The 243793-nt window shown below is 39.8% G+C and overlaps 2 protein-coding genes and 1 pseudogene across 3 annotated transcripts; all 3 read left to right on the top strand.

Annotated features, from left to right (window-relative positions):
• Positions 1 to 22031: 22031 nt before the first annotated feature.
• On the top strand, positions 22032 to 122418 carry OSBPL11 (oxysterol binding protein like 11). Of its 2 annotated transcripts, XM_046003451.1 has the most exons (14): positions 22032 to 22407; positions 22524 to 22997; positions 57611 to 57679; positions 69639 to 69814; positions 70980 to 71059; positions 72615 to 72791; positions 75879 to 76080; positions 80878 to 81023; positions 88202 to 88342; positions 95454 to 95952; positions 99068 to 99254; positions 109269 to 109451; positions 117146 to 117299; positions 120752 to 122418. In XM_046003451.1, the coding sequence occupies exons 2-14, from the start codon at positions 22801 to 22803 to the stop codon at positions 120815 to 120817; spliced, it is 2277 nt and encodes a 758-aa protein (XP_045859407.1). In that variant the 5' UTR covers positions 22032 to 22407; positions 22524 to 22800; the 3' UTR covers positions 120818 to 122418. The 2 variants fall into 2 exon arrangements, with proteins under 2 accessions (XP_045859407.1, XP_045859408.1); XM_046003452.1 differs by lacking the exon at positions 57611 to 57679.
• Positions 122419 to 144398: 21980 nt separating this feature from the next.
• SNX4 (sorting nexin 4) lies at positions 144399 to 211585 on the top strand. The gene is made up of 14 exons (XM_046003600.1): positions 144399 to 144552; positions 159721 to 159842; positions 165262 to 165397; positions 165475 to 165624; positions 166452 to 166499; positions 172044 to 172099; positions 176662 to 176734; positions 187020 to 187081; positions 193931 to 193996; positions 198263 to 198352; positions 199979 to 200078; positions 203297 to 203442; positions 205151 to 205265; positions 210401 to 211585. Exons 1-14 carry the CDS (start codon positions 144412 to 144414, stop codon positions 210446 to 210448), a joined length of 1353 nt encoding a protein of 450 aa, XP_045859556.1. The 5' UTR covers positions 144399 to 144411; the 3' UTR covers positions 210449 to 211585.
• Positions 211586 to 237490: 25905 nt separating this feature from the next.
• Positions 237491 to 237923, top strand: LOC123940453 (annotated as a pseudogene).
• The last annotated feature ends 5870 nt before the right edge of the window (positions 237924 to 243793 follow it).

Raw genomic sequence — 243793 nt, 5'->3', positions numbered from 1 at the left:
GAGTGGCAGGGAGAGGGAGAAGCAGGCTTCCCACGGAGCAGGGAGTCCGGTGTGGGACTCCATCCCAGGACCCTGAGATCATGACCGGAGCCAAGGGGAGACGTTTAACTGACTGAGTCACTCATGTTTGTATTGAAGTAATCTCTACACCCCACATGGGGCTGGAACTCACCACCCTGAGATCACGAACTTCACACTCTTCTGACTGAGCCAGGCAGGTGCCCTGTTATCCGCATTCTAAAAATGAGAAAAACTGAGGCACAGACAGGGCAAGCAACTTGCCCAAGATCACAAAATAGAAAGGAGAGCCAGAATTCAAAGCCGGAGGTCTATTTTTCAGAGCCCATTCTAGTAACTGCTAAGCTACTCTCCTTGCAGGGTGGTCAAATGCTGTTGAGGCGCTAACAAGCACAGACTGCCAGGCTCTGACGACATATTTAATGGAGAGTGGATTAAGAAACACATTCCATTGGCTGACACTTTAGCTCTGGCTAGAAACTGTTCATTTTGTCTTAAAATAAGAAAAGCTGTGGTGGAAAGACCTGCCAGATCTGAGCGTACAAAAATCTCACGTCATATTCAGAATATTTGGACAAGAATCTGGCTCTTGAGAGTGACTCCTCTGATAACTGAAATATGAGAGCCAGAGATCACCTGACTAAGTAGCGCAAACTCCTCTGAATAAAAAAATGGACCGTAAGGGAATGTTGCTAAAGTCACCACTCATTGCCAAGATGCTTGCATAGTGACTGAGACACGGGTTAAAAGAAGGTAAATCGTAACTTAAGACTGAGCCATTTTTAGTGGGCTAATATTTGTAGAACTCTTAGCACAGTGCCTAGCACCTAGTAGACACAGCTTAAATGTTTCGCAAATAAATAAAATACAGCCAAGTTGGTGTGGGAGGAGACCTGGTTAGAAGCAGCAACCATCCTGGGGTGCCGGTTGAACTTCTTCTCACATCCTCTTCCCGTTCCACCACCCACCCCAGCGCTGGCCTTAGAAAAACCATTTCATTTCTGAACCCCAGTTTTCCTGTCTGTTAAATAACAATTACAACAATAACTAATTCAACAGGTTTGTTCTAAGAACCACAGAGATAGTGAGATATTAGGGATGAAAATAGGTCATTCATAAGCTATAAAACACTATACAAACGTCATTACTATTTCTAATATCCCTTATTCATAATTCCTGTGAGTGAAAGGACTGGGGAGATGTCCTGAGGCGGAGAATCAGACTTCTGGTGCCCAGGATTGTCTGCCCTTCTCCCAGCCCCCTCCCTGGCACAGCCCCAACCCCTAGCTGCGGACCCAGCCAAAGAGGGAGTAGAGGAGGGTTGTATGTCCCCGAAACCCAGCACTGGAACACAAAGTGCTCTCTCTCCCTCGCTTGCAGAATCAAGGCTGTACAGGGTTCTTGAGTTAGGTGAACAGCACATCTAGTGTGCCAGATCAGCCGCGTTTGGATTAGATAGACTTTTGGAGAATGCCCTGAGAACGGGGTGACCCAGCGTAACCTCATTTCTCTGGGCCCTGGCATTGTGAGTTTTACACAACTGGCTTTATAAATACACTTTGGAATACAGATCCTACTCTAAAAGTAGGGACTGCTTGTACAGAACCAAACTGAACTGCTTAACCTACGGTATGTACTTCTAAAAAGAATATAAAAACATGACATTACTCTAAACCCAGCAATACTACCCCCAAGAGGATTCCCTTTTCTTTTTCTTTCTCTTTCTTTCTCTCTCTCTTTCCTTCTCTCCTTCCTTCCTTCCTTTCTGTCTTTTTCATTTTCTTTTACTGCTTGGGGAGAGCCATACTTACCTACTGATTTGTCTTTAGGATTCAATCCAGGGCGAAATCCAAAGTGACTCACTAAGAATACATCAAAGATAAGACTCTAGGGGTGCCATGTATAGGAATCAGCTGCCACAAGGGGTAAAAAGCAATATAAAACCACCAAGGGGGGGCCCCTGCGTGGCTCAGTGGGTTAAGCCTCTGACTTCAGCTCAGGTCATGATCCTATGGTCCTGGAATTGAGCCCCGCATCAGGCTCTCTGCTCAGCAGGGAGCCTGCTTCCCCCTCTCTCTCTCTGCCTGCCTCTCTGCCTACTTGTGATCTCTCTGTCAAATAAATTAAAAAAAAAAAAAAAACCACCAAGGAAAGGTGCAATGAAAAGGTAACGAGGAGCTGCTGGCTGGCTCAATCAGTAGAGAATGCGATTTCATCTCTGGTTGTGAGTTGGAGTCCCATGTTCGGTGTAGAGATTACTTAAAGATAAAAATGTTTTTAAAAAATAAAAGGTAGTAAGAAAAAAGGTTACATAAGGCACATGAGTTCAGGAGGGGAGCAGAAGCCTATGGGCTCATGGGAACCCTTTATAAATATAGCATTTAATCAACTTTCCAGTATGCCATCAATAGCAGAGATCAGATGATTTCTGTCTAGGTTTCTTTTAACCTGAAATAATGTGAGAATCTTTTCTTTCTTTTTCTTCTTCTTCTTATTTTTCTTTTTCTTTCTTTTTTTTTTTTTTTTTTTTGGTAAGTAGCCTCTACCACACCCAGCATGGAGCCCAACTAGGGGCTCCAAACCACGACCCTGAGATCAAGAGCTGAGATGGAGTCAGACGTTTAACTGACTGAGCCCCCCCAGGTGCCCCTGACATGAGAAATTAATTAACATCAGATGTTATTTCCTTTTTCTTCCCTGTAACTCTAGCAGGTAAGTATTCATAACCCATAACAGATTAGAGAACTGATCTGTGGAGCTGGTATGCAGTTTGCTCAGGGTGGGACAACTGTAGAACAGTGAAGCAAGGATTCAGACTCAGAACGGTCTGACTTCAGTCCATGGTCTTGCAACAGCACCATGTTGTCTCCACCACATAGCTCCACGCAAGAGACATGCTCCTAAACTCACAAAAGGCAGAAAGGAAGAGAATAGGTCTAGAAAGTAGAATAGAATTTGGTTCTTATAGATTTAATAGGGGAGACCTTAGAATGATACTTGTCTGACAACCGATGGACATTTTTTCTGGGAGATGCTGGTCTTCCTGGTCCTCTTATTCATAGTAGAATCATTCATATATTCAACACATATTTATTGTGCCATACATTTCTCTAGGCAGGAGGGATAGAAAGACAAGAAATAGTGCTATGCTCCATAACTTCCACATATGAGACATAGATCTATATAATTTTCTATATATCAAGGAAACCCAGCTGCCCCATGGGGCTTACTTTCCAGTGGAGCTTAGGGAACCAATTATAAGCACTACAGGTGCTGTTCTAGAAGCACGGGGGACATCAAGAGAGCAGTGCTTTGGTCAACATCAGCTTTTATTCCTTTTTTTTTTTCTTTTAAAGATAGTAGAATACCATTTCCTTTTTTAAAAGATTTTATTTATTTATTTGTCTGAGAGAGAAAGAGAGAGAGCACACAAGCAGGGAGAGGGAGAAGCAGGCTCCCTGCTGAGCAAGGAGCCCAACACAGGTCTCCACCTCAGGACCCTGAGATCATGACATGAGCTGAAGGCAGACGCTTAGCCAACTGAGCCACCCTGCCGTCTCAGTCAGCTATTTATTTCTAAGGCTAATTTACACACATATGCAGATAAGGCTAATTCCCATCATGCTTGGAACACTTTCATATTTCAAAATTATCTTGGAAACAGATACCTGTGCCAGCCTGGGGTGAAAGCTAAGTAAGAATGGGGTGACTGAGACTGGGCCCAAATCCCGAGATGATTCTGATCTCCCAGAGACATAGGACATCCCAGCTGAAATACCCAGATGTGTCCCCAATGTCGCAGAAGATCTGGGGAACTGAGGACTACAGATGGGCTTTATTATTTTGAGCAAGGTCATTCTTTGGAGGGTTTGAGCCAAAGAATGGGCATGGGCTCTCTCTTCATTTTTTTAAAAAAAGATCTTATTTATTTATTTGACAGACAGAGATCACAAGTAGGCAGAGAGGCAGGCAGAGAGGCGGGGGCAGGGGAGGGGGGAGGCACGGAAGCAGGCTCCCTGCCAAGTAGAGAGCCCGATCTGGGACTCGATCCCAGGACTCTGAGATCATGACCTGAGCCGAAGGCAGAGGCTTTAACCCACTGAGCCACCCAGGCGCCCCCCAACATTTTCATATATGCGAGTATGGTTTAAAAGATCAAGTCCAGCCTAAAATAAACAGAAACTAATAGATACAGGCATTGGAAGAATTGTACACTTGTTCATACAGTACTTTATTCATTCATCTTTCAGTATTTAGCCTCCGACAGGGCCTATGTGTCAGTGGGCAATGTGAGGTGAATACAGCTCTCCCCTCTCAAGAATACACATTCTATTTGGGCAGACCGGTATGGACATGGCTTTGGGCAGAGCGTCCTAAGAGCCCATAGACGCTGTTGGAAAAAATAAGCCTACATTTTCTGAAGGTAAAGAGGTATGGCGATGCCCCAATTTGATTTTGAGAAAAAGAGGTACTGAAAGCAGAGAGCAGAGGAAGTGCAGAGCCACATGGCCATGAAAGAACTTGCCAGGTTCAAAGGATTGACAGAAATTGCTTGTGGCTGGATGGCAGCATTCAGGCCCAGATGCCGGGGCTGTGGAGAACAGGGACAGATCACAAGGGCTACTGCATATGCCAAGGAGCTTGGCACTTAATGAAAGGATAATGAGCAACAAGCCACAAGAAAGCTGTAATTCCCGAAGTGCCATGATCATATTTCATTTCTGATAATCACAGAGAAAGCAGTGAGAGCCATTATAAAAGGCAGGAGCAAAGGAAAGGGCCTACTTGGAAGTCCCCAGTGATAACTTGACACATTTTATATGAAAGCATTTTCAACATCCAATACTTAAATAATACAGAAACTATTTCGGGAACAACACACTATCCTACTAATGGATATTTAGGTTGCTTCTAATTTTTTTTATTATTAACTATGAATATGCTTGTACAGGTGTTCAATAAATTGGTTATGACAAAGATTACTTCTCAAAATAGTCTTTTAAAAAACTAGATGCCCATCTTCTTGGCGTGACTAAATAGATTTTTCGAGCCTTAAAGGATGGATGAGATGGTAAGGTAACTCTAGCATTACCTTAGGCCTAATTGATATCAGCCAAAATGTGACTGAGCCCAGGACTACAGAGAATAACACTAGCCTATCAGAATCCAGTTGGAGTTAAGGAAGGACCCTTCACAGCTCTTGCTCTGGACCCAATGTTTATGTCCCCCCAAATTCAGATGTTGAAGGCCTAACTCTCAATGCGATGGTATCAAGATGTAGGGCCTTCAGGAAGTGATTAGGTCATGAGGGCATAGCCCTCATGCATGGATTAGTGTTCTTATAAAAAAGACCCCAGAGAGCTCTCTTGCCCCTTCTGCTAAGTGAGAACACAGTGAGAAGATAGTTGTTTATGAACCAGGAAGCAGACTCTCACTGGACACTGAATCTGCCAGTGCCTTGACCTTGGACTTCTAGGCTCCAGAACTGTGAGAAATGAGTGTTGTTTAGGCCACCTGGTTTATATTATTTTATCAGAGCAGCCCAAATGGATTAAGACAGCTCTCATGGATACACTTGGGAAGAGAAGGCACAAGTGGTGGAAATGTGATATATTTTTCCTAGGAAGGCTTGCACCTAAGGAGGAATCTGGTGAGAAAGGGGAGAAATCGGGCTACGTGGAAAAGACTTTCAGAGCAATGCAGCACATGAATCCAGTGGTGCAGGCAGCATTCAGGAGGGGGTGTTCCGCCAATTGACCATCATTGCTACTGTTGGTTGGCTGTTAAGCATTGTTCCTAGAAGGTCATTGACTTATAACAAGGTCCTCCACTTTCCCCCCGCTCTGTGGCAGCTCTCCTACTAGTGGTCCCTTAAGCATCAAAAAACCTGAAACCCCAGGGGTGCCTGGGTGGCTCAGTTAAGTGTCTGACTCTTGGTATTTCAGCTCAGGTCATGATGTCAGGGTTCTGGGACTGGAGCCCCATCTTGAGCCCTGCATTGGTCTCCAGCTCAGCAGGGAGTCTGCTCAAGGATTCTCTTTTCTTTTCTTCTATCCCTCCCCTGGCTCGCATGTGTGAGTTCTCTTTCTCTAAAATAAATAAATCTTAAAAGAAAAGAACTGAAACCCTTACAAGGTTGAGGTCAGATTTGTTTGGGGGTCACACCTTCCTTAGGTTTTGTACCGACCCCGTCTCTCACAGATTGGTGTTAATTCTCTGCCTAAGCTCTACAGGGATGAAGAATTCCCAGTATCATCCTGATAGACTCGTTTTAGTGTTCCCCATACTTTCATAGGCAAAGTATATACCCCAGTATCCCCCACCTAAAGCTGAGCTCGGTTTTCTTGGTTCAACTCTAATAGACAAGAATAAGGACAGGAGGTCAGTTGTGATATTAGAGTTACAACATCACAGACTATGGAAATCAAGACTGGTGTAGAAGCTTTTGTGCATTGGACTAGAATAGAACTGTCTGCAAAGCTCCATATCTAGCAGGTTAGTATATATAGATATAATAATGCCTAGTTCTCCTGATTAGTCACATAATTTAAAAATTCTCTTACCTGAGAAAACAGAAGAATCTTAAGAAGTATCTTAAAACCATAGTGGGGGGATCCATGTTTGACTGTTTCAAATGACTACCAGCCCATACATAAAGAAGATATCTTTTTCTTTTAAGATTTATTTTTAAGTCATCTCTATACCCAACATGGGACTCAAACCCACAATCCTGAGATCAAGTGTTGCATGCTGCACCAACTGAGCCAGACAGATGCCCCAAGAAGATACCTTTTTCTCTAATTTGAGGAAGAGAAAAATTGTGGGAAAGGACAAAGGCATGCTCAAAGTAGATTTAGCCAAAGAGATTTTAATCCACTTGCGACTATGTTCTCATGGACAGGTCACTCTAAAACCCTCCCTTCTCATTTCCTTTTTTTCTCTCGAATGATGGAGAAGAGAAGAGTCCAGACCTCTTTCCTGTGTTCCAGTTGTCTGTCTCTCGTATCTCCACATATTTGGAATATTCAGGATGGCAGAGTCTGTACTGTTTCAGCTCAGCCACGGATTTGTTGGATGAGTATTTAAAATTAAGGCTGCTAGGCCATAGGGTAGGGAAGGGCTTATAGTCTATAGCCACAGGATTTCAGCCAATCTCTAAAAACGTCCTTCTGCAATAGGTGGAGGAATACAAACCGGGTGAGAATGGAGATCATCTGCCACAACAGAGTCCTGATTGATTGGATCCATGTGAATCCAGAAAGCAGACTCGACTCGGGCTCAGTCCTGGTCAAAATTTTGCCCATGACTTGAATGAGTACAACCGTGACAACCTGATGAATCTGCAGCTGACATGACGCCAGAGGAGATGTGAATAGAGAGGATATCGGAATCCGAATCCGAAGAAAGCTCAGCAGTCTGGAGCGATGGGGAGAATCTGGTGAGATGAAAGTGGACAAGGGAAAAAAAGCCAGTACACAGGTACTAGGTGAGAGGATGGGCTTCTCGTGGCGTGTATGTGAAGGACTTCAGACCAGGTTGACATTCAAGAACAGAGAGATGTGCTAAGATGAATAAGGCTATAATTATAGAAGCATCATATCAACAGTAAGGGAGGTGATTGACCTGATCTACTTTATACTAGCGTGGCCACATCTACAAATCTACTCCTCAGATTCTAGGCACACCCTGTAAGAAAACAAATATTAAGGTATATACAGGACAGCAAAAGCACTTGAAATCATGTCTTCAAAGGAATGGTCAAAGGAATTCAATATTTTACCTAGAGCCAAGGATTTTTATCTAAAAGAAAAAATATTGATGGTGACATGATTTCTGTCTTGAGATATGGGGAACTCTCACATACAGATGCGGAATGAAGTTGGGCCATTTGGCAGGGACATTTTGGGAGGAAGGCATCCCTCAGAGAATGACGGAATAGATGATGCCCAAGGCCCCTTCCGGTTCAGAGAGGCCATGGCCTTGTCTTTCTGGCACATCACAGGACGCCTATGTGTTTTATTTCCTCACATATAAAATGATCTCTGAGGGGCACCTGGGTGGCTCAGTGGGTTAAGCCGCTGCCTTCGGCTCAGGTCATGATCTCAGGGTCCTGGGATCGAGTCCCGCATGGGGCTCTCTGCTCGGCAGGGAGCCTGCTTCCCTCTCTCTCTCTCTCTCTGCCTGCCTCTCTGCCTACTTGTGATCTTTCTGTCAAGTAAATAAATAAAATCTTTAAAAAAAAATAAATAAAAAAAAATAAAATGATCTCTGAGCAGAACTCTGATCTCCAAGCTCTTTTTCTGCTTGAAAAGACTGTATTTCTGTATCTCTTTTTCTTTGAATTTTCCCACAAGGCTGGGTACAGATGGGAGTTAATGCATACATGTTTTGGATGCTCGGGTGCCTTCAGTCAGTTAAGTGTCTGTCTTCCACTCAGGTCATGATCCCAGGGTCCTGGGATGGAGCCCCACTTGGGCTCCCTGCTCCGTGGGAAGCTTGCTTCTCCTCCCACTGTCTCTGCTTGTGTTTTCTCTCTTGCTGTCTGTCTCTCTGTGAAATAAATAAATAAAATCTTTTTAAAAATTAAAAAAAATACTTGTTTCCAGTTTACCTCATTCCATTAAATGAGAGCAATGGGAAAAATGCATGCCACTCCAGGAAAGGCTATGTGAGGAGAGATAACCTGCTGTTACAGTTGAATAGTGTCCCTCCAAAATTCCTACATTGAAGTCTTAACCCCCTGTACCTGAATATGTCTCAGAATGTGACTGTATTTGAAGATAGGGTCTTAAAAGACCCTAATTAAGTTTGAATAGGTCATATGGGTGGGCTTAATCTAATACGAGTGGTGTCCTTATTAAAAGAGAAAATTAGGGGGCACCTGGCTCAGGGGGTTAAGCCTCTGTCTTCGGCTCAGGTCCTGATCTCAGGGTTCTGGGATCAAGCCCTGCATAGGGCTCTATGTTCAGCAGGGAGTGGGCTTCCCCCTCTCTCTCTGCCTGCCTCTCTGCCTACTTGTGATATCTCTCTCTCTGTGTCAAATAAATAAATAAAATCTTTAAAAAATAAAAAAAGAAATTTAGGATGTAGACAGGTCCATGAAGACATAGAGAGGGGATGGGCATCCACAACTCAAGGAGGGAGGCCTCAGAAGAAACCAACCCTGCCAACACTTTGATCTCAAACTGCTAGCCTCCAGAATTGTAACAAAATGAATTTCTGTTGTTCAAGCCACCTAGTCCACAGTACTTTGTTACAGTAGCCCTAGCAGACTTGTAGCCTTGCTATTTTCATATCTCTGCATACATGGCAGGGAGAGGAGGAATGGAAGGGTTTTTTGTTTTTGTTTTGTTTTGTTTTTTAAAGATTTTATTTATTTATTTGACAGACAGAGATCACAAGTAGGTAGAGAGGCAGGCAGGGGCGGGTTGGTGGGGCTGGGGGGAAGGAGGCTCCCTGCGGAGCAAAGATCCCAATGCCGGGCTTGATCCCAGGACCCTGGGATCATGACCTGAGCTGAAGGCAGAGGCCTTAACCCACTGAGCTACCCAGGCACCCCAGGAATGGAAGGTTTTGTTTATGAAAACCTCTTCCAAAAGTGTCTAACTATAGGGGCCTCTGGGTGGCTCAGTCAGTTGAGCATCTGACTCTTGATTTTGGCTCAGGTCATGATCTCAGGTTGAGAGATTAAGTGCTACATCGGGCTCCATGCTGGGTGTGAAGCCTCCTTAAGATTCTCTCTCCTTCTTCCTCTGTCCACCCTCCCACCCCCACTTGCTTGCTCTCTCTCTCTAAAAAGAAAAAAGGACACTACCAGAATTTACCCTTAGATTTCATTCATCCTTTTCAGAAATATGAAGCTTTGTCTTTAGTTGCAGATTTTTGTAATTAGAACAGACTCTAAACCACAGATCCCAAACTGGTGACCCAAACAAGTTGAATGTGGTCACAAACATGCTCTGTTTTGGTCCTCACATATTAAATTTTTTTTTTTTTGCCATAATGGCAAATAATTAAAACGAGAGGCTTTCACACTAAAGCCCATATTTCTTTTTTTTTTTTTTTTTTGTCAGAGAGAAGGAGAGAGAGAGAGAGCACACAGGCAGGCAGAGGTGGAGAGAGAAGCAGGCTCCCTGCCGAGCAAGGAGACCATGCGGGACTCGATCCCAGGACCCTGGGATCATGACCCGAGCCGAAGGCAGCGGCCCAACCCACTGAGCCACCCAGGCGTCCCTAAAGCCCATATTTCTGGCTTCTCTCAGAAAACTGGAAGATTTAGCTTCACCAGGCCTTCCCTGTGATAATCTGTTGGAATGAAGCAGTGGTCCTCTCTTTAGATGGGAAATGCATTCTCCCCTTACTACAGTTCCCACCTGGACAACTGCATTCATCTACCTGACCCTGTTCAGGATTTGTATCTGTGACTCTTGCCAACTAAAGAGGCCAAAAATCTGTTACTCTTTACCCTGCAGAAGGTCATCACAGAATTTCTGCTCCATAGCAAGAGATATATAATTGTAAGTGTCATACTTTCTTTGACTTCTGTTCAACCAGCAAAGTTGATACCACATTTGTCTCTTTGGATCCTGACTAAAGGTTGAGTGTGAAATTGGGAACATGCTACCACGAGAACAGGTCAGAGAAGCAGGGAAGGCTCAGGCTTAGGGAAGACTGAAGACAGGAGATTGGAAGACTAGCTGACTTTGGCCTCAGCAGCCTGGTCAGATGCTCCAAGTAATTACCATCTTGGCTTGCCAACAGTACTGCATTCACAAAGGATAATTTAAATTGCCAAGAACAACAAGGAAATCGATCTTGCTTCACACTCTCCAGGATCGAAAGTGCACAGAATCACACGTGCATGGCTGAGCACACTCTCTTGTGCTTCTTTGAGATGTACTGATGCTGTTGAGCTACAATCTGCATGAAATGTCTTCATCTGTTCTCTTCCTACACCATTGGAGAAGTTGGTTTAGGACTCGATGAAATTCTAAAGCATTTGGAATGGCTCTGAAGAGCTAAAACAGGTTTTGTTGCAAGGGAAAGAGCTATGAACAACTATAGCAGTCGTGAAAAGAACAGCTTATGACAAAGACAACATTTCCTCAAAAGATGGAAGGAAGGAGCAGAATGTCCCTTTATGCCGTGTCCGTTGTATTGAGCAACTTTTCACAAGGCTGTATGGTTGTGCCATAGCACTTTAAAGATGGTAGCCACGTAGGAGGAAGAGAAGAAGAACTCAGAGAGAGTTCACCAATCTTTCTGATTGAGCAGGGATCAGGAAATGGAGAAATACAAATAGATCCCACAAAAATATATCACTTACTTTCCCATACAGTGCTGGAGGGAAGATTTCCTTGCTGGAAGCGTCTTTTTGTATCTTATGGCTTGTAAGACCTGGAAGTTGGACCACATGTGAACTTTCTACTTGAAATCCAGCAATGGGAAAGGGAAAATAGGGCTTCCTAAGAACCTAATACAGAGCAAAGCTGTACTTAGGTCCAAGTAGAAGCTCAGCCTGGAAATAATGGCATTCTATATTACACAACCCAAATCTCATCATGTAACTAATTCCCTTGCTTAAGATTATTCAGTGGTTCCCCTTGTGTCCAAATTTCTTGGTCCATCCTCTATCTTTGACTACCTCCCTAGACTCATCTTCTCCTATACACCTTTGAGCTCTGATCACCCTGACTTTCTCTAAGTTCCTCTTATATCTCTCTTCTGTTTCCTCTTAGGACACATTCTCCCCTCTACCCAGAAAACTGCCTCACTGCCTTCAACTCTTCCTTTCCGTTTTCAGCATGAATGTCACTCTCTCCCAAGCAGGTCTTCTCTTATTGCTACTTTAATACAAAGGCTGCCCACCCTCCCATTTCTTCATGGGCTCCATACGACATGCGACTTGACACTTCTCACACTTATAGTCAATTTCATGTTGACTATCAGGCTTCCTGGTTCTCTGTGTAGGCTTTGAGAGCAGAGACTGTCTTGGTTATGGTTGTATATTTTGCAATTAGCAGCAGCTGGCATAGAATCTATGTGTAATAAGGATTTGTTTAGTGACTACAGTCATTAAACACTCCCCTAGAAAAGGAGAAACCATAACTCTCTTGATAGTTCATCTTTGGGTTCTACATAAATCTGACTTAATTCCATTCCATGGTGTAATCACACATCTTTCTTGTTTACCACGCATGTTACCAAACCTCTAGTTCTTTGTCAATAAACTTATCATAAAGAGTTACTTTTTACACTGTTTATCACGTGACCTTGCTCTTTGTTCCCTGCCCTAACAGACTCAGCCATCCTCCAGCTCCCACCTGGACTACAAGCAGCTTGTTTTCATGTGGACACTCTACTAGTTTGGTATTTAGAAAAATAAATTACCCTCCATGGAGCACCGGTGGCCAATGTGAGGGAAGATGAGGGGATTTGATCCTTTGATCCTTTGTGAGTGACAATATCCCAAATGCCATCATCACAGTTGGCACCGGGGCTGCTGGCACTGAGGACAAAAGAGAGGCATGAGCCACCTCCCTGGAGAGCCAGCCCAGAAAATAACATCCAGGTGGGCACCTGTTGAATGCAGAGTCCTGGCCTGAATGCTGTGGGGAGATGCCAAGCCAGGAAGGGGAATGTATTTTGCCTTCTGAAAGGACCCTATCATTCCTTTAGGCCACAGGCATTGACAGAGGCCTATTCTGTGCCAGGTTAGGTGTTAGGGGCTTGGCATTTAGTTATCTTCCCTCCAGGTGCTCACAGTCTGGGGTGGGGATGGGGTTGGAGGACTTCTTATCTAAAAGAATTATTTCCTGGGGCGCCTGGGTGGCTCAGTGGGTTAAGCCTCTGCCTTCCACTCAGGTCATGATCTCAGGGTCCTGGGATTGAGCCCCGAATCAGGCTCTCTGCTCAGCGGGGAGCCTGCTTCCCCCCCCCCCCCCCGCCTGCCTCTCTGCCTACTTGTGATCTCTGTCTATCAAATAAATAAAAATAAAATCTTAAAAAAATAAAAGAAGAGAAATATTTCCTGTTCTTGTGTTATTAAAGATTCACATTAAAGATGTCACATAAATGCAAACATAGCCCCACAGAGACATTAAGCACAGAACCCACAGGAGCATATAGTTAGCATCTTGGAAAAAAGACTAGAAGGAGGGCCTAAGACAAAACCATCCAAGAGTTAATCCACCATCCAAGTAGACCACTCCCAGTCCCCCACTACTGTGGGCCTGTCCTCAGTGGCTTGTCGTCCTGGCTCCCCTGGCTTCCTGTTGCAAGTTTTCTCCTACTTCACGGTCCTGAGTCTTCTCTCGCAGGTGGGAGAGAGACTGAACCCAGTCCATTTGTACCAGGGTAGAGCAGCAAGGGAACCTTAGGACCCCCTTCCCCCAGGCAGCAAGGGATTTCCTCCTGGTGCCAGTGCTAGACTGCCTGAGGAGCAAACTGGGTGACCGTTTAGCCCTCCAGGAAAGCATTGCCCCTCCCAAAGATTTCAAGTTTGATACACATCTCCAAACAGTCTTGCATGGAGAAAAATCAAAGTTTGTGAGCCTCCTTTACATTTGTTTCCCAGACCGGTATTTTTTGGAAGAATAAAGCCACAGATGAGGACTGATTGATTTTTTTTTTTAAGATTTTATTTATTTATTTGACAGCGAGAGATCACAAGTAGACAGAGAGGCAGGCAGAGAGAGAGAGAGGGAAGCAGGCTCGCCGCTGAGCAGAGAGCCCGATGCGGGACTCGATCCCAGGACCCCGAGATCACGACCCGAGCCGAAGGCAGTGGCTTAACCCACTGAGCCACCCAGGCGCCCTTTTTTTTTTTTTAAAGTAAGCCCTAATCTCAGTGTGGGGCTTGAATTCATGACCCTGAAATGGAGAGTCATGTGCTCTACAGACTGAGCCAGCCAGGTCCCTTTCAGTTGGTGTTTTTTAATTTGGAATTAGATATGAGAAACATCAACATCTTTTTTTTAAAGATTTTTTTTTTATTTATTTAACAGAGAGAGACAGTGAGAGAGAGAGAGGGAACACAAGCAGGAGAAGAGGCAAAGGGAGAAGCAGGCTTCCTGCTGAGCAGGGAGCCTGACATGGGACTGGATCCCAGGACCCTGACCTGAAGGCAGATGCTTAACGACTGAGCCACCCAGGTGCCCCCATCAACATCTTTTTAATGCTTAGAGCCTTGAAGGTGCGACTCCTTCCCAGCCAGGGGCTTTATGGGCACATCTGACCTAAATTACCATCTGGGGGAATTATTCTCACAGGAGGAATTCCAAGCCATGCAGAAGCAGGGTGACTGGGGAGGCATAGGACGCTAAAACATGCACAGCAAGGTAAACTTAATATGGATGGATTCCTTCATAAGATGCCACTTGCTTTCTAATGATATCCTGGTCTATGAATTTTGTGGGCACTGCTTCTGGGAGACGTTTTATGTAAAAGGTTTCTGTGGTCAAATAATGTTGGGAAATATTGCACCTTTTATCTCCGTCATGAAGATTCGGGACTTAGATTAGCAAATTAAATCTTCCAAGCAGTTGTGCAATAAAGGAACGAGTCTAATTTCAAAAAGCAAACAAACAAACAAACAAAATCAGTGTTTTTCAAATGTGTTTAATCACAGCAAGAAAAATTTTAAATCCTGTAACCCTGAGTAATACCCTGTGATATTGTGTGGCACACAAATGGAAATGTGCTACTCTCGTATTTGCTTTCTTTTGGTGATGGGATGGGTTTTTTTTTTCCCAAAGAAACATTTGTTGTATGTCCTGTCCAGTAAATTGCTGTTTTCCTGTCAATGATTCATTTGATGGGAACAATAAATTTGCATGTGGACCCACGTGAGTGCTCCCCAGAATTCATACCCAGGTGATTTCACGCTAGAGCATTAGCTGGCTTTTCTTTCTCTCCTTTCTTATGGCTTTCACCACTGGGTGATGGAAAGGCATGTGACTCCATCAGCAGAAGACAGACTACCTAAGGAGTCTAAAATTGGACAAGAGGAACTCGTCACTTCGAAGGAACATGTGTTCTCATTTTATTTAATACAGTTTTAAGGGCTAATTTTGCTGTCTGCTGGGTATTTAAGTGAAACACTTGTAGGCTCAACAGGGATTCAGGGGAGAGATGCAAAGAAGGGGAGAAAAAATTTCATTTTATCAAAATGTGAGCACAGCAACGAGTCCATTCTCTCCTCCCCACCCTTCCCTCCTGCTCTTAAACAAAAGTTCTGAGTGTGTCTATTTCTTTTACTCCCCCTATCAGCTTTGAGCTGGGAAGGGGAGGGTGTCCAGTGAAATGCTTGCTCTCTGGGAGCCCCTCGCAGAGTCACCCCCACTGGAGTGGGAAATTGCTAAAGGATTTCTGCCTGAGCCTGAAGCAGCTTACCTGAAACTTTGTTTCGCCACCGCAGCAGTAACATCTATTTTGAGTGTGAATATTTTGTCCTCCCAGAATTCTTCCTTTTCCTTCCTCCTCTCCAACCCCTGCCTTTGTTTGTTTGTTTGTTTTAATGGTGGGTCTAAAGCCTTATTCTCATAGTGCTGATCATGGGATCCTGGGATCCTAGGATCGGTACTGCTCCCCACTCTTCTGCTCCCTGCTGCTCTGCACCCAGTTTCTCTGTGGCCTGTTCACAGGGGCAGGCTCACAGAGAAAGCCCGTCTCCGGTGCTTCAGGGGACTAAATCACCCTCCCCTCCCCTCAGGTCAGGGTCAGAATAAGAAAATGAAAATAGCCAGCTCAGCACTGACTAGATACCGGCACTGTGCTAACCACTTCCATGTTATTTTCCTATTTCATCCCATTTCCATTTTACACATGAGAAAACAGAGGCTCACCAGGGTAACCTGCCCACAGGCAAACACACTACATGGCACGGAGTCAAGATTTGAAGGCTGATGCCAAAGTTCATATTATTGGCCGCTGTAGTATTCACTCTTTCAACAAATGTATCAGGCAGTGTTCCAGTGCTGGGGATACAGGAATGGGGACAAAGAATGAAGGCTTTCCTCATGTGGATTCCACTCCAGTGAGGAGACAGAAAATGCACAACAAATTTCAGGTGTCATGAGGGAAGCTAAGCAGGGTAACAGGATCAAGAGTGAGGGGGAGCTCTTCTGCCCAGACTGAGTGGTCAGGGAAGGCCTCTGTGGGATCCCACTAGAACGGGGTTACCATATGCTCCTGCATTTTCTCACAGACACCCGCATGCTGGTGATCCAGCTAATACTTCTGGGGCTCTGTATTTACAGACCCTGACAGATCTCTCTGGATCAGGGTACCTCCAGAGAACTCTATTTTGTTGGGAGGACAAAGCTGGCACTCTTCCACAGAAATATGTTGGACTGTGTCTTCAGAAATATGCTGGTTGGTGTGTCTTCGGAGTTGTCCAGGAGAAAGGTGCTCTCACCTTTCAACAAAAGCATTCAGGGGCGCCTGGGTGGCTCAGTGGGTTAAGCCACTGCCTTCAGCTCAGGTCATGATCTCAGGGTCCTCGGATCGAGTCCCTCATTGGGCTCTCTGCTCAGCGGGGAGCCTGCTTCCTCCTTTCTCTCTGCCTGCCTCTCTGCCTACTTGTGATCTCTCTGTCAAATAAATAAATAAAATCTTTAAAAAAAAACAACAAAAAAACAAAAGCATTCATTTTACTGGCTGGTGAACACCATTCTCTAATAACAGTGGGTAAGAGTTGCCAAGCACTTGCCATGTCATGTGTCAGACGTGGGGCTAAGTGCTTTACATGTGTCATTTCATTTAATGCTGACAACCCCTCGAAAGGGAGATTGTCTGAGGTTTGGCTGCCATAACAAAATACCACAGACTGGGTGGGTTAAACAACAGATTAATTTCCCCACAGTCCTAGAGGCTAGAAGTCCAAGATCAAGGTGCTGGTTCTTCCTGCCTTGTGGACAGCCTCCTTTTCCCTGTGTCCTTATGTGGTCGAGAGAAAGAGAGGGAGAAGGAGGGTGTGAGCTCTATGATGCCGATTATAAGAGCACTAATTTCATCATGGAGCCTATCTTATCTACCAACAGCCCCATCTCCAAATGCCATCATGCTGGGGATTAGGAATTAAATATACAAACTTCAGGGGAACACAGTTCAATCCATAGCAGAAATGTCATTATTACTGCCATTCTGTAAGTAAGGAAATAGGTACAAAGAGCTCAGGGAATTTGCCCATGTTCACATGCAGTGGAATTAGTATCCAATTATTGTCAGTCTGACACATATCAAAAACCATCTTTGTGAGGAAGAAGAAAATGGCACAGTATTACTAGCCCTGAACCAAAATCATGAATTCCGAAAGTGCTTAACAACAGCAACAACAATAACAACAAAATATCAAAGCCCTACAACTTTTAAACCAAGGAACAAACCTTAAAGGGAAACTTCTTTAAAAGTCCTGTATCCTGTATACCACGGGTGTAAAGCTCTTTTTTTTTTTGAGAAAGAATGTGCATGAGAGGGTGGGCAAAGATGGAAGGAGAGGGAGAATCTTTTTTTTTTTTCCATTTTATTTATTTTTTCAGCGTAACAGTATTCATTCTTTTTGCACAACACCCAGTGCTCCATGCAAAACGTGCCCTCCCCATTACCCACCACCTGTTCCCCCAACCTCCCACCCCTGACCCTTCAAAACCCTCAGGTTGTTTTTCAGAGTCCATAGTGAGAGGGAGAATCTTAAGCAGGCTCCACGCCCAGCATGGAGCCCAACATGGGGCTTGATCTCATAAACCTGAGATCATGACCTAAGCCAAAATCAAGAGTCAGATACTTAACCAAACTGACACTCAAGTACCCCTATGTGTAAAGCGTTTTAAACTGAATGTTGATAAAATGTTCTTGACCACTGTGCTATGCAACTTCTTTCCATGTGGAAGGATGCACCATCATCCAGGTAGAACACTGAGGAATGCACAATAAACTCCTCACAGGGATGAACTTATCCTTCTTTGAAGGCTTTCCAAAAAAGTGCATTTGTTTATTTTCTTAGTTTAAATCATATGCTCTCCTCTCTCTTTAGATATTGACTGAAACAGACTCATACCCTACTATACAACAAAAAAGTTTTTGCTTTTAAAAAAACCAAAATATCCATCAATCAACTCTCCTGGCTCTGATTCCATGAACATTGGGTAAACTTCTGGTAAAAATTTAACCTATTGAGTGTCTTGCACAAAAAGTGTAGATACTCAAACCTGAACACTCTGGAATGCATATTTCATTATCAACACTTGTCTTTCCAGTTGCTACACATCATTTGTTGTGCATTTGATTAGCATGGGCTAGTCCCCAAGTCTTATCACCACTGGGAACAATGAAAAAATAGTTCCTGGGTCTCTAAAATTGAAGATTTTTCCAGACCCCATGTTGTCTCTTGTCCTTGGCTTAGTAAATTCCTCCTTCACACCTGTCATTAATCCAATGAAGGCATACCTTCACAATACTACTTTTCCTTGACTGGAGTCTGGACAATCACAGTTTTGGGTGGCTTACTTTTACAGCTAGCTGACCTTGTTGATTATATAGAGATCTTTATATTGATCAGTACTGTACTCTAAAAGGATAACTCTAGATCCTGTAGCTATTACAATACCATTTTTTTCAGAGGAGTTTGGAATTTATTCCAAACTTTTCCAAATTTTGGAATTTATTCCAAAAGTAATCAAAGATCTATGGAGGGTCCTGAGTTTCAAAGGGGCATGATCGGAATTGTGAGGAGCAGACTGGCATTGGAAAGGTCTGTAAAAATATTACTACACCGTTTCAAATTCAATCAACTTTCAGTGCAATAGCCTTCCCACATCCATACAGTCTGGATCCACTTTCTTCCGTATCGGCACTGTTATCATCCTAATCCAAGCCATTATCACTTCTCACTTCAGTTTCTTTCTTTCTTTTTTTTTTCTTTTAAGGATTTTATTTATTTGATGGAGATCACAAGTAGGCAGAAAGGCAGGCAGAGAGAGAGGGGGAAGCAGGCTCCCTGCTGAGCAGAGAGCCCAATGTGGGGCTCGATCCCAGGACCAGATCGTGACCCGAGCTGAAGGCAGCGGCTTTAACCCCCTGGGCCACGCAGGCGCCCCTCTCACTTCATTTTCTATGAAGTCTCCTAACAAGTCTCCCTGCTTCCTCTTTTTCTCCCATGAAGAGCAATCCTTTACATGGTAACTAGAGAATTTCTTTTTTTTTTAATGCATTTTTATATAATTCATATACCCTAAATACACCCATTTAAAGTTTACAATTAAGTGGATTTTAGTATATTCACAAGATTGTACAACCACTGCAAGTGTCTTCTTTTATTTTTAAGGGTTCATTTAATTTTATTTACTTTTAAATATTTTATTTATTTTATTTGAGAGAGAGAGAGAGAACAAGCAGGGAGAGGGAGAAGCAGGCTCCCTGCCGAACCAGGCTCAATCTCAGGACCCTGGGATCATGACCTGAGTCTAAGGCAGACACTTAATCAACTGAGCCACCCAGGTGCCCCTTAAAGATTTTTTTTTTTAAGTAATCTCTACACCCAACGCGGAGCTTGAATTACAACCCAGAGATCAAGAGTTGCATCTTCTACAGACTAAGCCAGCCAGGAACCTGAAAGTGCCTATTTTAAAACATTTTAATTATGCCTCAAAAAACCCCATACCTGTTAGCAATAATTTCCCATTCCTCTTTCCTCCAGGCCTCTGGCAACCACTAATCTACTTTCTGCCTCTGTGTATTTGCTGATTCTGGACACTTCATATAAATGAAATCACAGAATATGTGGCTTTTTTTGTCTTGCTTTTGACACATAATGTAATGCTTTCGAAGTCTATCTTTGTTGAAGCATGCATCAACACTTCATTTCTTTTTATGATCAAATAATATTTAATTGTATGGACATAACACATTTTACATTTCTACCAGGAGTGTGTGAAGTGCCCAGTTTCTTCACATCCCTCATCAACATTGGTTATTGTCTATCTTTTTTTATAATAGCCATCCTAATGGTTGCGAAGAACCATCTCATTGTGGTTTTGATCTGTGTTTCCTTGATGAACAATAATGTTGAGAATCTCTCAATGTACTTACTGACTTTTGGTATATCATTTTTTTTCTTTAAAGATTTTATTTGTTTGACACAGAGAGAGAGAAAGCACAAGCAGGGGGAGTGAGAGAGAGAGAAGCAGACTCTCACTGAGCAGAGAGTCCTATGTGGGGCTTGATCATGACCTGGGCTGAAGGCAGAGACTTAACCAACTGAGTCACCCAGGCACCTGAAGTTTGGTAAATCATCTTTGTAGAAATGTCTATTCAGCTCCTTTGCCCATTTTTAAAAAATATTTAAAAAATTTTTTTAATTTTTTAAATTTTTAAAAAAATATTTAAAAAATTTAAAAAAAATTTTTTAAAAATTTTTAAAAAATAGGGTCATCTTTTTATTAATGAGTTACAAGAGTGCTTTACATATTGTAAGTATAAATTCCTTCTCAGATAAGGTTTGCAAGTGTTCTCCCATTCTGTGACTTGTTTTTGATGGTATTGTTTGTAGCTAGCACCAATGTTTTAAATTTTTATGAAGCCTAATCTAGCTATTTTTTCCTTCTGTTTTTTTATGCTTTGATGTCATCTCAAAGAAGGTTTACCTAACTCCAGTTCATGGAGATGTACTCCTCTGTTTTCTTCCAAGAGTTTTATAGTTTCAGCTCCTATATTTATGGCTTTGATCTATTTTGAATTAATTTTTGTGTATGATTGTGGTGGGGGTCCAGTTTCATTCTTTATATAGAATAATACAGCAATATTTGTTGAAACAACTACACAGTTCTTTAAAAAGTATAGATCGGATCATAATCCTTCCCTGATTAAAAGTTTTAATAACTTTCCATTGCACTTACAATAAAATCCAGACTTCTCCGCTTACTTCTTCACTCTCATTTTATGCCACTCTCATTCTTGCTCACCAGACTGCAGGGTCTCTCATTTCCCAGAATAAATAAAACTTAGTTTTTCCTTAGTTTCCTCATCTTTCTTCATTTTTCGCCTTTTTTTAAAAAGATTTTATTTATTTATTTGACAGAGAGATCACAAGCCAGGAGACAGAGGGAGAGGGAAAAGCAGGCTCCCCACTGAGCAGGGAGCCTAAGGCAGGGCTCCATTCTGAGACTCAGGGATCATGAGGTGAGCTGAAGGCAACCACTTAACCAACTGAGCACTCAGGCGGCCCTCATTTCTCACCTTAAATGTCATCTCCTCATAGATGACTTTTCTCACCTTTTCTCCTAAAGTAGATTCTCTATCCCATCCCACTTCTCTTATATCATCTAATTTTCTTCATAGCTTTATCTATATATATCTACATTTTTTTTTACTACTTTAGCTTTTTACTTTTGAGTAATACTTCTTTGCATTTTCCATAGTGTTTTGCATATTGTATACATTTACTTCACAGGTCATGTTGTTAGAAACTAGAGAAACTAGAATTTACAATTAAATGGGATGTAAAAAATCACCTGTCAATTACTCCTATTTTACAGACCCCAAAACCAAAGTCTAAGGAGTGTATAAGGGTTGTCTGGCATAAAAAGAGTTGATTTTGAGAACTCTAATTTCCACACTGATTTGCCCTATTCCAACGTGATGCCTTTTTTGCAAAATCACTAAAATGAAGAGTTGTTTTTGTAATTTCTTACAGAAAAAAACATTATTTTTCTAAGCCTTCTTTCTAAAAATGGCTGGAATGGGCCCTCAAATGAATGGACAGGACCCGGTTAGGAAGGCGGGAAGTCACACTTCACCAGCGCACGACTTCGTACCACTTCTTTGTTTCACGCTCCTTGGCTGTCCCGCCTCCTCCTCCCTTCGTCCTTTCCCATCTTCCGGGTCAACAGCCCAAGCACCCCTACCCCCGAGGCCCCGCCCCCTTCAGGGCCGCGTGCCCTGCGCCAAAATGGCGCCAGGCGCTTCTGCTCTGGGGGAAGTGAGCTCACACTACTCCGGAAGGGAAGGCGGGGAAAGAGCAGGGGGGTGGGTGACCCGCCGTGGGGCTGTGAGTGGGGCGGCGGCCGCAGCTGTGGCATTCACGTTTGGGGCTGGAGAGAGGGAGAGGAACTCGCCGCTCCTGGGAGCCCAGTCAAGGTCCCAGGGCCTGGGGGTTGGAGGAAGTCGCCCCGAGAGGCTCGCCACGGGCCAGAGGAGAGACGGCCCTGGGAGCCGGCGTCCCGCCCCCGGCGGCCTCCTACCCCGTCCCTCCTCCCGGGCTGCGCGCGGGTGGCCGCGGCTCTGTCTCGGGGGCTGCGGCGGGAACCGTCGAGCAGGCTGCACGGAACCCTCCTTCAGAGGACCCGCTGGAGGAGAAGAAGGAGCGCGGTGGCTCAGGCCGTCAGCTCAGAGGTCAGGCCTCGGGTCGCGGTCCGTGGTCCTCCGTCCCTCGCCCAGCCCTCTTGGCTAGAGTCCGCGACCTCCCCACGCTGCTTCAGCCTTTTTTTTTCTTTTCTTTTCTTTTTCAGTATGCCACCAAACCGTCTGGCAGGGTGAGCTTTTTTCCTCCCTGCTTTTGCCGGGAAGGAGATACATATGTAAAGGATCTCTGTCCTCGTTGCTGCCCCTGCCCTCTTAAAAGTTTTCCTTTGGTAGGAATGCTTGTAGCCCTCCCGTGGACGATTTGATGATTCCCACTCCAGCCGCGAGCCTGATTTAGTAACTGGAATCACCTTCAGATCAAGTCTTAAAAATTACCTACAAAACTAAGCTGCAGAGTTGTTCTCTCCCGTCCAAGAAGGGCAAATGGACTTCGGAGTTAAGATGCAGGGGGGTGAACCAGTGTCAACAATGAAAGTCTCAGAGAGTGAAGGGAAGCTGGAGGGCCTGGCCACAGCGGTGACCCCGAACAAGAACAGCAGCAACAGCAGCTGTGGGGGTGGAATCAGCAGCAGCAGCAGCAGCAGCAGCCGTGGTGGCAGTGCAAAAGGCTGGCAGTACAGGTATGACACTTTCTTCAAGGTGATTTCCTCAGGTGGGGGTAACTGGAGTCTACATTTCTGCAGCTGTTGAAAGGTAAAGTTACCCACTGACTTCCTGAAGCAACATCTCAGTTGGACCTAGGATCTCATCTTTCATTAGCAAGGTTTTCATTCATTCATTCGTCCATTCAACAGGTTATTTATTGAAGGCCTTTTGGAGAATACAAAAATGTATCTGTCAACTTCCTCTAACGTCCCTAGAGTTAATCCCTCTCCTGATTTAATTTTTCTGTACTCAACTTCTGTTTTTGCCCGTGTTGCAATTTGTTGCCAGGCCTGCCTCTCCTGCTAGATTGTGAGAGCTGGAACTGCTTAACTCAGCTCTCTCCAAAGGCTCGCACATGCTAGGTGCTCAAAACATTCATGGAATGATGGAATGGAATCATTTAATAAGAATATTCTCACCTCAGTTTGTGACTTAGAAGGGGAGCTATGCATAAATAATTTGAATACAGGGGCAGAGGTACGGATGCTCCTGACTTTGATACTCCAGACCAGGGAGCCTGAAGATGTTTCAGTTTGAGTTGGTCAGGCCATTTACAAGCTCTGTCTTGTTGAGAAATTCTACATTTGTTAATTTTTATTGATACGAAGAAAAAATTTAAGGAACAGGAAAAAAGTGCTGGAGAAGCAATGGTAGTTTTGTTTTTGTTTTTGATATGTGAAGTAGAGAGGGATATAACCATCCAGAATCTTTTTAATTGAGATATATTTGACATGTAACTTAATTATATTCACACATACGGATAAGGATTCCTTATTTGCATGTGTTTTTGAAATGATCCAGTACATCTAGAGAACATCACTAGATATAAATACAACATTTTTTTTAAGGATTTAGTTACTTATTTTAGAAAGAGAGCAAGCGTGAGAGAGCACACGTGCCCGTGCAAGAGTGCACCAGGACTGGGCGTGCAAAGGGAGGAGCAGAGGGAGAGGGAGAGAATCTCAGATAGACTCCCTGCTGAGTGTGGAGTTCAACTCCAGGCTCAGTATCACTACCCTGAGATCACAACCAGAGCCGAAATCAAGAGTTAGTCCACCTAACTGAATGAGCTGAGCCACCCAGGCACCCCAGTAGTTACAATATTTTTTTATTGTGTTGAGAACTTCTAAGATTTCTCTCTAAGCAACTTATAAATAATGTAGTGTCTTTTTTTTTTAAGATTTTATTTATTTATTTCACAGAGACACAGCCGGAGAGGGAACAGAAACAGGGGGAGTGGGAGAGGGAGAAGCAGGCTCCCCACTGAGCAGGGAGCCCCATGTGGGGTTCTATCCCAGGACCCTGGGATCGTGATCTAAGCCGAAGGCAGACGCTTAATGGCTGAGTCACCCAGGCACCCCAAAATATAGTATCATTAATTATAGTCACCATGCATTACCCCCCCAGGACTTATTTTGTAACTGGAAGCTTGTACTTTTTGATTACCTTCACCCAGTTCACAGCCCAACCCTCCACTCTACGCCCCCTCTCTGGCAACCACTGATCTGTCTCTGTTACATATGAGTTCATTTTTTTTTATTTATGAGTTCATTTTTATTTTGTTTTGTTTTTTAAGATTCCACATATAAGAGACCATACAGTATTTGGTTGTCTTTGTCTAACTTATTCATTTAACATAATGCCCTCAAGGTCCACCCATGTTGTTGCAAATGGCAGGATTTCCCCTTTTTTGTGGCTGAGTAATATTCCATTTTATATACCACACTTTCTTTTATTTGTTCATCTGTTGTGGACACTTAGGTTGCTTCCATGGCTTAACTATAGTAAATAATACTGCATTGAACAAGGGGGTGCAGACAATCTTTTCAAGTTAATGTTTTCTTTTCTTTTCTTTTTTTTTTTTTCAGATAAATACCCAGAAATAGAATTGGCTAGATCAACAGAATCTTTAGAGTGAATGAAATCAGACTATTTTATGGTATTGAAACTAAAAGAATGAATTTGGTTAATTGACTGCCTGTGTACCTAATTCTAGTCCTTTTTAGCCTTGTGCTGTTTGTAGTTGTGAAATTTGTGTGAAATTTGAAAGGGATTAAAACCAAGATTTTGTAAAGGGTATACATTTATCATGAATAATATCCATATATGTGAAATATGCATGACTATTTAGCATACAGAAATGAAGTGTAGAAAATTATAACTTTTTATTGATAAGTGACTATAGGGCAAGAAAGTATATTAAGTTATTGTGAGATGCTCAGGCGCACTTTTTGTAATCAGCATGACCTTTTTTTTTTTTTTTTGGTGGCTTAAGACTAACCGTATAAAATTATCAGTTACTTGGTAGGGATTTTTGAATATGACTTAAGGAAGCAAAATAAAGTAATATTCCAAATCAGGAGTCAGTCTTCTGTTATCCTTAGCTTTTTGAAATCCAGTCTTGATTGAATTGAGAAGTGAAACAGGTTTCTTAGTCCTGGAGAAAGTTGTCATAAAACCATACACAAAGTACTGGTGTACTTTGATTCAGAATCGTAATATCCCTTATTTAGAATATTATTTAATGGTTACATAATTTTCAAACTAGAATCTGTTGGAAGCACAAGTGAAAAAGATTATCACGGGAAATGTACCAGCAAAAATGGCAACTGACTATGTAGGACAGTCCAAGAAGATTTGAAAAATTAACATGCAGACTCAGCTATATTACTTCCTAGCACAATAATCAGTCACAATGACCTAAGTCATCCAGGAAAACACTCTGTGTTTAAGAAGGAACTCCTCCCCACGGGTGCAGATAAAAATGCTTTTCTGCATTTACATACATTTTTTTTTTAATGAGGCTTGTCCAAGGCTAATCCTTCAACCTACCCCCCAATCTAATTTGTCCCTTTGTCCTCTAGGACATTGATCAAGCAGTTTCTCTATTGTCTTGTGTTACTCTCTTTCCTGGCTTCTTCCCCTGAGACTGGGTCTCTAGACTTTATAAACAACAACAATAATAAAATCCAGCCTAATCCTTTCCTCTTGAAAGTCATTTACACTCTGCCTCCTTTTCCTTAATCCTCATTTATCCCTTGACTCAACAGTTGGCTCTATCTTCACCAAGGGTATGACTGAAAATGATGAGTTTTTTAGATTCATATTCCCATTTATTTCTTTGTAAGTGTATTTGTTACAGCTCTTTTCTTGGTGGTGGTTTTTTGTTTTTTGTTTTTTTAAGATTTTATTTTTAAGCAATCTCTATACCCAACATTGAGCTAGAACTCAACACCCCTGAAATCAAGAGTTGCATGCTCCATTGATTAAGCCAGTCCAGTGCCTCTCTTTTCTTGACTTGATACTTTCTTTTGGTTTCTCCTTTTCTCAGTTATCTTTGTTTAGCTCTTTTCCTTAAAAGGCTGGTGTGATATTCCATCATCTTCTTAAGCTGTGTCTTTTCTGTTTGTTACTTTGTTCTCTTCTATGGCCTCAGCTATTTCTGGAACTTGGGAGCCAATATATTCAACTGTCTACCTGTAATTTGCTACTATCCCATTTTAAAAATGGAGATTTTTGGTTATGTCTTACTGAGTAGTTGAAATTCAGTAAAGACCCTATGATTCAGACCCTGGGCTTTGGCTTTGCTACAGTTAATTAGTGTAATGTTGTCAGGGTTTATAAATGCTGTAACGTGTATCATTACTTCATTCTTTTTCATGGTTGGATAATATTACATTATATGAATATACCACATTTTGCTTATCATTTATCAGTTGATGGACATTTGAGTTGTTTCCATTTTGTGGCTATTATGAATAATGCTACTTTGAACATTTGTGTTCAGGTTTTGTGTGGACAGGTGTTTTCATTTCTCTTTGGTGTATATCTAGGATGGAATTGCTGGTTTGTATGGTAACTTAATGTTTAACTTTTTGAGGAACTGCCAGACTATTTTCTAAAGTGGCTGCACCATTTTACATTCTTGTCAGCAGTGTATTAGGGTTTTAATTTCTTCACATCCATTGTGAAATGGTCTCTCATTGTGGCTTTGAATTACATTTTCCTGATGTTTAAAAACATTGAGTATCTCTCATGTACTTATAGGTCATTTGTATATCTTCTTTGGAGAAATGCCTATTCAGATCCTTTGCCCATTTTTAAGTTGGATTATTTATCTTTTTATTATTGAGTTGTTAAGAGTTTTTTATGTATTCTGGATACATTTCCTTGTCAGATATATGATTTGCAAGTATTTTCTCCTATTCTGTGGAATACTTTTTCACTTTTTTGATGATATTGTTTACAGCACAAAAAATCTTCTACTATTCATGAAGCCCAATCATTTTTTAAAATTTTTTTGCTTATACTTTGTGTCACATCTAAGAACCGTTGCTAAGTCCGGGACTGCAAGGGTTAATGCATATGTTTTTGTCTAAGAGTTTATATTAACACTTACATTTAGGTCTCTGATCCATTTTGAGTTACTTTTTTAACGATTAACTATACACACACACACACACACACACACATACACACATATATTTTAAAGATTTTACTTATTTATTTGACAGAGAGATAGGGAAAGAGTACAAGTAGGCAGAGTGGCAGGCATAGGGAGAGGGAGAAGCAAGCTCTCTGGTGAGCAGAGCAGGGAGCTCGACGTGGGCTCAATCCCAGGACCCTAGAATCAAGACCCGAGCCGAAGGCGGACACTTAACCGACTAAGCCACCCAGGTGCCCATGATCAATTATGTTTTTTTCTTTTGTGAAGTGTCTGCTTATATGTTTTATTCATTTTTCTGTTTTTTTCTCAGTATTTTTCTTGTTAATATACTTGAAGTATATTTTAAAATATTACATGTCAATATTTTTAATTTTTAATACCAATAGTACTTTAAAGATATTTTGTTGCCTTTTTCTTTTTTTTAAACAGATAAAAGAAGTACATACAGTGAAATGCTTACCTTGCATACTTGTCCTCTCTGCCCAGTTTCCCTCCCTGGAGTCAATATCTTTTACTGATTTCTTCACTGTAGTTCCAGAGAAATTTATGTTAGTTCTTTATATAATAAACATATACAACATATTCAATCTTGTATAAATTACTTGCTAAACTTGGTACAAAGATTTTCCTAGCTGTGTTTTAATTTTTACATGTTTTCAGGCATATAGAAAACTTTTATCACTTCTACCTTTTTTCCTTTCACTTCGACTTATAGAAAGTTTTTTATTTTTTAATTTTTTAAGTACTTTCCATGCCCAGTGTAGGGCTTGTACTCACAACCCTGAGATCAAGGGTTGCATGTTCTACCAACTGAGCCCATAGAAAGTTTTTGTTGTTTTTTTTTTTTTTTTAAAGATTTTATTTGTTTATTTGAGAGAATGAGCACGCATGCATGTGTGCTCATAAGCTAGTGTGGAGAAGGGTAGAGAGGGAGAAGCAGACTCCCAGACGAGCAGGGGAACCCAATGCAGGGCTTGATTTCAGGACCCTGGGATCCTGGCCCGAGCCAAAGGCAGATGTTTAACTAAGGACTGAGCCACCAAGGCGCCTGAAAGGTGGTGTTGGTGTTGGTGGTTGTTGTTTTAAGATTATTTATTTATTTGACAGACAGAGATCACAAGTAGGCAAAGAGGCAGGCAGAGGGGGAAGCAGGCTCCCCGCCAGGCAGAGAGCCCGATGTGGGGCTCGATCCAAGGACCCTGGGATCATGACCTGAGCCAAAGGCAGAGGCTTTAACCCACTGAGCCACCCAAGTGCTCAGTTATATTTTGAAAGTTATATTTTATAAATACTTATTTTTTGTGTGGTTTTAAAATGATTTGGTAACTATATATTTATTTTGAAATATGTGAGGTAGTGTATTACCTACTTTTGTGTTAGAGATTACCCCAAAATTTAGTGTGTTGAAACAGCAACATTTTTATTTTATTTTTTTTTATTTTTTTATTTTTTTTTTAAAGATTTTATTTATTTAGTTGACAGAGAAAGATCACAAGTAGGCAGAGAGGCAGGCAGAGAGAGAGAGGGAAGCAGGCCCCCTGCTGAGCAGAGAGCCCGATGCGGGACTCGATCCCAGGACCCTGAGATCATGACCTGAGCCGAAGGCAGCAGCTTAACCCACTGAGCCACCCAGGCGCCCAAAACAGCAACATTTTTAAATCCCACAATGTTGTGAAGCTTAGGTGGGTCCACTTGTTCTGGGTCTTTCAGAAGGCTACAGTCATCTTGAGGCTCAACTGGGAGGAATTCGCTTCCTGGCTTATCTCGTGGCTCTTGGCACAGTGCAGTTCCTTTGACCTGTTGGCCAAAGACCTCAGTTCCTCATAAACTGACCGCCAGCCACCTCTGTTCCTGGCTGCATGGGCCTCTCCACAGAGCATCTTACTACTTGGCAGCATGTTTCACCAGAGAGAGGAAGTGAGAAAGCAAGAGAAGGTTGTCAAGTGGAAGTCAGTCTTTTGTAACTTAACCATGGAACTAAAGTCCTGTCACTTCTCCATGTTCATTAGGTGGCTCAGTTGGTTGAGTGACTGCCTTCAGCTCAGGTCATGACCCTTGAGTCCTGGGATCAAATCCCGCCTGCATCGGGCTCCCTGCTCAGCTGGGGGTTGGTGGTCTGATTCTCCCTCTGATCTTCCCCTCTGTCATGCTCACTCGTCCTCATTCTCTCTCTCAAGGAAATAAAATCTTTAAAAAAAAAAAAAAAAAGTAAGTGGTAAAGGTCAGCCCACACATGGGTGTGAAAACCGGCGGGGTGGGGATTGCTAGGATCCGGCTAAGAAGGTGCCTATTACAGATGTTAGTATAAATAGACTCTAGATGGTCATCTTCTGTTGAGATAGATTTAACAAGTAGGTAGTTGGACATTTGTTTCTAAAGCTGAGGGTTTGGGACTGGAACTGATTGTCTAGGAATAAGAGGAGCTACTATGAGATCTGTTGCAATGATCTAGACATGAGATAATACAGGAAAGGTGTCAGTAGGCTGGAAAAGAAGGAAACTGTTAAAGAAGGAAACTGTTTGGGGCACCTGGGTGGCTCAGTGGGTTAAAGCCTCTGCCTTCAGCTCAGGTCATGATCTCAGGGTCCTGGGATCGAGCCCCGCATCGGGCTCTCTGCTCAGCGGGGAGTCTGCTTCTCCCCTCCTCTCTCTGCCTGCCTCTCTGCCTACTTGTGATCTCTGTCAAATAAATAAATAAAATCTTTTTTTTTTTAAAGATTTTATTTATTTATTTGACAGAGAGAGATCACAAGTAGGCAGAGAGGCAGGCAGAGAGAGAATGAGAGGGAAGCAGGCTCCCCGTGGAGCAGAGAGCCCGATGCGGGACTCGATCCCAGGACCCTGAGATCACGACCCGAGCCGAAGGCAGCGGCTCAAACCACTGAGCCACCCAGGCGCCCAATAAATAAAATCTTTAAAAAATAAAAATTTGTGTACTTTAGGGATACCTAAAGGCAGGAGCTGTGGGGGACAAAGGAGGTGGGAAAAGCAGACTTCCTGCTAACAGAGAGTCCGATTGTAGGCTCAGACCCAGGACCCTGGATCATGACCTGAGCTAAAGGCAGACATTTAACCCAGGTGTTCCATTAATAATTATTATCTTTAAAAGATTTTTATTGAGAGAGAAAGAGCTTGAGAGCATGTGTGCGCAAGTGGGGGAGGAGCAGAGAGAATCTCAAACAACTCTGTGCTGAGCCGATGACCCTGAGACCCATGACCTGAGCTGAAATCAAGAGTCAGGTGCTTAACTGACTGAGCCACGCTGGTGTCCCCAGGGAATGAAGAATTACTGATAAATTGTTTAGAAATGGTGGTTTCATCATTTACTAGTGTTCTAACTCAGGTAGCAAATATTTTTGAGCCTCTACCATGTGTGAAGCCCTATTAATTCCAAATTAATGTATACATTCATAACAGTGAAAAGTAAGGACTCCCAAGGCTTATTTGGAGAGGAATCTGAACAGGAATCATAAAGAGAAGAGAGGTGCCTGGCTAGCTCTCTTGGTAGAGCATGCCACTCTTGATCTTGGGGTTGTGAATTCAAGCCCTATACTGATACAGACATTACTTAAAAATAAAATCTTCCAAAGAAAACAAAAAAAAGGAAAAAAAAAAAAAAAAGAAGAGCCTCAGCTGCATTTGCAAAATATATCATGATGACCCTTTTAAAAACCAAAGCTGAGAAGTAAATTTATAAGATTAGCCTTAAATGTTCTTTCCAAAATAATTTATATTTGTATGTTGTGGTCCTTGCTCACCATTTAAAAGGAAAATAGATTTCTTAATTTTGGATTTTTCCTTCTTTTTTTCATAATAAATGTTTAATGTGTATAAAATGTGCTTATTTCCATTGTTTTCATATTCTTCATGTCAGCTTTTAGAAAAATTTACAAATCTGCAAATATGCCACTTCTTTATTGAAATGGACAGAAGAGAACTACCCAGAGGAGGAACTGAAAAGCACATTGGGGTATATAATAGGCCTACCTTTCTTATTTTGGGTTCCATGCTGGCTAAGCACCATTAACAAACAGGCAGATCTACTTTCCTCATTACCAAATAATTACGGGTTTCAGTAAGTGGATAGAAATCTACAAATGTATAGTTTAGAAATACTTTTTGGTCAGACCTGGTGTCTACCACTATGAATATCTGTTACAAGGAAGAATACCTGTTTGCAAATGGGGAAAGGTGATCTGCCTAGATGTAACCTAACATTTACTGTCTTCAAGGCTTGACCACTTCTTTTGAGTTTGATTTGAAGAAGTTGTGAATATTTGCCTTTTTTCTCTATAGGGGTTAAAGGAAAGTTGAATGTATATTTCTGTACCCTAGTTTTTGTTTTCTTCTTCTTTTTTTTTTAAATTAATTAATTTATTTATTTGACAGACAGAGATCACAAGTAGGCAGAGAGGCAGGCAGAGAAAGAGGAGGAAGCAGGCTCCCTGCCAAACAGAGAACCTGATGCGGGGCTCGATCCCAGGACCCTCAGATCATGACCTGAGCTGAAGGCAGGGGCTTAACCCACTGAGCCACCCAAGCGCCCCTGAAATTGGCTATCAATGCTAGTAAAAATAAGGGAAAGGCAACTTAGAGGCATGTATAAAATATTGTTCCAAAAATCTAGTGAGAACTCTACCAAACCTTGAGGAAAAAGGTTTGGCTCATAGTGGGATACTCTAATTTCTTAGTGTTGTATATTTTTGCTCTGTAGATCTAAATACAGTCCATTTGTTACACAGAAGTTATAGTGTATCAAAACTATACAAACAGGTTAATGTTAGAACATGCAAATTTGTCTTTTTAATCCTTTTCAAATAAATTGCATAATTTAGGTTCCAGAAGAAATGTCCATCAAATAGATTTGTGGGAAATTATGTCTTTTTAAACTCTTCTGTTTTTGCTTTTGAGAATAGTAGAGAATATTCTTCTTTTATTTTATTTTATTTATTTGACAGTGCTCGCTTTGGCAGCACATATACTAAAATATATTTTATTTATTTGACAGAGAAGTTACAACTAGGCAGAGAGGCAGGCAGAGAGAGAGGAGGAAGCAGGCTCCCTGCGGAGCAGAGAGCCGATGCAGGGCTCGATCCCAGGACCCTGAGATCATGACCTGAGCCGAAGGCAGAGACTTTAACCCACTGAGCCACCCAGGTGTCCCAGTGGAGAATATTCTTGGTGTAAATTATACTACCTTGCAGAGAGGGAAGATCTTGGTTTCCTTTGTTTGAGGGAACATCTTCCCTAGCGGAGAATCTTCCCTTGTACTGATTTTGCTTAATAAAATGGTTGTGTCCAGGTTTAAGTTAAACCCAGGTTTAAGTTAAAACCAAATTGTCTGATTTAATAATTACTCTTTAGGCATTACCATCTGGGTTTTAGAACAACTTAGTTTGGTGGTAAAAGACATGATTCTCTTTTGGGTTTATTAGGTCTTGTAACTAAGTATGATTTCCCACTCAAGAGTCTCCCTGTATTTGAGTTTTGGCTGCCTTTGCCATTTACTTCTGTTGCTGATCTTGAGGTTGGTTGGAAGGGCCCTGGAGGGGAGAAACTGAAGTCTGTGGTTGCTGCTGGCTGCAGCTGGAAAACTTAGTCAAGGATGGTAGGGGGAGAGAATGAAAATAAAGAGGGGAAAAAGGGAAAGAGAAAAGGACAGACAGAGCAAAGAGACAGAGACAGGGGGAGAGGGAGAAGGTGGGAGGAAGCAAATGAGAATGGTATAAATGGTGAGATGAAACCAGTAGTTGCTTCTAAAACAGCTTTCTTATCCTCGATAGAGGCCTTTTTAAAGTGGTGCCTGAGCCTGTACTGTCATCTCTAAACATTTTTTTTAAGATTTTTTTTTTTTAAAGATTTTATTTATTTATTTGACACAGAGAGATCACAAGTAGAAAGAGAGGCAGGCAGAGAGAGAGAAAAGGAAGCAGGCTCCCCACCGAGCAGAAAGCCTGACGCGGGACTCGATCCCAGGACCCCGAGACCATGACCCGAGCCGAAGGCTGCGGCCCAACCCACTGAGCCACCCAGGCGCCCTAAGATTTTTTTTTATTTATTTATTCGACAGGCAGAGATCACAAGCAAGCAGAGAGGCAGGCAGAGAGAGAGGGAGAAGCAGGCTCCCTGCTAAGCAGAGAGCCTGATGTGGGGCTCGATTCCAGGACCCTGGGATCATGACCTGAGCCGAAGGCAGAGGCTTTAACCCACTGAGCCACCCAGGCACCCCTGTACTGTCATTTCTACAAAGAAAACTTCTTTATCATTTCGATGATGTTTCACATGTTTATACCATAAATGAAAAGCATATTTTAATATTGCGTTGGAATAGGTAGTGTGTTCAGTTTATTAAAAAAATATTTAGAAGGTGAAAAATCTTTTCCCATCCTCTACTCGTTCAGGTCTCCTCCTACCTAAAAATGGCTTCTTGCGTATGCTTCCGGAGTGGTTTTTTTTTTAAAGATTTATTTATTTATTTGAGGCAAGGAGGGAGAGGGAGAGAATTGGGGGGAGGGTCAGAAGGAGAGAGAGTCTTAAGCAGACTCCAGGCTGGGCTCAGTCTTCATGACCCCAAGATAATGACCTAAGCTGAAACCAAGAGTTGGATGTTTAACTGACTGCACCATCCAGGTACCCCTCCAGAGATTTTTTTTTTTTTAAAGAATTAAGCAAATATATGTTTGCCGCGCTTTTAGTTTCACCACGGAGGTATTTTATTGTATGTATTAGTTCAGTTTGCCATAACAGAATACTTTGCACTGGCTGGCTTAACACAGATTTGAGAGGGAGGGAGGATACGAGAGAAAGGGGCACTAATTCCCTCATAGAGGGCCCCAGACTTGTACACATGTTATCTTGTAAGCATATAAATTTATTTGTGAGAAAAATACCCAGTGGTGGTATTATTGAGTTAGTTTGTTTTTGATAGTTATTGTCAGATTCTCTTCATTGAGGTGTACAGTGCTAATGTCTGAGTGCTTACCTTCCATTAGCTTTGTCAGGGTAACATATTAATTAGAATGGAGAGAATGTAAAAGTTTGTTATGTTGAAAAATGGTGTTTCAGTGTAGTTTTAATGTGCTTCTATCTTGTGAGTGAGGTTTTAGCTACAGTTTTGAATGGGATTTTATCCCGTTTTGCCATCATGGTATTTTTAAAATAACTAATTTTGAATATTCTGTATAAATGTAATACTGATGTCTTAAATTTTTTAAAAATTTTATTTATTTGTCAGAGGGAGAGAGCGCGCACATAGAAGCAGGCAGAGTAGCAGGCAGAGGCAGAGAGAGAAGCAGGCTCCCTGCCAAGCAAGGAACCTGATGTGGGACTTGATCCCAGGACCCTGGGATCATGACCTGAGCCGAAGGCAACGGCTTAACCAACTAAACCACCCAGGCGTCCCTTACATTTTTTTTGTTACTGTTAGATTCTTGGTAATTCAGAGATATGCTTTTTTTTTTTTTTTAACTTTTTATTTATTTATTTATCGGGGGTCGGGAGCACACAGGGGAGTGGCATGCAGAGGAAAAGCAGGCTTCCCACCGAACAGGACCCTGGATCATGATCTGAGCCAAAGGCCATTCTTAACTGAGCCACCCAGGTGTCCCAGAAAGATATGATTTCATCTTAGAATATACAATGTATATTTTAAAGTAATATTTAAAAACTTTTACAGAAGTTTGTAGCTATACAAGTTGTGGAATCATTTGATTATATAGATATTTATAATTAGGAGGTGATCTGTTTCCTAGCGATAGGGAGTTTGAAGGGGTGTGTGTGTGTGTTTGTGTGTATGTGTGTGTATTGCTACCAAACTGTTACTTAAAAGATCAAGAGACTGGGGTGCCTGGGTGGCTCAGTCGGTTAAGCCACTGCATTCGGCTCAGGTCATGATCCTAGGGTCCTGGGATCAAGTCCTGTATCAGACTCCTTGCTTGGTAGGGAGTTTGCTTCCCCCGCGCCCACTGGCCTCTCTGCCTACTTGTGATCTCTCTGTCAAATAAATAAATAAAATCTTTAAAAAAAAATTGAGGGGCACCTGGGTGGCTCAGTGGTTTAAACCGCTGCCTTCGGCTCAGGTCATGATCTCAGGGTCCTGGGATCAAGTCCCACATCGGGTTCTCTGCTCGGCAGGGAGCCTGCTTCCCTCTCACTCTCTCTGCCTGCCTCTCTGCCTACTTATGATCTCTCTCTGTCAAATAAATAAATAAAATCTTTAAAAAAAAAATTGAGATTTTTCTTTTATTTAAATAAAAGAATGAGCCTTTTTATTTTCTGCATTTTTAAAAAATAATATTTATAGGTACTTTGAGGGTGGAACTTGAGTGTTTAAATTTGTTGTTACTTAGATTGTAAATATGAAATTTTCCAAAGAAGAATTAACTCTTTTTAGTCCATTAATAAATGAAGGAAAGCAAATATTGATTGTTGTATCTTGTGTGGTTGTCACCTTTTTTTTGTTGTTTATTCAAATATGAAGGAAGAAAAATGCTTTTCTGTTTTTCTTTTTACTTTCAACTTAGAAAGAATCAGTCCAAAGGAAGAAAACATTTCTTTATACTCATTTCTTGAATTACAGACAAAAATGTTACTCTTGAGTGTATTTGGGAGCTAAGTATGGTTTAAAACCAAAGAGAGAGAAGAAAATAAAATGAAACCAGAGAGAGATACATGCCAAAATGGAATGAGAGAATACATGTAGATAGTGAGGGTGGCAGTGAGACTTCCAGTGCCTCGATATTCTAGGTCTGTGGTGTCTTGGTCTTACTGAAATGGCTGTTGAGAAGACCTTTTAGAAGTATATGAGGGATAAGTATCACTATATGAGTAAGATATGGTACCAGAAAAAGTTTTCTACTTAAAAAATTTTAAATTATAAATGCAATGTTGCTCTTATTTGCAAATTTTACTTTTGAAATAACAATTTCCTATTGAGAAAAACCTTTAGAATTTTAAGAGATGAGTGATGCACACACATTTTAGGTTACGGGTTATCTAACACATGAGAAAACTGAGGCCCAGAGAGATTGATTTGACCAAGGTCACTCATGGCAGTAGTTAGTGGGAAAATCAGAACTAGATCCTGTATATCCTTTATGAGCTTATTCCACAGTATAACATTACCTTGCATTTAAGTTTTAGAAACTTAATTTTGAACATAAGGGGTATTGAAAAGCCTACTAGTGATGTCTGAAAGTCCTGTTCATAGGTAAGAGCTATACCCTATTTTTGTTGGCAAACAATGCTGCCTTCAATGGTGTGAGGAAATAGCTCCTTGTTCTTCATTAAAGAGTGGGAGTTAAATTGGTTGTAACCTCTTTGGAGATCAAGTTGGTGAAAAGCCTAGAAACAACGCTGTTCATAAGGTGACTAGTTAACTATATGACACTGCCATAAAATGGATGACTATGCAGATGTTAAGAATGAGTTAGAGCCATATGTGTCAGTATGAAACCATCCCTAAGAAAAGCAAGGTACAGAGGTGCCTGGCTGGCTCAGTCAGTTAAGTATCTGCCTTCAGCTCGGGTGATGATCCCGAGGTCCTGGGATCGAGCCCTACATCGGGCTCCTTGCTTAGCGGAGAGTTTGCCTCTCCCTCCACTGCTCCCCTTGCTTGGAGTCTCTCTCTCTCATATATAAAAAAAAAAAAGTTCAAAGCCATAAGAAAAAAGAAAGAAAAGCAAGGTACAGAACTGTGCGTATAATTGTAAGCATTTGTTTAAAAAATAAAGTGTGTGTGTGTGTGTGTGTGTGTGTGTACATGTGCCTTTGTAGGTGCATGGACTATCTCTGAAGAAGTACACAAGAAATTGAGAGAAATCCTTGTCTCTGAGGAGGGGAACTGGTGGCTAGACGACGGGGTTGGATAATGTAATACACAGTAATGCTTGTTGGGAGACAGTTCTTCCTTGGTCCCTTACTGTTTTTTTTCCCCAAAATTTGTATAGCAAACAGTCTTGGAAGATATAGTGTCTTCCTTGTGAACAAAAGTCAGTTTATTTACCATCCAATATAATAAACATAAGGTCTCCTTGCTGCAGAGTCAGGCTGACTTACTGCCCACTGAAAGATCTGGGTTCCCTGTACACGGTTCCTCACCCGTATGACAGCCTCCTGCAGGTGCAGGCATCTCTGGTCCTCTTTGCGTTGCCCTGTGTGATGGGAACTATGGCTGTGGCTGCTGAAGTCTCTTGTCTCTGTCTCAGGAGTCTCATGCCTTCTGCCAGCATCCATGAAACTGGGCTAATAACTTGTTAGCTTGCAAGCAGGGTAACATCTCAGGCCGTTCATTGTTGACAAAATGCCTACTGGGTAATAATAGTAATAATTTCTTTTTTTAATTTTTAAATTTTTTATTAACGTATAATGTATTATTAGCCCCAGGGGTACAGGTCTGTGAAGTGCCAGGTTTACACTTCACAGCACTCACCATAGCACATATCTTCCCCAGTGTCCATAACCCAACCACCCTCTTCCTACCCCACTCCTGGCAACCCTCAGTTTGTTTTGTGAGATTAAGAGTCTCTTATGGTTTGTCTCCCTCCTGATCCCATCTTGTTTCATTTAACAGTAATAATTTCTTAAAAGAAGTGGAAGTCTTAGAGCTTTTTAGGTCCCATTGTTCTGACCTGAAAATGTCAGGTTAAGAAGATAAGACAGATCTAGAAAATGAGCCTAAATCAAAGGAACTTGCCTATGGAGGAGTTGACTTCCTGAACCAATATTTGTTGAGCATTAACCATATTGAAATACACTTCAAAAATATATGGGTTTAGGGGCGCCTGGGTGGGTCAGTGGGTTAATAAAGCCTCTGCCTTCAGCTCTTCTTCTTTCCTCATTGTAAATCTGTAAAACATATTCTTATCCCCATTTACAGCTGAGGAAACTCAGGACCAGATGTTTTATCTACCCAAGGTCACACTGGAGTTCCTACCTGTATCATTCTGGTTGTAAGCCATGTTCTTTCCATTATAATAAACAACTTTCTAGCTTTCTTGAGATGTTAGAGGTGACTTTCTACTTTTCCACGTAGAAATTTTTTCTTTTCTTTTTTCTTTTTTTTTTAGAGGGAGAGAGACCTCTCTCTTGTGCACATGTGCACACAAGGCGAGTGTGGCTGGGGAGAGGGGGAAGGTGAGGGCAGAGAGAATCTCAGGTAGACTCCCTGCTAAGCATGGAGCGCAGCTCTTAATTTCAGCTCAGGTCATGATCTCACAACCCTGAGATCATGACCTGCGTTGAAATTAAGAGTCAGATGTTTAACCAAGTGAGCCACCCAGGTTCCCCTCTTCCTGATAGTAGGTAACTTAAGTGGATCTAGTTTGTGATTTCAACTAGTCCATTGCTGGTGTAACTTCCATGAGAGTTTTCTGTGCTATCTTCAAAATTCATGACAATTTTATATTCTACTCTGTATCTGTTGCTTCCAGAGGTCAGTAAATAATACCCCGAGTTCAGGGCCAGTTGAGAAAGGACACAGGAATCAGACAGGACATAATTAAATTGGCAGGTTTTTTGTTGTTGCTGTTAATTGTGATACAATATACATATAAAATTTACCATCTGTTTTTTTTAGGTGTGATGTTTGGTGTCACTAAGTACATTCACATTGTTGTCCAGCTATCACTACTATTCTTTTTTTTTTTTTTAAGATTTTATTTATTTATTTGAGAGAGAGAGAGTGAGAGAGAACATGAGCAGGAGGGGTGGAGGGAGAGGGATAAGTAGACTCTGTGCTGAGCAGGGAACCTGATGTAGGGCTCGATCCCACGATGCTGAGATCATGACCTGAGCGGAAGGCAGATGCTTAACACAACCGAGCCAACCAGGTGCCCCTGTCGCTACAATTAGAATTTTTCATCATCCCAAACTAAAACTCTGTACTCATCAAATAATAATTCCCCATGCCTCACCCCGACCTTCAGCCTCTTGGAACTGCTATTCTATCTTCTGTCTCTGATTTTGACTACTCTAGGTACCTCATATAAGTGAAATCATGCAATATTTGTCATTTTGTGTTTGGCTTATTTCACTTAGCATAATGTCCTCAAGTTTTGTCCATGTTGCAGCATGTGTCACAATATCCTCCCTTTTTAAGACTGAATAATATTTGATTGCATGTGTTTGCTATGTTTTGTTTATCCATTCATCTGTTGGTGTACGTTTGGGTTTGTTTCCATGTTCTGGCTGTTGTGAATAATGCCACAGTGAACATTGGTATAACAAGTATCTGTTCGAGTCCCTGCTTTCATTCTTTTGGTATATACCCAGAAGTGGAATTGCTGGGTCAAAGAACAATTCGACATTTAACTTTTTGAGGACCCACCTTTGCTGTTCTCCACAGCAGCTGTACCATTTTATATTCCCACCATCAGTGCAGAAAGGTGCCAGTTTCTCCACATCCTTGCCAACCCTTGTTATTTTCTGTCTTTTGTTTGGTTTTCATAATAGACATTCTAATGGATGTTAAATAGTTTTAGTACTGGAAAAGCTCACTGAAGGAGGCAGCAGCAGTTAATGGGGTAAGGTAGGTTTGCTGTTTCCACCCTGAAATTAGGCATGCTTATTTACCTAGTCACAGGTGTTTGGAATACTCAGGTCTTTTCTCTGTCAGAGCAGATAAGAATGTCTTCTTTGGGTAGGAAGCATAGCCAAGGGAAAGTGCTCAGAAAGGGTGAACCCTTCATGCCCAGCTGTGGAAGGTGTCAGGGTAAGAATGGGGAGGGGAGGACAGGAGCTCTCTGGAGAAGTTCTTCACGTGGAAATGTGTCAGGAGGGAGCAAGATTTTTTGTTTTTGTTTTTTTGTTTTTGTTGTGTTGTTTTAACATTTATGAGAGTTTTGATATTAAAAATGTTTTTATTTCTTACAGTCAACTGAATTTGCTTTAGAATGCAGTCTGGTTTTACCTCGTTCTTCCAGCTACCCTGCCCAGTTTTGGGTATGTGTAAGTTCATTTGGGAAGTAAGTACATCTAGGAAGGAAACAGTTTTACATCCCAGAAGAGCAATGGTTGTATGGCCACACTAGAAAGTTTTAAAAAATTTAATCTGTACCTAATAATAGATAGAAATAGTTCTGTGCCTGAAAAGGTGAATTTTGCCACCTATTCAAGATAATTGAACATTTAAAAACTGTTTGGTTGTAAAAATAATACGATTTTAAGTTGGAAAATGTGAAACAGTAAAGGGGCAAAGTAAAACCATCCATAATTCTTCCCATTTAGTGGGATAGTAACCATCGTTACTATTTTGTGTAGTTTTATTCTGTGCATATTTTTATAGGCTATATAAAATTTGATAGTCTGAGTTTTTAATGATCTTTGTTGTTAGAAACTCAAGAACATTTTACTTGGTGAATACTATTCTGTGATACTTCCTTTTTTGTTTTTTTTAAATAAAGTATTAAATTCCAGTGGTTTAACATACAGTGTAATCTGTTATACTACTACTACTTCTTTTTTTTTTTTTTTAAGATTATTTATTTATTTATTTGACATAGAGAAAGAGATCACAAGTAGGAAGAGAGGCAGGCACAGTGCCAGGGGGAGGCAGGCTTCCCGCTGAGCAGAGAGCCAGATGCAGAGTTTGATCCCAGGACCCAGGGATCATGACCTGAGCCAAAGGCAGAGGCTTAACCAACTGAGCCACCTAGGCACCCCAATCTGTGATACTTCTTAATCATTCTCTTGATGCCTACATTGAACTTATTTGTTTTCTTCCTCTCCATTTCCTTTTTTCTTTCTTTGTTTATTATTATTATTTTAATCATTATAAATAGTGCTACAGTGAACACAGTTGCATATTATTTTTGTCTCATTTCTAATCATTTCCTTAGACTAGATACCTGGAAGTAAAGTTCTTGGGCCCAAGAGCGTTAACATTTTTTTTTTAAAGATTTATTTATTTATTTATTTGACAGAGATCACAAGTAGGCAGAGAGGGGGGAAGCAGGCTCCCTGAGCAGAGAGCCCAATGCGGGGCTCGATCCCAGGACCCTGGGATCATGACCTGAGCCAAAGGCAGAGGCTTTACCCCATGACACCCAGATGCCCTGAGCGTTAACATTTTAAAAAAATTTTAATTCCAGAATAATTAACATACAGTGTTATATGAGTTTCAAGTGTACAGTATAGTGATTCAATAATTCTGTACATTAGTGCAAAGAGCATTAACATTTTTCAGGTTTTGGCAGGAAGGGAGTACCTTTCACTTGACTTCATACTTTTGAGTATAGACTAAAACACAGTTGGAATTAGAATTTTATCTGAGGGCACCTGGGTGGCTCAGTGGGTTAAGCCACTGCCTTCGGCTCGGGTCATGATCCCGGGGTCCTGGGATCGAGTCCCACATCGGGCTCTCTGCTCAGCAGGGAGCCTGCTTCCCTCTCTCTCTCTGCCTGCCTCTCTATCTACTTGTGATCTCTGTCAAATAAATTTAAAAAATAATAATAAAATTTAAAAAAATAAAAAAATTGAATTTTATCTGAGATTGATTAGAGTATTCATCCATTCTGATGGAGGCATAATACTCCCATTGTATATATGCACCACATCTTCTTTATCCATTTGTCTGTTGAAGGGCATTTTGGCTCTTTCCACAGTTTGCTGACTGTGGCCATTGCTGCTATGAGCATTGGGGTATGGATGGCCCTTCTTTTCACTGCATCTGTATTTTGGGGGTAAATACCCAGTAGGCAATTGCAGGGTCATAAGGAAGCTCTATTTTTAATTTCTTAAGGAATCTCCACATTGTTTTCCAAAGTGGTTGTACCAACTTGCATTCCCACCAACAGTGGAAGAGGTTTCCTCTTTTTCCAAATCCTCTCCAACACTTGTTTCCTGCCATTCTGATATGTGAATTTATTTTATTTTTATGTTTTATTTTTTTGCCAGTGACTCAGAATTATTTTGTGGTTTTATAGAAACATTCTCCTTCCATCTTCCCATTGCTTAAATCATTCAGCAGCGATTTCTTAAACACCTGTTATATCCCAGCCTGTACACTAGGTGCTGCAAGGAACACTAAGATGAATAAGAAGCAGTCACTGCTCTGCAGAATATCTTTTTACAGCAGAAGGAGGTACATGTGTTGCAGTCACTCCCATCTGTTGTTAGTTGCTTTTTCCTTAGCTAAGCCGGCTGCTGTCTCCCTTCATCATGCTATTTATGCTATTAAGGGAGTGAACCAAAACTAAACTAATTTTGGAGGACAGTTTTTGATCTGTGGCTTGACTGACTACAGCCTGCTTAAATTCCTGACTGCAGTTAAATGTGGTAAGGAGTCTAAGACTAATTCCTCTACCTGGATTCTGGAAGCCACCTCTCTCCCATTTTCCTTTCTCCTGTCTTGAGTCTTTCTTTCTATCTCCTTCACTTTGGGTACTTAGAACTACCCTGTCTGAAGGTCCTTTTAACCAGTCCTGTTTCTCCCAGCTTCTCTTAATACTGCCAGCTGGCTGTGCCTTCATCATTCCATTGATCTGTTGTGTCTTGGTTGTTAAATCTAATAGAAACTTCTTAGTCTTCATCTTATTTCTCCCCCCAGTAGCTTTAAACATGCTTGACCACAAACTTATTTGAAATATTCCTTGTTTTCTTCCTGCTACTGAGCTACTTCTTGCTCTTCTCTGTACACCCCTAGCTTCTAAAACTTTCCTTAGCATTCTTTCTTAGACTCTGTTCCATCTCTTGTCATTTTATAATCCTTCTTGGGTGATTTTATTTGCTCTCATGGCTTTAAAACCATTTACATGCTTATATGCTGATAATCTTTTTTTAAAAGATTTTATTTATTTATTTGACAGAGATCACAAATAGGCAGAGAGGCAGGCAGAGAGAGAGAGGTGGTAGCAGACTCCCTGTCGAGCGGAAAGCCCGATGTGAGACTCAATCCCAGGACCCTGAGATCATGATCTGAGCTGAAAGGCAGAGGCTTAATCCATTCAGCAACCCAGGAGCCCTGATTACTACCAAATCTATATGTCCAAAGCAAATCATGCTACCTTATTGGATATCTCCCTGGGTAAGTCCCACAGATCCCTGAAATTCAACATGGGAAATTGTAACAAACCCGAAACTTCCCAGTAAAGGTATTCGTATCTGCACAGTTGTTCCAGCTGGAAATCAGGGGGTGGCCCTGCCCCTTCTGTCTCACCTTTACTCTCACTGTCGATCTCTTTTTCACTTCACATCTGATCAGTCCCATGCAGTCATTTCAGCCTCAGTCACTATCGACTCCTATGTCTTTGTTTAGTGAATCCTATGTCTTTAGTGAAATAACCTTTCCCATTTGTGTGACAGCTAAAAACAAAGTCCCCAATGTGTCTGTCCATCAATAGGAGCCCTTGTCTTGTCTTTTTCTTCAAGGAGATGTATTTCTCTTATATTAGACTATCATTTGGGGATGGAAAGAATTTGCCTTTTTTATTTTCCCATCTCTTTTTTAAAAAGATTTTATTCATTTGTTTGAAAGAGAGAATGAGAGAAAGCACGAAAGTGGGAGGGTCAGAGGATGAAGCAGACTCCCCGCTGAACAGGGAGTAGGGAATCCATGCAGGATTTGACCCTGGGACTCCAGGATCATGACCTTAGCCAAAGGCAGTCATCCAACCAACTGAGCCACCCAGGCGCCCCCCCCCCCCATCCCTTTCAGTGATTTCATAGTGCTTTACATTTAGAAGGTACTGAGTTATTATGCTGAAGTGAAATGAAAGGATTTGAGACTGTTAAAAAAGTAGTTTTAAAGTTAACTTTAAAAGCTTCTACATATCTTCCTTCAGTCTGATCAAGAAGGGGTAAGAAATAAGTACGTTATAGTAATGGAGACTTGGGAATTGAAATAATCGTTATTAACATATTTTGGAGAAGATGAGGCTCACATTAACTATAATAATGCCACTTGGCGTAGTTCAGTTAATCTGTTGTTTTTTACAGACCATCAGCCTCTAGTACTAATCCCAATTGAAGGTTAACAAGTTTAGAAGATTGGAATATACCCAATTTGTTGAGCAGTGTAGTTGCTGAAGGCCTGAAAAAGAAATTAACTTTTTCATAGCTTATTTTTTAGTGTATTAGTCTTTTGGACCATCATTTCTACTTCATAGAACACAAAATAGCAGTATGATATGATCAGACTCGTGTGTTCCCAATTGAACAACTAGATTTTATTCATATTAACAGGTACATTAAAAATCTTTAAAATGTCACACATCTTATTGTATTTTTTATTTTATTATTTTTAAAAAGATTTTATTTATTGGGGCACCTGGGTGGCTCAGTGGGTTGGGGCCTCTGCCTTCGGCTCAGGTCATGGTCCCGGGGTCCTGGGATCGAGCCCCGCATCGGACTCTCTGCTCAGCAGGGAGCCTGCTTCCTCCTCTTTCTCTGCCTGCCTCTCTGCCTATTTGTGATCTCTCTCTCTCTCTCACTGTCAAATAAATAAATAAAATCTTTAAAAAAAAAAGATTTTATTTATTTATTTGACAGAAACACAGAGAGATAGGGAACACAAGCAGAGGAAGTGGGAAAGGGTGAAGCAGTCTCCCCACCAAGCAGGGAGCCCAATGTGGAGCTCCATCCTAGGACCCTGGGATCATGACCTGAGCCAAAGGCAGACGCTTAATGACTGAGCCACCCAGGCACTGATATTTTATTTTTTAAAATTTTTTTTTTATTTTAGAGAGAGTGTGCATGAGCAGGGGGAGGGAGAGGAGGAGGGAAAGAATCTCAAGCAGACTCCATGCTGAGCACGGAGCCCAACTTGGGGCTTGATCTCACAATACTACTGATCATGACCTGAGGTGAAACCAAGAATTGGACGCTTAACTAACTGACTGGGCCACCCAGGGGCCCCTTTTTTATATTTTTATTTAAATTTTGCTTAGTTAACATACAGTGCAGTATTGGTTTCTGGAGTAGAATTCAGTGATTCATCACTTATGTACAACACCCAGTGCTCATTACAGCCCATCTAGCCCATCACTCATCTAGCCCATCCCCCACCCACCTCCCTCCATCAGCCCTCAGTTCTCATTTGAGAGTCTCTTAATGGTTTGTTTCACTTTCCCTTTTTTCCCCCTTTCCATCTGTTCATCTGTTTTCCTTTTTAAATTCCACAAATGAGTGAGACATTTGCTATTTGTCTTCTCTGACTTACTTCACTTAGCATAATATGCTCTAGCTCTGTCTACATTGTTGCAAATGGCAAGATTTCATTCTTTTTGATGGCCAAGTAATATTCCATTGTGTATATATTACCAATCTTCATCCATTCATCAGTCGATGGACATTTGGGCTCTCTCCATAGTTTGGCTATTATTGATAGTACTGCTGTAAACATAAAGGGGCTTGTTCCCCTTTGCTGTATTTTTGTATCCTTTGGGTAAATACCTAGTAGTGCAATTGCTGGATCATAGGGTAGTTCTATTTTCTTTACTTTTTGAGGAGCCTCCATACTGATGGCACCAGATTGCATTCCCACCAACAGTGCAAGCGGGTTCCCCTTTCTCCATATCCTCGCCAGCACCTGTTTTTTCTTGTGTTGTTCATTTTAGCCATTCTGACAGGTGTGAGGTGATATCTCACCATGGTTTTGATTTGTATTTCCCTGATAATAAGTGATGATGAGCATCTTTTCATGTGCGTAAGACATCTGTTTGTCTTTGGAAAAGTATCTATTCATGTTTTCTGCCCATTTCTTAACTGGATCATTTATGAGTTTGATAAATTCTTTCTGGATTTTGAATACTAACACTGTATCACATATGTCATTTACAAATACCTACTCCCATTCTGTAGGTTGCACTTTTTTAGTTTTGTTGATTGTTTCCTTCATTGTGCAGAATCTTTTTATCTCAAGTCCCAATAGTTCATTTTTGCTTTTGTTTCCCCTCTGGCAATGTGTCTAATAGGTTGCTACGGCCAGTGTCAAAGAGGTTGCTGGCTGTGTTCTTTTCTAGGATTTTGATGGTTTCCTGTCTCACATTTAGGTCTTTCATCCATTTTGATTTTCTTTTTGTGTATGGTTTAAGAAAGTAGTCCAGTTTCATTCTTCTGCATGTCACTGTCCAGTTTTCCTAACAATATTTATTGAAGAGACTGTCTTTTTTCCATTGGATATTTTTTCCTGCTTTGTCAAAGATTAGTTGACCATGTAGTTTGGGTCCATTTCTGGGTTCTCTATTCTGTTCCATTGATCTTTGAGTCTGTTTTTGCGCCTGTACCATACTGTCTTAATGACTATAGCTTTGTAATACAGCTTGAAATCTGGAATCATGATGCCTCCAGTTTTGTTTCGTTTTTCAAAGTTGCTTTGACTATTTTGGGTCTTTTATGGTTCCATACAAATTTTAGGATTGTTTGTTCTACTTTTGTGAAAAATGCTGATGGCATCTTGATAGAGATTACATTAAATATGTAGCTTGCTTTGGGTAGTATAGACATTTTAACAATGTTCTTCCAATCCATGAACATGGAATGCTTTTCCACTTCTTTATTTCCTCTTCAATTTCTTTCATAAGTGTTCCGTAGTTTTCAGAGAACAGATCTTTTACTTCTTTAGTTATGTTTGTTCCTAGGTATCTTACTGTTTTTGGTGCAATTGCAAATGGGATTGATTCCTCAATTTCTTTTTCTGCTGCTTCTTTATTGAATTTTGCACATTGATTTTATATCCTGCAACTTTGCTGAATTCATGTATTAGTTCTAGCAATTTTTTGGTGGAGTCTTCTGGGTTTTCTACAGAGAGTATCATGTCATCTGCAAATAGTGAAAGTTTGACTTCTTCCCTGCTGATTTGGATTCTTTTTTTTTTTTTTTTTTTTTGGATGCCTTTTATATCTTTTTGTTACCTGATGGCTGAGGCTAAGGCTACCAGTACTGTTCAATAGTAATATTGAGAGTGTACACCCTTACCTTGTTCCTGACCACAGAGGAAAAGCTCTCAGTTTTTCCCCGGGGATGGTGTTAGCTTTGGGTCTTTTGTATATGGCCTTTTTTGATGTTGAGATGTGTTCCCTCTGTCTCTACTTTGTTGAGGGTTTTTATCAAAGATGGATACTATGTTTTGTCAAATGCTTTTTCTTTATCTATTGTCAGGATCATATGGTTCTTATCCTTTCTTTTATTAATGTGGCGTATCACATTGATTGATTTGCAAATATTGAACCACCCCTACAGTCCCAGAATAAGTCCCACTTGATTGTGCTGAATAATTCTTTAACATACTGTTGAATTTGATTTGCTAGTATTTTATCGAGAATTTTTGCATCCATCATCAGGCCTATACTTTCCTTTCTAGTGGGGTCTTTGATTTTGTAATCAAGGTAATGCTGACTTTGTAGAATGAGTTTGAAAGTTTTCCTTCCATTTCTATTTTTTGGAGCAGTTTGAGAAGAATAAGTATTAACTCTTCTTTAAATGTCTATTAGAATTCCTAATGGGGGGGTGGTGCCTGGGTGGCTCAGATGGTTAAACATCTGCCTTTGACTCATGTCATGATCTTAGGGTCTTGGGATCGAGCCCAGCATTGGGCTCCCTGCTCAGCAGGGAGTCTGCTTCTCCTGCTCCCTCTGCTGATCCTCCTGCTTGTGCTCTTGCTCTCTGGCAAATTAAAAAAAAAAAAAAGATTCCCCTGGGAAGCCATATGGCCCAGGACTTTTGTTTGTTGGGAGATTTTTGATAACTGATTCAGTTTCTTTGCTGATTATGTTCAAATTTTTCTATTCCTGTTTCAGTTTTGGTAAGTAGTCCATTTTTTCTAGATAGCCCAGTTTATTGTCATATAGTGCTGTTTGTTTTGTTTTAAGATTTTATTTATTTATTTGACAGAGATCACAAGTAGGCAGAGAGGCAGGCAGAGAGAGAGGGGGAGAAGTAGACTCCCCGCTGAGCAGAGAGCCCAATGCGGGGCTTGATACCAGGACCCTGAGATCATGACCTGAGCTGAAGGCAGAGGCTTTAAACCACTGAGCCACCCAGGCGCCCGTCATATAGTGTTTTGTAGTATTCTCTTATCATTGTATTTCTGTGGTGTTGCTGGTGATTTCTCTCTTCTTTCCTTTGTGATTTTATCTGTTTCTCTTTTCTGTTTGATAAGTCTGGCTAGGGGTTTATCAATTTTATTAATTCTGTTTTTGTTGTTGTTTTGTTTCTTTATCATTTATCTTGCTCTAATCTGTATTTCCCTTCTGTTGGCTTTAGGTTTTATTTGCTGTTCTCTTTCTAGCTCTGTTTAGGTGTAAGGTAAGGTGTATTTGAGACTTTTCTTGCTTCTTGAGGTAGGCCTGTATTGCAATATAATTCCTTCTTAAGACTGCTTTTGCTGCCTCCCAAGGTTTTGGACTGCTGTGTTTTCATTTTTGCTTCCCTGTATTTTTTAAAATTTCTTTGATTTACTGGTTAACCCAGTCTTTCTTTAATAGGATGTTCTCTTTTTTTTGTTTGTTTGTTTATTTTTTATTTGTCAGAGAGAGATAGAGCACAAGTGGGGGAGTGTCAGGCAAAGGGAGAAGCAGGCTCCCTGCTGCGCAAGGATCCTGATGTAGTACTCAGTCCCACCACCCAGGGATCATGACCCGAGCTGAAGGCAGATGCTTAACCAACTGAGCCACCCAGGGATCCCTAGTAAGGTGTTCTTTAGTTTCCATGTATTTGAAGTCTTTCCAAATTTTTTCTTGTGGTTGATTTCAAATTTCATAGTGTTTTGGTCTGAAAATATGCATGGTATGATCTCGATCTTTTTGTACTTTGGAAGGCTGCTTTGTGACCCACTATGTGATCTCTTCTGGAGAATGTTCCATGTGCACTCGAAAAGAATATTATATATCCTGCTGCTTTAGGATGAAATGTTCTGAATATATCTGTTAAGTCCATCTAGCCCAGTATGTCATTCAACGTCATTGTTTCCTTGTTGATTTTCTGCTTAGATGATCTATCCATTGCTGGGGGGGGGAGGTGTTAAAGTCCCTTACATTATTGTATTGTTATCAAGTAGTTACTTTATTTAAAAAAAATTTTTTTTAAAGATTTTATTTATTTATTTGACAGAGAGAGAGATCACAAGTAGGCAGGCAGAGAGAAGAGGGAAGCAGGCTCCCCACTGAGCAGAGAGCTTGATGTGGGGCTCAGTCCCAGGACTCTGAAATCATGACCTGAGCTGAAGGCAGAGGCTTAACCCACTGAGCCACCCAGGCGCCCCACAATGAGTTTCTTCATTATTAATTTATATATTTGGGTGCTCCCAGGTTGGGGGCATAAATATTTCCAATTATTAGATCTTCTTGAATGATAGACCCCTTAATTATGATATAATGACCTTCCTCATCTCTTGTTACAGTCTCTTTTTTTATTTTTAATTTTTTAAAAATTTTTTAATTTTTTAAAAAGATTTTATTTATTTATTTGACAGAGACAGATCACAAGTAGGCAGAGAGGCAGGCAGAGAGAGAGGGGGAAGCAGGCTCCCCACTGAGCAGAGAGCCCGATGTGGGAATCGATCCCAGGACCCTGAGATCATGACCTGAGCCAAAAGCAGAGGCCTTAACCCACTGAGCCACCCAGGTGCCCCTACAGTCTCTTTTTTAAAATCTAGTTTGTCAGGTGCATGGGTGGCTCAGTTGTGGGGCATCTGTCTTCAGCTCAGGTCATGATCCCAGTATCCTAGGATTGAGCCCCATATTGGGCTCTCTGCTCAGTGGGGAAACTGCTTCTTCCTCTCCAGCTCCCCTGTGCTTGTGTTCCCTCTCTCACTGTCTCTCTCTGTTATAAATAAAATTTTTTAAAAAAGAAAGCTATAGAAAAAAAATAAAATTTAGTTTGTCTGATATTAAGTATGGCTACCCCAGCTTTCTTTTGATGCACATTAGCATGATAGATGGTTCTCCATCCCCTCACTTTCTTCCTTTTTTTTTTTTTTAAGATTTTATTTACTTATTTGATACAGAGAACAGAGAGAGAGCACATGACCAGGGTGAGGGTGGGGGCAAAAGGAAAGGGAGAAGCAGACTCCCCACTGAGCAGGGAGCCTGGAAGGAGCTTTGACCTGAGCCAAAGACAGACCTTTAACCTGAGCCCCTGGAGATGCCCTTCTACCTTTCAGTCTGAAGGTATCTTTAGGTTTAAAATGAGTCTCTTATAGGCAGCATATAAATGGATCTTTTTAAAAAATCCAATCTGATAACCCCTGTGTCTTTTGATTGGAGTAGTTAGTCCATTTACATTGAGAGTAATTATTGAAAGATACACATTTAGTGTCAGTGTATTACCTGTAGAGTTGGTGTTTCTGGTGATGTTCTCTGGTCATTTCTAGTTTTTATCGCTTTTGGTCCCTTTCCTCCCCATTCAGAGTCCCCCTTAATATTTCTTGAACGGCTAGTTTAGTGGTAAAGAGCTCCTTTAGTTTTTATCGGGAAAGTCCTTATCCCTGTCCCTTCTATTCTGAATGACAGCCCTGTTGGATAAAGAATTCTTGACTGCATGCTTTTCCCATTTAGCCTGTTGAATATTTCCTGCCACTACTTCTGGCCTTCACATTTCTGTGAAGATATGCTGCAAACCTTACCTGTCTTCCCTTTTAGGTTAAGGACTTTTTATCCCTTGCTGCTTTCAGGACTCTTTCCTTGTCTGTGTATTTTGTGAATTTGACTGTGATATGCCTTGGTGATGGTCAGCTTTTGTTGAATTTAATGGGCATTCTCTCTGTTTCTTGGGTTTTGATGTTTGTGTCCTTCCCCAGGTTAGAGAAATTTTCAACTATAATTTGTTGAAATACACCTTCCACCCCTTTTTTTCTCTCTTCATCTTCTGAAACTCCTGTGGTACCAATGTTTTTACATTTTCATAAGTCACCGAAATCCCTAAGTCTACTTCTGTGGTCCATTACCTTTCTTTCCCTCTTCTTGTCAGTGTCATTATTTTCCATAATTTTACCTTCTGTATCACTGATTTGCTCCTCTTCTTCGTCCATCCTCATTTTTGTAGCCTCCATGCATCTCGGTTACAGTATTTTGGCCTAACTAGATTTTAGTTCTTTTATTCTCTAGTGTCTTCTATGATTTTTTTCAAGCCCAGCTAGTATCTGTATAATTGTTTTAAATTCTAGTTCAGACATCTTACTTATATCTACATTGATTAAATCTCTGGTCATCAATTCTTCCTGTTCTTTCTTTTGAGGTTTATTCCTCTGTCTTTTCATTTTGGAGAGAGAAAAAAAGGAAAATAAAACAAAATTTAAATTTAAAAATTGAGGGAAAAGGAAAAAATACATAAAGAAGCTAGATCCTAGGTATGTTTTGGTCTACTTGTTAGGAAAAGCTCAATTGACAAAAGATAGGGGTGCCTGGGTTGCTCAGTCGGTTGAATGGCCAACTCTTTTTTTTTTTTTTTTAAAGATTTAATTGATTTATTTGACAGGTCACAAGTAGGCAGAGAGGCAGGCAGAGAGAGAGGGAAGCAGGCTCCCCATTGAGCAGAGAGCCCAACGCAGGGCTTGGTCCCAGGACCTTGAGATCATGACCTGAGCCGAAGGCAGGGGCTTAACCCACTGAGCCACCCAGGCGCCCCGAATGGCCAACTCTTGATTTCGGCTCAGGTCCTCTCAGGGTCCTGGGATGGAGCCCTGCATCGGGCTCTGTTCTCAGCATGGAGTCTGCTTGAGGATTCTCTCTTTCCCTCCCCCTCTGCCCCTTCCCTGCTCATGCTCTCTCTTTCTCTCTCAAATAAATACATCTTAATTTTTTTTTTTAATTCTATAAAGAATCACAAGTTGACATTTTCTCATTTGCGAGATGTTGTAGAAACGACACATAAATTTCCAGGTGCAGTTCAGCTTCGTTCACAGGACATAGAGTTCGCTACAGGAATATTTCTCTAGTGAAATGTCACAATTTCATTATTCTTGTACTTTGATACCATTCCTTGGAGTTACTCCACGAAGAGTGGCAGTTCACTGGGGAACTGTGTAAAATATGGAATGCTTCACGAATTTGCATGTCATCCTTAGTATATATGCTGCAGAAGCGAGCACAAATAAATACATCTTTTAAAAAAAGAAATATGGTAGATGGGGTGCCTGGGTGGCTCAGTGGGTTAAAGCCTTTGCCTTCCGCTGAGGTCATGATCCCAGGATCCTGGGATTGCGCCTCGCATCTGGGCTCTCTGCTCAGCGGGGAGCCTGCTTCCTCCTCTCTCTCTGCCTACTTGTGATCTCTGTCAAATAAATAAATAAATAAAATCTTTAAATAAAGAAAGATAGATGGTAGAAAGAAAGAAAAGTGGTAGAAAAAAGTAAAAATTAAGAAATATATATATAAAATAGTAAAATTAAAACATTAAAAATTGCTTTCTGTATCCAAAAAATAAAACAAAAACAAAGTAAAATAAGAAAACCCAAAGGATGTTGGATCCTGTTTTCATTAGCAGTGAAGCTTTGCAGCACTCTGTGATCAGTAGACCTGGTATGTGAGGGGGTTTGTGCTGGTGTTCTGGTGGAGGGGCCTGCTGCTCTGATTCTCAGGTGGAGTTGCCCTAGTGGGTGTGCTCCTGCAGAGAAGAGTGGGGCTTGATGTAGTGGCTCGGTTTTCCACTTGGTGGTGCTGTTCAGCTCCCTGAGGTGGATCAAGCTGGCTTTGACCTGTTCTCTCCAGAGCGGGAAATGTGTGCCACCCCTCTTCAGTAAGCCTTCACAGATGCCCAAATATTGACCGGGTCTATGTTACTGGTCTCTGTCGCATTCCTGCCTTCACCCTGCCTGTGCCCTAGCTGTCCTGCCAAACGGTGAGCACTCCTGTGTTTTATCTCAAGTGTAGGTATGTTTCAAAATTCCACACTTCAGAGACCCCTGGGGCACAGACCCACACTGATCCTCTGGGGGAGGGTCGCCCTGCCTTGTGGCCAGTGGCAGCTTGTCGCAGGAGACAGCTGCACTCTCAGAAGTTTGGAGTTTGTGGTAGATCACAACACAGCTCATGCCAGGGTTTGAAGCCCTCACTTGGAGTTTTTGTTCCTGTACTGGGGAGTGGGACAGTTTGATGGCACCTGCAAGGCCCTTTGCCCACAGAGAGGCCATGTCACCTCTACCAAATGCACTCCAAGCAGGGGTACCACTTCTCCCTGTGTGACCCTGAGGATCCTCAGGCTGCCTGCTGCAGGGGCTCAGCTCTGCTCTTCTATTGGAGAACCGCTTAGCTCCCCAGGTGCAAACCTGGCAAGGTCTCAGACTTCGGAAATCTGCACTTCACTGTGTAGAAAACTGGCAGTATTGTAACCCTCTCCTTTGTCCCCATCCATGATTTTGGGGAGTAGTTTTCTTGTGCAGCTCCCTGCATATGTTTTCACTCTTTTTTTTCTTTATTCGTTCTTTTCTTGGGCTTTCTTCTCTTCCTCCTTTCTGGATGCTCCCTCCACTGTTAGGGCGCCCTCCTTTGGGCAGTGCCCATTTTTCTCCCACTTTTCTTTCCTCCCACTGACGGCAGCTCCTACATTCCACTTGTCGTTTTTCTGGTTTATAGATGTGATAGATAGATAGCTTTGTTCTATAAGACTTCCAGTCGATTTCTTGGGTATTCATAGTGATTTTATATTTATCCAGCTGTGTTCAAGGGAGGGGTTAAGTTTAGGGTCGCCCTACTCCACAGCCGTCTTACCTCTCCAAAATTCACACATTTTTAAATGGGAGCAGAGCATGACGGTTAGAGGTACTACATGATGAGTCTGTTACAAGGAGAGAAAAGGAGAAAGGGAAAAGTGAACAAAAGTTGTCACTCACAAAGCTCTTTATACTGACCACCAGATGGCGCAGTTGTTCCATATCTGCTGCTTGCATGACTGGGAAGGATGAGAAGCAACAGTGCCATCCAGCTGTTTTGAAGCACAGGATGTTCTTAAGTTGACTCTTTATAGCCTCAGATGTCTATTTAATGAAGTGAGAGCAGGCCGGCATGTTATACTTAATTGCACATTTGAATATCATAACCATATCAATATTGCCCTTGTCACTTTTGTGGGAAAGTTAACTCTTTGGATACAAGCATGGACAAAATACTAACATTTAAAATTGAACATAAAACATTACTGTACTGAGAAGTACAAGGATATACAAGGATATATATTGATTTTATTTTGGGAATGATGCTACTGGAATTTTATCAGTAAAAATTCATTGATAGCTATTAAATGATTGATATAAATAACTTAAATGTGACCAAGATGAGGATTAGCTTTAGTAATACGAGAGACTGGACAAAAGTTAAGGAGATGAGGCATTATCTTCAGTTACTTGGAAATGAAATTTTTACTTGTTTTTTTCAGTTGTGAATATATACTGAGGTTTTCAGAAAGATTCTTTCCACAGTTCACATATGCATTTAAAGAATATAATTGTCTTAGAACCAGAGCAATTGAACTATAATTGAATTATAATGTTTTTATTCTGTGCTAATAGTCATAGTATAGTTATGAAGGCTTGGTGTAGAGAAAGTAGATTATAAGGGCTTAGAAAACCAAAAATGGTGAATTGTGGACTATTTTGATACTTTGAAGAAATATTTAATCTAGGTTATGTGGCACCTTGGGCTTTTTGTGGATGGATGCATCAGATATATAAATAAATAAGTAAATATTCAGGTTATGAAAATATAGGTTAGAATGAACAAGTAAGTTTTTTCCTAATTTATAATTGACATACAACATTCTATTAGTTTCTGGTACACAGCTTAATTTGGTACACATTGATTGGTATACATTGTGAAATGATGATCACAGTGTCTAGTAAACATCTCTCACCATATATATTACACTTTTTTTTTCTTGTGATGAGAGCCTTTAAGATCTCTCTTAGCAACTTTCAAATATGCAATATAGTATTTTTAATATACTCAATGTGCTAGATATTACATCTCCAAGACTTAATTATTTTATAACTGGAAGTTTGTATCTTTTGACCACTTTCATCCACGTTACTTATTACTCCACCCCTGGCAACCATCAGTCTATTCTCTGTATTTATGAGTTCTTTTTCAAAAATTATTTTTGGGGTGCCTGCTCGCTCAGGCAATGGAGAATGCCACTCTCGATCTCAGGGTTGTGAGTTCAAGCCTCACATTTTGTGTAGAGATAACTTAAAAATTAAAAAATTCTCTTGAAAGTTATTATTTTTTTTAGAGTCCACATATAAGTGAAGGAATAAGTTTTGAAGGCAAATACAGTTGAGGGAAGCTGAGCTTCCCTAAAGAAGAAACAGAGGAAGAACTCTGGGAAGTTATTTTTGGGCAAAATCCATGAACATTGGGATTCCTGTGACCCCAAAGTGTTGTTTAAGACTGAAGCTTGGGAAAGATATGGGAGCCAGACAAGAAAAATATCTTCATGCTTTTTTAAGTACCAGTGGAACTGAAAGAAAAGCTTTACTGTGACCTGGGCTGCAACTGGAGGATCTCTAGCAAAAACCCAAGGGCCTGGGTTTCCAGAGAATCCTTTCTTCTAGATATGGGCTCTAGAAAGTATTGAAATGAGAATTCAGCTGATACTATCAGTTGTTTTTTTTTTTTTTAAGATTTTATTTATTTGACAGAGAGAGAGAGATCACAAGTAGGCAGAGAGGCAGGCAGAGAGAGAGGAGGAAGCAGGCTCCCTGCGGAGCAGAGAGCCTGATGCGGGGCTCAATCCCAGGACCCTGAGATCATGACCTGAGCCGAAGGCAGCGGCTTAATCCACTGAGCCACCCAGGCGCCCCGATACTATCAGTTTTAACATGACATAACATATAACAGAACTTTGGGTTGGCATTTTAGAAGTGGACAGCCTTTGTCTTCTTGAGATTTAGTGACCTAATGAAACTCGAAGGACTTGATGAGTTTCACTCAATAGACAGTATTGCTTGCTAGCCTTAGAATGAAAGAAAAATATAGGAAAAAAAAATAGTCATGGGCTCAATTCTTTATTTGTAGATTTGATCTTTATTTTCAAACCCTTTGAAGAAGTGAGATTAGAAAGACACTCGACATTGAGTTTATTCTTGAGGCATCCCCCTACTCACTCCCCAGTAATAGCACTAGAATGTTATAATCAGTTTGGTCATTTCATTTTCTTGAGAGAGTCTTTATCTTCAGCCCTTTTTATTTGTTGTTGGGATCAATTTAAATCGTTTTGAACTTTGTTCTGTTAGTTGTGTCAGCTAGCTCTTCCTTAGTTTTTGCCTTTAACACATCCACGTTTTAAAGGTTGCCAGTTGCCTCACTCTTCCAGTTCCTGTTAATGCTGGTTAGGTGAAATTTTACCATGTATCTCTGTGACTTAGGGATAGTAAAGTAAATTAATGATGAATATCAATTGCATTTTATAGTGTTAAAACTTTAGGTGAGTTTTAAAGGGATTACAATGTAGGCCATGATATAAAAAATTAATGTATCAACAAGATATGTCAATGTAGGTCTCCTTTACTTTTCATAAGTATAAGGGACCTTAAAATGTTAGAAAAGAAGTATCAAGGAGATACTGCATTTTTAAGAACCACTATAGCAGAATATAAGTGTAATAAGTGAAAAAGTGGGGCAGGAAGTAAACAAACTCAGTTGTAATAAGGACTTTATTAAAATCTTTCCATTGGCAAAACTTACAGAGAATAGTTTGCCTCATACCTGTCTGAAGTGGAGTGGGAGTGAGGTGTCACAGTCTGATCAAAAACAGGACCTTCGTTTTGGAAGCCCAAGGAATCAGAGACAACAGATTGGCCTCTTATGTGTCCTACCAGAGTGAGGAGCCACTATTCAATTTAGAGACCTTTTCTTGGCTTTCTAAAACCATAAAACCATTTTATTTCTTTAGTAGTGAATTGTTGTAAAATATTTTTATTTATAATTATATTTATAGTATATTTGCTTTATATTTATATAATGATTTCATATTTGAAATATTATATAATAACCTATGGGGGATTATATTTGTTTTGAAGAAATCTGGTAAAATAAAGACATATGGATATCAAATTTGGTAGATTAAATACCTCTTTGTTAATCTGTAAATCTTCTGAAGAAAGTTTGAGGCATTCATAAAACACATATATATCTACAGCTGTTTTTAAAGCTGTTCAGTTAACTTCCTGATATTTCTAATTTTTATTGACCGGTGCATTCTGATCTTTTGAAACAGTGATCACATGGAAAATGTATATGGCTACTTAATGAAGTACACCAACCTTGTCACTGGGTGGCAGTACAGGTAAGTGATTATTCTGTGTCACATTCCTCTCCCAAGAGACCAGAATTGGGGCTGATAATTTTATATTCTGATATTACTTCTGTACAGACATGGATGGGAAACCTTTTAGAGAAGGATTTACAGTTATTTAAAGTCTGATAAGTTCTCCGTTGTAGAGGCTGAGAGGAGTTGACATCTGTCCAGATGGCACCCTCCAAATGCCTCAGAAGTTAATATTTTCTTTAATCGAAGAATAATTGACATGCAGTATTGTATTAGTTTCGGGTATACAACATAGTGACTTAATATTTATGTATATCACTTCCGTAAGTCTAGTTGCCATCTGTCACCATACCAAATTACTTTAGTATTATTGATTATATTCCCTATGCCAGACATTGTCCTTTTGTCTTATTTTATAACTGGAAGATTGTACCTCCTAATCCTCTTTACCTATATTGTTTATCCTCCCATCCCTCCTCTCCTCTGACAACCACCAGTTTGTTCTCTATATCAATAAATCTTTGTTTTGTTTGTTTGTTTTGTTTTTTAGATTCCACACATAAATGAAGTCATTCATTATTTGTTTTTCTGTCTGACTTATTTCAGCTAACATAATAGCCTCTAAGTTCATCCAGAAAGTCATCAATGGCAAGATTTCTTTTTTATAGTATACCATTTTTGTGTGTGTGTGTGTGTGTGTGTGTGTGTGTGTGTATTTACACCACATCCTCTTTCTCCATTCATCTGTCAAAGACATTTAACTACCTCTGAAACTGATAATACAGTATATGTTGATTAAATAGGCTTTAGATAAATATTTTAAAAATTTGGGAAAAAATGACATTTAGGTTACTTCCATATCTTGGCTATCATAAATGCTGTAATGACCATAGAGTGATGTGTCTTTCCAATTTAGTGTTTTCATTTTTTTTTCAGATAAATACCTAGAAGTGGAATTGTTGGATCATATGGTAGTTCTTTTTTTTTTTTTCCTTCTAATTTTATTTAATTTTAATTTTTTTTTTTTCTCTTACCCACCCCCATACCTACCTCCCCTCTGGTAACTATCAAGTTTGTTCTCTGTAGTTAAGAGTCAGTCTCTCTCTCTCTCTCTCTTTTTGTTTTGTTTTGTTTGAATGAAACCATATGGTATTTGTCTTTCTCTGACTGACTTATTTCATTTAGCATTATACTCTCTAGTTCCATCCATGTTGTTGCTAATGGCAAGATTTCATTCTTATTGATGACCGTAATATTCCTGTGTGTGTGTGTGTGTGTGTGTGTGTGTGTGTGTATACCACATCTTCTTTTTTTTTTTTTTTTCTTTTAAAGATTTTATTTATTTGACAGATGGAGACCACAAGCAGGCAGAGAGGCAGACAGAGAGAGAGGGGGAAGCAGGCTCCCCGCTGAGCAGAGAGCCCGATGCGGGGCTCGATCCCAGGACCCCGAGATCATGACCCGAGCAGAAGGCAGAGGCTTTAACCCACTGAGCCACCCTGGCGCCCCCACATCTTCTTTATCCATTCATCTGTTGATGGACACTTGGGCTGCTGCCATAATTTGGCTATTGTAAATAATGCTACAGTAAACATAGGGGTGCATGTATCCCTTTGCATTGTTGTTTTTGTATTTTGGGGGTAAAAGTCCAGTGGTGCAGTTACTGGATCACAGGGTAGTTCTATTTTTAATTTTCTGAGGAAACTCCATACTGTTTCCCACAGTGGCTGTACCAGTTCGCATTCCAACCGACAGTGCAAGAGCATGCCTTTTGCTCCACATCCTCGCTAACAATTTTTCTATCAGTTCTTTTTTTTTTTTTTTTAAGATTTTTATTTATTTATTTATTTGACAGAGAGAGAGATCACAAGTAGGCAGAGAGGCAGGCAGAGAGAGAGGAGGAAGCAGGCTCCCCGCAGAGCAGAGAGCCCGATGCGGGGCTCGATCCCAGGACCCCGAGATCATGACCCGAGCCGAAGGCAGCGGCTTAATCCACTGAGCCACCCAGGCGCCCCTCTATCAGTTCTTTATATATTTTGGATACCAACCCTTTATTGGATATGTCATTTGTAAATATCTTCTAGCATTCAGTAGGTTGCTTTTAGTTTTGTTGAGTGTTTCCTTGGCTCTGTAGAAGGTTTTCATTTTGATGTAGTCCCAATGGTTTGTTTTTGCTTTTATTTCCTTTGCCTCAGGAGACATCTAGAAAAATGTTGCTATGGCCGATGCCAGAGAAGTTTTGTTCTCTCTTGTAGGATTTCTGTGGTTTCAAGTCTCACATTTAAGTCTTTAATCCATTTTGAATTTATTTTTGTAGGTAGTATAAGAAAGTGGTCCAGTTTCATTCTTTTGCATATAGCTGTCCAGTCTTCCCAACACCATTGGTTGAAGAGACTTTTCCCCATTGTATGTATATTCTTTCCTCCTTCATTAAAGATTAATTGACCATATAATTGTGGGTTGATTTCTGGGTTTTCTGTTCTGTTCCGTTGATCTTGTGGGTGTGTTTTTGTGCCAGCACCATACTGTTGTGGTTACTGTAGTTTTGTAATATAACTTGAAGTCTGGAGTTGTGATACCTTCAGTTTTGTTTTCCTATTTTGAATTTTTTAATTTTTTTATTTTTTTTTAGATTTTACTTATTTATTTGACAGATAGAGATCACAAGTAGGGAGAGAGGCAGGCAGAGAGAGAGAGGAGGAAGCAGGCTCCCTGCCAAGCAGAGAGCCCGATGCGGGGCTCGATCCCAGGACCCTGGGATCATGACCTGAGCAAAAGGCAGAGGCTTTAACCCACTGAGCCACCCAGGCGCCCCCCTATTTTGAATTTTTAAGTAACCTCCATACTTGTTTTCACTGTGGCTGTAAAAACAGTTTGCATCCCCCCAATAGTGCACAAGTGTTCCCTTTTCTCCACATATTTGCCAACATGTGTTATTTCTTGTAATTTTGATTCTAGCGATTCTGACAGCTGTGAGGTGTTATTTCATTGTGGTTTTGATGTGCATTTCCCTAATGATCTTTTCGTGTGCCTGTTGGCCATCTATATGTCTTTAAAAAAAAAAAAAAGATTTATTTATTTGAGAACTAGCGAGAGAGGAAGAGAGAGAGAGCGCACAAGCAGTAGCGAGGGGCAGAGCGAGAGGGAGAAGCAGACAGGAGCCCAATGCAGGACTCCATCCCAGAATCCTGGGATCATCACCTGAGCTGAAGGCAGATGGCTTAAGCAACTGAGCCACCCAGTCGCCCTCTGTATGTCTTTTTAATTTATTATTTATTATTATTATTTTATTATTATTTATTTTTAGATTTTATTTATTTATTTATTTATTTGACAGGGAGAGAGACAGCAAGAGAGGGAATACAAGCAGGAGGAGTGGGAGAAGGAGAAAGAAGCAGCCTCCTGCTGAGCAGGGAGTCCGATGTGGGGCTCCATCCCAGGACCCTGGCTGGGATCATGACCTGAGCTGAAGGCAGACGCTTAACCTTGACTGTGCTACCCAGGCGCCCCATATGTCTTTTTTAGAGAAATTTCTATTCAGGTTGTCTGCTCACATTTTAAGTGGATTGGTTGTTTTGTTTTGTTTATATTGGATTTTATGAATTCTTTATATATTTTAGATGTTCCCCTTATTGGATATATCATTTGCAAATATCTCCTCCCATTTAGTAGGTTGCTCTTTCATTTTGTTGATGGCTTCTTTTGCTATGCAAAAGCTTTTTTGTTTGTTCTAGTCCCAGTTGTTTATTTTTGCTTTTGTTCTCCTTGCCTGAGGAGACATCCAAAATAATGTTGCTAAGATCAGTGTCAGAGAGCTTACTGCTTATGTTTTTTTCTAGGAGTTTTATGGTTATGGGTCTTAGAGTTAAGCATTTAATCCATTTTGAGGGTTTTTTTTTTGTATATGGTGAAGAACGTGATCTAGTTTTTTTTTTTTTTGAAGATTTTATTTATTTATTTGACAGACAGAGATCACAAGTAGGCAGAGAGGCAGGCAGAGAGAGAGGAGGAAGCGGGCTCTCCGCGGAGCAGAGAGCCCTATGTGGGGCTCGATCCCAGAACCCTAGGATCATGACCCGAGCCGAAAGCAGAGGCTTTAACCCACTGAGCCACCCAGGCACCCCATGATCTGGTTTCATTCTTTTGTGTGTAACTGTCCAGTTTCCCCAACATTTTATCAAAGTGTCGACAATAGACAAAAGTTACTAATATATTAGGTTTATAGGTACTTGTTCACCTGCCTTGGGCTTTTAAAAATACTTGTAGTGATTAAGCTTCTAGGATGGTTTGGAGTCAGCAAACAAATTTGTGTTTAGGGGCCTATTTTGTGCAGGATTCTCAAACTTCTCTGGGATCTTGAACCAGTCCAAGGTCACACAAGCAGGCAGTAAGGAGCAAAGCCAGGGTAGAATTGGTAGTTGTGGAGCAGGGGGGTTAAACTTTCATTTTCTTTTATTGTGGCAAAATATACACAAATTTACCATTTTAACCATGTATAAGTGTTCAGTTTAGTGACATTAAATGCATACATTGCTGTGCAGCCATCAACACTCTCTCTCCACGGTACTTTTCACATCTTGTCAAGTGAAACTTTTCCATTAAATAATAACTCCCATTTCTCCTTCTCCAAAGCCCTTGGCAGCCAGTATTCTGCTTTCTGTATCTATGCTTTGCCTACTCTTGGTACCTCCTGTAAGTGAGATTATACAGTATTTGTTCTTTTGTGTTTGGCTTATTTTACTGAGCATCCTATCTTTAAGGTTCATCCATGTTGTAGCGTGTGTCAGAGTTTCCTTTCTTTTTCAGGCTGACTAATACCCTTTTTTGTTTGTTTGTTTAAGATTTTGGTATTCTATTGCATGTGTGTACCACATTTTCTTTATCTGTTCATCTGTCAGTGGTGCTTGAGTTGCTTCCACCTTTTAGCTGCTAATAATTCTGCTGTGAATATTGCGGTACAAATATTTGTTCAAGTCTCAGCTTTCATGTCTTTTGTGTATATACCCAGAAGAGGAATTACTGGATCATATGGTAATTCTGTGTTTAATTTTTGCGGGAATTCCATATCATTTTCCATAGTGGCTACATAATTTTACATTCTTATCAGCAGTTCACAAGGGTTCTGATTTTTTCCATATCCTTTCCAACAGTTGTTATTTTCTGTTACTTTTTTTTTTTAGTAATAACCTTCCTAATAGGTGTGAAGTGGTATCTCACTGTTGGTTTTAAATTTTTTTAAAATGCTAATACTGGAACTTGAACCTAAACAGTTTTGACTCCGAAGTCTCTGGTTTTACATTATTATCATGCTGCTTCTAGTTCACATGTCATTTGGATGCTTCTGCTTTTGGCCACAATAAAATAATGGGAGCTGAATTTGCTTTCCAACCCTAAATAACTTGAAAATGAGACATAATTTATAAAAGAATGATTTTTAGACTTTAAAAGAATAGGAGAAGCACTGATGAAAAGGTGATTGTTTAACAGAGAGGGCAGTTTGGGCTGTGTTTAGTTGGAAGTGACATTAGGTAATCCAAATAAGAATGATATGTGGGAAGTTAGAGATCATATGGCATGAAGACTTAGAAGGGAATATGAAGATTTAGAAGGGAATCATCCCTATTGAAGTTAAAAGGGCAGTTCTCCAGGGATCCCATCTTTTATATTTAAAAAAAAAAAAAAAGCCAAGTTAAGGGAGTCTTTTCATGTTGTATTTTTCACTTAAGGTTTTTGAAATTTTTTGAAGGCTTATATATTCAAACATCATACAGAATATTTTAAAAATATTTTATTTATTTTAAAGAAACAGTGAGCAGGGGGAAGGGCAGAGGGAGAGGGAGAAAGAATCTCAAACAGACTCCCCACTGAGCACAGAGCCCATCATACGGCTTGATCTCATGACCCTGAGATCATGACCTGAGCTGAAACCAAGAGTCGGACACTTAACTGACTGAATCACCTAGGAGACCCCAGAAAGTTATTTTTTTAAAAATGGAAAAAAAAGATTTTATTCATTTATTTGACACAGAGACAGCTAGAGAGAGAATACAAGCTGGATGAGTAGAGAGGGGAGCAGGCTCCCCACTGAGCAGGGAGCCCAATGTGGGGCTCAATCCTAGGACCCTGGGGTCATGACCTGAGCCGAAGGCAGATCCTTAACAACTGAGCAAGCCAGGTACCCTCAGAATACTAATTTTTTAAATTGTAATTTCACTTTGATTTTGACACTATTTTTTGTTCTCTTTCTTGAAAGATAGGTTAGCTTTCCCCCCAATATTCAACAACTGTTATTTATATCATATTGAATAATACTGAGAAACTGTCAAAAGGGGAACAGAGTAAGAAAGCTCCAAAAATATACAAACATGGGTACCTGGGTGGCTCAGTTGGTTAAGCGACTGCCTGTGGCTCAGGTCCTGATGCTGGAATCTTGGGCATCGAGTCCCGCATTGGGCTACCTGCTCAGTGGGATGTCTGCTTCTCCCTCTGACCCTCTCCCCTTTCATGTTCTCTCTCTCACTCTCTCTCTCAAATAATAAATAAAGTCTTAAAAAAAATACGCAAACATACAAATTTAGTATAATTTCAAGATGGCATTTCAGGAGAGCAGCAACTTGAGACCATGGGAAGAAGTGGCAGGTGTTTATTATTGCATGAGGGAGCCCACCAAAAAGATACATTGGCCATTGGTTGTCTGGAGTTAGCAGATCCAAACAAACATTCTAGGATAGGTTGTAATATGTAAGAGACCAGTTTTCAGCAGCACTAGAAAGTGCTTGTAAACTCATCCCTGTTTGCTACTGAGAGAGCACAGAATTTTTTAGACTTACCCCATCAGAGAGAGGTCTCACCTTGTCAGTTTGCTGTAAGCCCACTTTCTTATTATTTTGTTAAAGATTTTATTTATTTGAGAAAGAGAGCACACATGTGTGAGTTGGGGAAGGGGTAGAGGGAAAGGGAGAGGATCTCAAGCCAACTTTAGGGAGTGCAGAGCCCAGGTTGGGACTGGATCCCACAACCCTGAGAATATGACCTGAGCTAAAACCAAGAGTCGCACACTTAACTGACTAAGCCACCCAGGAGCCCAACTGTAGCCTCACCTAAAAAAAACCCTTCCCATTTCCCATTTTTACTTTATGTCAGCTGGGCTGGAGGTCCTGTGGTACAGCAGAGATACTGAGTCCTCAGCATGAAACATGTACACTGATCAAAGGTGAACAGATAGGTTAAGACCATGTTTAATGTCCTTAGGCTTAGTTGCTCAGTTTCTTTGGCATGCCTAGCCACTCTTGTCCATGTACTGCTGGTGTAGCTTAACAGAAGCACTGCACCTATGACGTTCAAAACCCTTTCCTGGGGCGCCTGGGTGGCTCAGTGGGTTAAGCCGCTGCCTTCGGCTCAGGTCATGATCTCAGAGTCCTGGGATCGAGTCCCATATCGGGATCTCTGCTCAGCAGGGAGCCTGCTTCCCTCTCTCTCTCTCTCTACCTACTTGTGATCTCTCTCTCGCTGTCAAATAAATAAACAAAATCTTTAAAAAAAAAAAACAACCCTTTCCTTCCAATTCTTTTCTGTTTTGACTAAGGTCAACTTGTAGCAGCTTGGAGAAATCCACTGTGGGCATACTCTATCAATAACTACTTGCTCTGGAATGTGGTAGGCTAGGAAAGTACAGAAGAGCAAAACCCTCTCCTGAACCCACTTCCTGCCACTTTAACTTATAATTCCTGAGGGTGAGATTACTTCCCATCTGGCATAGAAGTCTATAGACACAGAGCATTAAATTCTTCCCCAAAATCTTCTCAAGTTCATTTTTGTCATTTTAAGATAGATTTCTAAGTCAAAATATTTTTAGATTAAAGTTGCATTTTGATGATATTGCACTTTAAATTATAGGTTATTTCAAAGATTAGTAATTTCCTCAAATTGACAGTCTTTTTTATTTTTTTAAAAAAAGATTTTATTTATTTGACAGATCACAAGTAGGCAGAGCAGCAGGCAGAAAGAGGGGCAAGCAGGCTCTCTGCTGAGCAGAGAGCCCGATGGCTGCTGCGATGCTGCGATGCGGGGCTCAATCCCAGGACCCTGAGATCATGACCTGAGCTGAAGGCAAAGGCTTAACCCACTGAGCCACCCAGGCGCCCCAGTCTGTGTTATTTTGAAATTGCATAAAATAAACAATGATTTGCCAATTTTTTTTAAATATTTTATTTATTTGACAGAGAGAAATCACAACTAGGCAGAGAGGCAGGCAGAGAGAGAGGAGGAAGCAGGTTCCCCGCGGAGCAGAGAGCCCAATGTGGGGCTCGATCCCCGGACCCTGGGATCATGACCTGAGCCGAAGGCAGGGGCTTTAACCCACTGAGCCACCCAGGTGCCCCTGATTTGCCAATTTTAATAGCATTTTCTTTTAACAACTTAGGTGAATTTTCTGCATATGAAGAAGGTTCATGATGAATCTTGTTTCCCTGTTCCATTTAACCTGCATTTCTACATTTTCTTCGTTTATTGGCTAGGCCAACTTGCTCAGAATGTTTCCATCAAGAGTCTACTACCCTTCTGAACAAAATGGCTTTGTTAAGTTTCTTCACTATGTGGATTGTCTTTCTATCTCCAAACTACACGTCTTGTAAAATTTCCCTCCACAGATAAAGGAAGAATATTTGGATTAATCTGTGAATAATGAAAGATAGCCCAAAGTGCTCTCTTATTGCATTGGACCCATGGTTTCATTTTGGTATTAAAAAGATGATCGGGGTACTTGGGTGACTCAGTCGTTAAGCATCTGCCTTCAGGTCATGATCCTAGAGTCCTGGGATCGATCCTCACATCAGGCTCCCTGCCCAGTGGGAAGCCTGCTTCTCCCTCTCCCACTCCCCTTGTTTGTATTCCCTCTCTCACTTTCTCTCTGTCAAATAAATAAATAAGTAATCTTAAAAAAAAAAAAAAGATGATCAGTTATTGGCTCATTTTTTTTAAGTGAGGTATAATTGACATGTAACATTATATTAACTTTAGGTGTACAATGTACAACAGATTATGAAGTGATCACCACAATAAGTCTAGCTAACATCTGTCATCATATGTAATTTCAAAATTTTTTTCTTGTGATGAGAACTTTCAAGGTCTACTCTCAGCCATTTTCAAATGTGCGATACAGTGTTATTAACTGTAGACACCATGTTCTTCAGTTATTGGTTATTTCTGTGACTTCACCAGTCTGTCCTCACCACATTTCTGTATATTTAAGTGAGTGCCTCCTGTATTGTAAATTTGTGGAGATGCTTTTGGGATAAGAAATATGTGTTCACACCAAACTTGAGATTTCTAAATGTAGTGTTTGTCTAAATTTTCTTTGACTACTTTGAAGAGACCAGTCATTTTTCTTTGTCTGTTAGAAAATGAATTATACTCACATTTAGAACAGCGCAAAGAGATTTTTCCTTCCTTCCTTCCGTTTTTGTTTGTTCGTTCTTTTTCTTAACAGCTTTATTGAAATATAATTCACAGTCCATACAGTTTGCCCACTTAAAGTGTACAACTCAGTGCTGTTTTTAGTATCTTGACAAGATTGCTTTCTTACTAACCCACCCTTTGTTTTTCTTTCAAATAAATGACAAATTTTTTGTAGTAGATGCATTTCTTAATCCATTAGGGCTGCTATAACAAAATACTACAGACTGGGTGGTTAATAAACATTTCTCACAGTTCTGGAGGTTGGAAGTTCAAGAGCATGGGGCCAGCATTGTTAGGTAAGGGTCCTCTTCCTATCATAGACTTCTTGTTGTGTGAGAACATAGCAGAAGGGTCAAGGAAGAGCTCTTGGGTCTCTCTTATAAAGGCACTAATCTCATTCCTGAGGGTTTGCCCTCATGACCTAATCACCTCACCTCCCAAAGGCCCTGTCTCTTAATACTGTTACCTTAGGGGTTAGGATTTCAACATAATGAATTTGCAGGTCACACAGTCAGACCATAGCAGATTTGTATGTGCATTTTGTTTTATGTTTATGTTTTAGAAACTGAAGACGGTGTCAGTCACATCTTGTGTTAATTCAAATAATCTCTTCAAATATTTTGGAAAATAAAGATAACCCTATTAATGGGCAAAATGTGATGAGCAGTTCGCAAAATAGAATGATGGGTGGTCATTAAACACATGAAAAAGTGTATAACTCTTCTAGTAATTAATGAAATAAAAGTTTAAAAGCTCTGAAAAATGCTAATTTTGAAAATTAAAATATATGAACATAATTTAAAAGTCAGAAGATGCTTAAAGATGAACAGGAAAAACAATAGTTCTTTGCTTTTGCATCTCCCTTTTCAGGCAACCACTTTCAAATTTTGCTTTCTTGGGTTTTTTTTTTTCCTTGAAGAAAAGGCTGATTTCATTTTCTCCCAGTTTGATATGATACGGTTGGCTGTTGCTTAAGACAGTATCTTCTAGGAGCACCTGGGTGGCTCAGTGGGTTAAAGCCTCATGCTCAGGTCATGATCCCAGGATCCTGGGATCGAGCCCCACGTTGGGCTCTCTGCTTAGCAGGGAGCCTGCTTTCTCCTCTCTGTCTGCCTGCCTCTCTGCCTACTTGTGATCTCTGTCAATCAAATAAATAAATAAAATCTTAAAAAAAAAAAAAACCCAAAACAAAATCTGTTTAAAAAAAAAAGACAGAATCTTCTAGGACCCTGAACTCTTATCTTATGGTCTAGTGTTGTAGAACTCAGTAACATAGAATGCCAAATTGCACCGAACTCAAACATTAATTTTTTTTAAGTCAAAACTTTTTAGACTTTTTTAAAAAAAGAACTATTGAATTACTTAAATTGGAATCTGAATAAAGTAATTAATCTGGAACCAAATCATAACATCAAATTCTTTTCCAAAGTATATCAGTATTTCGTCATTTAGTTTCAAGTTCCTTATGTTTCTCTATCTCCAGTTGCAGCTTTTACATTTTTAAACAGAAGTAATCTTTAGTTGTGACCTATTTAGTGATACATTCACCAAAGCTTTCTACCTTGACATTATTCTCATTGTATATTTCACTGACTAAATCTTAAATCAGATTTATTTCTTACCCAGCATTTAGCTATCCTCAGAGTTCATGTTTTGATTTGTTTCCAGTGAATTTTAAATAAAAACTCTCAGTACCATTTGTCTTTGGGCAATTTACCTTCCCTGTTAATGAATTCTGGAGAGAAATCTTCCTCTGAGAGGATATTCTATCTTTGTTTCCTTTTTGCATTATGCCTCTAATTTTGCATTATGCCTCTAACTTAATGTCCCTATTAAGTGCCTCTCCTTCAGCTGAAGGTTTTATGTCATTTATTAAATTCATTTAGTTTTTCAACTCCTAGGAAATTCAGCCTCATGTTTCCAAGTTCTTCTTTTTTTTTAAATTAACATATAATGTATTATTAGCCCCAGGGGTACAGGAGTACAGGTCTGTGAATCGTCAGACTTACACACTCCACAGCACTCACCACAGCATGTACCCTTCCCAGTGTCCATAACCCAACTACCCTCTCCCTATCCCCGACTCCCCCCGCAACCCCCTGCCCCCTGCAACCCTCAGTTTGTTTTGTAAGATTAAGAGTCTCTTATGGTTTGTCTCCCTCCCGATTCCATCTTGTTTCATTTGTTCCTTCCCTACACTTTAGCCCCCCACTTGGCCTCTCAAATTCCTCATATCAGGGTCCAAGTTCTTCTTGAACAGCTTTTGAAATTTATTTATTTATTTGAGAGGGAGAGGGTAGTGGTGGAAGAAAAGGGAGAGAAGATGTCACCACCGTGAGATCATGACCCGAGCCAAAATCAAGAGTCAGACACTTAACAGACTGAGCCACCCAGGCACCCTGTGAATTTTATTTTTTTAATAGCAAAAAACTCTAAAGTATGGTGATTGATATTTAGTTTGCTTTAGTTTGACGAGGGGGAATGTTTAAAAATTATGACTTTCTTTTTTGAATCATTACAGGTTTTTTGTTTTAAACAATGAAGCTGGGTTATTGGAGTACTTTGTGAATGAACAGTCTAGAAATCAGAAACCCAGAGGTACTTTGCAACTTGCAGGAGCTGTAATATCACCTAGTGACGAGGACTCTCACACCTTCACTGTAAATGCTGCCAGTGGGGAACAGTATAAACTCAGAGGTACGATCAAGATATGAGAATTAATAGTGTGATTTTCTTCTTTCCTTGAGAAGTTGATGTACTGCCCTGCTTTCATGTGAGTTTTGGAAATAGAAACTACTATCATCAGTGATGTACATGTGATAATCAAAATCTTAGAATTGCTTATGAATTTATGAAATATGTTTTAATAAATAACTTTTCTCAAGTAGTACAGAGAACAACTGTTTACAATTGACCCCTGTAAAATATTTGTGTAGATAAACCCTGATTACTGAAAAATCTAAAAACATAGCTTTTTTTTTTTTCAGCGTAACAGTATTCATTCTTTTTGCACAACACCCAGTGCTCCATGCAAAACGTGCCCTCCCCATCACCTGTTCCCCCAACCTCCCACCCCTGACCCTTCAAAACCCTCAGGTTGTTTTTCAGAGTCCATAGTCTCTTATGGTTCGCCTCCCCTCCCCAATGTCCATAGCCCGCTCCCCCTCTCCCAATCCCACCTCCCCCCAGCAACCCCCAGTTTGTTTTGTGAGATTAAGAGTCATTTATGGTTTGTCTCCCTCCCAATCCCATCTTGTTTCATTGATTCTTCTCCTATCCCCAAACATAGCTTGTTTAAATGGTATTTTTTATGTCTGCCACGGATTTGTATTTTACCCCCTTTTTTGATTTGGTTTGCATGCCCCCTTTGAAGTTTCTAGTAACTAATACACATAGCTGGGATTTATTAAAATGTTCACATTTATTTTAAAAGTCTAACTTTTGCTTAGGTAAATTTAATTTGTGTTTTTTTATTTAATGTATATAAAATATAATGGTAATCCTAACTGAGCATGCTACAAGAGATCTGAAAATACTGAGTACACATTAAATGCTTAATAAAGGTTATTTCTTTAAGTACGAGCATATTTTTTTATGAGAAACTTAAGACATGTCAAGTCTTATCTTCCTGTCTAGCTGCATATAATATATCCTTCTTCTGAAGTATCCATATTCAGCTACTGTGTTACTTAACAGAGTTGGCGCTTGGCCTTTTTCCTCTCTCGCTCTAGTAGGGGACATTTGCTCTAGGGAGAGTAGGGCCAATCCCTGGTTTTTAGTTACCTGTTCTCATGCTGTAGACAGTTCATTGTATTTCAAAAATAAATATAAAAGTGAATAACTTTTAGATTCTTTTTATTAGCCACAGATGCTAAAGAGCGACAGCATTGGGTTAGCAGACTTCAGATATGTACACAGCATCACACTGAAGCTATTGGAAAGGTATGTGGATTCATTTCTGATATTAAAGCATAAAAAGGGAAAATAATTTTTTTAATATTATTAAATTGCAAGACTGTTCATATACTGTAAAGTGTCAATTCCATTGGTATTAATATATTCAGAAGATTGTGCAACAGTCACAACTCTCGAGTTCCAGAACATTTTCATCACCCTCCAAAACACCCGTATCTGTGAGCAGTCACTCACATACTTCCCTTTCCAAGCCCCTGGCAAACACCAATCCATTTTCTATTTCTATGAGTTTGTCCATTCTGGGTCTCTTATATAAAGAATCATAGAATGGTTTTTTGTGTCTGGCTTTTTACATTTCACATAGTTTTTTTTCAGAATTAGAAGCAAATTTTATTAGATACCCAGTTTTACTTGTTCTTTAGTCTTTTATTGACACATAATACTTTGTTCACTTGTGTCATTTTATGTATCATTTTATTCCTTTTTTTGGTTAGATGATATTCTGTTGTATGGATACACCACATGTTGTTTATCCATTCATCAGTTGATGGACATTTGGGTTGTTTCCATTTTGTGGCTATTGTGAATAACATTTATGTCTAGGTTTTTGGGTGAACACATGATTTCACTGAGGTGGAGATTTAGGAGTGGAATTACTGAGTCATCTCGAGGTTCTTTGTTTAACTTTTTTGGGAGCTGCCAAACTGTCTTCCAGAGTAACCGAACCATTTCACATTCCTACCAGCAGTGTATGAGGGTTTCAGTTTTTCCACATCCTCACCAGTACCTGCTGATGCCCCTTTTTTAAAAATTGTAATAGACATCCTGGTATATGTGGTTTTGATTTCATTTCCCTAATGACTAATAATGTTGAGGATCTTTCATATGCTTAGTGATCATTTGCATATTTTCTTTGGAATGTTTTTTATTTTTTAAGGTGGAGAGGATGGTCTCAATACTTGAAATCTGAGGTTAGAGATACCTATAAACTAATACCTGGGCAGCATAGTTGAAGGATTCTGTACCTAGGTGTACCTAGGTGATAGCTTGACTTTTAAAAAAGGTGTTTTTTTCCCCTTGTGTTTTTTCCCCATAAGTAAATTTTAAAAAGTTGTTTGTGATTTAGGCCTGCTGCCCAGTCTTCAGGAAGTTCATCACAAAAGCTTTACTCCTACTGCAAGATTGTAGTCATTGGCAGTGATCAGAAAGTACTAGTTTGTTCCAAAGATACTTGCACGTTAGATTAGAAAATGTATTTTATTGAATTTTTTTTTGCTTAAGTCATGGTATTTAAAAATCTGAAATTAGACTTTTCTAGTATTTGTAAAATATGAAAAAATATTCTCAACAGCACAAACCTATAATCAGTTTTCTAAATAAATTACTACTTTATTGTTGGATGTGTCAAATGTTTAAACTTTGAGTGTTTTAAATTTTAGCATTTTTCAGAAATGTTCTTGTAGTCAATTCTGAAGTTAATTTATTTTTTTAAACTGTTCATGTGTAGGCCTAAAGTGTATATATAATAGGTAAGCGTTAGCCAGAATTTCGGAAAACAAATTATTTTTTTTTTGTCTGACAGAATAATCCTCCTCTGAAATCAAGAAGCTTTTCACTTGCATCTAGTGGTAATTCTCCTATATCCCAGAGGAGACCAAGTCAAAATGCCATTTCTTTTTTTAATGTTGGACATTCCAAACTACAATCAGTGAACAAAAGAGCTAACTTACCTCCAGACCATCTTGTGGAAGTCAGAGAAGTAAGTATGAATTGAAGTCAAATTAAAATGCCAAAATGATCTAACTTGCTTGGTTTCATCACAAAAAAATTAGAAATCCTGTTTGTGTCTTCTGGGGCCCTGAAATGTTTTCTGTTTACTATGCTGAGACAATTTCAAGTCACAGAGATTCCCTGATTATATGTTATGTCCTAAGTTCCTTGGTACACTCTCATTTTTCAGTCTGTATCTTGCATTTCTCAAGTAAAAGTACAGATTCTTTTGATGTAACATTTATGAGTAAAAGTGTTTTTTTAAGCCTGTTGGGAAGACTATGTGGCCAAACAAGTAATTAAAAAAAAAAAAACACTTATATAGACAATTTCAAACATACACAAAAGTAGAATAGTTAGGGGCACCTGGATGGCTCAGTGGGTTAAGCGGCTGCCTTCGGCTCGGGTCATGATCCCAGGATCCTGGGATCGAGCCCCACATCCGGCTCCCTGCTCAGCGAGGGGCCTGCTTCTCCCTCTCCCTCTGCCTTCTGCTCTGCCTGCTTGTGCTCTCTCTCAATCTCTGTCAAATAAGTAAAATCTTTAAAAAAAAAAATAGAATAGTTAAATCCTCGATGTTTCCTTATCTCACCATTTCCCTGTTTCTTTTCAAACTGAGTACTAAATAATGCTAGTTAATAAAGGTTGTAGTTGTTAGGTTCTAAATATTCCCGAGTTAAATTTGGTAGAGCTAATAGATACCTATGTAGTGAATAGCCCCACACAGGTATGTGATTAGAAAGTAGAGGAATATTTTAATTGCCTTTTAAGATAATTGTGGTTATTCTTCTTTGGTGCTGCATGAAAACTTAACAGTAATAGTTTTGTAAATGTTAGATGTAGTGTGGAATCTGGTATATATCCATGAACTTTTCATGTTCTGTTACATGAAATCTATTATCTCTCTTGCACTTGAAACTTATCTTTAACCTATGCATGATTTTGTAACACCATGTATTAGTCATTTGGAAAATATCATCTCCCAGAGTTAGGCCTGTCTTGCAGATGTTGATCTGTTTTATCATGCAACCTTGAAAATTCCCATTCATTAACGACCTCACCAATCTCATTAGAAAAGGCTTTCAGTATTGGGAAGTTATCAACCTTATGGTAACAGATAAAGGTTTTCCAAAGTTCTTTTCATTTTAAAGCTCAGATTTTATAATTGGCAGTAAATGCCTCGGCTTTTTTTGAAGTGACAGGCTTGTTTTTTTTTAATTTTTGGGATGTTTACCACATACCTCCAAGTCTGATAATCTATAGTTGCTGACAGTCATTCTGTAAAGGACAAACACTCCTATATTTCTCCTCTGCTCTGCTATCACACTCTACAGTTTTGTAATCTGGTCACTAACTGTTGGGGTTTTCCCACCGCCAAGCAATTCTCTATTTCTCTGTGGACACCAGCTGCATGTCCTGCAGTTTAATTCAGTTTCAACACTGTCTGCCTGAGATCACGTCAAATCCCACAAGACTGTACCCATTTTAGACACAAGTTGCAAGTTGATGTTACCTGTGCCTCTAACCAACCTGCTATCAAGAACTCAGGAACAGAGAGATGTAAGAGTTGCATAAGGCCAGATGGGGTGGTAGGGGGAAGGCATGGAGCTTCCATGCCCTTTCAGGTTATACTACCCTCCTGGTACTCCCAAGTGTTCACCAACCAGAAGCTCTGAACCTCTTCTTTTGGGGTTTTTATGGAGGCTTCATTAGGTAGGCATGATTGACTGAATCATTGCTTTTTGGTGATTAATTTATCCTCTAGCCCTGTCTCCTCTCTAAAGGTTGGCAGGTGCAGTTGAACACATATCTGTTGGTTACATATCTAAAGGTGTAATTGTTCTCCCATCCAAGTACTAACCAGGCCCGACCCTGCTTAGCTTCCGAGATCAGACGAGATTGGGCGTGTTCAGGGTGGTATGGCCGTAGACTAAAGGTGTAATTGTTCAATCATAGATTATAAATTATTTAACTTTGTATATTTAACTCTAGTAAATATTGCCCAGCTGTTGGCAAGAGTGGTTGTACTATTCATAAATTTGGATTATTGGAAGTTAGTCCTAACATTTATATCCAAAATACTTTACATATACAAAGCACACCACATATATGCATGCATACATGTATACATATAGATATCTTTATATCCACACTTTTCATTTAGAAACCTTTTTTTTTTTTTTTTTTTCTGATAAAGTGAATGTTTAATCCATTGCTATGACATGTTTTCAGGGATTGTTTCACGTACTACACACTTGATTTGTTTGGTAGGATATTTGCGTCTCTCTTTCACTAGCCCACTGATGAACTGTGTTAAAATTCATCTGGTACAGTGCCTCTGAAAGCTGAAAGAGTCTCCATTATAGAGGTTCTGTGCGAATTACACTAGTGTCTAAAAGATAGGTAATCTGAGAACCATCTGCTCACAATTGAATAATTAAGCATAATAAATTCAGTTTTCATTTTAAAATACTGGATTGCTTATCAAGCATTGTTATTCTATTGCTCCCTTAGGAAAAGTGGACAGAGCTCTTGATCAAAGCAGAGTGTATTAAACTCTTTTTAACCTGAAAGTTTATATCCAGTACTTGCTTCATGATCAGGCTAATGGGACCAGAAAGTTAGATTAGAGAAAAGAAAGCAGGAAAACCATTGTGTTCTCAATGTAGGTTCAAACTGAGCCTGACCAGAGGTGCTGAGAAGAAAGAGGTTAAGAACCCAGATTGGGAACTAATTTTACTTTGTAATGAAATATTTAATGCTGCTATTGAAGACGATCCAGAATGTTTTTAATGACTTGTACAAATGTAGAGTGTTAATAAAAGGTTTGTCAAGGCTTTTGAGCTTTGTTGCTTCTGAAGAAAAAATACAGCTGCCAAAGATTACCATCCTTTGCACAATTGATAAGTACTATTAAATGTGCTCATTGAGAATAGCCAAATGTAAAATCGATTTCTAAGCCTAATATATCCTAAAAATGGCTCAGAAGCTGAATATGGTAATTAAAATGGAAACTGTATGTATACATGATACACAGACATCATGAATAGGACACATGAAACTGTTTTTTCCTTAGATGATGTCTCATGCTGAAGGACAACAGAGAGACTTAATTAGGCGAATTGAATGCCTTCCTGCTTCTGGCCATCTTAGTTCCTTGGACCAGGATCTCTTAATGCTCAAAGCTACTTCCATGGCAACTATGAACTGCTTAAACGACTGCTTTCATATTCTCCAGTTGCAGCATGCATCACATCAGAAGGGCTCACTGTCTTCAGGTAAGTTATAGATAAAAAGTAAGACTTAACATTAAGGGTCAAAACATGGAAAGATTGTGTTTGTTGTAATTCTAACTCCTAAAAAATCTTAATAAAAAGAAAAAGAAAAACAATGAGCCTCTTGATTTTTAATTATCACATTAATGTTAAAGTCTTATTTTGCCTTTTTCCAAATCTAAACTGGTTTTTGGCCTAATGTTTAATATAATCGAATATCCCTTTGGAGACCTCAGTTCTACATGTCGAAAACTGAACTCAAAATCTACATCTAGTTCATTTTTGCTAAAATCGGTTGCATTGTTATTCATCCAGTCAACCTTAATAAAAATACTGGGACCATTTCTTAACTTTTGGTTTAGTCAACTGTTCTTTATATCCATATTGAGCCAGAGATTTAAGTCTGTTAGTCACTTTTCAGTTTGAAAAATAAGGTATACAGTTAATATTTGAGAGCACTTAAATTCGTTGAAAATAATCTACTGGAGAAAATAAAGTTACTGCATGTGAGGACAAAATATGAGTTTTTCTTTTTAATGAGATGAATAAGCTCGTGTTTTTCTTTACTGAGATAGAATTGACACAATATTGTGTAAGTTGAAGGTGTACAGTCTGTTGATTTCTTACATATACATGTTGCAACATGATTACTAAAGCTAACGCCTCAGTCTTATCACATAATTATCACTTTTTTGTAGCAAGAATATTAGGATCTAGTCTCTTAGCAACTTTAGAGTATATATTACAGTATTGTTGACTGTATCACAATAGTGTGCATTAGATTTCCAGAATTTGTTCATCTTCTACTTGCAAGTTTGTACCCTTTAATATTAACATCTCCTTGATTCTCCCATCCCCATTGTTTTTTGTTTTTTAAGAATTTTTTTAAGGTTTTATTTATTCATTTAACAGAGAGGGGGAGTACAAGCATGGAGAGCAGCAGGCAGAGTGGGACGGAGAAGCAAGCTCTCTCCTGAGCCAGGAGCCAGATATAGGACTCAATCCCAGGACTCTGGGATCACGACCTGAGCCTAAAGCAACCGCTTAACAAACTGAGCCACCCAGGCGTCCCCATCCCCATTGTTTTAATAGTTCACAACAATTCATTGTTCACTTACCCAGTTAACTCACTGACCCTCTGCCCAAGAAAAAGTTTATCATAGAGCTTTTTTTTTTTTTAAGATTTTATTGATTGATTTTATTTAGAGAGTGTGTGCACTTGTGCAAGCAGTGAGGGAGGTGGAAAGAATCCCAAGCATACTCGTGGGGCTTGATCTCACGCCCCTGAGATCCTAATCTGAGCCAAAAGCAAGAGTTGGACCCTTAGTGGACTGAGCCACCCAGGCACCCCTACCACAGTCAGATCTAAGTTGATAAAATATGGCTTCTATCTTCATGTATGCCTACCTAAATCAATATTTCATGCTAATAAACTATGCTTAATGTCAATTGTAGGTATAGGCTAGTAAGCTATGTATGTTTCCCGTAAGGAACTCATAGTCTACTTTGGAATGCACATGTAAATACTTAACTGTAATATGGAAAGTGGTGTTTACAATGGGAACAAAATACTTTGAGAGAATATATGAATGAACCAATACTTCTGAAAAAGGTCTGGGAAAGTCCTCGAAAAGCTGCAAAAAGCTTAGGGGTGGAGAGAGAGGAGAGGGTGTTCAGAAGAGATGGACTAGCATAAAAACATACACCTGGGGGCGCCTGGGTGGCTCCGTGGGTTGGGCCTCTGCCTTCCGCTCCAGGTCATGATCTCAGGGTCCTGGGATTGAGGCCCTTATTGGGCTCTCTGCTCTGCAGGGAGCCTGCTTCCCCCTCTCTCTCTGCCTGCCTCTCTGCCTACTTGTAATCTCTGTCTGTCAAATAAATAAATAAAATCTTTAAAAAAAAAAAAAAACATACACCTGGGCTGCCTGGGTGGCTGAGCTGGTTAAGTGTCTGACTCTTGATCTCAGCTCCTGTCTTTTTTTTTTTCTTTTTTTTTTTTTTTTCCATTTTATTTATTTTTTCAACGTAACAGTATTCATTGTTTTTGCACATCAGCTCCTGTCTTAATCTCAGGGTTGTTAGTTCAAGGCCCATGCTGGGCTCCACCTGGGTATGGAGCCTACTTAAAATTTAACTAAAGCAACACACACTCATAAAAATTTAGGAACTGTTATACAATTGAAAGAAGAAAGAAATCGTGCACTGTCCTATCAACCAGAAATTGCCACTGCTAATATTAACACATACCCCACCAGATTTTCTTTCCGTCTTAGTTTTTGTTTGTTTTACCCCATAGTTACTAGAAAATATATATTTTTATCTTATACTTTTTTTTAAAGATTTTATTTATTTTTTTGACTGATAGAGATCACAAGTAGGCAGAGGCAGGCAGAGAGAGAGAGAGGAGGAAGCAGGCTCCCCGCTGAGTAGAGAGCCGATGCAGGACTCGATCCCAGGACCCTGAGATCATGACCTGAGCCGAAGGCAGAGGCTGTAATCCACCCAGGCACCCTATTTTGTACTTTTTAACGTAATATCAAGAATATTTTCCAAAAAAAAGAAAAGTATTTTCCAATTTGTGTCCTGCTTTTGATAAATACAGTTTTTGTTGGCTGCATTATATTCCTTTGAAGGGATAGTTCTTTGGTTTACTTAACCCTTCTCCTATGTTGAACATTGGATAAGTTACATTGAGCTGTGAAATTTGGTTTAATTCTAGTGTTCATAATAATAATGTTGTCAGGAAAATGATAGTTTGTTTTCAGTTGATGCTACTTAATTTTTATAAAGCACATCAGCTAGCACAGTGCTAGATACTTGATGCTTAATACTTGATTAATTAGACGTATATAATTGTTTTAATTCTTAGAAATTTCATTTGTGTAACTTAATACACAATTATATTTTTAAATGATTGCTCCATGATTAGTGAAGCATGTACAATATAAATTTGCAATTTTTAGTTAAAAAATGAAACAGACTTAAACTTTATAGAAGTGTTTAAAGTAAAAGTTGTTCTCCCTCGTTACTATGTTTTGGAGCATGGATATTTGGTGGAATTGATTAACCAGTATTGGAGTTTCATACATTAATGGTCATTTTCCAAATTAGATCTGTAGAAATTTATTCGTCAGTCACTTGAGAGTAAAAATATAACTGTGAAAAGAAAAACTGAATTACCTTTTCACTGGAATTTTGAGATGACATAAGAAATGAAATCTAAGTTTAAATTAGTGTTCGGTCCCATGAGGTCTTAATGTATGTCATCCAAATATCATTGATTAGAGGGGTCCTGAGAGACCAGATGATTGGTTTGATAAAGAGTGTTGTGGTTTCCAGTCAATTGAGCAGTCTCTCAAAACAGATCTTATAAGGGGCGCCTGGGTGGCTCAGCGGGTTAAAGCCTCTGCCTTCAGCTCGGGTCATGATCCCGAGGTGCTGGGATCGAGCCCCGCATCGGGCTCTCTGCTTAGCTGGGAGCCTGCTTCCTCCTCTCTCTCTGCCTGCCTCTCTGCCTACTTGTAATCTCTATCTGTCAAATAAATAAATCTTTAAAAAAAAACAAACAGATCTTATAAGAGTAAACATTTTAAGGTAGGAGCAAAACATTTTCATTTCTTTGGAATTTTGAAACTGGCCTCTTGAACTGGCCCAGGGCATTCCCTGAGAGACTGGCCTGAGTGGCAAGGCAGGAGGCTCTGGTAGCCTGGTAGGTGCTTAGTAATTTACTCCTGCACTGAAGTCTGGCATTTCAGTATAGACGGAGTAAATTTCCTACTCTTTTTAATTTTTGCTGTAGTAGTCTGAGCATCCCTTATTGTAGCACTGTAATAATCAAGCTTCTGTGAAACCTAGATCAGCCTCTGAAATCAAATGGAACATTTTCCATTATTGATTAGGCATAGAATCCACTTTGTTAAACTAGTTGAGGGTAATAAGAGACATTTGAGTCATTAACTGAGAAGATGACAGGTCTCTAAATGTGACCACTTCTTTCACTAGGTCAGCTATTATTTATTCAGTAGAAAAGCCTTTCAGTTTAAAAGTATATGGACCTTCTTTATTGGATTAAAAAACAAGAGGAAGGGACTTGTATTTGCAATACTTACGTTAGATCAAAGTAACCATCTTGAATGGTTAGAAAATTGCTACTGAGAATAAGGTTCAGTCCCAAAATGAAGAAGATTTTACTGTTTCAAAATCCCAGGCTCCTTCTGTAATTCTGACTCCCTAAAGCCTAACTGCATGTATTTTTTTAAATTTTTATTTATTTGACAGAGAATGATCACAAGTAGGCAGAGAGAGAGGAGGAAGCAGGCTCCCTGCTTCCGAGCAGAGAGCCCAGTGTGGAACTCGATCCCAGGACCCTGAGATCATGACCTGAGCCGAAGGCAGAGGCTTAACCCACTGAGCCACCCAGACACCCCCTATTTGCATATTTTTTGATCATTAGGGAAAGGGACAGTGTTTTTTACAGAAAGGGTAGTAAATCAGCTATTCAGGGCAGGAATACATTATGATTTACAGATTTCCCAGAAGACATTCAGTGCCATTCAGGGTTGATTTTTTTTTTTTTTTTAATGGTATCTGATTTCAAGTTGCAAGTTGCTGTGTTATAAAATACCCAATCATGGTGCTCATGCTAATGAGATACAAGTGGCTGCTTTGCAGAGTCTCTTAGCAGGTTGAATTGCTTTTAGTCTTGTGGGCTCAAAACAAAATTGTTTAATAAAATCCACATCTGCTGAACTTTCCAGATTATGAGCAAGTTTCAGCGAAAGTTTTCTCTTACTTCATCAGGAACGACAATCGAGTGGTTAGAACCAAAGATACCTTTATCAAACCACTATAAAAATGGAGCTGACCAACCTTTTGCAACTGAGCAAAGTAAACCAGTGGCAGTCCCCGAAGAGCAGTGTGTTGAAGAATCTGGACCATTAGCAAGGGTAAGGTAATGTGAAAATACGGTTTTGATGTAAAAACTAGGACTCACTAAAAAGGTTCAGTTCTCTTTTCGTTGTCAGGGCATGCTAGTCATCCTAACACCAGCATGACATTCTTGAGACTCTAGACATTGTTTTTCTAATTTAAACAGTACTTGTTTTAGAAGAGATCTGTTGTATAATACTTGTACATGTTGTGTTTTGCAGGTTAAGTTATGTGCCTTTTTTAGTTTGGGCTCACTTTTGCTTGATAAAACTATTTAAAAGTTGCAATTCACATATTTTTATTTTTCTAGAGAGTTAACTTATCTAATATAAGATTATTTGCACAGTATTTCTCTCTTATATTTCTTCTTAAATCTTAACATTATTAGATGCTTACTATTAAATTTACAAGTTTAAAAATTGACTGTTAAGTCTTTTTTGTTTTAAGCTCTTTCCCAAACCAGTTTTTTTTTTTAGTGTTACCCCAATTAGCATGGGCTCAGGGTTTTATAATATTTTTGTAGTATTATTTATTCCACATTTCTCAGAAGCTAAAGAATGTCTTATTCTAGTCATAGTTCCACCACTGTAAAAATCATATTGATCTTTTGCCTTTTGTGTTATTTTTTAATGATAGCCATAATTACATAGATAGTTTTATTTTAAGCTCTTTTTACTTGATACTTCTTATAAGCGTTATGTCTGGCCCATATAATTAAAACTTTAAATGTTGAAGTAAGCTATTAAATATCTAGGCTCTTTGTTATTTTCTGTTACTATAAATAACACTATGTCATCTTGTTTACTGTTTTTCTTTTTTCTCCTCTTAATTTGTATTATTTCTTTAGGTTGTAGTCCCAAGTAGAATTACTGAGTGAAGAGTAATAATGCACAGCTTATGGTTATTTATATATTAGCAGATTACTTCTTTTTTTTATTATTAAGATTTTATTTATTTGAGGGGCGCCTGGGTGGCTCAGTGGGTTAAAGCCTCTGCCTTCAGCTCAGGTCATGATCCCAGGGTTCTGGGATCGAGCCCCGCATCGGGCTCTCTGCTCTGCGGACAGCCTGCTTCCTCCTCTCTCTCTCTCTGCCTGCCTCTCTGCCTACTTGTGATCTGTCTGTCAAATAAATAAATAAAAATCTTAAAAAAAAAAAAAGATTTTATTTATTTGAGAGAGAACACACACATAAGCAGGGGGAGGGGCAGAGAGAGAGGGACTGTCAGACTCCCCACTGAGCAGGAAGCCCAATCCAGGGCTTGATCCCAGGACCCTGGGATCATGACCTGAGCCGAAGGCAGACACTTAACCTACTAAGCCACCCAGGTGTCCCATTAGCAAATTACTTCTTAAAAGTACGTGGAGGCACCTGCATGACTTAGTTGGTTGAACATCTGACTCTTGATTTCATCTCAGGTCATGATCTCAGGATCATGAGATCAAGTCCCCTGCTGGGCTTTGTGCTTAGCCGGGAGTCTACTTGAGATTTTCTCTCTCCCTCTCCGCCCCCCAAGTAAATAAATAAATCTTAAAAAAAAAAAAGAAAAGAAAGAAAGAAGGAAGGAAAAGAAGAAGTACATGACACAGAGACTTCCAAAACCGGCCAAAACCTTGGCTTAATGAGGCAGACAATGGCAGCAGTATGGATAGGAGAGAAGAAAAAAAAATATGAAATACTTTTTTTTTTCCTCTAACTTTTTGACCAGCTCATTTCTAGAGTCAAACAGTATTTATTAAGGTGTCCAGTGTATGAGGAGTCCAATGTTAGGAATTAGAGGAGACACAAAAAATTTAAGACGTAGTTCTTTCACTAGAGAGATTTACTAATCTGCCTGGAGTCACAATTACATATACATGGAGACAATGAGAGGATAACATAAAGTAGTTTTGTTTTGTTTTGTTTTGTTTTGTTTTCATCTTAATTGACATGGTTTAGGCTATTGGGGTATGGCATTCAGAGAAAGAAAGAAGGTAAGAAAGAAAAATATATTGAGTAGAGTAGAAGAGGAATGCTTTGGAGAGAAAGTGGAATTGGAATCAGGCTTTGAAAGAAGACAGGATTTGAAGAGAAGAGGAGTAGTAGGATAATGTCGATGGAGAAATAGTAGGAGCAGGGATATGAAGGCTTATTGTGAAAACTTGCCTGATGTTTTAAACCCGGGTCCTGTCGTTTACTAACATGTGGACCGATAATTAACCACTTAGTTTCAATTTTCTCATCTGTAAAGCAGGGATAATAATGGCTTATAAGATTGTTATGAACATAAAGTGAATATAGCAGAGCACCTGGATTATGGAAAATTATCATAGGTGATTGGATTTTACAAATCCAGATGACCATTCATGCTGCATTCTCTGGGGAGTGATAATCCCTGGAGCCACTACTCATAAAATACAACAAACTGTGCCTCCAAGGAACATAAAATCATACGGAAGAATTTAATGTTACGTAATAGATGATAAAATCATGAGCATGGGGTATGTTTAAGAAGATTGGTATATGATATGACCTAGAATTGAAGTGTCGATAGAAGGCTATGGAGGTAGAAATGAAGACAGATGAAAGGTAATATGCATTTCAAATGAAAATCAGTTGGACTTGTGATTGGTTGTAGAGTTGGATGAAAGATAATTCCCAAGTTTGTGAACCTAAATGACTAGGTAGAATTGTGGTGCCAGTCAAAAAGTTAGGAAGATTAGGAGCAAAGAGCCTTTTGAGAGAAAAGATTTGATATGGTTTATGAACATGTTGACTTCTTTTAAAAGATTTTATTTATTTATTTGACAGAGAGAGAGACAGCGACACCAGGAACACAAGCAGGGGGAGAGGGAGAGGGAAAGCAGGCCTCCCGCCAAGCAGGGAGCCCGATGCGGGGATTGTCCCAGGAACCTGGGATCATGACCTTAGCTGAAGGCAGTCGCTTAAGACTGAGCCACCCGGGTGCCCCAACATGTTTACTTTTTAAAGATTGTATTTTTAAGTAATCTTTCTACCCAGTGTGGAGCTCAAACTCACAACCCCAAGATTAAGAGTCAGATGCTATGCCAACTGAGCCAGCCAGGAGCCCCCGAACATGCTAAATTTTATGTTGAGAGGAGGATATGTGATTGTAAACATGGCTCAGTGGGTTGGGGTTTGCCTTTGGCTCAGGTCGTGGTCTCGGGGTCCTGGGATCGAGCCCCGCATCGGGCTCTCTGCTCACTGGGGAGCCTGCTTCCCTCTTCTCTCTGCCTGCCTCTCTGCCTACTTGTGATCTCTCTCTCTGTCGAATATATAAATAAAATCTTAAAAAAAAAAGCAATTAGAAATAATGAAACAGGAGTTTTGGAGAGCGATCAGGATAAGACGTGCAATTTGCAAGTGAAAGTTACAAAATGTAAGTTATACACTCGAACATCTTCACTCTTAATGAGAATACAAAGGATGTTGGGGGTTAGAGAGATGTAAGTTAAAGGTGGGACACAGAGATGGGAAGGAGAAGAACATTGTTATATTTCCAAATTATTTACTTATTTATTTGAGAGGGAAAGTATGAGGTAGGGGGTGTCAGAGGGAGATGCAGATTTCCGGCACAGTGGGGAGCCCCATGCGGGACTTGATCCCGGAACTCCTGGGATCATGATCTGAGCCAAAGACAGACACTTAACTGAATGAGCCACCCAGGTGCCCTCCAAATCTTGAAATAGTGAGTAGACCAGATATATCACTGAGTGTAAGTAGAAAGAAATAAATGCACAGGTACTATTTTTAATTACAAAAACACTATACTCTACTCAGGCATATCAGAATAGACCTGGATTTTCTAAAAATACCACACATGCCTTCTTGAAATATGCGTGTTAATGCACGCTGGAGACAGATACCTAGTAGGGGAGATTTTGTTGCCAGGTGATGGAAAAAGTAAATCCTAGTAAGTCTAGAATGAAGCCCACAGTTCTTTTGTGCCCAAGTCAGAAATCAGAAGGACAAAGATGAGGTTAGTATGAATTTGGTAGAATACTGGGGTTTTGCTTTGCCATGCAGTGTCCATATATTATAAATTCCCAGCAACTCAACAGCTCTTGCCACTGTCTGCTAACCATTCTGGGTTTGTAGGGCTATTAAACATTTATGCATGTTCATTTGAATTTTGGTAATGCTTTTACCTTAAGCTTTTCTTTTCTTTTTTTTTTTTTTTAAAGATTTTATTTATTTATTTGACAGAGAGAGATCACAAGTAGACAGAGAGGCAGGCAGAGAGAGAGAGAGGGAAGCAGACTCCCTGCTGAGCAGAGAGCCCGATGCGGGACTCGATCCCAGGACCCTGAGATCATGACCTGAGCCGAAGGCAGAGGCTTTAACCCACTGAGCCACCCAGGCGCCCTACCTTAAGCTTTTCTTTAGGAAAGGGATGATGACCTCTAAGAAGAGACATTTCGATAAGAAAGGGGAGAGCTGGGGGCACCTGGGTGGCTCAGTGGGTTAAGCCTCTGCGTTCAGCTCAGGTCATGATCTCAGGGTCCTGGGATCGAGCCCCACATCGGGCTCTCTGCTCAGCGGGAGCCTGCTTCCTCCTCTCTCTCTGCCTGCCTCTCTGCTTACTCGTGATCTCTCTCTGTCAAATAAATAAATCTTAAAAAAAAAAAGGGGGGGGAGCTTCCAAGTTCTTCTGTTTACACCAAGATTTAGAATCAGTAATTAAATAATAGAATTCCTCTTTTTTCTATTCCAATAAACAATAAGACTTTTTATTAAAAAAAAAGAACTGTACTCTTAAATATTTTTTCTACCAGATTATGTTTTCTTTATTTTTTTTTTTTTAAGATTTTATTTATTTGTCTGACAGAGAGATAGAGAGCACAATATGCAGAGCGGCAGGCAGAAGGAGAGAGGGAAGCAGGCTCTCTGCTAAGCAGGGAACCTGAAGCGGAGCTCGATCCCAGGACCCTGGAACCATGACCTGAGTCGAAGGCAGCTGCCCAAACAACTGAGCCACCCAGGCTCCCCCTATGTTTTATTTCTTTAATATTATTTTCATTAGAGGAAGTTCCAAAGTGCAAAGTAAACTTTGTATTAAGTAGTAATGTTAAGGTTATATTTGCATTACTAATCTATGTCCCAAGTTCTGACTCCATATGTAATAGTATCTCTTCAGAAGGTTAGAGAACATTATTTAATCAAGACCTAATAGGGTTTTTCTCAACATTTCTCAAATGAGTAATTATTATATTTGGTATCCATATGTAGAGAGGAGGATGATCAACTTTTCCCCATTGTATAGTGAATAAACAGTCACAAGTACACTTAAACTTTATTAGACTATATTATACAGCTGATTTAGAGTAGGCAACAGGAAGTACTTCTTGACAGACTTCCTAGCCTTTGAAAAGGGGGATTTAGAAAGCCTTTGGGGTTTCTCCTTCAGGTTGTAAAAACAGAAGTAATTCTGAAATATATCAACAGTAGTTGTCTGTATGGTCTTAACATGAGGAAATGAGCTAGACCATTAATTAAATTATGAGAATTTGAGCATAGTAGTTTCCTTGGTAAAACGGAAGGGAGAAAAGGAGAAAAAGACAAAAGAATGAGCAGGAATGCATTACTTTTAATGTGCTTCATATTTTGTTTTTAATATTTTTAATATTTGAGAACATTACATTCTTGATTTTTATGCCTGATTAGGAATGGTTTTTGCCTAGCTGCAGAGAACAGATGGGCTTCTTATTTGATAGAATTTAATTGTGTGAAGAGAAAATCAAAGTCAGAGACATTATCAAAATCATTTCCTTTTAAAAATCCTAAGTCTACTGTACTAATGCTCTCTTGCATAAAGGTTAAAAAGAGGTACCACTGACAGGTGGGACACGACCCCCCCACACATACACATGAGAGGTGAATATAAGATCCTACAGAATCTTGGAATTTGAAACTGTTACTTAAAATTATTTAAGTAGAAACAAGAAATTTCTCTTAACCAATTATCTGGAACTAAGACGCTATTGAAATGACGGTTAAACACTTCCACTTTTTCAAGAAGTTGTTTTATTGATTAATTAAAGAGCTGTGCAGAGAACCTTTTTGTGGCATTAAGATGGCATAAGCAAGCGTAGGGTTTCCATACCTGCACCTAGAATTCTCTTCAACCCTGCGGTTTCTTCCAGACATCTCCAGGAATGAGTGAATATCAAAATATAGATTATAGTAGTTAGACTTGACATGTACAGTCACTTTTACAAATTTTACTTGTATAATTTTAGCTTTATATTTTTTTAAGATTTTATTTATTTATTTGTCAGGGAGAATGAACCCAAGTAGGGAGAGTGGGAGGCAGAGGGAGAAGCAGGCTCCCTGGCATGATTCGGGGCTCGATCCAAGGACCCTGAGATCATGACCTGAGCCACAGGCAGCTGCTTAACCAACTGAGCCACCCAGGTGTCCCTAGTTTAAGCTTTTAAAAAGGGCAAACATTGGGGCACCTTGGTGGCTTAATTGGTTAAGTGTCTGCCTTCGGCTTGGGTCATGATCCCAGGATCCTGGGATTGAGCACCGCATCGGGCTCCCTGCTTAGTGAGAGTCTGTTTGTCCCTCCTCCCTGACTCCTGCTCGCTCGCTCGCTCTCTCTCTCTCTCTCTGAAATAAATAAGTAAAATCTTTTGGGGGGGGGAATACTTTATTCCCAAAGCATCTTCAACTTAAATAAAGGTGTTCATGGTGTCCCCAAACAGGTGGCCAGTCCTCAAAGCCTGAGATTCAGATGAGACACTTCACTCTTTTTGAAAAATCCCATGTTTACAAAATATATGTATTTTATTTATTATTTTTATGGCAAAACCACAGTATGTTCAGTATAAATGATAATGGACTCATTGAAGGAAATCTTTTTCATGGCCAACTGATGGAAGTTATATTTTTAGAAAGATTTTTTGCTCATATCCAGATTCACTTAGGCCCAGTATAAATGTCTTCAAGTCTGCTGTTTATACTTTTCTTCTTCTTTTATTTAATGTGGCTGTGAAATCTGTCCTTTATTTAGCAACAAAGTCTGTCCTATCTGCTGTTTGCAAAGCTTGCTGTTTAATCCAATTTCTGTATTGAAAATAAAGAAAACACAAGAGTCTTCTTGAACAAAGAAACTGAGAGAAAAGAAACTTTTATTCTTAATGGATATTAATAAGCACTTATAACACTAGACTTTTGCTTTTTTTGACTTCAAGGAACCTGAAGAAATCAGTGCAGATGATGAGGTAGAGGATACGTGTGACAACAAGGAGGATGACCTAGGAGCTGTGGAAGAGCAACGTAGTGTCATCCTGCATCTCTTGTCACAGCTGAAGCTGGGCATGGATTTAACAAGAGTAAGTAACGGGATAACTGGTCATGGTGATCAGTAAGTCAGGACGACTTGTAATTATTAATATCGTCAGGTCTTTTTATTCTTTATGAATTGGTTTCTTAATCTCTCTCTTTTTTTAAAGATTTTATTTATTAAGTAATCTCTCTACCCTGCATGGAGGCTTGAACTTACAGCCCCAAGATCCAGGAACTGAGCCAGCCAGGTGCCCCTGGTTTCTGAGTCTCTTGATCAACATTTCTTATTTGATAAAAAATGTGACAGTTATCTTGTGCAGCAGGAAGTCACATGGCAAGTAAACACCTGTAATCTTGTTTCTGTGCAAACAAGAGGTCGTTTGGTATACAGAACTGGAGAATCTAAAGGAAAGGATATAATCCCAGAAAATCATGAAAGACTTTGACACGTCTACTTTACTCTTCCCATGTTGTATCGTATATTTTGGGTGTTATCAATAACAGAGGTCAGGGGGCGCCTGGGTGGCTCAGTGGTTTAAGCCTCTGCCTTCAGCTCAGGTCATGATCTCAGGGTCCTGGGATCGAGCCCCGCATCAGGCTCTCTGTTCCGCAGGAAGCCTGCTTCCTCCTCTCTCTCTCTCTGCCTGCCTCTCTGCCTAGTTGTGATCTCTCTCTGTCAAATAAATAAATAAAATCTTAAAAAAAAAAAAAAATAACAGAGGTCAGCAAACATATTCTGTAAAGGGCCAGATAATAAATATTACACACAGGTCTCTGTTGGAACTACTCAGCTTTGTCTTTATAGTATGGAAGTGGCCATAGATAATATGTTGGACTGGGCATGGCTGTGTTTATTACTACGAAATACTATTTATAAAAACAGAGGCCAGGGGCGCCTGGGTGGCTCAGCGGGTTAAAGCCTCTGCATTCAGCTCAGGTCATGATCCCAGGGTCCTGGGATCGAGCCCCGCATCGGGCTCTCTGCTTGGCTGGGAGCCTGCTTCCTCCTCTCTCTCTCTCTCTGCCTGCCTCTCTGCCTACTTGTAATCTCTATCTGTCAAAAAAATAAATCTTAAAAAAAAAAAAAAAAAACAGAGGCCAGATTTCCCCCAAAGGTCATACTTTGCAGTCCTCTGGTGTGTTGCCTTGCTTACTTTAAAAGTGTCTGAATTAACTAGATAGGGGAATTCTTTTACAGTGTACACATACATCAAATCACTTTAAATATCTTACAATTTTATTTGTTGAAGACTATTTGTTGTCTGAAGACTAGTAGCATCACCATTGCTGGAGAACTTGCTAGAAGTTCAGAGTCTCAGCCCAACCCCCAACTTAGAGGACCAGATCTGTATTTTAATAAGATCCCCATGTGTTCATATGTACATTAAAGTTTGAGAAACACTAGTCTATAGTTTTTAATTTTACGTCCGTCTTTTCCAGTTTCAGGCTATCTAATTAGTGCATCTTCATTTATTCTAGCAATCAATCTATGATGTTAATTTGAAAAGGAAATTAGGTTCAAAACCTATGTATGTCAGATATTACTAGTATGGGATGATGTATACTTGGAATTAGTGAGGAATTTCAGAATTGACATCAGGACGTATATTTCAAATTAAGAATTTTGATGTCAGTGAAGGTAGTGAAAGTGACTTAAGTAAAACGTAACTTAAATAGAAAGCATTTTGCCGTTAGCGTTTACTTTAAAGCATCTCAAAATCAAAACACATTTCTTTCTTTACTTAGACTTGCAGTGATTACAGGGGAGTTTAAAAGAAAATGGATTGAATTAAAAGCCTACTAAGAAATAGACATTTTAGGAATTATTAAAGAAACCCATTAACCTTTCCTGTTTTATCTAACCTTAATATTTCAACTGGGTGTCATTTCTGTTCTAGAAATATTTTCAATATTAGTGGTTCAGAAAAGACTATTAGCTGTAAAATCAGTTAAAATGAATAATGGTATTAAAGGTTTGTTTGGTTATTCTGGTGTTTGCTGTCCTTTAGTAGATTTAGGTTTATAAGGCATAAAAACAGTATAGGGGTTTATGAGGCATAAGAACATTTGAAAAGAATGTGCTATGATAGTAAGCCAAATGGTAAAGCTTTCTCTAGGCATGATAACTATATATAATACAGCTTCCCGACATTTGTTCCTTGTTAATTAAAGATGTAAATACACATATAGTATTTATATATAAAATCATTAACTTTACCCAACCATGAATTATGAACATTCACATAACGTTAAAAAGAATGGAATTTTTTGAACAACATTTAGAAATCTGGTGACTAAACTGCAGTCACATCTACCTTCTTTTCTAACAAAACACTGATAGAACAAATATTTTTTGAGCCCCTCTTATATTCCAGACACTGTGCTAAGTGCTGGAACTACAGCAGCAAGAAAGGTAACCATGGTCCCAGCCTGCGTGTTGTGAATAAGTAATAACTGTTCATTTTGTTCCTTTTTAAATAATATTATGGGTTCAGTATAATTATACAGTTCACAGAAAGTTTGAGAAAATAAAGGAAAAAAATCTCCTACGATTTCATTATCCTAACCACACAACACTTAAGTTTTGAGAATTCCTTCTAATCTTTTTTCATATAATATAGTTTATTTCTAGTTCTGTACATTTTCTTTTTTCAGTTAACACTCTTTCTTTGTGAAATATATTACACACAGTCTTCTGTGTATGAACAGTTTCAAGAACAGTGGTAAAAGGTGTCCTCACCTATCAGGTCTTGGAATGTTGCCAGAAGGATGTGCTCTGAGGTCCCCTCCTGGTTGTAGTCCCCTGTGTTTCCTAGATCTAACCTACTACCTACCTAGGTATAGCCCTACTTTTTTTTTTAAATGGTTTTATCACCTGCATATGTATCCCCATAACAATATTATTTAATTTAGGAAAAAGTGAATAGCCAGCACAAGTTTAGCTGTATCAGGGAAGGGCTCTGTTGCTGTTCATAGAAGAAACCTCCTAGGAGAAGATAAGCTAAACAGAGTCCCTAGCTTTAGCATCTTATAAATCATTGAGGAAGTTTAGAAGAGTCCTTTCTGAAGCCATGAGAAGGCAGAATTCTAAATGAGTCTTGTGAAATACATGGCTCACAAAGTTAGAGCATTTGGCGTGAGCCAGTTACTGGCCATTCAGCAGGAATGTGGACAGAGGGGAGAATCTGCTCAGTGTTTTCTACTGCTGAGCAAACTGTGACCCACTTCGCAGCACTCAGCAGTAGACTGAAACCTGAACATGTCTGTGGGTGAAATGAATGTCTTCAGCCAGCCCAGACAGCAGGGCATGGAAAGGAGAGTTGGCATTTCCACAGATGCCCACCACCGGGCAAATACAGATGCAGATGGGACCAGTTTCCCTTGAGCATTCTGTCCTCAGATTTCAAAAGACGGTAACAGTGGCAGCATGGAGGGCATGGATGACAGTCTTCCATATGTCTGTCTCTTGAATCACATCACTCTGATCTGGACCAGTTTCCCTGTGTCTGCTCTACAGCTTTCTTCCTGGGATGTCCTTTCATTGTCCTTTTGTGCTAGATCCGTCTCCTGTATTCTTTTCTTCTTTTCTGGTTGCCTCTCATTTCAGTGGAGCACATCGTCCTTTAACCTCTGAGAAAGATCTGGGGGAGGCAAAATCTGAAAATGTGTGTTTGAAGCGTCTTTATTTTGTCCTCATGTTTGATTGCTAGTTTGGATAGAATTTCTAACTTGCAGTTAATTTTTCCTTTAGAATATTGCCTCCTTGCTACAGCGTTCTGGTGAAAAGACTGATGTCATTCCCGTTCATCATCTTCTGTTTGTGACTTCTTTTGTTTGTTTTTCTCTAAAATTTGGAATCTATCCTTTGTCCCCTGAAGTCTGAAATGATCTCTGGGCTCTCGGTGGGCCTTTGCAGCAGGACAGCCATAATTTGGTTCTCTGAAATTTTCTTGAATTTCTTCATTGATGACTTTGTCTCCAGTGTTTTTTCCTGTTCTCTCTGAAATCTTTATTTCATGGTCATCGGACTCCCTGTTCTGGTCCTCTTATTTTTCGCTTCGTTTCTCTCTCTCTCTTCTATGTGTAGAGAGATTTTCTCACAATTTTATCTTCTGAGTCTTCTCTTGATTTTTAATTTTTGTTACCATGTTTTAAAAGTGTTCTGAATTTTGTTTTTCAAAAAGCATATTTGTTTCATATATCTAATATTGTCTCAAGTCTGAAGATATTAATTATCTTTATTTTTAAGGTTCCCCCCCAAAATAATTTTTTTTTTTGATCTTTTGTATTTTGGTCTTTGTAATCCTATTTAGGGATTTTCTCAGAGATCTGGTATTTCTTGGATTTCTGCTCACGCTTAAGTGTAGGGAAACTAAAAACCTGACTTTAACTTTTGAACATATGGGTGGAGCCTGTGCTTCTCAGATCAAGTAATCTGGATTTGTTGGGGGAACCTGGTGTTAGTATCATTAGATTTTCCTTCTCAGGTTGGTGAAATACCCCAGAAAGAATTCTGATCTCTGAATCTTTGCTTGGTGATCTCTGATCTTTGCTTGGTGGGCAAAGCAACTAGGAGTGGTGGAAGAGAAGAGAGTAAGGTTGGGGAGAATCTTAGCATCTAATGTTTATTTCATGTAGAGTTACTTCACACCTGTTATCAGTATGGTATCCATTCTCTTGGAAGCCCCTGATGTTCCCCAAACTAGAGAATAAGCTGCTTTGTTTCACTCTTCGGAGACAAAACCTCCAGAACTTGGCTGGGGTGCAAGAGGGGTGGTTACCAGAAGTGTGGAGTTGGGGAGGGGATTTAAGGATTCAGTTGCTCTGCACAGAGATTCCACTCAGTCATCATTTTAGCATTCCTGTAAACCCCCAGATCCAGAGATACCTGATGCTGTCAGTTCCTGAGCCCTCTCTGGAATCTGCAAACTACTGCACAAGAGTTAGCTTTCTAGTTACCTCCCAAAATGTTGTTGCTTTCGGGGACACCTGGGTGGCTCAGTTGGTTAGGCATCTGACTCTTGATTTGGGCTCAGGTTATGATCTCAGGGTCATGAGATTGAGCTCCACACTGGGCTCTGCGCTGAGTGTGGAGCCTGCCTATGATTCTCCCACCCTCTCCCCCCGCACCAGCTCGTGTGCACACTCTCTTTAAAAAAGAAGTTTTTATTGCTTTGTCTACTTCCTTGGTATCTTCAGGTTTGTCTTTGTGTAAAATACATTTAATATAATTTTAATGGATTTCAGTAGAAAGTGAGATGAAGATGTATGTGTTTAATTCACCATGAAATGAATCTGAAACAGTGGTATCTTTTGTATTAGTTGTATCATCTTCATAACCATCTTTTTTTTTCTATAACTGTCTTTTTAAATGATATAAAGTTTATCAGGTAGAAGTTCGGTCTTTAAGTTTGCTAGAACCGTAGTTTAAAAAAACATAGATTTTAATCCTACTTTCACCTTTCTTTTTCTTTACTCATATTGTTTCCTAAGGCTAAATTTCTAGAAGAATAATTACTAGGCTAAATGGATATGAACATTTTTGGACTCTTGAAAAATATTACAGGACTGCTTTCTTAATTTGTTGAACTGGTTTACAGTGCCTCTCCAATTCTGCTCTGAAGAAAACTAATCCACAGTGTGCCTGGGGTGACTCGGTCAGTTAAAGGTCGAACTTTGACCTCAGTTCAGGTCATGGTCTCAGGGTTGTGGGATCGGGCCCTGAGCTCACCTCAGAGCCCACTATAGATTCTTGCTCCCTCTCCCTTTGCCCTCTCCCCTGCTCACACCATGCGCTCTCTTTCAAAATAAATAAAATCTTTAAAAAAAAAAAAGAAAAAGAAAACTAATCTTCCTTAAACTTACCTGGCTTTAGGTGTCAAAAGTACCCTTCTTTTGTTTTGTTTTGTTTTCAATGAAAAAAAATTATAGATTTAGCCACCTGGACTTCCCTTTAGATGATTCCGATTTTCTCGGTACCATCCCAAGCATTATAGCCAGGAGCCCATCGATCATATGCCTTCCTGTCTCCATTGGGCCTGATCAGGGTGGCCACCTCCATGTCCTTAGCTTTCTCATAGCCTGTTTGATCTTGTGCTTGAATGCAAGTGTGTTGTTGTCTTCTGCATTATTCATGACTTGATGATAGAGCATGGTGGTGAAGCTTGTTTCTCCTGGGGGCACTCTTTCGAGGATATTTGGGCTGCCTCCAGAGATGCAGTGTCTTGATGCATGGGAAGGTGGGCAACACGTGGATTTTCTTTTTTTGTGCGTATGACTGTTGGCACCTTTCAGCACTGCTTTCTTGGCCTTCAAAGCCTTTGCTTTGAAGGGGATTCCTTCACCTTTGGCACCATCTTCACAAAAGGCAAAAGGGCAAAAATTCTCTTCTTGTGGGGCGCCTCAAGAGCAGGGGCTCTTGATCTCAGGATTGTGAGTTCAAGGCCCTTATTGGGTGTGGAGCCTACTTAAAAAGTTCCCTTTTTGGGGTGCCTGGGTGACTCAGTCAGTTAAGCATCTGCTTTGCCTGAGGTCATGATCCCAGGATCCTGGGATCGAGCCCTGCATCGGGCTCCCTGCTCAGCAGGAAGTCTTCTCTCTGCCTTTTACCCCAGGCTTGTGCTTGCTCACTCTCTCACTCACACTCTGTGTCTCTCTCTCAAATAAATAAATATAATCTTTAATAAATAAATAAATAAAATTAAAAATTCCCTTCTTAAAGACAGTTCTCTCGTGCTTAAAATTAAGTTCTAAGTTAAAGTATTTTCTTTGATCGGTGATCTCTTTAGTCTATTTTCAGGAAATTGAAATTTCTCTTCTATCTTAATATGTCATCTGTAATTTATTTTTAAAGTGGGAAAGGAAAAAAGGCATGGCCAGCATTTGAGTTTTGCTGTCATTTACCTGATATCCAGTCTAGGAGTTAAAAGATTTTTTAAAAAAATGTCTTCTACTTGACCCTCTTGCAGTCGTGCATTGGTATTTAATCTTAACCACTTGATTTTCATTTCATGCTTATTTTTTAATGAGACCAGATATTTTTGTGACTTCGTTTTTAATACTAATCTAGAATGAAATGTTTTCGGAAAGGTAGGAATAGTTTTCTGCAGATACACACGTCGATTAAAATTTTCCTCTGGTTGATTTTTGTTGTTTTAGGTGGTGCTTCCTACATTTATCCTAGAGAAGCGTTCCTTGCTGGAAATGTATGCAGACTTTATGTCTCATCCAGACCTATTTATAGCCATCACTAATGGAGCCACAGCTGAGGATAGAATGATTCGTTTTGTTGAGTACTACCTTACCTCATTTCACGAAGGCCGTAAAGGAGCCATTGCTAAGAAACCGTACAATCCTATCATTGGAGAAACATTTCACTGTTCCTGGAGGATGCCAAAAAGCGAGGTGGTGTCCAGTGTTGTCAGCAGCTCTTCCACCCAGGCAGTCACAAATCACACTCCTCTGTCAGAGGAGACTTTGAGCCAGGCGGGATCAGACTGTTATACAGTCAGATTTGTTGCTGAGCAGGTTTCCCATCATCCTCCAGTCTCAGGATTTTACGCAGAATGTGCGGAAAGGAAGATGTGTGTAAATGCGCATGTCTGGACTAAGAGCAAATTCTTAGGCATGTCAATAGGCGTGACCATGGTTGGAGAAGGTAAGTAGAAAAACTTCTCCAATTTTTAATATCAAGCTATAATCTTAAGTTTGGGGAAGCTAGATAAATATAAATTTAAAATGTTACATGTGCCACTTTTTTCCATTTTTTAATGTGTTCCAGAATGGTGGGGAAGGGGACCTCATATTTATGGAAAAATATAAATTATATTCTTTAATTTTTTTTCCTGGTTTTAAATATAAAATATTTTATTGTAGAGTATTTGGAAAACTTAGAAAAGTATCAAGGGGAGAATAAACCGTCCGTAATACCTCCATCCAGAGAAGGCTGAGTTTAGCTAGCATTTTGTATTTTTTCTGTTCTATTTATGTTTGTACTTTTATTTTTGTTTTATAAAGTTGGGATTAGTTCTCTCTATATAGTTTTGTGTCCTGCTTTTTTGCAATAAATATTCATTTTCCCATGTCATTGATAATACTTTAAAACATGTTTTGATGACTATATAATACCCTATGAAATGAGATATTTGCCATCTTTTATTTAACCATTTCCTTTATTTGGACATTGAAGTTGTTTTCATATTTTCATTATTGTAAAAAGCACTCAAGAAATATATTACCTAGAAATATCTTCTAGTTTGATCTTTTATAGCTCCCAAGGAAGTAATATTTTAAAACATCTCCAGTCTTTAATTTCACTTCAGCAGAAGGTTATGAAAAAATAATTTAAGGTAATACCCAAATAGTAAACAACAACAAAAAGCTTGCACAAAAATCATTGCAAAGTTGGTGAAAATATAATGGCAGAAGAAATCCTACCATCTTTATGTTAAAGGAAAACCCTTGTGCATTAAATAATATGTTCAGAATGTGAAATTACAGTGTTAGCATGGCATAATTAAGCCTATGATATAGGACAAACCATAAGTGACTCTTAATCTCACAAAACAAACTGAGGGTTGCTGGGGGGAGAGGGGGTTAGGACAGGGGAAGTGGAGTTATGGACATTGGGGAGGGTATGTGCTATGGTGAGTGCTGTGAAGTGTGTAAACCTGGCAATTCACAGACCTGCACCCCTGAGGATAAAAATACATTTTATGTTTATAAAAAAAAAAGAAATAAATAAAAAAAATTTTTTAAAAGCCTATGATATATGATACTAACATTTTGAGTCTGTGTTACAATACCTCTGAAGAAAATACTTTATCCCCCTTTTCAATTTTCCCCATTGTTAAGATCTGTTGTGATATGAGTCTTAGCAATTTCCAAATAATGTTTTAAGTTAATCAAAGCTTCTGTAATTTTAGAAAGTATTAATGTTTTATTAGTTAAAATTTTGCCATCTTCACTTATAAGCTTCATAACATTAGTTCTGAGATCTTCATAAATCAGTTTGATTTTATAGATGAAAAAAACAAGTCCATAGTGATGAGACATGTTCAAGGTCACAAAAGTTAAGGCATAGCGAGATTTAGAACCTCCTCCTTTAACATACTCTGCCTGAGGACAGTTAGCTGTTACTGAGAATCTGATGATGGTAGCCTCTTCAAGAAGGAAATACTTCAGGAAATAAGGAAAAGCATTAATATCTTAACCTTGCATTAATCATGAGGAAGGTCTAAAATAGGTGATTTTGGGTATTTATGTGCTTATTATATATTTGTGGAATGCCTTTCAGAAATTAAATTTCTTTAGTAACCTCAATAGAAAGTAAACAAAATCAGAAAATGGGACTTAGACAATTCATTTTGTTTTAATAGGAACATGTTTTTATTTGTTAGGGGGAAATTCCATTTAATGATGATGTAAGTGAGGTTTTAGAATTCTTTGAATCTGTTGTCCTAACAAGGCTATTATCATATACATTCAAAACTGACTGATTTTAAATTATTCAGATTTTGTGTGTGATACTTATGGCAAATATAGTTTTAGAATAAGAGATCAGAAATCCAGGTTATAAGGTGACATATTTTTAGAAAAGTAATCAAAACATATGTTTTCTAACTTAAAATGAATCAGCAGTTACTATTAAATCCTTCAGGTATACCCGAGTATGTTGTCTGTATGCCTTCTGACAGCTCCCATTACATGTAAATGTATTACAGCCAGAACCAGGGTCCATATAAAATCGCTTAATAATTCTTGATTTATTATTGCCCTTTGTGAAGACTATAAAGGTTATACAAGAAAATAGTTGGTGCTCCTTTATGTAAAGTAGACTGCTTGAGAATCTCAGTTTATCTGTTTGGTTATTCTAAGAATTAACTATATTAAAATACTAATTATAACTCTTGCCCTTCCTTATTTGTAAACATTAAGAACAGAGTAGTTAATGAGCATTCATTAAGAGAAAGATACCATTAGAGTTCAGTTCAGTATTTAGTCTGATAGTGACCCAGATAATGAGCTTGGGTTATTAATGTAGCTCAAATATCCTTAGTGTCTCTTCTTTATCTAGTATAAGTTGATTATTCATTAATGTAATTTCTCTTTCTGTAATTTTTCTTTTAAAAAGCCATCCTTAATATAGCATCACTTAATATAAAACAAGTCTTATTAGAATAATATTTGTTTGAAAACTGTCACTTCCATCTCTTGTAGCCTCACACCAAATTCTTCAGAATTTTGCAAACAAAGTTATTACTATGACCAAAGTTTTCATGACAGAATTAATTTTTTCTTCCTAATATACATAGAATGAAGAATACTTTTTTTCATTGAACTGAGACAAAGTTCTGTGGCTCTACAGCATTAGATATTAATTATTCTCAAACTAAGAAAGTTGTTAGTACTAATGATCAGACCATACCATGATGCAGTATAGCATATTCTTAAAATCTGACTTAAGGTTTTATTTTTAAGAGTCTGTTAGAGGGAAATCTTGATCTATTTCTACTGTAACATTTTCTGGTCCCATGAACCCCAAAGGGATAGCAGAGTCATAATGAATGTAACCTAGATTCACTATTACCAGGAATATTACAAATACAATTTTAAGTGAAATTAGTTTATTCCAAAGTTAAATGAAAATTAAGCAAAATAGTAACGTTTGTTTATTAGGCTTGAGAAAAACTAATAATGGATATTTTATAACTGTCTCTTTTTTGTTTGTTTGTTTTTTAAGATGTTAACCATCTTTATGTTTTCACATTCAGGTGTCCTCAGTCTATTGGAGCATGGAGAAGAGTATACATTTTCTCTGCCGTGTGCATATGCCCGGTCGATTTTAACTGTTCCTTGGGTAGAACTGGGTGGTAAAGTCAGTGTCAACTGTGCAAAAACTGGGTATTCAGCCAGCATCACTTTTCATACTAAGCCATTTTATGGTGGCAAACTACACCGGTAAGAATATTTTAATGATAACCTGGCTCTTATTCTACTGTTTATAACTCCTTATTCTTTCCTGCTTTGTTTTATGTAGATGGAGTTGGAGTTTTATTTATGTCTACTTTTTTGAGATATTCTGGGTATCCTGATATAGTTTTTTGTTGATTTGTTGGTTTGTTTGTTTAAGATTTTATTTATTTATTTTAGAGATAGAGAGTGAGAGTGCAAGTTGGGGGGAGGAGCAGAAAGAGAGGGAGAAGCAGAGCCTACGCTGAATGGAGTGCCCAGTGCCAGGCTCGATCCCATGACCTGAGATCCTGACCTGAGCCAAAACCAAGAGTTGGACACTAAACTGACTAAGCCACCCAGGCGCCCCCATCCTGATCTAGTTTTTAGAATAGTGACAGATCTATCTACTCCTACAAAATTTTCCTGGTTAAATAGGTAACAATATGTAGAATAGAATTCCTAACAAATGAACATTCGGTCTCTGGCTCAATTTCTACCTTTAAAGGGGCTCAGACTCCATCCAGGCCTTAGTGAAGGCAGCTGTTGGTACAAGGTGGCATGAAAATGTATCTAATCATATGAAATAGTTCAGGTAGTGCAGTGATGGAATAGGGCCTTTGTTCTAACCCCATCAGGAAATGGCCAGTTCCTATACCCCCTTCTCAGCTTCTCTGTCTCTCCAGCACAGGCCAGATCCTCCAACCTACGTGAAGACAGGTTATCTAATAGAATCTTCAAAAGGATACTGACTCCTTTCCTTAAGCCCTTCATGTCTATTCTGACTTTCCCTAAAGTAGGGATAGTTTTCTCTGTAACTCTTCACTGAAAAATACATCTCTTGTTGATGATTTTCACAAAGTAAAAATCTGAGCACTTTGATCTAGACATGGAACATTACCAGCATCCTAGAGACTCTCTTCATGCCCTGTTAACAGTCACACACACACACACGTTAACCATTTATACCCTTCCCTCTTAGGGTAGCCACTATACTGCTTTCTAACACCATTGATTAGCTTTTTCTGTTTTTGAACTATATATTAAAATGAAATCACACACTGTGTTCTTTCAGATTTGACTTTTGCTCAATATTATGGTTTTGAGGTTCATCCATGTAGCATGGTTTATTCTCCTTACTGAAGACTGTATTACATTGTATGGCTAGGCCACAATTCACTTTTTCATTCTAATGCTGATGGGCATTTGGGTAGTTTCCAGTTTGGGGCCATTACAAATGGTGCTGCTAGAACATTGTTTGGTGAATGTCTGTGTGAATTTCTATTGGATAGATACCTAGAAGTGGAATTACTAGGTCATAGGAAAGGGAAGTTGAACTTGAATAGGTGCTGACCAATGGTTTTAAGTGGTTATTACCAAAGTACTCTCCCTCCAGCCAATTGCATATAGCTGTTTTACTTTTTCACTCTTAGAAATGGGTACTTAAAAATTTTAGAAGTGGAAAGAGAGATTGATTTGTTCCCAGATACCAAATGGGCCTTTAAAAATACCAACTTCAGGGACGCCTGGGTGGCTGAGTTGGTTAAGTGGCTGCCTTCGGCTCAGGTTATGATCCCAGCATCCTGGGATCGAGTCCCACATTGGCTCCTTGCTTGGCAGGGAGCCTGCTTCTCCCTCTGCCTCTGCCTGTCCTCGCTCTTTCGCTGTCTTTCTCTCTGACAAATAAATAAAATCTTTGGAAAAAAAAAAAAAGAAAGAAAGAAAATACCGACTTCAGGTGTGCCTGGGTGGCTCAGTGGGTTAAAGCTTCTGCCTTCAGCTCAGGTCATGATCCCAGGGTCCTGGGATCAAGCCCCTCATTGGGCTCTCTCTCTGCTTGGCAGGGAACCTGCTTCCCTTCCTCTCTCTCTGCCTGCCTCTCTGCCTACTTGTAATCTCTGTCTGTCAAATAAATAAAGTAAAAATCTTTAAAAGAATAAAATTAGGGGCGCCTGGGTGGCTCAGTGGGTTAAGCCCTCTGCCTTCGGCTCAGGTCATGATCCCAGGGTCCTGGGATCGAGCCCCGCATCAGGCTCTCTGCTCAGCAGGGAGCCTGCTTCCTCCTCTCTCTCTGCCTACTTGTGATCTCTGTCTGTCAAATAAATAATAAATAAAATCTTTTTTAAAAAAAATAAATAAATAATAAAAATAAAAATAAAAATACAGACTTCAAAACACTAACGTCAAGAATTGTAATATACACACATATTACCCAAACAGAACCACTAGACATTGTCAAAATAATCATCTCTTACCCTTAGAGAAGGTATTATTGTGATTAATACTTTGCTTTATATGCTTCTACTTACTCTGCTCATTGTAGTAATCACAGGAATCACACCTTAAAACCGGCTGGGCCTTTAGACGTTGTAGACCAACATTTACTAGGTGCATATATCCCTTTGCAACATGTCTGAAAACTGATAGTTCAATGTTTTCAAACATTTATTATTCACACAAAACTCAGTGAGTGAGGGGCAGTCCATTCAAACTCCTCTTATTTATATGAAGTTAGAGCTGAAACCTATATCCCTGTAACATTCTTGCTTGGTGAAAGTATTCCTCAGTCTCTCTATATGCTTGAGTAGAATGCTTAGGGAAAACAACTACCGTGATAAATTTTCCCAAGCCAGCACTATCTTATTATCATGACACTAAGTTATTTATTAGTGGCCTGTTGCTTATTTTTTTCTCTCGTAAGTATTATTTTCTGGATAAGGAAACATGGAGTGATTTTAGTTGTCTTTTTGCAAACTATTTCTGGTCCCTGAAACTTAATTCTGAGAGTGTATGTGTATGTGCATATGTATGTGTTACTTGAAATCCTACAGGACTCATACTACCTGTAAAAACATTTTTAAAAACATTATTTATACACAAACTTTTTCTCTTGATTGAGTTGTCTTATTTCCCCCAATATGGCTGTAAGTTTTTTGATAGAACTGTACTGTTTTGGGCCTTCTGTTCCATCTATACAGTGTACATAGTAAGTGATTTGTAAAGTTTTGCATATTTTTTGTTGGAAATATGATTAGGAGTGAGTTTCTCTCTTCTTGGAGATAGAATCTAGTCCATCCTTTCAAACTGTACCTATTCCTTTAATATATTACTCCTTTAACATATTACTGATGAATCTCTTAGATATGAACTCTTAGATCTGATTTTTTTTAGAGCTTCACTCAGTTTTTATCCCCTTCCTCCTCCTAGGAGAACCCTGCAGAGGTTTGAAAACAGCTGTTGCAGGCTCTCTTCCCTTTTTTTTCTTTTTACACTTAACATCTTCATTTCTTTGATAGTCATTCTTAATGACATGAAGAACTAATAGGGTAGTTTTGATATTAGTATGTTCTCCTTAATGCCAAATAGTTGATAGTAAGTGAAATGAAAATGCTAGAGCCACAGGCAAGAGTAAATCAGTGCATATTAACAACATGGGTGCCAGTTGCTAGGGCAGTGAGGGTCAGCCTCTCGGGGGACACTGATGCTTGTAAACACCCACATGTACAGAAAGTTGTGTTGGAATGTTTAATTGATCTAACCTGTGAAAATCCAACCCAAGTCATAGTGCCTTTTTTTTTTTACTTTCAAATTAAGTACGTTTATCTATACTCTTGTTAAGTCCTTGCCATTTAAATGTATCTCTTAACTCTGATACAAGAATACAGTATACTATTTTGCTAACAATTCTGATCTTTTTTTTAAAAAATATTTATTTATTTGACAGAGAGAGAGGTCACAAGTAGGCAGAGAGGCAGGCAGAGAGAGAGGGAGAAATAGGCTCCCCACTGAGCAGAGAGCCTGATGGGGGGCTCGATCCCAGGACCCTGAGATCATGACCTGAGCCGAAGGCAGAGGCTTAAACCACTGAGCCACCCAGGTGCCCCAACAATTCTGATCTTAATTCTGAAGGCAGTGGGGAGCCAATTAAAATGTTAAGCATGGAATTAATATATATTATTTAATTACTTTTATCTTTTGAAGTCATTTCAAACCTCCGGAAGAATTGTACAAACTCTCATGTATCCTTTGCCTAGTTGTTAGCATTTTCCTTCATTAGCTTTATCAAAATCTTTTTCTATGTACATATCATTATCATTATTATTATTATTCCTGAAACATTTGAGAGTTACAGACCTCCCGACACTTTAAAATATTTTAGTGTGGGGCACGTAAGTGGCTCAGTCAGTTAAGCAGCTGACTCTTGATTTCGATTCAGGTCATGATTCTGGTGGGATTGAGCCCCACGTTCGGCTCCTTGCTCATCAGTGAATCTGCTTAAGGATTCTCTCTCTCTCCCTCTGCACTTTCCCTCACTTGCACGCAAATGCATTCACTCCATCTCTCTCTCTCTCTCTCTCAAATAAATAAATAAATAAATCTTTTTTAAAAAATAAAATATTTTAGTCTGAATTTCCCAAGAACAAGGAAATATGTAGAATCACATCTCTCATACAATCACAGAATGGTTGTCAAATTCAAGAAATTTAACATTGTTATGTTAAATTAATACTATTATCTAAGTACAGTCCATGTTAAATTTTGTCAGTTTTCCCAGTAATTGGCAGTATTTTTTCTCCTATCCAGGATCGTGCATTCATATTATTGTTATGTCTCTTTAGTCTTCTGGTATATTTCCATTGCCTTTCTCTATTTCTTATGACAATGACAGGTCAATTTTATAGACTGCTTCTCAGTGTGGGTTTGTCTTTTTTGTTGTTGTTGTTGTTCAGGTTATGCATTTCTGGCAAGAATACCTTAAGCAATTTTGTGCCTGGAAATTATATGTTTTAAGTATTTCTAAAAAGACCTATCTGGTGTCAGGTAAAGAATGGACTGGGGGGCAGGGAGAGTGAAGAGAGATTAGAAGAAGGGAGACTGATTAGACATTCAGAGTTGACCCTTTAACAGGATATAGAGAAGTCAGGGCAGCTAAGATAGCTTTGGATGACATCCTAATTATTTATTGCCAGTAATAAACTTCTCTAAAACATAAGTGTTTGAAATAGCAGTTTATTATCTTTCATAGTTTTCTGGACTGACTAGGTTTGGTTGGGTGATTCTCACATGATGTCCTTCATGTTGGTTGAAGCTTCAGCCATCTAAGGGCCTGACCCACTGGATATCCAAGGTTAGCTCACTCATGTGGGAGAAGACAGGAGATCTGGCTGCGGACCAAGAGCCCAGCTGGGACTGTCATTCAGAGGGCCCACATGTGGCCTTTCTGCATGATTGCGGCTTCTTCCACCTTGGCAGCTAGATTCCTAGAGGAAGCATCTACCAATATTCTAAAAGCTGTATTGATAAAAAACAGGGTGAGGGACGCCTGGGTGGCTCAGTGGGTTAAAGCCTCTGCCTTCAGCTCAGGTCATGATTTCAGGGTCCTGGGATTGAGCCCCGCATCGGGCTCTCTGCTTGGTAGGGAGACTGCTTCCTCCTCTCTCTCTGCCTGCCTCTCTGCCTACTTGTGATCTCTGTCTGTCAAATAAATAAAATCTTAAAAAAAAATGTTGATACCTGGTTTTCATACTCTGATTTTTTGAAGACCCCTAATAATTTTAAATAGACATCCTCAGTTTTTTAATGGTCAGTCATCATATTTGCTTTCTTTTCCCCCTTCATACCCTTTACCTATCCACAAGGCCACACTCACTTGATTTTTCTGTCACTTGGAAGTACTGCCCTTTTCTCTAACATAGTCTCTTTCCTTTGGATTCACATACACACTCTTTCCATAACTGTTGACAGATGCTTTCAGCCGACTGAAGTTTCCTCATTTTTTCTATTCTGATCTCTCCCAGGACCAGTGGTTTCATCTAATTTCTCATTTAAAAGATTCCTGTTAGAGGGGCACCTGAGTGGCTCAGTGGGTTAAAGCCTCTGCCTTTGGCTCAGGTCATGGTCCCGGGGTCCTGGGATTGAGCCCTGCATCAGGCTTTCTGCTCAGCAGGGAGCCTGCTTCCTCCTCTCTCTCTCTCTGCCTGCCTCTCTGCCTACTTGTGATCTCTGTCTGTCAAATAAATAAAATCTTAAAAAAAAATTTCCTATTAGAAACTGTCTTTTCTGTTTTTGATATCTTTTCTTTTTTGATTTTATAAGAATATTATAATGAAGGCTTTTTTTTTATGCCTTTATTAATGGTGTGCCTCTCTCCTCAGACAGCCTAGTTTTTTACTGCTATCTACAATCAGAGCAGACACATTATCTGCTGTCTGCATTTGATATAAATATATTATCTCCCACTTGTCTTCCCTTACTCCCTCATTTTCCACAACTCTGCCCAGTGCAGCCAAGTGAGCCTACTTAACTATTCCTTTTGTCCATGTCTATCTCCTGATCTCATTTTCCACACTCACTTTAGGATGATGATGATTTTATAAAGTCATCCTAAAGTGAGGTCAGAATTAGCAGTATAGATAAATAGCACTCTATCGTCTGTCTGTCTAGTGGAATGATACTAAGATTATGTGAACTGTCTGCCAAGTGACACACTTTCCTGCTTATTGGAGGTACAGTATAGAAAGGCTACCTCTGCCTTCAAGAAACTTTCAGCGTAGTATTAGAACCCAGCACCCTATCTTTGGAAACTGTTTGTAAGGCTTTTTGGAAAAGTGTCGTATATTTAAAAACAGTCTATTATTATAATAATCATAGCAATGGAAGAGGGATTAGATAATTATTATATATGAAAAGAAAATTTAATTCTGACTCACGTTAAAGGAAAAAAGGAAACTTGATGCTCAACATACTTCTCATTGTCTGATAAATGATAAAGGAAGCCTATCACATTTTCAAGAGAGACAAATTGTTTTCTTGGTATTAAAATTTAAAGGGATTTTTGCAGGTATCCTTATATAAGTGACATTTAGAAACACAAATAGGCAATGTCTCCTTCAGTAGTTCTGCATAAAATGTGATTTTCCTTCATGTGAGTATTTCATATATATATATATATCAATAAAACCCAAAGTTAAAATCTTAACTTTCAATCAGTAAGAACTTTCTCTCTTTTTTTTTTTTAAGATTTTTTTTTTTTTTTAAGTAACCTCTTCATCTGATATGGGGCTTGAACTCACAATCCTGAGATCAAGAGTTGCATGCTCCCCCAACTGAGCCAGCCAGGCACCCCAATCAATGAAAACTTTATATATGAAGCCAAGTTAATATATTCAGTGATTTTTCTGGTATTCCAAATAGCTGTAGAGACAGAGTCTAGACCATCTAAAAGACTAACTTGTTGTCATGTTTTTAGAAAGTGAGAGAGTAATGCCTTATCAGTTATCAAATCATTCTCACTTTAGAGATGAGTAGGATGATAGCTTAAGATTTAGCTCTTAGTATCTTAAGGGCCACATATTCTGTGTTATTGGTTGATACCAAGGTCTAGAGCTACATGCCCTTTCTCTTTTTTTTATCCAACATAGGGCTTGAACTCATGACCTTGAGATCAAGACCTGAGCTGAGATCAGGAGTCAGATGCTTAACTGACAGAGCCACCCAGCTGCCCCTAGATCTATGTGCTTTATATGTTTAGATACTCATCTATTTACTGGCTATAATTGCTTTCATGCTACAGTGACCGAGTTAAGTAGTTGTGAGACAGGCTGGCCTGCAAATCCTGGTATTTACTTCCCAGTCCTTTACAGAAGAAGTTTGCCAACCCTGCATTAGGCTGTTAGAAACAATTACTATAAGCACAATGAGGCAAGGCCCTTCTTCGTCCTTGTGTTGCTTTTGCATGTTCCCCATGGCACACCTCTAGTATGTGTAGCTCTTGTTCCCCGCCCTAGCCCTCTTCATGCTGCCCTTGCCGTGTAGCTGCGCCAAGCGACACAGACCCCACGTAACTCGGCACGCATGCACAGGGACCTAGGTGTGCTGTTTTCCAGTGGGAATCCATATGTGGGAGATGATGACTTGAGAGATTGTGCTGTGGCAGTAAAAGATCAAGTGAGGAACATTTGATGGTCCCTTAATTCTCAGAATTTGGTTCTGGGTATTCTGCATGGAGAAGGGAACGGATAAAGTACTCAGTGTCATCTCCTCATATCCTATTTGGTTAGAAACAGATTTTCAAAGAAGGGAACAATGTTGGCAAGTGGGGTCAGAGAGGAAACATGGATGTCACAAGAAACAGGCAAGAAACCTTCACGTGGAATTAAAGTTCATATGCTTTGAAGTATTACCGAGTTCCCATCTGTACTGTAATCAAGCAGACTTGTAGCCATGGTGTTCTTTTTTGTCCAGTGAGCTGTCATTACACATAGCTTTTGATTTTGGATGTTTGGTTTGCTCTTGGATTCCAAATCCCTCCTACCTCGATCTCCAAAATCTGGCTCATAGATCATTTGCTTATTGGTCCCTATATCTATGCTTTGAGTTCCAAGTTTGTAGACCTTTAGTTAACTTCTGATTGAAAATGGTGGTGGGCTCCTTACATTTCGCTGTGTCTTCCTGGTTCCTAGGACCTTGGCTTATTCCTGAAAAATACTGCTTCCTGTAGCCTGAGCCACTGGGCTTTGGTCCTGTGGACTGCCTTTTGAATCCAGATAAACCACAATCACTGGCTCACTGATTAGACCCTAACATTTGCCCACTATTTTCTAAGTTCTGAACCTCTGCCTTATCTGACCCTGTTGTTACTTGTGTCCTACAGTGAACACAAAATGCATTAAAAATAATTCGACCAGGGACTCCTGGGTGGCTCAGTCAGTTAAGTGTCTACTTTCAACTCAAGTCGTGATCCCAGGGTCCTGGGGTTGAGTCCCAAGGCTCCTTGTTCAGCAGGGAGCCTGCTTCTCCTTCTGCCTGCTGTTCCCAGTTCTTGCTCTCTCTCTGACAAGTAAATAAAATCTCTAAAAAAAATTAATAAAAATAATTAGTCCTGTTTATTTTGATCTTCATCTGAGCCGCTTCCTATCTGTCTGTTGATAAACTAGCTAGATAACTTACTCTTCATTAAACTTTCGACAACAGTAGTGTTTGAGTTCTCTTGGAGTTCTCTGTTGATGATGATAATTTTTGTATACCCATACTCTCTTAATTTTTTTCCTTTGTCAAGAGAATATTAAAATTTTTATTTTTTTTTTCAATTTTTCTGCCTCTTACTGGTTTATCTGGTTTCTATATATTTAAAATTACGCTTATATCAGGGCACCTGGGTGGCTCAGTGGGTTAAGCTTCTGCCTTCAGCTCAGGTCATAATCCCAGGGTCCTGGGATCCAGCCCCACATTGGGCTTTCTGCTCGGCGGGGAGCCTGCTTCCCCCTCTTTCTCTCTGCCTGCCTCTCTGCCTACTTGTGATCTCTCTCTCTCTGTGTCAAATAAATAATAAAATCTTAAAAAAAAAATAAATAATAAAATTGCGCTTATATCAGAACTTCAAATATAGGGACTCCAAACTTTTAAGTGAATAGGACTAGTTTTTTTTTTAAAAAGTTAAACTGTAATATTGTAACATTTTAAAACTGTAATAAAAAGGAAATGTTAATATTTTTCATATTTCAGGGGCACCTGGGTGGCTCAGTGGGTTAAAGCCTCTGCCTTCGGCTCAGGTCATGATCCCAGGGTCCTGGGATTGAGCCCTGCATCAGGCTCTGTGCTCTGCAGGGAGCCTGCTTCCCTTCCTCTCTCTCTGCCTGCCTCTCTGCCTACTTGTGATCTCTGTCTGTCAAATAAATAAAATCTTTAAAAAAAAAAAGTTTTTCGTATTTCTATTTAGTTTTAGTATTATAGTTTTATTTGTAGCAAGCATTTGAAGATCACACTTTGTGATCATTTATGGTAACTTAGTCTCTAGTTTGAGTCCCAGTATTCTTTCTAAAAGATTAAAGTTGACATTATTTGAAAAAATTATCTAGTAAGCTGTCATGGGATTTACAGTCTGGCTTGGCACTGACAAAGTGAAGTGAGCTATATAACCAATTTAAACAGAATTCAGAAAGTATGTCTTTAGGTTTCAGAATACAAAGAAACAAGCCTAGTTTCACTTATTAGAGCACATTTTTATTTCTTACCTGCTTCTAGGGTTACAGGTGAAGTAAAGCACAACATCACCAATACTGTGGTATGCAGAGTGCAAGGCGAATGGAATAGTGTTCTTGAGTTCACTTACAGCAATGGAGAGACAAAGTATGTGGACTTGACTAAATTGGCAGTAACAAAGAAAAGAGTAAGACCTCTGGAGAAGCAAGATCCATTTGAGTCCAGGTATGTCATCCCCACATCCATCCTGGAAAGAATCCAACGCTCTATCTAAGCCTTTTCATAGTTTGCAGCCTTAGGCAAGTCACTTCACCAGTTCGCAGTCAAAGGATTACTATCTTTATCATAAAACTCTTAACAAATTATTCACGAAAGACAGATGCCCCAACAGAAAAATGGGCAAAGAACATAAAGAGGCAGTTCAAAAGTAGAGGAAAAAAGGCCCACTAAGAATGAAAAATTACTCAGTGTATTTAGAATTCAAAGAAATAGAAATTAAACAATAAGATAAATTAGTTTCTAAAATAATACCTCTCTTTTTTTTTTTTTTAAGATTTTATTTATTTATTTGAGAGCGAGAGAGTGATCACACAAGTAGAGGGGTAAGGGTCAGAGGGAGAAGGAGAAATGAGCAGGGAGCTCGATGCAGGACAAGATCATGACCTGAGCTGAAGGCAGACGCTTCACTGACTGAACCACCCAGGCGTCCCTAAAATAATACCTCTTTTGAGAAAACGTGAGCAAATAGTCATTTTCATGCTGGTACAACCTCCCTAGAGGGTATTTTGGCAATAGATGAAGTTTCCTAGATGTGTTCATAGTGGTTGCTTCTAGAAAGGAGTACTGGGATCTAGGATAGGAAAGAGACTTCCTTTTATAGAAACTTCCCCACCTCTTTTTTTAAAAGATTTTATTTATTTATTTGAGAAAGAGAGAGAACCAGTGGTGGCGGGGGAGGGGCAGAGAGAGAGAAAGGGAGAAGCAGACTTCTCGCTGAGCAGGGAGTCTGATCTGGGACTTGATCCCAGGACTCTGGGATCATGACCTGAGCTGAAGGCAGACACTTCACCGACTAAACCACCCAGGTGCCCCACAGAATCCCCTTTGAACTGTTGAAATTTTATATCTTGTGGAAGGATTACTGTATCAATTTAAAAAAGAAAAAAGAGAATAAATGGAAGCATTAAACATCTTAAGATGATCTCCAGCATTCACACTACTGGGTATTTATCCCAAAGTACAAAAACACTAATTCGAAGGGATACATGCTCCTGTATATGTAGAGGAGCATTGTTTCTGTCTGTCTGTCTGTCTGTCTGTCTCTCTCTCTCTCTCTCTCTATATATATATATTTTTTTTTTTTTAAGATTTTATTTATTTATTTGACAGAGATCACAGGTAGGCAGAGATAGAGAGAGGGGAAAGCAGGCTCCCCACTGAGCAGAGAACCCGATGCAGGCCTCGATCCTGGGACCCTGGGATTGTGACCTGAGCTGAAGGCAGAATCTTTAACCCACTAAGCCACCCAGGCACCCCTAGAGCATCATTATTTATAATCCAAACTGTGGAAGTAGCCTAAGTGTCCATCAATAGATAAATGGATAAAGAAGGTGTGGTACGTGTACACACACACACACACACACACACACACACACAAAGGAATATTATTTAGCCATTAAAAGAAGAAAATTTTGCCATCTGCAATGAAGTGAAGAGAACTGGAGAGTATAATGCTAAGCTAAATAGGTCAGAGAAAGACAAATATCATGATGATCTCATATATGTGGAATTTAAGAAACGAAACACATGAGCAGAGAGAAAAAGAGGGACAAACCACAAAATGGACTCTTCAACTATAGAAAACAAACTGAGGCGCCTGAGTGCCTCAGTGGGTTAAAGCCTCTGCCTTCAGCTCTGGTTATGATCCCAGGGTCCTAGGATCGAGCCCCACATCAGGCTCTCTGCTCAACAGGGAGCCTGCTTCCCCCTCTCTCTGCCTACTTGTGATCTCTCTCTCTGTAAAATAAATAAATAAAATCTTTAAAAAACAAAAACAAAAACAAACTGATGGGGGCGCCTGGGTGGCTCAGTGGGTTAAGCCTCTGCCTTCGGCTCAGGTCATGATCTCAGAGTCCTGGGATCGAGCCCCGCGTCGGGCTCTCTGCTCAGCGGGGTCTGCTTCCCCCTCTCTCTCTGCCTGTCTCTCTGCCTACTCGTGATCTCTCTGTCATATAAATAAATAAAGTCTTTGAAAAAACAAAAACAAACTGATGGTTCCAAGAGGAGAGGTGGGTGAGGGTTGGGGGAAATATCGTGATGAAGAAACAAAGTGAAAAATTTTTTTAAAAAAGAGAAAGTGAAAAGTAAATAGGTAGATAAATAAACGCGAACAACTTGTATCTGTCAACAGATGAATGGATAAGAATATGTAGTATATAGGGCGCCTGGCTGGCGAGTTGGAAGAGCATGTGACTCTTGATCTCGGGGTTGTAAGTTTGAGCCCCATTTGGGGGGTTAAGATTATTTAAAAAAAAAATTTTTTTTGACTTGAAAAGAAGTTGTAGCATATATACACAGCGTAATTATATTCAACCATAAAAAGGAAGGAAATCCTGCCATTTGTGACAACGTGGATGGACCTTGAGGATATTGTGCTAAATGAAATAAGTCAGAGAAAGACAAATACTGTATGATCTTACTTATAGGTACAATCTAGGCAAAATAAAAACCTCATGGAAAATAGATCAGATTTGAGGTTACCAGAGGTAGGGGTTGGGGAGTGGAAGAATTAGATAAGGGTGATCAAAAGGTACAGACTTCCATTTGTCAGGTAAACAAGTACTAGGGGATGTCATGTACAATATGATGACTGTAGTTAACATTGCCATGTGGTATATTTGAAAGTTGTTAAAAGAGTAGAACCTAGAACTCTAATCACAAGGGGAAAAAACTTTTATTTATATGCAATGATGAATGTTAATGAAACTCAGTGTGGTAGGTATTTCAGTGTATATAAGTCAGTTTACTATGCTGCACATCTTAAACTTACATAACAGTCCTGTATATCAGTTGTATCTCAGTTAAACTGGAAAAACTATTTAAGCTTCAAGATAAAAATCAGAATTCGGAAAATTTTATTTGCCTCCTGAGTGTGAAAGCTTCCCAAGTAAAGGATTTTCTGATGAAATTGGTGGTGATGGTAATGAATGTGATTTTTTTTAATATTACATAATAAAATGTCAACTTCTGAAAGATCATTTTTCAAGTGAACAATGCATGATATTACAAAATCATTCAAGACCCATTCAAAAACCCAGTCAAGAAGAATGGATAAAGAAAATGTGATATATATAATGGAGTATTACTCAGCCAACACCAAAAAAAAAAAAAAAAAAAAAAGAATTTGCAATGATGTGGATGGAGCTAGAGTGTATGATGCTAAGTGAAATAAGTCAGTGAAAGACAGATACCATATGATCTCACTCATATGTGGAATTTAAGAAAGAACACAGATGAACATATGAGAAGGGGGGAAAGAGAAAAAAAAGAAAGAGGGAAACATGCCATAAGAGACTCCTAAAGATAAAGAATAAACTGAGGGTTGTTGGAGGGAGGTTGGTGGGGGATGAGCTAGATGGGTGATGGGTATTAAGGAGGGCACTTGTTATTATGAGCACTGGATATTGTATTTAAGTGATGAATCACTGAATTCTGATTCAGAAACCAGCATTACACTGTGTGTTAGCTACCTAAATTTAAATTAAAAAAAAAAAAAATAGTCACGATGCCAGTTAGACCAATGAGTTTCCTTGTAGCACCATATAAAAAATTAATTGACATCTTTCATTTTCCACACTGCAGGCAACCTTTAAAAAACTACCACCTGGGGGACCTGGGTGTCTCAGTTGGTTAAACGACTCTTGGTTTCAGCTCAGGTCACTACCTCAGGATTGTAAGATTGAGGCCCACAAGGGGCTCTGTGCAACACAGACTCTGCTTAAGATTATGTAAATAAATACATAAATAAGAATAAAAACTACCACCTGGTGAATTTAATACAATACCAGAGAATTAAATTACTTGAGAAGTATATTAAAATATTCTTTTTTCCAACTCTGTATCTATGTGAGGCCAGATTTTCTTAAGACTTATTTTTATTTATTATTTTTTAGAGAGTGCCATCAATGTTACCATTTATTCTCTGTGGATTTCCTTCATCTGTGTTACTCTTTTTTTTTTCTAAAGATTTTATTTATTTTAGAGAGAGAGAATGCGCGCACACACACTTGGGAGGGGGAGGGAGAGAGGAGATCTCAAACATTCCACACTAAACACAGAGCCTGATGCAAGTGTTGATCCCAGGACCCTGAGATCATGACCAGAGCAGAAACCAGGAGTCAGCCACTTAACCCACTGAGCCCCCGAGGCAGCCCTAGATTTTTCTTTATTTAATTAAACTAAAATAATAGAACAGATTGAATGTAGAAACATTTGTAAGAATCCAGCTATTATTAAAGCAGACAAATGTTTAAGAGATACTGTTGGATTCTCTTCGCTAAAATTTTATTAAGGATTTTTTATATCTACATTCATGGGGGATATTGGTCTGTTGTTTTCTTTGAGGGAGTTTTTAACTATAATTCATTATCTTTAGAGGGATGGTGAGGTTGTCTTTCTTAATTGAAAGTTGGTAGTTTATGTCTTTTAAGGAAATGATTAATTTCACCTACATGTAGTTTGTCAAATTTATTGACATATAGTTTATAATATTCCCTTAGTTTTCTTTTAATGTGTATAGGATCTCTAAGTGATGTCCCACTTTCATTCTTTATGTTGGTAATATTTTCTTTTCCTATGCATGGGATTAAAGATTTTTATTAAGGATTATTTATTAAAGGATTATTAATTTTACTCAAAGAACCAGTTTTTCATTGCTTTTTGTCTATATTTCTATTTTGTTATTCATTGATTTCTGCTCTTTTTTTATTTCCTCTTTTATGCTTACTTGGTACATCATTTGCTCTTCCTTTTTCTAGTTTCTTAAAAGGGAAACTTAGGTCAGGGATCAGTGAACTTTTCTGTAAAAGCCCAGAGAGTAAATATTTTAGGCCTGTTGGGCGAGATAGTGTCTACTACAGCTACTCAGGTAGGTCTGCCACTGAAGCATGAAAGCAGCAACAGACCTTGAGAGGATAGACGCCACTATGATACAATAAAAATTTGGGTAGCCAGCCATAGTTTGACCCCTCATTAGGCCGATTTCTTCTTCTTTCCTAATACAAATATTTAATAAATTTCTCTTTAAGCCTGCTTTAGCTATTTCAAACTTTTGAGATGTGTTTTCTGATTTTCCTTTGTGGGTTTTGTTTTTTTTGTTGTTTTTTTTTTTTTGGACTCATGAAGTTATTTAGGTTTTTTGGACTCATGAAATTATTCCAAATGTTTGGAAAATTTCCAGCTGTCTTCCCACTATTCATTTTTAGTTTAACTTAATTTTGGCCAAAGGATATACTTGGTATGGTTTTAGTCCTTCAGATTTTATTGAGATTTGTTTTATAACCCTGAATACATTCTGTCTTGGTAAACATTTCATGGGCACTTGACAAGAGTGTGTATTCAGTTGATGTTAGGTGACAGTACTCTGTAAATATCAATTAGCTCAAGTGGGTTGATAATATTTTTCTAGTACTCTTTGTTTTACTAATTTTCTGTGTATTTGTTTCATCAGTTGAGGTCAGTTATTGAAATTACCAATTATAATTGCATGTTTCTCTTCATAGTTGTCTAAGTCTTTATGTTATTTGAATCTCTGTGGTAGGGACAACACATTTGGGATTGTTTGTCCTCTTGATGCACTGAACTCTGATCATTATGAAATGATCTTCTTTATCCCTGGTGATAGCTTTCTTTTCTTTTTTTTTTAAAGATTTTATTTACTTATTTGACAGAGATACTGCGAGAGAGGGAGCACAAGCAGGGGGAGTGGGAGAGGGCCTCCCATGGAGCAGAAAGCCTGATGCGGGGCTGGATCCCAGGACCCTGGGATCATGACGTGAGCCAAAGGCAGATACCCAATGACTGAGCCACCCAGGCACTCCCCTGGTGATAGTTCTTGCTTTGAATTCTGCTTTAATACTAAAATTGCCACTTAAAAACTTTATCAAGATATATTTTACATATTATAAATTTCACCTGTTTTATATATTTAAGTGATTTTTAGCAACTTTCTTGAGCAATGCAGTCATACCATAAATCAGTTTCGCAACCTTTATCATCCCATAAGATCCTTATTCCCATTTATAGCTAATGTCCATTCCATTCCTATCCCCATTCTCAGGGAACCTACTTTTTGTCTTTAAATGTGTTTTTTCTGGGTACTTCAGATAAATGGAATCATATAATATGTGATAGCTTGTGCCTGGCTTCTTTCACTTAGCATAGTGTTTTTGAGGCTCATCTAGGATACAACATGTATCAATAGCTCATGTTTTATATTGCTGAATAGTTTCCATTATATGGAACCACATTTTGTCTATCCCTTCACCAATTGATGGACATTGCCAGTTTTGGACTATGATGATTAATACCAGTATGAACATTCTTATTTGGGTGGATATGTTTTCATTTCTCTGGGTAAATATCTGAAATGGTAATTGCTGGATTGTCTGGAAGTTTTACATTTAACTTTTCAGGAAACTGCCAAACTATTTTCCTAAGTGGCTACACCATTTTACACTCCTGCCAGCAATGTAGAAGTGTGCCAGTTCTCCGCATCCTTATCAACATGTGTTATTGCTTACCTTATACATACCCCTTTTAGGTGGGGTGAAATAGTCTTATTATGGTTTTAATTTGCATATTCCAAATGACTAATGATGTTGAACATATTTTCATGTGCTAATTAATTACACATTTGTTTCTCTTGTTTGATGAAATGTGTGATTATCTTCTTGGGTTGCAGGAGTTCTTTGTGAATTCTGAATACAAATCCTTCATTGGATATGTGTTTTGAAACTATTTTCTCCTTGTCTGTTGCTTATTTTTAAATTTTTATAGTGAGTTTTTTTTTTTCAGTAAAAGGTTTTAATTTTTTTGAGATGAGATTGTCGATGTTTTCTTTTATGGAATATGGTTTTGGTATTGTATCTAGGAAATCTTCGCCTAACCCAGCCTCAGAGATTTTCTCCTGTGTGTTCTTGTAAAAGTTTCCTTTTGAGGTAAGGGTCTGAGGTCGTCCTCTTTTTGCTTTTAGATATCCATTTGTCCCAGCACCATTTGTTGAACAGACTTTTCTTTCTCCCGAAGAGTTGTCTGGGCAGTTTTCTTTTGCTTGGAGTTAGTTGAGCTTTCCTTCTTCTGCTGTGCCAATAAGCTCTAGCCAGTGAGTTGGAGCACCCATAGGACTCCCCTTTTCTATTTCGTACTCTCAGGAATCACTGTCCTATACTTGCCTTTTGCTCAATATCTGTAGTCTCAATTGTTTCAATATATTTTGTCTGGTTTCCTAGCTGATTAAAGGCAGGAGGATTAAGTCTGGTCCCCATTATCTTATCCTGTCCAAAAGTAGAAGTCTCTAAACTTTCAGCTTTTAAAAAATTTATTTATCTTTTTGCTTATTAATTCCTAAGTTTCTTAAAAATAAAAATCTATTACTTCGTAAATTCAAATTATTTTTTATTTGAAAAGAATAGCAGAAGGAGCAGCGTCTTGGACATCAGTATCAGCACCATACTATTATTCCATGGTTTTGTAACTCATATACATGAAACTATATATCTGATTCAGGAGACATAATTTTTTAAAATTACTTTTAATTTCAAGGGTATCAATTCTTTAAAAAAGAACTGATATCTTCTTTTTTAAAGAACAGTTCTTTTTTTAAAGAATGCTTGTAAGATCTGTGGCTTTTCTGATTTTAGGCGATTGTGGAAAAATGTGACAGACTCTCTGAGGGAATCTGAAATTGATAAAGCCACGGAGCATAAACGTACGTTGGAAGAACGCCAGAGGACTGAAGAAAGGCATCGAACTGAAACAGGCACACCCTGGAAAACCAAGTATTTTATTAAAGAGGTTTGTCCTACGTGTCTTCAGACTAAAACTCATTATCTGCTTAGTGAGGACTTTAGCTTATTAGGCTTTCTTGAATTGTTATCACTTATACGTTTTTATTTCTGAAACTAGTCCAGCTGAACCAGGAGCTTTTTCATGAGCTTTTCACAGTTTGACAAGGTAAAATAGTTTAGCCGCAGTTCAGATGAGGTAGATTTCAGGATTAAATTGGTCAGAAACAAAAATGCTAATAACATAATCTCAATCACAGTAAAGGTAAAATAGTTTAGCCGCAGTTCAGATGAGGTAGATTTCAGGATTAAATTGGTCAGAAACAAAAATGCTAATAACATAATCTCAATCACAGTAATAGATGGTACCATTTATAATTTATTACGTTTTGAACCACACTGAAACTCTTTGTTTACTTCCAGAGACCACATTTTAAGGGGAGACATGAGAAATTTAAATAGCTATACCAAGGGTAGTGAAGTGGCTAGAATCTTGACATTTTAGGAAAAAAGAATAAAGTGGGCCGTTTGTTGTAACCTTCTTCAGATATGTGTATGTAGAAATTTTTTATCAGTTTGTATAGCAGTCTTGAGGTAGGTCCACCCTACCAGGAATTTTGAGTTTAGCATAAGAAGGAATTGTACAACAATCAAAAATATCCAATAATAAGGGAGTACATTTTATAGTAATGCATCATTAGTCCTATATGAGACCATGGCTTACATGGAAGACTTTGATGCACTGATTTTGCAGCTGGACTAAATAATTTATGGATTCTTATCTAAATTTAAAGATTTATGTTTTGTTTTGTTTGTTTTGTTTATTACTTTCTGGTGGAACTCAGAGAAAGGTGAATAGCGGACCAGAGCTGACACCAAGAAAAGTTTTCTTTTCAGGGCGCCTGGCTGGCTCAGTCAGAAGAACACGCAACCCTTGATCTCGGGGTTGTGAGTTCGAGCTCCATATTGGGTAGAGGGAAAAAAAGGGTACCTGGGTGGCTCAGTCAGTTAAGCATCTGCCTTCGGCTCGGGTCATGATCATAGGTTCCTGGGATCAAGTCCCGCATTGGACTCTGCTCAGCGGGGAATCTGTTTGTCCCTCTGCCCCTCCCCACTGCTCTGCTGCTCTCTCTTTCTCCCTTTCTCTCTAAAAAGAGAGAAAAAAATGTTCTCTTGTCAATAAACAAGTCTAAAGCCCACCGAATTTTAATATTGGTCCATCAGGAAGGACTTTACCAAAAGTAATTTGATCTTGATTTTTGCATAGTTATTAACCCTAAAAATCCATAGTTTATTATAGTGGGTGGCTTCATTACCTTTATTTTTCTAATTTTTGAGTATTAAAAATACTGTCCGGGGCACCTGGGTGACTCAGTCGGTTAAACGTCTGCCTTCAGCTCAGGTCATGATCTCAGGGTCCTGGGATTGAGCCCCGCATCGGGCTCCCTGCTCAGTGGGAAGCCTGCTTCTTCCTCTTCCCCTCCCCCTGCTTGTGCTCCCTCTCTTGCTGTGTCTCTCTCTGTCAAATATATAAATAAAATCTTAAAAAAAAAATACTGGCCATTTTCATGGATAGGAATAATAAAGGGAAAAATACTTCACATGTCTAGTCTTTTACATGAAAAAATAAAACTTTGTTTTTGTTATTCAAAGTTATAGTCTGGTAGCTTTGGATTTTTTTTCATTTCAAAGAAGACATATACCAGGAGTAGATTGTAGGAGGAGAATTTCTAAGGGAGGACTTCTGTAAATCATTAAAAGAGAACTCTGGGGGTCAAGAGCAGGGGGCTATAATGGCTAAAAGATATAGGGGCACCTGGCCAGCTCAGTAGAGCATGCAACTCTTGATCTCAGGGTTGTGAGTTTGAACCCTATGTTAGGTATAGAAATTCCTCAAAAATAAAATCTTAAAAAAAAAAAAGAAAAAGATAACAACTAATGAAATTTTAAGATAGGCACCCTGATTCTTGCTAATAACATGACATATAAAGTTGAGACTTCTCGTTTATTCTTGGAGATATACCAGTCTGGCATTCTGTGATGTGATCAGTTGACATCTTTTTCAAAGAACAGTACTAAAGGAGTTGAGAATGACCGACCAGGTGATTTAATATAAACAATCTAATGGTTGCTATTATTTTTTTTAAGGACTTTATTTATTTGAGAGCAAAGGAGAAAGAGAGAGCATGAGGGGGAGCAGCAGAGGGAAAGGGAGAAGCAGACTCCTCTTGCTCAGTAGGGAGCCTGACATGGGACTTGATTCCAGAACCCTGAGACCATGACCTGAGCCAAAGGCAGAACACTTAACCTCCTGAGCCACCCAAGTGCCCCTAATGGTTGCTATTGTTAAAGAAGAATTATTTTGATACTTCTTAAAAACATCAAGAAAATCTTCATTCAGGACTATTGCAATAGAGAAGAGGGATTGAACACAACGCTGAGTACAGGGACAAGTGGAAATGCAAGAGAGTGAGTGGAAAAGAGAATCTTGGTTAGATATCAAGGATTGGGGTGGGGAGAGAGGAACTTGATTACATATCAAAGGTGGGAAAACAAGAGTTTCAAAATCAAGAATTTGGGGTCCGGGGGATTCTAGGCTAACTGGCTTATCAGAATTCTTTACTAAAATTGAGCTCAGTAGGCCATGGTTGAAGCCTAGTCAAGAAGAGTGCTCAAAGTAGTCCAACTGAAATGTAGTCAAGGAAAGAATGAGTCCTTGTCACTAGAAGCCAAGTAATTGCTAGCCTTAAGTCATTTTAGGAACAAGATAAAATATATATATTTAAATTTTTAAGAAAAATTTTCATACAAATAAATTGAAGGAAGTATGCATTAAGGATGTGTTCAGATCTGATTTACTTCACCTAGTCCTGTGAACACGGAACTCTAGTAATCTGTATCAAGTCCTGCACCCCCAGTATATAGCTTCATGAATTTCTTTTCCTCACTTGGTATTCCCCTGGTTCTAGTTCATTCTCTGACTGTTAACTTTATCTCCTTGTGGTACCCTTCTCTTCACAGGAGCCAGGGAAAACTAATGGGAATAGAGTCAGGGGAGAACTAGGACACAGTACTCGGATACTAGAGATGCTGCTTGAGGTAGAGAGAACAGCTAGTGCCTTGATGACCATTTCTTTGTGCTCTGCCTGCTTGGTGCCCATCAGTGTGCAGCATCTTGGCAAAACTGGCAGAATTGCTACAAATGAATTCTGCAAATAAAGTGATCATCGAGCATCAACTAGGGGCTCCCACCAGAACTTCTCCCCTAATCCTAGCTAAACCACCTAGCTCAACCATCATGTAATGTCTTAAGCACAGATTTTTTTTCTCTGTCACAAAAATCCTTATTTTTAAATGTGAGAGTAGAATTCTACCTCAGGGAAGGTGTTGCTTCTAGTTTTGGTCACCGATTGTGAAACTATTAGAGGATCGTTCTTTAATACACTTTTCTGCTTGTTTCAGGGTGACAGCTGGGTTTATCATAAACCCCTTTGGAAAATAATCCCAACAGCACAACCAGCAGAGTGACACACACTATCTAAGACTCGACCAAATGAACTTCTTCTCTGTTTACCCTAAACCCTCCCAGAACGGAGTCATTGCACTGAGTGACCTGCTTCCTGATCGCACAGACTGAATCTAGCTGAACACGAATGTACCTGTGAAGGCACCGGAGAACGGCAGCAAGACCAAAGTGCTGAAGAAGCACGATGGGCCTCTCACCAACCTGTTCACATGACACGAGCAATATCATCTAAAAACCTTTCACGGGAATTGTTAGGTGATTAATCTTTTATCCAGTCCCCGCTCCTGAAGTTCAGTTCGAATCCTCTGTCTTTGCAGGGGGGCAGCAAGACACACATAACAGTGAGAACTCAGTGATTCTGATGTCTTTATAGTGAGAAGTGAAGTCTCTATCAGAGTTTGTGTGTTGCTTTCTGTCGGTAACTGAAGTATTCACTACTCTTACAAACTCAGAGGAGGAGGACGATGACCCAGAAGTGGATTCAGCCATTGTGCCTGAAATCAGTGTTAAAAAAATCAACCAGGTTGTAGTAACAAGGCATTCTGTTCCTTCAAAGAGACTGTGTGCCTGTGTCTGAGGAGCTTATCCATTCTCCACCTCTGTCGGAACTCTCTTTTAAAAAGTATATTTATAAATTGATTAGAATTATAACCATGGAGAATTTTTTCTTCTGAGCATTTTAATATACTTGAAAACAACATTGACTTGAAAAATTTCAGAACAGTTTTTCAGTACCTAGTTTTATTAAATACTACACTTGAGAGACAATTTTTTTAAATGTGTTCATGTCAATATGATGAGATTCTGGCCTTTCTCAAGAACTGAGGCATTAAAGAACATAGCAAACATTAAAGAATAAAACTGTTACATTTTTCCTTACCTTTTTTTCACTCGTAGGTTAATATCCAGTATTATGTGCTATCCCTCTGGATAAGTATGCTTCATCTTACCTCTGTTCACTCAAATTTAAACCAACTATTCATATTTGTCAGTAATTCAGAAGTTGTGTACGTGGCTGAGTGCATGTATGGTGTGGTTCTCTTTTCAAGGAAACTCAAATGCTGAAGAAAGAATAAGAAATAAAAAGTTATCAGGAAGTTGTATTCAGGTACAAATCTTTTTTTTTAAATAAGTATTTTATTGAGGTTGAAGAATTGCTGGCCATTAAAAGGATAGTTCTAATTATGGCTTTTGTCATTCATTAAGTATTTATTGAGCACCTACTTATGGTGCTCAACACTTGTTACTGCAAGCTACCTTAATTTTCCAAGAGTGGTGCCTTACTCCGTTTCTTCTGACGTGGTCTTCCAATCAGTGTGTGTAACATACCTGTTATTCATCAGCCCTGTTAGGTGGCTGTATCTCTTGCATCATCATAAGAAGTTTAAGCTTTGTGCTCTGATAAATTGTGTTTTATTGAAGGGGTTGATAGGATGAAAACAGCAAAACAATAATTTTTTTCAACAAACTGTAAATTATAAGAAAATAACTGGTTTATGTACAACCATTTTAATGATTCCCTTGTTCATTTTTGCTGTGAAATGCACTGAAAAATATCAAAATGAGTTATAGTTCATGTGTTGGGAAGATTAAAAATAATAAAACTAGAGAACAATAATGCCTTTGTCTGTTTTATGAATGGAGAGAAATAGAAAGTTTATATTTAGTAGAGTTAGCACCTTGTTTATATGAAAGGCATATTGATTTTTCTCTTTACATTCTTATTTTCAGGAATCAGGGAGAAAAGGAAATAAATTCAATAAGAGTTTTTAAAAACTAAAATGTTTAATTTAAATATTTAATTTAAATATAAATATAAATAAATATTTAATATTTAATTTAAATATAGGGCAAGAATGTAAAATCAAACTAGTGATTTTGTTTTGTTCTTTGAGCCACTTGAACACCCATTTATTTCTTTGAATTGCTGAGCCATTTTAAGAATAGGGGCGCCTGGGTGGCTCAGTGGATTGAGCCGCTGCCTTCGGCTCGGGTCGTGATCTCAGGGTCCTGGGATCGAGCCCCGCGTCGGGCTCTCTGCTCCGCGGGGAGCCTGCTTCCCCCTCTCTCTCTGCCTGCCTCTCTGCCTACTTGTGATCTCTCTTTCTGTCAAATAAATAAATAAAATCTTAAAAAAAAAAAAAAGAATTATTGAAATACAATTTTAAAAATTCTTCAGGAAAACAATACATTTACGAGTAATTGAAATCTCATAATGGGTTGCTTCTTTGACAAGAGTGAAATAATACTTTTTATTTTAAATAGTGCATTTTAAAAAAATATTTTATTTATTTATTTGACAGAGAGAGAGAGATCACAGGTAGGCAGAGAAAGAGGGGGAAGCAGGCTCCCTGCTGAGCAGAGAGCCTGATGTGGGGCTTGATCCCAGGACCCTGAGATCATGACCTGAGCCAAAGGCAGAGGCTTAACCTACTGAGCCACCCAGGCACCCTGAAATTATACTACTTTTGGGTAATTACTTTACCTTGTCTCTGTCTTCTTGACTTCCCACTGTAGCTTATCTACTAGATAAAGCTAAGAGGCCTTTTCTGTTTCATTTTTCTATTCACACCTTATTGACAACTGGCCAGAGAAAGGAGTCTTTATAGCAGTAGCTACTTATTTGTATCTCTCTCTTTTAGGTCAGAGTTTTAAAGGTAGACTTTTCTTCTGGCTGTTAGGAATTGTGTGTTAAGAAGTCCAAGACCAGAAGTGACAAAACGACAATGTCCTGGCCATGTATTTGAACTTCTTACTTTTTTTTTTTTTTTTTTTTTACTATGGTGATACCACTACCCTATACCTTCTGTCAGATATTTATATTTAAGCTCCACAATTGTATTCTAATTAATTGCATTTTGAATAGACAGTTTTTAAGCTCTGAAAAGTAATTTTTAGATTATGTATTGGGTGAGATACGGCATCTATATATCAATTCATTGTCCTTTTCAATTGTGACCAACATCGCCTCTAATGCCTACTTGCAACCACAAATAAGATTAGAAAAAAGTATTGAATTTCTCGCTCAGTAATCCTAGTATTGATACATTACTCTCAACTATAAATACCTGATACTTGATGAACCAGCTTCTACAGATTAATTCAAAGGATTTATTAATTAGATAAGCATGAAATTTTGTTTAAAATATTTCCTTGAGGGGCGCCTGGGTGGCTCAGTGGGTTAAGCCTCTGCCTTTGGCTCAGGTCATGATCCCAGGGTCCTGGGATCAAACCCTACATCAGGCTCTATGCTCAGCAGGGGGCCTGCTTCCCCTTCCCCCTCTGCCTGCTTCTCTGCCTACTTGTGATCTCTCTCCCTGTCTCTCTCTCTCTCTCTGTCAAATAAATAAAATCTTCAAAAAAAATTTCCTTGAGATGAAGGCCATCTTCTATTCAGTGTGCTCCCCCAGAGAAAGACAAATTGCTGTGATCACTCCAGAGCTATACTTGGAAAGTTTCCTTAGAACTACTACAGTGGCTGGAAGCTGAGTGATGATTCACCAGAGATAATGGGATAAGAAAGAGAAGATGATTCTACCAGATGAGGATATAAAAGACAAGTTCATATACATGAAAATGAAAATACTAATAAAATACATATTCTAGTGGCATAAAATCCGTCCTTGGTCCAAAAACCAAGCTGCACAAGAAATTCTTACTTACTACGAAGCATTTTCTTTTTTTTTTTTAAGATTTTATTTATTTGACACAGTGAGAGATCACAAGTAGGCAGAGAGAGAGGGGGAAGCAGGCTCCCTGCTGAGCAGAGAGCCCGATATTGGGCTCGATCCCAGGACCCTGAGACCATGACCTGAGCCGAAGGCAGAGGCTTAACCCACTGAGCCACCCAGGCACCCCTTATAAAACATTTTCATATGTTTCCACTATTTGTTTTTCACACAAATACCGTGAAATTACAGTCAGGATGACCATGCCAACTTCGCAGATGAGGAAATGATTGCTCAGAAAGTTTAGTGCTTATTTCAGTTCACTTAGCTAGACCTTCAACAAACATCTGTTAAGTATTTGTTTGGGGCCGGATAGTACATTGGATTCTGGCATGACAAATAGTATCCCTACTGTTACAGACTTAGATGAAGGAAGAAACCAAGGAATGGGTATGAATGATACCCATGAATGAAACCAAGGAATGATATGGACAAGGCTAACTGGTCTTTCCCAACCCCAGAAAGGCACCATGGTACCTAAGTGCTTTGGAAGGCAGTTGATCAATGCGGTGAACATGAGGAGTTATGGCGGGGATGCGTCTGACTGGCTTAGTTGATAGAATATGTGACTCCTGATCTTGGGGGTCATGAGTTCGAGCCGCACATTGGATATAGAGCTTACTTTAAAAAATAATAATAAGGGGCGCCTGGGTGGCTCAGTGGGTTAAGCTTCTGCTTTCAGCTCAGGTCATGATCTCAGGGTACTGGGATCGAGCCCCACATGGGGCTCTCTGCTCAGCAGGGAGCCTGCTTTCCCCTCTCTCTCTACTTGCCTCTCTATCTACTTGTGATCTCTCTATATATACCAAATAAATAAAATCTTTAAAAAAAAAATAATAATAATAAATTTTTTAAAAGCAAGGGGTTGTGGCGCCTGGGTGGCTCAGTGGGTTAAGCCCCTGCCTTTGGCTCAGGTCATGATCTCAGGGTCCTGGGATCGAGCACCACATCGGGCTCTCTGCTCAGCAGGGAGCCTGCTTCCCCTCCCCTCTCTCTGGCTGCCTCTCTGCCTACTTGGGATCTCTGTCTGTCAAATAAATAAATAAAATCTTTAAAAAAGATAAAATAAAAGCAAGGGGTTTGGCTCAAAGTCTACGTAAGAAACCCCAAACAATGCAACTAGGTGACTAACTTATGTTCCACCCTCTAAGACTGGAGAGATTGAACCAGAGAAATTTCTAGTTCAGGAACACAAGTTGATAGACTGAAAATGAGGTACAAGTTAAAGTCTATATACTTAAGGATGAGACCTTAGCCCCTTCCCCTGTCCCATTCCCAAAATATTGACAGTCAGGCTTATACCTTCAGGCAAGAGATTAAAATATCCTTAGGCCAAGCACAACTCCAGAAAAAGTCCTATAGATATATTTGGAGGTTCCACCAACAAAAAAATTCTAAGCTGACAATCCTGTTAATTAAATTCAAGCCAGCAACTCCTACAACATAACCCTCTACGCTTTCTCCAAGAAATTACACACACCCATCTTCCCACCAACACATTGTGTATATAGACAATTACACCTCATTTTAATAGCTAATGATCAGCAGACATTTGAGGAAAAGATTCCAATGTTAATTAAAAAGATCAAATAGAAAAAAAATTTTGAGAAACATAATTTGGGAAAAAAATAAGTCTTCAGACCAGAGCAGATGATCTTACTTCTATAAAACATGAACAAAATGCTATCTTTTTCCTTAAGATTTTATTTATTTATTTTAAGTTGGCTCCGCACCCAGTGTGGAGCCCAGGGCAGGGCTTGAACTCACAAACTTGAGATTGAGACCTGGGCTAAGATTGGGCTAAGATTGGGTTAAGTTGGACGCTTAACCACGGAGCCACCCAGGCACCCCTCAAAATGCTATCTTTAAAATGGACTGTTCTGGAAATAAGAACAGGTCTTGGATATTTAAAATATGATAGTTCAAATTAACCACTCAGTAGAAGTTCTGTTAGGTAAGCAGCAGCTCTCAGCAAACAGAACAAAAGGAAAAAGATGGACAATAGGAGAGAGATGAAAATCAGCAGAGCAGTCCAGGAAATCTAACATAGAGCTCATGACTAGGATTCAAGGAATTAAAAACCAGTGGAAGGAAAAACAGTGAAAAATACATACATGTATATGTAGAAGACAGTTTCCCAGAACTGGATAACATGAATCCAAATGAAAATGCCATGAATATCCTACACAGTAAGGGAAAAATAAAAGCCCCGGGGTGTCAGATTGACTCAGTTGATAGAACAGGTGATTCTATCTCAAGGTCGTGAGTTCAAGCCCCATGTTGGGCATGGAGCCTACTGGGGAAAAGAAAAAGGCCCAAACCAAAGCACGTCATTATGAAATTCCTTAAAACTAAAGATAAAGAGAAAGTTCTAAAAACAATAGCATCAGCCTTCTCAACATCCCTGAAAGCTAAAAGGCAAAAGGGAAATACTTCCAATTTTGCCTAGAATTTTATCCCCAGCCAAAAGACAAATCTGACATGCAAAATTTTAAAACAGTTTTGTCCTAACCGTTCCTTTTCTGGAAGCTATTAAAAGCCCCAGCAATACATCCAAGGAGAGAGAAAGCAAGAATTGGAAAAGATGAGAAATCAAGAAAAACAGAGGCTCCGACAGAGGGAAGAGTCAGAGAGAGGCATCCACCTGTAATACCTGGGTAGACTCCCAGGAACTAGCTCCTCCAACAACTATTTTATCTGTGGACGACACTGACTTTAGCAAGTTCTTTGTACCAAAATCTCTCCCCATTCTAATGGAGCTCCTGTAAGATGAGAATGTTTTTCCTCGCATACAGCAATACTAAATATCTCTGAATATCAGTTCCCCCAGTTGTCCTATTCCGAGTTTACTCAGCTGTGCTTCATATGGTGGGTCTCCGTCTTATGATCAGTTTCCTGAGAATGTACCCTGTATCAGTGTTACGTGGACTGCTCAGAAAAGGCCAGAATATTACAAGTGGAGTCTTGTTTCAGACCCTCTACGCCTTTTCCCCCACTTTTTAATAGCTTTGTTAATGTGCAATGGACTTAAACTACACATTTTTAAGTATACAATTTTATAAGTTTTGATGTGTGTAGTCCCGTGAAACATCACCACTATCGTGACAATGAGAATATTCATCATTCTCAAGAGTTTACTCTTGCCTCTTTGTAATCTCTCTTTCCACCTTCCGCCTTCCTCTCTCTCCACTCCTGTCCCATATCCAGGGAATATTGATATCCTGAGGCTCCCATAATGATTACACAAACTGAATCACTTAAAACAACAGAAATTTATTCTCTCACAGTTCTGGGGGCCAGAAGTCTGAGATTGAGATGTCAGCATAGCCATGCTCTCTAGAGGCTCTAGGGAATAATCCATTCTTCTGCCAGCTTCTGGTTCTTTTGGCGTTCTTTGATTTGTGGACAGTTACTCCAACCTCTGCCTCTGTGGTCAAATTTTGTCCTCTTAGGGTCTGCCTCTCTTCTCTCTGTCTCAAATCTTCCTCTGCCTTCCTCTTACAAAGACACTTGACATTAAATTTAAATCCCACCCGGATAATCCAGAATGATCTCCTCATCTCAAGATCCTTAATTAAGGGGCGCCTGGGTGGCTCAGTGGGTTAAGCCTCTGCCTTCAGCTCAGGTCATGGTCTCAGGGTCCTCGGATCGAGCCCCGCATCGGGCTCTCTGCTCGGCGGGGAGCCTGCTTCCCCCTCTCTCTCTCTCTGCCTGCCTCTCTGCCTACTTGTGATCTCTGTCTGTCAAATAAATAAATAAAATCTTAAAAAAAAAAAAAAAAAGAATTGTTAAAAAAAAAAAAAATCCTTAATTAAGAGGCACCTGGGTGGCTCAGTGGGTTAAAGCCTCTGCCTTCAGCTCAGGTCATGGTCCCAGGGTCCTGGGATCCAGCCCTGCATCAGGCTCTCTGCTTAGCATGGAGCCTGCTTCTCCCTCTCTCTTTCTCCCTCTGCCTGCCTCTCTGCCTACTTGTGATCTCTGTCTGCCAAACAAGTAAATAAAATCTTTTTTAAAAATCCTTAATTATATCTGCAAAGACCCTTTTTCCAAGCAAATAACATTCATGGCTTCTAGGAATTGGGATGTAGACCTATCTTTTGGAGGCACCATCATTCAGTCCATTCCACCACTAATCTGCTTTATGTCATAGATTAGTTTGCATTCTCTAGAATAAATGGAATCAAAGAGGATGGTCTGTTTTGGCTTATTTCACTCAGTATAATTATTTTGCTTCTTATTCATGTTGTTTCATGTATGAGTAATTCATTCCTTTCTATTGCTCAACAGTCGTTCATTGTTTGGATTATACTACAATTTGTTTATTCATTCAGCAGTTGATAGACATTTGGGTCATTCTCAGTCTTGGCCTAGTACATATACAGCTGCTATGAAATGCTCATACAAGGCCTTGTATGGACATACACTTTCATTTATCTTCAGTATATACGTAGGAGTGGAATGGTAAGCATGTGTTTTTAACTTTTTAAGAAATTGGAAGTGGGGGACGCCTGAGTGGCTCAGTCAGTTAAGCATCTGCCTTCAGCTCAGGTCATGATCCCAGGGTCCTGGGATCGAGTCCCACATCGGCTACTTCCTCAGTGGGGAGCCTGCTTCTCTCTCTGCCTCTGCCTGCCACTCTGCCTCCTTGTGTTCTCTCTCTTTCTCTCTGACAAATAAATAAATAAATAAATAAAATCTTTTTTAAAAAAAAGAAAAGAAAGAAATTGGAAGTGGGTTTTTCAAAGTGGTTGTACCACTTGACACTCCCACCAGCAGTGCATAAGAGTTGTAGGTGCGTCATGTCACTGGCAACCCTTGATATGGATAGTCTTTCTGATTTTTGCTGTTCTAATAGGTGTATCATGGGAGTCCCTTGTGGTGTTAATTTGTACAACCCTAACGATTAGTGATGCAGAACATCTTTGCATGTGCTTATATGCCACCTGTATACCTTCTTTGATGACATGTTTGTTCACATCTTTTACCCATATTTTCATTGGGTTGTTTTCTTATTGAGGTTTGAGGTTTCTTTATGTATTCCGGATACAAGCCTTTTACATTTGGTTTGTAATTTCTCCTACCTGTGGCTTCTCTTCATTCTTTGAACAGTGTCTTTCAAAGAACAGATGTTCTTAATTTTGATAAAGTCCAATTTATCAAGTTTTTTTTTAAAGATTTTATTTATTTATTTGACAGAGAGAAATCACAACTAGGCAGAGAGGCAGGCAGAGAGAGAGAGAGGGAAGCAGGCTCCCTGCTGAGCAAAGAGCCCGATGCGGGACTCGATCCCAGGACCCTGAGATCATGACCTGAGCCGAAGGCAGTGGCTTAACCCACTGAGCCACCCAGGCGCCCCTATCAAGTTTTTTTTTAATGGATCATGGTTTTGGTGTCATCTTTAAGATCTGTCTAACCCAACATCACAAATATTTTCTCCTATATTTTCTCAGAAGTTTCATAGTTTAAGCTCCTACATTTAGGCATATAATCCATTTTGAGTTAGTTTTTGATCTACTATGGTACAAAATATTTCTCAAAATTTTTTGGTTTTGTTTTGTTTTTCTGCAGTGGATATCCAGTTCTTTCCAACACTTTTTATTTAAAAGGCTATCCTTTAGGGGCACCTGGGGGCTCAGTGGGTTGAGCCTCTGCCTTCGGCTCAGGTTATGATCTCAGGGTCCCGGGATTGAGCCCCGCATCGGGCTCTCTGCTCAGCAGGGAGCCTGCTCCCCCCGCCCCCCGCCTGCCTCTCTGCCTGCTTGTGATCCCTGTCTGTCAAATAAATAAATTAAATCTTTAAAAATAAAATAAAATAAAAGGCTATCCTTTACACTAAAAAGATACATGCACCCCTGTGCTCACTGCACCATTATTTATAATAGCAAAAATATGGAAGAAACCTAAGTGTCCATCTCTAGTTGAATTTATAAAGGTCAGATAGAAAAAGAAAAATATCATATGATTTTACTTACATGTGGAATCTAAGAAACAAAACAAATGAACAAACAAAACAGAAACAGACTCATAGACATGGGACACTCACTGGTGGTTGCCAGAAGGAGAAAGGGTTGGGAGGTAGGTGAAGTACATGAAGGGGATTAAGAGACATAAACTTCTAGTTCTCAAATAAATAAGTTGTGGGATGAAATACACACCATAGGGAATATAGTCAATAATATTGTAATACCTTTGTATGGAGACAGATGGTAATGACTTATTGTGAGGATAATTTCATAATGTATAAAAATACTGAATCAGTAAATTTAAAAAAATTTTAAAAACACTATTTGCAAATTTATCAAAGTAATGACAATACAACGCTTAATTAAATAACCTTGGTAACAACAAAAAAAATAAGGGTGCCTGGGTGACTCAGTCGTTAAACATCTGTCTTTGCCTTGGGTTATGATCCCAGGGTCCTGGGATGGAGCCATATATCAGGCTCCCTACTCAGCAGGAAGCCTGCTTATTCCTCTCCCACTCCCCCTGCTTGTATTCCCTCTCTCACTGTCTTTCTTTCTCTGTCAAATAAATAAATAAAATCTTTTTTAAAAAACATAGCATAAAAATAATAAATCAGGGAATACCTGGGTGGCTCAGTCACTCAGGCATCTGCCTTCAGCTCAGGTCATGATCCCAGGGTCCTGGGATCAAGTCCCACATCAGTCTCCTCGCTCTGCAGGGAGCCTAGTTCTCCCTCTGCCTGCCACTCCCTCTGCTTGTTCTCTTTCTCTCTCTGATAAATAAATAAATAATAAATAAAATAATGAATCAGCATGATGAACACCTGAAATTAGTAGGATATATGCTTCAATAAAAAATAAAAATAAAGGGGTGCCTGGGTGGCTCAGTGGGTAAAAGCCTCTGCCTTCAGCTCAGGTCATGATCTCAGGGTCCTGGGATTGAGTCCCACATCAGGCTCTCTGCTCAGCAGGAAGCCTGCTTCCTCCTCTCTCTCTGCCTGCCTCTCTGCCTACTTGTGATCTCTGTCTGTCAAATAAATAAATAAAATCTTTTAAAAAAGTAAAATAAAAATAAAAATAAATAAAAGACTAGTCTTTGTCTATTGAATTGCCTTTACACCTTTGTCTAAAATCAACTGATCATATACATAAGGTTCTACTATGGACCCTATTCTGTTACATCAGATTGGTTCGTCTCTTTATACCAACACTGCACTGTCTCAATTACTGTAACTTCATAATCTTAGAGTCAGATAATGTAAGTCTTCCAACTTTGTTATTTTTCAAACTTGTTTTGGCTATTCTAGTTTGTTTTTCCATATAAATCTTGGGATAAGTTTGTCAATTTCTACAAAAAAGCCTGCTGGGATTTTGTTGCAATTTAATTGAATCCATAGGTCAATTAGGGGAGAATGACATCTTACCAGTATTATGTCTTCTTAGCCATGAACACAGCTCCACTTATTTTCATCTTCTTTAATTCCGCTCAGCAATAGCTTGTCATTTTTATTATATAGGTTTACATATCTTATATAAGTTTTATTTCTAAGTGTTTTATGTTTTTTATTTTATAAATGACATTTTAAAACATTTTCAGTTTTTGTTTCTTGATAATATATACAAGAAGAAATTTATTTTTGTATACTGAGCTTGTATCCTAAAACCTTGCTCAACTCATTTATTTATTACCCCTTATACCTTTTCTGTAAATTCCTTTTTTTTTTTTTTAAAGATTTTATTTATTTATTTGACAGAGAGAGAGAGATCACAAGTAGATAGAGAGGCAGGCAGAGAGAGAGGAGGAAGCAGGCTCCCTGCAGAGCAGAGAGCCCAATGCGGGGCTCGATCCCAGGACCCTGAGATCACGACCTGAGCCGAAGGCAGCGGCCTAATCCACTGAGCCACCCAGGCGCCCCCCTTTTCTGTAAATTCCTTATGATTTTCTACATAGAAGTTCTTATCATCTTCAAATAAAGACAGTTTTATTCTTCTTTTCCAATCTGAATGCCTTATTTTTTTTTTCTTGCTTTATTGCATTGGTTAGAACCCCCAGTGCAAAATGAAATAGAAGTGGAAAGAGCAGACATCTTGTCTTGTTTCTGATCTTAGGGCAAAGTAGTCTCATTAAAGTATGATGTTAGCTATAGGTTTTTCATAGCAACGCCATCAATTTGAGGAAGGTCCTTTCAGTTCCTACTTTGCTGAGAGTTTTCAATCTGAAATTGTTGGATGGTTACTGTTGTTTAAGTTTGCATTTGAATTTGGAAGCGATTTGGCCAGCAGTTTATTAAATGTACAACTAAAAACCTCATGGTCTTAATCCTCCTTATGGCTAAACACAAAGCATTATTGAAGAGTAGGCTTGGTAGAATTTGAAGCCTGAAATACCTTCTTAGTTTTGGGTTCTGCTATTTATTGTTTGTGAGACATTAGTCATCTACCCCACCTCTAAGAGTCAGTTTTCTTATATTTAAATTAGCAATAACAAGGTAATGTTAAAAACCATGCAGGATTGGCACTTGCCTGAACCTGAGAGAGCACCTTGTTTGCTTTAACCTAGTTCTGGCCCTACATTATGATATTCAATTCACTGTGTTCCTGGAAGTCACAGTATTCTCCAGTACTGTCTTTCTGAACCCAGGTCTCACTCTAAGAGACCTGGATTTTTCTGAAATGACATACTGGGAAAAATTCTACATATATATATATATATATACACACACACACAAGTATATGTATATATATATATACACACACATATATAATTTCAAATTCCTTGAACCTGAATTGACATTTCAGCTCTGTCTTTTAATAGCTGTGGAGAATACAAACAAACAAACAAAAAACAGTATTTTGAATTAAGAAAAATAATAGCTGTGGGATCTTGGGCAAATTCTTTAATTTTTCTGCACCTTACTTTCACAAACTATAAAATGAATAATAATACCTATTTTACCTGCCTTATATAAGGTGTTTTGAAGCTTAACATGATGATGGATGAATAAACACTTTCACTGCAAATCATCTCTCAAATATATAAAATATTAGCATGCCAACTGTGAGAGCAGATCACTGGTAAAAGCTTGAAGAATTCCTGCAAAGCCCAGACATGCTGAAGAAATGACACAGAAATGTTCCAAGTCTCTAAATTTATAGAGCACTTTTCCTTCCTTTGGTGCATAATGAATCACAGGTGAATCACTCAGTCAATCACAAACATATTCAAAGGACTAAAGTAGACAGCTGGTTGGCTCTGTCTTAGGCCAAAAGTTGCATCTCAGAGTGAGCAACCTGCACTTGATTTTCAAAGGAAATTTCATTTCATTCAAATTCCCTTTAATCAAAGTTTAATGTATCAGCAGTAAGGTATATGTACCTTAAGTGTACACTTCAGTGAGTTTTGACAGTTGTATATACCCACGTAATACCCACATCAAATCAGGACATAGAACTTTTCCCTTAATTCAGAAAGTTCCCTCAGGCCCCTCTAGAGTCAAATCTTGCACCGTCCCAGGGGTAACTGTTCTCATTTCTATCACAGAATATTAGTTCTTCTTGTCTTGGACGTCATACAATGGAATCATACACAATGTACTCTTTGAAAAACTTTTTATTTTTGTTACAGTAAGATTCGAGTTAAAGAGGGCTCAGAGCTAGGGTATCCATGTTTCCTTGGCTATTTAAAAGCAGAGGTAACTTGAGATTTTTATTTCCATTCACAGTTGTTATAACAGTTACTCTCCTTCATTTTATAATTCATTTATTTTAGAGAAAGGGACCTCGAGAGCTGGGGTAGGACAAAGGGAGAGCAAGAGAAGCAAAATCCCTACTGAGCACGAAGCCTGAGGGCTTGATCTCACAGCCCCAAGATCATGACCTGAGCCCTGAGCCAAAATCAAGAGCCGAACACTTAACCAACTGAGCCACCCAGGCGACTCACAGTTACTTTCCTATTGTCTAGGAAATAGTTACAGTAACTCACAGTTACTTTTCCTATTGAAAAGTTATTCTGGTTTTCAGAATCACCCTGAAGTGCAATAAAAGAGTGAATACTTAAGCAGGGAGTCAGGAATCTTGGATTTCAATCTTTACTTCATTACTTTGGGCAAGCTCTTAGCTGTGAAGTCAGGCCCATAACAATTTTTAACATTTTATAATTTTAATCAAGTTTACTGTTAAAAAAAAAAGGCATATTTCTCTTAAACATTTGAAACTGAATTTTCTGATTAGGTGAGCTTTGGGGAAAGGTATACTCATTCCCTTTAGACCTGTTCTGCTGAGCTCAAGACATTTAGATTGCCTGAATTGTATGTAGCTTCTTCCAAATTGGGATGATATTGTGCAGCCCAGATATTGGGCTGAAACAGTTCTAAAAAAGGTAATTTCAATTCTGGAAAAATCCTATCATGGTTGATTCAATGTAGGAAAACAAGGGACTGGAGATAGGAAGCTGAAGGCTGACTTGTTTTTTACTGTGTACCTGTTTGTGGCTTAATTTCTGTACTAAGTACATGTATTAATCTTTCAAAAAAATTTTTTTAGAGAGGGAAGGAGGGGGGAGGGCCAGAAGGAAGAGAAAGAGAATATCAAGCAGGCTGTGCACCCAGCATTCGATGTTGGGCTCCATCTTACGAACCTGAGATCATGATCCGAGCCCAAATCAAAAGTCAGACACAACTGACTGAACCACTTAGTCCGCCCATAATCTTTCAAAATTTTTATTTACTTTTATTATTTTTTAAAAGATTTTATTTATTTATTTGTCAGAGAAAGAGAAAGCATAAAGGCAGAGGGAGAAGCAGGCTCACTGCTGAGTAGGGAGCCGGATGTGGGACTTGATCCCAGAATCCCGGGATCATGACCTGAGCCACAGGCAGCTGCTTAACCGGCTGAGCCACCCAGGTGTCCCAAAATTTTTAAATAAAATTAAGAAGTGGAGGTGAACTGAAGTATACAGCTGAATATGAATTCTGAGGCCAAAAGGAGAGACATGTCCTATATAATTCAGTTAATATTATTTGCTAAACATTTAATAACCAGTGAGCCTGGACCATGCGTGATGGCTGAGCTTAAATGGGTCATTTCCTGCCATCACTTTTCTGCCCCTACCCACCTCTCCATCGTTTTCCAGTATGACTCACCCTCATACTCTAGGACATGATAATGTCACGTTTGCCCAAAATATATCTGTTTTGTGCCTTAGTGCTTCTCTCCACAGTGCTTCCGTGGCCTTTAACCCCCACGCACTCCATCTCTTGAGCTGGGTAAATTCTTCCCTCTTCCTTCTCTCACTACCATTCCTGTTTGGATGAAGTCTCCTCCTCTGTGTTTCTGTGCTTATGACTTAATATCGTGATTTCTTTATTTTCTTTTAAATAGCTTGTTTTTTAACTGTAAAAGTAACTGATACTCCTTTCACATGATAGGGGTGTGTATATATAAAAAGAACTTCCCTGGGGTGCCTGGGTGGCTCAGTGGGTTGAAGCCTCTGCCTTCAGCTCAGGTCATGATCTCAGGGTCCTGGGATTGAGTCCCACATCGGGCTCTCTGCTCGGCGTGGAGCCTGCTTCCTCCTCTCTCTCTGCCTGACTCTCTGCCTACTTGTGATCTCTGTCTGTCAAATAAATAAAAATAAATAAAATCTTTAAAAAATTATTAAAAAAAAAAAGAACTTTCCTCCCGCCAACTCCCATTCCCACTTGGAAGAGTACCAAAGGGTGACTTTCCGTACTTAAGTAAAAATGATTTAAGCAGGGCACCTGGGTGGCTCAGTGGGTTAAAGCCTCTGCTTTCTGCTCAGGTCATGATCCCAGGGTCCTGGCATCGAGCCCCACATCGGGCTCTCTGCTCAGCGGGGAGCCTGCTTCCCTCCTCTCTCTCTGCCTGCCTCTCTGTCTACTTGTGAGATCTCTCTATCAAATAAATAAATAAAATCTTAAAAAAACAACAACAACAACACAAAACTGTTAAAAAAAATGATTTAAGCAGTACTTGAATTTATTTCCTTTATAAAAGATTCAAACCACAGGAGTTTATAAAGGAACACTCCCCCTTGGATGCTGCCTTCATTTTCCTTCCCCAAATCGTTAACAGCGTGCTGTGTAACCCTTCAGCCCCTCTTTCTATCCATTTCATATAAATGCACATGGGTATGTGTGGCAGATACTAAAACACCAAAACTCAGAGTGCTCTCATTACCAGATCTTCCCTTCCTTTTCCTCTGTGCCCTGCTTTAAAGGGGATTCTTTGCTGGTCAGAGCAAAGTTATGGGCAGAGATATCCATCCAAGAAGACATGAGAAGCAAAAGATTTCTCTGCATGAGAAAGATCTTGGAGCCATCCTGAGAAGGAAAGAAAAGATCTGAAGGTGGGGAGGAGAGGGGGAAACCTGAATGAGCAGCATGTTTTGAGGGAAAGGGCAGGGGAAAAGGTGCTTTGAGGACTAGGACGCTGGGGAGATGTAGACATGTAATGAGAATTTTTAGCAAGTTTTAATATAATTTATCAATTCTTCACTTACTATCTCAAGAGACTTTCAGTAAGGTTTTAAGTAGGTGTTAAGGCTCTAGGGAATCACATGTGTGTTTCTCATGAAGTATCTATAAGTCCACACCCGATCTGGGGCTGGAGGAAATCTCCCTTGAAGCACCTGGGCTGCATGGAGGAAGTTTGTGGAAAATCAAGGAACAAATTCAGGATGCAGTACGGGAGGGAAGGAGAAACAGGAATAAAAGCTGGAAATGCAGCCAATAAGCCTTCAATGTATTGGCCTTAGGGGCTACTCCTGCTAATACCCAACTCCCATTACCTCAGCCTTAACAAAGTTTGCCAGTTGAAAGAGCCTGCCCACATCTATGGAGCTTTTTCAAAATTCTAAATTTAAATGGTGCCTGGGCAGCTCATTCAGTTGAGCGTCTGACTCTTGATTTCTGCCCAGGTCATGGTCTCAGGGTGGAAAGATCAAGCCCCATGTCAGTCTCAGCACTCAGTGTGGAGTCTGCTTGAGATTCTCTCTCTCTCTCTGCTCCTCTCCCAGCTCACCTGTGTGCTCTCTCTGTCTCAAAATAAATAAATAAAAATATTAAGAAAAAAGGGGTGCCTGAGAGGCCCAGTGGGTTAAGCCTCTGCCTTTGGCGCAGGTCATGATCTCAGGGTCCTGGGATGGAGCCCCGCATCGGGCTCTCTGCTCAGCAGGGAGCCTGCTTTCTCCTCTCTCTCTCTGCCTGCCTCTCTGCCTACTTGTAATCTCTATCTTTCAAATAAATAAAATAAAATCTTTTAAAAAAATTTTAAAAAGATTTTAAAAGAAGAAAAAAAGCCCAACCAAAATTCTAGATTTTAAATTATTGAAATATTAATGAATAACTAAGGATCATCAGACAGCTTCCAAAAATTCCAAAATGAAAGTAACTTAGAAAAGAAAGAAACTTAAAAACAATGACCCAGGAGGAAACAGGAAGAACAAAGAGGGGAAAAAGGCAAAGAGGTAAAAAGGTTCTGGCTGGTAACCTTGGAGATCCAAAACGATATTGCATACATAAAATATGGACAGGATTGTATGTATAAAAAAGAAACCATCAGATAATAAGAAAGAACTTTTGCTCAAGCCAGAGGCCTGCAAATCTCTGAGACTCCTTCTGTCTTATCTCTCGTGTCCAATGTGACAAATCCTACCAGCTCTGCCTTAGGAATGGCCCCATCAGTTCTTGTCCAGACTCCTATTCTATCCTCTACAGTACAGTCCTAGTAATCTTTAAAAATGTCTCCCCTCTAGAAACCTCTGGTGGCTCCCGATTTCCCATGGGATAAAATCCAGACTCCGTAGTCGGGTTTATAAAACTCGTTATACCCAGCCTCCCCCTCTAGACTCACTGCCCCATCCTCTTCTCCCGGAAGCCTGGGTTTCTTCACACGGAATGCCTGCCTCCCAGTTCTCAGAACAAGACTTGCCCTTTCCGGCCCCTAGAGCGTGAAGTAGAAAGCTCTTCTGGCTTCCGTGCCAGGCAATCTCCTGCTCGGGGGTCAGCACCCAGCCCAGAATTTCCTGTAATCTCGGGCAGGATTCTGTTCCCGCCTCGGGGCCCTCATTTGCAAAGCCTGGGTTCCAGGACTGGGTGGGTGCTCCATGCAGTTACTCAGGATAATCAAACATGGCCTCCAGCTGATTGGCCAGGTCCCCAGTCACCTCATCCCTCCTCAAGTGGAAAAGAAAAAATTCTTCATTCCACACTTCCTCCAGAAGGAAATGCCTTCTTTGATGAGCTCCGCTGGCCTTCAGAAGAAGCTGAGTCAGGCACTCTATGCCTCTTATTAAAAAACACGCCCCCCTCTTGGGTGCCTGGGTGGCTCAGACGGTTAACAGTCTGTCTTTGGCTCAGGTCATGATCCCAGGGTCCTGAGATTGATCCCCACATCAGGATCCTTGCTCAGCGGGGAGCCTGTTTCTCCTTCTGCTTGTCTCTCTCCCTGCTTGTGCGTGCATGCTCTCTCTCTCTCCCCCACCCCTTAAATAAATAAATAAAATCTTAAAACAAATAAACAAACAAAAACCAGGCATCAAATGGAGTCACTTGTCCTAAGCCCCTATCAGCAAACCAAGACTTTACTTAACCTAACTGCAGTTTAGTCTCTCCCAGGAATGTGACCTTTAATCAATCAGTCTGGAATTCTCTGGTCAGCACTAGTAGCCATTTTGTGTAGCCCTTTGACTTTCCTTTCTGTTTGAGAGATGGGATGCTACCTGATTCATGTATCATTGAATAAAGCCAATTTGATCTTTAAATTTACTCAGTTTGAATTTTGTTTTTAACACCCTCAGTCCAAGTTTGCAGGGGGAGAGGTCTGTCCTGACCACTGCTCTGCTACTAACCAGTTGTTAGTAGTAACTGTGGGCAAGTTATCAGCCTCGCTAGGCTCCACTGTCTTTATCAGGAAAATGAAGGCATTGGATGAGAGGACCTTTGAGGTAATACCTCAACTGTGATCTCCAGTTTGGGGTTATTTACAAAGGGAAAAATCTCAAGAGTGGAAAAATGCCCTCCATATCCCATTCACCTCAAGGCTGATGGCTCCCTGGAATTAATCAACCCACTCAGACCTTTGTCTGCCAGCTCTGACCCATCAGCTAAGCCTGGCTGCAGAAAGGGACATGGAGACTGCCTGCCTCTTGCCTCTCCCAAGGGCTGCCTCTTTTTCCTGGAAGAACTGATTGGCACATGGGGACCAAGCTGGGTCCTCATGGTACCAGGACCACTGAGGAGGGGGGAAGGAGAGGAGGGCCCATGTTGGCTTTCCATTGCACCCATTCTCCCCTACCCTCTCCCCCGCAGTTTTGGGGAAAATTCAGGTTGAGAAGATGTCTGTGGAGGCTGGAGGGGGAGCTACCGTGGGCAGGAGACCAGGAGTCTGACTGGCTTTAATAAGTAAAACTGCAGCTGGTTATTGTATGTTTGCTTGTTTTCTTCTGTACACCCCTCCCATCCCCCGACACATTCGTTCGGGGTGCTGAACACCCCTCCAGCCCAGAGGGCCCAGAGCACTGGGTTGCAAAGAGGAATGAGGCAGGGGCCTGCTCTTACTGAGTTCATTGGCCTAGAGCGGGGACAGACATGTAGGGTTAGTAAACTAGTAAACGAGTGAGCGGTGCTGAAACAGAGAAAATTCAGCCTTCAATGGAGGGGTTGGATGAGTGTGTGGAAAGGAGGGCGCAGAAAGTCCCCAAGTCTGGGGAAAACAGAGCTAGACCCAGCACAGGGCAACAGAGATTCAGTATACATTTATTTACTCGAAATTTCTTCTGGTATTCAGAATGTCTGATATTCAGAACGATCACACCAATGGAGAAGATCTCCAAAGATGATCAGTCACTACAGCCCGTCTCTTGCCTGTTTCTTGCTCACTTTTCTGATATGTATTAAATAGGCCACTTGTTGGGCAGGTAGATAAAACCATGGATGCTGCTTCCTGCCCTCACTTCAGTCCTGCTGAGTGTCCTCCCCTTTCAGCAACGCCCCAGGAATCACCACTCCCTGAGTGATGGATGGCCGAAGTTGGACCCCCTTGGGAGGACCATGCCTCTGACAAGTGACAGTCAAGGCGTTCCATGGTGGCAGGCAGCATAGCATGGAGCAAATGGTAGCAGAAGTTCTGACTAGAAGATTCCATCTGAAATATGAATGTTTAAAACTGATGTAAATTTAGTTTTCTCACACAAGCAGCTCCCCCACGACTAATAATCTTAGTCAGGGTGGCAGCTCTGAGCCACCTCACTACTTGCCCCTCCCTTTGGTTAGGTAGGAAAAGTGTGGAAGCTGCCAAGGTCTGAGTGGGCTGATTAATTCCAGAAACTACCAACTTGCGCCATCAACCCTGAGGTGAATGGGAAATGGAGGGCATTTTTCCACTCTTGAGATTTTTCCCTTTGTAAATAACACCAAACTGGAGATCACAGGTAAGGTATTACCTCAGAGGTCCTCTCAGACTAAGATTATTCTGGAAAATGATCAATGCAGCTCAGAGAATCAATAGTTTACAAAATGCACTAAACATTGTGAAGTGTCAGGACACTGGGTAGCTCCATTGGTTCAGCGTTTGGCTTCTGCTTGGGTCATGATCCAGGGGTCTTGGGATGGAGCCCTGCCCTGCATTAGGCTCCTGCTCAGTGAGGAGTCTGAGCAGACTGCTCCTCCCTCTTCCTCTCCCTCTCTCCCCCACTCACGTTCTCTCTCTGTCTCAATTAAATAAAATAAAAAAATCTCTAAAAAAAATTAAAATCTTAAAAATTATTTAAAAAATAAAAAATATAACCATACACGATTATAAGATTAAATAAATTATAGTAATTTTAAAAAGTTTGTTTGTTTGTTTATTTATTTATTTATTTATTTTAGTAATCTCTGCACCTGAGGTGGGATTCAAATTTATAGCCCTGAGATCAAGAGTTGCGTGCTCTTCCAACTGAGCCAGACGGTTGCCCCAAATTATAATATTTTTTTAAAAAAGATTTTATTTATTCACTTGACACAGAGCACAAAAGTGGGGGGTGGGGGTGAGGAATAACAGGCAGAGGGAGAGGGACAGGCAGAATCCCCACTGAGCGGGGAGCCCAATGCGATCTCAATCCCAGAACCCTGGGATCATGACCCAAGTGGAAGGCAGACAATCAACTGAGCCACTCAGGCACCCTGAGTTAATAGCAATGCTTTACAATAAAACCGTGTAGTCTTTAAGAAGATTCTCTAGGGGCGTCTTGGTGGCTCAGTGGGTTAAAGCCTCTGCCTTCAGCTCCGGTCGTGATTCCAGGGTCCTGTGATGGAGCCCCGCATCGGGCTCTCTGCTCCGCGGGGAGCCTGCTTCCTCCTCTCTCTCTGCCTGCCTCTCTGCCTAGTTGTGATTTCTCTCTGTCAAATAAATAAAATATTAAAAAAATTATAAGAAGATTCTCTAGAAATATATTTAATCACATGGAAAGGTGTTCTTGCTGTATTAAGCGAACAAATTATAAAATAACATTATAGTATGATTCTATTTTTATTATATATGTATAATATTTGAAGGGATATATTCAATGTTAGTGCTTATCTTTGGGTGTGGGAGTATGGAGCTTTTTTTTTTTTTTAAAGATTTTATTTATTTATTTGACAGAGAGAGATCACAAGTAGATAGAGAGGCAGGCAGAGAGAGAGAGAGGGAAGCAGGCTCCCCGCTGAGCAGAGAGCCCGATGCGGGACTCGATCCCAGGATCCCGAGATCATGACCTGAGCCGAAGGCAGCGGCTTAACCCACTGAGCCACCCAGGCGCCCCTGGAGCTTTAATATTATTTTTATTCATAACCATTTTCTAATTTTTCCACAATGAACATGTTTAATAGGTATATAAGGGGGGGAAATGACCATCTAATCCCTTTGTCCTGATTTTAGATTCTTCAAGTACCCTCTTGTTTTTCCAAATTTGGTTTCTCCAAGGCTATCTCTTAAGAAAATATAGAGACAAAGTTATATCTAGCTAACTTAAAACTGATACCAAAGGCAGTCTTGGAATTTTTTTTTTTTTTCCCCTCAGAAAAGGAGGTATGAATTGTAAAAGGGCTGGGTGGGGGGAACTATCCCGCTATCCTTCTAGGTTCTTTTGGCTGGTCTGTTAATTGAATTGACATAAGATTAACAGGAGAGAAATAAATAATTATGTAGTATGGGAGCCCCATAAGATTATGAGACCCATGAACATGTCAGGCAATTGAAGCTTCTATGCCATCCTGAGCTAAGGAATGGGATAAGGGACGGAGGTTCAAAGGAGAGTAGGGTAATTCATAGGACCATAAGAACAGATGTTTGATAATTAAATGTTTGCTTCGCCATGCAGATGGGTCATTTCTGGTAATAGCAGTCTTTCCCGACCAGGTCTTCCTGAACTTTTTTAGGTAGTTAAGGGAGAGGTAAAAGTAATTTTCTTGAATCTTCTGGTTTTGATTGTTTTTAGCTCAAAATAATGCACATGCCAAAGTGGCCTATTTGGGGGTCATGTATTCTGCTCCCCCTCAGAATGAAGAGGAAACACACGTTCCTACTCTGTTTTAGTACCCCCCCCCCATCCCACAAAATAGCGCTTAGCACTATGGCTTCCCCTGGTTGAACGCTTTGTCAAAACTTGAGCTCCTTTCCTCGTTCTTACACACTGCAGAAGGAGATACTGAAGTCACCAGCCCAGAGCGATTATCCTAAAGGCTCTTGGACCTAGTTTTTTCAGTATCTTGAAACTGGGAAAATGGCACAGGATAACGGTTACAAATCTGTTCCTGGGAAGATATCCCTCTTGTGATGAATTAAACTTCTGATTTAAAAATACGTTTCCTGAGAATTTGCCTAGCGTGAACAATTCTTGATAAACTGATGAAATAAATGTCTTTTGAGATTTGAGCAGAGGTCCTAGGTTTGGTCAGAGAAGAGAAAAAAAAAAAAAAAAAAAGAGTGCTTGCCTAAAAAAGTCCAAAGTCCAGTTGGGGCAGAAAGACATATAAACAAATAATTGTAAAATAATACAAGAAAGGTCTTAACATTAATTAACAAAGTGATATTAGCATTTGGACATTACCACTTGAGATTTTAGGGATGAATGGGAAATTCGCCGGGTGGGGGCGGGGCAGAGAATACAACTCAGGAAGAGCAAATTGTGTATCATAGCTTGGAAGTATTTCGGCAGAAAGATCAGTTTCTCTCCTTGAAAAATTGAGGACCAGACTTTGTATAGAAGGAACCCCCAACTACCACACAGCCTGGCACACCGAATGAGCATTTCCCACTAGGTTACCATAGTGAATGCGTGTCAAGGAAGCGGGTTCTGAAAATTCGGTACAACAGGTTTGTAGAAAACGATCAGAGATCGCCAGGGCTTTATGAAACGCAACCGATTTCAAGCCACCCTTTGGCCAAACGCTTCACTTCTTCACTTCTCTCAGAACAGCACGTGCTACTTTTTGCTGAATGTGTTACTCGAACTGCTGAAAGTTTTTAATTTATGGCGCCCTGAACTTTCCGGGTAAAAAAGTGGAACCGACAAGGCAGGAGGGACCGAGGCTCGGAGCGGCAAGGTCAGACCGCGGTCTCCTATTTCTTCTAACTCAATTTTTCTCTAGGCGCTCGCCCGCCGGAATGGTTCCAGTGTCTGCTCTTCCCCTTGCCTTTCTCCCCTTCTTTCCCTCGATCAGTTCTCCCGGGTTTCCGGGTTTCCGGGTCTCCCGTTCCTAAGTAGGGAAGCTTCCCGCCTCCGCTCCGGGCGGGAAGCTCGGTGGATCTCAGTCCCCGCGAACCACCGCTGGGCCGGGAGGCGGGGCGGGGAGGGGCGAGGAGGGGCGGGGCGCGCTGAGCGACGGCGCAAGCGCATTGGAGCCGCCGAGCCAAACTGCAGCCATGGAGCAGGCACCTCGGGATTCCGAGCGGCAATTGCAGCCAGCGCCCCTAGAGCCGCTGAGCCACCCCGATGCGGGGCTGCAGTCTGCGGTCGGCGAGGAAGCGGAGGGGGCGCGAGACGAGAGCCCCGGGGAGGGCACGGTGAGGAGAAGGGGCGGCAGAGGCCACGGGGCCTGGTGTCGGGGCCTAGCGGGCCGGACTGGGTTGGGTTGGGCTGGGCTGGCGGGGGCCGGTGGGCTCGGCCGGAAAGGCCCCGCAGTGAGGGGACCGCAGGGTGGAAGGGCCGGGCCACAGGTGCAGTGAGGGGGAGGCTTGGTGCAAAAAGGGGGTGGGGGGCCCGAATCCCTGAGGCTGCGGGACCAAGGGGAGGGCCGAGAGGGCGGCAGCGAGGGGAGCTGGGGGATGTGTGGGTGCGGTCCGATGGGCGTGGAGGTCGGAGCCCTGGACCCGCCCGGCTGGAGCAGGTGTGGTGTTCAGAGGTCGGGGGACCTAGGGGTTTGGACCAGAAGAGGAACACTGTTGTTCCTGGCTGGTGAGGGATTGTGCAGAGGCGATGGCCAAACGGAGGCGCCGTGGCGAGTGGGCAGCGGTGCTGGAGAAGGACGGGAATGGGGACTTGAGGAACAAGTTGGGGGCTAAAAAGCGTGGTTGGCTTTGTGCCACGATCAGGAAATTGGAAAGTGTCGGATTCAAGAAAAGGCAAAATAAAAGAAAATTTAAACTCCGTATTTATAGTTTCTTTACTTGGAGGCAGTGCCATATTTACCAGTTGAGGTTTGTCATCTATATCCCATGCACCTACCTGCCTTGTGAAGCCCCCCGTAATTAGTGATTTTCATTGCTTGAGAGGAGAGAATGCATCATTTTATGTTTGTAATTGTTTTCATTCCAAAGTGTTTTCACGCATAATGCAAGATAGTAGACCGGGGTAAAAGGAAGGGTTTCAAAAACCAGCGCTCCACATGAGACCATTCTATCCAAGAGTGTGCCTTGATCATCCATTTTGCTTCTTTTTTTTCTGGAGCAGGAGTTAGTACTAATATAAAACTGCCCATTCTTATGGTATATGGATAGAGAAAAGTTAAAGTTGTTTGCTGAACGTACCTAGAAAGACTTTTTCAAGTTTAGAGACCAGATAATTGGGAACTTTATACACAGCAGTTGAAGGTGTTGCCTTCTTAGGGAAATGTCGAGATACACAGAGTAGCATGAAGACTTTTTGGGATGAGTTTTAAGTTTCTCATTCAATTTTTTCCGAAATGTAGAATTATTTGTGTAAAGGTCAGGATCTCATATTAAATGTGAAGAAGTGTGTGTATTCTTAGTTCATAAATTTGATTTGTTCTTTATGTTTCCATCTGTGACTTAGTTTTTGTGTTCCCCCTTTAAAAAAAAAGCTTATTGTCAAGAATAAATAATTATTTAAAGAATAAATAATTATCTCACAAAATAATTGAAACCCTTACACATTCTGGGTTCTAGCTTACTCCCTCCACCACAGAGATAACCTTTGTCCTGCATTTTGTATTTTTATTTTTTATTTTTTTAAAATATTTTATTTATTTGACAGAGAGAAATCACAACTAGGCAGAGAGGCAGGCAGAGAGAGAGGAGGAGGCAGGCTCCCTGTGGAGCAGAGAGCCCTATGCGGGGCTTGATCCCAGGACCCTGGAATCATGACCTGAGCCAAAGGCAGAGGCTTTAACCCACTCAGCCATCCAGGCACCCCCCCCCCTGCATTTTGTATTAACAGTTCTTTTGCTTTTCTTATAATTTTACCATATGTATCTGTAAAGGATATGTTGTTTTACTTGATTTTGAAATTTACATAAGTGATATAATTTTACTATAACTTCCTCTCTTAGCCCAGTATGTTTTTGGGATTCATCCAAAATGTGGCTTAATTCACTTATATTCATGACCCTATAGTCTGCCATTTTATAGATATTCTACAGTTGATTTCTTCCCGTGTTTACAGACATTGGGGTTATTATAAGATCCTTATTTCTAAAAAATTACTATCATTAACTTCTTCCATATCTCTTGGTGCAAATGTCTAATACAAATTTAGATGTGGGGTTGCTGGATTGTGGGGTATTAGCACATTCAGTTTTAGTGGGGGGTGCCAGATTGCTTTCCAAAGTAATTTTACCAGTCTATTTTCCCATCACAATTTTTTTCTGTCTTTAGCAACACTTAATATTTTCAGACTTAATATAAAAATATTTGCTAATCTCTTGGGTATATGTTAAAGCAGTTTTATATTGTTTCAAAAGGCAAGGATCATATCTTTTGTTGACAACATCATGAGTTTAATTTTGATTTGATTATGATGATAAAAATGTTCGTGGGCATCTTGGTGGCTTGTCAGTAGATATGTGACTCTTGATCTCATGATTGTAAGTTTGAGCCCCATGTTGGGTATAGAGATTACTTTAAAAAAAATCTTTTAAAAAATTTGTTTTTTGGTAATTTTTTTGTGAAAGCCTTTAGATAATTAACTAATAGGAAGTCACAACTATAGTATAAACTCCATTTATCTTAATTTAAAAGTGATTATAAATACCTTGTTGAAAAAAACCATGTATAATCAGTTTAAGATATTTGAAAACCCAAAGATGCCATCATATAGTAAAAGTCATATTATCTGACATTTTAGGAAAATGTTTGTAAATGTACCATTCATCAGTGACCAAACTTATAGGGTTTCCTAAAACAGCTTCCTGGTTTTGTGGTTCTAGAGACACAAGCCTTTTGGACAAATATTTTCAGTATCAATTATTTCAGAATCATGAGTATAAACATATACATTCACATGTACTCTCTATGTTGCCTACTCTCTTCCAAAAGCCCCAAGCTCATCCTTTGAGGTCCGTCTACTCCCTTTCCCTCTTTCTTTTTTCTTTTATTTTCAAGATTTTATTTTTAAGTAATCTCCACACCCAATGTGGGTCTTGAACTCACGACCCCGAGACCAAGAGTTGTCGTATACTGTACCAACTAAGCCAGCCAGGCACCCCTACCTTTCCCTCTTTCTATCCCCTTTTTTTTCCAGTCCATTTTCAATTGAGAAGTATTGCGGTAACCATAACCATGTTGTTACTGGTATTTATAGGAACGTGGTCTGAGCAGAAAGGTAAGTTAGATTTGTGGTTTGTGGGTGCTATGCACAGTAAGCTCTGCTTTTCATTTAATTCTGTAAATTACCCCCAAAAGACAGATAAAGATGGGGTTCCAGGAGAAGTAATTTCACCAAGGTCACAGGCTAGTCAGTGGAATGGCTGGGATTTGAGCCCAGGTCCTCCTGGCTTTGAAATCAGTGCTCTTTCCAGTAAGCCATGCTGCTTCTGTCAAAAAAAAAAAGTTAAAAATAGACTTGTTAATTGCTTCAATACTGTATTTAAATTTTTTAGTTTAAGTTGCAATTTTAAGAAGAAAAAAAGTATAAAAAATGTGTTGATTTATCAAGCACTTTTTCACCACAAAAATATCTGTGCAGATGGAGTGTAGAGATGCAGAAAGCTTGCCTCATCAGCCTTATTCTTGACTGCAGATTTGGGCTGAGAGTCATTTGTACCATTTGCCCTACACCCAGGGGTAATAGAAGCAAGTACGGACTCGCAAACCTCCTTTGGTTTTAAACATCTTTAAATTCTGCTCTCAGCTCTTCTGTGGTCTCTTTCTTTCTGTGAGTCTTCAGTCCTTTTCCATTGTTTGATAAGAAATCTCTCTCTCTCTTTTTTTCCCCTTTCATACTTTTTCACTTGTAGGGAAGTGCATTCCTTTTTTTACCCCCTTAGTATTGTCAGTTCTATGTAAAATAATTTAGAAAATGGAAAAAATTAGAGAGGAATCCAATCTCCAAGAAAGTAGCAATTAGTCCCGGCCCAAGAAAGATGACATAGCAAGGGAATGGAAGCAAGAGAACTTTTTAGACTGGAAGATTCCACTGAGTTGGTAATTGTTTGTCCAGAGAAAAACCCTTGCCTGAGGGAGTCAGGAGTGATTTTTCAGGGAACACGCCCTAGGCCTGGGAGGACTGGTGGGGGCGAAGAGTTCATGGACAACTGGTGCTTACTGCTTAGCAGTCGGTGCACCCTGCAACAGCTTCACTGATTGACAGCAGAGAACTGAGTGGAGTAGGCTGGCGCTGTGGGCAAGTTTTGAGGCTTGTGTGGGTGAGAATAACATGAAAAAGGAAAAGGAAATGTATAGGCATAGTTACAGAATGTATCAGTTTAGAAGCAGGTGATTAAATCACATTCAAAGACTTTTTCCTCATTTTTCTACCTCAGCAGCTCGCAGAGTTTTTTTAAAGCTGACTCAGTACAAAATACATTTTCTACAATCTAACCAGCATACATATCCTTCCATACAGAAGTGTTGTTCGAGGAGGCAATACTTAATCATTACTTCATGTAGTACTCTCTGACATTCTTCTACTTATTATTAAAAAGAAATATTGATCACAAAGCACCAAACTGATTTCATGAACCATGAATATGTTGTGACTCAGTGTGGAAAACTGTTCAAACTTATATATTTTATTGTAAATAAAAATGTTTTCTGAATCACGGTTTTATTTTTAAAATATGTATTTTTATAGATAAAAAGTATAAGAAAACAGGTCATGAATTCTTATTTTTTTTTAAAGATTTTATTTATTATTTATTTGACAGACAGAGATCACAAGTAGGCAGAGAGGCAGGCAGAGAGAGAGAGGAGGAAATAGGCTCCCTGCTGAGCAGAGAGCCCGATGTTGGGCTCAATCCCAGGATCCTGGGATCATGACCTGAGCGGAAGGCAGAGGCTTTAACCCACTGAGCCACTCAGGCGCCCCTTTTTCTTATTTATAACTGAAGTAAGCTTCTCTCCTAGGCCTAAGTAGATACATTATTTTTAACTTAATACCTGTTACTTTCGATTGTTGTAGACATATCCCCTAAGGAAAGTAAATTCTTTGGGTAGTTCTTAAACTTCAGATCTTTGACCTATACATAAGGATCAAGTGTAGAAAAAAAGATTGTGAGGAAGTACACCAAGAGTGGTATATTAACAGTGGTTAGTGCTGGGTTGTGGGATATAGGTGATTTATACTTAATTTGACCTATAGTTTTCAGTTTTTATATACTAAGTGTGTATTACTTTCATAATAAAAAAACCTTAAAACTACAAATAATAGGGAATAGGGAATATTTGAGCTCCTGCTCTACACCAGGCAAACTTTTAGAACTCTACCTGCATTAACTTAGTAAATGTTCTGATAACATTATGAGGTAAGTACTCTAATCCCCATTTTTCAGATGAGGAAACTAAGGCAGGGAGATTAAAAAATTTGTCCAGAGTTACACAGCTAATCTGTAGCAGAGATGGGATACAGATTCTGGCAAACTGGTTTTTATTTTTATTTTTAAAGATTTTATTTATTTATTTGACAGACAGAGATCACAAGTGGGCAGAGAGGCAGGCAGAGAGAGCGGAAGGGAGGCAGGCTCCCTGCTGAGCAGAGAGCCCAATGCAGGGCTCCATCCCAGGACTCTGGGATCATGACCTGAGTGGAAGGCAGAGGCTTTAACCCACAGAGCCACCCAGGCGCCCCTGGCAAACTGGTTTTTAATCTGAGGGTGAATTGATCCTACAAATTTTAATTACAAACTTTTATTTTTTCCTGATTTCCAGTTATTTTATGTTTTCTTGCTTACTTACTTGGCCTCATGCTACACTGATTTTTTTTTTTTTAAGATTTTATTTATTTGACAGAGATCACAAGTAGAAAGAGAGGCAGACAGAGAGGGAAGCAGGCTCCCTGCTAAGCAGAGAGCCTGATGTGGGGCTCAGTCCTAGGACCCTGGGATCATGACCTGAGCCGAAAGCAGAGGCTTTAACTCACTTAGCCACCCAGGTGCCCCTACACTGATTTCTTTCGACTTCGGTTTACTTTATTTGTGTTTGTCCCATGATACAATTTTTTGCCTTGCGTTATGTTTTAAGTCTTTCTCTTATTTACCATAGGGAATTTAAAACATTTGCATTATCCTAACTGGCTTTATTTTTAGTTGATTTTCTTCTGTGAGGTTTTATACTTTCTTATTTTGGTTTCTATTTTTGCATTTTCCTTTGTGGGCAATAATTTCTTTGGTTTTATCCTCTGTAATGATTTGGAAGGCGTGTATCTTTGTTTTTTTCTTCCCCCAAACATAACTGAAACAAAAATGATTTATGTAAGTATAATTACTTTAAGAATTTTTAAAAATAATCTCCTTTACAGAAATGATATCCAATTTTATAGGCAAGGGCAGTATGAAGATCCTTTTTCCCATGACCTATTTGAGAGTGAACTGCCATCATGATATGCCCTCATCTCATTCCCAGAACTTTCAGTGTGAGCGGTGCCTGACTGGCTCAGTCAGTACAGCCTGCAGCTCTTGATTCTGGGATCATGAGTTTGAGCCCCACGTTGGGTGTAGAGATTTAAAAACCTTCAGTATTTAGGGGCGAATAAGGATATTGTCCTATGTAACCACAATACTACCTTCAAAATCAGGAAGATAACAGTGATAAATGACTACTATCTCATCCTCAAACTTTATTTAAATTTTGCCAGTTGTACAAATACTGCTCCTCAGAACAAAATGATCCAGTCCAGATTATATAATTAAATGTAACACGTGCATGATCCAGATGCATGTGTTACATTTCATTATATTGTCTCTTTAGTCTCCTTCAATTTGGCAGAGTTTCTCAGTCTTTACTTTGGTGACTTAGACCCTTCTGAAGATTAGAAAGCAATTATTTTGTAGAATGCCCTCAGTTTAATTTTGCCTGATGTTTCCTATGATTAAGTTCAGGTTATGCATCTTTGGCAAAAATTGCCACTAAAGTGATCCTGTGGTCTAGTTCACATGATTTGTTTTTGCCCAGTACTTTGGAATCACATTTTCTGTCAGTCTTCAATATCAAGTTACTCTTTCCTTTTGTAATTAATATTTTGTGGGACCTACTTTGGAATTGAAAATATCTTGTTCCTAATCAGACTTTCTATTTGTCTTTTCAGTATGGGCTCATGGATTTTATTTTTTAAAAACTTTATTTTTTTCTTTTTAAAAAATTATTAACATATAATGTATTATTTGTTTCAGGGGTACAGGTCTGTGATTCATCAGTCTTACACAATACACAGCACTCACCACAACACATACCCTCTCTAGTGTCCATCACCCAGCCATCCCATACCCCCACCTCCCTCCACTCCAGCAACCCTCAGATTGTTTCGTGAGATGGAGTCTCTTATGGTTTGTCTCCCTCTCTGGTTTCGTCTTGTTTCATTTTTTCCTCTCTTCCCCTATGATACTCTGTCTTGTTTTTCAAGTTCCACATATCAGTGAGATCATATAATTGTCTTTCTCTGATTGACTTATTTCACATAGCATAATACCCTCTGGTTGCATCCATGTCGTTGTAAATGGCAAGACTTCAGTTTTTTGATGGCTGCATTATGTTCTATTTGTGTGTGTGTGTGTGTACATTCATTTTATCCATTCATCTGTTGATGGACATCTGGTTTCTTTCAATAGTTTGGCTGTTGTGGATATTGCTGTTATAAACATTGGGGTGCAGGTGCCCCTTCAGATCACTACACTTGTATCTTTGGGGTAAATTCCCAGTAGTGCAGTTGTAGGGTCGTAGGGTAGCTCTGTTTTCAACTTTTTGTGGAATCTCCACACTGTTTCCAGAGTGGCTGTACCAGCTTGCATTCCCACTAACAGTGTAGGAGAGTTCCCCTTTCTCTGCATCCTCACCATCATCTGTCATTTCCTAACTGGTGTGAGGCGGTATCTTAATGTATTTTTGATTTCTGTTTCCCGGATGCCAAGTGATGTTGAGCATTTTGTCATGTGTCTGTTGGCCATTTGGATGTCTTTTTTGCAGAAATGTCTATTCATGTCTTCTGCCCATTTCTTGATTGGATTATTTGTTCTTTGGGTGTTGAGTTTGATAAGTTCCTTATAAATTCTGGATACTAGGCCTTTATCTGATATGTTATTTGCAAATACCTTCTGCCATTCTGTTGGTTGTCTTTTGGTTTTTTTTTTTTTAAGATTTTTATTTATTTATTTGACAGAGAGAGATCACAAGTAGGCAGAGAGGCAAGCAGAGAGAGTGAGAGGGAAGCAGGCTCCCTGCTGAGCAGAGAGCCCGATGCGGGACTCGATCCCAGGACCCTGAGATCATGACCTGAGCCGAAGGCAGTGGCCTAAACCACTGAGCCACCCAGGCGCCCCTGTCTTTTGGTTTTGTTAACAGTTTCCATTCCTTGCTTATCTTGATGAAGTCCCAATACTTCATTTTTGCCCTTGCTTCCCTTACCTTTGGTGAGGTGTCTGGGAAGAAGTTGCTGTGGCTGAGGTAGAAGAGGTTGCTGCCTGTGTCTGCTCAAGGATTTAAAAAAAATTTTTTTTCTTAAGATTTTTATTTATTTATTTGACAGACAGAGATCACAAGTAGGCAGAGAGGCAGGCAGAGAGAGAGGAGGAAGCAGGCTCCCTGCCGAGCAGAGAGCCCCACGCGGGGCTCGATCCTAGGACCCGGGGATCATGACCTGAGCCAAAGGCAGAGGCTTTAACCCGCTGAACCACCCAGGTGCCCCTCCTCAAGGATTTTGATGGATTCCTGTCTAACATTGGGGTCTTTCATCCATTTTGAGTCTGTTTTTGTGTATGGTGTAAAGAAATGGTCCAGTTTCTTTCTTCTGCATGTGGCTGTCCAATTTTCCCAACACCATTTGTTGAAGAGACTGTCTTTTTTCCATTGGACATTCTTTCCTGTTTTGTCAAAGATTAGTTGACCATAGAGTTGAGGGTCTATTTCTGGGCTCTCTATTCTGTTCCATTGATCTATGTGTCTGTTTCTGTGCCAGTACCATGCTGTCTTGATGATTACAGCTTTGTAATCTTGAAGCTTGAAGTCTGGAATTGTGATGCCACCAGCTTTGGCTTTCTGTTTCAACATTCCTCTGGCTATTTGGGGTCTTTTCTGGTTCCATACAGATTGTAGGATTATTTGTTCCATTTCTGTTAAAAAAAGTTGATGGTATTTTGATGGGGATTGCATTGAATGTGTAGATCACTCTAGGTAGCATAGACATTTTTATAATATTTGTTCTTCCAATCCATGAGCATGGAACGTTTTCCATTTCTTTTTGTGTTCCTCAATTTCTTTCATGAGTACTTTATAGTTTTCTGAGTACAGATTCTTTGCCTCTTTGGCTAGATTTATTCTTACAGTTTTGGGTGCAGTTGTAAATGGGATCAACTCCTTAATTTCTCTTTCTTTTGTCTTGTTGGTGTATAGAAATGCAATTGATTTCTCTGCATTGATTTTATACCCTGACACTTTACTGAATTCCTGTATGAGTTCTAGCAGTTTTGGGGTAGAGTTTCTGGGTGTTCCACATAAAGTTTCATATTATCTGCAGAGTAAGAGTTTGACTTCTTTGTTGATTCGGATACCTTTTATTTCTTTTTGTTGTCTGATTGCTGAGGCTAGGACTTCTGGTATTACATTGAACAGCAGTGATGATAGTGAACATCCCTGCCATGTTCCTGACCTTAGGGGAAAAGATCCCCATTCAAATATATTGAGAATGATATTTGCTGTTTGTTTGTTTTTCATAGATGACTTTGATGATATTGGGGTAGGTATCCTCTATCCCTACACCGTGAAGAGTTTTGATCAAGAAAGGATGCTGTACTTTGTCAAATGCTTTTTTTGCTTCTGTTGAAAGGATCATATAGTTCTTGTTCTTTCTTTTATTAATGTAGCGTGTCACATTGATTTGTGTATGTTGAACCACCCTTGCAGCCCAGGAATAAATCCCACTTGGTCGTGATGAATAATCCTTTTAATGTACTGTTGGATCCTATTGCCTAGTATTTTGCATCCATATTCATCAAGGATATTGGTCTGTAATTCTCCTTTTTGGTGAGGTCTTTGTCAGGTTTTGAGATCAAGGTAATGCTGGCCTCATAATATGAGTTTGGAAGTTCCCCTTCCATTTTTATTTTTTGGAAGAGTTTCAGGAGAACAGGTATTAATCCTTCTTTAAATATTTGGTAGAATTCCCCTGGGAAGCCATCTGACACTGGGTTCTTGTGTGTTGGGAGGTACTTGATTACTGCTTCAGTTTCCTTGCTTGTTATGCATCTATTGAGGTTTTCAGTTTCTTCCTGGCTCAGTTTTGGTAGTTGATACGTCTCTAGGAATGCATCCATTTCTTCCATATTGTCTTGGCATGAACAACTTTATTAAGGTGTAATTTATATACCATAAAATTCTCTTCTTTTAAGTATCTAATTAAATAAAATTTAGTAAAATTACAGAATTTTGTACCCATCACCACAATCCAGTTTTAGAACATTTCTATCATCCCCCCAAATCCCTACTGAGTGGGGAGTACAGTTCGATCCCAGAACCTCAAGATTTTGACCTGAGCTGAAGTCATGCTTAACGGACTGAGCTACCCAGGAGTCCCAGGTGCCTCTCTTTTTTTTTTTTTTTTTTTTTAAATATTTTATTTATTTGACAGAGAGAAATCACAACTAGGCAGAGAGGCAGGCAGAGAGAGAGGAGGAAGCAGGCTCCCCGTGGAGCAGAGAGCCCGATGTGGGGCTCGATCCCAGGACCCTGGGATCATGACCTGAGCCGAAGGCAGAGGCTTTAACCCACTGAGCCACCCAGGCGCCCCAGGTGCCTCTCTTTTATGGTGTCTCTTGAATAGTAAGTTTTTAATTTTGATGGAGGTCTGGTATATCATTTTTTTCTTTTCTGGATTGTGCTTTTAGTATTATAGCTAAGAACTCTTTGCATATCCTAAGATCACAAAGATTTTACTCCTGTGTTTTTTCTAGAAATTTCTTAGCTCTATATCTGGGCCATTTTGAGTTAATTTCTGTCTGTAGTGTGAGTAAAGGGTCTAAACCTTTTTGGGGGGGTCATGTGGACATTTAGTGGTTTCAGCACCATATCTTGAAAAGACTCCATTCTCTGTTGACTTGCCTTGGTGCATTTGTTTGTTTGTTTGTTTTAAGTTAATTGACTTAAAAAAAAAGTCAATTGATCTTAAATGTAAGGGTTTATCTCTGGATTCTCAGTTCTGTTCCATTGATCTCTCTTCTTTCTGCTAATACAACACTGTCTTAATTACTTTTACTTTTTGGTAAGTTTTGAACTTGGGTCCTATAACTTGTTCAAAATTGTTTTGGCTATTCTAAGCCCTTTGTATTTTCATATAAGATTTAGGAATAGCTTATTGGTTTCTACAAAAAATCCTGCTGGATTAAGTATTTTTGAAGGACCAGTATGTTAGTATGTTTAAATATTTTCAAGCATGTTCTATGCATGATGCTCCTTTTTCATTTGAAATTTATTGTGAAGTCTAAAGCAGATTTGATATTTATGCTTTTGTAGGGGTGTTATTTCTTATTTTTCTGCCTTAATCTTGTTGGAATGTTTAACTTTTCCAGTTCATTATACATGGACCACATGCCTTTAAGTTTGAAGGGTTATAACTTTTTTCCAGTCCAGGAAAGATTTGTTTGCTTGTTCTTTTTCTTTTAAATAATACAGATAGGGACCCCTGGGTGGCTCAGTTGGTTAAATGTGTGCTTTTTGCTCAGGTCATGATCCCAGGGTCGTAGGATTGAGTCTTGCTCAGTGGGGAGCATGCTTCTCCCAGCACCTGGTCTGCCTGCTGTTTCCGCTGCTTGTGCGCATGTGCTCTCTCTCTGACAAATAAATAAAATCTTTAAAAATAAATAAATTATACAGATGATTATTGTTTCTGTTCTTTTTCTTCTAATTTCTTCTTTAAGGACTAACATTGTTTAAATGTTGGTTCTTTGGGTTTTTTAAAACCATACTCATTTTTACCCTTTTTGGTCTTTTTTTTCTCAGCATTCTACAGAAGCTTCGTAACTATGTTATGTTCTTACTGATTTGATTTCTTGCAGTGTGTTTTACTGTCCAAATATATCTTATTTTTTTTTCTTTGCATTGTTTCTTTTCCAGTTAGCTCCACGTTCATCTCAATTGGCCTGTTTTTTTTTTTCCCTATAATTCTCAATATAACAGTAAGTGTAATGTATTTTCTTCAGTGTGTGATTTAATAAATAAGATTAACTAAATAAGTCAAATCCCATAACCACTAACTCTCTTCATCTGTAATCCTAAAAGTTATATTAAGGTTAGCTTTCATTTTATTTTTAGTCTTAAAGAGCATCTCTATGCGGGCTGAGAATTCTTCATGCAAGCAGTGAACTCCTGAAGTGTCAGGCACCGTGTTACATCTGTCTTTCCATCCCTAATGACTGGCATGGTAGATACTCAAGATACATTTATTGAATTAATAGTTGCTTTTGTCACTTTTATCTGCTTTTACTGTTTCTTAGTGGTTTGCAACATTTTAAAAACTTTAGATTATATTCATTTTAGATAATAGACTATATTCATCTCTGAGTTGGAAATAATTTCATTAGCCTTTTAAATATGTTCATCTTCTACATTTATTTAATCCTAGGTAGTTCTTAATTCAGGTAAAAAGTCGTGATTGATACATCAAGCATCTACATTTGGGATGTTACTCCTTTGGATCTGAGTATAGCATTGCTCTTTCTTTAATGATATTCTTTACTCTGATGAGAAGTTGGCTTTGAATACATGTCATCTAGTCTGTCTCTCTTTCAAACATGTCCCTGGGCTCATCTTCTAGTCAAGTCAGTCCATCTCTAAATTTGCTCAGTGTATCCTTTTAACAGATGTGCTTCCAGTTGGGTTATTCTTGGTACTCTCTGTGTTTTACTGAGAGGATAAACAATTTTATATCATCTTCCAAGTCCTTCTGGTGTTATTGTTGTGTTCCTGTTTTCATTCTTTAGTTTTTATGATAGCGGGTTTTATTCTTTTTTTTTTTTTTTCCTTCTTTGGATGGTATGAGGGTAAATTCATGACTCAGATGCATTATCTTTTTGGCTGGGGATCTGATTTGCTCTATTAGTCATGTGTTTCCAGTATTGGGGGAGTTTTTCACTGGGGTAGATGGTGGTAAATCAATCAAAGTGTTTGGCTATGGGCCAAAATTATTATTATATAAATATGTGTGTCTCAACTACTGAGGGCTTCATAATCTTAATGTTGGGTGATTTGTGCTTATGTAATTTCTTGAACTTTCTTTTGGTTGAAGTATTTCCTTATTTTTTTCTCTCAGTAGCTAACATACAACTTATACTTTATAAAAATGTTTTACTTGACAACTGAGTGATTTCTGTTTTTTATTGACTAATAATTCTATTCCATTGGGTCAACTCTTAATTCTCTGTCCTTTTTACCATCTTTTAGCATTTTTATCTTCTCAATTTTTCTTCAGCATTTTGGGGGTACTTCCTAACTTTAGTTATCATTTACTTTTTTGCCATACCACATAGCCTTTTCTGTCCTCATAGCACCAAGGTTTAATTTTCTGTATAAATCATCACCATGGGTTTTACTATAGTTTTTCTTTTTTCTTTTGGGGCATCCATCTTTCTACTTCTGTCTCTTGTTAACCTGAAAATAAAGAGCCACAGTAAGAATCAAACAGGTGTTTATTTGGGATTAAAGAATTGCAATTTGGGGATTACAGATTCAGGTGGAAACCCAAATAGTATCCTGCTTCTAGGGTGAAGGTAAGGGGTTTTTATAAGGAAAAAAGGGGGGGACAGGTACAGGAGTTAAGAGAAAAAAGGCTAAACCCTTAGTTATACATTGTTTTACTACAGATTCTGTCTTCAGAAAGTCCATAACCTATGGACTTGTGGACAGGGTATTTGTTCTCCTCCTGAATTCTCAAGCAGTTGCTTAAAACACGTGCTGTTTTTTTTTTGTTTTTGTTTTTGTTTTTTTTTAATTTATTTGACAGAGAGAAATCACAACTAGGCAGAGAGGCAGGCAGAGAGAGAGGAGGAAGCAGGCTCCCTGTGGAGCAGAGAGCCCGATGTGGGGCTCGATCCCAGGACCCTGGGATCATGACCTGAGCCGAAGGCAGAGGCTTTAACCCACTGAGCCACCCAGGTTCCCCAAACACGTGCTGTTTTGCCTAGTCCAAAGATTTTGGTCTGGTATGAGCAGAAACGCAGATAAGGCAGTTACTCTGTAGTGGTTTCTTGGCTCCCTAAAATGGCTCCATTCAGGGATGCCTAGGTGGCTCAGTTGGTTAAGTGTCTTCCTTCAGCTCAGGTCATGATCCTAGGGTCCTGGGATCAAGCCCCGTATCGGGCTCCTTACTCAGTGGGGAGTCTGCTTCTTGCTCTGCCCGCTGTTCTTCCTGCTTGTGTTCTCTCTCTGTGTCAAATAAATAAAATCTTTAAAAATAAAATAGAATAAAATGGTTCCATTTATGTCAGTTTTTGACATCCTTCTTCACAAACTGCCCTCAGTTATAATGTGCAGTGTTTATAATTAAAACCACCTCTGAACTCTGAGAGAGAGCAAGGGGGGAAATCCCAAAGCACAGCAGTTATCACATGGTCTCACTTTGTCTTTCTTTTTTAGACTTGGAGTTACTTCCTCAGTGGCACACTTTCTGCACATACAGCCTTTGAATTACTGGTGGTGGTTTTTTGTTGCTGCTGTTGTTGTTGTTCTTTTTTGTTCTTTGTCACAGACCTGGGGATGTTTTAGCAAGAACAGGGGGGGGGTCTGCTTTTAAACCTTGCTGCTGTCTGAGAAGTGGAGCCTATTAACCACTGCCAAAGCGTTTAGGCAAATTTCGCATTGGATATAATAAAAAAATAAATAAAAAGTTGAATGTAAGATAACTTTTTTAAAAAATTTAACCTATCTGCTAAAAATCTTGCCTTTTGGCATATGTATAGTATTTTTTTTTGAGGGACTGAGGTTTAACTTTATTAAAACAAAAAATTAGATTTTAATATTGAGAATTATTCATCTTTATATAAAATGTTTTAAGATTTTTTTTTCTTAGGCATTTTATATTGATTTATTCTTGGTCACTGAGACAGAATGTTTGTGTTTTAATAATTAAATGTGTGATACATGTTAAAATAGCTCTTGGAAAAGTTTGGTGTGCTACAAAATGCTGCTAATGAGACATATATCATTTGCTGCTCTCATTTAGTAACCCCTAGCAACTCAAGAAATAGAAGAAATTTGCTTGAAATATGTATCAACAATGGATTCTATTATAATAGCTGTTTTTTTCTTTTTGAATACTGTCTTAAAAGTTTTGTGGTGGTTCTTCTCTCTGTTTTTGTCCAGATGACTGAAAATAATTTTTGGTTGAAGAAGATAGAAATTAGTGTTTCAGAAGCAGAAAAGCGAACTGGAAGAAATGCCATGAACATGCAAGAAACATATACTGCTTACCTCATTGAAACAAGGTGGGTGATGAGAATTAGATAGAAAAAAGCTTTGTCTGGTAGCTGTTGATGCAAATTATGTTGCTTAATGGAATTGTTTATAAGTCATTTTCTTTTTCGGTTTTGGTTTTTTTCGTTTGTTTGTTTTCAAAGAGAGCAAGATAGTGTGTGCATGCTGAGTGGGGAGGGGCAGAGGAATAAGGAGAGAGAGAATGCCAAGCAGGTTCCACACTCAGTGTGGACCCTGACATGGGGCCGAGTCTCAACCCTGAGATAATGACCTGAACTGAAATCAAGAGTCAGATGCCCAACTGACTGAGCCACCAAGGCACCCTGTTTCTTTACTTTTTAACAGATAAACAGTTGTGTCTTTCTATAGTACTCTTGGTAGCTATATATATATAAGGTTAGCGGAATACTTCTGGGATCTGAAATGTTACTTGATACATGCTTTGGAGGAGATTTTGACATTAGATATAATAGTCCGTGTGCGATTTTGGGAAAGGAGATCTGGTTCCCAGGTGTGTATGAAGTGGACTTAGGTAGGTAAGATGGTTAGCAGAGAAGTATAGGAGGAGAGAATGACAGTCTAAATCCTGTCTCTTAGGAAACAATTGATTGAGACTAGAACTTTAGGCTCAGATAAAATTGAAAAGAGTAAATTGTGAACTAAAACTGGGGGTGGGTGCCTGGGTGGCTCAGTGCGTTAAGCCTTTGCCTTTGGCTCAGGTCATGATCTTAAGGTCTTGGGATTGAGCCCTGCATCAGGCTCTCTGTTTAGCGGGGAGCCTGCTTCCCCTTCTGACCTTCCCCCTCTCATGCTCTCTCTCTTTCTCTCTCTCTCTCCCTCAAATAAATAAATAAATAAAATATTAAAAAAAGAACAAAAAACAAACAAACAAAAAAACGCAGGGTGCCTGGGTAGCTCAGTTGTTAAATGTCTGCCTTCAGCTAAGGTCATGATCCCAGGGTTCTGAGATTGAACCCTGCATCAGGCTCCCTCCATCAAATAAATAAAATCTTAAAAAAAATTAAAATTCACCAAAAACATTGTCTTTTACCTCATAAGGAAGAAGTTAAAGGAGTTAGACGGTTTTGCCTAGAGAAAGGCAAGGCAGGACTCTATTTTGCCAGTTACAAGCAGTTTATATAAAGGTTTTATACCAACTAGTTCTTTTCTGTGAGACTGAGCAGAAATGCTTTGCGTTAAAATAAAGACATGAGATTTTCTATAGCCAGTAAAATAAAGTAATAGAACTATCAGAGCGAGTTGATAGTTATAACCATGTTTTAATGTGAATATATTTTTAAGGGAAAAAAAATTTTTTTTTTCTTGTCTTTTTTTTTTTTTTTTTTTTTAAGGGAAAAAATTTTTAAACCCTGCATTTTCATAGGTTTACCAAGAGTCACTGAGCTTGTCTTAAGGCTACACCCTGTAACTTTTCAAGGCTTTCTCCACGTCTGTATTTCTACCCTAAATAAAAGTTAAAATCTTGGAAAACATTGTTTACAATTCTGAAAACTTTCTTTTTAAGCATACCAAAAAGGAAAAAAAGAATCTTCCCAAAATGAGAGAAAATTTATGTACGATAGGAACTTTAGGAACAGAAAGAGTTAAGGTTGGTCTTTTTAAAATTAGGTCATTTTGTGTTTTTTTGTATTTGTTTTGTTTTTTAAAGTTTTTATTTTAATTCAGTTAACATACAGTATTACATTAGTTTCAGGTGTACAATGTAGTGATTCAGCAGTTCCATACAATGCCTAGTGCTCATCACAATAAGTGCCCTCCACAATCACTTGTTTAATCCATCCCCCCCCACCAAAATTAGGTCATTTTGTCACATATGTATCTACATATGTGTATCACAGAGATTTTTTCAAAATTAATAAATTTATTTATTAAGTAGGCTCTTCACCTAGCTTTGCTCACAACCCTGGGGCTTTGCTACAACCCTGAGATCAAGAGACACATGCTCTGGGCGCCTGGGTGGCTCAGTGGGTTAAGCCGCTGCCTTCGGCTCAGGTCATGATCTCAGGGTCCTGGGATCAAGTCCCGCATCGGGCTCTCTGCTTGGCAGGGAGCCTGCTTCCTCCTCTCTCTCTCTCTGCCTGCCTCTCTGTCTGCTTGTGATCTTTCTCTGTCAAATAAATAAATAAAATCTTTAAAAAAAAAAAAAAAGAGACACATGCTCTGCTGACTGAGCCAGCCAGACACCCCTCACAGAGATTTTTAAAGTAATTAAAAAAATATATGGTCCCATTAGAGGGTTTTGTTGCTGTTTCTTTTTTTTTTAAGTTAAATTGGCTACTTAAAAAAAAATCATACTTTAGAAATTGTTAACTTTAGATTTCTAAGTAAATTATTTTTTCCTGATCTTTTTTTTTTACTATGAGGTATACTTGACATATAACATCATAATAGTTTCAGATACACAACACTACCTTGTAGTATTTGTATAGATTGTAAAGTGATCACAAGTCTAATAAACTAACATCTGTCACCATACAGTTACAAAATTTTTTTTCTCATAATGGGAACTTCTAGGATTTACTCTTAGCAACTTCCACATATGCAGTAGAGTATTATTAATTATACATGCTGCAAGTTCTTAAATGTAAAACTTAAAAGGATATTTTTATGTTTAGTATGTACTTTATCACCCAAATAAACAATGAAATTTGCTGTTGATTACTTTTACTGCTGGAAGAGAATCTTGATTTGAATAGAATAATTAATTGTTGTTTACTTTTGACTTTGAACTGAATAGAGCATCATAATTTATAACTGGGAGTTAGGAGTGACCATACTTGAGTAATGTAGCTATACTCTGAATGAATATTTAAGTGGATCATCAGTAAGTGTGTGGTACACAAAATGATTATTGGGTTAACTTTCACAATTGTATTTCATTTTTTTTTTTAAAGATTTTATTTATTTATTTGAGAGAGAGAACATGAGCAGGGGGAGGGGCTAAGGGTGAGGGAGAAGCAGACTCCCCTGTGAGCAGGGAATTCCCACACAGGGCTCGATCATAGGACCCTAGAACCACTACCCGAGCTAAAGGCAGATACTTAATGACCGAGCCACCCAGGCGCCCCGGGTCACTGGTTTTTAATTTCTCTAGAGATTTTTGGTTTTTCGTTCATAGAATAAGAACTCTTTTAAAGTAGATAAGAATATGCCTCTTTCAGAATTGATGGTTTAGGAGCAGTATGAAGTCTTCTGATTCATAAAATGGGGCTAATGATATAGTCCTTTCTGAGCATTAAATGTTGCATGTAACACTGATTATATGCTATTAAATAGTTGTTAAATGAGTGGATAAATGTGTTAGTTTTAGATCTCCCCGAAGTCTCTCCTATGTGTTTAGTCAGTCTCCAAAGGCTAGACTTTGCCTTAAATGGCCTTTAAAAAAAACAAACAAAAAAACTTAATCAGGTCTTCTTTCCTTCTTTTTTTTAAAGATTTTTATTTATTTACTTGACAGAGAGAGAGAAAGGGAGAGAGAGTGTACGAGCAGGGGGAGCAGAGGGCAGAAGGAGAGGGAGAAACAGGCCTCTTGCTGAGCAGGAGCCCGATGCGGGGTTTGATCCCAGGACCCTGGGATCATGACCTGAGCCAAAGGCAGATGCCTGACTGACTGAGCCACCTGGGCTTAAGCAGACCTGCCCCTTAAGCAGGTCTACTAACAGCCTTGTAGGTGTACTTCTTATAGGCTATATTAATAATCTACATTAATCTTTTGATTGCAAGAAGTAGGTTCTGTTGGTAATGATTTTGAATAATTTGAAACTTGATATTAACCCAGATATTTTTTGAGCTAAAGTCTGAGAATCTGAATTGGAATAGTATTACTCATAGCTAATGTTTGGCTTAACTCTTTTTTTAATTTTTAAAATTTTTTATGTTATTTTAAGATTTTATTTATTTGTCAGAGAGAGCACAAGCAGGCAGAGTGGCAAGCAGAGGCAGAGAGAGAAGCAGGCTCATCACTGAGCAAGGAGCCTGATGTGGAACTCCATCTCAGATCCTGGGATCATGACCTTAGGCAAAGGCAGCTGCTTAACCACCTGAGCCACCCAGGCATCCCAGTGGGTTAACTCTTTAAGATGAAATATGATTTGATAATTTATGTTTTTGCCATGGGTGCCATTTGTACATTTGAATTTCCTGTTTTGTTTCTTTTTTACTTACATGCAATGATTAAATTTAGTGGCAGACCTAATATATAAATTATAAAAACACTGAACATCTATTGTGCTGAGCATGACCTGATATATATACTTTCTTAAAACTACCTTATTCCAAGACGGATTTAGCTTCTGTGCCTTTATGCCCTAGTATACACATGCACATTGTGGTGATATGTGCATTTCTTGGAGGGCCTGAAAGTTACTGTTAAGCAACCAGTTAGAAAGTAGGAAGGTCCCGATAATGTTTAGAAAACTAATGCTCTCTAAGAATGATTATGCTAGTAGAAATCTTTTTTTTTTTTTAAAGATTTTATTTACTTATTTGACAGACAGAGATCACAAGTAGGCAGAGAGGCAGGCAGAGAGAGAGGGGGAAGCAAGCTCCCCGCTGAGCAGAGAGCCCTATGTAGGGCTCGATCCCAGGACTCTGGGATCATGACCTGAGCTGAAGGCAGAGGTTTTAACCCACTGAGCCACCCAGGCGCCCCCAAACTAACTTCAAATATCCTTGGTGTGATTTTACCCAAACTTCTCCCCAACTATAAGTTGAACTTTTATATGGCATTGCTTGCAGCTCTCTATGTTAAAGATAAGACTAGAAATGAATTTTTACATCTTTTTTTTCCCGTACTCTTTCAGAGTTAACATTTTGCCTTTGAAGATATTTCATATATATATATGTATATATATTACATGGATGCATCTGATTCCGTTATAACTTTGAATCGAGGTCTTTGCGGTGTCTTGGTCTTTAGCGTGAATGTTGTTGTCTCATTGTGGCAGAAATGTAGTTAAAAATACTTTTTATTTAATGAAACAGCAGTTAAGCCAGATTTTACCCTATTGTAAAATCAATTACTATACATTAACTGAATTATATATTGTACATTGAGGCTTTTAGTATGTGCTTAAAATAATTATTTCTCTGGAGTTCAGATAGGTTTTCTGTAGCAGAAGGGAAAGTGGTTAGGAGTAAGGGCTTTGGAATCAGATAGATTTGAGTGCTTTATCTAGAGATCTTTGTAATTGTAGGAGCAGTAGCTACTTTCTCATCTATAGCATGGGGTTAATAATCTGTGCTTCACAGGCTGGTTAGGAGGATTAAAAAAGATACATGAAAAGTTCTTCACTGAGTGCCTGGTTCATAAGCATTTAGTAAATGGAGTCACAAGTCTGGGTGGAGGTTGTGTTCTTGAATTTTTATTTTAAAAAAAAGTAATAGAGGTCTTATTCTGTTCCTTTTCAGGTCAGTTGAACATACTGATGGTCAAAGTGTCCTAACAGACTCACTGTGGAGGCGGTATAGTGAATTTGAATTATTGAGAAACTACCTTTTAGTTTACTATCCCCATATTGTTGTGCCACCTCTACCAGAAAAAAGGGTAAGAAATGAAACAGCAGTGTAGTTCAGAAGTATAGAGTGCTGAGACTGTTCTTCATGACTGTTTTGTTTACCTAGGCAGAATTCGTTTGGCATAAACTCTCCGCTGACAACATGGACCCAGATTTTGTGGAAAGACGACGGATTGGCTTGGAAAACTTTCTCTTGAGAGTTGCCTCGCATCCCATCCTTTGTAGAGACAAAATCTTCTATTTGTTTTTAACACAGGTATTTTTCTTTTACTTATTAGTCTTTAAAAAAAGTTCATTTTTTTTTTCTTTTTAAACTATAGAATGCTTGGGCTTAGGTATCTCTTTGCAGCAGCTTTTACATTTAATGTACATTTAATCATGTTTTTTAAAATTTTAAAAAAATTTTTTTTGAAGTCTTTTTTTTTTTTAAGACTTTATTTATTTGACAGACAGAGGTCACAAGTAGGCAGAGAGAGAGGAGGAAGCAGGCTTCCTGCTGGGTAGAGAGCCCGATGCAGGGCTTGATCCCAGGACCCTGAGTTCATGACCTGAGCCGAAGGCAGAGGCTTTAACCCACTAAGCCACCCAGGCACCCCTATTTAATCATGTTTTTCAGTTCATTTTGATTTTCAAAATTATTAGGTTACATCACTCAGCTGACTTTTTAAATTTTTTTTATTTTTTTGTAAACATATAATGTATTATTAGCCCCAGGGGTACAGCTCTGTGAATTGCCAGGTTTACGCACTTCACAGCACTAACCATAGCACATACCCTCCCCAATTCAGCTGACATTTTTATACTTAAAGATACTAAAGACAGTACTTTCTGGCATCACTTAAATGATATCAAAGTTAGTCTTTAGTTTTTTGAAGCTCAGATTTATAAAATCTTGGGTCTGTCTTTTGGTAATCTTTTGGACTCTGGATTATATGCTTAATTTTGAAATGGATTCTTTTTTTGAACCTTTCTCCCATCTTCCCTGAAAGAAGAACAGAATAAGAGATACTTTATTTAATTTGGAGTATTCTTTATAGGTTGTTTTATTTTGCAATGATTTCTAAAATTAACTTTAATTTTTAGGAAGGTAACTGGAAGGAGACCGTGAATGAAACTGGGTTTCAACTGAAGGTAAGAATATTTGTATGAAATAGTTAAACAAGTTCCTTTACAATTCCTAGCACAATGCCATGCACTTAGTGGTTACTTGATACTTATTAAATGTGTGAATGTTGGAAAAAGACTTTGCTTCTATTATCATTAGGAGGGTTTTCAAAGAAGCACTGTGAATTCCCTTTGGATTTGAATAATTTTAGTTACTGATGAGTCTAGAGTGGGCATATTTATGAATTTCATTCTGTTGGGAAAGAACATTTTGAATCAGTAATTTAGACACAGGTCGTAGATTTTTCCCGCACTATGTGCATAGGCTTTGTATCTTGTTTTTTTTTTTTCCTTAACCCTCTCTGCCTTTACCACTGCCACTCACATTCTTGCCCACTAACTTGCTCTTTTTTATCAAATAGGAAAGACACTACTGAAGAATTGAGCTTGGCATTCCCAATCATAGCAGACTAAAAGATGAGACAAATGTCTTGCTTCTGTTTGCTGGGACATGGTGGTCAGTTTTGAGTGGGCACATGAGTCATTTTCAATTAGTGTCTGTTAGTGATACAGCTTTTCAGATTTAGCCATTATAATTTATCCTTGGGGATGAAATTATTGTCTAAAAACTGAAAAGCATGGTATGGTGTGAGGCCACCCTAACTCCTGTCTGCGCTCCCTCTTGGCTCCAAAAATAGTGTAAACACAGGTTGTTGGCAAATTTTCGAAAGTTTTTATCTCGTGTGTAAACTGAACAGGTAAGTAGAAAAATGTAATGTAAATTGATAGGACATAGAGAATGATGAACAAATCAAATGATAATTTAGTAACAAAATGCCAGTAGGTCTAGACAACAAGAACAAAACGTCCTTACAGTAGTTTTGAAAACACCTCTTAGAGATTTTTGTATTGGCACTTAGGTATTTGAAATTTAGCACAAAAAACTAGGAAGATAAAATTTGTGCATGGAAAATATAATCAAGTATCTAATTCTGTCATAACCTGATTCTAATGAATCATGAAAAAATTAGAATTTTCTTGGCTATACTTTGTTACCTTATGGCACTCAGAATATTGGAATTTTAATTTAGAGTTGAATTTGAGATAACTCAAAACTTTAAAAAAATGTTTTTATTTTGATAGATTTTCTGAGAACTAGTCTAAGATGTTAGGAGCTAATATTAAGAAAAAGAGAAAAGTAAAACAATTGTTTTGGTGACTTCTCTTCATGTAACAGTCACAGATTTAGTCATTAGTTTAGTAACTAGTTACCAGTTCTTTGTCTTTGAACCCAGTATTTGGCCATGACTTTGGTGACCTTGAGAAAGCCCTTGAATTTCTTCATCTATATAGACTGTGCTGTGTATTGAATGCATTGAATCTTCTGATAGGTGCTATTTAACAGTTAAAATATTTCTATTTGGGTTGCTTGATGGTAAAACCTCAGTTTCACTTTTCACTTTGAAAGGTAATACTTTATGCATGATATTAATAATTGGAAAAGTCAGACTTTAATGAAATGGAACAGAAATAAGAGTTTGGAAATCCTTGTGTCCTGCTATATTCTTGTTTTGTTGTGGCTGGTTCTTGTTTTAAGTCCTTTCATCAGTGAAATGGAATCTTTTTTAGACCATCTCACACGTATATACATGCGTACGTGCATATATGTAAGGTTCATGCACATACACGTTACCATCCCATATTACCTCTCCTTTTGGTTATAAATTATATGTAAAAATGGTTGGTAAAGGGAATATTGGAAACTATTCTGTGAAAATGAGATTGTTCTGAATCAGGCCAAATGTTTATATTTTATAAGAATATTTGATGTTATGGAGCATCTGGGTGGCTAAGTCAGTTAAGTGTCTGATTCTGGATCTCAGCTCAGGTCTTCATCTCAGGGTTGTAGGTTTAGGCCCTGCACTGGGCTCCATGCTGGGCTCCGTTCTGGGTGTGGAGCCTACTTCAAAAAAAAAGAGAGAGTATTTGACTTTGGCCCTTGGCTTTTGGATTGTCAATCAAATTGAAACGTCAGCTTACTTTAATTTTCATTATTTTTAATTTCCTTTTTTTTTGACTAAAGATTTTATTTATTTTAGAGAGAGAGAGAGAGCAGGGAAGGGGCAGAGGGAAAAGGAGAAGCAGATTCCTCGTGGACAGGAAGCCCAGCGTGGGGCTTTAGACCCTGAGACCATGACCTGAGCCAAAGGCAGATGCTTAACTGACTGAGCCACCCAGATGCCCCTGATTTTCCTTTTTTCACACATGTTTGTTTAATTTTAGTTTTGGCCTACTAGATTAATATTATCTTAAATCATTTTAGAGTAATTACTATACCGAGCAAGATAATTATATAATTATATATATGTATATATATATATATATATATATATATATATATATATATGTATATATATATATATAATTTCTTTTTTTTTAAATAAAGATTTTATTTATTTATTTGAGAAAGATAGAATAGTAGTGGGATAAAGGGAGATGGAAAGACTCTATAGCAGACTCTGCTGAGTGTGGAGCCCGATGCAGGGCTGAGTCTCATGACCCTGGGATTGTGACCTGAGGCGAAATCAAGAGTCCATTACTTAACTGACTGAGCTACTCAGGCACCACAAAAATCTAGTTTCTTTTTTATCACTGCTCTATTTAATATAAACATGAGCAGCAACTCTTTTCATCCCTGCTTTATATTGGCATTTTTTTGTCTTGAATATATATATAAATATTCATGTTAACCAATTTAGTGAAAGGAGAGCAAAGAGCTTATCTAGAGTAATGAACATATAAGCTAGTTACTTTAGTATAAAGTAGTACTCTTCTAACTCCTATTAGCTCAGTAAGTTACTTACAAGAAAGTGTCATCCATATACCCAAACCTTACATGAATTTACATTGACTCAGAGGAACCCAGAACCCTGTTTGTTCCTTGGAGTACAGACTGCTGGTGTCCCAGTCTGGATTTTTAAGATCCCTGCTAATCTGTGTATTACAGAGAAATGCCAAGAGAGCCATTGTGGTGATAAATGTCGGGGGTCTGCAGAGTGTCAGATGCTCTGCTTGGTGCTGTGGAAACAGTAACGGATGAGCAGGAAACCTTCATAAACTCCCATGTTCTTATGGAACTTATATTTTAGTAGTTGGAGACATTAAATTAACATATAAATAAGATACTTTAAAATAGTTGTAGATAATCTTTGTTAAAGAGTATGACAGCAGAGATTTTTTTTTCTAGAGATTATTTTGAGATAGATGACCGTAAAATTTATTGTCCAAATGGGGACACTTTCAAGAGTGAAAAGGGGCACTATTAATAATGAGTCTGGGACAGTAAGCATAAACCAGGACTGTCCTGGATAAATTGGGTCATATGGTTGAAGAGAGAACATTAGAGCTGAGACAGGAATAAGAAATGTGCAGTGGAGTCAAGCTGGGAGCCATGGAAGAGGAACGTGAGAGAGGCCCAAGCTGGGGGTGGTGGGTAGTTAGGCAACATTTGGGGGAAGAGAAGAATCAGAAAGTGAAGTAACCCAGGGGAAGACAAGATCCAGGACATGTAAGGTAAAATATGGAATAGGAACTGGGAGAGGGGAGGAAGTGGGGACTAAAGGGGAACATGGGAAGTAAGGTAGGAACTTGGGGCTGGAGAATGGTTGGGTTATTTTTCATTCAGTGTGTTTGTCTTGTGCAGGCTTTGTGAGGCCCTGGGGGTACAGCAGAGAGCACAGGAGATGAAGTATTGTTGGGGCTGTCATTGTGCAGGTCCCAGGGGCACTGTGTGCAACGTACTTTTTTTTTTTTAATTTTTAATTTCTAATTTTTTTATAAACATATAATGCATTTTTATCCCCAGGGCGCAACGTGCTTTTTAAAATGACTCTTATATTCTAGTGGACAGTTGAGACAAGTGAACAACTAATGATTCCAAGTTGTGTTGTTTTAAAGGAGATAAAAGAAGATGGTTTGAAACAGTGATGGGTAGGGGGCTTCTTTAGATATTTAATGGGGATTCTGAAAGAGAGTTGGTAAGCTGTGTGGTTTGAAGTAGTCCAGGTGCTTTTTACGAGATCTGGCTTTGGGGACATTTTAGGCAACTTCTGAAATCTTGTAGAATCTTGTGAAATGGTGAGCATATTGAGTTGGGTGTTCTCATGGAACTGACCTGACCGGTTGTTGGGTAAGCAAAGTTTAGGGTGGTGATATTTAACATTCTATATGACTTCTAAATTGGTAAATTGTTGATATTAAAAGTAAAAAATAAATTGGTGTTCTTAAAAATTTGAGATTCCAGGAAAAGTACAAATGAAAATATCCTTCTTTCCTCATAGTTTTAATGTAATTTCATCCTCATTTAAAGAATCATGTTCGTATGTAAATATAGAGTCTTCAACACTTTGGTGTTTAGTTATTTTAATTAATTAGAAGAACAGAAGGGCATGATATATGCCTTAAATTAATAGGTACATATATGTAAGGACTTCCACATGCCCTAGCTTGTTTGCCCCTAAGAAGTGAGAAAGGTCTGGAATTGGTGAAATACTGATTTTAGAAATAAGAGGATCCCCAGAAATCAGTGATAAATTAAGTATCTATAGATACTCCTGATAGCTTTTTGAATTTCTTGTAGTCTGAAGTTCTAAGAGAGGCTTAGTTTGTGGAGTAACAAATTTGTTGCATTTGTTTTTTATTTTCTAAGCCAAGTAATTTGGGGAGCCCTAGAATTGTTTTTGTCTTGTTTTAGTAATTTGGGAGTATATGTAATTGTTGGTTGGAAATTGGAGTAATGTAAAATTTTCAAACTGATTGCGAGTTTCCAGCTACATTATAAAATTAATTTTTGATTGAGCCACCTCTTTTGGATTCTATAGTTTCTATGCCTGGTCAGAAAAGTAATTCAGTGGTTTTTTTTTTTCTTTTCTTTTCTCTCCTTTCATTTTCCTTTTCCTCTTCTTTCCTTTTCCTTTTCTTTTTCTCTTCTCTTCTTTCTTTTGTGAGAACTTAGATAGGATTTGGATGTATTAAGTGTACATTTTATAGAATTCAGTTATTACTGTATTTTAGTGTACAGTATTTAGTTCAGGTATTTCCATATTTCTTTTTTAAGATACCGATCATGACGGTGAAAAAACCAGTGTGTATTTGGTTTGGATTCCATCTGGGAACTACCTGCAATGATGCATGTGCTTTAGAGCAGTAGTTTTACTTAGTTTATCATTGCTGTTCTTGATTTAGAGAAAGGTAAACTACTTTTCTCTCATGACCTTTTCTGACATGTGATAATGCAGAGCTATATATATATATCTGTTAGTGTGTTGATGTTTGTAATTGTTTTACTTTGATACCATTGAATGCCATGTATTCAACTTAATTTATTGAAACATTGTTTTTGTAGTGTTTTCAAAAATAACCACTAAGCCTTTTTCTTAGATATATTTAATGTGTTTGACACAAATGATATGAAGAAAACTGTACTAGAGCATCTTCTAAAGGAAAAGTAAAACTGTTTGGATTTATAACCTGAAATGTAATTGTATTAAGTGAACAAATTATTTTTTCCAGGCAGACTCCAGGTTAAAAGCGCTTAATGCAACATTCAGAGTGAAAAACCCAGACAAGTAAGGTTTTGTTTTAATAACAATTACAGTGTTGTTTTGAATGATTTAATTTTTCATTTCTGAATGTATGCAGTTTATTTGCTAACTATTTTAAAAAGTAATTTACATTTAGTGAAATCCTCTTACAGTCTTAAACTGATTTTGAGATTTGGTAACTTAATTAGGTTTAAGGTTGCAAGTAACTAAGGTTTTAGAAAATTAAACCACTGCCTTTTTTCTAGAAGGATTTATGAAAATGTTGACGATATCAGAAAATTAAGAGATATAATTTTAATTTCATATGAAGTAGTTTTTCTTAATGACTTTGCTTGTCAAATATGTACAAAGTTCAAGATAAGATTATTATGTTACATATATATTTAATAATAAACTACTTTGTCTACCAAGAAAACTTGATAAATGTATACTAGTATAATAATTTCATAGAGATGTATTTGTATGACAGCTGCTTGGCTTCATTAACATCAGTTTGTGTTTTGAGACCATTTCTATAATAAAGGAAGCCTGTGCATTCAGAAAAAATTTCCTTAGGATGGGCCTTAGGCCTTTCTCAATATTTTGGTTTTACTCATTCTCTGAATTGGGTAGATAATTTAGGCTCCTCATCATATGGACTTTTACCTGGTCTTTGATTCAGCTAAATTTTTTAGTTAGAAGGGTGCTCAGGCAGATGAGGCTTTTCCATTTTTGGCTACAAAGTTCATGAGGTGTGTTAGAATTTCTCTAGTTAGGCCCTCAGCATTAATTTCTTTGTGGTGTAAATTCTTACCAAATGCCAGGTTTGCATAGTCTGATAACGAATTTGCCTGACGTTATAAATCATAACACATTAGCATAATGCCTTTAGCTTTTAATATAAATTTTGAATATAAAAATATAAATAAATATTTAAAGTTTTGGTAATCAGGAAATTGTGATGGTAACCACTGAGGGTTTTTTAAATTTTTTATTTTATTTTACCTTATTTTTTTAAAGATTTTATTTATTTGACAGAGAGATACAATGAGAGCGGGAACACAAGCAGGGGGAGTGGGAGAGGAAGAAACAGGCTCTACAAACGAGCAGAGAGCCTGATACAGGGCTCAATCCCAGGACCCTAGGATCGTGACCTGAGCCAGAGGCAGCCACTTAAAGACTGAGCTGCCCAGGTGCCCTTAGGGATTTTTTTAAACAGACTTATTTATTTATTTATTTTAAAAACATTTATTTATTTGGGAAAGGGAGAGTGAGAGCATGAGCATGGGCATGATAGGGGCAGAGGGAGAGGACAAGGGAGAAGCAGGCTCCCCGCTGAGCAGGGAGCCTGATGTGGGACTGCATCCCAGGACCCTGAGATCATGATCTGTGCCAAAGTCAGATGCTTAGTCAACTGAGCCACTCAGGTGTCACTTAATTGACTTTTTAGAGGAGTTTTAGTTTTACAGAAAAATTGAATGGATAGCACGGAGGTCCCATATTTCCCCTCTGCCCGCACACATGCACATTCAACCCCAGTGCTAACGTCCCCCACCAGAATGGTACATTTGTTACAGTTGATGAATCTCTTTTGACCACACTGTTATCACCCAAAGACATTACGTTAGGATTCACTCTTGACAAATTTATAATGACATTTATTCATCATTATCATATCATACAAAGTATTTGCACTGTCATGGGTCATCTGGCTGGCTCAGCCTATGGAGCACATGACTGTTAGTCTCAGGGTCATGAGTTCAAGCCCCACGTTGGGCATGGAGCATACTTAAAATTAAAATAAATAAATAAAAACAAAAATAAACAACAAAAACCCCAAAGTATTTTAAAAATCCTCTGTGGTCTACCTATTTATCCCTCCATCCCAACCCCTGGCAACCAGTGATTTCCATAGTTTTGCCGTATCTGGAATGTCATATATAGTATATAGCCTTCTCACATTGGCTTTTTTCACTTAGTAATATGCATTTAAGATTCCACTGAGGTTTCATTATGAGGGTTATAATGACATGCATGGTATATAAGAGATGTTCTCTATGTAAAGAACTAAAATTTTAAGTCAGTCTCCAAAAAAAGCTTTGAGGAACCTAGTAAGCTAGTTTTATGACTTTGATGGGCGTACATTCATTTGAGGAGCAGTAGATGAGACTGTATTTTAATTATTTTAGTATTTTGTCAGTTGAATGTTTTTCAGCTTAAGAGTTTATCAATTGAATGTTGCCTTCCCTTTCCTGACCTAACCAGGTTTCTGGATTGTAAAATTTTATTTAATATTATATATAGAATTTTAAGTTTGATATGACCAACAACATAACCAAGGCAGTTTTTTGCTTCTGTTCTTATAATGTGTAATTAATATATAATTAGTAATAGAATTTGTTTGCCTTAAGTTCTAGATAAGAGGATTGTCTATATCATTCATTGTCCTTTTTTTTTTTTAAGTTTTATTTCTTTATTTTTAAGTAATCTCTACACCAAACATGGGATCTCATGACCCGAGGGTCAAGAGTCAGATGTTCCTCCAACTGAGCCAACCAGGCACCCCTATATCATTCATTGTTAAACCAGTCTTCATGTAGAGAGTCTCTGTTCTAGCTATATCATATATTATATGTATTTTATATACTGGGTCTGGGTGGTCCAATATATAATTATTATTCATACTATTACTAAAATAGTTTATATCACTAAAATACTTTTATTCTGTCCTTTCTTAAAATGTAGAAAACAGGTGTTAGAGGGATTACCAAAATGATACTAGCTTCACGCATGTTTATGTTTCTTCAGACTGGGGCACCTGCCTGGCTTAGTCAGAAGAGCATGTGACGCTTGATCTTGTGGTCATGATTTGGAGCTCACATTCAGTGTAGAGATTACTAAAAAAAAAAAATAATAAACTTAAATAAAATATGTTTCTTCAAACTAGACTGTTAAAGAGCAGTTTAGAAATGGGCTTTTAGTCTTCTACTTTTTGTGGCAATATTTTAGAGTATTTGGGCAATATTTAGGAGGTACACCAAGAGGTTAGTTAGTAGAATGAATGGGGTGAAAGAGAGAGGCAGAAAATACAGATGGCACCCAGGTTTCAGTCTGTAGAGTGTGAGGGAATACAGGGAAGAGAGATTTGGGAGGGATAGGGGAAGATAAATTGAGTTTTGGGTATGTAAGCAAGTACAAATGTCTGCTAGTCAGTTGGTGTTATAGATCTGGTGGTTAGAAGAGATATTTGGGCAGGAGGTAGAAGTTTGGAATTCAGTAGCATGTACATTATAATTGTGAAGCTTTGTGAATGATAAGTCACATAGAGTGTGTAGATTGAAAGATTGATTATTAAGATGGCTGAGGACCCAGGGTGGGACCCTAAGGAGTACCAGCACTTTGGGGGCGTTTTCCATAGTGTAATCTGAAGATTAGTAGCCTCTGAATCCTGTGGGTTGGGCTTGTTAAACATTCAAGCTTCCTGAGTCCCACTAGGGCCTCCGTGCACAGTTTGCTTATTCACACCCCTTTCCTACTGAGAAGCCCTTGGTAGTGTTTCTAACAAACACTTTAGGGGTTCTTTGCACACTAAAGTTGGAGGTGTAACAGGTGGGTGAAAGAAATGTGAACTGCCAAAGAGACTTCAGGCATAACCAGAGAGTACAAGGAAAATCATGAGAAAATAAAACCGATAGCAAGGGAGCAAATTTTTGAGGAGGGTGAGGGTAGCTGTTACATTGTCAAAAGGACCAAGAAAGATGAGGCCTAAAGGATATCGTTGGGTTTTAGCAACATGAGAATAATTAGTGAGTTTGTCATGAGTATTTCTCTCCTCGGGTGCTGGAGGCAAAACTAGATTGCAGTGGGCTGCGCAGTGAATGGGAGGTGGTTGTCACTTGAGAGAATGCCTTGTCAAAGTGTGCCTGTGAGAGGCCTGGGTATGAGAGGGTGTTGAGAGTTGGGTGTGTTGTCAAGGGAGTGTGTGTATGTATTTAAATATAGGAGAGTTAGTTGGTATGCTAATGAGAAGGAGCTTATAGAGAGTGGAAGTTAGAAAATAGGAATCTGGGGTATAGCTGGGGTAGAATATAGAGTATTGATGGGAGGAAGGATCCTCGGGGGAAGGAAGAAATAATAGAGGTAGATGTGTTTGCTGGCGGGAGATCCTACTAATGGCTGTTTAATGTGTGAAGCTTGGTTGGAGAGCGACAGGTGGTGGTATCAGAAGTTTCATATCTTTATGCAGAATGGTAGTCACTAGATTAGGGAAACAAAGATTACTGAATAGCATAAAGACTGAGGTTAGAGACCATGAGTTTAGCACCATAAATTTTTTCAAGTGATTTTTCAGATAATTTTTTCTCTATCTCAGTTTCACAGTAAAAATTATGAAGTATGACATCTTTAAAAATATCAAAAGGAGAAAAAATATCAAAAGAAAATATGGTTGTTTTAGAGTTTTTTGAAATTGTATTGCTGTGTACATAAAGCCAGCATATGGTCAAATAGAATGAGTTTCGTTGTTCTCAGGAACTCCTGTTTTGTCTTTCAGTTTTTGACTTGTTTTCATGAGAAAAAAATGATGTTTTATTTATTTCCTGTTTCAGGAGATTTACTGAACTAAAACACTACAGTGATGAACTACAGTCTGTCATCTCACATCTTCTTCGAGTTAGAGCCGTAAGTGGTCCCCAAGAGTTTTTCAACACACATTTGTAAGGAAGTGCTTCTCACCTAATCATGTTTTTAGATAATGGATGGTATTTATGATGAATAGCTGATTTTTGCTTTCAGATTTGGCCAGTTTATCATCTAAATTGCATTTTTAAGAAAATGTGAAATGTTTTATGCCATAAACAACTTGAAGGTTTTTAGCCTGTTGTTTTCTCTGTAGTTTGTGTATGGTTGTTTGACTATCTTGTCGAAGGCCTACCGTTTCAGTGTTGGAATATAATTAAGTAAGTGTGGGAGTTTAGATCTACACGTAATGATATCGTTATACTTTCAAGGTTATTTTTTTCTTTAATAGTGAAATAGTTTATATATGTTAGGCCATCCTGTGCTTGTGCTCGTAAATTCTCCTGTATAAACTTATTTGGGGTAGTGGTCTGCCATGACAAAATAAATTAGAAATGGAGGGACAATCACTGAATTTAACCATGTGGTTGGCCTGTGGTAGACAGGGAATCCTTAGAACTTGCCTGTGCTAAAGACTTAGAAAGGGGCACCTGGGTGGCTTAGTTGGTTAAGCATCTGCCTTTGGCTCGGGTCATGATCCTGGAGTCCCGGATCAAGCCCCAAATTGAGCCCTGCATCGGCTTCCTGCTCAGTGGGGAGTCGGCTTCTCCCTTTACCTCTGTTCTGCCCCAGCTTATGTTCTTTCTCTCTAATAAATAAGATAAATAAGAAAAAGATTTTATTTATTTATTAGACAGAGAGAGAGAGAGATAGGCAAGTAGGCAGAGAGGCAGGCAGAGAGAGAGGGGGAAGCAGGCTACCTATTGAGCAGAGAGCCCAAGGCAGGACTTGATCCCAGGACCCTGAGATCATGACCTGAGCCAAAGGCAGAGGCTTAAACCACTGAGCCACCCAGGCGCCCCAATAAATAAAATCTTAAAAAAAAAAAAAGACTTTGAAAGATACTGGGATACCAGGTCTCGGATCACAACTTACACTGATTGGAAACCTCTTAAAATGCATTATATGGGGGGGCGCCTGGGTGGCTCAGTGGGTTAAAGCCTCTGTCTTCAGCTCAGGTCATGATCCCAGGGTCCTGGGATCGAGCCCCGCATCTGGCTCTCTGCTCAGCAGGGAGCCTGCTTCCTCCTCTCTCTGCCTGCCTCTCTGCCTACTTGTGATCTCTGTCTGTCAAATAAATAAATAAAATCTTTAAAAAAAAAAAATGCATTATATGGGATTTGCTTTAATGAGATCATCTACCGGTGAGGAGTGGAAAGTGGGGGCAGTTTTAGATGAAACTAGATTGGCCATATAATAATTGTTGAAGATAGTGTTGGGAAGTGGAAGTATGTTCTGCTGTTCTCTACTTTTTATATGTTTGAAGATTTCTATGATAAAAAGTATAAAAAAATAAGGGAAAAAATCCTTTTGAATATATTGGCCCAGTCTCCTATTTAACCATTTAGAATACCATTAGATTCCCTAAATAAATTATGAGATACTTTCTAATAAAAGTAAAAGGACCTATGAGAATTCTTAGGCTAGAGTCAACATCTGGGTATTGGGAAACTATGGATTGATAAGGTCATTAGACAATAGTTCTTGTGGAAAGTTGGGGGTCGGGGGGTCAGAAACTGCCCAGAATACTGGAAGAATAATTCATACAGCTTTATCTTTTATACTAGAAACCTTGGAGAATCATTTTAAGTTAGAAGTCTGGCTGGTTGTGAAAGCTATATCCTTTTTAAAGGCCTTCAACCAAAGGGAAGGGTGGGGAACACTGGAGAAAGCCTCATTTTAGCGGGAAGGTTAACAGTTCTGGGAGTTTGATTAGGCAGAGGTACATTACTGTGCACTCACATGACTAACCCCAGGTATTGAAAGTCTCTCAAACAGCCTTTCAGACCTAGAAGACAAAGCAGAAAAATCAGCTAGAATCTGATTTATGAGAAATCTCTGAGAGGAGTGGTGAATTGAACAGAGTGTAACAGCTAAACACTCAGAAAAGCTGTGAAGTATAGGTAATAAATTTAAGTGAACCTGAAGGAGGGAGACATGATTATCATTGTCATTGCTGTGAGACTGTTAATTTAGCTGAAGGAAGGTACACATATGTGATTGCTTTCATAAAACTGTAAGAAAATTGTCACAGGGCAAGATAAACCATAGTGATTATATCTTGTTTTCTGCTGAAAGTATATTTTTAAATGTGATTAATATTAAATAACCTTTAAAGATTATGGTGAAATTTAGCCATATCAAACTTCTTTTTGCCCTAGGACTTTATTTGTTCTTCCTCATGCCCATATCACTTTTCTCACATGCCCCCTTTTAAGAACCTCTCTCTTTTTTTTTTTCTTTAAAGATTTTATTTATTTATTTGACAGGTAGAGATCACAAGTAGGCAGAGAAGCAGGCAGAGAGAGAGGGGGAGGCAGGCTCCCTGCTGAGCAGAGAGCCTGATGCGGGGCTTGATCCCAAGACCCTGGGATCATGACCTGAGCCGAAGGCAGAGGCTTTAACCCACTGAGCCACCCAGGCGCCCCTTAAGAACCTCTCTTGACCTATTCTTTTTTGTCATTCATTTCTCACCTCAAATGCCTCCCTCTGAGAAATCTTTCCTGGGCATCTTACATAAAATATGATGCAGTTTTCTATCATTTTCTGTCATACTCTGTCATTGTTATTGTCTATATTAACACTATCAGACATTGTGTTCTGTTTTAATTTGTTAATTTTCTCCCCTACTAGTATATGGGAGCTCCACAAAGAGCAGCTTTATTTTCTCACTGCTAAATCCCTGGAATCATGTCCAATTCCTAGTATATACTCACTATATATATAATTCATTGAAGGAATGAACAAATGAATGTATATGCTGACATTTTTATGTTTAAGAAAGATCTGAAAAAGTAGAGAAATTGTTTCTTTTATTTTAAATTCCAGTATAGTTAACCTATAGTGTTATATTAGTTTCAGGTGTACAGTATAGTAATTCAGCAATTCATACATCACCCAGTGCTCATCACAGCAAATGTGCTCCTTAATCCCCATCTCCTGTTTCACCCATCCCCCACTTACCTCCCCTCTGGTAACCATCAGTTTGTTCTCTGTAGTTAAAATAAATTGATTCTTGTGGCACGTGGGTGGCTCAGTGGGTTAAAGCCTCTGCCTTCTGCTCAGGTCATGATCTCAGGGTCCTGGGATTGAGCCCAACATTGGGCTCTCTGCTCAGTTGGGAGCCTGCTTCCCCCTCTCTCTCTGCCTGCCTCTCTGCCTACTTGTGATTCCTGTCTGTCAAATAAACAAATAAAATAAAAAAAAAAAGAGATAAACTGCTTCTTGAATTTAATTATAACCAACCAGGAGAACTGGTCAGTAATGTATATGTGAAAAGAACCTTTGAAGAAAACAACCTTTTCATCAAAGAGTTTGTAATACATAAGTAAGAGAATTCTGGGTATAGATATTTATCCCAAGCTTCTTGTTTGTGTGTTTTTGCTCAAGATTCTATTTACTTATTTATTAGAGAGAGAGTGCACACACACGTCAGGGGTGGGGAGGAGCAAAGAGAGAAGCAGATTCCCCTCTGAGCAGGGAGCCCGACTCGGTACTCAATCCCAGAACCCTGGGACTATGACCTGAGCTGAAGGCAGATGTTTAAGCAGTTGAGCCACCCAGGCATCCGAGATTTTATTTAAAATATATATATCTATAAATCGGGGCACCTGGGTGGCATAGTTGGTTGAGTGTCCAACTCTTAGTTTCAGCTCAGGTCATTATATCGTGGTTGTGGGATCGAGCCCCAAGTGGGCTTTCTGCTCAGTGTGGAGACTGCTTCAGATTCTAGGGGGGTGGGGTTATGGACATTGGGGAGGGTTATGTGCTATGGTGAGTGTTGTGATGTGTGTAAACCTGGCAATTCACAGACCTGTACCCCTGGGGATAAAAATACATAATATGTTTATAAAAAAATAAATAAATTAAAAAAATTTTAAAAACTCACATAATTTTATTAAAAAATTATTTAAGTTTTTTTTTTTTAAGATTTTTTGTGTTTATATGTCAGAGAGAGAGAGCACAAGCAGGGGGAGTGGCAGGCAGAGAAAGAAGCAGGCTTTCCGCAGAGCATGGAGCCCGATGTGGGACTCGACCCTGAGCCAAAGGCAGATGCTTAACCAACTGACCTAGGCCTCCCTAAGATTTTATTTTTAAGTAGTCTTTGTACCCAGTGTGGGGCTGAAATTTACAACCTTGAGATCAAGAGCTGAATGCTCTATAGACTAAGTCAGCAAGGCACCTCATCCTAAACTTTATGAAAAAGGCTTCAGAAACTTTATGACATTGAAGATAGCTTGAGCTCTTGAAAGGCAGCATTTGATCTGTGAGTCAAATTGAAATTCTGAGTGAGTGAATGAAGAAATGCTAGTGAACAATAGGATGCTTGCCTTTTTTTTTTTTTTTAAGATTTTATTTATTTAAATGACAGGCAGTGAGAGAGGGAATGCAGCAGGGGGAGTGGGAGAGGGAGAAGCATTCTCCCCACTGAGCATGGAACCTGATGTGTAGGGCTCGATCCCCAGGACCCTGGGATCATGACCTGAGCCAAAGGCAGACGCTTAATGACTGAGCCACCCAGGCGCCCCTGTAGTATACTTTCTGATTAGCTAAAATTTTTATTATTCTGAAGTTGGGAAAAAGGCTGTTTAATCATGGACAGTAACAGAAAAGTAAAAATGAAAGGTTTAAGCCCTAACGCAGACAGAAGCCTACAGACAACACAAAAAGCACCACAGGGAGGGCCTTTTTGTAACGTTGAGAATATCAAGAGAAGAAGGCTTAAGTGCTATTTGAGACAGATGATGAATTCTTTTATTTATTTATTTTATTTATTTATATTTTATTTATATTTATTTATTTCATTTGATTTTTGTTTTTTGAGACAGAGGATGAATTCCAAACAGATGAAGGGAAAATAGATTTATTTGACTATCTTTTCTGTCAAGAATAAGGTAAAAAATAAGTTTTAGATTGGTTAAAGAGTTAAATATTTAAGAGATCAAAACAGAACAACCCTAAAGAGTGGGTGGCCTTAGGGGCGCCTGGGTGGCTCAGTGGTTTAAAACCTCTGCCTTCGGCTCAGGTCATGATCTCAGGGTCCTGGGATTGAGCCCTGCATCGGGTTCTCTGCTCAGCAGGGACCCTGCTTCCTCCTCTTTCTCTGCCTGCCTCTCTGCCTACTTGTGCTCTCTGTCTGTCAAATAAATAAATAAAATCTTAAAAAGAGTGGGTGGCCTCGGACAGAGAGGAGCTGGCTTTGGACAGTGTCTCTGCCATTTATTGGGTCCTTCAGACAAATCTAGTAACCTTTCAGGGTTTGTTTCTTTGCTAGAAATTGGGAATATCTGCCTGGCATGTAGTAGGTACTGAATAAATATTTTTTTATATGAAGGTGTCTTATTCATAGAATTATGAGACTCAGATGAAATAATTTGTGTCTTGTAAATAATGACAGAATGATAATACTGATTGCTAACATTCACCACTGTGTGTCAGCCAGAGCTCAAGCATATTATAATACTCTTACCACGTTCCCACAATAGCCCTTTAAAGATAGGTACTGTTACTGTCCCCATTTTGTAGATTAGGAACAGAGGCAAAGGAAAGTAACTCAATGAAATTAAATAATTTGATACCACACTATAATAGATGTGTGGAGTGAAAATTTCTACTTTCTTTTTTAAAGATTATATTTATTTATTTGATAGAGAGAGAGACACAGCAAGAGAGGGAACACAAGTGGGGGAGTGGGAGAGGGAGAAGCAGGCTTCCCACCGAGCAGGGAGCCTGATGTGGGGGCTCAATCCCAGGACTCTGGGATCATGACCTGAGCTGAAGGCCACCACTTAACGGCTGAACTACCCAGATTCCCCCCGAATTTCCACTTTTGTCTGACTCTAGAGCCCATGCTCTTAATTACCTATAAATGGCATATTGACAGAGGACATAAATTCAGGTAGACTGAGCAAGAAGAGAACTGGCTTTCATTGAGTCATCCTCCTTATTGCCAGGACCCTTACAAATGTCATCTTATTTAATCCTCACAAAGCTATATGATGGTCATTTCCACATTTCTAGAAGAAAGGTGTAATAAACAAGGGTTGGTTTGGTTTACTAAATCTCCAAAGTTAAACCCTAAAGTAAGGAGCTGGAATTTGAACTCATTCGTTTGACTATAAATCCTGTATTTCCTCTGTAGTATATGCTGCCTATTTAGGGGAAAATCACATTTAAAAGTGAGGGGGCGTTAACTTCACAAATACTGTGAAAATGCACCTTATAATTATTAAGATACTCCTTGACATTTGTCGTCCTAAGGATGGTACTGTCTAGTGTTTGTGAGCTGTTTAGTGGTGGTGGCAGTATAAAGAACTATGTGCAGCTTGTTTGGGAACCATTGTGGCAGTAAGTAACAAGAGTTTACGCTCATCATCTTTGAGTCCTTAGGAAATAGGTCAAAAGAAAAGAAAAGCTATGTGTATCTAGGATCATCCAAAGAATGTCCTGAAACTGTCCATTTTAACATTTAACCAGCTACTACTTCAGTGTGGACAGAAAAGGCATTCTTATTGCTCCCAATGATGCTGAGCTGGGTAGAATGATTGGATGAGTCTGTCACATTTCTTCTGCTGTCATAGAATTTGCTAGGTGTCACTCTTTCCCTGTCAGTTAATCAGATGATCAGTTTTCAAAAAAGAAAGACTTGTCAACAGAAAAATTGGCAGTCTGGCTTTTCCCTGTCACCAATGACCCATGAATTAATTTGGTTTTAGGTTTTCATCATTCGTGTTCTATTTTTCTGCCCTTTTTGCTTTTCCTTTTCTCTAGAAATGATAATTTTTGTTATAGTTTTTCTTTGTTTCATCTTCTTTCTCACTGCCTGATTATCTAGGTACAAGTCATTTCATGTTTAAGTTGGCTGGATCCGTTTGTTTCCATGAATAGCTGGTACCGGAAACACTGGTCTCGTAACAACTGCTGTGTGTGTGTAGTCTAGTTCATGGGTAGGTTGTTCCTTATGTGGTTGCTCACCTTTTTGGTATAGGAAGACTCTTACCTCTTTTGGGCATGCTATGTGGGCCAAATTATTTTTCAGAGTTCTAAATATGATAGAAGATCCTTTTGTACCAGCTTCCAGGAGTGATATACTTTAAAGAAATAAACGTTTAATCCTTAGGATTTACAAACTTTTTTTTTTTTTTAAAGATTTTATTTATTAGAGAGAGAAAGAGTATGAGCATGAGTAAGGGGAAGGGTAGAAGGAGAGGGAAGCAGACTTCCTGCTGAGCAGGGAGCCCAGCGAGGGGCTCAATCCGAGGACCCTGAGATCATGACCTGAACCAAAGGCAGAGGCTTAATTGACTGAGCTACCCAGGCGCCTCCAAACTTTGTCTTTGAACATTTATTTTGGATCTGCATTTTGTACTTAAGTTGCTTGTAGTTTCTGTTCTTACATGGTTAATAAGTGCTCTCCCTCTCTTCCATACTTAATATCTTAGTGCGTGATAAAATGCTCAGCTTTCCAGAAGAGGTTTGATCTTTAAAGTACAAAGATCTAAGAGAGTTAGTGGTCTAGAATGGCATTTTGCCAGTTCTTTATGATGTTTTCTAGTGCAAACCATATCTCTCTTGAATAGTCATGATTCATGTATGGTGTTAAAGGTCCAGAAAGTCCTGCGTGAAAGAAAAGTGTTAAATTTTGGGATGCCTGGGTGGCTCAGTTGGTTGGACAACTACCTTTGGCTCAGGTCATGATACTGGAGTCCGTCCCAAGGATCGAGTCCTGTGGTTGGGGGAAGGGGTCTGCTCCCTCTGACCATTCCTCCCTCAAGCTTGCTCTCTATCAAATAAATAAAATCTTTTTTTAAAAAAAAAAAGTGTTAAATTTTATTATCTCAATGTTTCCCAAACTTACTTGATGATGGAACAACTTAAAAAAAAAAAGCAAATAGCCTTTGATACTGTCTGTAGGACTCAAAAAATAATTGGGAAATAACATCCTTAGAGAAATTAGTTGAGAGGTCTGGGGACAACTGTGGAATGTTTCAAGCAGAATGAATTCTATGAATTTTGTCCCGAGTCTAGTGCAGGGTTGGGCAGACTTTTACGGAAGGCCAGATAGTAAATATTTTCAGCCTTTTGGGCCATATGATCCCTGTCAGATTCTTCAGCTGTGCTTGAAAGCAGCCATAGACCATGCTGACATGAATGCTCTAATAAGGCTTTACAGAAACAAGCTGCAGTCCTGTGGGGTGCTGCTCCCTAGTCTCATGGGTATGCGTTCCTTCAAGCCAAGCCAAGGAGAGATGGAAAACATTTTATGTTCCTCTTAGACCTGCTCCAAGTATTTGTAATTCTGGCTCCTTCACTTTAAGCTGAGGTATTGAAAGGGTTAGGATTTGTTGTATGGTTAAAGCCTAATTCCTCAGATTATTCACATTTGAGTAAGAAATTAGGGACATAATTTATCCTAGGGTTTACATTTAGAAACTGTGTACCAAGAATTTTTTTGTATCCCAGGAATTTTTTTTTTAGGGTTTAGGGTTTTATGTGGGATTACTTTTTGGCCTACAGTTCATGTCCATAACACTTTGGAGGAGAGTTTGTGGTGTTTTGTCTTTTGTAAAATTTGTGTGACTAGCTAAGCAGTATATATTTCATCTCGATCTAAATTATAATTCTATTTTTATTAAAATATCTAACATGTTGGTTAGAAAGAGTTACCATGATAAAGTAGCATTGAAGTATGTTGCATGTATTTAGCATTTGTGTATAAAACTGTTAATAAAATTGAAAATATTTATTTTTCCCCCAATAAATGCCAGTTTGAGGACTTTATCATAAGGAAACAATTGATATTTAGAAAAAACTTTACTCTCAGAGATGTTTATTAAAACATTATGTATAACACTAAAAAACTTAGGGGTAGCTAAATATCCAACAAGGAGTGCTTTTGTATTTTATACGCTGCTACATGGAATTTTATGCAACTATTTAAAGTGGTATTTATTAAAAGTAATAGTGGCCTGCTGGATAAAAATATTATAACTTTTTTTTTTTAAAGCTCTTTTTTTTTTTTTAAAGATTTTATTTATTTATTTGACAGACAGAGATCACAAGTAGATAGAGAGGCAGGCAGAGAGAGAGAGAGAGAGAGAGAGAGGGAGGGAAGCAGGCTCCCTGCTGAGCAGAGAGCCCGATGCGGGACTCCATCCCAGGACCCTGAGATCATGACCTGAGCCGAAGGCAGCGGCTTAACCCACTGAGCCAACCAGGCGCCCCAAAATATTATAACTTTTAAAAAAAATTTATTTATTTGAGTGAGAGAGAGCGTGAGAGGGGAGAGCATCAGAGGGAGAACAGGTTCCCTGTTGAGCGGGGAGCCTGATAAGGGAGTTGCTCATGGGACTGCGCAATCATGACCTGAGCTGAAGGCAGTTGCTTAACCAACTGAGCTATCCAGGCATCCCTATCACTTTTAATGTAGGAAATTTTTAAACAATAATGAAAACATGTTTATATATGTTCTTTATTTTTATGTGCATGTGTACATATATGTATACACACATATAAATATATATACATATATACATACATATATATATACACATATATATACATAAAAGCAGTTACATAAATATGATGGGAGCAGTATATCCCCCCCCCATAATGAGACTGGGAAATTAAAGTTTTTCTTTTTCATGTTTTCCTTTTTTTTTTTTTTTTAAATATTTTATTTATTTATTTGACAGACAGAGATCACAAGTAGATAGAGAGGCAGGCAGAGAGAGAGAGGGAAGCAGGATCTCCGCTGAGCAGAGAGCCCGATGCGGGACTCGATCCCAGGACCCTGAGATCATGACCTGAGCCGAAGGCAGCGGCTTAACCCACTGAGCCACCCAGGCCAAGTTTATTATACTAAGCATTTTTTTAAATGAGGATAACATTTCTCTCTCTCTCTTTTTTTTTTTTTTAAGATTTTTATTTATTCATTTGACAGCGAGAGAGAGAGATCACAGGTAGGCAGAGACAGAGGGAAGCAGGCTCCCCGCCGAGCAGAGAGCCCGACGTGGGACTCGATCCCAGGACCCTGAGATCATGACCCGAACCGAAGGCAGCGGCCCAACCCACTGAGCCACCCAGGCGCCCCCATTTCTCTTTTTTTAAAGAGTAAACTGTGTATAGCTTTGATCTAATATTAATTTCTTTTAAAAATTTGTTCCAGAGAGTAGCAGATCGACTATATGGTGTATATAAAGTACATGGGAATTATGGACGAGTTTTCAGGTGAGCATTATATAAGCTTCTAAAATAATTGATTAGCTCTAATTAGCTTTTTGCCTGACAACTGTAATTCCTGAACATTTATGGGTCTGAAATGTAGAAGTTTAGTTTTCATTTATTTTTTATATTATGGCGTAATTAGTTAATGTTTTATTCAAGTGTACTTAACATCCAGTGTTATATTAGTTTCAGGTGTACAATGTAATGATTGAACAATTCTCTGCATTTCTCAGTGCTCATCAAGATAAGTGTACTCTTACATCCCCTTCACCTATTTCACCCATTTCCCAACCCCGCCGCATGTCCTCCACCCCCTTGGTAACTACCAATTTGCTTTCAGTATTTAAGAGCCAGAGGGTTTTTTTGTCTGTCTCTTTTTTTTGTTGCTGTGTTTCCTAAATTCCACATATGAGTGAAGTCATACGGAGTTTGTTTTCCTGCCTGACTTACTGCACTTAATGTTATACTCTCTAGGTCCATTCATGTTGTTGCAAATGGCAAGATTGCATTCTTTTTTATGGTACACACACAATGGATAAAGAAGATGTGAGCTAGGTATATATAAGTATAAATATACATAAATATATAAATACATATCTAGCTCACATCTTTATCTGTTCACCTACGTATGGACGCTTGGGTTGATTCCATATCTTAGCTATTATACATAATGTTGCAACATACGTAGGGGTGCATGTATCTTTCCAAATTTTTTTTTCTACGGGTAATTTTTTTTCTATGGTTTTTGTTTTCTATGGGTAAAGAAAATCTGGGTGAATTCCTAGTAGTAGAATTACTGGATCATATGGTAATACTGTTTTTAATTTTTTGAGGAACCTTCATACTGTTTTCCAGAGTGGTTGTACCAGTTTGCATTCCCACTGACAGTGCAGGAGGATTCCTTTTTCTCCACATCCTCATCAACACTTGTTACCTCTTGTCATTTTGACTCTAGCGATTTTGACAGATGTGATACCTCATTATGGTTTTGATTTGCATTTCCCTGGTGATTAGTGATCTTGAAAATCTTTTCATGTGTCTGTTGTCTGCCTGTATGTCTTCTTTAGAAAAAATGTCTATGTAGGTCTTCTGCCTATTTTTAATTGGATTATTTGTGGGGTTTTGCTGTTGGTTTGTACAGGTTCTTTATGTTTTGGATATTAACACTTTATCAGATACATCATTTGCAAATATCTTTTCTCATTCAGTAGGTTGTGTTTTCATTTTGTTGATTGTTTCCTCACTGTACAGAAGCTTTTTATTTTGGCTTTTGTTTATCTTATCTGAGGAGACATATCTAGAAAAATGTTTCCTTTGGCTGATGTCAAAGAGGTTACTGCCTATGTTTCCTTTCAAGAGTTATGATTTCAGGTCTCACTTTTCCGACTTTAATTCATTTTGAGTTTATTTTTGGGGTGCAAAAAAGTGGTCCAGTTTCACTGTTTTGCATGTAGCTGCCCAGTTTTTTGTTGAAGAGATTTGTTGAAGAAACTCTCTGTTGAAGAGATTCCATTTTAATTTTTTTTTAAGATTTTTATTTATTTATTTGACAGAGATGACAAGTAAGCAGAGAGGCAGGCAGAGGCGGGGGGAAGAGGGTCCCCACTGAGCAGAGAGCCTGATGTGGGGATCGATCCCAGAACCCTGAGATCATGAGCTGAACCGAAGGCAGAGGCTTAACCCACTGAGCCACCCAGGTGCCCCTCCATTGTATATTCTTGCCTCCTTTATTGTAAATTGACCACATAGGTGTATGTTTATATCTGGGCTTCTATTCTGTTCCATTTATGTATCTGTTTTTGTGCCAGTACCATATTGTTTTGATTACTGCAGCTTTGTAGTATTTCTTGAAATCTGGTATTGTGATACCTCCAGCTTTGTTCTTTCTTAAGGTTGCTTTGACTGTTTGGTGTCTTCTGTGGTTCCTCACAGATTTTAGGATTATTTGTTCTAGTTCCATGAAAACTGCTGTTTGGTATTTTGATAGGGATTGCATTTAAATCTCTATATTGCTCTGGATAGTGTGACACAAGTTTTAACAATATTGGTTCTTTGAGTCCATGAATATGGAATGTCTTTTTATTTGTGTTCTCTTCAATTTCTTTCATCAGTTTTTATAGTTTTCAGAGATGACAGGTCTTTCACCTCTTTAGTATTTTTATTTTTAGTGTAGTTATAAGTGGTTCTTAATTTTTCTTTCTGCTGCATAATCAGTGTACAGAAATGTAGTAGTTTTCTGTATATCAATTTTGTGTCCTGCAACTTTACTGAATTCTTTATTGGTTCTAGTAGTTTTATCGTGGAATCTTTAGGGTTTTCTGTATCTAGTATCATGTCATTTGCAAATAGTGAAATATTTTCTTCTTCCTTACCAATTCGGATGACTTGTATTTCTTTTTCTTGTCTGCTTGCTGTGGCTAGGACTTGAGTCCTGTTAACAGTGGTGAGCATTGACATCCTCGTTCCTTTACTGATCTTAGAGGGAAAAATTTCAGTTTTTCAGCATTGAGTATGATGTTAACTGTGGGTTTTTCATATATGGCCTTTATTAATGTTGAGGTATGTTCCTTCTAAACCCACTTTGTTGAGAGTTTTTATCAAGATATTGTTGAATTTGGTTTGCTAATACTTTTTTGAGAGTTTTTGCATGAGATATCAGCCTGTAGTTTTGTTTGGTTTGGTTTTGGTATTAGGACAGTGCTGGCCTTGTAGAATGAATTTAGTTTGAGAATAAGTATTAGCTCTTTCTTAAATGTTTGGTAGAATTTACTTGTGTAGCCATCTGATCTTAGACTTTTGTTTGTTGGGACTTTTTTTGTTGTTGTTGTTTTTAAACTGTTTCATTTTTATTGCAAGTAATCAGTCTGTTCAAATTTTCTATTTCGTCTTGATTCAGTTCTGGAGGGCTCTGTTTCTAGGAATTTTACCCATTTCCTCTAGGTTGTTCATTTTGTTGGCATATATAATTTTTCATAATATTCTCTTGTAATTCTTTTTATATCTGTGGTGTTGGGTTTTTTGTTGTTATTTCTTGCGGGTTTTTTTTTTTTAATTTTAGCCATACTGTTATGTATAACATAACAGTATGTTTGGTTTTGATTTACACTAGATAATTTATTTTTACTGATTTTTTTTTTTTTTTTTTTGGTGGTGTTGGTTTTTATTTCTTCTCCTTAATTTCTGATTTTATTTGGGCCTCTTTTTTTCTTGAGTCTGGCTAAAGGTTTACCAATTTTATCTTTTGACTAACTCCTTATGATATCAATATCAAAGAATTGTTTTGAAATGATGTCCTATAATAGTAGTTTTCAAAGTTTTTGTTTTAAAGTATTTCTTAGACAATTATCATATGATCTCTCTGATATGAGGAATTTGAGAGGTTGGATGGGGGGTCGTGGTGGGTAGGGAGGGAAAAAATGAAACAAGATGGGACTGGGGAGGGAGACAAACTGTAAGAGACTCTTAATCTCACAAAAGAAACTGAGGGTTGCAGGGTGGTGGAGGGTAAGGAGAGGATGTTTGGGTTATGGACACTGGGGCGGGTATGTGCTATGGTGATTGCTGTGAATTGTGTAAGCCTGATGATTCACAGACCTGTACTCCTGAGGCAAATAATACATTATATATTAATAAAAAATTTTAAAATAAAATAAAATAATTTCTTTCAATAAAAAATAAGAAATCCAATATGTTGAGCAGATGAAAATGAAACTACCCTGAAACTGTGACCAGTGCCCTTTATTTTGTTGGCAGAATGCCCAAGATTCCATTGGAAATCACTGTTTTATAGAATTAGTGATACTCTTTTTTTTCTTTCTTGGTGTTACTTTATAATTTTTGAAGGATTTTGCAAGAGAGTTTTTCAGTCTTGGGGAAGTTTTAGTGTTAATTAATTTAGAATATCTATTTGTGTATAGAGCTTGCATGTTGTGGTTATTTTTGAGCCTTTTGTGATTTTTTTGTGTGTGTTAATTATTTTGGTTGTGACATCTTAGAAGTTGTCATCCAAATATTTTTATAAGAAAATGTCTTGCTAATGTTGCATTATAAATCCTTTTGATTGGATTAATTTAAAAATAATTCATTTTATATTTTTAAATAGGTAATACATTCATATGGCACAAAACTCAATAGGAATAAAAGCTTTTACAGTGAAAAGTCTCCCTTCTCTGTTAACCACCCAGGTCTCCTCTGAGACAGCTAATACAGTTTTCTTGGTTTCTTATGCATCCCTGTAGTAAAATGTAATTCTATAAATATATTAATATACAAACACAGTTGGGTGCTTAACCAACTGAGCCACCCCTTAAAAATATTAACTAATCTTTACACCCAACGTGGGGCTCAGACTTAGAACCCTGAGATCAAGAGTTGTGTGATCTACTGACCGAGCCCGCCAGCCTCCCCTATAGTTCATAGATGGACTTCAGGTTGTCAGAAGTTTCTGAAATTCCATGCCAAATTTTGTGATTTTTTTTTTCCTTCTTAGGGAAAAGGTCCATAGTTTTCATCAGTTTCTACAAAAGAGCCCTCTGTGACAATTTCCTACCCATTAAGTACTTAAAGATTCAGTTATTTCTCTTACAATGTTGATGTTAAATCTAAATGTTGATGTTAAAAACTACCCTTTAATATTTCCTTGTATGTTAATGGTTTCCTCCTCTCCACTGTAACCTGGTTAACATTTCCTATTTCCAATCCTAGATATATCCTTGGACCCTAGGTTAGAACCTTTTGTTTAGTGGTGCTTCTTAAATTTTAATGGGCATATCACCTGGAGAACTGTATTTAAATTATATATATATCAAATTTAAGGTGACAGAGGTATGGAAAATGAATATTTTGGTGCAGTGGATCTGGAATGGGTTCTGTGATCCTGCATTTATTTATTTATTTACCTTTTTTTTTTTAAGATTTTATTTATTTATTTGTCAGAGAGAGAGAGAGAGAGAGGGCACATACACAGGCAGGGGTAGTGTCAGGCAGAGGGAGAAGCAGGCTTCCTGCTGAGCAAGGAGCCTGATGCGGGACTTGATCTCAGGATCCCGGGATCAGGACCTGAGCTGAAGGCAGACACTTAACAATCTGAGCCACCCAGGTATCCCTGTGATCCTGCATTTCTAATGAAATTCTAGGTCATGCTGTTGCTAGACCACAGTTTGAGTAGCAGAGGGCTAAGAATATATGTACCTTGAGGTTTTGTGCTGTTATGTAGAATCCAGTATAGTTTCCCTCCTCACATTTATTAATTCACTTATTGCTTCATTTTTTTCATTTTACCTGCAAGCTGTAAATACCATGTATTTATCAGGCTCTAAACTACTTAATAGGCATACATAGGTGATAAAGTGTGAGTCCTACTTCCTTGAACTAGTTTTCGTCTTGTTTGGTAAACAAAAGAACTAAATTGGTTATGTTGGCCTTGAGTTGGTGGTACATAGTAAGGTACTCAAAGATTAACTAGATGGATGAAGTACTTTTGGGATAGCCAATAGACAGTTCATCTGGACTGTTGATTCTTTTTTTTTTTTTTTTAAGAGAAAGGGAGAGGGACAGAGGAGGCGAGAGACTCTTACACACAGGGCTCAGTCGCACAACCCTGAGGTCACGACCTGAGCTGAAATCAAGAGTCAGATGCTTAACTGCTTGAGCCACCCAGATGCCGCATGGCATTAATTCTGGTAACATGACCTACAGTTACATTATGTATGATCACTGCATTTCATTTTTGGCTAGTTATATTTGTCATCTGCCAAAACCCTTAGGTTCCTTTCTCATGTGAAGAACAGGGCTTTGGATATATTGAATTTGAGGTGATAGAGTTATATAAAAGCAGAATTGTCCTGTAGGCATTATAAATGTAGCTTTAGTTAAAAAAAAAAAAAGTTAATTTGCTTTTACTATCTTGAGAGTAGTTACAGACGTATAAAGAAAGAAAATTATTAGAGGGAGCCTTATCTATTTTGTTTTTAATCATAACCATAGTGTTGAGTAGGTGATTTATATGTTTGTTTTGCTTTGACAAATATTAAAAATCATGAGGTTTTCTTCCTTCTAATACTGTAAGCATATAATCTGGTATTTCAACAACATAAAAATATGTATAAAAACTACATGGTAACAAAATAATAGTGTTTAAATGTTTTTCTTTTATGATACAGTGCAATTGAAGAGGCTTATGTAGAAATGACAACAAAGGGCGCCTGTCCAGCTCAGTTGGTAGATCATGTGACTCTGAGTCTTGGGGTTGTGAGTTCGAGCCCCATGTTTGGTATAGAGATTACTTAAAAATAATAAAATAAATCTTTAAAAAAAAAACCTAAATGACAAAATGATCTGTAGTTCTAATAGACTTTCTCATCAACTTTAGTGCAATTATTGAAGCTTTACTCTGTACCTATGTTTCTGTACAGCCATCTTTTTTGTTATCTTAGATGTGTTCATCAGAATCATCCATGGAGCTTCTGATTAAGAGATTCTGATTAAGTAGATCAAGAAAGGGCTAACCTCCATAGTTTCTCAAACCTGTTGACTTTGACCTGACAAATTGACTTAAATAGGCACCCTAGTTGAGAACGTTGTCTGTAAGCAGATGCAAGCTATTTTGTATGATACTTATTTTGCACTTAGCAGCAGCTGATAGCAACTTTTAAACTAACAATTAAAGCTTTCACTTGCATTTAGTTGTTAAACTTCAGGGGAAAGCAGCATATTTGAGTCACAGAAAATAAATCCAAATACAGATGCTTTATTGTTTAAAAGGTAGCTGGAAAGAAACCTTATAAAATATCCCTTTTGAAAATAATCCATATCTAATTCATGGTGTGTTTGCTTTTATCTTTTTCTCCCTAGTGAGTGGAGTGCCATAGAGAAAGAAATGGGGGATGGACTGCAGAGTGCTGGTCACCATATGGACGTGTAAGTACCTAGAACAGTTAAGGTAAAACCTGGGGTGAAGTCTATTGGTAAAATGTTAGTGATTCTTCTGTTTTTATCAAGTTTGCTGGCTTTTTTATTATGCACTGTGGATCCAGATCTGACTTATACAAGTTTATTTCAGGAATGAAGGTTAATTTAAAAACATTCAAAAATCAAATCAGTCCAGTTCATATATTAGTAGAATAAAGAAGAAAACCTGCATGTTAATTTCAGTACATGTAGAAAAACATTTCAGCATCTACTCACAATAAAAATGCTCATCAAACCAGGAATAAAAGGAATTTCTTCAGTTTAAAACTTAAAACGAGGATTGTACCTAATAGTGAAGTATTAAACATGAAAACTTATAGATAATACTGTATTTAATAGTGAAGTATTGATGCTTTTTCCAAGGAATAAGGCAAGGTTGTCTGCTCTTACCACTTCTTGTAAACGTTGTACTAGTAAGTCCTGCTCAGGCAAGAAAAAACCAAGTAAGAGGCATTAGTCTTAGAAAGGAAGAATTAAAACTATCTTTTTTTGTAGTTAACGGGATCCTTTACATGGAAAATCGTAAAGAATCAACCAAAAATATTATAGAACTAATAGCTGAATTTAACAAGGATGCCAAACATAAGATCAGTGTATTAAAAATAAACTGTTGGGACGCCTGGGTGGCTCAGTGGGTTAAGCCGCTGCCTTCGGCTCAGGTCATGATCTCAGGGTCCTGGGATCCAGCCCTGCATCGGGGCAGCAGGGAGCCTGCTTTCCCCATTCTCTCTGCCTGCCTCTCTGCCTGCTTGTGATCTCTCTGTCTGTCAAATAAATAAATAAAATCTTTAAAATAAATAAATAAATAAAGTGTTTTTATATACTAGCAACAAATTGAAAAGCAATACTTTTTATAATAGCATCAAAACAAAATTTTACAGATTAATAAAGACTTCATATATAAACACTGCTGAGAGAAAATTTTAAAGACCTCAATAAATGGAGAGAATTAATGTATGTCTTCATGGATTGGAAAACATAGTAGTGTTAATATGTCCATTCTTCCCAAACTGCAGTCCCAGTCAAAATTCTGATAACTTTTTTTTTTTTAATATTTTATTTATTTGACAGAGAGAAATAAGAGAGAGGCAGGCAGAGAGAGAGGAGGAAGCTCTCTGTGGAGCAGAGAGCCTGACGTGGGGCTCCATCCCAGGACCCTGGGATCATGACCTGAGCCGAAGGCAGAGGCTTTAACCCACCCAGAGCCACCCAGGCACCCCGAAATTCTGATAACTTTTTAATTGAAATTGTTATACTAATTCTAAAGCTTACATGGAAATTCAAAGGACCTAGAATAGCCAAAACAGTCTTGAGAATGAACAAACCTGGAACTTATTACCTGATTTCTTTCTTTCTTTTTTCTTTTTTAGATTTTTAAAAAAGATTTTTATTTATTTATTTATTTGAGAGAGTGAGAGCATGAGAGGGCAGAAGGTCAGAGGGAGAAGCAGACCTCCCCATGGGGCTGGGAGCCCGATGTGGGACTTGATGCTGGAAGTCCGGGATCGTGACCTGAACCAAAGGCAGTTGTTTAACCAACTGAGACACCCAGGCGCCCCATATTACCTGATTTCAAGACTTACTATAAAGGTACAATAGTTATCAAGATAGGATTTGAGGGGCGCCTGGGTGGCTCAGTGGGTTAAAGCCTCTGCCTTCGGCTCAGGTCATGATCCCAGGGTCCTGGGATCGAGCCCCGCATCGGGCTCTCTGCTCAGCAGGGAGACTGCTTCTCTCTCACTCTCTCTCTCTCTGTCTCTGCCTGCCTCTCTGCCTACTTGTGATCTCTCTCTTTCTGTGTCAAATAAATAAATAAAATTAAAAAAAAAAAAGATAGGATTTGACATAAAAGTAAACAGATCAATGGAACGGAATAAAGTCCAGAAATAGACCAGCATTTAAATAGTACATTTCAAGAAGTGGTTCTAGAATAACTGGTTATTTCCATGGAAAAAAATTAACCTTGAGCTATTTCTCATACCTTACATAAAAACTAATGTAATTTGGATAATATACATAAGTATAAAAGCTGAAATTACAGCTTTTAGTAGAATACATAAGAGAATATCATTGCAAACTTCAAATTAGCAAGGATTTCTTAAAGAGAACATGAAAAAAATTTTAAATGGTGAATTGTTCTTTATCAAAATTAAATATTTTGCTTATCAGAAGATACTATTATAGTTGGGGAGGAATGTGGGTAGTTAGTGTTAGAGAAGATGAAGGCGTTGTGGTGACAGTGGTTAATGTTTGCAGAACAGTGTGAATGTACTTAATGCCATTGAACTACACGCAACAATTATTAAAAAGTAAATTTTATGTTTATTTAACACACACACACACACACACACACACACACACACACACACAAGATACCATTAAAATAATGAAGAGGCAAGCCTGTGACTAGGAGTAAACATTTCCAAGCACAATATGTAAAGAACTCTTACAACTCAGTAATAAAGAGACAAAAAATACTTATTTTATCTAAATATTTCTTTGGGCCATATTCAAGCTAACTGGCTACTTTCCAACCAATTTGCTTAACCCTAAGAAGTTTTCCTGTATTCTGTTGATTTAGCATTTTCAGGAATTTAGGGTTATCCCTTCAGTTGATTTATTTAAACCATTAAATAAAATTAATTTCAGTGCTATCTAAAAATCATTACCACTTATCTTTTTTCTACCCAAGGATGTGCCGTTTATCTGTTCACTGTTTCCTGTCTTCAAGCCACCAACCCTGTGGTTCCTCTTTTTTGTTTCCTTAATATGAACTCTTTGAGAATCACAGATTTATGAATTAAAGGCAGTTTTTCCCACTCTTACCAGTGATTCTCAAGACTTTCTTCAGTCACATAGAAGAAATTCCATACAAGTTTGTAATTACGTAATAATGTGCTTTGCCTGTTTTATAAATCCTTTAAGTACATAGCTTTTCAGTGACTCTTAATGTAGGTTTATTTATTTATTTTTACAACTTCAGTAACTTGTTTTCTTGCCTACATAAAGCAGGTCTGGAGACATCGTATATATTTTTCTTTTTTTTCTCATGCCAAGAAGTCAGAATTAATTTGAAAAAAGGACGCCTGCTACACCATACAGAAATAGCACATGACATAACCCACATCCTTATGGAATTTGTAATATGATTGAAGAAATAAAACCAACACATGACGCATTTGATAAAATATAAGTTGTGAATTGTTGATAAAAGATCAGAAGTGGGGGGTACCTAGATTGTAGCTCAGTGGATTAAGTGGCTGACTTTGGCTCAGGTCATGATCTTGGGGTCCTGGGATCAAGCCTTGAGTCATCTCTACTCAGCAGGGAGCCTCTTTCTCCCTCTGCTCCTCCCCCTGCTCATGCACACTCTCTGTCTTTCAAATAGATAAATAAATAAAATCTTAAAAAAAAAGAAGTAGAGTGATGAATAAGGACTAAAGTAGTCTGGGAAGATTTCCTAGAGGTGCTGAGATATGTGCTTGTAGGATTTAGAGAAACAGTGTGGAGAGCTGTCAAATTTCTGTACAAGGAAGGACTCAGGTCCAGGGAAGAGAATGGCATGACAATGAGGGGCTTGACCAGATCAAAGCACAGGTTGCTATTGAGAATTAGTATAAAATAAGGCTTCTAAAGTTTTTTGTAGTCTTACTCTATTTTTCCTTTTGTAGCATTTAGGCATTACTGTATGTAGTTGCTGCCAGGAACATCTGAGCACCAGTTTTCCACAGATTTTGTAGCCCCTTCATAAAATATCTTTGAACAAAAGATATTATAGTCTTTCGGTGCTGCTTAAGCTACCTGTAAGAAGGACCTTTGTTTGTTTGTTTTTATTTCCAAACCATTGCTGATTGAAACATTTTGGTAAAATTTTCATGGTAATTAAAAATTGCCATGTCTGGGGCGCCTGGGTGGCTCAGTGGTTTAAGCCGCTGCCTTCGGCTCAGGTCATGATCTCAGGGTCCTGGGATCGAGTCTCACGTCCGGCTCTCTGCACTGAAGGGAGCCTGCTTCCCTCTCACTCTCTCTGCCTACTTGTGATCTCTCTCTGTCAAAATTAATAAATAAAATCTTAAAAAAAAAAAAAATTGCCATGTCTGAATGCTTATTCTCATTTTGTGTACTTACTTTTGTTAGGGGTAGCAAATAGCATTGCTTTTGATCATTAATACTTTGTATCCTGATAAAAGTTTGTATGCAATGTTTTTTAAACAGGTATGCATCTTCTATTGATGATATTTTAGAAGATGAAGAACATTATGCAGATCAGCTAAAGGAATATCTGTTTTATGCAGAAGCATTGCGGTAAGTACAATAAATGTTCCAGATGTAGCCGTGTGCTGGCTGGTCACCACTCTTCATATGTTGCCAGAAAGTAAAGATAGTAAGGTGATTTTTAAATGAATTCATTCCCCAGGTATTGAATGAGGTCTCATTGTAATCCTCGATGTTGCAGAGTGATAGGCATAGACATTTAAGACAAGCTCTGTTCTTGAAACAATATTGATAAAACTTGTCAGTCTCCAACCTCAGGTTTGTTTTGTATGTTTTTCTACTTTCTTCAGTTTGTAGATGGATGCAAGATACAGATTGAGTGTATGTAGCCTTGTTACTAGGCAGTATGTTGCCATTTTTATTCTGTAATTCTTTCCACATCTGCTTTTCTTCTTACGAAGTTTGTGTAAGTTCTTAATATCAGCACTCCGTCTTCTGTTTTTATGGTATCTCTTACAGAGCCAAACAGAATTCTCTGGTATATAGTTCTGTTTAATAAAAAAGAAGGTAGTATACTTTTTCTGTCCAATTTTTAAAAAATGAATCGTTTTCCTGGAATAGGTGGCTTTTGGTCATAGCCACTTTTGGTTATTTTCCCATCACTTTTTTTTTTTTTTTAATATCCCATCACTTTAAAAGCAGTATAAGAATTCCGTTAGGACACCACAGCACCAATTTTCCTTTAGCTCTTCTGTAACTGGTGTGAAAATGTCCACACATTGTTAGCCTTGTTCCTTCTAGGACTTTGAGTCTTCAGGAGTCCAAGGTCGCATTACAAAGCAAAAGAAAGTTGCTGAATGCAGGGGAATTCTGCACAGTTCTTAAGCACTGTAGGAAAGATTAATGTATATTGATATGTCCATGGTACATAGTTAAGTAAGATGACATGTAGAATCACTTGAGGCATGTGCTTATGTGTATTTGTAAGTGCCTACCTATGGTCTGGTAGAATATGCACCATCTGTTCATATAGAATGTGTCTGGGAGTTAGGGAAAAGAAAGAATTCTTGAAACTTTTTTTATTTTGTGCATTCCTGTAGTAGAATCTTTTTTATTTTTTTAATGCTGTGGATTTTATGATAAAAACTAAGGCATTTTTTTCCTAGGATTTATTTATTTGAAAGAGAGGGCATGTGTGCAAGCAGGGGGCCAGGGCGGGCAGAGGGAGAAGGAGAGACTCTCAAGCAGACTCACGACCCTGAAATCATGACCTGAGCCAAAATCAAGAGTAGGACTAGCCAACTTAGCCACCTAGGCACCTCAAAACTAAGACATTTCTGTACAGAAAAGAAAATGTTGAGAGATCTTTTCAAAGAATATTCAGTTGGTTTATAAGATTCCACCATTAGTTTCTGAGTTATACAAAAGATTTTATTGTTAATGTATGTAATAATGGTGAGTTTATTGAAAAAAATGTTGCAGATATCTAAAAAGCAACCCTTTTTTGTTAAGTATATGTAAAATTTTTATGCTTAGGTTCTGTTAGATTTAATTTTTAATATTGGGCTACTACATTTTAAACTTGAAAATTCTATCTACACTAGTTCTGAGCCTAGTAAGACATTCTGAATGCTTCCCCTCATCCCCTGAAAAAATTTTAGTATGTTGAAAGAGAAGCCACAAAGATTAAATGGCAGCACTTTTTTTCATCCCTAGGGCTGTATGCAGGAAGCATGAACTTATGCAGTATGACTTGGAGATGGCTGCTCAGGACCTAGCATCCAAAAAGCAGCAATGTGAGGAACTGGCAACTGGGGTGAGTGTTTCCATTTAGGTCTCTGCATCATTGCCACAAGCCATATAAGGAAGCAGCTGTAGCTATAATACTCAGGATGCCTGTAGCTTTTATAGGGGAATAATTTATGGGCAACTTTATAATTCTTTGGGTTGTGATCTTGATATAAAAAGACATAAGCCATTAAAACATTGTATTATATGGCATTTTAAGAAATTCTGCCAGGGCACCTGGCTGGCTCAGTCAGTGGAGCATGCAGCTCTTGACCTCATGGTTGTGCATTCGAGCCTGACATGGGGTGTACAGATTACTTAAAAATAAAATCTTGGGGCGCCTGGGTGGCTCAGTGGGTTAAAGCCTCTGCCTTCGGCTCGGGTCATGATCCCAGGGTCCTGGGATCGAGCCCCGCATCGGGCTCTCTGCTCCGCGGGGAGCCTTCTTCCTCCTCTCTCTCTGCCTGCCTCTCTGCCTAGTTGTGATTTCTCTCTGTCGAATAAATGAAATATTTAAAAAAAAAATAAAATAAAATCTTAAGGGTGCCTGGGTGGCTCAGTGGGTTAAGCCACTGCCTTCGGCTCAGGTCATGATCCCAGGGTCCTGGGATCTCTGCTCAGCAGAGAGCCTGCTTCTCGCCCTCCCCTCTCTGCCTGCCTCTGCCTACTTCTGATCTGTCTGTCAAATAAATAAATAAAATCTTAAAAAAAAAAAAGAAAAAAAAATAAAATCTTAAAAAAAAAAAATTCTGCCAACATTGCTCTTTGTAGCAAGTATCTTTTCATTTATGGTAAGTCCAAATGAAAAAACATTATTCTTTGTGATTGAAATAATGACCTTTGTCAGGCTTACTTTTATAAAATATATTAGAGAAATTTTAGTTTACTTTGAAAAGCCTTACCCAGTTACAATCAGTGCTTCTCTGCTAAGAAGGAGCTTTTGATATACAGTGAATATTTGTGAAGAAAATTCCATATCTTATTGTATGAACCTTAGACCGTTTTTTTTTTTTTAATATTTTATTTATTTATTTGACAAGTAGATAGAGAGGCAGGCAGAGAGAGAGAGAGGGAAGCAGGCTCCCTGCTGAGCAAAGAGCCCGATGTGGGACTCGATCCCAGGGCCCCGAGATCATGACCTGAGCCGAAGGCAGCGGCTTAACCCACTGAGCCACCCAGGAGCCCCAACCTTAGACCGTTTTTATAATCAGTTTTTCACTGTCCAGCCATTTTCTTGGAATAAAGTGTAGTGAGAATACACAACCTGGAGATGGTGGAACAGTGACAGTGCCACCATTTATCAGCCGCTTCATAGTTAACAAGTACTTTGGTATGTCTGAAAAGCTGCAGATGTATGTGGGAAAAGACTGTTGGCCACAAAACATGTATACACTAGGCTTGATTTATTTTTTTTATTTTTTTATTTTTTTAAAGATTTTATTTATTTATTTGACAGACAGAGATCACAAGTAGGCAGAGAGGCAGGCAGAGAGAGAGAAGAGGAAGCAGGCTCCCTGCCAAGCAGAGAGCCCGATGCGGGGCTCGATCCCAGGACCCTGGGATCATGACCTGAGCAGAAGGCAGAGGCTTTAACCCACTGAGCCACCCAGGCGCCCCGGCTTGATTTATTTTTAAAACTCGGGAACTTTCCAGGCCATTTTCAGGGAGCAGGGTTCTCTACTCTTCCATGTGAAGGGAAAGGTGTTTCAGTACACTATGGAGAGTGAGGAGGTGTTGAAGCTGCGATGCTTGAGGCTTCCCCCCAAACGAAGGCATCCTATTTTATAGATAGATACCCAAGTTTCAGTGTGTGTTATACAGATTTAAAATTTTTTTTGCTGCTTTGTGTGTGTTTGGTCTGTTTCCTTTATTGTCTGTTGAATTTTATCTATTTTTTATGCCCTAAAGAAATATAAAAAAATATGACTTCTGATCTAAAGAAATAACTTGCCTAATACTTCACCTAGAATTTTTCCATTTGATAAGAAGGTCAGTTAGAATTTTTTTCTTTTTGACTATTCCATATTATTCCAGTGTTAGGAATCATATTAGGAGCCCCTTGGTTATAAGACTTAAGAGGCTTCTGTCTGAGGTACCGGGAAAATGGCAAAAGTTTTTGTTTCTCTCTCTTTTTTTAAAAGATTTTATTTATTTGACACAGAGAGCCCAATATGGGGCTCAGTCCCAGAACCCTGAGATCATGACCCAAGCCAAAGGCAGCGGCTCAACCCACTGAGCCACCCAGGCGCCCTTTTGTTTCTCTTTTTTTAAAAAATGTTTAATTGTGGTTTAAATATACATTGCAAAATTTGTCAGCTTAATCATTTTTTTAAACTGTTTTTTTCTCTTTTTAAACTGGGGGTTTTATCTTTTTCTTCTATTTATATTTGTATATATCCACCTACCTTGAAAGATTTTATTTTTAAGGAATCTCTAACCTAATATGAGGCTTGAACTCAAAACCATGAGATCAAGAGTCACATGATCTGCCGAGCCACCCAGGCATCTGTATTTTTCTTTCTTTCTGTGTTTTTTTAAAGATTGATTGATTGATTTGACAGACAGAGATCACAAGTAGGCAGAGAAGCAGGCAGAGAGAATGGGGTGAAGCAGGCTCCCCACTGAGCAGAGAGTCCGATGTGGGACTCGATCCCAGGATCCCGAGATCATGACTTGAGCCAAAGGCAGAGGCTTAACCCACTGAGCTACCAGGTTCCCCTGTATTTTTCTCTTTAAAGTCTTACAATTTCAAGCTTACAAAATAGTGGGAAAAAATTAGTACACTTATGGAATTTACATTGATATGAATTAAAAGCAGTTTTACAAGAGCATGGGTTAAAGAATGGTTGTACTAGGGATCGTCTTAACCATTTTGAAGTGTACGGTTCAGTAGTAGTAAGTACATTCACATCGTTGTGCAACCAACCTCCAGAACTCTCTTCCTGTTGAAAATTGAAACTCTGTACCATTAAACACCAACTGTCAATTTCCCTTCCCTCCAGCCCTTGGCAGTCACCGTTCTGCTTTCTGTCTCTATGACTTTGACTGCTCTAGATACTTTACATTAAGCAGAATCGTACAGTATTTGTCTTGTGACTTGTTTATTTCCACTTAGCATAATGTTCTCAGGTTCGTCTTTATAGTATCATGTGTCAGAATTCCCTTTCTTTTTCAGGCTGAATAATATTTCTTTGTACGTATTTGCCACATTTTGTGTATCCACTCACCTGTTTTATTTCCTTTTAGACCGTGAGAACGTTTTCTTTGAAGGGAATGACTACCAAGCTCTTTGGTCAAGAAACTCCAGAGCAGAGAGAAGCCAGAATAAAGGTGCTTGAAGAACAAATAAATGAAGGAGAACAACAGTTAAAGTCTAAAAATCTGGAAGGCAGGTAAAAATGCTGAGATGTGTAACAAAGCTAGACATACGTACTACATGGCAGATTTTTTTTTTATACCTTGTCCCTACCTCATTAACATGTGTGCGTTATAGCCTGTTATTCCAGGGCATTATTTTTTAAGATGTCTCTATACCCAGTGTGGGACTTAAAGCCCTGAGGTCAGGAGTCACCGGCTCCTCTGACTGAGCCAGGCAGGTGCCACCATAATGGTTCTTCTAAACCGTAGAGATGAGGGGCACCTGAGTCGCTCAGTTAAGTGTCTGTCTCTCGGTTTTGGCTCAAGTCGTGATATTGCAGTTGTGGAATCGAGCCCGGCGTCAGGCTTTACGCAAGGCGTGGATTCTGCTTCAAATTCTCTCTACCTCCCTCTACCCCTCCCCCTACTCATGCACGCTCTCCCCCTCTCTCAAATAAATGAATAAATAAATAAATCTTTAAAGAAATAAAATGTAGTGATTGAATTCCTAAGAAATTTGAATGATCGAAAATCACGTTGTAGAAACAGTTTTATTATGGGAGAAAAGAGTAAGAAGACTTTCAACTTATAATTGCACTTTTCCTAATTTCTGTCCTTTGCACATTCTTTCACCCTTTCTTCTCCATCACTTGACAAAAGCCTGATCATTCTTCATTTCCCAGCTCTCATGCTGCTTCCTTTTACTGCTAGCCTCACAGGCTCTCATAGCCCTTGGTTCATGCCACGATAGCATGGTAGTTTTTTTTTTGGGTGGTCAGTTTTTCTCTGTGATTGTCCCTGCCTGAATTAAGTGCCTTTCAAAGCCAATGACTGTGTCTTTTTCATCTTTATGTTTTAACATCTTGCATTGGGCTTGGCATGTAATTATTCCATAAATATTTCTGGAAATGCTAGCAAAGTTCTGGCATCGCTTTTTCGCTTATTTTCCTTGCTGTTGTTTTTCATCTGATGATAAGTAGATGAAGGCAGACCAATCGTGTATCTGTCATTTGTGTTGAGGTATTTTTGTTAATTGTTAGAACTGTTTGTACCAAATAAGTAAAAGCAAACTTTTATGAATGGAATTTAAAGAGACAAAGCCTCTCAGAATTTTTAAAACTCTGGTTGTTTAAAGCAAGTGTATAGGGGTGCCTGGGTGGCTTAGTTAAGCATCCGCCTTTGGCTCGAATCATGATCCTGGGGTCTTGGGATTGAGCCCCACATCAGGCTCCCTGCTCAGGGGGAAGCCTGCTTCTCCCTTCTGCCTATAGCTCCCTCTGCTTGTACGTACTTTCTCTCTCTCTGTGTCAAATAAAATCTTGAAAAAAAACAACAACACATGAAGTTATTTTTAAAAAAGGCAAGTATATAATAATTGTAATACATAATATATCTTGTCAAAAGAGTGTATGTTTTCTAGTGACCCCAGGAGGACTTCACCTGGCCTCTGTTAGGCTTGTGAGCTGGTTCAGAGAGCCATCCACAGCTGTTTTATAGGAATAATTTAAAGCTGGGACTTGTGGCAAGAATATTGATTATTAAAATATAGATGAATGTATGACTGTCTCTGCTGCTTCTCCCAGTATGATTTTTAGGAAGAGAAAAATAGAATATCTTATACAGACAATAGCTTTTTCCTCCATATAGATAAAAACCAATGCAAATGAGAACTGGTTATTAGAATTTATAATATAGTGAGCTGAATTTGAATAAAAATAATGATGACTACACACTTTATTTCAGAGAATTTGTGAAAAATGCTTGGGCTGATATCGAACGCTTCAAAGAACAAAAGAACCATGATTTAAAGGAGGCCCTCATAAGCTATGCAGTCATGCAGATCAGTGTGTGCAGAAAGGTAGGTGAAGGTACAAGTATATTCAGAAGTGCTTGCAGATTTCTTTAGAACTGGTTTCTCTTATTGGACCAGAGTGTTCATTATTCTAAAGCCCATTGTTCCCCCCTTTCCAGAATGTTTTCCAGTTTTTTCACTTAACTTTGAAAGAGTATTATTACCAGAATGTTAATTATTCAGTCTTCACTCACCTGAAGTTCCGAATTTGTATGCCTGTTTATATCTAGTATTTGAAAATATGTACTAACAACGTTACTTGGATTATATGATGTTCTTGGACAGGGGGCAAGACACTATTCCTAACAGTGATCTTTAGTACTGTGACTGGAAGATAGCTTAAACATTGTTTGGGGGAAATGTGGTTATGATATGGTTTGTTGTCATAGTTAGTCTTTCATGTGACTAATACCCGTAGTAGAAGAACACATAGTAGTAAGAACACGGAAGCTTATTCTGTTTAAATAAGTGTTTTGACAATGCTGAAATCTTTAAAATGCTATGGTAAGAACAAAATATAAAACATTCCTTCTTTTTTAGGACCCATGATCTTCCTGTGTGTCCGTTAGTACCAATGCTTTACATAATGTTTAGCTCGTCACCATTTACCAAGAGATTTAACATGCATTATCTCTGTAAATCATATAGCAAGATGATTTCTCACAGTTATAAAGACCTCCTTAGAGGGAAAAATCATTCTCATATAAACAGCTTGTGCTTTAACTCACCCAAAATGTGTATTTTCTGGCTAGACATCATCACTTCCCTAGCTCTTTCCACTTGGTATCACCAGCAGTAGCATTAGAGAGCAAAGACATTTTAAGATGTAAACACCGGACTCTAGCATTAGTCACATGGGCTCCTTTTGTATTGGGCACATTCATATTTGTGCCTGAGTTCAAGTGTAAGATACTTCACAAGTGGATCTCTGAGGTCATTTAAGAGACGTTAAAATCATGAGTGATCCATCTGCACATGCCCATGGGTGAGTGTGATTGCAGCTTGGTAGTATGTGTGGGTTTTTTTTAAAGACTTTATTTACTTACTCATTTATTTATTAGAGAGTAAGCAAGCAAGTATGCGAGTGGGAAGGGGAGGAGCAGAAGGAGATAGAGAATTCCAAGCCGACTCCATGCTGAGCACAGAGCCTGACACGGGACTTGATCCCATGACCCTGAGATCATGACCTGAACCCATCAGGAGTTGGGGCACCCAAGGACTGAGCCACCCAGGTGCCCCACAGCTTGATAGTGCTTTTATTTGTTGCTCTTCCGGCCAACTCCTGCTGCCTCCCTGCCTCACAGATTGTTTCACATTTAATCTTTTTTCTAACCTTTCTTTTTTTAATCTTGGGAGGTCTGAAAGATAATAAAAAAAAAATTTTTTTTTATTTACTTATTTGACAGAGAGATTACAAGTAGGCGGAGAAGCAGAGCAGAGAGAGGGGAAGGAGGCTCCCCGCTGAGCAGAGAGCCCAGTGCGGGGCTCGATCCCAGGACCCTGAGATCATGACCTGAGCCGAAGGCAGAGGCTTAACCCACTGAGCCACCCAGGCGCCCCGATAATACAAATTTTTTGAGTTGGTTTTGTTTTGTTTTTGTAAAAGACTTATTCATAAACTCCTTGTGATCTTCTGTTTGCTGCTTTTCCAAAGTAAAATGCCTCAAAGGACTTTTCTCCCCCATTTTACCTAGGGTGGGATGGTTGAGGGTGCTGAAAATTAATCTCTGAATAAAAAAGATAACACTGTAGGTGTATTTGGATATCCCATTGCATAGCTTGTGTGTCTACTCATGTGTCCTATGATAACTATAGGAAGCCAGTATACGCACATGAGATTAAAAAGATGTGTATTCACCCTGTTTCCCAAGAACAGTACTATCAAGTTTCAACATGTATTTTTTTCCTTAAGTGGAACAGATTTTTATATTTGAAAATCTGCAGTGTTCTTTTTTTTTATGAACTTAAGAGAGGAGAAGATTAATATTAGTTTTTCTCAGATAGATATGGGTATCTATATTTTGTTTATTTTACTTGAGTATTAACTTTTCAGATATACCATACTTCGTTATAATATCAGCTATCCAAAGTGGCAGTTGAGTGTAATCAAGTGACTGAATTGTAGCAGTAGTAAACCAAAACAAAATACTTACAGGGATGCCTGGATGGCTCAGTTGCTTAAGTGTCTGCCTTCGGCTCAGGTCATGATCCCTGGGTCCTGGGATCAAGTTCCACATCAGGCTCCCTGCTCAGTGGGGAGCCTACTTCTGTCTCTGTCTCTGCTGCTCCCTCTGCTTTTGCTTGCTCTGATAAAAAAAATAAAATCTTTTTTAAAATTTACATAAGAAGTATTAATATTAGCACTTAAAAATCAAGGATCTCTTTTAAGTGTTTTCTTGGTCAGTCTTTTTGATAGTGAATTTTCTAATTTGTTGAATCAAGAAATATTTGATTAATTTTTAAGCTACTTTATCTTTTTAAATTTTAAGAATTGTCATATGGAAAAAGATGTTCCATGCAAATGGAAATGGGGGAAAAAAGCCAGGGTGGCAATATTTATATCAGACAAAGTAGACAAAACCAACTTTAAAACAAAGACTGTAACAAGAGACAAGGAAGGGCATTACATAATGATAAAGGCCAGTCCAACAAGGGGATAGAACAGTTGTAAATGCTTACTGGACACTGGAACACCGTGAAGTAATATTAACAGATACAAAGGGAGAAATTGATGGTAAGACAATAGTAGGGGATTTTAACACCCCACTTACATCAATGGGTAGACCATCAAGACAGAAAATGAATAAGGAAACAGTATCTTTGAGTGACACTTTAGCCCACATGGGCCTAACAGATATATATATAGAATATAACCTCCCAGAGCCACAGAATATACATTCTTTTCAAGTGCACATGGAACATTCTCCAAGATAATCACACATTTGGCCACAAAACAAGTCTCAGTAAAATTTAAGAAGACTGGGATGCCTGGGTGGCTCAGTTGCTTAAGCCTTTGGTTCAGGTCATGATCCCGGGATCCTGGGATCAAGCCACACACTGAGCTCCTTGCTCCCTGGGAAGCCTGCTTCTCCCTTCTCCCTCTGCTCCTCCCCCTAGCTTGTGCTGTTTCGCGCTCTCTCGCTCGCTCGCTCTCTCTCTAGAATCTTTTTTAAAAAATTTAAGACTGAGATAATATCATCATTTTTCCTGACCACAATTGTATGAACTAGAAGTCAGTCACAAGAAAAAAACTGGAGGGCGCCTGGGTGGCTTAGTTGGTTGAGCTCAGGTCATGATCTTGGAGTCCTGGGATTGAGTCCCACATCTGGCTCCCAGCTCCACGGGGAGTCTGTTTCTCCCTCTGACCTTCTCCCCTCGTGCTCTCTCACTCACTCTGTCTGAAATAAATAAAATAAAATAAAATAAAATAAAAAAGGAAAAATGCAAACATGCAGAAGCTAATACCATGCTACCAAACCTCCAGTAAGTAAATCAGTGAGGAAATCAAAGAGGTATGGATACAAGTGAAAATGAAAACACAATGATCCAAAATCTTTGGAACGCAGCAACAGCAGTTCCAGAAGGGAAATTTATAGTGATAACAGGCTGACCTCAAAAAACAAGAAAAATGTCACTCTAACCTTGCATTTAAGGGACTAGAAAAAGAACAAAGCCCAAGATTAGTAGAAGGTAGGAATTTAATAAAGATCAGAGCAGAGAAATTAATTATCATAAAACTAACATATTCTTATTGCAAAAATTATGAAAATCCAGAAGCATATTAGGTAAAAACTCTTCTCCTCCTGCACCAACTCCCTTTTGAAACCTCACCACTGTTACAGATTTCATGTGTGTCCTTCCAGATGTTGTTGTACATTTACAGTCATTTAGAAAATACACACTTCCCTCTTCCCCACAAAAACAGGACTACGTTACATGCGCTGTGGTGTCGTTTTCGTTTGCCCATTTGATGTCTCATGGAGGTCTTCCTAGAGCGTGTTAGATCTCTTATCCTTTCTATTTTTTTTCTTTTAAAGATTTTTTATTTATTTATTTGACAGACAGAGATCACAAATAAGCAGAGAGGCAGACAGAGAGAGAGGGAGGAAGCAGGCTCCCCGCTGAGCAGAGAGCCCGATGCGGGGCTCGATCCCAGGACCCTGAGACCATGAGCCGAAGGCAGAGGCTCCAACCCACTGAGCCACCCAGGCGCCCCTAGATCTCTTACCCTTTCTGACCACAAATACTCTGGTCAGATACTACTTCATCCAGCCAATTGGAGATATTTTAAAGGATTTTTTAAAATTTGCTTTTCGTATTTCATCAGGAGGAGAAAAAAATCAAAAGATTCTTGTTTTTTTTCTTGTGTTTGAAGCCTTGGTAACTTGATAAATATTGACATGCTTTAAGTATTATAATATTGCTTCTTCATGAATTAGCAGTTATTCGAGAATATGTATCTTGTTTGCTAAAAACAAAAAACCTTTGTTTCTACCACTTTGTTAGATTTTAAAGTTTTATTTTTATATACATGCATTTTTGTTTAAGCATATTAAGTATATTATATTAACTTTGTGCTAAATAGCGTGTTAGAACCACTGAGAAGAATTTGATAATTTAGCCTGTTACTGGTTTTTATCAAAACATTAGTTGTTAGACTAATAATTTAATAAGCCATTAATTTTTTTAAAAAATCTGTTAATTTTTATTTAGTTGTTAAACTAATGAGGTTTTTTTTTCCTTTTGTTTTAAGTATTACATAGAAAAACCTGCCTGAAAATTTGTTTGGTTTACAAATAGAAATGATGCAGTCATGTGATATGAGTAAATGCGTTTATGTTAGGAACCTTGAAAACTCAGTTTTCTAAAAAGAGAAGTTGTAGTAGCTCTTTCCCCATCTTGAAGATAGGCTATGCAAATAATTCTCTTTCTTTTCTCATAGGCATTAGACATTCACTTCTATTAGCCATCACCAGAAGTAGTGTCATATTTGCTGGACTTTTTAGTTATTCCAGAAAGTGAAATTTAGCATACTAGTAAGCCAGATACTTCGGCTTTCAGAATCCTTCCAAAATAACATTTTAAAGTTTTCTTTTCTTTTCTTTTTTGTTTTCTTTGTTTTGTTTTTTGTTTTGTTTTAGGGAATTCAAGTTTGGACCAATGCTAAGGAGTGCTTTAGCAAGATGTAATCTTGTGAAATGAATTTCTCTTCAATCAAAGTGCCCCAGAACAGAAGCACAAGTAAATAAAAAAAAAAACTTAAGTTGCTACCCAGTATACACAAAAATATATATAAGTTGAGTCAATTCAACTTTCTTTAATTTGATTGTAGTTGTGTTTATATAGCACAAAAAGGATGTATTTTAATGAATCTTAAATATTATAATTTGAGGTTTTGGGGACTGGTGCTGATTCCAAAAAGTTAATTTGATAATATATACCAATAGATTGTTTGTCAGGCTTCTGAACCAATGTTCTGAATGTTAAGATGTTAGGTAATTTGTTTGTTTCAATGCCAGTTTTTTCCAACCTGTTTATGTAGGGAGTTTTTTCCTAATAATAAATTCCTATCTTTACTTGGTAAGACCCACTAATCTCTTATAGGGGGTTATTTTTTCTTGCCTTATATTGAGCTGTTTGGTTTGACAAAGCTCAGCAAAAACTGAGTGTGAAATTTTAAGATTTTCTTCCACATTCATTGATGCCCCCTATAATATTTGCATACACTAGAAAATGCCTTCAATTTGTGTTTTACCACAATTTTGATACTGGTCAGAAATTTTATACTGCCAACAAAGAAGATTCAACTTCTCCGATATATAGTGGAACACATTGTTATGATCCAGGAATTGCTATATAGAAAGTTTTAATTGAATATGTTACATATAAGAACTAAATTCTTCTCAGATAATCCCTAACCTCAGTGATGAGCCTAAATTTACTCTGCTTGGCTCTCTACACATGGCATTTCAGGGTACAAGATGTAGCATTTCAATGTATAAGATACATGTAGTGAACATATGTGTTACTGTCTTCATTATTAACATCCTTCTTTTCTATTGCTTGGCTGTAATTTTTGTAAAGATAAATTATATTGTTTTTGTGCATATGTGTGTGTTTGTGTGTTCCTGGTGTATGTTCAGAAGCCAAGCACCCTCATTTTGCTAGCTTTGCAGTATTTTAAATGTGTTCTCATTATTACTAATTATGTGAAAAAAAATCCCCAGTACTGTTTAGCATTTGACTTTTTTACATGTTTAAAATGTTGCTGGATTTTTGTGCTGTTTGCCAAACTTATACAATAAATAAATGAAGTATTGTGCTGATCTTCATATGTTTTTTGTTATTTTAACAAAGTTATCTGTACATACTAGTATCTGATGCCCTGTGAAAAAATAATAATGCATGCTGTATTATGTTTTGAAGTGTTTAATTGTTTAATTTTACAAAAATGTTGGGTTTTTCAAAAAATAAGATGCTGAAGTCAGATAAAATTTTTTTACATTTAAAAAAAAATTGCTAGAAGCAAAGATCATCTTTTTAGGTACTCTTTTTGTTCCACTGAATTGTATCATCTCTTGACTCATGAAATAGCTTTTCATTTGGCATTTAAAAATAAAAATCTTCTCTCCAAAACTAACTTTAAACTAAATGTAAAATGTAGTAGGTTTTTTTTTCTACTAGCTGATTTAGTTTGAGAAGGCCATAGTTACCTATGTTTTAAAAGATTAATTAGGAAAAATATTTTTTTTTAAGATTTTATTTATTTATTTCACAGACAGAGATCAAAAGTAGGCAGAGAGGCAGGACCCTGGGATCATGACCTGAGTGGAAGGCAGAGGCTTTAATCCACTGAGCCACCCAGGCGCCCCAGGAAAAATATTTTTCTAAATCATGCAAATACTCACTTGGTTATATGTATATTTAGGAATATCTTGACTTGCGTTGACTTTTTTAAAAGTTTCATTTGGTAGCACAAATCATTCCTTTAAAAAAAAAAAAACCAACAAACTCTTGAACTTGTTTTTTGTTTTAAGTAGGCTCCATGCCCAATGTGGGGCTTGAACTCATGACCCTGAGATTAAGAGTTTGCATGCTCTACTAACTGAGCATGCAGGCACCCACCCCCTCAAAAAAACAAAACAAAAAAACTCTTAAAGACGTTTTATGATGGAAATTATTTTTCGTGCTATCCAGAATAAGTATAAAGAAAATAATCTATGTAATAACCCTTTTCAAAACTGTCTAAAAATCAGAATGCTAAAATGAATTATTAAAGAGGAGTGGGGTTTAAGTCTACAAAGCTAAATATAAAAATACAAGGAATGACTGAAGAAAAATGACTCATTACATTAATGTAAATAGTAACAGAGGAAGATTTCATCTTGACAGTGTACTAGTGATGCAGTTGGTATAGTCAAAGCATTAAAATTAACTGAAGTCATACTTAACCTTCATTTACATCCAAAACTTGAGTATGTCTGAATGAGTCACTGGTAATTACAACATAGCATCCCAAACAGGAACTGCGGGTTCTTAAAATTCAAGCATCTTTAGAATAAACACACACCCAGCTTGGACTGGAATGAAAAACCAAAAGTTATGTAACGGGAATGCTAGGCTTTTTATATCCTTATAATCCTTCTTTAGATTTATATGCATACTCTCCCCCTGGGTAGAATTTACTGATTTCTCAAAGAAAGTTTTCCCTTTAAAAAAAAAAAAAAAAAAAAAGATTTGGAAATTACTTTCAAGGGTGAGTAACCCAGAGAAATAAAATAATAAAAGATCAATTCAGTAGAGTTATACTTGCTTCCTAAATTATATAGCTTTAAATACCTATATATTTGAAAGGAAGGAATAGGCTATTGAAAAAGTGAGCAAATTAAATCCAAAGTAAGTAGAAGAAAGGAAGAGCAAAATTAACGTTACTAAAAATAGGGTTATAAAGCCAAAAGTTGGTTTTTTAAAAAGACTAATAAAATTAAACCTCTAGCAAACCTGGATGGAAAAAGAAAAGTATTAATTATTTCTATCAAGAATGAGGTGAGAAATGTTATTATAGATCTTACAGACATTAAAAGAATGATGAGCAATATTATGGGCAACTTTAAACCAATAAATTAGACGAAGTCAACAAATTACTTTAAAAATATAGCTTACTAAAACTAATACAAGATGAAATAGAAAATCCGAGTAACCTTATACCAAAGAAATTTAGTATCAAAAAATACTCCCACAAAAGAAAACTCCCATGTCTTGATTGCCTTATTGATGAGTTTAAGAGAGAAAAAGCTTTAATTCTACACAGACTTTCAGAAAATAGGGAAAAGGGAATACTTCCTTCCCATTTTTTTTTCTTAATGAGGACAGTATTACCCACAGGTACCCAAACTGGCCAAAGAGCTTTTCAAGAAAAGAAAGTGATGTATCAATATATATCATAAACATAGATGTAGAAATTGTTAAACCATTAGATGATTGGACCCAGCAATATGTAAAGAACATAGTATGTCCTGGTCCAGTAGTGTTCTCTCAGAATGCAAGGTTGGTTTAACATTAAAAGTCAATTCCTATAATCCATCATATTAGCAGAATTCAAGGAAATACCTTATGATCATTTTGATACGTATTTAAAAAGATGCTACACTGATTTATGAGTTAAAACTCAGCAAATTAGGAATAGAGGGAAACGTAGTCTGATAAAGGGCATCTGTGGAAAAGCTACCGCTAACATACATAACATACATAACATTCAGAATGTCAAATCCATCACAGGACAGCTGCCTACCAGATAGTATATGTCCCCGTTTCGCCCTCTCCCACCATTGCTAACATTCGGCAGGCTTTCACCCCAACCTTCTGCAACTGTTCCCATCCCCTGTTGATTCCTGTGCTCATTGCTGAGGCTTTTTCTCAATAATCATTGAACTCTGAAGCTCATGGATGCCCCAAAGTTGAAGCTTAGAGAGCATGTTCACCAGGTGAGCAGCCCCCCAAGTCGAGAAGGTTTAGGAAATCTATTGATTCACGAGATAGTTATAAAATTCATCCCCAGATAAAGGTGGAACCAGTTGATTCAGAAGCATAAAGTCCAAATGAATAAAACATTCCTTTTATGTAACTGTGTGTGCTAGAAGCACCATTCAGCAGAAGACAAGGAGAAACTCCTAAATATTCAGTTGCTGAGTTCTTGATTTCAGAGGCTATAGATTAACATGCATCAAATGCTTACTGCTAGAGCCGAAACTGAGGCACGGCACAGTGACATGCTTGCCCAAGGTCCCGCAGCTAGTAACCGATAGAGCCAGAGTTTGGACCCAAATAGCATGGATCCAGAGCCTGTACTTTTTCAGGCTTTTGTTTTTTCCCTCCCCCTTAGAGGAGCAGGGGGCTTTAGGTGTTAAGATACCTAGAGGAGACAGACCCATGAGGGTGGGGAAGGGATGGGAAAGGTAACTTTCTTGATGCTCAAACCGCAATATACTTGACAAGAAAATGTCTTAAGTACTACTGGAAATGGGAGAGGAGGAGGAAACAGAATGAGGCCGTCTGTGGGGAAATGCCAGACCAGTTCTCCAGTTTGAATTGTGTGCTTATGACATGCTTGGGGATCTAGTTAAAATGCAGACTCCTGATTCGGTGGTTTGGAGTGGAGCCTCAGTCTGCATTTCTAACAAGCTCCCAGCTAATGCCAGTGCTACTGGTCAGACTTTGAGTAGCTAGCTGTTAAAGAAATATATATATAGGCATAAAATGTGAAATATCTCTAGCTATAAGCTAATGGCCTGGCCAAACCAAGACCCACTGAGGAACAATTATTTAGAAAATACAGAAAAATTTAGCAGTTACTCAAAAGAAAAAAAGAATTAAGCAACACTGATTTCTTAGTTCAGTTCCAAGTTTACAAGTTTATTACTTTTTTAAGATACTTTCCATATTTTTAAAGATTTTACTTATTTGAGAAAGAGTGCTTGAGAGAGCAAAAGCAGGGGGAAGGGCAGAAGCGGGGGAAGCAGACCCCCACGGAGCAGGGAGCCAAAGGAGGGCCTCTATCCCAGGACCTCAGGATCTTGACCTGAGCCAAAGGCAGATGCTTAACCAATTGAGCCACCCAGGCGCCCCCAAGTTTACAAGTTTAAAATATGTGAAGGTAATAATAATAAGGTAATAACAAAAATAGTATTAATGAGGCTTTCATCAAATATTGTGGAAGATATCAAATACAGTCACGAGTTTATCTTTGTGCCTTCTCAAAATTCCTCTAAAATAAAGTACCTTTCAAGGCAATGGAAGAAAATACAACTGTGTACAATAAATGTGCACAGAATTTTATAAGATAAAAAGATGGAGGAGATGCTAAATGACTTAGTAAAATGGTGGCCGCTGAAACTTACACACCAGTGACCAGGGCTATTAATGAGAAGCAAGCTACTTTACACCACTGAATCTCACAAAGACTCAGGAATTGGAGGAAACAGCATACTGATAAGAAGGAATAGTGTGAGGTTAAAAAAGGTGGGGAAAGGATTGGTTGAAAGTCTGTACCAGGAGCAATTCGATCATATGTGGAATCTAAAAAACAAAGCAAACGAATAAACAGCAGAAACAGACCCATATATGTAGCCAACTGATGGTTGTCAGAGAAGTGAGTGGGGTGATGGGCAAGGTGGGAAGGAGAGTGGGAGATACGGGCTTCCAGTTATGGAATAAAACAACAGTTACATGCTTAGGTCCCAGCCCTTTCTGCATATGCTCAAGAGACCACCGCTGTGCATTACTGCAAAATTTCATATTAGTAAAATGTTCAAGGTAATATTAATATACAAAGAATTGCCATCAAAATACCATTGGGCTTCTCAAGGGAAAAATTTCTTGGACTCCAGAAAAGAATAGAGTGGTACCTTCAGAATTTTGAAGAAAAATGATAGCCTAACATGATGGCCATATTATCAATCAAGTGTGAGGCAGAGCAAAGGCATTTTTGAATATGCATTCTCAAAAAATTCCCTTCCTAGGCACCCTTTCTCAAGAGCTCCTGGGGGATGTGCTTCACTAAAACAGGAACATAGACCAAAAATCAGAAAGCCATAGGATATAGAAAAGAGATGTAACGTGAAAGATGAAAGGTATGCCCAGGGTATGGTGAAAAGGAATCCCAGAAAGGACCATCCAGAGTGGAGTCAGAGTTGAGGGACTCCAGGAGGAAGTTCACCTGGAAAAAAGCTGGAATTACAGGCTGAGGTATAGATTCCGCAAAAGTGGGATACATTTGTAAAATACGTTTGTAAATTTGGAGGCCATCGCAGTAGGGTGATGTAGCCATAGAAAGAAAATTAAGCAACAGAGACACAAGGCTATTAAAATATTCAGGAGAGAGGGAGATGTTTTGCACAAAGAGAATCAGACTTTACTGCATGGCTCTGCAGTTAAAAATGTATAGTGAGCACGGGTGGCTCAGTCGGTGAAGCATCTGACTTGATTTCAGCTCAGGTCATGATCTCAGGGTGGTGAGATTGAGCCCCGTGTTGGACTCTGTGCTGAACAAGGAGTCTGCTTAAGATTTCCTCCCCCCCTCTACCCCTCCTCCCCCCTTGTACCCACTCTCTCTCTAAAAATATAAATAAAATTTGAAAGTATATTTCCCTAACTATAATAATGGAAACATGACAGTCAGCTCATCCAAACATGGTGTTACTACCTCAGGCAAAATGGCCCAATGGGGGGGCGCCTGGGTGGCTCAGCGGGTTAAAGCCTCTGCCTTCAGCTCAGGTCATGATCCCAGGGTCCTGGGATCGAGCCCCGCATCAGGCTCTCTGCTTAGCGCAGAACCTGCTTCCTCCTCTCTCTCTCTCTGCCTGCCTCTCTGCCTACTTGTAATCTCTATCTGTCAAATAAATAAATCTTTAAAAAAAAAAAAAATGGCCCAATGGGAACTTCAACAAAATTGGTACGGGTACTAGACAGTGGGACACAATGGACATGAATGGAGGTGTGGGTAAGGAAAGTACCAAGGGCACACAACTCACCTAAAGTGGCTCCCAAGGCAATTGCAACTGAAGAAAGTCAGGAGATTCAACAAGTATTAAGAATTAGGTTATCAGCAAAATGTGGCTCCAGCGGGCCAGAAGGAAAGGACAGTGTCCATACCTGCCCCATTCCACTGATCAGTAGGTAATTACGTACGCTTGTGGTTTTTCCTAACCACAGTGAGGTACACTGTCTGTGTGTCAGGAACGTGCCAGGTGCAGGCAGGAGGCAACAGCTTGGTCACAATATGTGTAATAAAAATGTAAAGCGAATTCCTTCTACTATTTATAAGAAGAAGAGAAAAAGGTAGAGAATAGGTTTTTATTTTTGTTTTTGTTTTAAGATTTATTTATTTTAGAGATCATGGATGAGCTGGGAGAGGGGGAGAAGAAGAGAGAGAATCTCAGGCAGACACCCTGCCAAGCATGGAGCCTGAAGTGGGGCTCGATCCCATGACCCCAAGATCATGACTTGAACCAAAATCAAGAGACAGATGCTTACCCAGCTAAGCCACCCAGGTGTCCCAAGGTAGAGAGTAGTTTTCAACAGTAAGCACGTAAAGGCAAAGGCAAGCCAAATAGTGTTCCCTCTTCCTCACTCAGGGAAGTAAAAGAGGTCAAATTAAAGGGTCACAGTATTAAAATCAAAGACTCCATAGTATTATAAATATATATGGTAAAAGACATATCAGAGTCTCTTTTAGACTGTGAAATCCATACTTGACATTTCCATAGAGCATTAAAAATTTCTTAAATTAATATGAAGCTGGTAGGGACACCTGGGTGGCTCAGTTGGTTAAGTGTCTGCCTTCAGCTCGGGTCATGATCACAGAGTCCTGGGATCGAGTCCTACATCAGGCTCCCTGCTCAGTGGGAAGCCTGCTTCTCCCTCTGCCTGCTGCTCCCCATGCCTGTGTGCTCGCTCTCTGACCAATAAATAAATAAGTAAATAAATAAAATATGAAGGTGGTAAAAGAAAAATTTCCAAATAGTGCTGAAGGCCCACACATGAAAAATTGTGTCCTTCCCCTCTCATTTCCCACCATTCTATCTCCCTGGTTTTCTCCACAGAAGTAACCGCCACTGTGGTTTCCCGTGTGTCCTAGAACTAGTCTTTTACATGTGTATATATCTCTCCGCACTCAGAAACGAGAGTTTACTGTTTAATCTCAAAGATTGCCCCATGTCAGTACACACGCCTCAGGCTCTTTTTGACCATGTGGTATTCCATATAGACCATAGTTTATGGTTTGAAGGATCCTTCTCGAAACTGAGCCCCGAGAACCACGTATGGCTCTCCGGAAGTCAGCCCAGCATCAGCAGGGCACAGGAAGTCAGCTCATGGCCAGTGATTAGGCACCAACCACACCCTCCCATCAGCAAGCTGAAGACCTCTAGGTGAACCAGAGATCTTCATCGCTTCCCTTACACCCCTAAAAATTCCCCAGAACCAAATCTACATTTTATCATATCATTTGCTTTTTCTTGACTCACACACACACCCCTATATAAAATACATATAAATATACATATGAGGAGAGAGATTGCAGTGTTCTGTCTCTAGATCTGTCTGTAGGTAGAGCTATAGGTATAGACACACACACACACACACACACACACACACACAAGTACTGAGGACTGGCTTCTCAGTAGGACTTATTAGCATATCAAAAACGTTGGTCCAGCTTGAAGGAAACACCGGTGTCCCCCTCATCCTGCTGTGTTGATTAGTGGGGGGTGACTGAAGAATTGTCCTATTGCTCCAGGTCCTGGCGGCAGCCCCTTGTGACATCTCATTTCTGGTCCACGGCTCAGCAAAGGCTCAGGACTTCCCACATCGGCTTCCTTCCACCTCACAGCAGCCCAAAGTCAATGGAAGGGATGATGTTCTCTGATTGAAAACGGGCTTGATTGACCCTTAAAATAGACCCAGTTCTTTTCCGTGGTTGGATCCCAGAATCTTCAGTTAGAAATGAGCTTGGAGGAAAAAAAAAAAAAAAGAAAGAAAGAAGAAAGGAAATGACCTTAGAGATGATTTCCTCTCCTTTTAAAAATGAGGAAACAAGACCAGAGAGGGGACGTGACTTGCTCACAGTAACACAGCCAATGAGTGCAGATTCGCGACTTCTAGACAGGGCTCCTTCCTGTGAGTTTTCTCCTTCCATATCTGTCTCCTGAGCTAATGGTTCTGTCTGGCCGTCCCATGTCATCACCTGGTCTGTAGCCGGGGAGGGGGACCGAAAGGGGCATAAAGGGAGTCCCTGCACTGGATCAAGGGGAAGGATGAGAGTGGTTTTGGGCGATGGGCCCAGGAAAGCGGGTTTGGGATAAACAGTGCATTTCAACCATCCAGGGACTTCGGACAGTTACAGTTGCAAACACCTCTAGAGTTCCCTCCTAAACATGAGCCTGTATGTGACACCTTGGACAGCAAGCAGGAAGCCAGTGATACCTCTGTTTGACAGGTGGCCGGAGCCCTGGGGTGCTGTGTGCGAGCTGGATCACACGGCATTGACTAGACTGGGCCTGTGAGGGCTAGGTCGCACTTTGCTCGCCCAACCTCCAGAGAGGTCTTCAGCAGCTCATTAGGGGTACCCCACAGAGAATGGGCAGAGGGTTTCTTTAGCTGTTGGCAGAGCCTTGGGAGTCCTGTGACCTTCCCACCCGCTGTGAGCTCACCAAGCCTGCCTGACACCTGAGCTCCAGGTGGCTCCTTTTCGGACCCAGCTCATGTTCCTCTCTGGGGGACATGCCCCTGCTGGGAGGTAACTGAAGACCCCTGTCTCCTATTAGAGAAGGAAACTGAGCTATAGCTTTTGGTGAGGCCCTGGATATTCATGACAGGGTCACTGCTTGGAAGCAGGTGAAGAGAACTTGGTATGTTCTTTGCCGTTCTCTAAACTCAGTTGCTTTCATTTGCCTCAGGACCCTTGGACCTGCCGCTTCTTCTGCCTGAGGTGGGCTCAGCCCCCAGCCCCACCTCCTTTGTCTGGAGCACTATCGCACTATCCTCACAAACTCATCTTAGCCATAACCTCCTCTGGGAGATCTTCCCTGGGCTTCTAACCAAAAAGCCTCTGGCTCCTAAAACTGCCTATTCCTCCCCGTCTTAGAATTTAGTACTGAAATTACCGGCTTCTATGTGTATGTGACCAAATTTTATAAATGTCCCACGTGTATTTGAAAACATGCTAGGGTGCATGGGTGGCTCAGTTGGTTAAATGTCTGCCTTCGGCTCCAGTCAGAATCCCAGGGTCCTGGGACCAAGTCCCTCATTGGGCTCCCTGTTCAGCAGGGAGCCTGCTTCTCCCTCTCCCTCTGTCTCTCCCCTGGCTTATGCTTTCTTTCTCTCTCTCTAAAAATAAATAAAATCTTTTAAAAAAAAAAGAAAATTCCTTCTTCAGCTGTAGTGTGCAACATAGCATGTAGGAACATTATATTAAGCTTTTATTTTTTTTTTTCAAGATTTTATTTATTTATTTATTTGATAGAGAGAGAGAGATCACACGTAGGCAGAGAGGCAGGCAGAGAGAGAGGAGGAAGCAGGCTCCCCGCTGAGCAGAGAGCCCGATGCGCTGCTCGATCCCAGGACCCTGAGATCATGACCTGAGCCGAAGGCAGAGGCTTAACCCACTGAGCCACCCAGGCGCCCCTTATTTTTATTTTTTTATTTAAAGATTTTATTTACTGATTTGTCAGAGAGAGAAAGCACAAGCAGGGGGAGTGGCAAACAGAGAGAACCAGTCTCCCCACTGAAGAGAGAGCCCGATGCAGGACTTGATCCCAGGATCCTTGGATATGACCTGAGCCAAAGGCAGACACTTACTTGGCTGAGCCACCCAGGTTACCCTATATTAAGCATTTAAATTGTGGGCTTCAGACCTTTTCCTTACTGTTTTTTGTTTTTGTTTTTTTGTCTGCTTGATCTATCAAACACTGAGAAAGGTGTATTAAAATCTCCTGTTCAATGTTGGACTTGCCAATTTATCCTTACAGTTTTGTCAATTTATGTATTATACAAGTTGAAAGTTATCTTATTAGGTAGGCAGGCTTTTAATTTTTATGTCTTTATTTAATTGAAAATTTGCCAATATGTTACTGTCCTCTATTTCTCATTATATCCTGATTTACCCTTTCTCCTCAACTTATATAATGAGCATTTTCCCTTGGAAACTTTGAAGGACACGTATGGGTACTACATATGGCTAAATCACAATTTAACGAACTTGTCTTCTATCATTAGACATTTATTGTTTCCAGTTTTTCACTTCTATAAATCACACTGTAATCAGCGTCTTTGTATACAGTTATTTCTGGTTATTTCCCCTGGGTAGATTCCGAGTAGTGGAATTACAAAGTCAGGGCATATGAACATTTTAATGGCTTGTCATGTATGTTGCTTCTTCTTAGCTGTCAGACAAATTAGAATTTTCAGTGCAGAGTCACCCAGCACACTCTCATTGAACTATCTTTTCTCCTAAAATCCCTCAGTGTCTTTGGCTTGGTCTCTTTGATCAACAAGGCATTCCCCATATATGTACACGTGGCGGACAATATATGTAATTTAGAATTTAAATGATCTCTGCTAAGTATCCCGCGTTAGATGGGCCCATCCCTTCCCGCTTGCCAGTATCTCCGGCCTCTGATTTGGCGGTGACCACCACCAATGTGGGGTCTGTGTCTTCTGTAGCTTCACCCAAGTCAGGATGAAAGTGATGAAAAGAGAACCGTATGGGGATATCGAGTTCTTTTCCAATGAGACTAATAGTTACAGTTTATTAAACATTTACTACGCACTAGTCACTCCACATTCGTTAACTCATTGAATCCTCACACACCGCACCTCCCCCCACCAGTAGCTTTATAGTCCCGTTTTAAGCTGTGGATATTGAAATTCAGCAAGGGGAATTCTAACTGGTCATCCCGCTCTGAGTGAGCGGAGCCGGGATTCCAACCCGGGACTCGGGTTCCCGCTGCCCCCGAACCGCCGCAGCCCCAGTCTGGAGGAATCTACCACCAGGTGGCAGTGTAGCCAACGAGCCCGGGGACCTCGCCTGGGATAAACTGCATATTCCCCCCCACCCCAAAATCAGCACTGACTCTTATTGACATGCCTAAAGCTAGATTATTCAATAGAATAAACATTAACCCAGCAGGCACATTCCTCGGGGTAAAAAGATAATAAAATAAACAGACCTTTGAACTTGGACCTTCCTACCCTGGGTTTCATCAATATAATTCTTTAGGGGAAAGTGTCTGTTCCTAACTCATCTCCCCACTCTGCTGCCTCTACCCATCTCCACCCCCGCACCTGTGCGCCCCAGCCATAATCCCGCCTACAGGGCTGTCCTCCATGGGGAGAGCCTATCACAGTCTGGGGCAAGGGTTTAGAGGCGGGGCCTTCTGGTTGAACCCCAGGAAGGCTGGGATAGTCCCGGTTTGGGAGAGCATCCCTGGCTCACCACTATGTAACCATCCACCCTTCCTTCCACCCGGCTTGAGGAAGGACGTGGTTCTTTCTGACCTCGGAGTCCACAAACCCCTCTGATTTCTTCAATCCTCCAGTTACAGTCTGAGGATTTTCTGCCCAAAAAAAAAAAGATTTTATTTTTTTTTCTTTTCAGAGTTCCTGACCAAGTGTGAGGGGTTTGCTCTCTTCCCCCCACCCCCACCTCTTGATCAGCAGCGTATTTTCCAAACCGTTTGAGCACAAACACATGCTCATATTATCGAACTGTACTCTATTTTAACAGAAACAGAACATAACGAGAATGTTGTTAACATTCCAGCACACACAGGTTCTGCCTGGATGGTCCGGAGTTGAACTCCAAGTCCCTCCCAGCAGAGTGCCTGGTTGTGAGCTGACCACCCCTTCACGCTTGGCAGAGTGACCTACACGGGTGTTAGGGATCTGGGGGGGAGAGGGGGAGGGGAAGGGGGCTGGACCTGAAGAGGCAGCAGGATGGGGAGGGGAGAGGCTGGTAGGCTGCAGTCCAGGGGTGCCAGGGCCCTGGTTTGAACCCCTGCCTCTGCCTTTTACAAGTTCTGTGATTTCAGGTGAGCTATCTGAGTCTGTTGAGCCTCGCATTCTCAGGGCGAAGTGTGATTGAGTATAGCACTTACTATGCAAAAACCAAAATTTTCTCAAGTAACTAAATGTCTTGCTTTACTGGCTCAAATGAAAATTAGGAGCTTTTTTTTTTTAAAGATTTTTATTTATTTATTTGACAGAAGGAGATCACAAGTAGGCAGAGAAGCAGGCAGAGAGAGACAGGAGGAAGCAGGCTCCCCGCTGAGCAGAGAGCCCTATGCCCAGGACCCTGGGATCATGACTTGAGCTGAAGGCAGAGGCTTTAACCCACTGAGACACCCAGGTGCCCCTAGGAGCTATTTTTTAAGGTCTGGAAAAGTGATTCCAAGCAGTCAATGTACTACTTATTAAGAGTGTCTTCCCACTATTTATCAAATATAGCTTCAGTAAAGCTTTTGGAAAAATACAATTTTTAGGGGCCCCTGGGTGGCTCAGTCATTAAGTGTCCGCCTTCAGCTGGGCTCATGATCGTGGCATCCTGGGATCAAGCCCCACATCGGGCTCTCTGCTTGGGAAGCCTGCTTCTCCCTCTTCCACTCCCCCTGCTTCTGTTTCCTCTCTCCCTGTGTTTCTGTCAAATAAATAATAAAATCTTTGAAAAAAATACAAAATACATTTTTTAATTCAAAAAACCAGAGTATCTACCAGGAGCCAGTCTAGAGACGCCTGGGTGCTTCCCAGTCATGGTCACTTGAGCTCTGAGAAGAAACGATTAGGTCAAAAGGGCCACTCTTTTTGGGGCTGCTGCTGGGGCAGTAAGTGGCCTAGAACGGTGTGAGGCCCTGTCTGCCTGGGGAAGCTCCCAGGCCACTGAGGCTTCTTCCCAAGCCACAGGTGTATCTCAGGGGAGGGGACTGGGACGAAGACTCCTCTCCCCGCAGGCTTATGGTCAGCCTGGGGCCAGCCTGGGCTCCCACAGAGATGGTGTTTTAGAGCCTGAGCTCTTTGAACTTCTCCACATACAGGCTCTGGTCAGCCTGTGCTGGTTTCCCCCATAGCTCAGCGAGAGAAGTTCAACCTTGAAGCGTGAGGCTTGTCCCTCACAGCACCTGCTAGCAAAAATAAATAAATAAATAAATAAAAGCTACTCAGGGATGCTATGAACCTCCTTCTTTCTAGCCAGGATCAGCTCACCCTCATCATCATCAGAGCTGCTCCTTGCCCTCCTAACACCCAGGTTCATTTCCTAAAACTCTAGAGGAAGTCCTTTCTCTCCCAGTCCCAAGGGCCACCATCGTTCCTGCCTGTTGCCTTCAGGAGAAACTACCATCCTGTGGCCTCTGTGTTCCCATGAGGGAGCTGAAGCCTGAGAGAGGTGAGCGGCTGCCCACTACACGTCACTGGTCAGTGTGCCGAGCCCACAGGTCCCAACACCCTGTTTAGAAACCTTTCCCCAAACCGTAAGGGGCCTAGGCTAGCATGGTGAAATTGCGAGGAAGAGGGAAGGGCCAGGGGTCATGGGTCAGAGATCAGGAGCAGGTCAGTTAAGTCAGAGGACCTCAGAGCCTTGTGTGGGCGGTTGAGATTGCCCTGGGTGAGGGTGGAGGTGACAGGGGGCCCCAGGGAGGCTGGTTTTCATTTTTAGTAGGAACTTCCCTTAAGAGTTCCTCAAGAGTTGTGCAATTAGGTGTTTAATGAATCAGAAACACTTTTTTGAGGATTAGAAAGAAATACCCAGTGCAGGTTTATGGGCTGTGGGGCTGTTTAAAAACCCAAACCTAAACCCAAACCATGAAGTCTAGGGACTGCGAATTCCGCTCATTTGCATATGAGCAGCCATTAATTTGTAGATTGAATTTGGGGCCCTAACAAGGCACACATAAAATTAAATTAACTCATTAGTGCAAATGTCTGCAACTGCTCTCAGAACAATTACTCAATGAGGGAGCAGTGAGAACCTGGGAACTTTAAAAGCAGGCTTCCCCCGCTCCACTCCCAGGCAGCTGCAGAAGTGCGGAGTTGCAGAAGGCCCAGACCCAGAAGCCACCATGCTGTTGGGCGGGGTCCACACGGAGCCGGCAGAAACCAGAGAGCACACCTGTCCGGCCCTGGTAAGGCCTGACCTCTCCATGCCGGATCCCCTCCCCAGGAGACTCTTCTTTGTTGAGACCAGGAGCAGCTTAGGATGCCTGGCATCAGGGGCTTGGGTGCAGGTGGGCAATGAGAACATTAACTCTAGGTTGGGCGTCTTGGGGCCAAAGTGTGAGGCATCCCAGCTGCTCGGAGCGCTTTATTACAGACCTGTGGAGAAGAAATCTAGAGACCGGGGCGGTTGCTCAGGGTGCTGGCTCCTCCTTCCCCCTTAAGGCCGCGGGTCTCTGTATGGTGCTGGGGCCAGTCCCTTCCAAGCGAGTCGGAGCTACGTTTGAGGTAAGAGACTTGACCCTGAGATTTCCTGGGGCCGTCCTAGCTTTGTGCCTGAGCGTGTGGGCTTTCCCCAGACTGGCCTGAGTCCCAGCTCCAGCTTTGGGTGGGTGGGACCAGGGGGAGATCGGTGGTGCCTCTGGTAAGAGGGCCCTGCCTCTCTGGGCCTTGAGAGCAGTTCATCCCCCCTGAAGGAGACCCACCATGGCCCTAGTCCCAGCCCTGTCTTCCTGCCGGATGTGTGGGCAGCCTTGGACCCGACAGAACCGAGTTCTGCTTCTGTTGGTCTGAGGTGGAGCCTGGGAATAGGCCTTTCTTTCATTTCGGAGTTGAGTGACCGTGAGAGTCAGCTTGACTTGGAGATTCCTGGCTTCACGTCTCTGCACATCAGTTTTCTAGCCTGTGAAACAGGGCGAGAGTATCTTTCCTGTGGGGTTCTTGTGGGGATTAAACAAGAGAATGCCTGTGGAGCACTTGGCCTCTGTCTCGGGTGCGGTAAGCGCCCAACAGCGGTGGCTGGAGGTGAAGGAGATGTCCCCTGGCTGGCGGGTGGTGCCGACCTGGCCTCTGTTCACCCAGCAGCGGTGTGTCCGGCCTTCCCCCACCTGGCGTTCATCCTGAGGGGGAGGGCGCCTGCGCTGACTCTGCCCTCCCCAGGCGATGGGATGCAGAGTGGTCCGGACACCCTCTAGAAGAGGAGCTGCAGGGTGTCACACAGTGACATGATGTGGCACCAGGCCCTCCCCTGCGCCCAGGGAGGAAAGTCAGTGTGGCTCTTCTCTCAAAACACGAGTCAGAATGAAAGGAGAAAGGGAACGGACCATTGTGGACGACTAAGTCCAGTGCAGCTGGGCTTCTACGTGGTCTCGTTAAATTCTCATAACGACCTGGGAGTTAGGTCGTGTCATCTTGCACGTGTAACAGGGGAAAAAGCTGAGAGGCAGACAGGTTCGCGCTGCACCAGGCCTCTGGCGTGTGGCCTTATGTGGTGGTGATCAAACTGTGCTCCGTGGAACCCAAGCTGCTTATGTCACTCTGGGGGGCCCTGGAGGGACCAGGAAGGGAGCCAGGCCTGGCTGGGACCCCCACTCCCTCCTCAGCTGTGGCAGAGCCTTTAACTGGTTTGGGCCTCTGAGATTGTGCCCAATTTCCTGGCTGAGGAGAGTGTTGACAAAATCCCTGCCCTAAGCAGTGGCCTGCCGACCCTCAGGTATGTGCGTGTCCCAGGCAGTCCCAGACGCCACGCCCCGGAATCTGGGCAGGACGTGTTTTGGGGCCTCAGCTTTAACTGGGGAATTAATGTGAAATCTAGGACTCATCCATGTGAATGTGAGGCAGAATTCCTACACATTTTGAATTTACAAAGAAATGGGAAGAACTCGTTCCACATCTCTCGGGCTTCTCAGACTGCTCAGGGCCTGAAAATGGGTTAGTGTGTGGGGAGAGCACTTTCCTCAGAGTGATCTGCTGTCCTGCCCAAGCCCTCATCCTGCCCAAGGGAGAAGGAAGGGGGTGCCGTCTACTTCACCTCCCACCCAGTAGGAAAGGCTTCCACGGGGCTACCTGGAGAGCTTACCAGGTGTCTCAGTTGCCTATTGCTGTAAAACAAACCACTGCAAAAACCAGTGCCTTCCAATGATAACCATTGCTTTATTCATAGTTTTACAATGTGGGCCAGGCTCAGTGTGGACAGTTGGACTGCTCTGCATGGGATCCACTCCAAAGTGACTCAGTCATCTGGCTGGCAAGTTGGCGCTGACTTATAGCAGGGAGGTCAGCTGGGATTGTGGGCCAGAGGCTTTGGTTCTTCTCCATGTGGCCCTGGGCTTCTCACAGCTTGGAGGCTGGGTGCCAACAGAGAGGAAGGGGGGAGCAGCCAGTCCTTTTATGGAGGGACCCAGGCCAGTCCTAGAGTCCTTTCCAGAACACTCTGTTGGGTAAGCTGTCACAGGCTAGCTCAGATTCAAGCGGGTAGAGGAATAGATTCCTCTTTTTGCTAGCCAAGTGGGTATGTGTACAAAGGACGGGAATGGATGGCCATCTTTGAAGATGGTGACCACACCACAGGACCTCTGGAATTGCAGGGGGCGTAGGGTCTGGCAGCTGACCCCCTTCTCTGGAGTCTGACAGACAGTTGCACTGGTTCAGGGCTTTGGGGTCAGAGCCAGGATCCGAGGAGCGAGTCTACAGGGCCCCAGGAGGAAGCGAGAAGTAAGCACTCACGGTGGCCACCCAGAATACCGAAGCATCATGTGGGTTGAAGGAACTCTGGGAGGAGGGTCCTAAGGGTGGGAGTGTTTGAACAACCCATCAGAGCACCCATAGCAGAAAGGCTATGCCAGCCCCGAGGGTGGAGAGCTGCCAAGTAGCCTATGACCAGTCCCCTCACCTCCTCTCTTGCCCTTTCCCTCCTCTGGTGGTGATGGGAACAGCCGCTGTGAGGTGGGGACGTGACGGGAGTGGGTTGGAGAAGAAGCATTTCCCAGAGGCGGTGGCACCAGCTGCTGTGAGAGGGGAGAAGACTGTTAAAAGAAGACTGAAGAGTGACTAATGTAGAACTCCTGAGCGGTGTCTTTCACGACTAACATGACTGTAAGGTATTCTATTACCTACGACCAGGCACATGAAAATCAGGAGGGATGCTGAATTTTCATCCTGTAGCAGAGGAAAAGCTTTCTCCACTGACTACACTTTAAAGGCTAGTGGGAGACCAAACAATGAGTGTATTTTGTTACAGACCATGCTCGTTCCTCACAGAGATGCAATCCATGAGGGGTGCTGTGGTAAATCCCAGCTCCAGGGCCGTGGGAACGCTGCTATGACCCTGCAGTCCACAGGCCCCAGTGTGGTGCAGGATGCTTGGTCCTATGGCCTGGCTTTGCTGGGGGGGGGGGGGGGGAGAGGTCCACCAGAAAGTTCATCAACATCCTGGGGAAGTCTTCTAGAGTAGAAAGGATTTTTGTTTCTCTGCAGGGCTTCACATCAATGGGATAGAGAAAATGTGTCCAGCTCTGTGGACTTTTTGCCCTGGCCTGGAGGTGTTCTCCATGTCTTTCTGCCTTGGGTCTTGGGTCTAGAAATGACCGCGTTCATCTCTCACAGGTACGTCCTTGGGTGTCTGCACCTATGGGCCAAGATCTCAATGGTGCCCAGATTCCTGGGCTGCTTTGTGGACAGCTATGGTTGTGGAGTCAAGTAGTCGGGAGTGGCCGCTGGTAAGGAAATGCCAGATACATTCGTAAAATATAAGCCTGAAAGGCTCTGTCTAGTCACGAGAGCAGACTCTCTTGCTGGTGGGAGGGCAGCTTGGAGTTGGAGCCTAAGCTCTCCCCAGTCTCACTCCGGACACCCCTGCCTCCCACGCACAGCTTCCCCCACGATGCCCCATCCCAACTGTGGATACATTGCCCTTCTCTCACGATCTGGATAGCTGAGACATGACTCGCCCACTTGAACAGGTTTTACCAAAAGCTTAGGACATACAAATGAGAAATGAATGCAAAGAGTCATATGGAAGCAGCCATCTGGCTCACAATGCAGAGCTGACTTGTGACTGTCTCCCGAGGTCCCTCTCCGACCCCACTGGCTCTGTAGGGTGGGATGCCGCGTTGGCCACCTCTGCCAGCGAAGCCCAAGGACAGGACAATGAGACTGGTGGGGAAAACTGGATTCCCCCTTCCTCCTGCCTAGAGCCTCACTGAAGAATTCATTTTCTTAAGTGAAGAAGGTCTTCTTCCCAGAGGGGATTAGCCTGGGAATGACGTCATGTCAAGGAAGCGTGGTGGTTGTGCTGTCTTCCCCACTCCAGAGAATTTCTGGATCGGATTCAAATTAGGTTTCAATACCGTAACCCTAAGATTCATGTAGCAAAGATTCACATAAGCATAACAGTAAAGCTTGGATCCAGAATTTATTTAACTCGTAAATTGCCAGTAAAATCTCCAAGGCTGCTTCTAGTCATTGGCACTATTCACCAACTGTCTCTGCTCTATCTCCTGGCCACACTGGAGACTTTGAAGTTAGGTGTAGGCATGTGTAATGGTTTTAAAATATCCATATGTTCTTTGAGACCATCCCCTTCAGGAGGAAGGGCTTAGATTTGCCCAGAAGGTATGGGCTGGAGTTCATGACTCACTTAGAATAAACAGAATATTCTGGAAGTGATGGCATCTGACTTCTGAGACTAGGTCATAAAAGGTTTTGGGGCTTCCAATTCTTGGGTTCTCTCTCGACTTGCTCCTTCCCAAGGAAGCCGGCTGCCATGTCACGAGAACCCGCGAGCCGTGCGTTAGAGAGGCCCATGGGGCAAGGAACAGTGGTCCTGCCGCCACCAAGCAGGCGTGTTCGCGAGTCACCTCAGCTCCCCCAGCCCTTCTCAAGCCTCCAGACACCTGTGCCCTGGCATTTTGACTGCAGCCTCATGGGAGACCCAAGCAGAAGCACCCAACTAAGCTGCTCCCAGATTCCTGCCCCCCGACACAGTGTGAGATCATCAATGTGTGTTGTTTTCCACTAAGTTTTGGTGGTGGTATACCGCAATACGTAACTAGGACCTCGTGACTTGCTTTGGTCTGTGAAGAGTGGACAGAAGGGCCATTCGCAGGGAGAAGCCTTAAGGAAGAGGCACAGTCCTCTGTGGTTTTATTCTAGTCACCTTCCAGGAGGTGGCTGCCTCATCAGAGGACCGTGTCAGTCGAGGGCTCAGCAGGGGAAAGAGCATGTAGCCTGAAGAGACCTTGAGGAGACTTTCGTGACAGAACCGTCTGGAAGCCTGACCTCCTGCTCACTCTTCGCAGAAACCAACAAGGGGTAGTGAAGCCTCTCAGACCAGCATTACCACCCCCAAACCTGCAATGGCAGGGGAGGGAGTAGTTGCCAGACCTGGGGGAGCGGCGTAGCTGGAGGAGACGGCTACTCGATCTAGAGGCAAACACCCAACCTTCCCTCTGGCTGGGGCTTTCCACTGACCAGCCTGTGGAGTCTTGGATGTTGGTGTTGCCCCTGTTTAAGTGACCCTTTGAAAAGGGTACCCAACAATTCGGTCTTTTAGCTCTGCAGGGCTGCAATTTGTAGCTTACTCATTTCGATGGTTCATTGAGAGGAAATTTTTCTTAGAATAGCTGTGCCCCTGGGGCTGTTTCGAAGTTCTTCCATGGAAGGAGTGGACAGTACCTGCTTAGATATCTTTTCACAAGGAAGGATCTTCTTCCTTGTTAGCTGGAACTTTCAGATGCCTGTTGGCCTCCGCATGGGCTGCACTCGAAGAGTCGTGCTCATGAAGGCTGTGGTCTCCATTTCAGGACAGCACATCTTTCCTGAATGATCTTGGGCCCTCATCCATTCACAGACACACACGATGGCCTGGTCTAATCCTAAATCCAGCTAGAGGACTTGCACAGCCATATCCCTCCTTCCAGAGCTGCTTTAACTAACCCGAGGCTTTTAAGACCCAGAAGTCCTCACCAGAGAAAGGACAACAGAGCAGGACAGAGCCTATAGGAAAAATGAGTCCGTTGCAAAGTTCTGGGAGTGTGCCTGCTCTCACAGAGAACCTGTGCCCAGCTGGAGATTTCCAACCTCTCGTTAGAGCTTTGTTAGTCTAGAGAGGTCAGTTCTTCCAAGTGTCCACCACCCAGACGTCCTTTCCCTGGACTTCGGGTGGGTTATGGTCAATCATGAACCCTGGAGAGTAAAAGATCCTCCTTGAGACCTAAGTTTTGGCTCTTGCCTAATAGGGTCACTCTTAATGTTCATACCTGTGTGGAACGGTGGCTTTCCCTGCTGGTTAGATAGGAACGCTATCTAGATAGGAACATCCTAAATATTCACAGGGTATTGTCAATTCTTCTCTAGGGGCACTTTCCGTGAAACCTTATTGACAACTTGAGGATAACTGATGGATTTATTTCCCGGGGCTGCCATAACAAAGAGCTACAAACTGGATGGCTTAGAACAATAGAAATGTATTTTCTCACAGTTTTGGAGGCTGGAAGTCCAAAATCAAGGTCTTGGCAGGGTTGTTCTCGCTCTTAAGTCTATAGGGGAGGCTCCTTCCTTGCCTCTTCCAGTTCCCGGGAGCCCCAGCTCTTCCTTGGCTTGTGGCGGCGTCAGCGCTGTATCTGCCTGCGACTTCGCATGGCTGTCTTCCCTTGTGCGTACGTGTGCCTGTGGGGGCGTCTTCTCTTACAAGGACGCTGTCGTATTGGATTAGAGCTCACCGTCCACCGGCCTGACCTCGTCCTCACTGATTACATCTGCAGCAACCCTATTTCCAAATCAGATCACATGCAGGGAGGGTTGGGACTTCAATGTGTCTTTTTGGTGGACACATTCCACCCTTAAAAGTAGAGAACAATTTACAACTGGTACATAGGCCTAGACCTGTCTTTAGACCTCCTTGTTTGTTCTTTGAAAATGTCCACGTAGGGTGCCAGGGTGGCTCAGTCATTAAGTATCTGCCTTCCTCTCAGGTCAGGATCCCAGAGTCCTGGGATCTAGCCCCGCATTGGGCTTCCTGTTCAGTAGGGAGCCTGCTTCTCCCTCTCCCACTCCCCCTGCCTGTGTTCCCTCTCTCGCTGTGTCTCTCTCTGTTAAATAAGTAAGTAACATCTTAAAAAAAAATAAAATTGGGGTCCCTGGGTGGCTCAGTGGGTTAAAGCCTCTGCCTTCGGCTCAGGTCATGATCCCAGGGTCCTGGGATCGAGTCCTGTGTCCGGCTCTCTGCTCAGCGAGGAGCCTGCTTCCTTCCCTCTCTCTGCCTACTTGTGATCTCTGTCTGTCAGATTAATAAATAAAATCTTTAAAAAAAAAGAAAATAAAAAATAAAATGTCAACTTAGAAAATATCCAGCAAGCAGAACTTATGAAGACCCCCTTCTCTATAGGTTAGAAGAATATACAATGTTCTCTTCTAAGGACCTCTAATATCGGAAAGAAGCGGTCTAGTAATCTAGACTCTGGGAGAACCGGCCCAACATCAAATTAAAATAGGGGACAGGGAGCATGGCAAGGAATACTCAAAGGGGATAAACACAGCCCATCTTCCCGGAGCACCAATTTTGGTAGAGCTTTTAAGGGGGAAAACACATTTTTATGTATAACACATTATGAAACAGACTGTAAAATTCACATGGATTTTAAATATAAATTGCAAATCTTTAAAGAAATTTTAGCTTACAGCTGGCCTTTTTGGGCTACAACCTCTTCTCACCCACCCCCAGCTCGTGTTCACGTGAGGGTGCTTTCATGGCAAAGCTGAAGAAGCCGGGGATCTGGAAGGGCCTTGCTGGTGGTAGAGCTCCACGTTTGAGAGGAAGACAAAAATATGACCAGAAGACAAAATACACCTCTCGGCTGTCGGCAGAAGTACCTTCCCTCAGTGAGGAACGGCTTTCTCGGCCTGTGCGCTTATGGCGGGCTGCAGAGAGCCATTCAGGTGAATGGGTTTAGCCGGATTTCTTCATAAAGTGTTTAAAGATAGTAAGAGACCTGAGCATCAATTCCAAGATGGTGGAGGGTAGGGGAGGTGTTTCCCCATACCAGTAAGCTGTTCTCCAACACCGGCTGGGCATGCTACAATTCAGCTCAGTTCTGACGCTATCCCACAAGGCTGCCTCCCCCCACACCGGACCCCCAATTCCACCACTTCAGTCACCAGCCCAGGTTTAGCCCAGGCTATCCCCTGTGCTTTGGACTGACAGGCTATATACATTGGGGGTTCCAATAATTCTTCCTTACGATCAATTAACCAGCTGGATTGGCTCACAGAACTCATGGAAACACTAGATTTCCTGGATTACTGGTTTCTTATGAAAGGATAGAACTCAGGAGCATCCAGGAGAAAGAAACGCATGGGCCACAGAGCTGCCATGCTCTCTGGGTGCACTGCTCTCCCTGAATCTCCACATGTTCACTGACTCAGAAGCTCTCTGAACCCTGTCGTTTTGGGGTTTTATGGAGGCTTTGTCACATAGGCATTGTTGATTAAATCATTGCCCGTTGGTGACCGATTCACCCTCCAGACCCTTTCCCCTCCTCGAGGTCAGGAGGTAGGACTAAAAGCTCTAATCCTGTGGTTGGCTCCTTTGGTAATCAGCTCCCCCATCTTGAGGTACTTTCCAGAAGTCACCACATTAACATAAAGCTGGTTGTGGTTGAGAGGGACTTGTTATGAATAATAAGATGCTCATTTCCCTCACGGCTCTCACTGAAGTGATTTCAGAAATTGAGGACCAGAGACCAAATATTACAACAAAAGATGTTCTTCCTTCTCTTGTAGTTCAGATTTGGGCAACTCTGTGCCAGAAATGGGGGTGAAGACCAAACAGACACTTCCGGTTATGAATCACTGTGTCACAGAGAGTCTTCAGTGTTCCTTGATACCCTTCACATGAGGATTTGCATAATCCAGTCCTGCTGGATCTTGGATCCCAGAAAAAGCTGCCTCCACAGAAGAACTGGTTAGAATTCTTTGTCTTATTGGACAATGAAAATTATGTTACTTATTGTGTTTCTTTCTGTTTCATTGCCAGATATCTTATATTCAGATATAAGACCAAAAACTATGAACACAGACAAAAAGACAAGTCAGGCACTAGAGAGGAATAGGTAATGGACATTATTTTTTAAAAAAGGAAAATCTATGTACATTCACTTCTTTCGCTATTATAAATAATGTTGTAATGAATACCTTGTGCATAATTTTCTGATTAGTTCTTTAAGGTATATTTCTGGAAGTGAAATGATCACCCTGATGGCATAATGATTTTCAAGGGCAAATTGATTTGCTACGTGTAGTAGGGTGTTTGGGGGTCACAAAAGAGGCGTATAACACTGCTGCGACTGGACTCTAGAGTTCAAATTCTGGTTCCATTGGGTTCTGCCTGGGTTCAAATTCTCATTCCACTACTGAATAGAATTAAAAGTTTACTTTGGGAGATAACAGTAAACACAATGATGTATTTAGAAAAAAAAAAAAAGGAAGGAAATAGCAAGGGGACATAAAAACTAGAAAACATAAGACGAAATGAAAGACGCAAACCCAAGTAAAGCTGGTACGAAAGCAAATATAAATGGATTAATCTGGCCTTGAGTATAAGATGGTGATTCTCAAATTGGGTCAAAAGTCAAGTGAGAGATCGACTGCTTCCTCACCTTCAGCCAACTCATTCCTGTGAAATCTAGCCACCACATCCAGCTTACCCGTCTGTGCTCTTGTCCTGGCAAGAAAGTAGTCACTCAACCCACTGGAGTCTCTTCAGCCCTTGTCTTTCTTAACCTCTTGCAACTATTTGGTGTTATTAGCCACACCCTTCCTCCTGACACAGACTTCTGTAAAGTTGTATGTTTCCTGGTTTTCTTCCTATCTCTCTGCCTACCCCTTCTAAGTGTCTTGTTCCTTTGACCATCCCTTAAATGTTGGCGCTGTTCCTTGGGAGTCAGCCCTAGGTGATTTTTTTTCTCCCTCTATATACTCTTCCTGTAAGCACTCCCAAAGTTTTGATTATTACTCACGTGCTGACGGATCCCAGATCTAGAATTCCAGTCCAGGTCTCAGGAGAGATCTTGAGCTCAGATTTGTATATCCAACTGCAGAGTGGATATTTCTAGTGAGCAATTTTGTAGGAACCTCAAACTCAACATTGTCCAACTAAATTTGTCATTTCTCCCATTTCTTTCTCCTGTTACTAGTAAATGGCACCACCTGATTGCTAAGGTCAGAAACCTGGGATCCAGCTTTGAATCCCTCTCCCTTAAACGCCCACATCAAATGGACCAGCCTCTTCTAAATATTTTCTAAAGTCCATTTGCTTCTTTGGGAGCTCACTGCCAACCCCCTCTTCTGGCCCACTGCCCTTTCCTGCCTGGCCTAGTAAACAGCCTCCAAAATGGCCTCCCTACCTCTAGTCACATGACCCTACAACCCCATGTCCACTGTGCTCCAGAGTGCTGCTTCTGCCACAAAAACATTGACCGTGACACTTCCATGCTTAATGTCCTTCAGAGAGAAGTCCCTTTGTGACCTGCTACTGAATTTCTTTTGTCTTGAGTGTGACTTGCTCTTCTCAAACTCAGTCCTTTGCACATGCTGTTCTCGTTCTCTGAAATACTGTTTGCAATTCTCTCCTTTGCTTTCCTCCTCTCATTCTTCATGTCTCAGGTTCAATGTCATTTTCTCTGGAAAATCTAAAGTCATTTAGGCTTCCTGGCCTTGTGCTTTGTTATCACCATATGCTTTCTCTACCATTTATTGTAAAACTTTTGACATTTCTTTTTTTTTTTTTTAAGATTTTTTTTTTCTTTCATTTAAGAAAGAGACAGAGAGAGCACAAGCAGGGGGAGAGACAGAGGGAGAGGGAGAAGCAGACTTCCTGCTGAGCTGGGAGCCTGATGTGGGGCTCCATCCCAGGACCTGGAGATCATGACCTGAGCCGAAAGCAGATGCTTAACCATCTAAGCCCCTGCTTACATTTCTTAATTGTTCTGTCTCCCTGTTGAAGTGCAAGGTTCATGAAGACAGGAACTATGTGTGTCTTTTTTACCCCCATGCGTCCTCCCATTTAGCATTGTGCCTCTCATTAGATGTTCACTAAACAGTTACTGAATACATAAGAAGACATACAAAGATGTGTCCTCTTCATGTGCTCAAAATGGCAGACAACTAGAACATACATAATTTTCTAACATGAGGGGATAAGTTCAATGAGGTATGACCCTTCATATATTGGATTACCTGTGCAGTCCAATCATTAGGAATAGCATTGTAAAAAATCTTCAGTGACACATGGAAAGTTGTTTCTCATACACTGTTAGGTGAAAATTACAGCATTACATACTGTATAGTCTGATCATGTTTTTGCTCTTATGTTTTTAATTTTCCCTGAGAAATCTTTCTCTTCTACATCTCCCTTTTCATTATTTTGTTATTTTTCTTCTCCACTTGTTTTCATCCTGTGGCTGTCTGCTCATGTTTTCTTGTTATTTTTTTTAAGGTTTCGTTTATTTATTTGAGAGAGAGGGACGGAGATAGCAACAGAGATAGTGAGAGAGAGCACAAGAGCAGGGAGGAAAGGGAGAAGCAGGCTTCCTGCTTCAGGGATCATGACCTGAGTCGAAGGCAGTTCACTTAACCAACTGAGCCACCCAGGCGCCCCTGTCTGCTCATGTTTTATGAAAGACAGCTCTTCTTCCATTCTATCAAGGATGCTAAACATTTGCCCAATATTTTCTTCTCATATCCTGCAATAGCCTCATTTTCGGGAATTTGTCCCTTCCTCTTGTTCATTAGGGAGGAAAGGATATGTCCTTTCTCTTACTCAGTAGCAGTTTTTTCATGGGCTCCATTTTTTTCTCTTTTTACTTACTTGGATTGAATGAAACAATTATCTTCTGCTTGGGAGATAATAGCATCCTTTTCTTAGATCAACAGCTTGAGAGGAGGTTGGTGCAAATGGTTCCCAGTCAAATTCTGAGTTCTAGAGGACTCTAGTACAGCTTTGCTCACCGAGGTGACATCTTCAACACCTACTGCCTGGCCCTTTGATTCTGTGACCCCGTATGGTACTTAACAACTTCAATTCCTTTTCCATTAAAAGTAACCAAGTCTTCTAGGGGAAAAGGCTGATTGCAGGTCTAAGTTGGAAATATACAAAATAAGCCTGAACATCACATCTCGTCATACCAGACAGTGAAGATTTTGCATCAAAAGGATTCAGGAATCGCTCTCTTCCTTGGTGCTGCCTGCGGAGGTGGCGGCCATCTGTTACTGGGCATCATGGCTGCCCTCAGGCCTTTGGTGAAGCCCAAGATTGTTAAAAAGAGGACCAAGAAGTTCATCCGGCACTAGTCAGACTGATATGTCAAAATTAAGCACAACTGGTGGAAACCCAAAGGCATTGACAGTAGGGTGTGCAGAAGATTCAAGGGTCAGATCTTGATGCCCAACATTGGTTACTGGAGCAACAAGAAGACAAAGCACATGTTGCCCAGTGGCGTCAGGAAGTTCCTAGTCCACAAGGTCAAGGAACTTGAAGTGCTGCTGATGGGCAACAAATCCTACTGTGCAGAGATGGCTCACAACGTCTCCTCCAAGAACTGCAAAGCTACTGTGGAAAGAACAGCCCAGCTGGCAATCACAGTCACCAATCCCAATGCCAGTCTGTTCAGTGAAGAAAATGAATAGACAGCTGCTTTTGCACGTCATATTTGTGTTAATAAAACCATAAAACTACAAAAAAAAAGGGATTCAGGAGCCGATCTGAAGGGGTTTTCAATGCCAGTGATGGATAATCTGAACATCAGTTAGGATAACTGCAATGGACCAAAACACATCACATAATTAAATCCATGCATTCACAACTACCGCTCCCTCCAAGCCCTGACTGGTTTCTGTGGGAGGGTGCTAGGGACCAACTCATTATTTTAAATCAAGGTAGGACATCAAGCATTTATGTTGCCTTTCCTGTATGAACCATATCACTGAGAAACCAAATACAGATTGTAGGGAATTTCTTTTTATAGAAGCATTACAGTCAATACATGAAGAAGGAAAGATAGAATTACAACCATTTTGCTTCCCATAATGTAATAACAGATCTAGGCTTTAATCATCCACAGCTACTAACATGACACCAAAAGAGATGCCAACAGACATTAAGGGACTCCTGGTGGAAGAAAACAGCAACACCTAAAAAGGAGTCTTGAAAAAAAAAAAAAATCAAACAAACCTGGTCAAGCCTCTAGACTCAATTCCCTTTTTACAGGAAATTTGGAAGATCAGAAACATGCCACACATTTCACCACCACCAACATGAGGATGCAGTCATCAAAATCCAGATTGAGGGAAACTCTTACCTGCTCCCCTCAACATATAATTTCCTAGGGGACATGTAATGGTAAAAGGGAGAAGGTGTAGAGTCTAAAAAGACATACCCCCATGTATGGATCTTATTTGGATCCTGAGTCAAACAAATTGTCTTAAAAAGTCATGATATTTATCAAACAATTGAGAATTTGAGCACCGATAGGATTTCCTACAGTATTAAGAAATTATATTAATTGCTGGGGTGATAAAGGACTGCGTTAATGTGAAAAAAGTCTATTTTTAAAGATACATGCTAAAATGTTTACGGATGAAATGATAGGATGTTGAGAATCTGTTTCAAAAGTTATTGGGGGGGGTGCCTGGGTGGCTCAGTGGGTTAAAGCCTCTGCCTTCGGCTTGGGTCATGATCCCAGGGTCCTGGGATGGAGCCCCACATCGGGCTCTCTGCTCAGCAGGGAGCCTGCTTCCTCCTCTCTCTCTGTCTGCCTCTCTGCCTACTTGTGATCTCTATCTGTCAAATAAATAAAATCTTCAAAAAAAAAAAGTTATTGGGGGTGGAGTAGAGATTGGAATATAAAAGAAACCAGATTGGCCGCGGATTGATCATTGTTGAACTGGGTGATAGGAACACCCCAGAGGCTATTATATTGTTATACTCTTCTGCTAATTTTCCATATCTGGTATTCTCTATAATGAAAAGTTTTGAGAATTGTAATAATCCAAAAACATTCAATGAAATAACCTCCTAACCCTTGACTCTCCAATACATAGTGCCTGTGCTTCTACTGTCCTTGGGAATCCTCCTGGCAGAGCGGGACCTGCAGGGGGGGCCATCTGACCCTGTTAGAGGCTTCAGTCAGCACCTGTCACTAAGGTCAAGCCAAGTCAAAATTTACCTTGACAATCCCTTAGGTTTCTCATGAAATAAGTAAACAAGGTACTGTGCATAAATCTTGTAGAGTGATTCTTATTTACAGTTGGATTTGAAAAACACAGATTGGGCTTGCCTGGGTGGCTCAGTGGGTTAAAGCCTCTGCCTTTGGCTCAGGTCATGATCCCAGGGTCCTGGGACGGAGACCTGCGCTGGGCTCTCTGCTCGTCAGGGAGCCTGTTTCTTTCTCTCTCTCTCTCTGCTTACTTGTAATCTGTCTGTCAAACAAATAAATAAAATCTTTAAGAAAAAAAAAAAGAAATAAAACACTAGAGATTGGATTCTTGGGTGGCTCAGTTGGTTAAGTGTCTGCCTTTGGTTCATCTGATGATCTTAGGGTTCTGGGATCGAGTCCTACTTTGGACTCCCTGTTCAGTGGGGAGCCTGCTTCTCCCTTTGCCCGCTGCTCCCCCTGCTTTTCTCTTTCTCTCTGACAAATCAAGAGAGATTTATTAAATAAATAAAATCTTTGTTTAAAAATGAAAAACACAGAGGTAAACAAAACGAAGATCCAGAAACTTGGAATACTTTCTCCACTTGTTTTCCTGGACAACACTATTTCTTGATTCTCCTCCTACCTAGCCAAGTCTTTGCTGCTTTCCTGTGTCACCACCCTCAATGTGGGAGTGCCCTGGGGTCAGTTCTCGGATGGCTTTTCTATCTACCATAACTTCCTAGTGAATTCATCAAGTCTTATTTCTCTAAATACTGTCTGTAAACTGATGACTCCCAGATTTCTATCTCTAGCCCAGAATCACTCCCCTGAATGCCAGATTAATTTATCCAATTGCCTACTTGACATGTCCATCTGGATGTCTAATAAGCATCTCAAATTAACATATTTGAAACAGAATTCTTGGTTTCCAAATCCTTTCCATCTTGCTCCCCCTCCAGTGCTCCTCTTCCCTATAAATGGCCCCAGTTGCTCGGGACAAAAGCTCGAGAGTTGTCCTTAATGCCCCCTTTTCTCTCACATCTCACATTCGATCTTTCATTAAATCCATTTTGTTCTTCTTTAAAATATATCCAGACTCCAATCACATCTTAGCGCTTTCACCTGGATTACTTCCCGTCATTTTGCAACTGCTCTCTTGGCTTCCACCTTGCCCCACTGCGTATTTCTTCTCAAACCTAGCAACCGAGCGGCCTTGCAGAGATCACGTTACTGCTCTTCTCCAAATGTGCCCATTGTGTCCCATCTCAGAGGAAATCCAGAGTCTTAAAGTGGTTTATGAAGACTTTCAAAGTATTGGATGGTGAACTCCGCTACTTTCCACCACCTGACTACCGCTCTGACCCTGTGTCTCTTACCTGTTTCACTGACATTGCTCCAGCCCCACGGACTTCGCTGCAGCTCCTTGAACATGCCAAGCATTCTGCCATCCCCAAGACCTCTACCTTCCTTTGCTTCTTTGCTCAGTTGTCACATTATAACCTTCCGCAACACACACACACACAACCTCTTAGCACTTCCTCCCCCACTTATTCTGCTTTATTTTTTCTAGAACACTCATCCTCTGGTATACTATACATTTCTTATTTATTATCTGTCTTCTCTATGGGAATGTAAACTCTTTAGAATTGGAAATATGTTTTGTTTGCTCGCTTCTGTACTACCAATACCTACAAGAGTTCTTGGTACGTAGAGCCCCACGGTATTACTTGAATGGATAAATCAGGGAAGGAAGGGACAAGAAGAAAGTGTAGATGCCGAGGGGTAGGTATGAGACATTTAAGACATGCCTCAACCTCAGCGGCGAGTAGGGGATGGGTGAGGAATCTGGAAGCGCTCCTGCTTGTCTCAGGGTTACTCCGTTGTGTCTTATTATTAAAACTCCTCAAAGCCACCATGTTGTGACATGCTCTGTGGAGAAACTGATGTCTCAAGAACCGGAAGGATCCCTAGTCCAACAACCACTGGGAGCCAAATCCCTCCAACAGCCCTGTGAGTGAGGAAGGAAGTGGGTCTGTCGTTCCTCATTGAGCCTTAAGAGGACTATGGCTTTGTGAGAGACCTGCAGCTGGGGGATCCAGCTAAGCCATTCCTGGACTCTGACCCACTGGAACTGTGGGAAAAGAAATTGCGTTAAGCCCCTACATTTTGGGGTAGTTTGTTACACAGCAATAGTTAGTAAGACGGAGTTTGGTTTAGTGACTAGACCAGAAATTCCTTGAAAGCAGCGACTGTTTACTCAGTGCTTGCCAGACGAATATTTTTTCAATGACTGGATGACTTAGAGTTTTAATCTTTTTCTGTGCCTGTGTGTATTTTAGGGGAGAGTTGGGGAAAGCTACATCAGGCGGCTGCTAACTAGATGCTACTTTAAATGTAGTGTCTCTCTCAGTCCCTAATCCCACCATCCCCACTAAGTGAACCTCTCAGAGGTTGTGGTGATGCAGATGGAGGAGGGGTTTCCTTTCTGGTTGTTTTTTTTTAAGATTTTATTTATTTATTTGACACAGAGGGAATGAGATCACAAGTAGGCAGAGAGGCAGGCAGAGAGAGGAGTGTAAGCAGGCTCCCTGCGAGCAGAGAGCCCCATGCGGATCTTGATCCCAGGACCCTGGGATCATGACCTGAGCCAAAGGCAGAGGCTTAACCCACTGAACCACCCAGGCGCCCCTGGAGGGAGGTTTCTTAAATGAGCACCACTTTCCAGCCCTCGAAGGATGCATATTTCAGAGCCAGACATAAGCAGAGAGGAAATGATTATTATCAGTGACAATGGCCCCTTGATTAGAAATTTGAATGCTGCTCTTCTTCAACCATAACCTGTAGTTAACAATCGTAGTTGTTGTTACAGATCAAGTTGCTTGAATATTTCCCTCTCTAATTAAAATGCACATCCCTACAGGTGTGGTCCACAGGAAACAACCTCCATGGTGTGGGTTATGTGTCAGGGAGGGGACATTTCTGGAGCCAATGACGCCAGTGCCCAGGTCGCCAGCATTTAATCCCTCATTTTGAATCTCAAGCAGAGAGTGTGACAAATGCAAGAAGAGGTTCAATACATTAACTTTTGGGTCCAAGCATCTGAGTTTTCCACCTGCACATGAAACAGGCAACACCCACACGGAGACATAGCGAATTCCTTTCATCAGAAAGCTGAGCGAGCCTCAAAGTAAAAATTCCTTATTGTACCAGTCAGAGGCTCAGGGAGAACTGCTCGGCTCTGCCAAGTCATGTGGTCAACGGCCAGGCTGACAGAAACTGAAAAGCACCGGGTGTGAACATGTCCCTTTATACCTAGGTCTCTTCGAGGTGGTTGATGTGAAAGCGCCGGAGAAAGATGGTTAGGTTGGGATCTTTTCACTGAGTCCCCCATTCCAAATTCCAAGAAAGGATCTCTTCTCTCTATGGGGTGTGTTCTAAGGCCCTTGGGGATTGGGAGAATGCAGCTGCTCGGCCTTTTTTTTTACTCAAATTTGTATGCTTCTCCAGCATAATTGCTAACACTGCCAGGGCTGGACAAGCCTAGTTCTAATTTTTTGAGGTACAAAAAAAAAAAAAAAAAAAAGATTTTCTAATCTGCTTTCTCTGAGGAGGGCTTGGTGATGCATCTCACAGCTGGGCAAGGGCGGAGCATCCTGTCACTGCTAAAACTGGAATTATGCAAGGGCGTGGGGGGATGGGCTCGAGACCTGGGGCACAGGAAGTAGATTTGAGAGGGGCTCGTCCTGGAGGGGAGTGGACTAGTTAGTATAGTTAGTAGCAGGAAACCCCTGAGTTGGGGGAGGCAGGGCTGTGGAGGTGGGGGGCTTCCGTGATAGTCAGGCTGAAGGGTACAGAGACTAGAGAATTCTGACAAGGATCGAGTTTAAGCTGAGCATTTAGAGGTAGACCCAGGGCTTCATATGGATTGACCCCTCTTTGTCCTGTTCCCCTGTCCCTCTCCAGGTCAATATGTGAAGTCGTTCAGGTCTTCCTCTGCTGCTCCCGGAGCATTTCCATGAAGCTCTGAGGAAACCAGACTTTGGAAATCAGTACTTTATTTTTAAGTAATCTCGACAGTTTCTGGAGTTCTATCTGGGCCCTGAGTATGATTTAACTCATTTATTCATGGATTCATCCTTGGACTAACTATCGTGAGCACCCCCTTGTGTCACACGCTGCTCCAGCAGAGCCGGGGAGACCTGTGAGGTCTGTACGTCCGTGGAGTTTACTTTTGTGTGGGGATGAGATGGATTTAGCACCATCCAAAAGGATGGGTCCTGCTGGCTCATCAACTCCCATGGGCAGTTCTATTCCAATAGTCAGCACAGATGTGATTTTCCGAGTGGATAGCTATTCTTGAAT

Source organism: Meles meles, chromosome 4 (assembly GCF_922984935.1).
Source record: "Meles meles chromosome 4, mMelMel3.1 paternal haplotype, whole genome shotgun sequence".
Classification (NCBI taxonomy): Eukaryota; Metazoa; Chordata; class Mammalia; order Carnivora; family Mustelidae; genus Meles; species Meles meles.
This window is presented reverse-complemented; position numbering and strand designations above follow the sequence as displayed.

Excerpts from the sequence above, each read along its gene's own strand:
- SNX4 (XM_046003600.1), top strand. The coding sequence starts at position 144,412 with ATGGAGCAGGCACCTCGGGATTCCGAGCGGCAATTGCAGCCAGCGCCC. Across the intron at positions 200,079-203,296 it reads GTGAGGAACTGGCAACTGGG|ACCGTGAGAACGTTTTCTTT; the intron begins GTGAGTGTTTCC and ends ATTTCCTTTTAG. Across the intron at positions 205,266-210,400 it reads AGATCAGTGTGTGCAGAAAG|GGAATTCAAGTTTGGACCAA; the intron begins GTAGGTGAAGGT and ends GTTTTGTTTTAG.
- OSBPL11 (XM_046003451.1), top strand. The coding sequence starts at position 22,801 with ATGGACTTCGGAGTTAAGATGCAGGGGGGTGAACCAGTGTCAACAATG. Across the intron at positions 22,998-57,610 it reads GCAAAAGGCTGGCAGTACAG|TGATCACATGGAAAATGTAT; the intron begins GTATGACACTTT and ends CTTTTGAAACAG. Across the intron at positions 72,792-75,878 it reads ATCTTGTGGAAGTCAGAGAA|ATGATGTCTCATGCTGAAGG; the intron begins GTAAGTATGAAT and ends TTTTTTCCTTAG.